Genomic DNA, 285,914 nt, shown 5'->3' on the forward strand with positions numbered 1-285,914 from the left:
CGGGAACATCTCTTCCAAAGGCCTGTGAAACACAGTTTCTTTGCAGGCCTGATATGGCTGAAGTAGAACTTCTTCTCTGGGTGTGGTACATTGCCCTAGAGCTGAAAGGCACAACATACAGGCCTCTTTCGAAAGTGCGAGTTGGGACCCTAAGCATCTTGCTTCCAGCTCTTTGGGAAGCTAAGACACAACTCGCTCTGAACAGTGCTCTTACAGCCTACCGGGAATATCTCTCACAAAGGCCTGTGAAACGCAGTTTCTTTGCAGGCCTGATGTGGCTGAAGTAGAACTTCTGCTCTGTGTGTGCTACTTTGCCCTAGAGTGAAAGGCACAACGTGCAGGCTTGTTTCCAAAGGGCGAGTTGGGCCCCAAAGCATCTTGCTTCCAGGTCATTGGGAAGCTAAGAAACAACTCGCTCTGCACAGTGCTCTTACAGCCTACCGGGAACAGCTCTTCCAAAGGCCTGTGAAACCCAGATTCTTTGCAGGCCTGATCCGGCTTAAGTAGAACTTCTGCTCTGGGTGACCTACATTGCCCTAGAGCTGAAAGGCACAACGTGCAGGCTTCTTTCCAAAGGGTGATTTGGGCCCCACAGCATCTTGCTTCCAGCTCTTTGGGTAGCTAAGAAACAACTCGCTCTGCACAGTGCTCTTACAGCCTACCGGGAACATCTCTTACAAAAGCCTGTGAAACGCAGTTTCTTTGCAGGCCTGATATGGCTGAAGTACAACTTCTGCTCTGGGTGTGCTACATTGCCCTAGAGCTGAAAGGCACAACGTGCAGGCTTCTTTCCAAAGGGCGAGTTGGGCCCCACAGCATCTTGCTTCCAGGTCATTGGGAAGCTAAGAAACAACTCGCTCTGCACAGTGCTCTTACAGCCTACCGGGAACAGCTCTTCCAAAGGCCTGTGAAACCCAGATTCTTTGCAGGCCTGATCCGGCTTAAGTAGAACTTCTGCTCTGGGTGACCTACATTGCCCTGGAGCTGAAAGGCACAACGTCCAGGCTTCTTTCCAAATGGCGAGTTGGGCCCCACAGCATCTTCCTTCCAGCTTTTTGGGAAGCTAAGAAACAACTCGCTCTGCACCTTGCTCTTACAGCCTACCGGGAACATCTCTCTCAAAGGCCTGTGAAACGCAGTTTCTTTGCAGGCCTGATGTGGCTGAAGTACAACTTCTGCTCTGGGTGTGCTACATTGCCCTAGAGCTGAAAGGCACAACGTGCAGGCTTCTTTCCAAAGGGTGATTTGGGCCCCACAGCATCTTGCTTCCAGCTCTTTGGGTAGCTAAGAAACAACTCGCTCTGCACAGTGCTCTTACAGCCTACCGGGAACATCTCTTACAAAGGCCTGTGAAACGCAGTTTCTTTGCAGGCCTGATATGGCTGAAGTACAACTTCTGCTCTGGGTGTGCTACATTGCCCTAGAGCTGAAAGGCACAACGTGCAGGCTTCTTTCCAAAGGGCGAGTTGGGCCCCACAGCATCTTGCTTCCAGGTCTTTGGGAAGCTAGGAAACAACTCGCTCTGCACTGTGCTCTTACAGCCTACCGGGAACATCTCTTCCAAAGGCCTGTGAAACGCTGTTTCTTTGCAGGCCTGATCTGGCTGAAGTACAACTTCTGCTCTGGGTGTGCTACATTGCCCTAGAGCTGAAAGGCACAACGTGCAGGCTTCTTAGCAAAAGGGCGAGTTGGGCCCCACAGCATCTTGCTTCCAGCTCTTTGGGAAGCTAAGAAACAACTCGCTCTGCACAGTGCTCTTACAGCCTACCGGGAACATCTCTTCCAAAGGCCTGTGAAACGCAGTTTCTTTGCAGGCCTGATCTGGCTGAAGTACAACTTCTGCTCTGGGTGTGCCACATTGCCCTAGAGCTGAAAGGCACAACTTGCAGGTTTCTTTCCAGAGGGCAAGTTGGGCCCCACAGCATCTTGCTTCCAGCTCTGTGGGAAGCTAGGAAACAACTCGCTCTGCACAGTGCTCTTACAGCCTACCGGGAACATCTCTTCCAAATTCCTGTGAAACGCAGTTTCTTTGCAGGCCTGATCTGGCTGAAGTAGAACTTCAGCTCTGGGTGTGCTACATTGCCCTAGAGCTGAAAGGCACAACGTGCAGGCTTCTTTCCAAAGGGCGTGTGGGGCCCCACAGCCTCTTGCTTCCAGCTCTTTGGGAAGCTAAGAAACAACTCGCTCTGCACAGTGCTCTTACAGCGTACCGGGAACATCTCTTCCAAAGGCCTGTGAAACGCAGTTTCTCTGCAGGCCTGATCTGTCTGAAGTAGAACTTCTCGTCTGGGTGTGGTACATTGCCCTAGAGCTGAAAGGCACAACGTACAGGCTTCTTTCCTAAGGGTGAGTTGGGCCCCACAGCATCTTGTTTCCAGCTCTTTGGGAAGCTAAGAAACAACTCGCTCTGCACAGTGCTCTTACAGCCTACCGGGAACATCTCTCACAAAGGCCTGTGAAACGCAGTTTCTTTGCAGGCCTGATCTGGCTGAAGTAGAACTTCTGCTCTGGGTGTGCTAAATTGCCCTAGAGCTGAAAGGCACAACGTGCAGGCTTCTTTCCAAAGGGCGAGTTGGGACCCTAAGCATCTTGCTTCCAGCTCTTTGGGAAGCTCAGAAACAACTCGCTCTGCACAGTGCTCTTACAGCCTACCGGGAACATCTCTTCCAAAGGCCTGTGAAACACAGTTTCTTTGCAGGCCTGATATGGCTGAAGTAGAACTTCTTCTCTGGGTGTGGTACATTGCCCTAGAGCTGAAAGGCACAACATACAGGCTTCCTTCGAAAGTGCGAGTTGGGACCCTAAGCATCTTGCTTGCAGCTCTTTGGGAAGATAAGACACAACTCCCTCTGCACAGTGCTCTTACAGCCTACCGGGAATATCTCTCACAAAGGCCAGTGAAACGCAGTTTCTTTGCAGGCCTGATCTGGCTGAAGTAGAACTTCTGCTCTGGGTGTGCTACATTGCCCTAGAGCTGAAAGGCACAACGTGCAGGCTTCTGTCCAAAGGGAGAGTTGGGCAGCACAGCATCTTGCTTCCACCTCTTTGGGAAGCTAAGAAACGAGTCGCTCTGCATAGTGCTCTTAGAGCCTACCGGGAACATCTCTTCCAGAGGAATGTGAAACACAGTTTCTCTGCAGGCCTGATCTGGCTGAAGTACCACTCCTGCTCTGGGTGTGCCACATTGCCCTAGAGCTGAAAGCTACAACGTGCTGTCTCCTTTCCAAAGGGCGAGTTGGGCCCCACGGCATCTTGCTTCCAGCTCTTTGGGAAGCTCAGAAACAACTCGCTCTGCACAGTGCTCTTACAGCCTACCGGGTACATCTCTTCCAAAGGCCTGTGAAACGCAGTTTCTTTGCAGGCCTGATCTGGCTGAAGTACAACTTCTGCTCTGGGTGTGCCACATTGCCCTAGAGCTGAAAGGCACAACTTGCAGGTTTCTTTCCAGAGGGCAAGTTGGGCCCCACAGCATCTTGCTTCCAGCTCTGTGGGAAGCTAAGAAACAACTCGCTCTGCACAGTGCTCTTACAGCCTACCGGGAACATCTCTTCCAAATTCCTGTGAAACGCAGTTTCTTTGCAGGCCTGATCTGGCTGAAGTAGAACTTCTGCTCTGGGTGTGCTACATTGCCCTAGAGCTGAAAGGCACAACGTGCAGGCTTCTTTCCAAAGGGCGTGTGGGGCCCCACAGCATCTTGCTTCCAGCTCATTGGGAAGCTAAGAAACAACTCGCTCTGCACAGTGCTCTTACAGCCTACCGGGAACATCTCTTCCAAAGGCCTGTGAAACACAGTTTCTTTGAAGGCCTGATATGGCTGAAGTAGAACTTCTTCTCTGGGTGTGGTACATTGCCCTAGAGCTGAAAGGCACAACATACAGGCTTCTTTCGAAAGTGCGAGTTGGGACCCTAAGCATCTTGCTTCCAGCTCTTTGGGAAGCTAAGACACCACTCGCTCTGCACAGTGCTCTTACAGCCTACCGGGAATATCTCTCACAAAGGCCTGTGAAACGCAGTTTCTTTGCAGGCCTGATCTGGCTGAAGTAGAACTTCTGCTCTGTGTGTGCTACTTTGCCCTAGAGTGAAAGGCACAATGTGCAGGCTTGTTTCCAAAGGGCGAGTTGGCCCCACAGCATCTTGCTTCCAGGTCATTGGGAAGCTAAGAAACAACTCGCTCTGCACAGTGCTCTTACAGCCTACCGGGAACAGCTCTTCCAAAGGCCTGTGAAACCCAGATTCTTTGCAGGCCTGATCCGGCTTAAGTAGAACTTCTGCTCTGGGTGACCTACATTGCCCTGGAGCTGAAAGGCACAACGTGCAGGCTTCTTTCCAAATGGCGAGTTGGGCCCCACAGCATCTTCCTTCCAGCTTTTTGGGAAGCTAAGAAACAACTCGCTCTGCACAGTGCTCTTACAGCCTACCGGGAACATCTCTCTCAAAGGCCTGTGAAACGCAGTTTCTTTGCAGGCCTGATGTGGCTGAAGTACAACTTCTGCTCTGGGTGTGCTACATTGCCCTAGAGCTGAAAGGCACAACGTGCAGGCTTCTTTCCAAAGGGTGATTTGGGCCCCACAGCATCTTGCTTCCAGCTCTAGGGGTAGCTAAGAAACAACTCGCTCTGCACAGTGCTCTTACAGCCTACCGGGAACATCTCTTACAAAGGCCTGTGAAACGCAGTTTCTTTGCAGGCCTGATATGGCTGAAGTACAACTTCTTCTCTGGGTGTGCTACATTGCCCTAGAGCTTAAAGTCACAACGTGCAGGCTTCTTTCCAAAGGGCGAGTTGGGCCCCACAGCATCTTGCTTCCAGGTCTTTGGGAAGCTAGGAAACAACTCGCTCTGCACTGTGCTCTTACAGCCTACCGGGAACATCTCTTCCAAAGGCCTGTGAAACGCTGTTTCTTTGCAGGCCTGATCTGGCTGAAGTACAACTTCTGCTCTGGGTGTTCTACATTGCCCTAGAGCTGAAAGGCACAACGTGCAGGCTTCTTAGCAAAAGGGCGAGTTGGGCCCCACAGCATCTTGCTTCCAGCTCTTTGGGAAGCTAAGAAACAACTCGCTCTGCACAGTGCTCTTACAGCCTACCGGGAACATCTCTTCCAAAGGCCTGTGAAACGCAGTTTCTTTGCAGGCCTGATCTGGCTGAAGTACAACTTCTGCTCTGGGTGTGCCACATTGCCCTAGAGCTGAAAGGCACAACTTGCAGGTTTCTTTCGAGAGGGCAAGTTGGGCCCCACAGCATCTTGCTTCCAGCTCTGTGGGAAGCTAAGAAACAACTCGCTCTGCACAGTGCTCTTACAGCCTACCGGGAACATCTCTTCCAAATTCCTGTGAAACGCAGTTTCTTTGCAGGCCTGATCTGGCTGAAGTAGAACTTCAGCTCTGGGTGTGCTACATTGCCCTAGAGCTGAAAGGCACAACGTGCAGGCTTCTTTCCAAAGGGCGTGTGGGGCCCCACAGCCTCTTGCTTCCAGCTCTTTGGGAAGCTAAGAAACAACTCGCTCTGCACAGTGCTCTTACAGCGTACCGGGAACATCTCTTCCAAAGGCCTGTGAAACGCAGTTTCTCTGCAGGCCTGATCTGTCTGAAGTAGAACTTCTCGTCTGGGTGTGGTACATTGCCCTAGAGCTGAAAGGCACAACGTACAGGCTTCTTTCCTAAGGGTGAGTTGGGCCCCACAGCATCTTGTTTCCAGCTCTTTGGGAAGCTAAGAAACAACTCGCTCTGCACAGTGCTCTTACAGCCTACCGGGAACATCTCTCACAAAGGCCTGTGAAACGCAGTTTCTTTGCAGGCCTGATCTGGCTGAAGTAGAACTTCTGCTCTGGGTGTGCTAAATTGCCCTAGAGCTGAAAGGCACAACGTGCAGGCTTCTTTCCAAAGGGCGAGTTGGGACCCTAAGCATCTTGCTTCCAGCTCTTTGGGAAGCTCAGAAACAACACGCTCTGCACAGTGCTCTTACAGCCTACCGGGAACATCTCTTCCAAAGGCCTGTGAAACACAGTTTCTTTGCAGGCCTGATATGGCTGAAGTAGAACTTCTTCTCTGGGTGTGGTACATTGCCCTAGAGCTGAAAGGCACAACATACAGGCTTCTTTCGAAAGTGCGAGTTAGGACCCTAAGCATCTTGCTTCCAGCTCTTTGGGAAGATAAGACACAACTCTCTCTGCACAGTGCTCTTACAGCCTACCGGGAATATCTCTCACAAAGGCCAGTGAAACGCAGTTTCTTTGCAGGCCTGATCTGGCTGAAGTAGAACTTCTGCTCTGGGTGTGCTACATTGCCCTAGAGCTGAAAGGCACAACGTGCAGGCTTCTGTCCAAAGGGAGAGTTGGGCAGCACAGCATCTTGCTTCCACCTCTTTGGGAAGCTAAGAAACGAGTCGCTCTGCATAGTGCTCTTAGAGCCTACCGGGAACATCTCTTCCAGAGGAATGTGAAACACAGTTTCTCTGCAGGCCTGATCTGGCTGAAGTACCACTCCTGCTCTGGGTGTGCCACATTGCCCTAGAGCTGAAAGCTACAACGTGCTGTCTCCTTTCCAAAGGGCGAGTTGGGCCCCACGGCATCTTGCTTCCAGCTCTTTGGGAAGCTCAGAAACAACTCGCTCTGCACAGTGCTCTTACAGCCTACCGGGTACATCTCTTCCAAAGGCCTGTGAAACGCAGTTTCTTTGCAGGCCTGATCTGGCTGAAGTAGAACTTCTGCTCTGGGTGTGCTACATTGCCCTAGAGCTGAAAGGCACAACGTGCAGGCTCTTTCCAACGGGCGAGTTGGGCCCCACAGCATCTTGCTTCCAGTTCTTTGGGAAGCTAAGAAACAACTCGCTCTGCACAGTGCTCTTACAGCCTACCGGGTACATCTCTTCCAAAGGCCTGTGAAACGCAGATTCTTTGCAGGCCTGATCTGGCTGAAGTACAACTTCTGCTCTGGGTGTGCTACATTGCCCTAGAGCTGAAAGGCACAACGTGCAGGTTTCTTTCCAGAGGGCAAGTTGGGCCCCACAGCATCTTGCTTCCAGCTCTGTGGGAAGCTAAGAAACAACTCGCTCTGCACAGTGCTCTTACAGCGTACCGGGAACATCTCTTCCAAAGGCCTGTGAAACGCAGTTTCTCTGCAGGCCTGATCTGTCTGAAGTAGAACTTCTCGTCTGGGTGTGGTACATTGCCCTAGAGCTGAAAGGCACAACGTACAGGCTTCTTTCCTAAGGGCGAGTTGGGCCCCACAGCATCTTGCTTCCAGCTCTTTGGGAAGCTAAGAAACAACTCGCTCTGCACAGTGCTCTTACAGCCTACCGGGAACATCTCTCACAAAGGCCTGTGAAACGCAGTTTCTTTGCAGGCCAGATCTGGCTGAAGTAGAACTTCTGCTCTGGGTGTGCTACATTGCCCTAGAGCTGAAAGGCACAACATACAGGCCTCTTTCGAAAGTGCGAGTTGGGACCCTAAGCATCTTGCTTCCAGCTCTTTGGGAAGCTAAGACACAACTCGCTCTGAACAGTGCTCTTACAGCCTACCGGGAATATCTCTCACAAAGGCCTGTGAAACGCAGTTTCTTTGCAGGCCTGATGTGGCTGAAGTAGAACTTCTGCTCTGTGTGTGCTACTTTGCCCTAGAGTGAAAGGCACAACGTGCAGGCTTGTTTCCAAAGGGCGAGTTGGGCCCCAAAGCATCTTGCTTCCAGGTCATTGGGAAGCTAAGAAACAACTCGCTCTGCACAGTGCTCTTACAGCCTACCGGGAACAGCTCTTCCAAAGGCCTGTGAAACCCAGATTCTTTGCAGGCCTGATCCGGTTTAAGTAGAACTTCTGCTCTGGGTGACCTACATTGCCCTGGAGCTGAAAGGCACAACGTCCAGGCTTCTTTCCAAATGGCGAGTTGGGCCCCACAGCATCTTCCTTCCAGCTCTTTGGGAAGCTAAGAAACAACTCGCTCTGCACAGTGCTCTTACAGCCTACCGGGAACATCTCTCACAAAGGCCTGTGAAACGCAGTTTCTTTGCAGGCCTGATGTGGCTGAAGTACAACTTCTGCTCTGGGTGTGCTACATTGCCCTAGAGCTGAAAGGCACAACGTGCAGGCTTCTTTCCAAAGGGTGATTTGGGCCCCACAGCATCTTGCTTCCAGCTCTTTGGGTAGCTAAGAAACAACTCGCTCTGCACAGTGCTCTTACAGCCTACCGGGAACATCTCTTACAAAGGCCTGTGAAACGCAGTTTCTTTGCAGGCCTGATATGGCTGAAGTACAACTTCTGCTCTGGGTGTGCTACATTGCCCTAGAGCTGAAAGGCACAACGTGCAGGCTTCTTAACAAAGGGCGCGTTGGGCCCCACAGCATCTTGCTTCCAGCTCTTTGGGAAGCTAAGAAACAACTCGCTCTGCACAGTGCTCTTACAGCCTACTGGGAACATCTCTTCCAAAGGCCTGTGAAACGCAGTTTCTTTGCAGGCCTGATCTGGCTGAAGTACAACTTCTGCTCTGGGTGTGCCACATTGCCCTAGAGCTGAAAGGCACAACTTGCAGGTTTCTTTCCAGAGGGCGAGTTTGGCCCCACAGCATCTTGCTTCCAGCTCTGTGGGAAGCTAAGAAACAACTCGCTCTGCACAGTGCTCTTACAGCCTACCGGGAACATCTCTTCCAAATTCCTGTGAAACGCAGTTTCTTTGCAGGCCTGATCTGGCTGAAGTAGAACTTCTGCTCTGGGTGTGCTACATTGCCCTAGAGCTGAAAGGCACAACGTGCAGGCTTCTTTCCAAAGGGCGTGTGGGGCCCCACAGCATCTTGCTTCCAGCTCTTTGGGAAGCTAAGAAACAACTCGCTCTGCACAGTGCTCTTACAGCGTACCGGGAACATCTCTTCCAAAGGCCTGTGAAACGCAGTTTGTCTGCAGGCCTGATCTGTCTGAAGTAGAACTTCTCGTCTGGGTGTGGTACATTGCCCTAAGCTGAAAGGCACAACGTACAGGCTTCTTTCCTAAGGGCCAGTTGGGCCCCAAAGCATCTTGCTTCCAGCTCATTGGGAAGCTAAGAAACAACTCGCTCTGCACAGTGCTCTTACAGCCTACCGGGAACATCTCTCACAAAGGCCTGTGAAACGCAGTTTCTTTGCAGGCCAGATCTGGCTGAAGTAGAACTTCTGCTCTGGGTGTGCTACATTGCCCTAGAGCTGAAAGGCACAACGTGCAGGCTTCTTTCCAAAGGGCGAGTTGGGCCCCAAAGCATCTTGCTTCCAGCTCATTGGGAAGCTAAGAAACAACTCGCTCTGCACAGTGCTCTTACAGCCTACCGGGAACATCTCTTCCAAAGGCCTGTGAAACACAGTTTCTTTGCAGGCCTGACATGGCTGAAGTAGAACTTCTTCTCTGGGTGTGGTACATTGCCCTAGAGCTGAAAGGCACAACATACAGGCTTCTTTCGAAAGTGCGAGTTGGGACCGTAAGCATCTTGCTTCCAGCTCTTTGGGAAGCTAAGAAACAACTCGCTCTGCACAGTGCTCTTACAGCCTACCGGGAATATCTCTCACAAAGGCCTGTGAAACGCAGTTTCTTTGCAGGCCTGATGTGGCTGAAGTACAACTTCTGCTCTGGGTGTGCTACATTGCCCTAGAGCTGAAAGGCACAACGTGCAGGCTTCTTTCCAAAGGGTGATTCGGGCCCCTCAGCATCTTGCTTCCAGCTCTTTGGGTAGCTAAGAAACAACTCGCTCTGCACAGTGCTCTTACAGCCTACCGGGAACATCTCTTCCAAAGGCCTGTGAAACGCAGTTTCTTTGCAGGCCTGATCTGGCTGAAGTACAACTTCTGCTCTGGGTGTGCCACATTGCCCTAGAGCTGAAAGGCACAACTTGCAGGTTTCTTTCCAGAGGGCGAGTTTGGCCCCACAGCATCTTGCTTCCAGCTCTTTGGGAAGCTAAGAAACAACTCGCTCTGCACAGTGCTCTTACAGACTACCGGGAACATCTCTTCCAAAGGTCTGTGAAACGCAGTTTCTTTGCAGGCTTGATATGGCTGAAGTACAACTTCTGGTCTGGGTGTGCTACATTGCCCTAGAGCTGAGAGGCACAACGTGCAGTGTTCTTCCCAAAGGGCGAGTTGGGCCCCGCAGCATCTTGCTTCCAGCTCCTTGTGAAGCTAAGAAACAACTCGCTCTGCACAGTGCTCTTACAGCCTACCGGAAACATGTCTTCCAAAGGCCTGTGAAACGCAGTTTCTTTGCAGGCCTGATCTGGCTGAAGTACAACTTCTGCTCTGGGTGTGCTACATTGCCCTAGAGCTGAAAGGCACAACGTGCAGGTTTCTTTCCAGAGGGCAAGTTGGGCCCCACAGCATCTTGCTTCCAGCTCTGTGGGAAGCTAAGAAACAACTCGCTCTGCACAGTGCTCTTACAGCCTACCGGGAACATCTCTTCCAAATTCCTGTGAAACGCAGTTTCTTTGCAGGCCTGATCTGGCTGAAGTAGAACTTCTGCTCTGGGTGTGCTACATTGCCCTAGAGCTGAAAGGCACAACGTGCAGGCTTCTTTCCAAAGGGCGTGTGGGGCCCCACAGCATCTTGCTTCCAGCTCTTTGGGAAGCTAAGAAACAACTCGCTCTGCACAGTGCTCTTACAGCGTACCGGGAACATCTCTTCCAAAGGCCTGTGAAACGCAGTTTCTCTGCAGGCCTGATCTGTCTGAAGTAGAACTTCTCGTCTGGGTGTGGTACATTGCCCTAGAGCTGAAAGGCACAACGTACAGGCTTCTTTCCTAAGGGCGAGTTGGGCCCCACAGCATCTTGCTTCCAGCTCTTTGGGAAGCTAAGAAACAACTCGCTCTGCACAGTGCTCTTACAGCCTACCGGGAATATCTCTCACAAAGGCCTGTGAAACGCAGTTTCTTTGCAGGCCTGATGTGGCTGAAGTAGAACTTCTGCTCTGTGTGTGCTACTTTGCCCTAGAGTGAAAGGCACAACGTGCAGGCTTGTTTCCAAAGGGCGAGTTGGGCCCCAAAGCATCTTGCTTCCAGGTCATTGGGAAGCTAAGAAACAACTCGCTCTGCACAGTGCTCTTACAGCCTACCGGGAACAGCTCTTCCAAAGGCCTGTGAAACCCAGATTCTTTGCAGGCCTGATCCGGTTTAAGTAGAACTTCTGCTCTGGGTGACCTACATTGCCCTGGAGCTGAAAGGCACAACGTCCAGGCTTCTTTCCAAATGGCGAGTTGGGCCCCACAGCATCTTCCTTCCAGCTCTTTGGGAAGCTAAGAAACAACTCGCTCTGCACAGTGCTCTTACAGCCTACCGGGAACATCTCTCACAAAGGCCTGTGAAACGCAGTTTCTTTGCAGGCCTGATGTGGCTGAAGTACAACTTCTGCTCTGGGTGTGCTACATTGCCCTAGAGCTGAAAGGCACAACGTGCAGGCTTCTTTCCAAAGGGTGATTTGGGCCCCACAGCATCTTGCTTCCAGCTCTTTGGGTAGCTAAGAAACAACTCGCTCTGCACAGTGCTCTTACAGCCTACCGGGAACATCTCTTACAAAGGCCTGTGAAACGCAGTTTCTTTGCAGGCCTGATATGGCTGAAGTACAACTTCTGCTCTGGGTGTGCTACATTGCCCTAGAGCTGAAAGGCACAACGTGCAGGCTTCTTTCCAAAGGGCGAGTTGGGCCCCACAGCATCTTGCTTCCAGCTCTTTGGGAAGCTAGGAAACAACTCGCTCTGCACAGTGCTCTTACAGCCTACCGGGAACATCTCTTCCAAAGGCCTGTGAAACGCTGTTTCTTTGCAGGCCTGATCTGGCTGAAGTAGAACTTCTGCTCTGGGTGTGCTACATTGCCCTAGAGCTGAAAGGCACAACGTACAGGCTTCTTAACAAAGGGCGCGTTGGGCCCCACAGCATCTTGCTTCCAGCTCTTTGGGAAGCTAAGAAACAACTCGCTCTGCACAGTGCTCTTACAGCCTACTGGGAACATCTCTTCCAAAGGCCTGTGAAACGCAGTTTCTTTGCAGGCCTGATCTGGCTGAAGTACAACTTCTGCTCTGGGTGTGCCACATTGCCCTAGAGCTGAAAGGCACAACTTGCAGGTTTCTTTCCAGAGGGCGAGTTTGGCCCCACAGCATCTTGCTTCCAGCTCTGTGGGAAGCTAAGAAACAACTCGCTCTGCACAGTGCTCTTACAGCCTACCGGGAACATCTCTTCCAAATTCCTGTGAAACGCAGTTTCTTTGCAGGCCTGATCTGGCTGAAGTAGAACTTCTGCTCTGGGTGTGCTACATTGCCCTAGAGCTGAAAGGCACAACGTCCAGGCTTCTTTCCAAAGGGCGTGTGGGGCCCCACAGCATCTTGCTTCCAGCTCTTTGGGAAGCTAAGAAACAACTCGCTCTGCACAGTGCTCTTACAGCGTACCGGGAACATCTCTTCCAAAGGCCTGTGAAACGCAGTTTCTCTGCAGGCCTGATCTCTCTGAAGTAGAACTTCTCGTCTGGGTGTGGTACATTGCCCTAAGCTGAAAGGCACAACGTACAGGCTTCTTTCCTAAGGGCCAGTTGGGCCCCAAAGCATCTTGCTTCCAGCTCATTGGGAAGCTAAGAAACAACTCGCTCTGCACAGTGCTCTTACAGCCTACCGGGAACATCTCTCACAAAGGCCTGTGAAACGCAGTTTCTTTGCAGGCCAGATCTGGCTGAAGTAGAACTTCTGCTCTGGGTGTGCTACATTGCCCTAGAGCTGAAAGGCACAACGTGCAGGCTTCTTTCCAAAGGGCGAGTTGGGCCCCAAAGCATCTTGCTTCCAGCTCATTGGGAAGCTAAGAAACAACTCGCTCTGCACAGTGCTCTTACAGCCTACCGGGAACATCTCTTCCAAAGGCCTGTGAAACACAGTTTCTTTGCAGGCCTGACATGGCTGAAGTAGAACTTCTTCTCTGGGTGTGGTACATTGCCCTAGAGCTGAAAGGCACAACATACAGGCTTCTTTCGAAAGTGCGAGTTGGGACCGTAAGCATCTTGCTTCCAGCTCTTTGGGAAGCTAAGAAACAACTCGCTCTGCACAGTGCTCTTACAGCCTACCGGGAATATCTCTCACAAAGGCCAGTGAAACGCAGTTTCTTTGCAGGCCTGATCTGGCTGAAGTAGAACTTCTGCTCTGGGTGTGCTACATTGCCCTAGAGCTGAAAGGCACAACGTGCAGGCTTCTGTCCAAAGGGAGAGTTGGGCAGCACAGCATCTTGCTTCCACCTCTTTGGGAAGCTAAGAAACGAGTCGCTCTGCATAGTGCTCTTAGAGCCTACCGGGAACATCTCTTCCAGAGGAATGTGAAACACAGTTTCTCTGCAGGCCTGATCTGGCTGAAGTACCACTCCTGCTCTGGGTGTGCCACATTGCCCTAGAGCTGAAAGCTACAACGTGCTGTCTCCTTTCCAAAGGGCGAGTTGGGCCCCACGGCATCTTGCTTCCAGCTCTTTGGGAAGCTCAGAAACAACTCGCTCTGCACAGTGCTCTTACAGCCTACCGGGTACATCTCTTCCAAAGGCCTGTGAAACGCAGTTTCTTTGCAGGCCTGATCTGGCTGAAGTAGAACTTCTGCTCTGGGTGTGCTACATTGCCCTAGAGCTGAAAGGCACAACGTGCAGGCTCTTTCCAACGGGCGAGTTGGGCCCCACAGCATCTTGCTTCCAGTTCTTTGGGAAGCTAAGAAACAACTCGCTCTGCACAGTGCTCTTACAGCCTACCGGGTACATCTCTTCCAAAGGCCTGTGAAACGCAGTTTCTTTGCAGGCCTGATCTGGCTGAAGTACAACTTCTGCTCTGGGTGTGCTACATTGCCCTAGAGCTGAAAGGCACAACGTGCAGGTTTCTTTCCAGAGGGCAAGTTGGGCCCCACAGCATCTTGCTTCCAGCTCTGTGGGAAGCTAAGAAACAACTCGCTCTGCACAGTGCTCTTACAGCGTACCGGGAACATCTCTTCCAAAGGCCTGTGAAACGCAGTTTCTCTGCAGGCCTGATCTGTCTGAAGTAGAACTTCTCGTCTGGGTGTGGTACATTGCCCTAGAGCTGAAAGGCACAACGTACAGGCTTCTTTCCTAAGGGCGAGTTGGGCCCCACAGCATCTTGCTTCCAGCTCTTTGGGAAGCTAAGAAACAACTCGCTCTGCACAGTGCTCTTACAGCCTACCGGGAACATCTCTCACAAAGGCCTGTGAAACGCAGTTTCTTTGCAGGCCAGATCTGGCTGAAGTAGAACTTCTGCTCTGGGTGTGCTACATTGCCCTAGAGCTGAAAGGCACAACATACAGGCCTCTTTCGAAAGTGCGAGTTGGGACCCTAAGCATCTTGCTTCCAGCTCTTTGGGAAGCTAAGACACAACTCGCTCTGAACAGTGCTCTTACAGCCTACCGGGAATATCTCTCACAAAGGCCTGTGAAACGCAGTTTCTTTGCAGGCCTGATGTGGCTGAAGTAGAACTTCTGCTGTGTGTGTGCTACTTTGCCCTAGAGTGAAAGGCACAACGTGCAGGCTTGTTTCCAAAGGGCGAGTTGGGCCCCAAAGCATCTTGCTTCCAGGTCATTGGGAAGCTAAGAAACAACTCGCTCTGCACAGTGCTCTTACAGCCTACCGGGAACAGCTCTTCCAAAGGCCTGTGAAACCCAGATTCTTTGCAGGCCTGATCCGGTTTAAGTAGAACTTCTGCTCTGGGTGACCTACATTGCCCTGGAGCTGAAAGGCACAACGTCCAGGCTTCTTTCCAAATGGCGAGTTGGGCCCCACAGCATCTTCCTTCCAGCTCTTTGGGAAGCTAAGAAACAACTCGCTCTGCACAGTGCTCTTACAGCCTACCGGGAACATCTCTCACAAAGGCCTGTGAAACGCAGTTTCTTTGCAGGCCTGATGTGGCTGAAGTACAACTTCTGCTCTGGGTGTGCTACATTGCCCTAGAGCTGAAAGGCACAACGTGCAGGCTTCTTTCCAAAGGGTGATTTGGGCCCCACAGCATCTTGCTTCCAGCTCTTTGGGTAGCTAAGAAACAACTCGCTCTGCACAGTGCTCTTACAGCCTACCGGGAACATCTCTTACAAAGGCCTGTGAAACGCAGTTTCTTTGCAGGCCTGATATGGCTGAAGTACAACTTCTGCTCTGGGTGTGCTACATTGCCCTAGAGCTGAAAGGCACAACGTGCAGGCTTCTGTCCAAAGGGCGAGTTGGGCCCCACAGCATCTTGCTTCCAGCTCTTTGGGAAGCTAGGAAACAACTCGCTCTGCACAGTGCTCTTACAGCCTACCGGGAACATCTCTTCCAAAGGCCTGTGAAACGCTGTTTCTTTGCAGGCCTGATCTGGCTGAAGTAGAACTTCTGCTCTGGGTGTGCTACATTGCCCTAGAGCTGAAAGGCACAACGTGCAGGCTTCTTAACAAAGGGCGCGTTGGGCCCCACAGCATCTTGCTTCCAGCTCTTTGGGAAGCTAAGAAACAACTCGCTCTGCACAGTGCTCTTACAGCCTACTGGGAACATCTCTTCCAAAGGCCTGTGAAACGCAGTTTCTTTGCAGGCCTGATCTGGCTGAAGTACAACTTCTGCTCTGGGTGTGCCACATTGCCCTAGAGCTGAAAGGCACAACTTGCAGGTTTCTTTCCAGAGGGCGAGTTTGGCCCCACAGCATCTTGCTTCCAGCTCTGTGGGAAGCTAAGAAACAACTCGCTCTGCACAGTGCTCTTACAGCCTACCGGGAACATCTCTTCCAAATTCCTGTGAAACGCAGTTTCTTTGCAGGCCTGATCTGGCTGAAGTAGAACTTCTGCTCTGGGTGTGCTACATTGCCCTAGAGCTGAAAGGCACAACGTGCAGGCTTCTTTCCAAAGGGCGTGTGGGGCCCCACAGCATCTTGCTTCCAGCTCTTTGGGAAGCTAAGAAACAACTCGCTCTGCACAGTGCTCTTACAGCGTACCGGGAACATCTCTTCCAAAGGCCTGTGAAACGCAGTTTCTCTGCAGGCCTGATCTCTCTGAAGTAGAACTTCTCGTCTGGGTGTGGTACATTGCCCTAAGCTGAAAGGCACAACGTACAGGCTTCTTTCCTAAGGGCCAGTTGGGCCCCAAAGCATCTTGCTTCCAGCTCATTGGGAAGCTAAGAAACAACTCGCTCTGCACAGTGCTCTTACAGCCTACCGGGAACATCTCTCACAAAGGCCTGTGAAACGCAGTTTCTTTGCAGGCCAGATCTGGCTGAAGTAGAACTTCTGCTCTGGGTGTGCTACATTGCCCTAGAGCTGAAAGGCACAACGTGCAGGCTTCTTTCCAAAGGGCGAGTTGGGCCCCAAAGCATCTTGCTTCCAGCTCATTGGGAAGCTAAGAAACAACTCGCTCTGCACAGTGCTCTTACAGCCTACCGGGAACATCTCTTCCAAAGGCCTGTGAAACACAGTTTCTTTGCAGGCCTGACATGGCTGAAGTAGAACTTCTTCTCTGGGTGTGGTACATTGCCCTAGAGCTGAAAGGCACAACATACAGGCTTCTTTCGAAAGTGCGAGTTGGGACCGTAAGCATCTTGCTTCCAGCTCTTTGGGAAGCTAAGAAACAACTCGCTCTGCACAGTGCTCTTACAGCCTACCGGGAATATCTCTCACAAAGGCCTGTGAAACGCAGTTTCTTTGCAGGCCTGATGTGGCTGAAGTACAACTTCTGCTCTGGGTGTGCTACATTGCCCTAGAGCTGAAAGGCACAACGTGCAGGCTTCTTTCCAAAGGGTGATTCGGGCCCCTCAGCATCTTGCTTCCAGCTCTTTGGGTAGCTAAGAAACAACTCGCTCTGCACAGTGCTCTTACAGCCTACCGGGAACATCTCTTCCAAAGGCCTGTGAAACGCAGTTTCTTTGCAGGCCTGATCTGGCTGAAGTACAACTTCTGCTCTGGGTGTGCCACATTGCCCTAGAGCTGAAAGGCACAACTTGCAGGTTTCTTTCCAGAGGGCGAGTTTGGCCCCACAGCATCTTGCTTCCAGCTCTTTGGGAAGCTAAGAAACAACTCGCTCTGCACAGTGCTCTTACAGACTACCGGGAACATCTCTTCCAAAGGTCTGTGAAACGCAGTTTCTTTGCAGGCTTGATATGGCTGAAGTACAACTTCTGGTCTGGGTGTGCTACATTGCCCTAGAGCTGAGAGGCACAACGTGCAGTGTTCTTCCCAAAGGGCGAGTTGGGCCCCGCAGCATCTTGCTTCCAGCTCCTTGTGAAGCTAAGAAACAACTCGCTCTGCACAGTGCTCTTACAGCCTACCGGAAACATGTCTTCCAAAGGCCTGTGAAACGCAGTTTCTTTGCAGGCCTGATCTGGCTGAAGTACAACTTCTGCTCTGGGTGTGCTACATTGCCCTAGAGCTGAAAGGCACAACGTGCAGGTTTCTTTCCAGAGGGCAAGTTGGGCCCCACAGCATCTTGCTTCCAGCTCTGTGGGAAGCTAAGAAACAACTCGCTCTGCACAGTGCTCTTACAGCCTACCGGGAACATCTCTTCCAAATTCCTGTGAAACGCAGTTTCTTTGCAGGCCTGATCTGGCTGAAGTAGAACTTCTGCTCTGGGTGTGCTACATTGCCCTAGAGCTGAAAGGCACAACGTGCAGGCTTCTTTCCAAAGGGCGTGTGGGGCCCCACAGCATCTTGCTTCCAGCTCTTTGGGAAGCTAAGAAACAACTCGCTCTGCACAGTGCTCTTACAGCGTACCGGGAACATCTCTTCCAAAGGCCTGTGAAACGCAGTTTCTCTGCAGGCCTGATCTGTCTGAAGTAGAACTTCTCGTCTGGGTGTGGTACATTGCCCTAGAGCTGAAAGGCACAACGTACAGGCTTCTTTCCTAAGGGCGAGTTGGGCCCCACAGCATCTTGCTTCCAGCTCTTTGGGAAGCTAAGAAACAACTCGCTCTGCACAGTGCTCTTACAGCCTACCGGGAATATCTCTCACAAAGGCCTGTGAAACGCAGTTTCTTTGCAGGCCTGATGTGGCTGAAGTAGAACTTCTGCTCTGTGTGTGCTACTTTGCCCTAGAGTGAAAGGCACAACGTGCAGGCTTGTTTCCAAAGGGCGAGTTGGGCCCCAAAGCATCTTGCTTCCAGGTCATTGGGAAGCTAAGAAACAACTCGCTCTGCACAGTGCTCTTACAGCCTACCGGGAACAGCTCTTCCAAAGGCCTGTGAAACCCAGATTCTTTGCAGGCCTGATCCGGTTTAAGTAGAACTTCTGCTCTGGGTGACCTACATTGCCCTGGAGCTGAAAGGCACAACGTCCAGGCTTCTTTCCAAATGGCGAGTTGGGCCCCACAGCATCTTCCTTCCAGCTCTTTGGGAAGCTAAGAAACAACTCGCTCTGCACAGTGCTCTTACAGCCTACCGGGAACATCTCTCACAAAGGCCTGTGAAACGCAGTTTCTTTGCAGGCCTGATGTGGCTGAAGTACAACTTCTGCTCTGGGTGTGCTACATTGCCCTAGAGCTGAAAGGCACAACGTGCAGGCTTCTTTCCAAAGGGTGATTTGGGGCCCACAGCATCTTGCTTCCAGCTCTTTGGGTAGCTAAGAAACAACTCGCTCTGCACAGTGCTCTTACAGCCTACCGGGAACATCTCTTACAAAGGCCTGTGAAACGCAGTTTCTTTGCAGGCCTGATATGGCTGAAGTACAACTTCTGCTCTGGGTGTGCTACATTGCCCTAGAGCTGAAAGGCACAAGGTGCAGGCTTCTTTCCAAAGGGCGAGTTGGGCCCCACAGCATCTTGCTTCCAGCTCTTTGGGAAGCTAGGAAACAACTCGCTCTGCACAGTGCTCTTACAGCCTACCGGGAACATCTCTTCCAAAGGCCTGTGAAACGCTGTTTCTTTGCAGGCCTGATCTGGCTGAAGTAGAACTTCTGCTCTGGGTGTGCTACATTGCCCTAGAGCTGAAAGGCACAACGTACAGGCTTCTTAACAAAGGGCGCGTTGGGCCCCACAGCATCTTGCTTCCAGCTCTTTGGGAAGCTAAGAAACAACTCGCTCTGCACAGTGCTCTTACAGCCTACTGGGAACATCTCTTCCAAAGGCCTGTGAAACGCAGTTTCTTTGCAGGCCTGATCTGGCTGAAGTACAACTTCTGCTCTGGGTGTGCCACATTGCCCTAGAGCTGAAAGGCACAACTTGCAGGTTTCTTTCCAGAGGGCGAGTTTGGCCCCACAGCATCTTGCTTCCAGCTCTGTGGGAAGCTAAGAAACAACTCGCTCTGCACAGTGCTCTTACAGCCTACCGGGAACATCTCTTCCAAATTCCTGTGAAACGCAGTTTCTTTGCAGGCCTGATCTGGCTGAAGTAGAACTTCTGCTCTGGGTGTGCTACATTGCCCTAGAGCTGAAAGGCACAACGTGCAGGCTTCTTTCCAAAGGGCGTGTGGGGCCCCACAGCATCTTGCTTCCAGCTGTTTGGGAAGCTAAGAAACAACTCGCTCTGCACAGTGCTCTTACAGCGTACCGGGAACATCTCTTCCAAAGGCCTGTGAAACGCAGTTTCTCTGCAGGCCTGATCTCTCTGAAGTAGAACTTCTCGTCTGGGTGTGGTACATTGCCCTAAGCTGAAAGGCACAACGTACAGGCTTCTTTCCTAAGGGCCAGTTGGGCCCCAAAGCATCTTGCTTCCAGCTCATTGGGAAGCTAAGAAACAACTCGCTCTGCACAGTGCTCTTACAGCCTACCGGGAACATCTCTCCCAAAGGCCTGTGAAACGCAGTTTCTTTGCAGGCCAGATCTGGCTGAAGTAGAACTTCTGCTCTGGGTGTGCTACATTGCCCTAGAGCTGAAAGGCACAACGTGCAGGCTTCTTTCCAAAGGGCGAGTTGGGCCCCAAAGCATCTTGCTTCCAGCTCATTGGGAAGCTAAGAAACAACTCGCTCTGCACAGTGCTCTTACAGCCTACCGGGAACATCTCTTCCAAAGGCCTGTGAAACACAGTTTCTTTGCAGGCCGGACATGGCTGAAGTAGAACTTCTTCTCTGGGTGTGGTACATTGCCCTAGAGCTGAAAGGCACAACATACAGGCTTCTTTCGAAAGTGCGAGTTGGGACCGTAAGCATCTTGCTTCCAGCTCTTTGGGAAGCTAAGAAACAACTCGCTCTGCACAGTGCTCTTACAGCCTACCGGGAATATCTCTCACAAAGGCCTGTGAAACGCAGTTTCTTTGCAGGCCTGATGTGGCTGAAGTACAACTTCTGCTCTGGGTGTGCTACATTGCCCTAGAGCTGAAAGGCACAACGTGCAGGCTTCTTTCCAAAGGGTGATTCGGGCCCCTCAGCATCTTGCTTCCAGCTCTTTGGGTAGCTAAGAAACAACTCGCTCTGCACAGTGCTCTTACAGCCTACCGGGAACATCTCTTCCAAAGGCCTGTGAAACGCAGTTTCTTTGCAGGCCTGATCTGGCTGAAGTACAACTTCTGCTCTGGGTGTGCCACATTGCCCTAGAGCTGAAAGGCACAACTTGCAGGTTTCTTTCCAGAGGGCGAGTTTGGCCCCACAGCATCTTGCTTCCAGCTCTTTGGGAAGCTAAGAAACAACTCGCTCTGCACAGTGCTCTTACAGACTACCGGGAACATCTCTTCCAAAGGTCTGTGAAACGCAGTTTCTTTGCAGGCTTGATATGGCTGAAGTACAACTTCTGGTCTGGGTGTGCTACATTGCCCTAGTGCTGAGAGGCACAACGTGCAGTGTTCTTCCCAAAGGGCGAGTTGGGCCCCGCAGCATCTTGCTTCCAGCTCCTTGTGAAGCTAAGAAACAACTCGCTCTGCACAGTGCTCTTACAGCCTACCGGAAACATGTCTTCCAAAGGCCTGTGAAACGCAGTTTCTTTGCAGGCCTGATCTGGCTGAAGTACAACTTCTGCTCTGGGTGTGCTACATTGCCGTAGAGCTGAAAGGCACAACGTGCAGGTTTCTTTCCAGAGGGCAAGTTGGGCCCCACAGCATCTTGCTTCCAGCTCTGTGGGAAGCTAAGAAACAACTCGCTCTGCACAGTGCTCTTACAGCCTACCGGGAACATCTCTTCCAAATTCCTGTGAAACGCAGTTTCTTTGCAGGCCTGATCTGGCTGAAGTAGAACTTCTGCTCTGGGTGTGCTACATTGCCCTAGAGCTGAAAGGCACAACGTGCAGGCTTCTTTCCAAAGGGCGTGTGGGGCCCCACAGCATCTTGCTTCCAGCTCTTTGGGAAGCTAAGAAACAACTCGCTCTGCACAGTGCTCTTACAGCGTACCGGGAACATCTCTTCCAAAGGCCTGTGAAACGCAGTTTCTCTGCAGGCCTGATCTGTCTGAAGTAGAACTTCTCGTCTGGGTGTGGTACATTGCCCTAGAGCTGAAAGGCACAACGTACAGGCTTCTTTCCTAAGGGCGAGTTGGGCCCCACAGCATCTTGCTTCCAGCTCTTTGGGAAGCTAAGAAACAACTCGCTCTGCACAGTGCTCTTACAGCCTACCGGGAACATCTCTCACAAAGGCCTGTGAAACGCAGTTTCTTTGCAGACCAGATCTGGCTGAAGTAGAACTTCTGCTCTGGGTGTGCTACATTGCCCTAGAGCTGAAAGGCACAACGTGCAGGCTTCTTTCCAAAGGGCGAGTTGGGCCCCAAAGCATCTTGCTTCCAGCTCATTGGGAAGCTAAGAAACAACTCGCTCTGCACAGTGCTCTTACAGCCTACCGGGAACATCTCTTCCAAAGGCCTGTGAAACACAGTTTCTTTGCAGGCCTGATATGGCTGAAGTAGAACTTCTTCTCTGGGTGTAGTACATTGCCCTAGAGCTGAAAGGCACAACATACAGGCCTCTTTCGAAAGTGCGAGTTGGGACCCTAAGCATCTTGCTTCCAGCTCTTTGGGAAGCTAAGACACAACTCGCTCTGAACAGTGCTCTTACAGCCTACCGGGAATATCTCTCACAAAGGCCTGTGAAACGCAGTTTCTTTGCAGGCCTGATGTGGCTGAAGTAGAACTTCTGCTCTGTGTGTGCTACTTTGCCCTAGAGTGAAAGGCACAACGTGCAGGCTTGTTTCCAAAGGGCGAGTTGGGCCCCAAAGCATCTTGCTTCCAGGTCATTGGGAAGCTAAGAAACAACTCGCTCTGCACAGTGCTCTTACAGCCTACCGGGAACAGCTCTTCCAAAGGCCTGCGAAACCCAGATTCTTTGCAGGCCTGATCCGGCTTAAGTAGAACTTCTGCTCTGGGTGACCTACATTGCCCTAGAGCTGAAAGGCACAACGTGCAGGCTTCTTTCCAAAGGGCGAGTTGGGCCCCAAAGCATCTTGCTTCCAGCTCATTGGGAAGCTAAGAAACAACTCGCTCTGCACAGTGCTCTTACAGCCTACCGGGAACATCTCTTCCAAAGGCCTGTGAAACACAGTTTCTTTGCAGGCCTGACATGGCTGAAGTAGAACTTCTTCTCTGGGTGTGGTACATTGCCCTAGAGCTGAAAGGCACAACATACAGGCTTCTTTCGAAAGTGCGAGTTGGGACCGTAAGCATCTTGCTTCCAGCTCTTTGGGAAGCTAAGAAACAACTCGCTCTGCACAGTGCTCTTACAGCCTACCGGGAATATCTCTCACAAAGGCCTGTGAAACGCAGTTTCTTTGCAGGCCTGATGTGGCTGAAGTACAACTTCTGCTCTGGGTGTGCTACATTGCCCTAGAGCTGAAAGGCACAACGTGCAGGCTTCTTTCCAAAGGGTGATTTGGGCCCCTCAGCATCTTGCTTCCAGCTCTTTGGGTAGCTAAGAAACAACTCGCTCTGCACAGTGCTCTTACAGCCTACCGGGAACATCTCTTACAAAGGCCTGTGAAACGCAGTTTCTTTGCAGGCCTGATATGGCTGAAGTACAACTTCTGGTCTGGGTGTGCTACATTGCCCTAGAGCTGAAAGGCACAACGTGCAGGCTTCTTTCCAAAGGGCGAGTTGGGCCCCACAGCATCTTGCTTCCAGCTCTTTGGGAAGCTAAGAAAAAACTCGCTCTGCACAGTGCTCTTACAGACTACCGGGAACATCTCTTCCAAAGGTCTGTGAAACGCAGTTTCTTTGCAGGCCTGATATGGCTGAAGTACAACTTCTGGTCTGGGTGTGCTACATTGCCCTAGAGCTGAGAGGCACAACGTGCAGTGTTCTTCCCAAAGGGCGAGTTGGGCCCCGCAGCATCTTGCTTCCAGCTCCTTGTGAAGCTAAGAAACAACTCGCTCTGCACAGTGCTCTTACAGCCTACCGGGAACATCTCTTCCAAAGGCCTGTGAAACGCAGTTTCTTTGCAGGCCTGATCTGGCTGAAGTAGAACTTCTGCTCTGGTTGTGCTACATTGCCCTAGAGCTGAAAGGAACAACGTGCAGGCTTCTGTCCAAAGGGAGAGTTGGGCAGCACAGCATCTTGCTTCCAGCTCTTTGGGAAGCTAAGAAACAAGTCGCTCTGCATAGTGCTCTTAGAGCCTACCGGGAACATCTCTTCCAGAGGAATGTGAAACGCAGTTTCTCTGCAGGCCTGATCTGGCTGAAGTACCACTTCTGCTCTGGGTGTGCCACATTGCCCTAGAGCTGAAAGACACAACGTGCAGGCTTCTTTCCAAAGGGCGTGTGGGGCCCCACAGCATCTTGCTTCCAGCTCTTTGGGAAGCTAAAAAACAACTCGCTATGCACAGTGCTCTTACAGCGTACCGGGAACATCTCTTCCAAAGGCCTGTGAAACGCAGTTTGTCTGCAGGCCTGATCTGTCTGAAGTAGAACTTCTCGTCTGGGTGTGGTACATTGCCCTAGAGCTGAAAGGCACAACGTACAGGCTTCTTTCCTAAGGGCGAGTTGGGCCCCACAGCATCTTGCTTCCAGCTCTTTGGGAAGCTAAGAAACAACTCGCTCTGCACAGTGCTCTTACAGCCTATCGGGAACATCTCTCACAAAGGCCTGTGAAACGCAGTTTCTTTGCAGGCCAGATCTGGCTGAAGTAGAACTTCTGCTCTGGGTGTGCTACATTGCCCTAGAGCTGAAAGGCACAACGTGCAGGCTTCTTTCCAAAGGGCGTGTGGGGCCCCACAGCATCTTGCTTCCAGCTCTTTGGGAAGCTAAGAAACAACTCGCTCTGCACAGTGCTCTTACAGCGTACCGGGAACATCTCTTCCAAAGCCCTGTGAAACGCAGTTTCTCTGCAGGCCTGATCTGTCTGAAGTAGAACTTCTCGACTGGGTGTGGTACATTGCCCTAGAGCTGAAAGGCACAACGTACAGGCTTCTTTCCTAAGGGCCAGTTGGGCCCCAAAGCATCTTGCTTCCAGCTCATTGGGAAGCTAAGAAACAACTCGCTCTGCACAGTGCTCTTACAGCCTACCGGGAATATCTCTCACAAAGGCCTGTGAAACGCAGTTTCTTTGCAGGCCTGATCTGGCTGAAGTAGAACTTCTGCTCTGGGTGTGCTACATTGCCCTAGAGCTGAAAGGCACAACGTGCAGTCTTCTGTCCAAAGGGAGAGTTGGGCAGCACAGCATCTTGCTTCCACCTCTTTGGGAAGCTAAGAAACGAGTCGCTCTGCATAGTGCTCTTAGAGCCTACCGGGAACATCTCTTCCAGAGGAATGTGAAACGCAGTTTCTTTGCAGGCCTGATCTGGCTGAAGTACCACTTCTGCTCTGGGTGTGCCACATTGCCCTAGAGCTGAAAGCTACAACGTGCTGTCTCCTTTCCAAAGGGCGAGCTGGGCCCCACGGCATCTTGCTTCCAGCTCTTTGGGAAGCTCAGAAACAACTCGCTCTGCACAGTGCTCTTACAGCCTACCGGGTACATCTCTTCCAAAGGCCTGTGAAACGCAGTTTCTTTGCAGGCCTGATCTGGCTGAAGTAGAACTTCTGCTCTGGGTGTGCTACATTGCCCTAGAGGTGAAAGGCACAACGTGCAGGCTCTTTCCAAAGGGCGAGTTGGGCCCCACAGAATCTTGCTTCCAGCTCTTTGGGAAGCTAAGAAACAACTCGCTCTGCACAGTGCTCTTACAGCCTACCGGGAACATCTCTTCCAAAGGCCTGTGAAACGCAGTTTCTTTGCAGGCCTGATCTGGCTGAAGTACAACTTCTGCTCTGGGTGTGCCACATTGCCCTAGAGCTGAAAGGCACAACTTGCAGGTTTCTTTCCAGAGGGCAAGTTGGGCCCCACAGCATCTTGCTTCCAGCTCTGTGGGAAGCTAAGAAAAAACTCGCTCTGCACAGTGCTCTTACAGCCTACCGGGAACATCTCTTCCAAATTCCTGTGAAACGCAGTTTCTTTGCAGGCCTGATCTGGCTGAAGTAGAACTTCTGCTCTGGGTGTGCTACATTGCCCTAGAGCTGAAAGGCACAACGTGCAGGCTTCTTTCCAAAGGGCGTGTGGGGCCCCACAGCATCTTGCTTCCAGTTCTTTGGGAAGCTAAGAAACAACTCGCTCTGCACAGTGCTCTTACAGCGTACCGGGAACATCTCTTCAAAGGCCTGTGAAACGCAGTTTCTCTGCAGGCCTGATCTGTCTGAAGTAGAACTTCTCGTCTGGGTGTGGTACATTGCCCTAGAGCTGAAAGGCACAACGTACAGGCTTCTTTCCTAAGGGCCAGTTGGGCCCCAAAGCATCTTGCTTCCAGCTCATTGGGAAGCTAAGAAACAACTCGCTCTGCACAGTGCTCTTACAGCCTACCGGGAACATCTCTCACAAAGGCCTGTGAAACGCAGTTTCTTTGCAGGCCAGATCTGGCTGAAGTAGAACTTCTGCTCTGGGTGTGCTACATTGCCCTAGAGCTGAAAGGCACAACGTGCAGGCTTCTTTCCAAAGGGCGAGTTGGGCCCCAAAGCATCTTGCTTCCAGCTCATTGGGAAGCTAAGAAACAACTCGCTCTGCACAGTGCTCTTACAGCCTACCGGGAACATCTCTTCCAAAGGCCTGTGAAACACAGTTTCTTTGCAGGCCGGACATGGCTGAAGTAGAACTTCTTCTCTGGGTGTGGTACATTGCCCTAGAGCTGAAAGGCACAACATACAGGCTTCTTTCGAAAGTGCGAGTTGGGACCGTAAGCATCTTGCTTCCAGCTCTTTGGGAAGCTAAGAAACAACTCGCTCTGCACAGTGCTCTTACAGCCTACCGGGAATATCTCTCACAAAGGCCTGTGAAACGCAGTTTCTTTGCAGGCCTGATGTGGCTGAAGTACAACTTCTGCTCTGGGTGTGCTACATTGCCCTAGAGCTGAAAGGCACAACGTGCAGGCTTCTTTCCAAAGGGTGATTTGGGCCCCTCAGCATCTTGCTTCCAGCTCTTTGGGTAGCTAAGAAACAACTCGCTCTGCACAGTGCTCTTACAGCCTACCGGGAACATCTCTTACAAAGGCCTGTGAAACGCAGTTTCTTTGCAGGCCTGATATGGCTGAAGTACAACTTCTGGTCTGGGTGTGCTACATTGCCCTAGAGCTGAAAGGCACAACGTGCAGGCTTCTTTCCAAAGGGCGAGTTGGGCCCCACAGCATCTTGCTTCCAGCTCTTTGGGAAGCTAAGAAACAACTCGCTCTGCACAGTGCTCTTACAGCCTACCGGGAACATCTCTTCCAAAGGTCTGTGAAACGCAGTTTCTTTGCAGGCCTGATATGGCTGAAGTACAACTTCTGGTCTGGGTGTGCTACATTGCCCTAGAGCTGAGAGGCACAACGTGCAGTGTTCTTCCCAAAGGGCGAGTTGGGCCCCGCAGCATCTTGCTTCCAGCTCCTTGTGAAGCTAAGAAACAACTCGCTCTGCACAGTGCTCTTACAGCGTACCGGGAACATCTCTTCCAAAGGCCTGTGAAACGCAGTTTGTCTGCAGGCCTTATCTGTCTGAAGTAGAACTTCTCGTCTGGGTGTGGTACATTGCCCTAGACTTGAAAGGCACAACGTACAGGCTTCTTTCCTAAGGGCGAGTTGGGCCCCACAGCATCTTGCTTCCAGCTCTTTGGGAAGCTAAGAAACAACTCGCTCTGCACAGTGCTCTTACAGCCTACCGGGAACATCTCTCACAAAGGCCTGTGAAACGCAGTTTCTTTGCAGGCCAGATCTGGCTGAAGTAGAACTTCTGCTCTGGGTGTGCTACATTGCCCTAGAGTTGAAAGGCACAACGTGCAGGCTTCTTTCCAAAGGGCGAGTTGGGCCCCAAAGCATCTTGCTTCCAGCTCATTGGGAAGCTAAGAAACAACTCGCTCTGCACAGTGCTCTTACAGCCTACCGGGAATATCTCTTCCAAATTCCTGTCAAACACAGTTTCTTTGCAGGCCTGATCTGGCAGAAGTAGAACTTCTGCTCTGGGTGTGCTACATTGCCCTAGAGCTGAAAGGCACAACGTGCAGGCTTCTTTCCAAAGGGCGTGTGGGGCCCCACAGCATCTTGCTTCCAGCTCTTTGGGAAGCTAAGAAACAACTCGCTCTGCACAGTGCTCTTACAGCGTACCGGGAACATCTCTTCCAAAGGCCTGTGAAACGCAGTTTCTCTGCAGGCCTGATCTGGCTGAAGTAGAACTTCTGCTCTGGGTGTGCTACATTGCCCTAGAGCTGAAAGGCACAACGTGCAGGCTTCTTTCCAAAGGGCGAGTTGGGCCCCACAGCATCTTGCTTCCAGCTCTTTGGGAAGCTAAGAAACAACTCGCTCTGCACAGTGCTCTTACAGCGTACCGGGAACATCTCTTCCAAAGGCCTGTGAAACGCAGTTTCTCTGCAGGCCTGATCTGTCTGAAGTAGAACTTCTCGTCTGGGTTTGGTACATTGCCCTAGAGCTGAAAGGCACAACGTACAGGCTTCTTTCCTAAGGGCCAGTTGGGCCCCAAAGCATCTTGCTTCCAGCTCATTGGGAAGCTAAGAAACAACTCGCTCTGCACAGTGCTCTTACAGCCTACCGGGAACATCTCTCACAAAGGCCTGTGAAACGCAGTTTCTTTGCAGGCCAGATCTGGCTGAAGTAGAACTTCTGCTCTGGGTGTGCTACATTGCCCTAGAGCTGAAAGGCACAACGTGCAGGCTTCTTTCCAAAGGGCGAGTTGGGCCCCAAAGCATCTTGCTTCCAGCTCATTGGGAAGCTAAGAAACAACTCGCTCTGCACAGTGCTCTTACAGCCTACCGGGAACATCTCTTCCAAAGGCCTGTGAAACACAGTTTCTTTGCAGGCCTGACATGGCTGAAGTAGAACTTCTTCTCTGGGTGTGGTACATTGCCCTAGAGCTGAAAGGCACAACATACAGGCTTCTTTCGAAAGTGCGAGTTGGGACCGTAAGCATCTTGCTTCCAGCTCTTTGGGAAGCTAAGAAACAACTCGCTCTGCACAGTGCTCTTACAGCCTACCGGGAATATCTCTCACAAAGGCCTGTGAAACGCAGTTTCTTTGCAGGCCTGATGTGGCTGAAGTACAACTTCTGCTCTGGGTGTGCTACATTGCCCTAGAGCTGAAAGGCACAACGTGCAGGCTTCTTTCCAAAGGGCGAGTTGGGCCCCACAGCTTCTTGCTTCCAGATCTTTGGGAATCTAAGAAACAACTTGCTCTGCACAGTGCTCTTACAACCTACAGGGAACATCTCTTCCAAAGGCCTGTGAAACGCAGTTTCTTTGCCGGCCTGATATGGCTGAAGTACAACTTCTGGTCTGGGTGTGCTACATTGCCCTAGAGCTGAAAGGCACAACGTGCAGGCTTCTTTCCAAAGGGTGATTTGGGCCCCACAGCATCTTGCTTCCAACTCTTTGGGAAGCTAAGAAACAACTCGCTCTGCACAGTGCTCTTACAGCCTACCGGGAACATCTCTTACAAAGGCTTGTGAAACGCAGTTTCTTTGCTGACCTGATATGGCTGAAATACAACTTCTGGTCTGGGTGTGCTACATTGCCCTAGAGCTGAAAGGCACAACGTGCAGGCTTCTGTCCAAATGGCGAGTTGGGCCCCACAGCATCTTGCTTCCAGCTCTTTGGGAAGCTAAGAAACAACTCGCTCTGCACAGTGCTCTTACAGCCTACCGGGAACATCTCTTCCAAAGGCCTGTGAAACGCAGTTTCTTTGCAGGCCTGATCTGGCTGAAGTACAACTTCTGCTCTGGGTGTGCTACATTGCCCTAGAGCTGAAAGGCACAACGTGCAGGCTTCTTTCCAAAGCGCGAGTTGGGCCCCACAGCATCTTGCTTCCAGCTCTTTGGGAAGCTAAGAAACAACTCGCTCTGCACAGTGCTCTTACAGCCTACCAGGAACATCTCTTCCAAAGGCCTGTTAAACGCAGTTTCTTTGCAAGCCACATCTGGCTGAAGTACAACTTCTGCTCTGGGTGTGCTACAGTGACCTAGAGCTGAAAGGCACAATGTGCAGGCTTCTTTCCAAAGTGTGAGTTGGGCTCCAACGCATCTTGCTTCCAGCTCTTTGGGAAGCGAAGAAACAACTCGCTCTGCACAGTGCTCTTACAGCCTATCGGGAACATCACTTACAAAGGCCTGTGAAACGCAGTTTCTTTGCAGGCCTGATCTGGCTGAAGTAGAACTTCTGCTCTGGGTGCGCTACATTGCCCTAGAGGTGAAAGGCACAACGTGAAGGCTTCTTAACAAAGTGCGAGTCGGGCCCCACAAAATCTTGCTTCCAGGTCTTTGGGAAGCTAAGAAACAACTCGCTCTGCACAGTGCTCTTACAGCCTACCGTGAACATCTCTTCCAAGGGCCTGTGAAACGCAGTTTGTTTTCAGGCCTGATATGGCTGAAGTACAACTTCTGCTCTGGGTGTGCTACATTGCCCTAGAGCTGAAAGGCACAACGTGCAGGCTTCTGTCCAAAGGGCGAGTTGAGCCCCACTGCATCATGCTTCCAGCTCTTTGGCAAGCTAAGAAACAACTCGCTCTGCACAGTGCTCTTACAGCCTACCGGGAACATCTCTTCCAAAGGCCTGTGAAACGCAGTTTCTTTGCAGGCCTGATCTGGCTGAAGTAGAACTTCTGCTCTGGGTGTGCTACATTGCCCTAGAGCTGAAAGGCACAACGTGCAGGCTTCTTTCCAAACGGTGATTTGGGCCCCACAGCGTCTTGCTTCCAGCTCTTTGGGAAGCTAAGAAACAACTCGCTCTGCACAGTGCTCTTACAGCCTACCGGTAACATCTCTTACAAAGGCCTGTGAAACGCAGTTTCTTTGCAGGCCTGATCTGGCTGAAGTAGAACTTCTGCTCTGGGTGTGCTACATTGCCGTAGAGCTGAAAGGCACAACGTGCAGGCTTCTTTCCAAAGGGCGAGTTGGGCCCCACAGCATCTTGCTTCGAGCTCTTTGGGAAGCTAAGAAACAACTCGCTCTGCACAGTGCTCTTACAGACTAAAGGGAACATCTCTAAAAAAGGCCTGTGAAATGCAGTTTCTTTGCACTCCTCATCTGGCTGAAGGTACAACTTCTGGTCTGGGTGTGCTACATTGCCCTAGAGCTGAAAGGCACAACGTGCCAGCTTCTATCCAAAGGCCAAGTTGGGTCCCACAGCATCTTGCTTCCAACTCTTTGGGAAGCTAAGAAACAACTTGCTCTGCACAGTGCTCCTACAGCCTACCGGGAACATCTCTCCCAAATGCCTGTGAAACGCAGTTTCTTTGCAGGCCTGATCTGGCTGAAGTAGAACTTCTGCTCTGGGTGTGTTGCGTTGCCCTAGAGCTGAAAGGCACAACGTGCAGGCTTCTGTACAAAGGGCGAGTTGGGCCCCAAAGCATCTTGCTTCCCGCTCTTTGGGAAGCTAAGAAACAACTCGCTCTGCACAGTGCTCTTACAGCCTACCGGGAACATCTCTTACAAAGGCCTGTGAAACACAGTTTCTTTGCAGGCCTGATCAGGCTGAAGTAGAACTTCTGCTTTGGGTGTGCTACATTGCCCTAGAGCTGAAAGGCACAACGTGCAGGCTTCTTTCCAAAGGGCGAGTTGGGCCCCACGGCATCTTGCTTCCAGCTCTTTGGGAAGCTAAGAAACAACTCGCTCTGCACAGTGCTCTTACAGCGTACCGGGAACATCTCTTCCAAAGGCCTGTGAAACGCAGTTTCTCTGCAGGCCTGATCTGTCTGAAGTAGAACTTCTCGTCTGGGTGTGGTACATTGCCCTAGAGCTGAAAGGCACAACGTACAGGCTTCTTTCCTAAGGGCGAGTTGGGCCCCACAGCATCTTGCTTCCAGCTCTTTGGGAAGCTAAGAAACAACTCGCTCTGCACAGTGCTCTTACAGCCTACCGGGAACATCTCTCACAAAGGCCTGTGAAACGCAGTTTCTTTGCAGGCCAGATCTGGCTGAAGTAGAACTTCTGCTCTGGGTGTGCTACATTGCCCTAGAGCTGAAAGGCACAACGTGCAGGCTTCTTTCCAAAGGGCGAGTTGGGCCCCAAAGCATCTTGCTTCCAGCTCATTGGGAAGCTAAGAAACAACTCGCTCTGCACAGTGCTCTTACAGCCTACCGGGAACATCTCTTCCAAAGGCCTGTGAAACACAGTTTCTTTGCAGGCCTGATATGGCTGAAGTAGAACTTCTTCTCTGGGTGTGGTACATTGCCCTAGAGCTGAAAGGCACAACATACAGGCCTCTTTCGAAAGTGCGAGTTGGGACCCTAAGCATCTTGCTTCCAGCTCTTTGGGAAGCTAAGACACAACTCGCTCTGAACAGTGCTCTTACAGCCTACCGGGAATATCTCTCACAAAGGCCTGTGAAACGCAGTTTCTTTGCAGGCCTGATGTGGCTGAAGTAGAACTTCTGCTCTGTGTGTGCTACTTTGCCCTAGAGTGAAAGGCACAACGTGCAGGCTTGTTTCCAAAGGGCGAGTTGGGCCCCAAAGCATCTTGCTTCCAGGTCATTGGGAAGCTAAGAAACAACTCGCTCTGCACAGTGCTCTTACAGCCTACCGGGAACAGCTCTTCCAAAGGCCTGTGAAACCCAGATTCTTTGCAGGCCTGATCCGGTTTAAGTAGAACTTCTGCTCTGGGTGACCTACATTGCCCTGGAGCTGAAAGGCACAACGTCCAGGCTTCTTTCCAAATGGCGAGTTGGGCCCCACAGCATCTTCCTTCCAGCTCTTTGGGAAGCTAAGAAACAACTCGCTCTGCACAGTGCTCTTACAGCCTACCGGGAACATCTCTCACAAAGGCCTGTGAAACGCAGTTTCTTTGCAGGCCTGATGTGGCTGAAGTACAACTTCTGCTCTGGGTGTGCTACATTGCCCTAGAGCTGAAAGGCACAACGTGCAGGCTTCTTTCCAAAGGGTGATTTGGGCCCCACAGCATCTTGCTTCCAGCTCTTTGGGTAGCTAAGAAACAACTCGCTCTGCACAGTGCTCTTACAGCCTACCGGGAACATCTCTTACAAAGGCCTGTGAAACGCAGTTTCTTTGCAGGCCTGATATGGCTGAAGTACAACTTCTGCTCTGGGTGTGCTACATTGCCCTAGAGCTGAAAGGCACAACGTGCAGGCTTCTTTCCAAAGGGCGAGTTGGGCCCCACAGCATCTTGCTTCCAGCTCTTTGGGAAGCTAGGAAACAACTCGCTCTGCACAGTGCTCTTACAGCCTACCGGGAACATCTCTTCCAAAGGCCTGTGAAACGCTGTTTCTTTGCAGGCCTGATCTGGCTGAAGTAGAACTTCTGCTCTGGGTGTGCTACATTGCCCTAGAGCTGAAAGGCACAACGTACAGGCTTCTTAACAAAGGGCGCGTTGGGCCCCACAGCATCTTGCTTCCAGCTCTTTGGGAAGCTAAGAAACAACTCGCTCTGCACAGTGCTCTTACAGCCTACTGGGAACATCTCTTCCAAAGGCCTGTGAAACGCAGTTTCTTTGCAGGCCTGATCTGGCTGAAGTACAACTTCTGCTCTGGGTGTGCCACATTGCCCTAGAGCTGAAAGGCACAACTTGCAGGTTTCTTTCCAGAGGGCGAGTTTGGCCCCACAGCATCTTGCTTCCAGCTCTGTGGGAAGCTAAGAAACAACTCGCTCTGCACAGTGCTCTTACAGCCTACCGGGAACATCTCTTCCAAATTCCTGTGAAACGCAGTTTCTTTGCAGGCCTGATCTGGCTGAAGTAGAACTTCTGCTCTGGGTGTGCTACATTGCCCTAGAGCTGAAAGGCACAACGTGCAGGCTTCTTTCCAAAGGGCGTGTGGGGCCCCACAGCATCTTGCTTCCAGCTGTTTGGGAAGCTAAGAAACAACTCGCTCTGCACAGTGCTCTTACAGCGTACCGGGAACATCTCTTCCAAAGGCCTGTGAAACGCAGTTTCTCTGCAGGCCTGATCTCTCTGAAGTAGAACTTCTCGTCTGGGTGTGGTACATTGCCCTAAGCTGAAAGGCACAACGTACAGGCTTCTTTCCTAAGGGCCAGTTGGGCCCCAAAGCATCTTGCTTCCAGCTCATTGGGAAGCTAAGAAACAACTCGCTCTGCACAGTGCTCTTACAGCCTACCGGGAACATCTCTCACAAAGGCCTGTGAAACGCAGTTTCTTTGCAGGCCAGATCTGGCTGAAGTAGAACTTCTGCTCTGGGTGTGCTACATTGCCCTAGAGCTGAAAGGCACAACGTGCAGGCTTCTTTCCAAAGGGCGAGTTGGGCCCCAAAGCATCTTGCTTCCAGCTCATTGGGAAGCTAAGAAACAACTCGCTCTGCACAGTGCTCTTACAGCCTACCGGGAACATCTCTTCCAAAGGCCTGTGAAACACAGTTTCTTTGCAGGCCTGACATGGCTGAAGTAGAACTTCTTCTCTGGGTGTGGTACATTGCCCTAGAGCTGAAAGGCACAACATACAGGCTTCTTTCGAAAGTGCGAGTTGGGACCGTAAGCATCTTGCTTCCAGCTCTTTGGGTAGCTAAGAAACAACTCGCTCTGCACAGTGCTCTTACAGCCTACCGGGAACATCTCTTCCAAAGGCCTGTGAAACGCAGTTTCTTTGCAGGCCTGATCTGGCTGAAGTACAACTTCTGCTCTGGGTGTGCCACATTGCCCTAGAGCTGAAAGGCACAACTTGCAGGTTTCTTTCCAGAGGGCGAGTTTGGCCCCACAGCATCTTGCTTCCAGCTCTTTGGGAAGCTAAGAAACAACTCGCTCTGCACAGTGCTCTTACAGACTACCGGGAACATCTCTTCCAAAGGTCTGTGAAACGCAGTTTCTTTGCAGGCTTGATATGGCTGAAGTACAACTTCTGGTCTGGGTGTGCTACATTGCCCTAGAGCTGAGAGGCACAACGTGCAGTGTTCTTCCCAAAGGGCGAGTTGGGCCCCGCAGCATCTTGCTTCCAGCTCCTTGTGAAGCTAAGAAACAACTCGCTCTGCACAGTGCTCTTACAGCCTACCGGAAACATGTCTTCCAAAGGCCTGTGAAACGCAGTTTCTTTGCAGGCCTGATCTGGCTGAAGTACAACTTCTGCTCTGGGTGTGCTACATTGCCGTAGAGCTGAAAGGCACAACGTGCAGGTTTCTTTCCAGAGGGCAAGTTGGGCCCCACAGCATCTTGCTTCCAGCTCTGTGGGAAGCTAAGAAACAACTCGCTCTGCACAGTGCTCTTACAGCCTACCGGGAACATCTCTTCCAAATTCCTGTGAAACGCAGTTTCTTTGCAGGCCTGATCTGGCTGAAGTAGAACTTCTGCTCTGGGTGTGCTACATTGCCCTAGAGCTGAAAGGCACAACGTGCAGGCTTCTTTCCAAAGGGCGTGTGGGGCCCCACAGCATCTTGCTTCCAGCTCTTTGGGAAGCTAAGAAACAACTCGCTCTGCACAGTGCTCTTACAGCGTACCGGGAACATCTCTTCCAAAGGCCTGTGAAACGCAGTTTCTCTGCAGGCCTGATCTGTCTGAAGTAGAACTTCTCGTCTGGGTGTGGTACATTGCCCTAGAGCTGAAAGGCACAACGTACAGGCTTCTTTCCTAAGGGCGAGTTGGGCCCCACAGCATCTTGCTTCCAGCTCTTTGGGAAGCTAAGAAACAACTCGCTCTGCACAGTGCTCTTACAGCCTACCGGGAACATCTCTCACAAAGGCCTGTGAAACGCAGTTTCTTTGCAGGCCAGATCTGGCTGAAGTAGAACTTCTGCTCTGGGTGTGCTACATTGCCCTAGAGCTGAAAGGCACAACGTGCAGGCTTCTTTCCAAAGGGCGAGTTGGGCCCCAAAGCATCTTGCTTCCAGCTCATTGGGAAGCTAAGAAACAACTCGCTCTGCACAGTGCTCTTACAGCCTACCGGGAACATCTCTTCCAAAGGCCTGTGAAACACAGTTTCTTTGCAGGCCTGATATGGCTGAAGTAGAACTTCTTCTCTGGGTGTAGTACATTGCCCTAGAGCTGAAAGGCACAACATACAGGCCTCTTTCGAAAGTGCGAGTTGGGACCCTAAGCATCTTGCTTCCAGCTCTTTGGGAAGCTAAGACACAACTCGCTCTGAACAGTGCTCTTACAGCCTACCGGGAATATCTCTCACAAAGGCCTGTGAAACGCAGTTTCTCTGCAGGCCTGATCTGTCTGAAGTAGAACTTCTCGTCTGGGTGTGGTACATTGCCCTAGAGCTGAAAGGCACAACGTACAGGCTTCTTTCCTAAGGGCGAGTTGGGCCCCACAGCATCTTGCTTCCAGCTCTTTGGGAAGCTAAGAAACAACTCGCTCTGCACAGTGCTCTTACAGCCTATCGGGAACATCTCTCACAAAGGCCTGTGAAATGCAGTTTCTTTGCAGGCCAGATCTGGCTGAAGTAGAACTTCTGCTCTGGGTGTGCTACATTGCCCTAGAGTTGAAAGGCACAACGTGCAGGCTTCTTTCCAAAGGGCGAGTTGGGCCCCAAAGCATCTTGCTTCCAGCTCATTGGGAAGCTAAGAATCAACTCGCTCTGCACAGTGCTCTTACAGCCTACCGGGAATATCTATTCCAAATTCCTGTCAAACACAGTTTCTTTGCAGGCCTGATCTGGCTGAAGTAGAACTTCTGCTCTGGGTGTGCTACATTGCCCTAGAGCTGAAAGGCACAACGTGCAGGCTTCTTTCCAAAGGGCGTGTGGGGCCCCACAGCATCTTGCTTCCAGCTCTTTGGGAAGCTAAGAAACAACTCGCTCTGCACAGTGCTCTTACAGCGTACCGGGAACATCTCTTCCAAAGCCCTGTGAAACGCAGTTTCTCTGCAGGCCTGATCTGTCTGAAGTAGAACTTCTCGACTGGGTGTGGTACATTGCCCTAGAGCTGAAAGGCACAACGTACAGGCTTCTTTCCAAAGGGCCAGTTGGGCCCCAAAGCATCTTGCTTCCAGCTCATTGGGAAGCTAAGAAACAACTCGCTCTGCACAGTGCTCTTACAGCCTACCGGGAATATCTCTCACAAAGGCCTGTGAAACGCAGTTTCTTTGCAGGCCTGATCTGGCTGAAGTAGAACTTCTGCTCTGGGTGTGCTACATTGCCCTAGAGCTGAAAGGCACAACGTGCAGTCTTCTGTCCAAAGGGAGAGTTGGGCAGCACAGCATCTTGCTTCCACCTCTTTGGGAAGCTAAGAAACGAGTCGCTCTGCATAGTGCTCTTAGAGCCTACCGGGAACATCTCTTCCAGAGGAATGTGAAACGCAGTTTCTTTGCAGGCCTGATCTGGCTGAAGTACCACTTCTGCTCTGGGTGTGCCACATTGCCCTAGAGCTGAAAGCTACAACGTGCTGTCTCCTTTCCAAAGGGCGAGCTGGGCCCCACGGCATCTTGCTTCCAGCTCTTTGGGAAGCTCAGAAACAACTCGCTCTGCACAGTGCTCTTACAGCCTACCGGGTACATCTCTTCCAAAGGCCTGTGAAACGCAGTTTCTTTGCAGGCCTGATCTGGCTGAAGTAGAACTTCTGCTCTGGGTGTGCTACATTGCCCTAGAGCTGAAAGGCACAACGTGCAGGCTCTTTCCAAAGGGCGAGTTGGGCCCCACAGAATCTTGCTTCCAGCTCTTTGGGAAGCTAAGAAACAACTCGCTCTGCACAGTGCTCTTACAGCCTACCGGGAACATCTCTTCCAAAGGCCTGTGAAACGCAGTTTCTTTGCAGGCCTGATCTGGCTGAAGTACAACTTCTGCTCTGGGTGTGCCACATTGCCCTAGAGCTGAAAGGCACAACTTGCAGGTTTCTTTCCAGAGGGCAAGTTGGGCCCCACAGCATCTTGCTTCCAGCTCTGTGGGAAGCTAAGAAAAAACTCGCTCTGCACAGTGCTCTTACAGCCTACCGGGAACATCTCTTCCAAATTCCTGTGAAACGCAGTTTCTTTGCAGGCCTGATCTGGCTGAAGTAGAACTTCTGCTCTGGGTGTGCTACATTGCCCTAGAGCTGAAAGGCACAACGTGCAGGCTTCTTTCCAAAGGGCGTGTGGGGCCCCACAGCATCTTGCTTCCAGTTCTTTGGGAAGCTAAGAAACAACTCGCTCTGCACAGTGCTCTTACAGCGTACCAGGAACATCTCTTCCAAAGGCCTGTGAAACGCAGTTTCTCTGCAGGCCTGATCTGTCTGAAGTAGAACTTCTCGTCTGGGTGTGGTACATTGCCCTAGAGCTGAAAGGCACAACGTACAGGCTTCTTTCCTAAGGGCCAGTTGGGCCCCAAAGCATCTTGCTTCCAGCTCATTGGGAAGCTAAGAAACAACTCGCTCTGCACAGTGCTCTTACAGCCTACCGGGAACATCTCTCACAAAGGCCTGTGAAACGCAGTTTCTTTGCAGGCCAGATCTGGCTGAAGTAGAACTTCTGCTCTGGGTGTGCTACATTGCCCTAGAGCTGAAAGGCACAACGTGCAGGCTTCTTTCCAAAGGGCGAGTTGGGCCCCAAAGCATCTTGCTTCCAGCTCATTGGGAAGCTAAGAAACAACTCGCTCTGCACAGTGCTCTTACAGCCTACCGGGAACATCTCTTCCAAAGGCCTGTGAAACACAGTTTCTTTGCAGGCCGGACATGGCTGAAGTAGAACTTCTTCTCTGGGTGTGGTACATTGCCCTAGAGCTGAAAGGCACAACATACAGGCTTCTTTCGAAAGTGCGAGTTGGGACCGTAAGCATCTTGCTTCCAGCTCTTTGGGAAGCTAAGAAACAACTCGCTCTGCACAGTGCTCTTACAGCCTACCGGGAATATCTCTCACAAAGGCCTGTGAAACGCAGTTTCTTTGCAGGCCTGATGTGGCTGAAGTACAACTTCTGCTCTGGGTGTGCTACATTGCCCTAGAGCTGAAAGGCACAACGTGCAGGCTTCTTTCCAAAGGGTGATTTGGGCCCCTCAGCATCTTGCTTCCAGCTCTTTGGGTAGCTAAGAAACAACTCGCTCTGCACAGTGCTCTTACAGCCTACCGGGAACATCTCTTACAAAGGCCTGTGAAACGCAGTTTCATTGCAGGCCTGATATGGCTGAAGTACAACTTCTGGTCTGGGTGTGCTACATTGCCCTAGAGCTGAAAGGCACAACGTGCAGGCTTCTTTCCAAAGGGCGAGTTGGGCCCCACAGCATCTTGCTTCCAGCTCTTTGGGAAGCTAAGAAACAACTCGCTCTGCACAGTGCTCTTACAGCCTACCGGGAACATCTCTTCCAAAGGTCTGTGAAACGCAGTTTCTTTGCAGGCCTGATATGGCTGAAGTACAACTTCTGGTCTGGGTGTGCTACATTGCCCTAGAGCTGAGAGGCACAACGTGCAGTGTTCTTCCCAAAGGGCGAGTTGGGCCCCGCAGCATCTTGCTTCCAGCTCCTTGTGAAGCTAAGAAACAACTCGCTCTGCACAGTGCTCTTACAGCCTACCGGGAACATCTCTTCCAAAGGCCTGTGAAACGCAGTTTCTTTGCAGGCCTGATCTGGCTGAAGTAGAACTTCTGCTCTGGTTGTGCTACATTGCCCTAGAGCTGAAAGGCACAACGTGCAGGCTTCTGTCCAAAGGGAGAGTTGGGCAGCACAGCATCTTGCTTCCAGCTCTTTGGGAAGCTAAGAAACAAGTCGCTCTGCATAGTGCTCTTAGAGCCTACTGGGAAGATCTCTTCCAGAGGAATGTGAAACGCAGTTTCTCTGCAGGCCTGATCTGGCTGAAGTACCACTTCTGCTCTGGGTGTGCCACATTGCCCTAGAGCTGAAAGACACAACGTGCAGGCTTCTTTCCAAAGGGCGTGTGGGGCCCCACAGCATCTTGCTTCCAGCTCTTTGGGAAGCTAAGAAACAACTCGCTCTGCACAGTGCTCTTACAGCGTACCGGGAACATCTCTTCCAAAGGCCTGTGAAACGCAGTTTGTCTGCAGGCCTTATCTGTCTGAAGTAGAACTTCTCGTCTGGGTGTGGTACATTGCCCTAGACTTGAAAGGCACAACGTACAGGCTTCTTTCCTAAGGGCGAGTTGGGCCCCACAGCATCTTGCTTCCAGCTCTTTGGGAAGCTAAGAAACAACTCGCTCTGCACAGTGCTCTTACAGCCTACCGGGAACATCTCTCACAAAGGCCTGTGAAACGCAGTTTCTTTGCAGGCCAGATCTGGCTGAAGTAGAACTTCTGCTCTGGGTGTGCTACATTGCCCTAGAGTTGAAAGGCACAACGTGCAGGCTTCTTTCCAAAGGGCGAGTTGGGCCCCAAAGCATCTTGCTTCCAGCTCATTGGGAAGCTAAGAAACAACTCGCTCTGCACAGTGCTCTTACAGCCTACCGGGAATATCTCTTCCAAATTCCTGTCAAACACAGTTTCTTTGCAGGCCTGATCTGGCAGAAGTAGAACTTCTGCTCTGGGTGTGCTACATTGCCCTAGAGCTGAAAGGCACAACGTGCAGGCTTCTTTCCAAAGGGCGTGTGGGGCCCCACAGCATCTTGCTTCCAGCTCTTTGGGAAGCTAAGAAACAACTCGCTCTGCACAGTGCTCTTACAGCGTACCGGGAACATCTCTTCCAAAGGCCTGTGAAACGCAGTTTCTCTGCAGGCCTGATCTGGCTGAAGTAGAACTTCTGCTCTGGGTGTGCTACATTGCCCTAGAGCTGAAAGGCACAACGTGCAGGCTTCTTTCCAAAGGGCGAGTTGGGCCCCACAGCATCTTGCTTCCAGCTCTTTTGGAAGCTAAGAAACAACTCGCTCTGCACAGTGCTCTTACAGCGTACCGGGAACATCTCTTCCAAAGGCCTGTGAAACGCAGTTTCTCTGCAGGCCTGATCTGTCTGAAGTAGAACTTCTCGTCTGGGTTTGGTACATTGCCCTAGAGCTGAAAGGCACAACGTACAGGCTTCTTTCCTAAGGGCCAGTTGGGCCCCAAAGCATCTTGCTTCCAGCTCATTGGGAAGTTAAGAAACAACTCGCTCTGCACAGTGCTCTTACAGCCTACCGGGAACATCTCTCACAAAGGCCTGTGAAACGCAGTTTCTTTGCAGGCCAGATCTGGCTGAAGTAGAACTTCTGCTCTGGGTGTGCTACATTGCCCTAGAGCTGAAAGGCACAACGTGCAGGCTTCTTTCCAAAGGGCGAGTTGGGCCCCAAAGCATCTTGCTTCCAGCTCATTGGGAAGCTAAGAAACAACTCGCTCTGCACAGTGCTCTTACAGCCTACCGGGAACATCTCTTCCAAAGGCCTGTGAAACACAGTTTCTTTGCAGGCCTGACATGGCTGAAGTAGAACTTCTTCTCTGGGTGTGGTACATTGCCCTAGAGCTGAAAGGCACAACATACAGGCTTCTTTCGAAAGTGCGAGTTGGGACCGTAAGCATCTTGCTTCCAGCTCTTTGGGAAGCTAAGAAACAACTCGCTCTGCACAGTGCTCTTACAGCCTACCGGGAATATCTCTCACAAAGGCCTGTGAAACGCAGTTTCTTTGCAGGCCTGATGTGGCTGAAGTACAACTTCTGCTCTGGGTGTGCTACATTGCCCTAGAGCTGAAAGGCACAACGTGCAGGCTTCTTTCCAAAGGGCGAGTTGGGCCCCACAGCTTCTTGCTTCCAGATCTTTGGGAAGCTAAGAAACAACTTGCTCTGCACAGTGCTCTTACAACCTACAGGGAACATCTCTTCCAAAGGCCTGTGAAACGCAGTTTCTTTGCCGGCCTGATATGGCTGAAGTACAACTTCTGGTCTGGGTGTGCTACATTGCCCTAGAGCTGAAAGGCACAACGTGCAGGCTTCTTTCCAAAGGGTGATTTGGGCCCCACAGCATCTTGCTTCCAACTCTTTGGGAAGCTAAGAAACAACTCGCTCTGCATAGTGCTCTTACAGCCTACCGGGAACATCTCTTACAAAGGCTTGTGAAACGCAGTTTCTTTGCTGACCTGATATGGCTGAAATACAACTTCTGGTCTGGGTGTGCTACATTGCCCTAGAGCTGAAAGGCACAACGTGCAGGCTTCTGTCCAAATGGCGAGTTGGGCCCCACAGCATCTTGCTTCCAGCTCTTTGGGAAGCTAAGAAACAACTCGCTCTGCACAGTGCTCTTACAGCCTACCGGGAACATCTCTTCCAAAGGCCTGTGAAACGCAGTTTCTTTGCAGGCCTGATCTGGCTGAAGTACAACTTCTGCTCTGGGTGTGCTACATTGCCCTAGAGCTGAAAGGCACAACGTGCAGGCTTCTTTCCAAAGCGCGAGTTGGGCCCCACAGCATCTTGCTTCCAGCTCTTTGGGAAGCTAAGAAACAACTCGCTCTGCACAGTGCTCTTACAGCCTACCAGGAACATCTCTTCCAAAGGCCTGTTAAACGCAGTTTCTTTGCAAGCCACATCTGGCTGAAGTACAACTTCTGCTCTGGGTGTGCTACAGTGACCTAGAGCTGAAAGGCACAATGTGCAGGCTTCTTTCCAAAGTGTGAGTTGGGCTCCAACGCATCTTGCTTCCAGCTCTTTGGGAAGCGAAGAAACAACTCGCTCTGCACAGTGCTCTTACAGCCTATCGGGAACATCACTTACAAAGGCCTGTGAAACGCAGTTTCTTTGCAGGCCTGATCTGGCTGAAGTAGAACTTCTGCTCTGGGTGCGCTACATTGCCCTAGAGGTGAAAGGCACAACGTGAAGGCTTCTTAACAAAGTGCGAGTCGGGCCCCACAAAATCTTGCTTCCAGGTCTTTGGGAAGCTAAGAAACAACTCGCTCTGCACAGTGCTCTTACAGCCTACCGTGAACATCTCTTCCAAGGGCCTGTGAAACGCAGTTTGTTTTCAGGCCTGATATGGCTGAAGTACAACTTCTGCTCTGGGTGTGCTACATTGCCCTAGAGCTGAAAGGCACAACGTGCAGGCTTCTGTCCAAAGGGCGAGTTGAGCCCCACTGCATCATGCTTCCAGCTCTTTGGCAAGCTAAGAAACAACTCGCTCTGCACAGTGCTCTTACAGCCTACCGGGAACATCTCTTCCAAAGGCCTGTGAAACGCAGTTTCTTTGCAGGCCTGATCTGGCTGAAGTAGAACTTCTGCTCTGGGTGTGCTACATTGCCCTAGAGCTGAAAGGCACAACGTGCAGGCTTCTTAACAAAGGGCGAGTTGGGCCCCACAGCATCTTGCTTCCAGCTCTTTGGCAAGCTAAGAAACAACTCGCTCTGCACAGTGCTCTTACGGCCTACCGGGAACATCTCTTACAAAGGCATTTGAAACGCAGTTTCTTTACAGGCCTGATCTGGCTGAATTAGAACTTCTGCTCTGGGTGTGCTACATTGCCCTAGAGCTGAAAGGCACAACGTGCAGGCTTCTTTCCAAAGGGCGAGTTGGGCAACACAGCATCTTGCTTCCAGCTCTTTGGGAAGCTAAGAAACAACTCGCTCTGCACAGTGCTCTTACAGCCTACCGGGAACATCTCTCTCAAAGGCCTGTGAAACGCAGTTTCTTTGCAGGCCAGATGTGGCTGAAGTAGAACTTCTGCTCTGGGTGTGCTACATTGCCCTAGACGTGAAAGGCACAACGTGCAGGCTTCTTTCCAAACGGTGATTTGGGCCCCACAGCGTCTTGCTTCCAGCTCTTTGGGAAGCTAAGAAACAACTCGCTCTGCACAGTGCTCTTACAGCCTACCGGTAACATCTCTTACAAAGGCCTGTGAAACGCAGTTTCTTTGCAGGCCTGATCTGGCTGAAGTAGAACTTCTGCTCTGGGTGTGCTACATTGCCGTAGAGCTGAAAGGCACAACGTGCAGGCTTCTTTCCAAAGGGCGAGTTGGGCCCCACAGCATCTTGCTTCGAGCTCTTTGGGAAGCTAAGAAACAACTCGCTCTGCACAGTGCTCTTACAGACTAAAGGGAACATCTCTAAAAAAGGCCTGTGAAATGCAGTTTCTTTGCACTCCTCATCTGGCTGAAGGTACAACTTCTGGTCTGGGTGTGCTACATTGCCCTAGAGCTGAAAGGCACAACGTGCCAGCTTCTATCCAAAGGCCAAGTTGGGTCCCACAGCATCTTGCTTCCAACTCTTTGGGAAGCTAAGAAACAACTTGCTCTGCACAGTGCTCCTACAGCCTACCGGGAACATCTCTCCCAAATGCCTGTGAAACGCAGTTTCTTTGCAGGCCTGATCTGGCTGAAGTAGAACTTCTGCTCTGGGTGTGTTGCGTTGCCCTAGAGCTGAAAGGCACAACGTGCAGGCTTCTGTACAAAGGGCGAGTTGGGCCCCAAAGCATCTTGCTTCCCGCTCTTTGGGAAGCTAAGAAACAACTCGCTCTGCACAGTGCTCTTACAGCCTACCGGGAACATCTCTTACAAAGGCCTGTGAAACACAGTTTCTTTGCAGGCCTGATCAGGCTGAAGTAGAACTTCTGCTTTGGGTGTGCTACATTGCCCTAGAGCTGAAAGGCACAACGTGCAGGCTTCTTTCCAAAGGGCGAGTTGGGCCCCACGGCATCTTGCTTCCAGCTCTTTGGGAAGCTAAGAAACAACTCGCTCTGCACAGTGCTCTTACAGCGTACCGGGAACATCTCTTCCAAAGGCCTGTGAAACGCAGTTTCTCTGCAGGCCTGATCTGTCTGAAGTAGAACTTCTCGTCTGGGTGTGGTACATTGCCCTAGAGCTGAAAGGCACAACGTACAGGCTTCTTTCCTAAGGGCGAGTTGGGCCCCACAGCATCTTGCTTCCAGCTCTTTGGGAAGCTAAGAAACAACTCGCTCTGCACAGTGCTCTTACAGCCTACCGGGAACATCTCTCACAAAGGCCTGTGAAACGCAGTTTCTTTGCAGGCCAGATCTGGCTGAAGTAGAACTTCTGCTCTGGGTGTGCTACATTGCCCTAGAGCTGAAAGGCACAACGTGCAGGCTTCTTTCCAAAGGGCGAGTTGGGCCCCAAAGCATCTTGCTTCCAGCTCATTGGGAAGCTAAGAAACAACTCGCTCTGCACAGTGCTCTTACAGCCTACCGGGAACATCTCTTCCAAAGGCCTGTGAAACACAGTTTCTTTGCAGGCCTGATATGGCTGAAGTAGAACTTCTTCTCTGGGTGTGGTACATTGCCCTAGAGCTGAAAGGCACAACATACAGGCCTCTTTCGAAAGTGCGAGTTGGGACCCTAAGCATCTTGCTTCCAGCTCTTTGGGAAGCTAAGACACAACTCGCTCTGAACAGTGCTCTTACAGCCTACCGGGAATATCTCTCACAAAGGCCTGTGAAACGCAGTTTCTTTGCAGGCCTGATGTGGCTGAAGTAGAACTTCTGCTCTGTGTGTGCTACTTTGCCCTAGAGTGAAAGGCACAACGTGCAGGCTTGTTTCCAAAGGGCGAGTTGGGCCCCAAAGCATCTTGCTTCCAGGTCATTGGGAAGCTAAGAAACAACTCGCTCTGCACAGTGCTCTTACAGCCTACCGGGAACAGCTCTTCCAAAGGCCTGTGAAACCCAGATTCTTTGCAGGCCTGATCCGGTTTAAGTAGAACTTCTGCTCTGGGTGACCTACATTGCCCTGGAGCTGAAAGGCACAACGTCCAGGCTTCTTTCCAAATGGCGAGTTGGGCCCCACAGCATCTTCCTTCCAGCTCTTTGGGAAGCTAAGAAACAACTCGCTCTGCACAGTGCTCTTACAGCCTACCGGGAACATCTCTCACAAAGGCCTGTGAAACGCAGTTTCTTTGCAGGCCTGATGTGGCTGAAGTACAACTTCTGCTCTGGGTGTGCTACATTGCCCTAGAGCTGAAAGGCACAACGTGCAGGCTTCTTTCCAAAGGGTGATTTGGGCCCCACAGCATCTTGCTTCCAGCTCTTTGGGTAGCTAAGAAACAACTCGCTCTGCACAGTGCTCTTACAGCCTACCGGGAACATCTCTTACAAAGGCCTGTGAAACGCAGTTTCTTTGCAGGCCTGATATGGCTGAAGTACAACTTCTGCTCTGGGTGTGCTACATTGCCCTAGAGCTGAAAGGCACAACGTGCAGGCTTCTTTCCAAAGGGCGAGTTGGGCCCCACAGCATCTTGCTTCCAGCTCTTTGGGAAGCTAGGAAACAACTCGCTCTGCACAGTGCTCTTACAGCCTACCGGGAACATCTCTTCCAAAGGCCTGTGAAACGCTGTTTCTTTGCAGGCCTGATCTGGCTGAAGTAGAACTTCTGCTCTGGGTGTGCTACATTGCCCTAGAGCTGAAAGGCACAACGTACAGGCTTCTTAACAAAGGGCGCGTTGGGCCCCACAGCATCTTGCTTCCAGCTCTTTGGGAAGCTAAGAAACAACTCGCTCTGCACAGTGCTCTTACAGCCTACTGGGAACATCTCTTCCAAAGGCCTGTGAAACGCAGTTTCTTTGCAGGCCTGATCTGGCTGAAGTACAACTTCTGCTCTGGGTGTGCCACATTGCCCTAGAGCTGAAAGGCACAACTTGCAGGTTTCTTTCCAGAGGGCGAGTTTGGCCCCACAGCATCTTGCTTCCAGCTCTGTGGGAAGCTAAGAAACAACTCGCTCTGCACAGTGCTCTTACAGCCTACCGGGAACATCTCTTCCAAATTCCTGTGAAACGCAGTTTCTTTGCAGGCCTGATCTGGCTGAAGTAGAACTTCTGCTCTGGGTGTGCTACATTGCCCTAGAGCTGAAAGGCACAACGTGCAGGCTTCTTTCCAAAGGGCGTGTGGGGCCCCACAGCATCTTGCTTCCAGCTGTTTGGGAAGCTAAGAAACAACTCGCTCTGCACAGTGCTCTTACAGCGTACCGGGAACATCTCTTCCAAAGGCCTGTGAAACGCAGTTTCTCTGCAGGCCTGATCTCTCTGAAGTAGAACTTCTCGTCTGGGTGTGGTACATTGCCCTAAGCTGAAAGGCACAACGTACAGGCTTCTTTCCTAAGGGCCAGTTGGGCCCCAAAGCATCTTGCTTCCAGCTCATTGGGAAGCTAAGAAACAACTCGCTCTGCACAGTGCTCTTACAGCCTACCGGGAACATCTCTCACAAAGGCCTGTGAAACGCAGTTTCTTTGCAGGCCAGATCTGGCTGAAGTAGAACTTCTGCTCTGGGTGTGCTACATTGCCCTAGAGCTGAAAGGCACAACGTGCAGGCTTCTTTCCAAAGGGCGAGTTGGGCCCCAAAGCATCTTGCTTCCAGCTCATTGGGAAGCTAAGAAACAACTCGCTCTGCACAGTGCTCTTACAGCCTACCGGGAACATCTCTTCCAAAGGCCTGTGAAACACAGTTTCTTTGCAGGCCTGACATGGCTGAAGTAGAACTTCTTCTCTGGGTGTGGTACATTGCCCTAGAGCTGAAAGGCACAACATACAGGCTTCTTTCGAAAGTGCGAGTTGGGACCGTAAGCATCTTGCTTCCAGCTCTTTGGGTAGCTAAGAAACAACTCGCTCTGCACAGTGCTCTTACAGCCTACCGGGAACATCTCTTCCAAAGGCCTGTGAAACGCAGTTTCTTTGCAGGCCTGATCTGGCTGAAGTACAACTTCTGCTCTGGGTGTGCCACATTGCCCTAGAGCTGAAAGGCACAACTTGCAGGTTTCTTTCCAGAGGGCGAGTTTGGCCCCACAGCATCTTGCTTCCAGCTCTTTGGGAAGCTAAGAAACAACTCGCTCTGCACAGTGCTCTTACAGACTACCGGGAACATCTCTTCCAAAGGTCTGTGAAACGCAGTTTCTTTGCAGGCTTGATATGGCTGAAGTACAACTTCTGGTCTGGGTGTGCTACATTGCCCTAGAGCTGAGAGGCACAACGTGCAGTGTTCTTCCCAAAGGGCGAGTTGGGCCCCGCAGCATCTTGCTTCCAGCTCCTTGTGAAGCTAAGAAACAACTCGCTCTGCACAGTGCTCTTACAGCCTACCGGAAACATGTCTTCCAAAGGCCTGTGAAACGCAGTTTCTTTGCAGGCCTGATCTGGCTGAAGTACAACTTCTGCTCTGGGTGTGCTACATTGCCGTAGAGCTGAAAGGCACAACGTGCAGGTTTCTTTCCAGAGGGCAAGTTGGGCCCCACAGCATCTTGCTTCCAGCTCTGTGGGAAGCTAAGAAACAACTCGCTCTGCACAGTGCTCTTACAGCCTACCGGGAACATCTCTTCCAAATTCCTGTGAAACGCAGTTTCTTTGCAGGCCTGATCTGGCTGAAGTAGAACTTCTGCTCTGGGTGTGCTACATTGCCCTAGAGCTGAAAGGCACAACGTGCAGGCTTCTTTCCAAAGGGCGTGTGGGGCCCCACAGCATCTTGCTTCCAGCTCTTTGGGAAGCTAAGAAACAACTCGCTCTGCACAGTGCTCTTACAGCGTACCGGGAACATCTCTTCCAAAGGCCTGTGAAACGCAGTTTCTCTGCAGGCCTGATCTGTCTGAAGTAGAACTTCTCGTCTGGGTGTGGTACATTGCCCTAGAGCTGAAAGGCACAACGTACAGGCTTCTTTCCTAAGGGCGAGTTGGGCCCCACAGCATCTTGCTTCCAGCTCTTTGGGAAGCTAAGAAACAACTCGCTCTGCACAGTGCTCTTACAGCCTACCGGGAACATCTCTCACAAAGGCCTGTGAAACGCAGTTTCTTTGCAGGCCAGATCTGGCTGAAGTAGAACTTCTGCTCTGGGTGTGCTACATTGCCCTAGAGCTGAAAGGCACAACGTGCAGGCTTCTTTCCAAAGGGCGAGTTGGGCCCCAAAGCATCTTGCTTCCAGCTCATTGGGAAGCTAAGAAACAACTCGCTCTGCACAGTGCTCTTACAGCCTACCGGGAACATCTCTTCCAAAGGCCTGTGAAACACAGTTTCTTTGCAGGCCTGATATGGCTGAAGTAGAACTTCTTCTCTGGGTGTAGTACATTGCCCTAGAGCTGAAAGGCACAACATACAGGCCTCTTTCGAAAGTGCGAGTTGGGACCCTAAGCATCTTGCTTCCAGCTCTTTGGGAAGCTAAGACACAACTCGCTCTGAACAGTGCTCTTACAGCCTACCGGGAATATCTCTCACAAAGGCCTGTGAAACGCAGTTTCTCTGCAGGCCTGATCTGTCTGAAGTAGAACTTCTCGTCTGGGTGTGGTACATTGCCCTAGAGCTGAAAGGCACAACGTACAGGCTTCTTTCCTAAGGGCGAGTTGGGCCCCACAGCATCTTGCTTCCAGCTCTTTGGGAAGCTAAGAAACAACTCGCTCTGCACAGTGCTCTTACAGCCTATCGGGAACATCTCTCACAAAGGCCTGTGAAATGCAGTTTCTTTGCAGGCCAGATCTGGCTGAAGTAGAACTTCTGCTCTGGGTGTGCTACATTGCCCTAGAGTTGAAAGGCACAACGTGCAGGCTTCTTTCCAAAGGGCGAGTTGGGCCCCAAAGCATCTTGCTTCCAGCTCATTGGGAAGCTAAGAATCAACTCGCTCTGCACAGTGCTCTTACAGCCTACCGGGAATATCTATTCCAAATTCCTGTCAAACACAGTTTCTTTGCAGGCCTGATCTGGCTGAAGTAGAACTTCTGCTCTGGGTGTGCTACATTGCCCTAGAGCTGAAAGGCACAACGTGCAGGCTTCTTTCCAAAGGGCGTGTGGGGCCCCACAGCATCTTGCTTCCAGCTCTTTGGGAAGCTAAGAAACAACTCGCTCTGCACAGTGCTCTTACAGCGTACCGGGAACATCTCTTCCAAAGCCCTGTGAAACGCAGTTTCTCTGCAGGCCTGATCTGTCTGAAGTAGAACTTCTCGACTGGGTGTGGTACATTGCCCTAGAGCTGAAAGGCACAACGTACAGGCTTCTTTCCAAAGGGCCAGTTGGGCCCCAAAGCATCTTGCTTCCAGCTCATTGGGAAGCTAAGAAACAACTCGCTCTGCACAGTGCTCTTACAGCCTACCGGGAATATCTCTCACAAAGGCCTGTGAAACGCAGTTTCTTTGCAGGCCTGATCTGGCTGAAGTAGAACTTCTGCTCTGGGTGTGCTACATTGCCCTAGAGCTGAAAGGCACAACGTGCAGTCTTCTGTCCAAAGGGAGAGTTGGGCAGCACAGCATCTTGCTTCCACCTCTTTGGGAAGCTAAGAAACGAGTCGCTCTGCATAGTGCTCTTAGAGCCTACCGGGAACATCTCTTCCAGAGGAATGTGAAACGCAGTTTCTTTGCAGGCCTGATCTGGCTGAAGTACCACTTCTGCTCTGGGTGTGCCACATTGCCCTAGAGCTGAAAGCTACAACGTGCTGTCTCCTTTCCAAAGGGCGAGCTGGGCCCCACGGCATCTTGCTTCCAGCTCTTTGGGAAGCTCAGAAACAACTCGCTCTGCACAGTGCTCTTACAGCCTACCGGGTACATCTCTTCCAAAGGCCTGTGAAACGCAGTTTCTTTGCAGGCCTGATCTGGCTGAAGTAGAACTTCTGCTCTGGGTGTGCTACATTGCCCTAGAGCTGAAAGGCACAACGTGCAGGCTCTTTCCAAAGGGCGAGTTGGGCCCCACAGAATCTTGCTTCCAGCTCTTTGGGAAGCTAAGAAACAACTCGCTCTGCACAGTGCTCTTACAGCCTACCGGGAACATCTCTTCCAAAGGCCTGTGAAACGCAGTTTCTTTGCAGGCCTGATCTGGCTGAAGTACAACTTCTGCTCTGGGTGTGCCACATTGCCCTAGAGCTGAAAGGCACAACTTGCAGGTTTCTTTCCAGAGGGCAAGTTGGGCCCCACAGCATCTTGCTTCCAGCTCTGTGGGAAGCTAAGAAAAAACTCGCTCTGCACAGTGCTCTTACAGCCTACCGGGAACATCTCTTCCAAATTCCTGTGAAACGCAGTTTCTTTGCAGGCCTGATCTGGCTGAAGTAGAACTTCTGCTCTGGGTGTGCTACATTGCCCTAGAGCTGAAAGGCACAACGTGCAGGCTTCTTTCCAAAGGGCGTGTGGGGCCCCACAGCATCTTGCTTCCAGTTCTTTGGGAAGCTAAGAAACAACTCGCTCTGCACAGTGCTCTTACAGCGTACCAGGAACATCTCTTCCAAAGGCCTGTGAAACGCAGTTTCTCTGCAGGCCTGATCTGTCTGAAGTAGAACTTCTCGTCTGGGTGTGGTACATTGCCCTAGAGCTGAAAGGCACAACGTACAGGCTTCTTTCCTAAGGGCCAGTTGGGCCCCAAAGCATCTTGCTTCCAGCTCATTGGGAAGCTAAGAAACAACTCGCTCTGCACAGTGCTCTTACAGCCTACCGGGAACATCTCTCACAAAGGCCTGTGAAACGCAGTTTCTTTGCAGGCCAGATCTGGCTGAAGTAGAACTTCTGCTCTGGGTGTGCTACATTGCCCTAGAGCTGAAAGGCACAACGTGCAGGCTTCTTTCCAAAGGGCGAGTTGGGCCCCAAAGCATCTTGCTTCCAGCTCATTGGGAAGCTAAGAAACAACTCGCTCTGCACAGTGCTCTTACAGCCTACCGGGAACATCTCTTCCAAAGGCCTGTGAAACACAGTTTCTTTGCAGGCCGGACATGGCTGAAGTAGAACTTCTTCTCTGGGTGTGGTACATTGCCCTAGAGCTGAAAGGCACAACATACAGGCTTCTTTCGAAAGTGCGAGTTGGGACCGTAAGCATCTTGCTTCCAGCTCTTTGGGAAGCTAAGAAACAACTCGCTCTGCACAGTGCTCTTACAGCCTACCGGGAATATCTCTCACAAAGGCCTGTGAAACGCAGTTTCTTTGCAGGCCTGATGTGGCTGAAGTACAACTTCTGCTCTGGGTGTGCTACATTGCCCTAGAGCTGAAAGGCACAACGTGCAGGCTTCTTTCCAAAGGGTGATTTGGGCCCCTCAGCATCTTGCTTCCAGCTCTTTGGGTAGCTAAGAAACAACTCGCTCTGCACAGTGCTCTTACAGCCTACCGGGAACATCTCTTACAAAGGCCTGTGAAACGCAGTTTCATTGCAGGCCTGATATGGCTGAAGTACAACTTCTGGTCTGGGTGTGCTACATTGCCCTAGAGCTGAAAGGCACAACGTGCAGGCTTCTTTCCAAAGGGCGAGTTGGGCCCCACAGCATCTTGCTTCCAGCTCTTTGGGAAGCTAAGAAACAACTCGCTCTGCACAGTGCTCTTACAGCCTACCGGGAACATCTCTTCCAAAGGTCTGTGAAACGCAGTTTCTTTGCAGGCCTGATATGGCTGAAGTACAACTTCTGGTCTGGGTGTGCTACATTGCCCTAGAGCTGAGAGGCACAACGTGCAGTGTTCTTCCCAAAGGGCGAGTTGGGCCCCGCAGCATCTTGCTTCCAGCTCCTTGTGAAGCTAAGAAACAACTCGCTCTGCACAGTGCTCTTACAGCCTACCGGGAACATCTCTTCCAAAGGCCTGTGAAACGCAGTTTCTTTGCAGGCCTGATCTGGCTGAAGTAGAACTTCTGCTCTGGTTGTGCTACATTGCCCTAGAGCTGAAAGGCACAACGTGCAGGCTTCTGTCCAAAGGGAGAGTTGGGCAGCACAGCATCTTGCTTCCAGCTCTTTGGGAAGCTAAGAAACAAGTCGCTCTGCATAGTGCTCTTAGAGCCTACTGGGAAGATCTCTTCCAGAGGAATGTGAAACGCAGTTTCTCTGCAGGCCTGATCTGGCTGAAGTACCACTTCTGCTCTGGGTGTGCCACATTGCCCTAGAGCTGAAAGACACAACGTGCAGGCTTCTTTCCAAAGGGCGTGTGGGGCCCCACAGCATCTTGCTTCCAGCTCTTTGGGAAGCTAAGAAACAACTCGCTCTGCACAGTGCTCTTACAGCGTACCGGGAACATCTCTTCCAAAGGCCTGTGAAACGCAGTTTGTCTGCAGGCCTTATCTGTCTGAAGTAGAACTTCTCGTCTGGGTGTGGTACATTGCCCTAGACTTGAAAGGCACAACGTACAGGCTTCTTTCCTAAGGGCGAGTTGGGCCCCACAGCATCTTGCTTCCAGCTCTTTGGGAAGCTAAGAAACAACTCGCTCTGCACAGTGCTCTTACAGCCTACCGGGAACATCTCTCACAAAGGCCTGTGAAACGCAGTTTCTTTGCAGGCCAGATCTGGCTGAAGTAGAACTTCTGCTCTGGGTGTGCTACATTGCCCTAGAGTTGAAAGGCACAACGTGCAGGCTTCTTTCCAAAGGGCGAGTTGGGCCCCAAAGCATCTTGCTTCCAGCTCATTGGGAAGCTAAGAAACAACTCGCTCTGCACAGTGCTCTTACAGCCTACCGGGAATATCTCTTCCAAATTCCTGTCAAACACAGTTTCTTTGCAGGCCTGATCTGGCAGAAGTAGAACTTCTGCTCTGGGTGTGCTACATTGCCCTAGAGCTGAAAGGCACAACGTGCAGGCTTCTTTCCAAAGGGCGTGTGGGGCCCCACAGCATCTTGCTTCCAGCTCTTTGGGAAGCTAAGAAACAACTCGCTCTGCACAGTGCTCTTACAGCGTACCGGGAACATCTCTTCCAAAGGCCTGTGAAACGCAGTTTCTCTGCAGGCCTGATCTGGCTGAAGTAGAACTTCTGCTCTGGGTGTGCTACATTGCCCTAGAGCTGAAAGGCACAACGTGCAGGCTTCTTTCCAAAGGGCGAGTTGGGCCCCACAGCATCTTGCTTCCAGCTCTTTGGGAAGCTAAGAAACAACTCGCTCTGCACAGTGCTCTTACAGCGTACCGGGAACATCTCTTCCAAAGGCCTGTGAAACGCAGTTTCTCTGCAGGCCTGATCTGTCTGAAGTAGAACTTCTCGTCTGGGTTTGGTACATTGCCCTAGAGCTGAAAGGCACAACGTACAGGCTTCTTTCCTAAGGGCCAGTTGGGCCCCAAAGCATCTTGCTTCCAGCTCATTGGGAAGTTAAGAAACAACTCGCTCTGCACAGTGCTCTTACAGCCTACCGGGAACATCTCTCACAAAGGCCTGTGAAACGCAGTTTCTTTGCAGGCCAGATCTGGCTGAAGTAGAACTTCTGCTCTGGGTGTGCTACATTGCCCTAGAGCTGAAAGGCACAACGTGCAGGCTTCTTTCCAAAGGGCGAGTTGGGCCCCAAAGCATCTTGCTTCCAGCTCATTGGGAAGCTAAGAAACAACTCGCTCTGCACAGTGCTCTTACAGCCTACCGGGAACATCTCTTCCAAAGGCCTGTGAAACACAGTTTCTTTGCAGGCCTGACATGGCTGAAGTAGAACTTCTTCTCTGGGTGTGGTACATTGCCCTAGAGCTGAAAGGCACAACATACAGGCTTCTTTCGAAAGTGCGAGTTGGGACCGTAAGCATCTTGCTTCCAGCTCTTTGGGAAGCTAAGAAACAACTCGCTCTGCACAGTGCTCTTACAGCCTACCGGGAATATCTCTCACAAAGGCCTGTGAAACGCAGTTTCTTTGCAGGCCTGATGTGGCTGAAGTACAACTTCTGCTCTGGGTGTGCTACATTGCCCTAGAGCTGAAAGGCACAACGTGCAGGCTTCTTTCCAAAGGGCGAGTTGGGCCCCACAGCTTCTTGCTTCCAGATCTTTGGGAAGCTAAGAAACAACTTGCTCTGCACAGTGCTCTTACAACCTACAGGGAACATCTCTTCCAAAGGCCTGTGAAACGCAGTTTCTTTGCCGGCCTGATATGGCTGAAGTACAACTTCTGGTCTGGGTGTGCTACATTGCCCTAGAGCTGAAAGGCACAACGTGCAGGCTTCTTTCCAAAGGGTGATTTGGGCCCCACAGCATCTTCCTTCCAGCTCTTTGGGAAGCTAAGAAACAACTCGCTCTGCATAGTGCTCTTACAGCCTCCCGGGAACATCTCTTACAAAGGCTTGTGAAACGCAGTTTCTTTGCTGACCTGATATGGCTGAAATACAACTTCTGGTCTGGGTGTGCTACATTGCCCTAGAGCTGAAAGGCACAACGTGCAGGCTTCTGTCCAAATGGCGAGTTGGGCCCCACAGCATCTTGCTTCCAGCTCTTTGGGAAGCTAAGAAACAACTCGCTCTGCACAGTGCTCTTACAGCCTACCGGGAACATCTCTTCCAAAGGCCTGTGAAACGCAGTTTCTTTGCAGGCCTGATCTGGCTGAAGTACAACTTCTGCTCTGGGTGTGCTACATTGCCCTAGAGCTGAAAGGCACAACGTGCAGGCTTCTTTCCAAAGCGCGAGTTGGGCCCCACAGCATCTTGCTTCCAGCTCTTTGGGAAGCTAAGAAACAACTCGCTCTGCACAGTGCTCTTACAGCCTACCAGGAACATCTCTTCCAAAGGCCTGTTAAACGCAGTTTCTTTGCAAGCCACATCTGGCTGAAGTACAACTTCTGCTCTGGGTGTGCTACAGTGACCTAGAGCTGAAAGGCACAATGTGCAGGCTTCTTTCCAAAGTGTGAGTTGGGCTCCAACGCATCTTGCTTCCAGCTCTTTGGGAAGCGAAGAAACAACTCGCTCTGCACAGTGCTCTTACAGCCTATCGGGAACATCACTTACAAAGGCCTGTGAAACGCAGTTTCTTTGCAGGCCTGATCTGGCTGAAGTAGAACTTCTGCTCTGGGTGCGCTACATTGCCCTAGAGGTGAAAGGCACAACGTGAAGGCTTCTTAACAAAGTGCGAGTCGGGCCCCACAAAATCTTGCTTCCAGGTCTTTGGGAAGCTAAGAAACAACTCGCTCTGCACAGTGCTCTTACAGCCTACCGTGAACATCTCTTCCAAGGGCCTGTGAAACGCAGTTTGTTTTCAGGCCTGATATGGCTGAAGTACAACTTCTGCTCTGGGTGTGCTACATTGCCCTAGAGCTGAAAGGCACAACGTGCAGGCTTCTGTCCAAAGGGCGAGTTGAGCCCCACTGCATCATGCTTCCAGCTCTTTGGCAAGCTAAGAAACAACTCGCTCTGCACAGTGCTCTTACAGCCTACCGGGAACATCTCTTCCAAAGGCCTGTGAAACGCAGTTTCTTTGCAGGCCTGATCTGGCTGAAGTAGAACTTCTGCTCTGGGTGTGCTACATTGCCCTAGAGCTGAAAGGCACAACGTGCAGGCTTCTTAACAAAGGGCGAGTTGGGCCCCACAGCATCTTGCTTCCAGCTCTTTGGCAAGCTAAGAAACAACTCGCTCTGCACAGTGCTCTTACGGCCTACCGGGAACATCTCTTACAAAGGCATTTGAAACGCAGTTTCTTTACAGGCCTGATCTGGCTGAATTAGAACTTCTGCTCTGGGTGTGCTACATTGCCCTAGAGCTGAAAGGCACAACGTGCAGGCTTCTTTCCAAAGGGCGAGTTGGGCAACACAGCATCTTGCTTCCAGCTCTTTGGGAAGCTAAGAAACAACTCGCTCTGCACAGTGCTCTTACAGCCTACCGGGAACATCTCTCTCAAAGGCCTGTGAAACGCAGTTTCTTTGCAGGCCAGATGTGGCTGAAGTAGAACTTCTGCTCTGGGTGTGCTACATTGCCCTAGACGTGAAAGGCACAACGTGCAGGCTTCTTTCCAAACGGTGATTTGGGCCCCACAGCGTCTTGCTTCCAGCTCTTTGGGAAGCTAAGAAACAACTCGCTCTGCACAGTGCTCTTACAGCCTACCGGTAACATCTCTTACAAAGGCCTGTGAAACGCAGTTTCTTTGCAGGCCTGATCTGGCTGAAGTAGAACTTCTGCTCTGGGTGTGCTACATTGCCGTAGAGCTGAAAGGCACAACGTGCAGGCTTCTTTCCAAAGGGCGAGTTGGGCCCCACAGCATCTTGCTTCGAGCTCTTTGGGAAGCTAAGAAACAACTCGCTCTGCACAGTGCTCTTACAGACTAAAGGGAACATCTCTAAAAAAGGCCTGTGAAATGCAGTTTCTTTGCACTCCTCATCTGGCTGAAGGTACAACTTCTGGTCTGGGTGTGCTACATTGCCCTAGAGCTGAAAGGCACAACGTGCCAGCTTCTATCCAAAGGCCAAGTTGGGTCCCACAGCATCTTGCTTCCAACTCTTTGGGAAGCTAAGAAACAACTTGCTCTGCACAGTGCTCCTACAGCCTACCGGGAACATCTCTCCCAAATGCCTGTGAAACGCAGTTTCTTTGCAGGCCTGATCTGGCTGAAGTAGAACTTCTGCTCTGGGTGTGTTGCGTTGCCCTAGAGCTGAAAGGCACAACGTGCAGGCTTCTGTACAAAGGGCGAGTTGGGCCCCAAAGCATCTTGCTTCCCGCTCTTTGGGAAGCTAAGAAACAACTCGCTCTGCACAGTGCTCTTACAGCCTACCGGGAACATCTCTTACAAAGGCCTGTGAAACACAGTTTCTTTGCAGGCCTGATCAGGCTGAAGTAGAACTTCTGCTTTGGGTGTGCTACATTGCCCTAGAGCTGAAAGGCACAACGTGCAGGCTTCTTTCCAAAGGGCGAGTTGGGCCCCACGGCATCTTGCTTCCAGCTCTTTGGGAAGCTAAGAAACAACTCGCTCTGCACAGTGCTCTTACAGCGTACCGGGAACATCTCTTCCAAAGGCCTGTGAAACGCAGTTTCTCTGCAGGCCTGATCTGTCTGAAGTAGAACTTCTCGTCTGGGTGTGGTACATTGCCCTAGAGCTGAAAGGCACAACGTACAGGCTTCTTTCCTAAGGGCGAGTTGGGCCCCACAGCATCTTGCTTCCAGCTCTTTGGGAAGCTAAGAAACAACTCGCTCTGCACAGTGCTCTTACAGCCTACCGGGAACATCTCTCACAAAGGCCGGTGAAACGCAGTTTCTTTGCAGGCCAGATCTGGCTGAAGTAGAACTTCTGCTCTGGGTGTGCTACATTGCCCTAGAGCTGAAAGGCACAACGTGCAGGCTTCTTTCCAAAGGGCGAGTTGGGCCCCAAAGCATCTTGCTTCCAGCTCATTGGGAAGCTAAGAAACAACTCGCTCTGCACAGTGCTCTTACAGCCTACCGGGAACATCTCTTCCAAAGGCCTGTGAAACACAGTTTCTTTGCAGGCCTGATATGGCTGAAGTAGAACTTCTTCTCTGGGTGTGGTACATTGCCCTAGAGCTGAAAGGCACAACATACAGGCCTCTTTCGAAAGTGCGAGTTGGGACCCTAAGCATCTTGCTTCCAGCTCTTTGGGAAGCTAAGACACAACTCGCTCTGAACAGTGCTCTTACAGCCTACCGGGAATATCTCTCACAAAGGCCTGTGAAACGCAGTTTCTTTGCAGGCCTGATGTGGCTGAAGTAGAACTTCTGCTCTGTGTGTGCTACTTTGCCCTATAGTGAAAGGCACAACGTGCAGGCTTGTTTCCAAAGGGCGAGTTGGGCCCCAAAGCATCTTGCTTCCAGGTCATTGGGAAGCTAAGAAACAACTCGCTCTGCACAGTGCTCTTACAGCCTACCGGGAACAGCTCTTCCAAAGGCCTGTGAAACCCAGATTCTTTGCAGGCCTGATCCGGTTTAAGTAGAACTTCTGCTCTGGGTGACCTACATTGCCCTGGAGCTGAAAGGCACAACGTCCAGGCTTCTTTCCAAATGGCGAGTTGGGCCCCACAGCATCTTCCTTCCAGCTCTTTGGGAAGCTAAGAAACAACTCGCTCTGCACAGTGCTCTTACAGCCTACCGGGAACATCTCTCACAAAGGCCTGTGAAACGCAGTTTCTTTGCAGGCCTGATGTGGCTGAAGTACAACTTCTGCTCTGGGTGTGCTACATTGCCCTAGAGCTGAAAGGCACAACGTGCAGGCTTCTTTCCAAAGGGTGATTTGGGCCCCACAGCATCTTGCTTCCAGCTCTTTGGGTAGCTAAGAAACAACTCGCTCTGCACAGTGCTCTTACAGCCTACCGGGAACATCTCTTACAAAGGCCTGTGAAACGCAGTTTCTTTGCAGGCCTGATATGGCTGAAGTACAACTTCTGCTCTGGGTGTGCTACATTGCCCTAGAGCTGAAAGGCACAACGTGCAGGCTTCTTTCCAAAGGGCGAGTTGGGCCCCACAGCATCTTGCTTCCAGCTCTTTGGGAAGCTAGGAAACAACTCGCTCTGCACAGTGCTCTTACAGCCTACCGGGAACATCTCTTCCAAAGGCCTGTGAAACGCTGTTTCTTTGCAGGCCTGATCTGGCTGAAGTAGAACTTCTGCTCTGGGTGTGCTACATTGCCCTAGAGCTGAAAGGCACAACGTACAGTCTTCTTAACAAAGGGCGCGTTGGGCCCCACAGCATCTTGCTTCCAGCTCTTTGGGAAGCTAAGAAACAACTCGCTCTGCACAGTGCTCTTACAGCCTACTGGGAACATCTCTTCCAAAGGCCTGTGAAACGCAGTTTCTTTGCAGGCCTGATCTGGCTGAAGTACAACTTCTGCTCTGGGTGTGCCACATTGCCCTAGAGCTGAAAGGCACAACTTGCAGGTTTCTTTCCAGAGGGCGAGTTTGGCCCCACAGCATCTTGCTTCCAGCTCTGTGGGAAGCTAAGAAACAACTCGCTCTGCACAGTGCTCTTACAGCCTACCGGGAACATCTCTTCCAAATTCCTGTGAAACGCAGTTTCTTTGCAGGCCTGATCTGGCTGAAGTAGAACTTCTGCTCTGGGTGTGCTACATTGCCCTAGAGCTGAAAGGCACAACGTGCAGGCTTCTTTCCAAAGGGCGTGTGGGGCCCCACAGCATCTTGCTTCCAGCTCTTTGGGAAGCTAAGAAACAACTCGCTCTGCACAGTGCTCTTACAGCGTACCGGGAACATCTCTTCCAAAGGCCTGTGAAACGCAGTTTCTCTGCAGGCCTGATCTCTCTGAAGTAGAACTTCTCGTCTGGGTGTGGTACATTGCCCTAAGCTGAAAGGCACAACGTACAGGCTTCTTTCCTAAGGGCCAGTTGGGCCCCAAAGCATCTTGCTTCCAGCTCATTGGGAAGCTAAGAAACAACTCGCTCTGCACAGTGCTCTTACAGCCTACCGGGAACATCTCTCACAAAGGCCTGTGAAACGCAGTTTCTTTGCAGGCCAGATCTGGCTGAAGTAGAACTTCTGCTCTGGGTGTGCTACATTGCCCTAGAGCTGAAAGGCACAACGTGCAGGCTTCTTTCCAAAGGGCGAGTTGGGCCCCAAAGCATCTTGCTTCCAGCTCATTGGGAAGCTAAGAAACAACTCGCTCTGCACAGTGCTCTTACAGCCTACCGGGAACATCTCTTCCAAAGGCCTGTGAAACACAGTTTCTTTGCAGGCCTGACATGGCTGAAGTAGAACTTCTTCTCTGGGTGTGGTACATTGCCCTAGAGCTGAAAGGCACAACATACAGGCTTCTTTCGAAAGTGCGAGTTGGGACCGTAAGCATCTTGCTTCCAGCTCTTTGGGAAGCTAAGAAACAACTCGCTCTGCACAGTGCTCTTACAGCCTACCGGGAATATCTCTCACAAAGGCCTGTGAAACGCAGTTTCTTTGCAGGCCTGATGTGGCTGAAGTACAACTTCTGCTCTGGGTGTGCTACATTGCCCTAGAGCTGAAAGGCACAACGTGCAGGCTTCTTTCCAAAGGGTGATTCGGGCCCCTCAGCATCTTGCTTCCAGCTCTTTGGGTAGCTAAGAAACAACTCGCTCTGCACAGTGCTCTTACAGCCTACCGGGAACATCTCTTCCAAAGGCCTGTGAAACGCAGTTTCTTTGCAGGCCTGATCTGGCTGAAGTACAACTTCTGCTCTGGGTGTGCCACATTGCCCTAGAGCTGAAAGGCACAACTTGCAGGTTTCTTTCCAGAGGGCGAGTTTGGCCCCACAGCATCTTGCTTCCAGCTCTTTGGGAAGCTAAGAAACAACTCGCTCTGCACAGTGCTCTTACAGACTACCGGGAACATCTCTTCCAAAGGTCTGTGAAACGCAGTTTCTTTGCAGGCTTGATATGGCTGAAGTACAACTTCTGGTCTGGGTGTGCTACATTGCCCTAGAGCTGAGAGGCACAACGTGCAGTGTTCTTCCCAAAGGGCGAGTTGGGCCCCGCAGCATCTTGCTTCCAGCTCCTTGTGAAGCTAAGAAACAACTCGCTCTGCACAGTGCTCTTACAGCCTACCGGAAACATGTCTTCCAAAGGCCTGTGAAACGCAGTTTCTTTGCAGGCCTGATCTGGCTGAAGTACAACTTCTGCTCTGGGTGTGCTACATTGCCGTAGAGCTGAAAGGCACAACGTGCAGGTTTCTTTCCAGAGGGCAAGTTGGGCCCCACAGCATCTTGCTTCCAGCTCTGTGGGAAGCTAAGAAACAACTCGCTCTGCACAGTGCTCTTACAGCCTACCGGGAACATCTCTTCCAAATTCCTGTGAAACGCAGTTTCTTTGCAGGCCTGATCTGGCTGAAGTAGAACTTCTGCTCTGGGTGTGCTACATTGCCCTAGAGCTGAAAGGCACAACGTGCAGGCTTCTTTCCAAAGGGCGTGTGGGGCCCCACAGCATCTTGCTTCCAGCTCTTTGGGAAGCTAAGAAACAACTCGCTCTGCACAGTGCTCTTACAGCGTACCGGGAACATCTCTTCCAAAGGCCTGTGAAACGCAGTTTCTCTGCAGGCCTGATCTGTCTGAAGTAGAACTTCTCGTCTGGGTGTGGTACATTGCCCTAGAGCTGAAAGGCACAACGTACAGGCTTCTTTCCTAAGGGCGAGTTGGGCCCCACAGCATCTTGCTTCCAGCTCTTTGGGAAGCTAAGAAACAACTCGCTCTGCACAGTGCTCTTACAGCCTACCGGGAACATCTCTCACAAAGGCCTGTGAAACGCAGTTTCTTTGCAGGCCAGATCTGGCTGAAGTAGAACTTCTGCTCTGGGTGTGCTACATTGCCCTAGAGCTGAAAGGCACAACGTGCAGGCTTCTTTCCAAAGGGCGAGTTGGGCCCCAAAGCATCTTGCTTCCAGCTCATTGGGAAGCTAAGAAACAACTCGCTCTGCACAGTGCTCTTACAGCCTACCGGGAACATCTCTTCCAAAGGCCTGTGAAACACAGTTTCTTTGCAGGCCTGATATGGCTGAAGTAGAACTTCTTCTCTGGGTGTGGTACATTGCCCTAGAGCTGAAAGGCACAACATACAGGCCTCTTTCGAAAGTGCGAGTTGGGACCCTAAGCATCTTGCTTCCAGCTCTTTGGGAAGCTAAGACACAACTCGCTCTGAACAGTGCTCTTACAGCCTACCGGGAATATCTCTCACAAAGGCCTGTGAAACGCAGTTTCTTTGCAGGCCTGATGTGGCTGAAGTACAACTTCTGCTCTGTGTGTGCTACTTTGCCCTAGAGTGAAAGGCACAACGTGCAGGCTTGTTTCCAAAGGGCGAGTTGGGCCCCAAAGCATCTTGCTTCCAGGTCATTGGGAAGCTAAGAAACAACTCGCTCTGCACAGTGCTCTTACAGCCTACCGGGAACAGCTCTTCCAAAGGCCTGCGAAACCCAGATTCTTTGCAGGCCTGATCCGGCTTAAGTAGAACTTCTGCTCTGGGTGACCTACATTGCCCTAGAGCTGAAAGGCACAACGTGCAGGCTTCTTTCCAAATGGCGAGTTGGGCCCCACAGCATCTTCCTTCCAGCTCTTTGGGAAGCTAAGAAACAACTCGCTCTGCACAGTGCTCTTACAGCCTACCGGGAACATCTCTCTCAAAGGCCTGTGAAACGCAGTTTCTTTGCAGGCCTGATGTGGCTGAAGTACAACTTCTGCTCTGGGTGTGCTACATTGCCCTAGAGCTGAAAGGCACAACGTGCAGGCTTCTTTCCAAAGGGTGATTTGGGCCCCACAGCATCTTGCTTCCAGCTCTTTGGGTAGCTAAGAAACAACTCGCTCTGCACAGTGCTCTTACAGCCTACCGGGAACATCTCTTACAAAGGCCTGTGAAACGCAGTTTCTTTGCAGGCCTGATATGGCTGAAGTACAACTTCTGCTCTGGGTGTGCTACATTGCCCTAGAGCTGAAAGGCACAACGTGCAGGCTTCTTTCCAAAGGGCGAGTTGGGCCCCACAGCATCTTGCTTCCAGCTCTTTGGGAAGCTAGGAAACAACTCGCTCTGCACAGTGCTCTTACAGCCTACCGGGAACATCTCTTCCAAAGGCCTGTGAAACGCTGTTTCTTTGCAGGCCTGATCTGGCTGAAGTAGAACTTCTGCTCTGGGTGTGCTACATTGCCCTAGAGCTGAAAGGCACAACGTGCAGGCTTCTTAACAAAGGGCGTGTTGGGCCCCGCAGCATCTTGCTTCCAGCTCTTTGGGAAGCTAAGAAACAACTCGCTCTGCACAGTGCTCTTACAGCCTACCGGGAACATCTCTTCCAAAGGCCTGTGAAACGCAGTTTCTTTGCAGGCCTGATCTGGCTGAAGTACAACTTCTGCTCTGGGTGTGCCACATTGCCCTAGAGCTGAAAGGCACAACTTGCAGGTTTCTTTCCAGAGGGCAAGTTTGGCCCCACAGCATCTTGCTTCCAGCTCTGTGGGAAGCTAAGAAACAACTCGCTCTGCACAGTGCTCTTACAGCCTACCGGGAACATCTCTTCCAAATTCCTGTGAAACGCAGTTTCTTTGCAGGCCTGATCTGGCTGAAGTAGAACTTCTGCTCTGGGTGTGCTACATTGCCCTAGAGCTGAAAGGCACAACGTGCAGGCTTCTTTCCAAAGGGCGTGTGGGGCCCCACAGCATCTTGCTTCCAGCTCTTTGGGAAGCTAAGAAACAACTCGCTCTGCACAGTGCTCTTACAGCGTAACGGGAGCATCTCTTCCAAAGGCCTGTGAAACGCAGTTTCTCTGCAGGCCTGATCTGTCTGAAGTAGAACTTCTCGTCTGGGTGTGGTACATTGCCCTAGAGCTGAAAGGCACAACGTACAGGCTTCTTTCCTAAGGGCCAGTTGGGCCCCAAAGCATCTTGCTTCCAGCTCATTGGGAAGCTAAGAAACAATTCGCTCTGCACAGTGCTCTTACAGCCTACCGGGAACATCTCTCACAAAGGCCTGTGAAACGCAGTTTCTTTGCTGGCCAGATCTGGCTGAAGTAGAACTTCTGCTCTGGGTGTGCTACATTGCCCTAGAGCTGAAAGGCACAACGTGCAGGCTTCTTTCCAAAGGGCGAGTTGGGCCCCAAAGCATCTTGCTTCCAGCTCATTGGGAAGCTAAGAAACAACTCGCTCTGCACAGTGCTCTTACAGCCTACCGGGAACATCTCTTCCAAAGGCCTGTGAAACACAGTTTCTTTGCAGGCCTGACATGGCTGAAGTAGAACTTCTTCTCTGGGTGTGGTACATTGCCCTAGAGCTGAAAGGCACAACATACAGGCTTCTTTCGAAAGTGCGAGTTGGGACCGTAAGCATCTTGCTTCCAGCTCTTTGGGAAGCTAAGAAACAACTCGCTCTGCACAGTGCTCTTACAGCCTACCGGGAATATCTCTCACAAAGGCCTGTGAAACGCAGTTTCTTTGCAGGCCTGATGTGGCTGAAGTACAACTTCTGCTCTGGGTGTGCTACATTGCCCTAGAGCTGAAAGGCACAACGTGCAGGCTTCGTTCCAAAGGGTGATTTGGGCCCCTCAGCATCTTGCTTCCAGCTCTTTGGGTAGCTAAGAAACAACTCGCTCTGCACAGTGCTCTTACAGCCTACCGGGAACATCTCTTACAAAGGCCTGTGAAACGCAGTTTTTTGGAGGCCTGATATGGCTGAAGTACAACTTCTGGTCTGGGTGTGCTACATTGCCCTAGAGCTGAAAGGCACAACGTGCAGGCTTCTTTCCAAAGGGCGAGTTGGGCCCCACAGCATCTTGCTTCCAGCTCTTTGGGAAGCTAAGAAAAAACTCGCTCTGCACAGTGCTCTTACAGACTACCGGGAACATCTCTTCCAAAGGTCTGTGAAACGCAGTTTCTTTGCAGGCCTGATATGGCTGAAGTACAACTTCTGGTCTGGGTGTGCTACATTGCCCTAGAGCTGAGAGGCACAACGTGCAGTGTTCTTCCCAAAGGGCGAGTTGGGCCCCGCAGCATCTTGCTTCCAGCTCCTTGTGAAGCTAAGAAACAACTCGCTCTGCACAGTGCTCTTACAGCCTACCGGGAACATCTCTTCCAAAGGCCTGTGAAACGCAGTTTCTTTGCAGGCCTGATCTGGCTGAAGTAGAACTTCTGCTCTGGTTGTGCTACATTGCCCTAGAGCTGAAAGGAACAACGTGCAGGCTTCTGTCCAAAGGGAGAGTTGGGCAGCACAGCATCTTGCTTCCAGCTCTTTGGGAAGCTAAGAAACAAGTCGCTCTGCATAGTGCTCTTAGAGCCTACCGGGAACATCTCTTCCAGAGGAATGTGAAACGCAGTTTCTCTGCAGGCCTGATCTGGCTGAAGTACCACTTCTGCTCTGGGTGTGCCACATTGCCCTAGAGCTGAAAGACACAACGTGCAGGCTTCTTTCCAAAGGGCGTGTGGGGCCCCACAGCATCTTGCTTCCAGCTCTTTGGGAAGCTAAAAAACAACTCGCTATGCACAGTGCTCTTACAGCGTACCGGGAACATCTCTTCCAAAGGCCTGTGAAACGCAGTTTGTCTGCAGGCCTGATCTGTCTGAAGTAGAACTTCTCGTCTGGGTGTGGTACATTGCCCTAGAGCTGAAAGGCACAACGTACAGGCTTCTTTCCTAAGGGCGAGTTGGGCCCCACAGCATCTTGCTTCCAGCTCTTTGGGAAGCTAAGAAACAACTCGCTCTGCACAGTGCTCTTACAGCCTATCGGGAACATCTCTCACAAAGGCCTGTGAAACGCAGTTTCTTTGCAGGCCAGATCTGGCTGAAGTAGAACTTCTGCTCTGGGTGTGCTACATTGCCCTAGAGTTGAAAGGCACAACGTGCAGGCTTCTTTCCAAAGGGCGAGTTGGGCCCCAAAGCATCTTGCTTCCAGCTCATTGGGAAGCTAAGAAACAACTCGCTCTGCACAGTGCTCTTACAGCCTACCGGGAATATCTATTCCAAATTCCTGTCAAACACAGTTTCTTTGCAGGCCTGATCTGGCTGAAGTAGAACTTCTGCTCTGGGTGTGCTACATTGCCCTAGAGCTGAAAGGCACAACGTGCAGGCTTCTTTCCAAAGGGCGTGTGGGGCCCCACAGCATCTTGCTTCCAGCTCTTTGGGAAGCTAAGAAACAACTCGCTCTGCACAGTGCTCTTACAGCGTACCGGGAACATCTCTTCCAAAGCCCTGTGAAACGCAGTTTCTCTGCAGGCCTGACATGGCTGAAGTAGAACTTCTCGTCTGGGTTTGGTACATTGCCCTAGAGCTGAAAGGCACAACGTACAGGCTTCTTTCCTAAGGGCCAGTTGGGCCCCAAAGCATCTTGCTTCCAGCTCATTGGGAAGCTAAGAAACAACTCGCTCTGCACAGTGCTCTTACAGCCTACCGGGAACATCTCTCACAAAGGCCTGTGAAACGCAGTTTCTTTGCAGGCCAGATCTGGCTGAAGTAGAACTTCTGCTCTGGGTGTGCTACATTGCCCTAGAGCTGAAAGGCACAATGTGCAGGCTTCTTTCCAAAGGGCGAGTTGGGCCCCAAAGCATCTTGCTTCCAGCTCATTGGGAAGCTAAGAAACAACTCGCTCTGCACAGTGCTCTTACAGCCTACCGGGAACATCTCTTCCAAAGGCCTGTGAAACACAGTTTCTTTGCAGGCCTGACATGGCTGAAGTAGAACTTCTTCTCTGGGTGTGGTACATTGCCCTAGAGCTGAAAGGCACAACATACAGGCTTCTTTCGAAAGTGCGAGTTGGGACCGTAAGCATCTTGCTTCCAGCTCTTTGGGAAGCTAAGAAACAACTCGCTCTGCACAGTGCTCTTACAGCCTACCGGGAATATCTCTCACAAAGGCCTGTGAAACGCAGTTTCTTTGCAGGCCTGATGTGGCTGAAGTACAACTTCTGCTCTGGGTGTGCTACATTGCCCTAGAGCTGAAAGGCACAACGTGCAGGCTTCTTTCCAAAGGGCGAGTTGGGCCCCACAGCTTCTTGCTTCCAGATCTTTGGGAAGCTAAGAAACAACTTGCTCTGCACAGTGCTCTTACAACCTACAGGGAACATCTCTTACAAAGGCCTGTGAAACGCAGTTTCTTTGCCGGCCTGATATGGCTGAAGTACAACTTCTGGTCTGGGTGTGCTACATTGCCCTAGAGCTGAAAGGCACAACGTGCAGGCTTCTTTCCAAAGGGTGATTTGGGCCCCACAGCATCTTGCTTCCAACTCTTTGGGAAGCTAAGAAACAACTCGCTCTGCACAGTGCTCTTACAGCCTACCGGGAACATCTCTTACAAAGGCTTGTGAAACGCAGTTTCTTTGCTGACCTGATATGGCTGAAATACAACTTCTGGTCTGGGTGTGCTACATTGCCCTAGAGCTGAAAGGCACAACGTGCAGGCTTCTGTCCAAATGGCGAGTTGGGCCCCACAGCATCTTGCTTCCAGCTCTTTGGGAAGCTAAGAAACAACTCGCTCTGCACAGTGCTCTTACAGCCTACCGGGAACATCTCTTCCAAAGGCCTGTGAAACGCAGTTTCTTTGCAGGCCTGATCTGGCTGAAGTACAACTTCTGCTCTGGGTGTGCTACATTGCCCTAGAGCTGAAAGGCACAACGTGCAGGCTTCTTTCCAAAGCGCGAGTTGGGCCCCACAGCATCTTGCTTCCAGCTCTTTGGGAAGCTAAGAAACAACTCGCTCTGCACAGTGCTCTTACAGCCTACCAGGAACATCTCTTCCAAAGGCCTGTTAAACGCAGTTTCTTTGCAAGCCACATCTGGCTGAAGTACAACTTCTGCTCTGGGTGTGCTACAGTGACCTAGAGCTGAAAGGCACAATGTGCAGGCTTCTTTCCAAAGTGTGAGTTGGGCTCCAACGCATCTTGCTTCCAGCTCTTTGGGAAGCGAAGAAACAACTCGCTCTGCACAGTGCTCTTACAGCCTATCGGGAACATCACTTACAAAGGCCTGTGAAACGCAGTTTCTTTGCAGGCCTGATCTGGCTGAAGTAGAACTTCTGCTCTGGGTGCGCTACATTGCCCTAGAGGTGAAAGGCACAACGTGAAGGCTTCTTAACAAAGTGCGAGTCGGGCCCCACAAAATCTTGCTTCCAGGTCTTTGGGAAGCTAAGAAACAACTCGCTCTGCACAGTGCTCTTACAGCCTACCGTGAAAATCTCTTCCAAGGGCCTGTGAAACGCAGTTTGTTTTCAGGCCTGATATGGCTGAAGTACAACTTCTGCTCTGGGTGTGCTACATTGCCCTAGAGCTGAAAGGCACAACGTGCAGGCTTCTGTCCAAAGGGCGAGTTGAGCCCCACTGCATCATGCTTCCAGCTCTTTGGCAAGCTAAGAAACAACTCGCTCTGCACAGTGCTCTTACAGCCTACCGGGAACATCTCTTCCAAAGGCCTGTGAAACGCAGTTTCTTTGCAGGCCTGATCTGGCTGAAGTAGAACTTCTGCTCTGGGTGTGCTACATTGCCCTAGAGCTGAAAGGCACAACGTGCAGGCTTCTTAACAAAGGGCGAGTTGGGCCCCACAGCATCTTGCTTCCAGCTCTTTGGCAAGCTAAGAAACAACTCGCTCTGCACAGTGCTCTTACGGCCTACCGGGAACATCTCTTACAAAGGCATTTGAAACGCAGTTTCTTTACAGGCCTGATCTGGCTGAATTAGAACTTCTGCTCTGGGTGTGCTACATTGCCCTAGAGCTGAAAGGCACAACGTGCAGGCTTCTTTCCAAAGGGCGAGTTGGGCAACACAGCATCTTGCTTCCAGCTCTTTGGGAAGCTAAGAAACAACTCGCTCTGCACAGTGCTCTTACAGCCTACCGGGAACATCTCTCTCAAAGGCCTGTGAAACGCAGTTTCTTTGCAGGCCAGATGTGGCTGAAGTAGAACTTCTGCTCTGGGTGTGCTACATTGCCCTAGACGTGAAAGGCACAACGTGCAGGCTTCTTTCCAAACGGTGATTTGGGCCCCACAGCGTCTTGCTTCCAGCTCTTTGGGAAGCTAAGAAACAACTCGCTCTGCACAGTGCTCTTACAGCCTACCGGTACATCTCTTACAAAGGCCTGTGAAACGCAGTTTCTTTGCAGGCCTGATCTGGCTGAAGTAGAACTTCTGCTCTGGGTGTGCTACATTGCCGTAGAGCTGAAAGGCACAACGTGCAGGCTTCTTTCCAAAGGGCGAGTTGGGCCCCACAGCATCTTGCTTCGAGCTCTTTGGGAAGCTAAGAAACAACTCGCTCTGCACAGTGCTCTTACAGACTAAAGGGAACATCTCTAAAAAAGGCCTGTGAAATGCAGTTTCTTTGCACTCCTCATCTGGCTGAAGGTACAACTTCTGGTCTGGGTGTGCTACATTGCCCTAGAGCTGAAAGGCACAACGTGCCAGCTTCTATCCAAAGGCCAAGTTGGGTCCCACAGCATCTTGCTTCCAACTCTTTGGGAAGCTAAGAAACAACTTGCTCTGCACAGTGCTCCTACAGCCTACCGGGAACATCTCTCCCAAATGCCTGTGAAACGCAGTTTCTTTGCAGGCCTGATCTGGCTGAAGTAGAACTTCTGCTCTGGGTGTGTTGCGTTGCCCTAGAGCTGAAAGGCACAACGTGCAGGCTTCTGTACAAAGGGCGAGTTGGGCCCCAAAGCATCTTGCTTCCCGCTCTTTGGGAAGCTAAGAAACAACTCGCTCTGCACAGTGCTCTTACAGCCTACCGGGAACATCTCTTACAAAGGCCTGTGAAACACAGTTTCTTTGCAGGCCTGATCAGGCTGAAGTAGAACTTCTGCTTTGGGTGTGCTACATTGCCCTAGAGCTGAAAGGCACAACGTGCAGGCTTCTTTCCAAAGGGCGAGTTGGGCCCCACGGCATCTTGCTTCCAGCTGTTTGGGAAGCTAAGAAACAACTCGCTCTGCACAGTGCTCTTACGGCCTACCGGGAACATCTCTTACAAAGGCCTTTGAAACGCAGTTTCTTTACAGGCCTCATCTGGCTGAAGTAGAACTTCTGCTCTCGGTGTGCTACATTGCCCTAGAGCTGAAAGGCACAACGTGCAGGCTTCTTTCCAAAGGGCGAGTTGGGCAACACAGCATCTTGCTTCCAGCTCTTTGGGAAGCTAAGAAACAACTCACTCTGCACAGTGCTCTTACAGCCTACCGGGAACTTCTGTTACAAATGCCTGTGAAACGCAGTTTCTTTGCATGCCCGATCTGGCTGAAGTACAACTTCTGCTCTGGGTGTGCTACATTGCCCTTGAGCTGAAAGGCACAACGTGCAGGCTTCTTTCCAAAGGGCGAGTTGGGCCCCACAGCTTCTTGCTTCCAGCTCTTTGGGAAGCTAAGAAACAACTCGCTCTGCACAGTGCTCTTACAGCCTACCGGGAACATCTCTTGAAAAGGCCTGTGAAACGCAGTTTCTTTGCAGGCCTGATCTGGCTGAAGTAGAACTTCTGCTCTGGGTGTGCTACAGTGCCCTAGAGCTGAAAGGCACAACGTACAGGCTTCTTTCCTAAGGGCGAGTTGGGCCCCACAGCATCTTGCTTCCAGCTCTTTGCAAAGCTCAGAAACAACTCGCTCTGCACAGTGCTCTTGCAGCCTACCGGGAACATCTCTTCCAAAAGCCTGTGAAACACAGTTTCTTTGCAGGCCTGATCTGGCTGAAGTAGATCTTCTGCTCTGGGTGTGCTACATTGCCCTAGAGCTGAAAGGCTCAACGTGCAGGCTTCTGTCCAATGGGCGAGTTGGGCCTCACAGCATCTTGCTTCCAGCTCTTTGGGAAGCTAAGAAACAACTCGCTCTGCACAGTGCTCTTACGGCCTACCGGGAACATCTCCTCCAAAGGCCTGTGAAACGCAGTTTCTTTGCAGTCCTAATCTGGCTGAAGTACAACTTCTGCTCTGGTTGTGCTACATTGCCCTAGAGCTGAAAGGCACAACGTGCAGGCTTCTTTCCAAAGGGCGAGTTGGGCCCCACAGCATCTTGCTTCCAGCACTTTGGGAAGCTAAGAAACAACTCGCTCTGCACAGTGCTCTTACAGCCTACCGGGAACATCTCTTCCAAAGGCCTGTGAAACCCAGTTTCTTTGCAGACCTGAACTGTCTGAAGTACAACTTCTGCTCTGGGTGTGCCACATTGCCCTAGAGCTGAAAGCTACAACGTGCTGTCTCCTTTCAAAAGGGCGAGTTGGGCCCCAAAGCATCTTGCTTCCAGCCCTTTGGGAATCTAAGAAAAAACTCTCTCTGCACAGTGCTCTTACAGCCTACCGGGAACATCTCTTACAAAGGCCGGTGAAGGGCAGTTCTTTGCAGGACTGACCTGGCTGAAGTAGAACTTCTGCTCTGGGTGTGCTACATTGCCCTGGAGCTGAAAGGCACAACGTGCAGGCTTCTTTCCAAAGGGCAAGTTGGGCAAAACAGCATCTTGCTTCCAGCTCTTTGGGAAGCTAAGAAACAACTCGCTCTGCACAGTGCTCTTACAGCCGACCGGGAACATCTCTTGAAAAGGCCTGTGAAACGCAGTTTCTTTGCAGGCCTGATCTGGCTGAAGTAGAACTTCTGCTCTGGGTGTGGTACATTGCCCTAGAGCTGAAAGGCACAACGTACAGGCTTCTTTCCTAAGGGCGAGTTGGGCCCCACAGCATCTTGCTTCCAGCTCTTTGCAAAGCTCAGAAACAACTCGCTCTGCAGAGTACTCTTACAGCCTACCGGGAACATCTCTTCCAAAGGCCTGTGAAATGCAGTTTCTTTGCAGGCCTGATTTGGCTGAAGTAGAACTTCTGCTCTGGGTGTGCTACATTGACCTAGAGCTGAAAGGCACAACGTGCAGGCTTCTGTACAAAGGGCGAGTTCGGCCCCAAAGCATCTTGCTTCCAGCTCTTTGGGAAGCTAAGAAACAACTCGCTCTGCACAGTGCTCTTACAGCCTACCGGGAATATCTCTTCCAAAGGCCTGTGAAACGCAGTTTCTTTGCAGGCCTGATCTGGCTGAAGTACAACTTCTGCTCTGGGTGTGCTACATTGCCCTTGAGCTGAAAGGCACAACGTGCAGGCTTCTTTCCAAAGGGCGAGTTGGGCCCCACAACATCTTGCTTCCAGCTCTTTGGGAAGCTAAGAAACAAATCGCTCTGCACAGTGCTCTTACAGCCTACCGAGAACATCTGTTCCAAAGGCCTGTGAAACGCAGTTTCTTTGCAGGCCTGATCCGGCTGAAGTAGAACTTCTGCTCTGGGTGTGCTACAGTGACCTAGAGCTGAAAGGCACAACGTTCAGGCTTCTGTCCAAAGGGCGAGTTGGGCCCCACAGCAACTTGCTTCCAGCTCTTTGGGAAGCTAAGAAACAACTCGCTCTGCACACTGCTCTTACAGCCTACCGGGAACATCTCTTCCAAAGGCCTGTGAAACGCAGTTTCTTTGCAGTCCTGATCTGGCTGAAGTACATCTTCTGCTCTGGGTGTGCTACATTGCCCTAGAGCTGAAAGGCACAACGTGCAGGCTTCTTTCCAAAGGGCGAGTTGGGCCCCACAGCATCTTGCTTCCAGCTCTTTGGGAAGCTAAGAAACAACTCGCTCTGCACAGTGCTCTTACAGCCTACCGGGAACATGTCTTGCAGAGGCCTCTGAAACGCAGTTTCTTTGCAGGCCTGATCTGGCTGAAGTAGGACTTCTGCTCTGGGTGTGCTACTTTGCCCTAGAGCTGAAAGGCACAACGTGCAGGCTTCTTTCCAAAGTGCGAGTTGGGCCCCGCAGCATCTTGCTTCCAGCTCTTTTGGAAGCTAAGAAACAACTCACTCTGCACAGTGCTCTTACAGCCTACCGGGAACATCTCTTACAAATGCCTGTGAAACGCAGTTTCTTTGCATGCCCGATCTGGCTGAAGTACAACTTCTGCTCTGGGTGTGTTACATTGCCCTTGAGCTGAAAGGCACAACGTGCAGGCTTCTTTCCAAAGGGCGAGTTGGGCAACACAGCATCTTGCTTCCAGCTCTTTGGGAAGCTAAGAAACAACTCGCTCTGCACAGTGCTCTTACAGCCTACCGGGAACATCTCTTCCAAAGGCCTGTGAAACGCAGTTTCTTTGCAAGCCTCATCTGGCTGAAGTACTACTTCTGCTCTGGGTGTGCTACATTGCCCTAGAGCTGAAAGGCACAACGTGCAGGCTTCTTTCCAAAGGGCGAGTTGGGCCCCACAGCATCTTGCTTCCAGCTCTTTGGGAAGCTAAGAAACAACTCGCTCTGCACACTGCTCTTACAGCCTACCGGGAACATCTCTTCCAAAGGCCTGTGAAACGCAGTTTCTTTGCAGTCCTGATCTGGCTGAAGTACATCTTCAGCTCTGGGTGTGCTACATTAGCCTAGAGCTGAAAGGCACAACGTGCAGGCTTCTTTCCAAACGGCGAGTTGGACCCCACAGCATCTTGATTCCAGCTCATTGGGAAGCTAAGAAACAACTCGCTCTGCACAGTGCTCTAACAGCCTACCCCGAACATCTCTTACAAAGGCCTGTGAAGCGCAGTTTCTTTGCAGGCCTGATCTGGCCGAACTACAACTTCTGCTCTGGGTGTGCTACATTGCCCTAGAGCTGCAAGGCACAATGTTATAACTTCTTTAGAAAGGGGCAGTTGGGACCCAACGCATCTTGCTTGCAGCTCTTTGGGAAGCTAAGAAACAACTCGCTCTGCACAGTGCTCTTACAGCCTACTGGGAACACCTCTTAAAAGGCCTGTGAAACGCAGTTTCTTTGCAGGCCTGATCTGGGTGAAGTAGAACTTCTGTTGTGGGTGTGCTACCTTGCCCTAGAGCTGTAAGGCACAAAGTGCTGCCTTCTTTAGAAAGCAGCAGATGGGCCCCAAAGGATCTTGCTTCCAGCTCTTTGGGAAGCTAAGAAACAAGTCGCTCTGCACAGTGCTCTTACAGCCTACCGGGAACATCTCTTACAAAGGTCTGTGAAACGCAGTTTCTTTGCAGGCCTGATCTGGCTGAAGTAGAACTTCTGCACTGGGTGTGCTACATTGCCCTAGACCTGCAAGGCACAAAGTTCGGGCTTGTTTGCAAAGGGGCAGATGGGACCCAAAGCATCTTGCTTCCAGCTCTTTGGGAAGCTAAGAAACAACTCGCTCTGCACAGTGCCCTTACAGCCTACCGCGAACATCTCTTACAAAGGCCTGTGAAACGCAGCTTCTTTGCAGGCCTGATCTGGCTGAAGTAGAACTTCTGCTCTGGGCGTGCTACATTGCCCTAGAGCTGCAAGGGACAAAGTGCTGCCTTCTTTAGAAAGGGTCAGATGGGCCCCAAAGCATCTTGCTTCCAGCTCTTTGGGAAGCTAAGAAACAAGTCGCTCTGCACAGTGCTCTTACAGCCTACCGGGAACATCTCTTACAAAGGTCTGTGAAACGCAGTTTCTTTGCAGGCCTGATCTGGCTGAAGTAGAACTTCTTCTCTGGGTGTGCTACATTTCACTAGAGCTGCAAGGCACAAGGTGCTGTCCTCTTTCCATAGGGGCAGAGGGTCCCCAAAGCATCTTGCTTCCAGCTCTTTGGGAAGCTAAGAAACTAGTCGCTCTGCACAGTGCTCTTACAGCCTTCTTGAAAACCTCTTACAAAGGCCTGTGAAACGCCGTTTCTTTGCAGGCCTGATCTGGCTGAATTAGAACTTCTGCTCTGGGTGGGCTACATTGCCCTAGAGCTGTAAGGCACAAAGTGCTGTCCTCTTTCCACAGGGCTAAAGGTTACCAAAAGCATCTTTCTTCCTGCTCATTGGGAAGCTAAGACACAACTCGCTCTGCACAGTGCTCTTACAGCCTACCGGGAACATCTCTCTCAAAGGCCTGTGAAACGCAGTTTCTTTGCAGGCCTGATCTGGCTGAAGTAGAACTTCTGCTCTGGGTGTGCTACATTGCCCTAGAGCTGCAAGGCACACAGTGCTGCCTTCTTTATAAAGGGGCAGATGGGCCCCAAAGCATATTGCTTCCAGCTCTTTGGGAAGCTAAGAAACATGTCGCTCTGCACAGTGCTCTTACAGCATACCGGGAACATCACTTACAATGGCCTGTGAAACGCAGTTTCCTTGCAGGCCTGATCTGGCTGAAGTAGAACTTCTGCTCTGGGTGTGCTACATTGCCCTAGTGATGAAAGGAGCAAACTGCTCTCTTCAATCCACAGGGGCAGAGGGTCCCCAAAGCATCCTGCTTCCAGCTCTTTGGGAAGCCAAGAAACAAGTCTCTCTTCACAGTGCTCTTACACCCTACAGGGAACATCTCTTACAAAGGCCTGTGAAACGCAGTTTCTTTGCAGGCCTCATCTGGCTGAAGTAGAACTCCTGCTCTGGGTGTGCTACATTGCCCTAGTGCTGGAAGGCACAAAGTGCTTGCTTGTTTGCAAGGGGCCGATTGGCACCAAATCATCTTACTTCCAGCTCGTTGGGAAGCTAAGAAACAAGTCGCTCTGCACAGTGCTCTTGCAGCCTGCCAGGAACATCTCTTTCAAAGGCCTGTGAAACGCAGTTTCTTTGCAGGCTTGATCTCTCTGAAATAGAACTTCTTCTCTGGGTCTGCTACATTGCCCTAGAGCTGCAAGGGCCAAAGTGCTGGCTTGTTTGCAAAGGGGCAGATGGGCCCCAAAGCATCTTGCTTCCAGCTCTTTGGGAAGCTAAGAAGCAAGAAGCTCTGCACAGTGCTCTTACAGCCTACCGGGAAAATCTCTTACAGAGGCATGTGAAACGCAGTTTCTTTGCAGGCCTGATCTGGGTGAAGTAGAACTTCTGCTCTGGGTTTGAAACATTGCCCTAGAGCTGAAAGGCACACAGTGCTGTCCTCTTTCCATAGGGGCAGAGGGTCCCCAAAGCATCTTGCTTCCAGCTCTTTGGGGAGCTAAGAAACAAGTCGCTCTGCACAGTGCTCTTACAGCCTAAAGGGAACATCTCTTACAAAGGCCTGTGAAACGCTGTGTCTTTGCAGGCCTCATCTGGCTGAAGTAGAACTTCTGCTCTGGGTGTGCTACATTGCCCTAGAGCTACAAGGCACAAAGTGCTGGCTTTTTTGCAAAGTGGCAGATGGGCCCCAAAGCATCTTGCTTCCAGCTCTTTGGGAAGCTAAGAAACAACTCTCTATGCACAGTGCTCTTACAGCCTACCGTGAACATCTCTTGTAAAGGCCTGTGAAACACCCTTTATTTGCAGGCCTGATTTGGATGAAGTAGAACTTCTGCTCTGGGTGTGCTACATTGTCGTAGAGCTGAAAGTCACAAAGTGCTGTCTTCTTTCCACAGGGCCAGAGGGTCCCCAGGCATCTTGCCTACAGCTTTTGGGAAGCTAAGAGAAAAGTCGCTCTGCACAGTGCTCTTACAGCCTACCAGGAACATGTCTTACAAAGGCCTGTGAAACGCAGCTTCTTTGCAGGCCTGATCTGGCTGAAGTAGAACTTTTGCCCTGGGTGTGCTACATTGCCATACAGCTGCAAGGCACAAAGTTCTGCCTTCTTTAGAAAGGGGCAGATGGGCCCCAAAGCATCTTGCTTCCAGCTCTTTGCTAAGCTAAGAAGCAAGTCGCTCTGCACAGTGCTCTTACAGCCTAACGGGAACATCTCTTACAAAGGACTGTGAAACGCAGTTTCTTTGCATGCCTGATCTGGCTGAAGTAGAACTTATGCTCTGGTTGTGCTACATTGCCCTAGAGCTGAAAGGCACAACGTGCAGGCTTCTTAACAAAGGGCGAGTTGGGCCCCACAGCATCTTGCTTCCAGCTCTTTGGCAAGCTAAGAAACAACTCGCTCTGCACAGTGCTCTTACGGCCTACCGGGAACATCTCTTACAAAGGCATTTGAAACGCAGTTTCTTTACAGGCCTGATCTGGCTGAATTAGAACTTCTGCTCTGGGTGTGCTACATTGCCCTAGAGCTGAAAGGCACAACGTGCAGGCTTCTTTCCAAAGGGCGAGTTGGGCAACACAGCATCTTGCTTCCAGCTCTTTGGGAAGCTAAGAAACAACTCGCTCTGCACAGTGCTCTTACAGCCTACCGGGAACATCTCTCTCAAAGGCCTGTGAAACGCAGTTTCTTTGCAGGCCAGATGTGGCTGAAGTAGAACTTCTGCTCTGGGTGTGCTACATTGCCCTAGACGTGAAAGGCACAACGTGCAGGCTTCTTTCCAAACGGTGATTTGGGCCCCACAGCGTCTTGCTTCCAGCTCTTTGGGAAGCTAAGAAACAACTCGCTCTGCACAGTGCTCTTACAGCCTACCGGTACATCTCTTACAAAGGCCTGTGAAACGCAGTTTCTTTGCAGGCCTGATCTGGCTGAAGTAGAACTTCTGCTCTGGGTGTGCTACATTGCCGTAGAGCTGAAAGGCACAACGTGCAGGCTTCTTTCCAAAGGGCGAGTTGGGCCCCACAGCATCTTGCTTCGAGCTCTTTGGGAAGCTAAGAAACAACTCGCTCTGCACAGTGCTCTTACAGACTAAAGGGAACATCTCTAAAAAAGGCCTGTGAAATGCAGTTTCTTTGCACTCCTCATCTGGCTGAAGGTACAACTTCTGGTCTGGGTGTGCTACATTGCCCTAGAGCTGAAAGGCACAACGTGCCAGCTTCTATCCAAAGGCCAAGTTGGGTCCCACAGCATCTTGCTTCCAACTCTTTGGGAAGCTAAGAAACAACTTGCTCTGCACAGTGCTCCTACAGCCTACCGGGAACATCTCTCCCAAATGCCTGTGAAACGCAGTTTCTTTGCAGGCCTGATCTGGCTGAAGTAGAACTTCTGCTCTGGGTGTGTTGCGTTGCCCTAGAGCTGAAAGGCACAACGTGCAGGCTTCTGTACAAAGGGCGAGTTGGGCCCCAAAGCATCTTGCTTCCCGCTCTTTGGGAAGCTAAGAAACAACTCGCTCTGCACAGTGCTCTTACAGCCTACCGGGAACATCTCTTACAAAGGCCTGTGAAACACAGTTTCTTTGCAGGCCTGATCAGGCTGAAGTAGAACTTCTGCTTTGGGTGTGCTACATTGCCCTAGAGCTGAAAGGCACAACGTGCAGGCTTCTTTCCAAAGGGCGAGTTGGGCCCCACGGCATCTTGCTTCCAGCTGTTTGGGAAGCTAAGAAACAACTCGCTCTGCACAGTGCTCTTACGGCCTACCGGGAACATCTCTTACAAAGGCCTTTGAAACGCAGTTTCTTTACAGGCCTCATCTGGCTGAAGTAGAACTTCTGCTCTCGGTGTGCTACATTGCCCTAGAGCTGAAAGGCACAACGTGCAGGCTTCTTTCCAAAGGGCGAGTTGGGCAACACAGCATCTTGCTTCCAGCTCTTTGGGAAGCTAAGAAACAACTCACTCTGCACAGTGCTCTTACAGCCTACCGGGAACTTCTGTTACAAATGCCTGTGAAACGCAGTTTCTTTGCATGCCCGATCTGGCTGAAGTACAACTTCTGCTCTGGGTGTGCTACATTGCCCTTGAGCTGAAAGGCACAACGTGCAGGCTTCTTTCCAAAGGGCGAGTTGGGCCCCACAGCTTCTTGCTTCCAGCTCTTTGGGAAGCTAAGAAACAACTCGCTCTGCACAGTGCTCTTACAGCCTACCGGGAACATCTCTTGAAAAGGCCTGTGAAACGCAGTTTCTTTGCAGGCCTGATCTGGCTGAAGTAGAACTTCTGCTCTGGGTGTGCTACAGTGCCCTAGAGCTGAAAGGCACAACGTACAGGCTTCTTTCCTAAGGGCGAGTTGGGCCCCACAGCATCTTGCTTCCAGCTCTTTGCAAAGCTCAGAAACAACTCGCTCTGCACAGTGCTCTTGCAGCCTACCGGGAACATCTCTTCCAAAAGCCTGTGAAACACAGTTTCTTTGCAGGCCTGATCTGGCTGAAGTAGATCTTCTGCTCTGGGTGTGCTACATTGCCCTAGAGCTGAAAGGCTCAACGTGCAGGCTTCTGTCCAATGGGCGAGTTGGGCCTCACAGCATCTTGCTTCCAGCTCTTTGGGAAGCTAAGAAACAACTCGCTCTGCACAGTGCTCTTACGGCCTACCGGGAACATCTCCTCCAAAGGCCTGTGAAACGCAGTTTCTTTGCAGTCCTAATCTGGCTGAAGTACAACTTCTGCTCTGGTTGTGCTACATTGCCCTAGAGCTGAAAGGCACAACGTGCAGGCTTCTTTCCAAAGGGCGAGTTGGGCCCCACAGCATCTTGCTTCCAGCACTTTGGGAAGCTAAGAAACAACTCGCTCTGCACAGTGCTCTTACAGCCTACCGGGAACATCTCTTCCAAAGGCCTGTGAAACCCAGTTTCTTTGCAGACCTGAACTGTCTGAAGTACAACTTCTGCTCTGGGTGTGCCACATTGCCCTAGAGCTGAAAGCTACAACGTGCTGTCTCCTTTCAAAAGGGCGAGTTGGGCCCCAAAGCATCTTGCTTCCAGCCCTTTGGGAATCTAAGAAAAAACTCTCTCTGCACAGTGCTCTTACAGCCTACCGGGAACATCTCTTACAAAGGCCGGTGAAGGGCAGTTCTTTGCAGGACTGACCTGGCTGAAGTAGAACTTCTGCTCTGGGTGTGCTACATTGCCCTGGAGCTGAAAGGCACAACGTGCAGGCTTCTTTCCAAAGGGCAAGTTGGGCAAAACAGCATCTTGCTTCCAGCTCTTTGGGAAGCTAAGAAACAACTCGCTCTGCACAGTGCTCTTACAGCCGACCGGGAACATCTCTTGAAAAGGCCTGTGAAACGCAGTTTCTTTGCAGGCCTGATCTGGCTGAAGTAGAACTTCTGCTCTGGGTGTGGTACATTGCCCTAGAGCTGAAAGGCACAACGTACAGGCTTCTTTCCTAAGGGCGAGTTGGGCCCCACAGCATCTTGCTTCCAGCTCTTTGCAAAGCTCAGAAACAACTCGCTCTGCAGAGTACTCTTACAGCCTACCGGGAACATCTCTTCCAAAGGCCTGTGAAACGCAGTTTCTTTGCAGGCCTGATTTGGCTGAAGTAGAACTTCTGCTCTGGGTGTGCTACATTGACCTAGAGCTGAAAGGCACAACGTGCAGGCTTCTGTACAAAGGGCGAGTTCGGCCCCAAAGCATCTTGCTTCCAGCTCTTTGGGAAGCTAAGAAACAACTCGCTCTGCACAGTGCTCTTACAGCCTACCGGGAATATCTCTTCCAAAGGCCTGTGAAACGCAGTTTCTTTGCAGGCCTGATCTGGCTGAAGTACAACTTCTGCTCTGGGTGTGCTACATTGCCCTTGAGCTGAAAGGCACAACGTGCAGGCTTCTTTCCAAAGGGCGAGTTGGGCCCCACAACATCTTGCTTCCAGCTCTTTGGGAAGCTAAGAAACAAATCGCTCTGCACAGTGCTCTTACAGCCTACCGAGAACATCTGTTCCAAAGGCCTGTGAAACGCAGTTTCTTTGCAGGCCTGATCCGGCTGAAGTAGAACTTCTGCTCTGGGTGTGCTACAGTGACCTAGAGCTGAAAGGCACAACGTTCAGGCTTCTGTCCAAAGGGCGAGTTGGGCCCCACAGCAACTTGCTTCCAGCTCTTTGGGAAGCTAAGAAACAACTCGCTCTGCACACTGCTCTTACAGCCTACCGGGAACATCTCTTCCAAAGGCCTGTGAAACGCAGTTTCTTTGCAGTCCTGATCTGGCTGAAGTACATCTTCTGCTCTGGGTGTGCTACATTGCCCTAGAGCTGAAAGGCACAACGTGCAGGCTTCTTTCCAAAGGGCGAGTTGGGCCCCACAGCATCTTGCTTCCAGCTCTTTGGGAAGCTAAGAAACAACTCGCTCTGCACAGTGCTCTTACAGCCTACCGGGAACATGTCTTGCAGAGGCCTCTGAAACGCAGTTTCTTTGCAGGCCTGATCTGGCTGAAGTAGGACTTCTGCTCTGGGTGTGCTACTTTGCCCTAGAGCTGAAAGGCACAACGTGCAGGCTTCTTTCCAAAGTGCGAGTTGGGCCCCGCAGCATCTTGCTTCCAGCTCTTTTGGAAGCTAAGAAACAACTCACTCTGCACAGTGCTCTTACAGCCTACCGGGAACATCTCTTACAAATGCCTGTGAAACGCAGTTTCTTTGCATGCCCGATCTGGCTGAAGTACAACTTCTGCTCTGGGTGTGTTACATTGCCCTTGAGCTGAAAGGCACAACGTGCAGGCTTCTTTCCAAAGGGCGAGTTGGGCAACACAGCATCTTGCTTCCAGCTCTTTGGGAAGCTAAGAAACAACTCGCTCTGCACAGTGCTCTTACAGCCTACCGGGAACATCTCTTCCAAAGGCCTGTGAAACGCAGTTTCTTTGCAAGCCTCATCTGGCTGAAGTACTACTTCTGCTCTGGGTGTGCTACATTGCCCTAGAGCTGAAAGGCACAACGTGCAGGCTTCTTTCCAAAGGGCGAGTTGGGCCCCACAGCATCTTGCTTCCAGCTCTTTGGGAAGCTAAGAAACAACTCGCTCTGCACACTGCTCTTACAGCCTACCGGGAACATCTCTTCCAAAGGCCTGTGAAACGCAGTTTCTTTGCAGTCCTGATCTGGCTGAAGTACATCTTCAGCTCTGGGTGTGCTACATTAGCCTAGAGCTGAAAGGCACAACGTGCAGGCTTCTTTCCAAACGGCGAGTTGGACCCCACAGCATCTTGATTCCAGCTCATTGGGAAGCTAAGAAACAACTCGCTCTGCACAGTGCTCTAACAGCCTACCCCGAACATCTCTTACAAAGGCCTGTGAAGCGCAGTTTCTTTGCAGGCCTGATCTGGCCGAACTACAACTTCTGCTCTGGGTGTGCTACATTGCCCTAGAGCTGCAAGGCACAATGTTATAACTTCTTTAGAAAGGGGCAGTTGGGACCCAACGCATCTTGCTTGCAGCTCTTTGGGAAGCTAAGAAACAACTCGCTCTGCACAGTGCTCTTACAGCCTACTGGGAACACCTCTTAAAAGGCCTGTGAAACGCAGTTTCTTTGCAGGCCTGATCTGGGTGAAGTAGAACTTCTGTTGTGGGTGTGCTACCTTGCCCTAGAGCTGTAAGGCACAAAGTGCTGCCTTCTTTAGAAAGCAGCAGATGGGCCCCAAAGGATCTTGCTTCCAGCTCTTTGGGAAGCTAAGAAACAAGTCGCTCTGCACAGTGCTCTTACAGCCTACCGGGAACATCTCTTACAAAGGTCTGTGAAACGCAGTTTCTTTGCAGGCCTGATCTGGCTGAAGTAGAACTTCTGCACTGGGTGTGCTACATTGCCCTAGACCTGCAAGGCACAAAGTTCGGGCTTGTTTGCAAAGGGGCAGATGGGACCCAAAGCATCTTGCTTCCAGCTCTTTGGGAAGCTAAGAAACAACTCGCTCTGCACAGTGCCCTTACAGCCTACCGCGAACATCTCTTACAAAGGCCTGTGAAACGCAGCTTCTTTGCAGGCCTGATCTGGCTGAAGTAGAACTTCTGCTCTGGGCGTGCTACATTGCCCTAGAGCTGCAAGGGACAAAGTGCTGCCTTCTTTAGAAAGGGTCAGATGGGCCCCAAAGCATCTTGCTTCCAGCTCTTTGGGAAGCTAAGAAACAAGTCGCTCTGCACAGTGCTCTTACAGCCTACCGGGAACATCTCTTACAAAGGTCTGTGAAACGCAGTTTCTTTGCAGGCCTGATCTGGCTGAAGTAGAACTTCTTCTCTGGGTGTGCTACATTTCACTAGAGCTGCAAGGCACAAGGTGCTGTCCTCTTTCCATAGGGGCAGAGGGTCCCCAAAGCATCTTGCTTCCAGCTCTTTGGGAAGCTAAGAAACTAGTCGCTCTGCACAGTGCTCTTACAGCCTTCTTGAAAACCTCTTACAAAGGCCTGTGAAACGCCGTTTCTTTGCAGGCCTGATCTGGCTGAATTAGAACTTCTGCTCTGGGTGGGCTACATTGCCCTAGAGCTGTAAGGCACAAAGTGCTGTCCTCTTTCCACAGGGCTAAAGGTTACCAAAAGCATCTTTCTTCCTGCTCATTGGGAAGCTAAGACACAACTCGCTCTGCACAGTGCTCTTACAGCCTACCGGGAACATCTCTCTCAAAGGCCTGTGAAACGCAGTTTCTTTGCAGGCCTGATCTGGCTGAAGTAGAACTTCTGCTCTGGGTGTGCTACATTGCCCTAGAGCTGCAAGGCACACAGTGCTGCCTTCTTTATAAAGGGGCAGATGGGCCCCAAAGCATATTGCTTCCAGCTCTTTGGGAAGCTAAGAAACATGTCGCTCTGCACAGTGCTCTTACAGCATACCGGGAACATCACTTACAATGGCCTGTGAAACGCAGTTTCCTTGCAGGCCTGATCTGGCTGAAGTAGAACTTCTGCTCTGGGTGTGCTACATTGCCCTAGTGATGAAAGGAGCAAACTGCTCTCTTCAATCCACAGGGGCAGAGGGTCCCCAAAGCATCCTGCTTCCAGCTCTTTGGGAAGCCAAGAAACAAGTCTCTCTTCACAGTGCTCTTACACCCTACAGGGAACATCTCTTACAAAGGCCTGTGAAACGCAGTTTCTTTGCAGGCCTCATCTGGCTGAAGTAGAACTCCTGCTCTGGGTGTGCTACATTGCCCTAGTGCTGGAAGGCACAAAGTGCTTGCTTGTTTGCAAGGGGCCGATTGGCACCAAATCATCTTACTTCCAGCTCGTTGGGAAGCTAAGAAACAAGTCGCTCTGCACAGTGCTCTTGCAGCCTGCCAGGAACATCTCTTTCAAAGGCCTGTGAAACGCAGTTTCTTTGCAGGCTTGATCTCTCTGAAATAGAACTTCTTCTCTGGGTCTGCTACATTGCCCTAGAGCTGCAAGGGCCAAAGTGCTGGCTTGTTTGCAAAGGGGCAGATGGGCCCCAAAGCATCTTGCTTCCAGCTCTTTGGGAAGCTAAGAAGCAAGAAGCTCTGCACAGTGCTCTTACAGCCTACCGGGAAAATCTCTTACAGAGGCATGTGAAACGCAGTTTCTTTGCAGGCCTGATCTGGGTGAAGTAGAACTTCTGCTCTGGGTTTGAAACATTGCCCTAGAGCTGAAAGGCACACAGTGCTGTCCTCTTTCCATAGGGGCAGAGGGTCCCCAAAGCATCTTGCTTCCAGCTCTTTGGGGAGCTAAGAAACAAGTCGCTCTGCACAGTGCTCTTACAGCCTAAAGGGAACATCTCTTACAAAGGCCTGTGAAACGCTGTGTCTTTGCAGGCCTCATCTGGCTGAAGTAGAACTTCTGCTCTGGGTGTGCTACATTGCCCTAGAGCTACAAGGCACAAAGTGCTGGCTTTTTTGCAAAGTGGCAGATGGGCCCCAAAGCATCTTGCTTCCAGCTCTTTGGGAAGCTAAGAAACAACTCTCTATGCACAGTGCTCTTACAGCCTACCGTGAACATCTCTTGTAAAGGCCTGTGAAACACCCTTTATTTGCAGGCCTGATTTGGATGAAGTAGAACTTCTGCTCTGGGTGTGCTACATTGTCGTAGAGCTGAAAGTCACAAAGTGCTGTCTTCTTTCCACAGGGCCAGAGGGTCCCCAGGCATCTTGCCTACAGCTTTTGGGAAGCTAAGAGAAAAGTCGCTCTGCACAGTGCTCTTACAGCCTACCAGGAACATGTCTTACAAAGGCCTGTGAAACGCAGCTTCTTTGCAGGCCTGATCTGGCTGAAGTAGAACTTTTGCCCTGGGTGTGCTACATTGCCATACAGCTGCAAGGCACAAAGTTCTGCCTTCTTTAGAAAGGGGCAGATGGGCCCCAAAGCATCTTGCTTCCAGCTCTTTGCTAAGCTAAGAAGCAAGTCGCTCTGCACAGTGCTCTTACAGCCTAACGGGAACATCTCTTACAAAGGACTGTGAAACGCAGTTTCTTTGCATGCCTGATCTGGCTGAAGTAGAACTTATGCTCTGGTTGTGCTACATTGCCCTAGAGCTGAAAGGCACAAAATGCTGTCTTCTTACCACAAGGGCAGAGGGTCCCCTAAGCATCTTGCTTCCAGCTCTTTGGGAAGCTAAGAAACAAGTCGCTCTGCACAGTGCTCTTACAGCGTACGGGGAACATCTCTTACAGAGGCCTGTGAAACGCAGTTTCTTTGCAGGCCTGATCTGGCTGAAGTAGAACTTCTGCTCTGGCTGTGCTACATTGCCCTAGTGATGAAAGGAAGAAACTGCTGTCTTCAATCCACAGGGGCAGAGGGTTCCCAAAGCATCTTGCCTCCAGCTCTTTGGGAAGCTATGAAACAAGTCGCTCTGCACAGTGCTCTTACAGCCACCGGGAACATCTCTTACAAAGGCCTGTGAAACGCAGTTTCTGTCCAGGCCTAATCTGGCTGAAGTAGAACTTCTGTTCTGGGTGTGCTACATTGCCCTAGAGCTGAAAGGCACAAAGTGCTGCCTTCTTTAGAAAGCAGCAGAATGGCCCCAAAGCATCTTGCTTCCAACTCTTTGGAAAGCCAAGAAACAAGTCGCTCTGCACAGTGCTCTTACATCCTACCGGGAACATCTCTTACAAAGGCTTGAGAAACGCAGTTTCTTTGCAGGCCTGATCTGGCTGAAGTAGAACTTCTGCACTGGGTGTGCTACATTGCCCTAGAGCTGCAAGCCACAAAGTGCTGTCCTCTTTCCATAGGGGCAGATGGTCCCCAAAGCATCTTGCTTCCAGCTCTTTGGGAAGCTAAGAAACAAGTCGCTCTGCACAGTTCTCTTACAGCCTACCGGGAACATCTCTTACAAAGGTCTGTGGAACGCCATATCTTTGCAGGCCTCATCTGGCTGAAGTAGAACTTCTGCTCTGGGTGTGCTACATTGCCCTAGAGCTGCAAGGCACAATGTGCTACCTTCTTTAGAAAGGGGCAGATGGGCCCCAAAGCATCTTGCTTCCAGCTCTTTGGGACGGTAAGAAACAAGTCGCTCTCCACAGTGCTCTTACATCCTAATGGGAACATCTCTTACAAAGGCCTGTGAAACGCAGTTTCTTGCAGGCCTGATGTGGCTGAATTAGAACTTCTGCTCTGGGTGTGCTACTTGCCCTAGAGCTGCAAGGCACAAAGTGCTGCCTTCTTTCCGTAGCGTCAGAGGGAACCCAAAGCATCTGGCTTACAGCTATTTGGGAAGCTAAGAAACAAGTCGATCTGCACTGTGCTCTTACAGCCTACGGCGAACATCGCTTACAAAGGCCTGTGAAACACAGCTTCTTTGCAGGCCTGATGTGGCTGAAGTGGAACTTCTGCTGTGGGCGTGCTACATTGCCCTAGACCAGCAAGGCACAAAGTGCTGCCTTCTTTCCGTAGGGTCAGGGGGTCCCCAAAGCAACTTGCTTCCAGCTTTTGGGAAGCGAAGAAACAAGTCGCTCTGCACAGTGCTCTTACAGCCTACCGGGAACATCTCTTACAAAGGTGTCTGAAACGCCGTTTCTTTGAAGGCCTGATCGGGCTGAAGTAGAACTTCTGCTCTGGGTGTGCTACATTGCCCTAGAGCTGCAAGGCACAATGATCTACCTTCTTTAGAAAGGGGCAGATGGGCCCCAACGCATCTTGGTTCCAGCTCTTTGGGAATCTAAGAAACAAGTCGCTCTGCACAGTGCTCGTACAGCCTACCGGGAACACCTCTTAAAAGGCCTGTGAAACGCAGTTTCTTTGCAGGCCTGATCTGGCTGAAGTAGAACTTCTGTTCTGGGTGTGCTACATTACCCTAGAGCTGAAAGGCACAAAGTGCTGCCTTCTTTAGAAAGCAGCAGATTGGCCCCAAAGCATCTTGCTTCCTGCTCGTTGGAAAGCTAAGAAACAAGTCGCTCTGCACAGTGCTCTTACAGCCTACCGGGAACATCTCTTACAAAGGCCTGTGAAACGCAGTTTCTTTGCAGGCCTGATTTGGCTGAAGTAGAACTTCTGCTCTGGGTGTGCTACATTGACCTAGAGCTGAAAGGCACAACGTGCAGGCTTCTGTACAAAGGGCGAGTTCGGCCCCAAAGCATCTTGCTTCCAGCTCTTTGGGAAGCTAAGAAACAACTCGCTCTGCACAGTGCTCTTACAGCCTACCGGGAATATCTCTTACAAAGGCCTGTGAAACGCAGTTTCTTTGCAGGCCTGATCTGGCTGAAGTACAACTTCTGCTCTGGGTGTGCTACATTGCCCTTGAGCTGAAAGGCACAACGTGCAGGCTTCTTTCCAAAGGGCGAGTTGGGCCCCACAGCATCTTGCTTCCAGCTCTTTGGGAAGCTAAGAAACAAATCGCTCTGCACAGTGCTCTTACAGCCTACCGAGAACATCTGTTCCAAAGGCCTGTGAAACGCAGTTTCTTTGCAGGCCTGATCTGGCTGAAGTACAACTTCTGCTCTGGGTGTGCTACAGTGACCTAGAGCTGAAAGGCACAACGTTCAGGCTTCTGTCCAAAGGGCGAGTTGGGCCCCACAGCATCTTGCTTCCAGCTCTTTGGGAAGCTAAGAAACAACTCCCTCTGCACACTGCTCTTACAGCCTACCGGGAACATCTCTTCCAAAGGCCTGTGAAACGCAGTTTCTTTGCAGTCCTGATCTGGCTGAAGTACATCTTCTGCTCTGGGTGTGCTACATTGCCCTAGAGCTGAAAGGCACAACGTGCAGGCTTCTTTCCAAAGGGCGAGTTGGGCCCCAAAGCATCTTGCTTCCAGCACTTTGGGAAGCTAAGAAACAACTCGCTGTGCACAGAGCTCTTACAGCCTACCTGGAACATCTCTTCCAAAGGCCTGTGAAACGCAATTTCTTTGCAGGCCTGATCTGGCTGAAGTACAACTTCTGCTCTGGGTGTGCTACATTGCCCTAGAGCTGAAAGGCACAATGTGCAGGCTTCTGTCCAAAGGGCGAGTTGGGCCCCACAGCATCTTGCTTCCAGCTCTTTGGGAAGCTAAGAAACAACTCGCTCTGCACAGTGCTCTTACAGCCTACCGGGAACATCTCTTACAAAGGCCTGTGAAACGCAGTTTCTTTGCAGGCCTGATCTGGCTGAAGTAGAACTTCTGCTCTATGTGTGCTACATTGCCATAGAGCTGAAAGGCACAACGTGCAGGCTTCTTAACAAAGGGCGAGTTGGGACCCACAGCATCTTGCTTCCAGCTCATTGCAAAGCTCAGAAACAACTCGCTCTGCACAGTGCTCTTGCAGCCTACCGGGAACATCTCTTCCAAAGGCCTGTGAAACACAGTTTCTTTGCAGGCCTGATCGGGCTGAAGTAGATCTTCTGCTCTGGGTGTGCTACATTGCCCTAGACCTGAAAGGCACAACGTGCAGGCTTCTTTCCAAAGGGCGAGTTGGGCAACACAGCATCTTGCTTCCAGCTCTTTTGGAAGCTAAGAAACAACTCACTCTGCACAGTGCTCTTACAGCCTACCGGGAACATCTCTTACAAATGCCTGTGGAACGCAGTTTCTTTGCATGCCCGATCTGGCTGAAGTACAACTTCTGCTCTGGGTGTGTTACATTGCCCTTGAGCTGAAAGGCACAACGTGCAGGCTTCTTTCCAAAGGGCGAGTTGGGCCCCACAGCATCTTGCTTCGAGCTCTTTGGGAAGCTAAGAAACAACTCGCTCTGCACAGTGCTCTTACAGCCTACCGGGAACATCTCTTCCAAAGGCCTGTGAAACGCAGTTTCTTTGCAGGCCTAATCTGGGTGAAGTACAACTTCTGCTCTGGGTGTGCTACATTGCCCTAGAGCTGAAAGGCACAACGTGCACTCTTCTTTCCAAAGGGCGAGTTGGGCCCCACAGCATCTTGCTTCCAGCACTTTGGGAAGCTAAGAAACAACTCGCTCTGCACAGTGCTCTTACATTCTACCGGGAACATCTCTTCCAAAGGCCTGTGAAACCCAGTTTCTTTGCAGACCTGAACTGTCTGAAGTACAACTTCTGCTCTGGGTGTGCCACATTGCCCTGGAGCTGAAAGCTAGAACGTGCTGTCTCCTTTCAAAAGGGCGAGTTGGGCCCCAAAGCATCTTGCTTCCACCTCTTTGGGAATCTAAGAAACAACTCTCTCTGCACAGTGCTCTTACAGCCTACCGGGAACATCTCTTACAAAGGCCTGTGAAAGGCAGTTTCTTTGCAGGCCTGATCTGGCTGAAGTAGAACTTCTGCTCTGGGTGCGCTACATTGCCCTAGAGCTGAAAGGCACAACGTGCAGGCTTCTTTCCAAAGGGCGTTTGGCCCCCACAGCATCTTGATTCTAGCTCTTTGGCAAGCTAAGAAACAACTCGCTCTGCACAGTGCTCTTACAGCCTACCGGGAACATCTCTTCCAAAGGCCTGTGAAACGCAGTTCTTTGCAGGCCTGATCTGGCTGAAGTAGAACTTCTGCTCTGGGTGTGCTACATTGCCCTAGAGCTGAAAGGCACAACGTGCAGGCTTCTTTCCAAAGGGCAAGTTGGGCCCCACAGCTTCTTGCTTCCAGCTCTTTGGGAAGCTAAGAAACAACTCGCTCTGCACAGTGCTCTTACAGCCTACCGGGAACATCTCTTGAAAAGGCCTGTGAAACGCAGTTTCTTTGCAGGCCTGATCTGGCTGAAGTAGAACTTCTGCTCTGGGTGTGCTACAGTGACCTAAAGCTGAAAGGCACAACGTACAGGCTTCTTTCCTAAGGGCGAGTTGGGCCCCACAGCATCTTGCTTCCAGCTCTTTGCAAAGCTCAGAAACAACTCGCTCTGCACAGTGCTCTTGCAGCCTACCGGGAACATCTCTTCCAAAGGCCTGTGAAACCCAGTTTCTTTGCAGACCTGAACTGTCTGAAGTACAACTTCTGCTCTGGGTGTGCCACATTGCCCTAGAGCTGAAAGCTACAACGTGCTGTCTCCTTTCAAAAGGGCGAGTTGGGCCCCAAAGCATCTTGCTTCCAGCCCTTTGGGAATCTAAGAAAAAACTCTCTCTGCACAGTGCTCTTACAGCCTACCGGGAACATCTCTTACAAAGGCCGGTGAAGGGCAGTTCTTTGCAGGCCTGACCTGGCTGAAGTAGAACTTCTGCTCTGGGTGTGCTACATTGCCCTGGAGCTGAAAGGCACAACGTGCAGGCTTCTGTACAAAGGGCGAGTTCGGCCCCAAAGCATCTTGCTTCCAGCTCTTTGGGAAGCTAAGAAACAACTCGCTCTGCACAGTGCTCTTACAGCCTACCGGGAATATCTCTTACAAAGGCCTGTGAAACGCAGTTTCTTTGCAGGCCTGATCTGGCTGAATACAACTTCTGCTCTGGGTGTGCTACATTGCCCTTGAGCTGAAAGGCACAACGTGCAGGCTTCTTTCCAAAGGGCGAGTTGGGCCCCACAGCATCTTGCTTCCAGCTCTTTGGGAAGCTAAGAAACAACTCGCTCTGCACAGTGCTCTTACAGCCTACCGGGAACATCTGTTCCAAAGGCCTGTGAAACGCTGTTTCTTTGCAGGCCTGATCCGGCTGAAGTAGAACTTCTGCTCTGGGTGTGCTACAGTGACCTAGAGCTGAAAGGCACAACGTTCAGGCTTCTGTCCAAAGGGCGAGTTGGGCCCCGCAGCATCTTGCTTCCAGCTCTTTGGGAAGCTAAGAAACAACTCGCTCTGCACACTGCTCTTACAGCCTACCTTGAACATCTCTTCCAAAGGCCTGTGAAACGCAGTTTCTTTGCAGTCCTGATCTGGCTGAAGTACATCTTCTGCTCTGGGTGTGCTACATTGCCCTAGAGCTGAAAGGCACAACGTGCAGGCTTCTTTCCAAAGGGCGAGTTGGGCCCCAAAGCATCTTGCTTCCAGCACTTTGGGAAGCTAAGAAACAACTCGCTGTGCACAGAGCTCTTACAGCCTACCTGGAACATCTCTTCCAAAGGCCTGTGAAACGCAGTTTCTTTGCAGGCCTGATCTGGCTGAAGTACAACTTCTGCTCTGGGTGTGCTACATTGCCCTAGAGCTGAAAGGTACAATGTGCAGGCTTCTTAACAAAGGGCGAGTTGGGCCCCACAGCATCTTGCTTCCAGCTCTTTGGGAATCTAAGAAAAAACTCGCTCTGCACAGTGCTCTTACGACCTACCGGGAACATCTCTTCCAAAGGCCTTTGAAACGCAGTTTCTTTGCAGGCCTGATCTGGCTGAAGTACAACTTCTGCTCTGGGTGTGCTACATTGCCCTAGAGCTGAAAGGCACAATGTGCAGGCTTCTGTCCAAAGGGCGAGTTGGGCCCCACAGCATCTTGCTTCCAGCTCTTTGGGAAGCTAAGAAACAACTCGCTCTGCACAGTGCTCTTACAGCCTACCGGGAACATCTCTTACAAAGGCCTGTGAAACGCAGTTTCTTTGCAGGCCTGATCTGGCTGAAGTACAACTTCTGCTCTATGTGTGCTACATTGCCATAGAGCTGAAAGGCACAACGTGCAGGCTTCTTAACAAAGGGCGAGTTGGGCCCCACAGCATCTTGCTTCCAGCTCATTGCAAAGCTCAGAAACAACTCGCTCTGCACAGTGCTCTTGCAGCCTACCGGGAACATCTCTTCCAAAGGCCTGTGAAACACAGTTTCTTTGCAGGCCTGATCGGGCTGAAGTAGATCTTCTGCTCTGGGTGTGCTACATTGCCCTAGAGCTGAAAGGCACAACGTGCAGGCTTCTTTCCAAAGGGCGAGTTGGGCCCCACAGCATCTTGCTTCCAGCTCTTTGGGAAGCTAAGAAACAACTCGCTCTGCACAGTGCTCTCAGAACCTACCAAGAGCACCTCTTAGAAAGGCCTGTGAAATGCAGTTTCTTTGCAGGCCTCATCTGGCTGAAGTAGACCTTCTGCTCTGGGTGTGCTACATTGCCATAGAGCTGCAAGGCACATAGTGCTGTCCTCTTTCCATAGGGGCAGAGGATCCCCAAAGCATCTTGCTTCCAGCTCTTTGGGAAGCTAAGAAACAAGTCGTTCTGCACAGTGCTCTTACAGCCTACCGGGAACATCTCTCACAAAGGTCTGTGAAACGCAGTTTCTTTGCAGGCCTGATCTGGCTGAAGTAGAACTTCTGCTCTGGGTGTGCTACATTGCCCTAGAGCTGCAAGGCACAATGTTCTAACTTCTTTAGAAAGGGGCAGTTGGGACCCAACGCATCTTGCTTGCAGCTCTTTGGGAAGCTAAGAAACAAGTCGCTCTGCACAGTGCTCTTACAGCCTACTGGGAACACCTCTTAAAAGGCCTGTGAAACGCAGTTTCTTTGCAGGCCTGATCTGGCTGAAGTAGAACTTCTGTTGTGGGTGTGCTACCTTGCCCTAGAGCTGAAAGGCACAAAGTGCTGCCTTCTTTAGAAAGCAGCAGATGGGCCCCAAAGGATCTTGCTTCCAGCTCTTTGGAAAGCTAAGAAACAAGTCGCTCTGCACAGTGCTCTTACAGCCTACTGGGAACATCTCTTACAAAGGCTTGTGAAACGCAGTTTCTTTGCAGGCCTGATCTGGCTGAAGTAGAACTTCTGCACTGGGTGTGCTACATTGCCCTAGACCTGCAAGGCACAAAGTTCGGGCTTGTTTGCAAAGGGGCACATGGGACCCAAAGCATCTTGCTTCCAGCTCTTTGGGAAGCTAAGAAACAACTCGCTCTGCACAGTGCTCTTACATCCTACCGGGAACATCTCTTACAAAGGCTTGAGAAACGCAGTTTCTTTGCAGGCCTGATCTGGCTGAAGTAGAACTTCTGTTCTGGGTGTGCTACATTGCCCTAGAGCTGAAAGGCACAAAGTGCTGCCTTCTTTACAAAGCAGCAGATTGGCCCCAAAGCATCTAGCTTCCAGCTCTTTGGGAAGCTAAGAAACAAGTCGCTCTGCACAGTGCTCTTACAGCCTACCGGTAACACCTCTTAAAAGGCCTGTGAAACACAGTTTCTTTGCAGGCCTGATCTGGCTGAAGTAGAACTTCTGTTCTGGGTGTGCTACATTGCCCTAGAGCTGAAAGGCACAAAGTGCTGCCTTCTTTAGAAAGCAGCAGATTGGCCCCAAAGCATCTTGCTTCCAACTCTTTGGAAAGCCAAGAAACAAGTCCCTCTGCACAGTGCTCTTACATCCTACCGGGAACATCTCTTACAAAGGCTTGAGAAACGCAGTTTCTTTGCAGGCCTGATCTGGCTGAAGTAGAACTTCTGCACTGGGTGTGCTACATTGCCCTAGAGCTGCAAGCCACAAAGTGCTGTCCTCTTTCCACAGGGGCAGATGATCCCCAAAGCATCTTGCTTCCAGCTCTTTGGGAAGCTAAGAAACAAGTCGCTCTGCACAGTTCTCTTACAGCCTACCGGGAACATCTCTTACAAAGGTCTGTGGAACGCCATATCTTTGCAGGCCTCATCTGGCTGAAGTAGAACTTCTGCTCTGGGTGTGCTACATTGCCCTAGAGCTGCAAGGCACAATGTGCTACGTTCTTTAGAAAGGGGCAGATGGGCCCCAAAGCATCTTGCTTCCAGCTCTTTGGGACGGTAAGAAACAAGTCGCTCTCCACAGTGCTCTTACATCCTAATGGGAACATCTCTTACAAAGGGCTGTGAAACGCAGTTTCTTGCAGGCCTGATGTGGCTGAATTAGAACTTCTGCTCTGGGTGTGCTACTTGCCCTAGAGCTGCAAGGCACAAAGTGCTGCCTTCTTTCCGTAGCGTCAGAGGGAACCCAAAGCATCTGGCTTACAGCTATTTGGGAAGCTAAGAAACAAGTCGATCTGCACTGTGCTCTTACAGCCTACGGGGAACATCGCTTACAAAGGCCTGTGAAACGCAGCTTCTTTGCAGGCCTGATCTGGCTGAAGTAGAACTACTGCTCTGGGTGTGTTACATTGCCCTAGAGCTGAAAGGCACAAAGTGCTGCCTTCTTTCCATAGAGGCAGCGTGTCCCCAAAGCATCTTGCTTCCAGCTCTTTGGGAAGCGAAGAAACAAGTCGCTCGGCACAGTGCTCTTACAGCCTACTGGGAACATCTCTTACAAAGGCCTGTGAAACGCAGTTTCTTTGAAGGCCTGATCTGGTTGAAGTAGAACTTCTGCTCTGGATGTGCTACATTGCCCTAGAGCTGAAAGCCACAAAGTGCTGTCCTCTTTCCATAGGGTCAGAGGGTCCACCAAAGCATCTTGCTTCCAGCTCTTTAGGAAGCTAAGAAACAACTCGCTCTGCACAGTGCTCTTACAGCCTACCGGGAACACCTCATACAAAGGCCTGTGAAACGCAGTTTCTTTGCAGGCCTGATGTGGCTGAAGTGGAACTTCTGCTCTGGGCGTGCTACATTGCCCTAGACCAGCAAGGCACAAAGTGCTGCCTTCTTTCCGTAGGGTCAGGGGGTCCCCAAAGCATCTTGCTTCCAGCTTTTGGGAAGCTAAGAAACAAGTCGCTCTGCACAGTGCTCTTACAGCCTACCGGGAACATCTCTTACAAAGGTCTGTGGAATGCCATATCTTTGCAGGCCTCATCTGGCTGAAGTAGAACTTCTGCTCTGGGTGTGCTGCATTGCCCTAGAGCTGCAAGGCACAATGTGCTACCTTCTTTAGAAAGGGGCAGATGGGCCCCAAAGCATCTTGCTTCCAGCTCTTTGGGACGGTAAGAAAAAAGTCGCTCTCCACAGTGCTCTTACATCCTAATGGGAACATCTCTTACAAAGGCCTGTGAAACGCAGTTTCTTGCAGGCATGATGTGGCTGAATTAGAACTTCTGCACTGGGTGTGCTACATTGCCCTAGAACTGCAAGCCACAAAGTGCTGTCCTCTTTCCATAGGGGCAGATGGTCCCCAAAGCATCTTGCTTCCAGCTCTTTGGGAAGCTAAGAAACAAGTCGCTCTGCACAGTTCTCTTACAGCCTACCGGGAACATCTCTTACAAAGGTCTGTGGAATGCCATATCTTTGCAGGCCTCATCTGGCTGAAGTAGAACTTCTGCTCTGGGTGTGCTACATTGCCCTAGAGCTGCAAGGCACAATGTGCTACCTTCTTTAGAAAGGGGCAGATGGGCCCCAACGCATCTTGCTTCCAGCTCTTTGGGAAGCTAAGAAACAAGGCGCTCTGCCCAGTGCTCTTACAGCCTACCGCGAACATCTCTTACAAAGGCCTGTGAAGCACAGTATCTTTGAAGGCCTGATCTGACCGAAGTAGAACTTCTGCTCTGGGTGTGCTACATTGCCCTACATCTGAAAGGCACAAGGTGCTGTCCTGTTTCCATAGGAGCAGAGGGTCCACAAAGCATCTTGCTTCCAGCTCTTTGGGAAGCTAAGAAACAAGTTGCTCTGCACAGTGCTCTTACAGCCTACCGGGAACATCTCTTACAAAGGCCTGTGAAACGCAGTTTGATTGAAGGCCTGATCTGGCTGAAGTAGAACTTCTGCTCTGGGCGTGCTACATTTCCCTATAGCTGCAAGGAACAAAGTTCTGGATTGTTTGCAAAGGGGCAGATTGGCCCCAAAGCATCTTGCCTCCAGCTTTTTGGCAAGCTAAGAAACAAGTCGCTCTGCACAGTGCTCTCACAGCCTACCGGGAACATCTCTTTCAAAGGCCTGTGAAACGCACTTTCTTTGCAGGCCTGATGTGGCTGAAGTAGAACTTCTGCTCAGGGTGTGCTACATTGCCCTAGAGCTGCAAGGCACAAAGTGCTGTCCTCTTTCCATAGGGGCATATGGTCCCCAAAGCATCTTGCTTCCAGCTCTTTGAGAAGCTAAGAAACAAGTCGCTCTGCACAGTGCTCTCACAGCCTACTGGGAACATCTCTTTCAAAGGCCTGTGAAACGCAGTTTCTTTGCAGGCCTGATCTGGCTGAAGTAGAACTTCTGCTCAGGGTGTGCTACATTGCCCTAGAGCTGCAAGGCACAAAGTGCTGTCCTCTTTCCACAGGGGCATATGGTCCCCAAAGCATCTTGCTCCAGCTCTTTGAGAAGCTAAGAAACAAGTCGCTCTGCACAGTGCTCTTACACCCTACCGGGATCACCTCTTAAAAGGCCGGTGAAACGCAGTTTCTTTGCAGGCATGATCTGGCTGAAGTAGAACATCTGTTCTGGGTGTGCTACGTTGCCCTAGAGCTGAAAGGCACAAAGTGCTGCCTTCTTTAGAAAGCAGCAGATTGGCCCCAAAGCATCTTGCTTCCAGCTCTTTGGAAAGCTAAGAAACATGTCGCTCTGCACTGTGCTCTTAAAGCCTACTGGGAACATCTCTTACACAGGCTTGTGAAACGCAGTTTCTTTGCAGGCCTGATCTGGCTGAAGTAGAACTTCTGCACTGGGTGTGCTACATTGCCCTATAGCTGAAAGGCACAAAGTGCTGGCTTGCTTGCAAAGGGTCAGATGGGCCTCAAAGCATATTGCTTCCAGCTCTTCGGAAGCTAAGAAACAAGTCGCTCTGCACAGTGCTCTCACAGCCTACCCCGAACATCTCTTACAAAGGCCTGTGAAGCGCAGTTTCTTTGCAGGCCTGATCTGGCCGAAGTACAACTTCTGCTCTGGGTGTGCTACATTGCCCTAGAGCTGAAGGGCACAATGTGCTGTCCTCTTTCCATAGGGGCCGAGGGTCCACAAAGCATATTGCTTCCAGCTCTTTGGGAAGCTAAGAAACAAGTTGCTCTGCACAGTGCTCTTACAGCCTACCGGGAACATCTCTTACAAAGGCCTGTGAAATGCAGTTCTTTGCAGGCCTGATCTGGCTGAAGGAGAACTTCTGCTCTGGGTGTGCTACTTTGCCCTAGAGCTTAAAGGCTGAAAGTGCTGCCTTCCTTAGGAAGCAGCAGATGGGCCCCAAAGCATCCTGCTTCCAGCTCTGTGGGAAGCTAAGAAACAAGTCGCTCTGCACAGTGCTCTTACATCCTACCGGGAACATCTCTTACAAATGTCTGTCAAACGCAGTTTCTTTGAAGGCCTGATGTGGCTGAAGTAGAACTTCTGCTCTGTGCGTGCTACAATGCCCTAGAGCTGAAAGGCACAAAGTGCTGCCTTCTTTAGAAAGCAGCAGATGGGCCCCAAAGCACCTTGCCTCCAGCTCTTTGGGAAGCTATGAAAGAAGTCGCTCTGCACAGTGCTCTTAAAGCCACCGGGAACATCTCTTACAACGGCCTGTGAAACGCAGTTTCTTTCCAGGCCTAATCTGGCTGAAGTAGAACTTCTGCTATGGGTGTGCTACATGGCCCTAGAGCTGCAAGGCACAAAGTGCGGTCCTCTTTCCATAGGGGCAGATGGTCCCCAAAGCATCTTGCTTCCAGCTCTTTGGGAAGCTAAGACACAAGTCGCTCTGCACAGTGCTCTTACAGCCCACCGGGAACATCTCTTACAAAGGTCTGTGGCACGCCGTTTCTTTGCAGGCCTCATCTGGCTGAAGTAGAACTTCTGCTCTGGGTGTGCCACATTGCCCTAGAGCTGCAAGGCACAATGTGCTACCTTCTTTAGAGAGGGGCAGATGGGCCCCAACGCATCTTGCTTCCAGCTCCTTGGGAAGCTAAGAAACAAGTCGCTCTGCACAGTTCTCTTACAGCCTACCGGGAACATCTCTTACAAAGGTCTGTGGAACGCCATTTCTTTGCAGGCCTGATCTGGCTGAAGTAGAACTTCTGCTCTGGGTGTGCTACATTGCCCTAGAGCTGCAAGGCAGAATGTGCTACCTTCTTTAGAAAGGGGCAGATGGGCCCCAAAGCATCTTGCTTCCAGCTCTTTGGGACGGTAAGAAACAAGTCGCTCTCCACAGTGCTCTTACATCCTAATGGGAACATCTCTTACAAAGGCCTGTGAAACGCAGTTTCTTGCAGGCCTGATGTGGCTGAATTAGAACTTCTGCTCAGGGTGTGCTACTTGCCCTAGAGCTGCAAGGCACAAAGTGCTGCCTTCTTTCCGTAGCGTCATAGGGTCCCCAAAGCATCTGGCCTCCAGCTATTTGGGAAGCTAAAAACAAGTCGATCTGCACGGTGCTCGTACAGCCTACCGGGAACACCTCTTAAAAGGCCTGTGAAACGCAGTTTCTATGCAGGCCTGATCTGGCTGAAGTAGAACTTCTGTTCTGGGTGTGCTACATTGCCCTAGAGCTGAAAGGCACAAAGTGCTGCCTTCTTTAGAAAGCAGCAGATTGGCCCCAACGCATCTTGCTTCCAGCTCTTTGGGAAGCTAAGAAACAAGTCGCTCTGCCCAGTGCTCTTACATCCTACCGCGAACATCTCTTACAAAGGCCTGTGAAGCACAGTATCTTTGAAGGCCTGATCTGACCCAAGTAGAACTTCTGCTCTGGGTGTGCTACATTGCCCTACATCTGAAAGGCACAAGGTGCTGTCCTGTTTCCATAGGAGCAGAGGGTCCACAAAGCATCTTGCTTCCAGCTCTTTGGGAAGCTAAGAAACAAGTTGCTCTGCACAGTGCTCTTACAGCCTACCGGGAACATCTCTTACAAAGGCCTGTGAAACGCAGTTTGTTTGAAGGCCTGATCTGGCTGAAGTAGAACTTCTGCTCTGGGCGTGCTACATTTCCCTATAGCTGCAAGGAACAAAGTTCTGGATTGTTTGCAAAGGGGCAGATTGGCCCCAAAGCATCTTGCCTCCAGCTTTTTGGCAAGCTAAGAAACAAGTCGCTCTGCACAGTGCTCTCACAGCCTACCGGGAACATCTCTTTCAAAGGCCTGAGAAACGCACTTTCTTTCAGGCCTGATGTGGCTGAAGTAGAACTTCTGCTCAGGGTGTGCTACATTGCCCTAGAGCTGCAAGGCACAAAGTGCTGTCCTCTTTCCATAGGGGCATATGGTCCCCAAAGCATCTTGCTTCCAGCTCTTTGAGAAGCTAAGAAACAAGTCGCTCTGCACAGTGCTCTCACAGCCTACCGGGAACATCTCTTTCAAAGGCCTGTGAAACGCAGTTTCTTTGCAGGCCTGATCTGGCTGAAGTAGAACTTCTGCTCAGGGTGTGCTACATTGCCCTAGAGCTGCAAGGCACAAAGTGCTGTCCTCTTTCCACAGGGGCATATGGTCCCCAAAGCATCTTGCTTCCAGCTCTTTGAGAAGCTAAGAAACAAGTCGCTCTGCACAGTGCTCTTACACCCTGCCGGGATCACCTCTTAAAAGGCCGGTGAAACGCAGTTTCTTTGCAGGCATGATCTGGCTGAAGTAGAACATCTGTTCTGGGTGTGCTACGTTGCCCTAGAGCTGAAAGGCACAAAGTGCTGCCTTCTTTAGAAAGCAGCAGATTGGCCCCAAAGCATCTTGCTTCCAGCTCTTTGGAAAGCTAAGAAACATGTCGCTCTGCACTGTGCTCTTAAAGCCTACTGGGAACATCTCTTACACAGGCTTGTGAAACGCAGTTTCTTTGCAGGCCTGATCTGGCTGAAGTAGAACTTCTGCACTGGGTGTGCTACATTGCCCTATAGCTGAAAGGCACAAAGTGCTGGCTTGCTTGCAAAGGGTCAGATGGGCCTCAAAGCATATTGCTTCCAGCTCTTCGGAAGCTAAGAAACAAGTCGCTCTGCACAGTGCTCTCACAGCCAACCCCGAACATCTCTTACAAAGGCCTGTGAAGCGCAGTTTCTTTGCAGGCCTGATCTGGCCGAAGTACAACTTCTGCTCTGGGTGTGCTACATTGCCCTAGAGCTGAAAGGCACAATGTGCTGTCCTCTTTCCATAGGGGCCGAGGGTCCACAAAGCATATTGCTTCCAGCTCTTTGGGAAGCTAAGAAACAAGTTGCTCTGCACAGTGCTCTTACAGCCTACCGGGAACATCTCTTACAAAGGCCTGTGAAATGCAGTTCTTTGCAGGCCTGATCTGGCTGAAGGAGAACTTCTGCTCTGGGTGTGCTACCTTGCCCTAGAGCTTAAAGGCTGAAAGTGCTGCCTTCCTTAGGAAGCAGCAGATGGGCCCCAAAGCATACTGCTTCCAGCTCTGTGGGAAGCTAAGAAACAAGTCGCTCTGCACAGTGCTCTTACATCCTACCGGGAACATCTCTTACAAATGTCTGTCAAACGCAGTTTCTTTGAAGGCCTGATGTGGCTGAAGTAGAACTTCTGCTCTGTGCGTGCTACAATGCCCTAGAGCTGAAAGGCACAAAGTGCTGCCTTCTTTAGAAAGCAGCAGATGGGCCCCAAAGCACCTTGCCTCCAGCTCTTTGGGAAGCTATGAAAGAAGTCGCTCTGCACAGTGCTCTTAAAGCCACCGGGAACATCTCTTACAAAGGCCTGTGAAACGCAGTTTCTTTCCAGGCCTAATCTGGCTGAAGTAGAACTTCTGCTATGGGTGTGCTACATGGCCCTAGAGCTGCAAGGCACAAAGTGCGGTCCTCTTTCCATAGGGGCAGATGGTCCCCAAAGCATCTTGCTTCCAGCTCTTTGGGAAGCTAAGACACAAGTCGCTCTGCACAGTGCTCTTACAGCCCACCGGGAACATCTCTTACAAAGGTCTGTGGCACGCCGTTTCTTTGCAGGCCTCATCTGGCTGAAGTAGAACTTCTGCTCTGGGTGTGCCACATTGCCCTAGAGCTGCAAGGCACAATGTGCTACCTTCTTTAGAGAGGGGCAGATGGGCCCCAACGCATCTTGCTTCCAGCTCCTTGGGAAGCTAAGAAACAAGTCGCTCTGCACAGTTCTCTTACAGCCTACCGGGAACATCTCTTACAAAGGTCTGTGGAACGCCATTTCTTTGCAGGCCTGATCTGGCTGAAGTAGAACTTCTGCTCTGGGTGTGCTACATTGCCCTAGAGCTGCAAGGCAGAATGTGCTACCTTCTTTAGAAAGGGGCAGATGGGCCCCAAAGCATCTTGCTTCCAGCTCTTTGGGACGGTAAGAAACAAGTCGCTCTCCACAGTGCTCTTACATCCTAATGGGAACATCTCTTACAAAGGCCTGTGAAACGCAGTTTCTTGCAGGCCTGATGTGGCTGAATTAGAACTTCTGCTCAGGGTGTGCTACTTGCCCTAGAGCTGCAAGGCACAAAGTGCTGCCTTCTTTCCGTAGCGTCATAGGGTCCCCAAAGCATCTGGCCTCCAGCTATTTGGGAAGCTAAAAACAAGTCGATCTGCACGGTGCTCGTACAGCCTACCGGGAACACCTCTTAAAAGGCCTGTGAAACGCAGTTTCTATGCAGGCCTGATCTGGCTGAAGTAGAACTTCTGTTCTGGGTGTGCTACATTGCCCTAGAGCTGAAAGGCACAACGTGCAGGCTTCTTAACAAAGGGCGAGTTGGGCCCCACAGCATCTTGCTTCCAGCTCTTTGGCAAGCTAAGAAACAACTCGCTCTGCACAGTGCTCTTACGGCCTACCGGGAACATCTCTTACAAAGGCATTTGAAACGCAGTTTCTTTACAGGCCTGATCTGGCTGAAGTAGAACTTCTGCTCTGGGTGCGCTACATTGCCCTAGAGGTGAAAGGCACAACGTGAAGGCTTCTTAACAAAGTGCGAGTCGGGCCCCACAGAATCTTGCTTCCAGGTCTTTGGGAAGCTAAGAAACAACTCGCTCTGCACAGTGCTCTTACAGCCTACCGTGAACATCTCTTCCAAGGGCCTGTGAAACGCAGTTTGTTTTCAGGCCTGATATGGCTGAAGTACAACTTCTGCTCTGGGTGTGCTACATTGCCCTAGAGCTGAAAGGCACAACGTGCAGGCTTCTTTCCAAAGGGCGAGTTGGGCCCCACAGCATCTTGCTTCGAGCTCTTTGGGAAGCTAAGAAACAACTCGCTCTGCACAGTGATCTTACAGACTAAAGGGAACATCTCTAAAAAAGGCCTGTGAAATGCAGTTTCTTTGCACTCCTCATCTGGCTGAAGGTACAACTTCTGGTCTGGGTGTGCTACATTGCCCTAGAGCTGAAAGGCACAACGTGCAAGCTTCTATCCAAAGGCCAAGTTGGGTCCCACAGCATCTTGCTTCCAGCTCTTTGGGAAGCTAAGAAACAACTTGCTCTGCACAGTGCTCCTACAGCCTACCGGGAACATCTCTCCCAAATGCCTGTGAAACGCAGTTTCTTTGCAGGCCTGATCTGGCTGAAGTAGAACTTCTGCTCTGGGTGTGCTACATTGCCCTAGAGCTGAAAGGCACAACGTGCAGGCTTCTGTACAAAGGGCGAGTTGGGCCCCAAAGCATCTTGCTTCCCGCTCTTTGGGAAGCTAAGAAACAACTCGCTCTGCACAGTGCTCTTACAGCCTACCGGGAACATCTCTTACAAAGGCCTGTGAAACACAGTTTCTTTGCAGGCCTGATCAGGCTGAAGTAGAACTTCTGCTTTGGGTGTGCTACATTGCCCTAGAGCTGAAAGGCACAACGTGCAGGCTTCTTTCCAAAGGGCGAGTTGGGCCCCACGGCATCTTGCTTCCAGCTGTTTGGGAAGCTAAGAAACAACTCGCTCTGCACAGTGCTCTTACGGCCTACCGGGAACATCTCTTACAAAGGCCTTTGAAACGCAGTTTCTTTACAGGCCTCATCTGGCTGAAGTAAACTTCTGCTCTCGGTGTGCTACATTGCCCTAGAGCTGAAAGGCACAACGTGCAGGCTTCTGTACAAAGGGCGAGTTGGGCAACACAGCATCTTGCTTCCAGCTCTTTGGGAAGCTAAGAAACAACTCACTCTGCACAGTGCTCTTACAGCCTACCGGGAACTTCTGTTACAAATGCCTGTGAAACGCAGTTTCTTTGCATGCCCGATCTGGCTGAAGTACAACTTCTGCTCTGGGTGTGCTACATTGCCCTTGAGCTGAAAGGCACAACGTGCAGGCTTCTTTCCAAAGGGCGAGTTGGGCCCCACAGCATCTTGCTTCGAGCTCTTTGGGAAGCTAAGAAACAACTCGCTCTGCACAGTGCTCTTACAGCCTACCGGGAACATCTCTTCCAAAGGCCTGTGAAACGCAGTTTCTTTGCAAGCCTCATCTGGCTGAAGTAAAACTTCTGCTCTGGGTGTGCTACATTGCCCTAGAGCTGAAAGGCACAACGTGCAGGCTTCTTTCCAAAGGGCGAGTTGGGCCCCACAGCATCTTGCTTCCAGCTCTTTGGGAAGCTAAGAAACAACTCGCTCTGCACAGTGCTCTTACAGCCTACCGGGAACATCTCTTCCAAGGCCTGTGAAACGAAGTTTCTTTGCAGGCCTGATCCGGCTGAAGTAGAACTTCTGCTCTGGGTGTGCTACAGTGACCTAGAGCTGAAAGGCACAACTTGCAGTCTTCTGTCCAAAGGGCGAGTTGGGACCCACAGCATCTTGCTTCCAGCTCATTGCAATGCTCAGAAATAACTCGCTCTGCACAGTGCTCTTGCAGCCTACCGGGAGCATCTCTTCCAAAGGACTGTGAAACACAGTTTCTTTGCAGGCCTGATCTGGCTGAAGTAGATCTTCTGCTCTGGGTGCGCTACATTGCCCTAGAGCTGAAAGGCACAACGTGCAGGCTTCTTTCCAAAGGGCGTTTGGCCCCCACAGCATCTTGATTCTAGCTCTTTGGCAAGCTAAGAAACAACTCGCTCTGCACAGTGCTCTTACAGCCTACCGGGAACATCTCTTCCAAAGGCCTGTGAAACGCAGTTCTTTGCAGGCCTGACCTGGCTGAAGTAGAACTTCTGCTCTGGGTGTGCTACATTGCCCTGGAGCTGAAAGGCACAACGTGCAGGCTTCTTTCCAAAGGGCAAGTTGGGCAAAACAGCATCTTGCTTCCAGCTCTTTGGGAAGCTAAGAAACAACTCGCTCTGCACAGTGCTCTTACAGCCGACCGGGAACATCTCTTGAAAAGGCCTGTGAAACGCAGTTTCTTTGCAGGCCTGATCTGGCTGAAGTAGAACTTCTGCTCTGGGTGTGGTACATTGCCCTAGAGCTGAAAGGCACAACGTACAGGCTTCTTTCCTAAGGGCGAGTTGGGCCCCACAGCATCTTGCTTCCAGCTCTTTGCAAAGCTCAGAAACAACTCGCTCTGCAGAGTACTCTTACAGCCTACCGGGAACATCTCTTCCAAAGGCCTGTGAAACGCAGTTTCTTTGCAGGCCTGATTTGGCTGAAGTAGAACTTCTGCTCTGGGTGTGCTACATTGACCTAGAGCTGAAAGGCACAACGTGCAGGCTTCTGTACAAAGGGCGAGTTCGGCCCCAAAGCATCTTGCTTCCAGCTCTTTGGGAAGCTAAGAAACAACTCGCTCTGCACAGTGCTCTTACGGCCTACCGGGAATATCTCTTACAAAGGCCTGTGAAACGCAGTTTCTTTGCAGGCCTGATCTGGCTGAAGTACAACTTCTGCTCTGGGTGTGCTACATTGCCCTTGAGCTGAAAGGCACAACGTGCAGGCTTCTTTCCAAAGGGCGAGTTGGGCCACACAACATCTTGCTTCCAGCTCTTTGGGAAGCTAAGAAACAAATCGCTCTGCACAGTGCTCTTACAGCCTACCGAGAACATCTGTTCCAAAGGCCTGTGAAACGCAGTTTCTTTGCAGGCCTGATCCGGCTGAAGTAGAACTTCTGCTCTGGGTGTGCTACAGTGACCTAGAGCTGAAAGGCACAACGTTCAGGCTTCTGTCCAAAGGGCGAGTTGGGCCCCACAGCATCTTGCTTCCAGCTCTTTGGGAAGCTAAGAAACAACTCGCTCTGCACACTGCTCTTACAGCCTACCGGGAACATCTCTTCCAAAGGCCTGTGAAACGCAGTTTCTTTGCAGTCCTGATCTGGCTGAAGTACATCTTCTGCTCTGGGTGTGCTACATTGCCCTAGAGCTGAAAGGCACAACGTGCAGGCTTCTTTCCAAAGGGCGAGTTGGGCCCCACAGCATCTTGCTTCCAGCTCTTTGGGAAGCTAAGAAACAACTCGCTCTGCACAGTGCTCTTACAGCCTACCGGGAACATGTCTTGCAGAGGCCTCTGAAACGCAGTTTCTTTGCAGGCCTGATCTGGCTGAAGTAGGACTTCTGCTCTGGGTGTGCTACTTTGCCCTAGAGCTGAAAGGCACAACGTGCAGGCTTCTTTCCAAAGTGCGAGTTGGGCCCCGCAGCATCTTGCTTCCAGCTCTTTTGGAAGCTAAGAAACAACTCACTCTACACAGTGCTCTTACAGCCTACCGGGAACATCTCTTACAAATGCCTGTGAAACGCAGTTTCTTTGCATGCCCGATCTGGCTGAAGTACAACTTCTGCTCTGGGTGTGTTAAATTGCCCTTGAGCTGAAAGGCACAACGTGCAGGCTTCTTTCCAAAGGGCGAGTTGGGCCCCACAGCATCTTGCTTCGAGCTCTTTGGGAAGCTAAGAAACAACTCGCTCTGCACAGTGCTCTTACAGCCTACCGGGAACATCTCTTCCAAAGGCCTGTGAAACGCAGTTTCTTTGCAAGCCTCATCTGGCTGAAGTACTACTTCTGCTCTGGGTGTGCTACATTGCCCTAGAGCTGAAAGGCACAACGTGCAGGCTTCTTTCCAAAGGGCGAGTTGGGCCCCACAGCATCTTGCTTCCAGCTCTTTGGGAAGCTAAGAAACAACTCGCTCTGCACAGTGCTCTTGCAGCCTACCGGGAACATCCTTTCCAAGGCCTGTGAAACGCAGTTTCTTTGCAGGCCTGATTTGGCTGAAGTAGAACTTCTGCCCTGGGTGTGCTACATTGACCTAGAGCTGAAAGGCACAACGTGCAGGCTTCTTTCCAAAGGGCGAGTTGGGCCCCACAGCATGTTGCTTCCAGCTCTTTGGGAAGCTAAGAAACAACTCGCTCTGCACAGTGCTCTTACAGCCTACCGGGAACATCTCTTCCAAAGTCCTGTGAAACGCAGTTTCTTTGCAGGCCTGATCTGGCTGAAGTAGAACTTCTGCTCTGGGTGTGCTACATTGCCCTGGAGCTGAAAGGCAAAACGTGCAGGCTTCTTTCCAAAGGGCAAGTTGGGCCCCACAGCTTCTTGCTTCCAGCTCTTTGGGAAGCTAAGAAACAACTCGCTCTGCACAGTGCTCTTACAGCCTACCGGGAACATCTCTTGAAAAGGCCTGTGAAACGCAGTTTCTTTGCAGGCCTCATCTGGCTGAAGTAGAACTTCTGCTCTGGGTGTGCTACAGTGACCTAAAGCTGAAAGGCACAACGTACAGGCTTCTTTCCTAAGGGCGAGTTGGGCCCCACAGCATCTTGCTTCCAGCTCTTTGCAAAGCTCAGAAACAACTCGCTCTGCACAGTGCTCTTGCAGCCTACCGGGAACATCTCTTCCAAAAGCCTGTGAAACACAGTTTCTTTGCAGGCCTGATCTGGCTGAAGTAGATCTTCTGCTCTGGGTGTGCTACATTGCCCTAGAGCTGAAAGGCACAACGTGCAGGCTTCTTTCCAATGGGCGAGTTGCGCCCCACAGCATCTTGCTTCCAGCTCTTTGGGAAGCTAAGAAACAACTCGCTCTGCACAGTGCTCTTACAGCCTACCGGGAACATCTGTTCCAAAGGCCTGTGAAACGCAGTTTCTTTGCAGGCCTGATCCGGCTGAAGTAGAACTTCTGCACTGGGTGTGCTACAGTGACCTAGAGCTGAAAGGCACAACGTTCAGGCTTCTGTCCAAAGGGCGAGTTGGGCCCCACAGCATCTTGCTTCCAGCTCTTTGGGAAGCTAAGAAACAACTCGCTCTGCACACTGCTCTTACAGCCTACCGGGAACATCTCTTCCAAAGGCCTGTGAAACGCAGTTTCTTTGCAGTCCTGATCTGGCTGAAGTACATCTTCTGCTCTGGGTGTGCTACATTGCCCTAGAGCTGAAAGGCACAACGTGCAGGCTTCTTTCCAAACGGCGAGTTGGACCCCACAGCATCTTGATTCCAGCTCATTGGGAAGCTAAGAAACAACTCGCTCTGCACAGTGCTCTAACAGCCTACCCCGAACATCTCTTACAAAGGCCTGTGAAGCGCAGTTTCTTTGCAGGCCTGATCTGGCCGAACTACAACTTCTGCTCTGGGTGTGCTACATTGCCCTAGAGCTGCAAGGCACAATGTTATAACTTCTTTAGAAAGGGGCAGTTGGGACCCAACGCATCTTGCTTGCAGCTCTTTGGGAAGCTAAGAAACAACTCGCTCTGCACAGTGCTCTTACAGCCTACTGGGAACACCTCTTAAAAGGCCTGTGAAACGCAGTTTCTTTGCAGGCCTGATCTGGGTGAAGTAGAACTTCTGTTGTGGGTGTGCTACCTTGCCCTAGAGCTGTAAGGCACAAAGTGCTGCCTTCTTTAGAAAGCAGCAGATGGGCCCCAAAGGATCTTGCTTCCAGCTCTTTGGAAAGCTAAGAAACAAGTCGCTCTGCACAGTGCTCTTACAGCCTACTGGGAACATCTCTTACAAAGGCTTGTGAAACGCAGTTTCTTTGCAGGCCTGATCTGGCTGAAGTAGAACTTCTGCACTGGGTGTGCTACATTGCCCGAGACCTGCAAGGCACAAAGATCGGGCTTGTTTGCAAAGGGGCAGATGGGACCCAAAGCATCTTGCTTCCAGCTCTTTGGGAAGCTAAGAAACAACTCGCTCTGCACAGTGCCCTTACAGCCTACCGCGAACATCTCTTACAAAGGCCTGTGAAACGCAGCTTCTTTGCAGGCCTGATCTGGCTGAAGTAGAACTTCTGCTCTGGGCGTGCTACATTGCCCTAGAGCTGCAAGGGACAAAGTGCTGCCTTCTTTAGAAAGGGTCAGATGGGCCCCAAAGCATCTTGCTTCCAGCTCTTTGGGAAGCTAAGAAACAAGTCGCTCTGCACAGTGCTCTTACAGCCTACCGGGAACATCTCTTACAAAGGTCTGTGAAACGCAGTTTCTTTGCAGGCCTGATCTGGCTGAAGTAGAACTTCTTCTCTGGGTGTGCTACATTTCACTAGAGCTGCAAGGCACAAGGTGCTGTCCTCTTTCCATAGGGGCAGAGGGTCCCCAAAGCATCTTGCTTCCAGCTCTTTGGGAAGCTAAGAAACTAGTTGCTCTGCACAGTGCTCTTACAGCCTACCGGGAACATCTCTTACAAAGGTCTGTGAAACGCCGTTTCTTTGCAGGCCTGATCTGTCTGAAGTAGAACTTCTGCTCTGGGTGTGCTACATTGCCCTAGAGCTGCAAGGCACAATGTGCTGCCTTCTGTAGGAAGGGGCAGATGGGCCCCAACGCATCTTGCTTCCAGCTCTTTGGGAAGCTAAGAAACAAGTCGCACTGCACAGTGCTCTTACAGCCTTCTTGAAAACCTCTTACAAAGGCCTGTGAAACGCCGTTTCTTTGCAGGCCTGATCTGGCTGAATTAGAACTTCTGCTCTGGGTGGGCTACATTGCCCTAGAGCTGAAAGGCACAAAGTGCTGTCCTCTTTCCACAGGGCTAAAGGTTACCAAAAGCATCTTTCTTCCTGCTCATTGGGAAGCTAAGAAACAACTCGCTCTGCACAGTGCTGTTACAGCCTACCGGGAATATCTCTTACAAAGGCCTGTGAAACGCAGTTTCTTTGCAGGCCTGATCTGGCTGAAGTAGAACTTCTGCTCTGGGTGTGCTACATTGCCCTTGAGCTGAAAGGCACAACGTGCAGGCTTCTTTCCAAAGGGCGAGTTGGGCCCCACAGCATCTTGCTTCCAGCTCTTTGGGAAGCTAAGAAACAAATCGCTCTGCACAGTGCTCTTACAGCCTACCGAGAACATCTGTTCCAAAGGCCTGTGAAACGCAGTTTCTTTGCAGGCCTGATCTGGCTGAAGTACAACTTCTGCTCTGGGTGTGCTACAGTGACCTAGAGCTGAAAGGCACAACGTTCAGGCTTCTGTCCAAAGGGCGAGTTGGGCCCCACAGCATCTTGCTTCCAGCTCTTTGGGAAGCTAAGAAACAACTCCCTCTGCACACTGCTCTTACAGCCTACCGGGAACATCTCTTCCAAAGGCCTGTGAAACGCAGTTTCTTTGCAGTCCTGATCTGGCTGAAGTACATCTTCTGCTCTGGGTGTGCTACATTGCCCTAGAGCTGAAAGGCACAACGTGCAGGCTTCTTTCCAAAGGGCGAGTTGGGCCCCAAAGCATCTTGCTTCCAGCACTTTGGGAAGCTAAGAAACAACTCGCTGTGCACAGAGCTCTTACAGCCTACCTGGAACATCTCTTCCAAAGGCCTGTGAAACGCAGTTTCTTTGCAGGCCTGATCTGGCTGAAGTACAACTTCTGCTCTGGGTGTGCTACATTGCCCTAGAGCTGAAAGGCACAATGTGCAGGCTTCTGTCCAAAGGGCGAGTTGGGCCCCACAGCATCTTGCTTCCAGCTCTTTGGGAAGCTAAGAAACAACTCGCTCTGCACAGTGCTCTTACAGCCTACCGGGAACATCTCTTACAAAGGCCTGTGAAACGCAGTTTCTTTGCAGGCCTGATCTGGCTGAAGTAGAACTTCTGCTCTATGTGTGCTACATTGCCATAGAGCTGAAAGGCACAACGTGCAGGCTTCTTAACAAAGGGCGAGTTGGGCCCCACAGCATCTTGCTTCCAGCTCATTGCAAAGCTCAGAAACAACTCGCTCTGCACAGTGCTCTTGCAGCCTACCGGGAACATCTCTTCCAAAGGCCTGTGAAACACAGTTTCTTTGCAGGCCTGATCGGGCTGAAGTAGATCTTCTGCTCTGGGTGTGCTACATTGCCCTAGACCTGAAAGGCACAACGTGCAGGCTTCTTTCCAAAGGGCGAGTTGGGCAACACAGCATCTTGCTTCCAGCTCTTTTGGAAGCTAAGAAACAACTCACTCTGCACAGTGCTCTTACAGCCTACCGGGAACATCTCTTACAAATGCCTGTGGAACGCAGTTTCTTTGCATGCCCGATCTGGCTGAAGTACAACTTCTGCTCTGGGTGTGTTACATTGCCCTTGAGCTGAAAGGCACAACGTGCAGGCTTCTTTCCAAAGGGCGAGTTGGGCCCCACAGCATCTTGCTTCGAGCTCTTTGGGAAGCTAAGAAACAACTCGCTCTGCACAGTGCTCTTACAGCCTACCGGGAACATCTCTTCCAAAGGCCTGTGAAACGCAGTTTCTTTGCAGGCCTAATCTGGGTGAAGTACAACTTCTGCTCTGGGTGTGCTACATTGCCCTAGAGCTGAAAGGCACAACGTGCACTCTTCTTTCCAAAGGGCGAGTTGGGCCCCACAGCATCTTGCTTCCAGCACTTTGGGAAGCTAAGAAACAACTCGCTCTGCACAGTGCTCTTACATTCTACCGGGAACATCTCTTCCAAAGGCCTGTGAAACCCAGTTTCTTTGCAGACCTGAACTGTCTGAAGTACAACTTCTGCTCTGGGTGTGCCACATTGCCCTGGAGCTGAAAGCTAGAACGTGCTGTCTCCTTTCAAAAGGGCGAGTTGGGCCCCAAAGCATCTTGCTTCCACCTCTTTGGGAATCTAAGAAACAACTCTCTCTGCACAGTGCTCTTACAGCCTACCGGGAACATCTCTTACAAAGGCCTGTGAAAGGCAGTTTCTTTGCAGGCCTGATCTGGCTGAAGTAGAACTTCTGCTCTGGGTGCGCTACATTGCCCTAGAGCTGAAAGGCACAAAGTGCTGTCCTCTTTCCACAGGGCTAAAGGTTACCAAAAGCATCTTTCTTCCTGCTCATTGGGAAGCTAAGAAACAACTCGCTCTGCACAGTGCTGTTACAGCCTACCGGGAATATCTCTTACAAAGGCCTGTGAAACGCAGTTTCTTTGCAGGCCTGATCTGGCTGAAGTAGAACTTCTGCTCTGGGTGTGCTACATTGCCCTTGAGCTGAAAGGCACAACGTGCAGGCTTCTTTCCAAAGGGCGAGTTGGGCCCCACAGCATCTTGCTTCCAGCTCTTTGGGAAGCTAAGAAACAAATCGCTCTGCACAGTGCTCTTACAGCCTACCGAGAACATCTGTTCCAAAGGCCTGTGAAACGCAGTTTCTTTGCAGGCCTGATCTGGCTGAAGTACAACTTCTGCTCTGGGTGTGCTACAGTGACCTAGAGCTGAAAGGCACAACGTTCAGGCTTCTGTCCAAAGGGCGAGTTGGGCCCCACAGCATCTTGCTTCCAGCTCTTTGGGAAGCTAAGAAACAACTCCCTCTGCACACTGCTCTTACAGCCTACCGGGAACATCTCTTCCAAAGGCCTGTGAAACGCAGTTTCTTTGCAGTCCTGATCTGGCTGAAGTACATCTTCTGCTCTGGGTGTGCTACATTGCCCTAGAGCTGAAAGGCACAACGTGCAGGCTTCTTTCCAAAGGGCGAGTTGGGCCCCAAAGCATCTTGCTTCCAGCACTTTGGGAAGCTAAGAAACAACTCGCTGTGCACAGAGCTCTTACAGCCTACCTGGAACATCTCTTCCAAAGGCCTGTGAAACGCAGTTTCTTTGCAGGCCTGATCTGGCTGAAGTACAACTTCTGCTCTGGGTGTGCTACATTGCCCTAGAGCTGAAAGGCACAATGTGCAGGCTTCTGTCCAAAGGGCGAGTTGGGCCCCACAGCATCTTGCTTCCAGCTCTTTGGGAAGCTAAGAAACAACTCGCTCTGCACAGTGCTCTTACAGCCTACCGGGAACATCTCTTACAAAGGCCTGTGAAACGCAGTTTCTTTGCAGGCCTGATCTGGCTGAAGTAGAACTTCTGCTCTATGTGTGCTACATTGCCATAGAGCTGAAAGGCACAACGTGCAGGCTTCTTAACAAAGGGCGAGTTGGGCCCCACAGCATCTTGCTTCCAGCTCATTGCAAAGCTCAGAAACAACTCGCTCTGCACAGTGCTCTTGCAGCCTACCGGGAACATCTCTTCCAAAGGCCTGTGAAACACAGTTTCTTTGCAGGCCTGATCGGGCTGAAGTAGATCTTCTGCTCTGGGTGTGCTACATTGCCCTAGACCTGAAAGGCACAACGTGCAGGCTTCTTTCCAAAGGGCGAGTTGGGCAACACAGCATCTTGCTTCCAGCTCTTTTGGAAGCTAAGAAACAACTCACTCTGCACAGTGCTCTTACAGCCTACCGGGAACATCTCTTACAAATGCCTGTGGAACGCAGTTTCTTTGCATGCCCGATCTGGCTGAAGTACAACTTCTGCTCTGGGTGTGTTACATTGCCCTTGAGCTGAAAGGCACAACGTGCAGGCTTCTTTCCAAAGGGCGAGTTGGGCCCCACAGCATCTTGCTTCGAGCTCTTTGGGAAGCTAAGAAACAACTCGCTCTGCACAGTGCTCTTACAGCCTACCGGGAACATCTCTTCCAAAGGCCTGTGAAACGCAGTTTCTTTGCAGGCCTAATCTGGGTGAAGTACAACTTCTGCTCTGGGTGTGCTACATTGCCCTAGAGCTGAAAGGCACAACGTGCACTCTTCTTTCCAAAGGGCGAGTTGGGCCCCACAGCATCTTGCTTCCAGCACTTTGGGAAGCTAAGAAACAACTCGCTCTGCACAGTGCTCTTACATTCTACCGGGAACATCTCTTCCAAAGGCCTGTGAAACCCAGTTTCTTTGCAGACCTGAACTGTCTGAAGTACAACTTCTGCTCTGGGTGTGCCACATTGCCCTGGAGCTGAAAGCTAGAACGTGCTGTCTCCTTTCAAAAGGGCGAGTTGGGCCCCAAAGCATCTTGCTTCCACCTCTTTGGGAATCTAAGAAACAACTCTCTCTGCACAGTGCTCTTACAGCCTACCGGGAACATCTCTTACAAAGGCCTGTGAAAGGCAGTTTCTTTGCAGGCCTGATCTGGCTGAAGTAGAACTTCTGCTCTGGGTGCGCTACATTGCCCTAGAGCTGAAAGGCACAACGTGCAGGCTTCTTTCCAAAGGGCGTTTGGCCCCCACAGCATCTTGATTCTAGCTCTTTGGCAAGCTAAGAAACAACTCGCTCTGCACAGTGCTCTTACAGCCTACCGGGAACATCTCTTCCAAAGGCCTGTGAAACGCAGTTCTTTGCAGGCCTGATCTGGCTGAAGTAGAACTTCTGCTCTGGGTGTGCTACATTGCCCTAGAGCTGAAAGGCACAACGTGCAGGCTTCTTTCCAAAGGGCAAGTTGGGCCCCACAGCTTCTTGCTTCCAGCTCTTTGGGAAGCTAAGAAACAACTCGCTCTGCACAGTGCTCTTACAGCCTACCGGGAACATCTCTTGAAAAGGCCTGTGAAACGCAGTTTCTTTGCAGGCCTGATCTGGCTGAAGTAGAACTTCTGCTCTGGGTGTGCTACAGTGACCTAAAGCTGAAAGGCACAACGTACAGGCTTCTTTCCTAAGGGCGAGTTGGGCCCCACAGCATCTTGCTTCCAGCTCTTTGCAAAGCTCAGAAACAACTCGCTCTGCACAGTGCTCTTGCAGCCTACCGGGAACATATCTTCCAAAGGCCTGTGAAACCCAGTTTCTTTGCAGACCTGAACTGTCTGAAGTACAACTTCTGCTCTGGGTGTGCCACATTGCCCTAGAGCTGAAAGCTACAACGTGCTGTCTCCTTTCAAAAGGGCGAGTTGGGCCCCAAAGCATCTTGCTTCCAGCCCTTTGGGAATCTAAGAAAAAACTCTCTCTGCACAGTGCTCTTACAGCCTACCGGGAACATCTCTTACAAAGGCCGGTGAAGGGCAGTTCTTTGCAGGCCTGACCTGGCTGAAGTAGAACTTCTGCTCTGGGTGTGCTACATTGCCCTGGAGCTGAAAGGCACAACGTGCAGGCTTCTTTCCAAAGGGCAAGTTGGGCAAAACAGCATCTTGCTTCCAGCTCTTTGGGAAGCTAAGAAACAACTCGCTCTGCACAGTGCTCTTACAGCCGAGCGGGAACATCTCTTGAAAAGGCCTGTGAAACGCAGTTTCTTTGCAGGCCTGATCTGGCTGAAGTAGAACTTCTGCTCTGGGTGTGGTACATTGCCCTAGAGCTGAAAGGCACAACGTACAGGCTTCTTTCCTAAGGGCGAGTTGGGCCCCACAGCATCTTGCTTCCAGCTCTTTGCAAAGCTCAGAAACAACTCGCTCTGCAGAGTACTCTTACAGCCTACCGGGAACATCTCTTCTCAAAGGCCTGTGAAACGCAGTTTCTTTGCAGGCCTGATTTGGCTGAAGTAGAACTTCTGCTCTGGGTGTGCTACATTGACCTAGAGCTGAAAGGCACAACGTGCAGGCTTCTGTACAAAGGGCGAGTTCGGCCCCAAAGCATCTTGCTTCCAGCTCTTTGGGAAGCTAAGAAACAACTCGCTCTGCACAGTGCTCTTACAGCCTACCGGGAATATCTCTTACAAAGGCCTGTGAAACGCAGTTTCTTTGCAGGCCTGATCTGGCTGAATACAACTTCTGCTCTGGGTGTGCTACATTGCCCTTGAGCTGAAAGGCACAACGTGCAGGCTTCTTTCCAAAGGGCGAGTTGGGCCCCACAGCATCTTGCTTCCAGCTCTTTGGGAAGGTAAGAAACAACTCGCTCTGCACAGTGCTCTTACAGCCTACCGGGAACATCTGTTCCAAAGGCCTGTGAAACGCAGTTTCTTTGCAGGCCTGATCCGGCTGAAGTAGAACTTCTGCTCTGGGTGTGCTACAGTGACCTAGAGCTGAAAGGCACAACGTTCAGGCTTCTGTCCAAAGGGCGAGTTGGGCCCCGCAGCATCTTGCTTCCAGCTCTTTGGGAAGCTAAGAAACAACTCGCTCTGCACACTGCTCTTACAGCCTACCTTGAACATCTCTTCCAAAGGCCTGTGAAACGCAGTTTCTTTGCAGTCCTGATCTGGCTGAAGTACATCTTCTGCTCTGGGTGTGCTACATTGCCCTAGAGCTGAAAGGCACAACGTGCAGGCTTCTTTCCAAAGGGCGAGTTGGGCCCCAAAGCATCTTGCTTCCAGCACTTTGGGAAGCTAAGAAACAACTCGCTGTGCACAGAGCTCTTACAGCCTACCTGGAACATCTCTTCCAAAGGCCTGTGAAACGCAGTTTCTTTGCAGGCCTGATCTGGCTGAAGTACAACTTCTGCTCTGGGTGTGCTACATTGCCCTAGAGCTGAAAGGTACAATGTGCAGGCTTCTTAACAAAGGGCGAGTTGGGCCCCACAGCATCTTGCTTCCAGCTCTTTGGGAATCTAAGAAAAAACTCGCTCTGCACAGTGCTCTTACGACCTACCGGGAACATCTCTTCCAAAGGCCTTTGAAACGCAGTTTCTTTGCAGGCCTGATCTGGCTGAAGTACAACTTCTGCTCTGGGTGTGCTACATTGCCCTAGAGCTGAAAGGCACAATGTGCAGGCTTCTGTCCAAAGGGCGAGTTGGGCCCCACAGCATCTTGCTTCCAGCTCTTTGGGAAGCTAAGAAACAACTCGCTCTGCACAGTGCTCTTACAGCCTACCGGGAACATCTCTTACAAAGGCCTGTGAAACGCAGTTTCTTTGCAGGCCTGATCTGTCTGAAGTAGAACTTCTGCTCTGGGTGTGCTACATTGCCCTAGAGCTGCAAGGCACAATGTGCTGCCTTCTGTAGGAAGGGGCAGATGGGCCCCAACGCATCTTGCTTCCAGCTCTTTGGGAAGCTAAGAAACAAGTCGCACTGCACAGTGCTCTTACAGCCTTCTTGAAAACCTCTTACAAAGGCCTGTGAAACGCCGTTTCTTTGCAGGCCTGATCTGGCTGAATTAGAACTTCTGCTCTGGGTGGGCTACATTGCCCTAGAGCTGAAAGGCACAAAGTGCTGTCCTCTTTCCACAGGGCTAAAGGTTACCAAAAGCATCTTTCTTCCTGCTCATTGGGAAGCTAAGAAACAACTCGCTCTACACAGTGCTGTTACAGCCTACCGGGAATATCTCTTACAAAGGCCTGTGAAACGCAGTTTCTTTGCAGGCCTGATCTGGCTGAAGTAGAACTTCTGCTCTGGGTGTGCTACATTGCCCTTGAGCTGAAAGGCACAACGTGCAGGCTTCTTTCCAAAGGGCGAGTTGGGCCCCACAGCATCTTGCTTCCAGCTCTTTGGGAAGCTAAGAAACAAATCGCTCTGCACAGTGCTCTTACAGCCTACCGAGAATATCTGTTCCAAAGGCCTGTGAAACGCAGTTTCTTTGCAGGCCTGATCTGGCTGACGTACAACTTCTGCTCTGGGTGTGCTACAGTGACCTAGAGCTGAAAGGCACAACGTTCAGGCTTCTGTCCAAAGGGCGAGTTGGGCCCCACAGCATCTTGCTTCCAGCTCTTTGGGAAGCTAAGAAACAACTCCCTCTGCACACTGCTCTTACAGCCTACCGGGAACATCTCTTCCAAAGGCCTGTGAAACGCAGTTTCTTTGCAGTCCTGATCTGGCTGAAGTACATCTTCTGCTCTGGGTGTGCTACATTGCCCTAGAGCTGAAAGGCACAACGTGCAGGCTTCTTTCCAAAGGGCGAGTTGGGCCCCAAAGCATCTTGCTTCCAGCACTTTGGGAAGCTAAGAAACAACTCGCTGTGCACAGAGCTCTTACAGCCTACCTGGAACATCTCTTCCAAAGGCCTGTGAAACGCAGTTTCTTTGCAGGCCTGATCTGGCTGAAGTACAACTTCTGCTCTGGGTGTGCTACATTGCCCTAGAGCTGAAAGGCACAATGTGCAGGCTTCTGTCCAAAGGGCGAGTTGGGCCCCACAGCATCTTGCTTCCAGCTCTTTGGGAAGCTAAGAAACAACTCGCTCTGCACAGTGCTCTTACAGCCTACCGGGAACATCTCTTACAAAGGCCTGTGAAACGCAGTTTCTTTGCAGGCCTGATCTGGCTGAAGTAGAACTTCTGCTCTATGTGTGCTACATTGCCATAGAGCTGAAAGGCACAACGTGCAGGCTTCTTAACAAAGGGCGAGTTGGGCCCCACAGCATCTTGCTTCCAGCTCATTGCAAAGCTCAGAAACAACTCGCTCTGCACAGTGCTCTTGCAGCCTACCGGGAACATCTCTTCCAAAGGCCTGTGAAACACAGTTTCTTTGCAGGCCTGATCGGGCTGAAGTAGATCTTCTGCTCTGGGTGTGCTACATTGCCCTAGACCTGAAAGGCACAACGTGCAGGCTTCTTTCCAAAGGGCGAGTTGGGCAACACAGCATCTTGCTTCCAGCTCTTTTGGAAGCTAAGAAACAACTCACTCTGCACAGTGCTCTTACAGCCTACCGGGAACATCTCTTACAAATGCCTGTGGAACGCAGTTTCTTTGCATGCCCGATCTGGCTGAAGTACAACTTCTGCTCTGGGTGTGTTACATTGCCCTTGAGCTGAAAGGCACAACGTGCAGGCTTCTTTCCAAAGGGCGAGTTGGGCCCCACAGCATCTTGCTTCGAGCTCTTTGGGAAGCTAAGAAACAACTCGCTCTGCACAGTGCTCTTACAGCCTACCGGGAACATCTCTTCCAAAGGCCTGTGAAACGCAGTTTCTTTGCAGGCCTAATCTGGGTGAAGTACAACTTCTGCTCTGGGTGTGCTACATTGCCCTAGAGCTGAAAGGCACAACGTGCACTCTTCTTTCCAAAGGGCGAGTTGGGCCCCACAGCATCTTGCTTCCAGCACTTTGGGAAGCTAAGAAACAACTCGCTCTGCACAGTGCTCTTACATTCTACCGGGAACATCTCTTCCAAAGGCCTGTGAAACCCAGTTTCTTTGCAGACCTGAACTGTCTGAAGTACAACTTCTGCTCTGGGTGTGCCACATTGCCCTGGAGCTGAAAGCTAGAACGTGCTGTCTCCTTTCAAAAGGGCGAGTTGGGCCCCAAAGCATCTTGCTTCCACCTCTTTGGGAATCTAAGAAACAACTCTCTCTGCACAGTGCTCTTACAGCCTACCGGGAACATCTCTTACAAAGGCCTGTGAAAGGCAGTTTCTTTGCAGGCCTGATCTGGCTGAAGTAGAACTTCTGCTCTGGGTGCGCTACATTGCCCTAGAGCTGAAAGGCACAACGTGCAGGCTTCTTTCCAAAGGGCGTTTGGCCCCCACAGCATCTTGATTCTAGCTCTTTGGCAAGCTAAGAAACAACTCGCTCTGCACAGTGCTCTTACAGCCTACCGGGAACATCTCTTCCAAAGGCCTGTGAAACGCAGTTCTTTGCAGGCCTGATCTGGCTGAAGTAGAACTTCTGCTCTGGGTGTGCTACATTGCCCTAGAGCTGAAAGGCACAACGTGCAGGCTTCTTTCCAAAGGGCAAGTTGGGCCCCACAGCTTCTTGCTTCCAGCTCTTTGGGAAGCTAAGAAACAACTCGCTCTGCACAGTGCTCTTACAGCCTACCGGGAACATCTCTTGAAAAGGCCTGTGAAACGCAGTTTCTTTGCAGGCCTGATCTGGCTGAAGTAGAACTTCTGCTCTGGGTGTGCTACAGTGACCTAAAGCTGAAAGGCACAACGTACAGGCTTCTTTCCTAAGGGCGAGTTGGGCCCCACAGCATCTTGCTTCCAGCTCTTTGCAAAGCTCAGAAACAACTCGCTCTGCACAGTGCTCTTGCAGCCTACCGGGAACATATCTTCCAAAGGCCTGTGAAACCCAGTTTCTTTGCAGACCTGAACTGTCTGAAGTACAACTTCTGCTCTGGGTGTGCCACATTGCCCTAGAGCTGAAAGCTACAACGTGCTGTCTCCTTTCAAAAGGGCGAGTTGGGCCCCAAAGCATCTTGCTTCCAGCCCTTTGGGAATCTAAGAAAAAACTCTCTCTGCACAGTGCTCTTACAGCCTACCGGGAACATCTCTTACAAAGGCCGGTGAAGGGCAGTTCTTTGCAGGCCTGACCTGGCTGAAGTAGAACTTCTGCTCTGGGTGTGCTACATTGCCCTGGAGCTGAAAGGCACAACGTGCAGGCTTCTTTCCAAAGGGCAAGTTGGGCAAAACAGCATCTTGCTTCCAGCTCTTTGGGAAGCTAAGAAACAACTCGCTCTGCACAGTGCTCTTACAGCCGAGCGGGAACATCTCTTGAAAAGGCCTGTGAAACGCAGTTTCTTTGCAGGCCTGATCTGGCTGAAGTAGAACTTCTGCTCTGGGTGTGGTACATTGCCCTAGAGCTGAAAGGCACAACGTACAGGCTTCTTTCCTAAGGGCGAGTTGGGCCCCACAGCATCTTGCTTCCAGCTCTTTGCAAAGCTCAGAAACAACTCGCTCTGCAGAGTACTCTTACAGCCTACCGGGAACATCTCTTCTCAAAGGCCTGTGAAACGCAGTTTCTTTGCAGGCCTGATTTGGCTGAAGTAGAACTTCTGCTCTGGGTGTGCTACATTGACCTAGAGCTGAAAGGCACAACGTGCAGGCTTCTGTACAAAGGGCGAGTTCGGCCCCAAAGCATCTTGCTTCCAGCTCTTTGGGAAGCTAAGAAACAACTCGCTCTGCACAGTGCTCTTACAGCCTACCGGGAATATCTCTTACAAAGGCCTGTGAAACGCAGTTTCTTTGCAGGCCTGATCTGGCTGAATACAACTTCTGCTCTGGGTGTGCTACATTGCCCTTGAGCTGAAAGGCACAACGTGCAGGCTTCTTTCCAAAGGGCGAGTTGGGCCCCACAGCATCTTGCTTCCAGCTCTTTGGGAAGGTAAGAAACAACTCGCTCTGCACAGTGCTCTTACAGCCTACCGGGAACATCTGTTCCAAAGGCCTGTGAAACGCAGTTTCTTTGCAGGCCTGATCCGGCTGAAGTAGAACTTCTGCTCTGGGTGTGCTACAGTGACCTAGAGCTGAAAGGCACAACGTTCAGGCTTCTGTCCAAAGGGCGAGTTGGGCCCCGCAGCATCTTGCTTCCAGCTCTTTGGGAAGCTAAGAAACAACTCGCTCTGCACACTGCTCTTACAGCCTACCTTGAACATCTCTTCCAAAGGCCTGTGAAACGCAGTTTCTTTGCAGTCCTGATCTGGCTGAAGTACATCTTCTGCTCTGGGTGTGCTACATTGCCCTAGAGCTGAAAGGCACAACGTGCAGGCTTCTTTCCAAAGGGCGAGTTGGGCCCCAAAGCATCTTGCTTCCAGCACTTTGGGAAGCTAAGAAACAACTCGCTGTGCACAGAGCTCTTACAGCCTACCTGGAACATCTCTTCCAAAGGCCTGTGAAACGCAGTTTCTTTGCAGGCCTGATCTGGCTGAAGTACAACTTCTGCTCTGGGTGTGCTACATTGCCCTAGAGCTGAAAGGTACAATGTGCAGGCTTCTTAACAAAGGGCGAGTTGGGCCCCACAGCATCTTGCTTCCAGCTCTTTGGGAATCTAAGAAAAAACTCGCTCTGCACAGTGCTCTTACGACCTTCCGGGAACATCTCTTCCAAAGGCCTTTGAAACGCAGTTTCTTTGCAGGCCTGATCTGGCTGAAGTACAACTTCTGCTCTGGGTGTGCTACATTGCCCTAGAGCTGAAAGGCACAATGTGCAGGCTTCTGTCCAAAGGGCGAGTTGGGCCCCACAGCATCTTGCTTCCAGCTCTTTGGGAAGCTAAGAAACAACTCGCTCTGCACAGTGCTCTTACAGCCTACCGGGAACATCTCTTACAAAGGCCTGTGAAACGCAGTTTCTTTGCAGGCCTGATCTGGCTGAAGTAGAACTTCTGCTCTATGTGTGCTACATTGCCATAGAGCTGAAAGGCACAACGTGCAGGCTTCTTAACAAAGGGCGAGTTGGGCCCCACAGCATCTTGCTTCCAGCTCATTGCAAAGCTCAGAAACAACTCGCTCTGCACAGTGCTCTTGCAGCCTACCGGGAACATCTCTTCCAAAGGCCTGTGAAACACAGTTTCTTTGCAGGCCTGATCGGGCTGAAGTAGATCTTCTGCTCTGGGTGTGCTACATTGCCCTAGAGCTGAAAGGCACAACGTGCAGGCTTCTTTCCAAAGGGCGAGTTGGGCCCCACAGCATCTTGCTTCCAGCTCTTTGGGAAGCTAAGAAACAACTCGCTCTGCACAGTGCTCTCAGAGCCTACCAAGAGCACCTCTTAGAAAGGCCTGTGAAATGCAGTTTCTTTGCAGGCCTCATCTGGCTGAAGTAGACCTTCTGCTCTGGGTGTGCTACATTGCCATAGAGCTGCAAGGCACAAAGTGCTGTCCTCTTTCCATAGGGGCAGAGGATCCCCAAAGCATCTTGCTTCCAGCTCTTTGGGAAGCTAAGAAACAAGTCGTTCTGCACAGTGCTCTTACAGCCTACCGGGAACATCTCTCACAAAGGTCTGTGAAACGCAGTTTCTTTGCAGGCCTGATCTGGCTGAAGTAGAACTTCTGCTCTGGGTGTGCTACATTGCCCTAGAGCTGCAAGGCACAATGTTCTAACTTCTTTAGAAAGGGGCAGTTGGGACCCAACGCATCTTGCTTGCAGCTCTTTGGGAAGCTAAGAAACAAGTCGCTCTGCACAGTGCTCTTACAGCCTACTGGGAACACCTCTTAAAAGGCCTGTGAAACGCAGTTTCTTTGCAGGCCTGATCTGGCTGAAGTAGAACTTCTGTTGTGGGTGTGCTACCTTGCCCTAGAGCTGAAAGGCACAAAGTGCGGCCTTCTTTAGAAAGCAGCAGATGGGCCCCAAAGGATCTTGCTTCCAGCTCTTTGGAAAGCTAAGAAACAAGTCGCTCTGCACAGTGCTCTTACAGCCTACTGGGAACATCTCTTACAAAGGCTTGTGAAACGCAGTTTCTTTGCAGGCCTGATCTGGCTGAAGTAGAACTTCTGCACTGGGTGTGCTACATTGCCCTAGACCTGCAAGGCACAAAGTTCGGGCTTCTTTGCAAAGGGGCAGATGGGACCCAAAGCATCTTGCTTCCAGCTCTTTGGGAAGCTAAGAAACAACTCGCTCTGCACAGTGCTCTTACATCCTACCGGGAACATCTCTTACAAAGGCTTGAGAAACGCAGTTTCTTTGCAGGCCTGATCTGGCTGAAGTAGAACTTCTGTTCTGGGTGTGCTACATTGCCCTAGAGCTGAAAGGCACAAAGTGCTGCCTTCTTTACAAAGCAGCAGATTGGCCCCAAAGCATCTAGCTTCCAGCTCTTTGGGAAGCTAAGAAACAAGTCGCTCTGCACAGTGCTCTTACAGCCTACCGGTAACACCTCTTAAAAGGCCTGTGAAACACAGTTTCTTTGCAGGCCTGATCTGGCTGAAGTAGAACTTCTGTTCTGGGTGTGCTACATTGCCCTAGAGCTGAAAGGCACAAAGTGCTGCCTTCTTTAGAAAGCAGCAGAATGGCCCCAAAGCATCTTGCTTCCAACTCTTTGGAAAGCCAAGAAACAAGTCGCTCTGCACAGTGCTCTTACATCCTACCGGGAACATCTCTTACAAAGGCTTGAGAAACGCAGTTTCTTTGCAGGCCTGATCTGGCTGAAGTAGAACTTCTGCACTGGGTGTGCTACATTGCCCTAGAGCTGCAAGCCACAAAGTGCTGTCCTCTTTCCATAGGGGCAGATGGTCCCCAAAGCATCTTGCTTCCAGCTCTTTGGGAAGCTAAGAAACAAGTCGCTCTGCACAGTTCTCTTACAGCCTACCGGGAACATCTCTTACAAAGGTCTGTGGAACGCCATATCTTTGCAGGCCTCATCTGGCTGAAGTAGAACTTCTGCTCTGGGTGTGCTACATTGCCCTAGAGCTGCAAGGCACAATGTGCTACCTTCTTTAGAAAGGGGCAGATGGGCCCCAAAGCATCTTGCTTCCAGCTCTTTGGGACGGTAAGAAACAAGTCGCTCTCCACAGTGCTCTTACATCCTAATGGGAACATCTCTTACAAAGGCCTGTGAAACGCAGTTTCTTGCAGGCCTGATGTGGCTGAATTAGAAATTCTGCTCTGGGTGTGCTACTTGCCCTAGAGCTGCAAGGCACAAAGTGCTGCCTTCTTTCCGTAGCGTCAGAGGGAACCCAAAGCATCTGGCTTACAGCTATTTGGGAAGCTAAGAAACAAGTCGATCTGCACTGTGCTCTTACAGCCTACGGCGAACATCGCTTACAAAGGCCTGTGAAACGCAGCTTCTTTGCAGGCCTGATCTGGCTGAAGTAGAACTACTGCTCTGGGTGTGTTACATTGCCCTAGAGCTGAAAGGCACAAAGTGCTGCCTTCTTTCCATAGAGGCAGCGTGTCCCCAAAGCATCTTGCTTCCAGCTCTTTGGGAAGCGAAGAAACAAGTCGCTCGGCACAGTGCTCTTACAGCCTACTGGGAACATCTCTTACAAAGGCCTGTGAAACGCAGTTTCTTTGAAGGCCTGATCTGGTTGAAGTAGAACTTCTGCTCTGGATGTGCTACATTGCCCTAGAGCTGAAAGCCACAAAGTGCTGTCCTCTTTCCATAGGGTCAGAGGGTCCACCAAAGCATCTTGCTTCCAGCTCTTTAGGAAGCTAAGAAACAACTCGCTCTGCACAGTGCTCTTACAGCCTACCGGGAACACCTCATACAAAGTCCTGTGAAACGCAGTTTCTTTGCAGGCCTGATGTGGCTGAAGTGGAACTTCTGCTCTGGGCGTGCTACATTGCCCTAGACCAGCAAGGCACAAAGTGCTGCCTTCTTTCCGTAGGGTCAGGGGGTCCCCAAAGCATCTTGCTTCCAGCTTTTGGGAAGCTAAGAAACAAGTCGCTCTGCACAGTGCTCTTACAGCCTACCGGGAACATCTCTTACAAAGGTCTGTGAAACGCCGTTTCTTTAAAGGCCTGATCTGGCTGAAGTAGAAATTCTGCTCTGGGTGTGCTACATTGCCCTAGAGCTGCAAGGCACAATGATCTACCTTCTTTAGAAAGGGGCAGATGGGCCCCAACGCATCTTCGTTCCAGCTCTTTGGGAATCTAAGAAACAAGTCGCTCTGCACAGTGCTCGTACAGCCTACCGGGGACACCTCTTAAAAGGCCTGTGAAACGCAGTTTCTTTGCAGGCCTGATCTGGCTGAAGTAGAACTTCTGTTCTGGGTGTGCTACATTGCCCTAGAGCTGAAAGGCACAAAGTGCAGCCTTCTTTAGAAAGCAGCAGATTGGCCCCAAAGCATCTTGCTTCCTGCTCGTTGGAAAGCTAAGAAACAAGTCGCTCTGCACAGTGCTCTTACAGCCTACCAGGAACATCTCTTACACAGGCTTGTGAAACGCAGTTTCTTTGCAGGCCTGATCTGGCTGAAGTAGAACTTCTGCACTGGGTGTGCTACATTGCCCTATAGCTGAAAGGCGCAAAGTGCTGGCTTTCTTGCAAAGGGTCAGATGGGCCCCAAAGCATCTTGCTTCCAGCTCTTCGGAAGCTAAGAAACAAGTCGCTCTGCACAGTGCTCTTACATCCCACCGGGAACATCTCTTACAAAGGTCTGTGAAACGCCATTTCTTTGAAGGCCTGATCTGGCTGAAGTAGAACTTCTGCTCTGGGTGTGCTAAATTGCCCTAAAGCTGCAAGGCACAATGTGCTACCTTATTTAGAAAGGGGCAGATGGGCCCCAACGCATCTTGCTTCCAGCTCTTTTGAAGCTAAGAAACAAGTCGCTCTGCACAGTGCTCTTACAGCCTACCGGGAACACCTCTTAAAAGGCCTGTGAAACGCAGTTTCTTTGCAGGCCTGATCTGGCTGAAGTAGAACTATTGTTCTGGGTGTGCTACATTGCCCTAGAGCTGAAAGGCACAAAGTGCTGCCTTCTTTAGAAAGCAGCAGATTGGCCCCAAAGCATCTTGCTTCCAACTCTTTGGAAAGCCAAGAAACAAGTCGCTCTGCACAGTGCTCTTACATCCTACCGGGAACATCTCTTACAAAGGCTTGAGAAACGCAGTTTCTTTGCAGGCCTGATCTGGCTGAAGTAGAACTTCTGTTCTGGGTGTGCTACATTGCCCTAGAGCTGAAAGGCACAAAGTGCTGCCTTCTTTAGAAAGCAGCAGATTGGCCCCAAAGCATCTTGCTTCCAACTCTTTGGAAAGCCAAGAAACAAGTCGCTCTGCACAGTGCTCTTACATCCTACCGGGAACATCTCTTACAAAGGCTTGAGAAACGCAGTTTCTTTGCAGGCCTGATCTGGCTGAAGTAGAACTTCTGTTCTGGGTGTGCTACATTGCCCTAGAGCTGAAAGGCACAAAGTGCTGCCTTCTTTACAAAGCAGCAGATTGGCCCCAAAGCATCTAGCTTCCAGCTCTTTGGGAAGCTAAGAAACAAGTCGCTCTGCACAGTGCTCTTACAGCCTACCGGTAACACCTCTTAAAAGGCCTGTGAAACACAGTTTCTTTGCAGGCCTGATCTGGCTGAAGTAGAACTTCTGTTCTGGGTGTGCTACATTGCCCTAGAGCTGAAAGGCACAAAGTGCTGCCTTCTTTAGAAAGCAGCAGATTGGCCCCAAAGCATCTTGCTTCCAACTCTTTGGAAAGCCAAGAAACAAGTCCCTCTGCACAGTGCTCTTACATCCTACCGGGAACATCTCTTACAAAGGCTTGAGAAACGCAGTTTCTTTGCAGGCCTGATCTGGCTGAAGTAGAACTTCTGCACTGGGTGTGCTACATTGCCCTAGAGCTGCAAGCCACAAAGTGCTGTCCTCTTTCCATAGGGGCAGATGGTCCCCAAAGCATCTTGCTTCCAGCTCTTTGGGAAGCTAAGAAACAAGTCGCTCTGCACAGTTCTCTTACAGCCTACCGGGAACATCTCTTACAAAGGTCTGTGGAACGCCATATCTTTGCAGGCCTGATCTGGCTGAAGTAGAACTTCTGCTCTGGGTGTGCTACATTGCCCTAGAGGTGCAAGGCACAATGTGCTACCTTCTTTAGAAAGGGGCAGATGGGCCCCAAAGCATCTTGCTTCCAGCTCTTTGGGACGGTAAGAAACAAGTCGCTCTCCACAGTGCTCTTACATCCTAATGGGAACATCTCTTACAAAGGCCTGTGAAACGCAGTTTCTTGCAGGCCTGATGTGGCTGAATTAGAACTTCTGCTCTGGGTGTGCTACTTGCCCTAGAGCTGCAAGGCACAAAGTGCTGCCTTCTTTCCGTAGCGTCAGAGGGAACCCAAAGCATCTGGCTTACAGCTATTTGGGAAGCTAAGAAACAAGTCGATCTGCACTGTGCTCTTACAGCCTACGGGGAACATCGCTTACAAAGGCCTGTGAAACGCAGCTTCTTTGCAGGCCTGATCTGGCTGAAGTAGAACTACTGCTCTGGGTGTGTTACATTGCCCTAGAGCTGAAAGGCACAAAGTGCTGCCTTCTTTCCATAGAGGCAGCGTGTCCCCAAAGCATCTTGCTTCCAGCTCTTTGGGAAGCGAAGAAACAAGTCGCTCGGCACAGTGCTCTTACAGCCTACTGGGAACATCTCTTACAAAGGCCTGTGAAACGCAGTTTCTTTGAAGGCCTGATCTGGTTGAAGTAGAACTTCTGCTCTGGATGTGCTACATTGCCCTAGAGCTGAAAGCCACAAAGTGCTGTCCTCTTTCCATAGGGTCAGAGGGTCCACCAAAGCATCTTGCTTCCAGCTCTTTAGGAAGCTAAGAAACAACTCGCTCTGCACAGTGCTCTTACAGCCTACCGGGAACACCTCATACAAAGGCCTGTGAAACGCAGTTTCTTTGCAGGCCTGATGTGGCTGAAGTGGAACTTCTGCTCTGGGCGTGCTACATTGCCCTAGACCAGCAAGGCACAAAGTGCTGCCTTCTTTCCGTAGGGTCAGGGGGTCCCCAAAGCATCTTGCTTCCAGCTTTTGGGAAGCTAAGAAACAAGTCGCTCTGCACAGTTCTCTTACAGCCTACCGGGAACATCTCTTACAAAGGTCTGTGGAATGCCATATCTTTGCAGGCCTCATCTGGCTGAAGTAGAACTTCTGCTCTGGGTGTGCTACATTGCCCTAGAGCTGCAAGGCACAATGTGCTACCTTCTTTAGAAAGGGGCAGATGGGCCCCAAAGCATCTTGCTTCCAGCTCTTTGGGACGGTAAGAAACAAGTCGCTCTCCACAGTGCTCTTACATCCTAATGGGAACATCTCTTACAAAGGCCTGTGAAACGCAGTTTCTTGCAGGCCTGATGTGGCTGAATTAGAACTTCTGCTCTGGGTGTGCTACTTGCCCTAGAGCTGCAAGGCACAAAGTGCTGCCTTCTTTCCGTAGCGTCAGAGGGAACCCAAAGCATCTGGCTTACAGCTATTTGGGAAGTTAAGAAACAAGTCGATCTGCACTGTGCTCTTACATCCTACGGGGAACATCGCTTACAAAGGCCTGTGAAACGCAGTTTCTTTGCAGGCCTGATGTGGCTGAAGTCTAACTTCTGCTCTGGGCGTGCTACATTGCCCTAGACCAGCAAGGCACAAAGTGCTGCCTTCTTTCCGTAGGGTCAGGGGGTCCCCAAAGCATCTTGCTTCCGGCTTTTGGGAAGCTAAGAAACAAGTCGCTCTGCACAGTGCTCTTACAGCCTACCGGGAACATCTCTTACAAAGGTCTGTGAAACGCCGTTTCTTTAAAGGCCTGATCTGGCTGAAGTAGAACTTCTGCTCTGGGTGTGCTACATTGCCCTAGAGCTGCAAGGCACAATGATCTACCTTCTTTAGAAAGGGGCAGATGGGCCCCAACGCATCTTGGTTCCAGCTCTTTGGGAATCTAAGAAACAAGTCGCTCTGCACAGTGCTCGTACAGCCTACCGGGAACACCTCTTAAAAGGCCTGTGAAACGCAGTTTCTTTGCAGGCCTGATCTGGCTGAAGTAGAACTTCTGTTCTGGGTGTGCTACATTGCCCTAGAGCTGAAAGGCACAAAGTGCAGCCTGCTTTAGAAAGCAGCAGATTGGCCCCAAAGCATCTTGCTTCCTGCTCGTTGGAAAGCTAAGAAACAAGTCGCTCTGCACAGTGCTCTTACAGCCTACCGGGAACATCTCTTACACAGGCTTGTGAAACGCAGTTTCTTTGCAGGCCTGATCTGGCTGAAGTAGAACTTCTGCACTGGGTGTGCTACATTGCCCTATAGCTGAAAGGCACAAAGTGCTGGCTTGCTTGCAAAGGGTCAGATGGGCCCCAAAGCATCTTGCTTCCAGCTCTTCGGAAGCTAAGAAACAAGTCGCTCTGCACAGTGCTCTTACATCCTACCGGGAACATCTCTTACAAAGGTCTGTGAAACGCCATTTCTTTGAAGGCCTGATCTGGCTGAAGTAGAACTTCTGCTCTGGGTGTGCTAAATTGCCCTAAAGCTGCAAGGCACAATGTGCTACCTTATTTAGAAAGGGGCAGATGGGCCCCAACGCATCTTGCTTCCAGCTCTTTTGAAGCTAAGAAACAAGTCGCTATGCACAGTGCTCTTACAGCCTACCGGGAACACCTCTTAAAAGGCCTGTGAAACGCAGTTTCTTTGCAGGCCTGATCTGGCTGAAGTAGAACTATTGTTCTGGCTGTGCTACATTGCCCTAGAGCTGAAAGGCACAAAGTGCTGCCTTCTTTAGAAAGCAGCAGATTGGCCCCAAAGCATCTTGCTTCCAACTCTTTGGAAAGCCAAGAAACAAGTCGCTCTGCACAGTGCTCTTACATCCTACTGGGAACATCTCTTACAAAGGCTTGAGAAACGCCGTTTCTTTGCAGGCCTGATCTGGCTGAAGTAGAACTTCTGTTCTGGGTGTGCTACATTGCCCTAGAGCTGAAAGGCACAAAGTGCTGCCTTCTTTACAAAGCAGCAGATTGGCCCCAAAGCATCTTGCTTCCAACTCTTTGGAAAGCCAAGAAACAAGTCCCTCTGCACAGTGCTCTTACATCCTACCGGGAACATCTCTTACAAAGGCTTGAGAAACGCAGTTTCTTTGCAGGCCTGATCTGGCTGAAGTAGAACTTCTGCACTGGGTGTGCTACATTGCCCTAGAACTGCAAGCCACAAAGTGCTGTCCTCTTTCCATAGGGGCAGATGGTCCCCAAAGCATCTTGCTTCCAGCTCTTTGGGAAGCTAAGAAACAAGTCGCTCTGCACAGTTCTCTTACAGCCTACCGGGAACATCTCTTACAAAGGTCTGTGGAATGCCATATCTTTGCAGGCCTCATCTGGCTGAAGTAGAACTTCTGCTCTGGGTGTGCTACATTGCCCTAGAGCTGCAAGGCACAATGTGCTACCTTCTTTAGAAAGGGGCAGATGGGCCCCAACGCATCTTGCTTCCAGCTCTTTGGGAAGCTAAGAAACAAGGCGCTCTGCCCAGTGCTCTTACAGCCTACCGCGAACATCTCTTACAAAGGCCTGTGAAGCACAGTATCTTTGAAGGCCTGATCTGACCGAAGTAGAACTTCTGCTCTGGGTGTGCTACATTGCCCTACATCTGAAAGGCACAAGGTGCTGTCCTGTTTCCATAGGAGCAGAGGGTCCACAAAGCATCTTGCTTCCAGCTCTTTGGGAAGCTAAGAAACAAGTTGCTCTGCACAGTGCTCTTACAGCCTACCGGGAACATCTCTTACAAAGGCCTGTGAAACGCAGTTTGATTGAAGGCCTGATCTGGCTGAAGTAGAACTTCTGCTCTGGGCGTGCTACATTTCCCTATAGCTGCAAGGAACAAAGTTCTGGATTGTTTGCAAAGGGGCAGATTGGCCCCAAAGCATCTTGCCTCCAGCTTTTTGGCAAGCTAAGAAACAAGTCGCTCTGCACAGTGCTCTCACAGCCTACCGGGAACATCTCTTTCAAAGGCCTGTGAAACGCACTTTCTTTGCAGGCCTGATGTGGCTGAAGTAGAACTTCTGCTCAGGGTGTGCTACATTGCCCTAGAGCTGCAAGGCACAAAGTGCTGTCCTCTTTCCATAGGGGCATATGGTCCCCAAAGCATCTTGCTTCCAGCTCTTTGAGAAGCTAAGAAACAAGTCGCTCTGCACAGTGCTCTCACAGCCTACTGGGAACATCTCTTTCAAAGGCCTGTGAAACGCAGTTTCTTTGCAGGCCTGATCTGGCTGAAGTAGAACTTCTGCTCAGGGTGTGCTACATTGCCCTAGAGCTGCAAGGCACAAAGTGCTGTCCTCTTTCCACAGGGGCATATGGTCCCCAAAGCATCTTGCTCCAGCTCTTTGAGAAGCTAAGAAACAAGTCGCTCTGCACAGTGCTCTTACACCCTACCGGGATCACCTCTTAAAAGGCCGGTGAAACGCAGTTTCTTTGCAGGCATGATCTGGCTGAAGTAGAACATCTGTTCTGGGTGTGCTACGTTGCCCTAGAGCTGAAAGGCACAAAGTGCTGCCTTCTTTAGAAAGCAGCAGATTGGCCCCAAAGCATCTTGCTTCCAGCTCTTTGGAAAGCTAAGAAACATGTCGCTCTGCACTGTGCTCTTAAAGCCTACTGGGAACATCTCTTACACAGGCTTGTGAAACGCAGTTTCTTTGCAGGCCTGATCTGGCTGAAGTAGAACTTCTGCACTGGGTGTGCTACATTGCCCTATAGCTGAAAGGCACAAAGTGCTGGCTTGCTTGCAAAGGGTCAGATGGGCCTCAAAGCATATTGCTTCCAGCTCTTCGGAAGCTAAGAAACAAGTCGCTCTGCACAGTGCTCTCACAGCCTACCCCGAACATCTCTTACAAAGGCCTGTGAAGCGCAGTTTCTTTGCAGGCCTGATCTGGCCGAAGTACAACTTCTGCTCTGGGTGTGCTACATTGCCCTAGAGCTGAAGGGCACAATGTGCTGTCCTCTTTCCATAGGGGCCGAGGGTCCACAAAGCATATTGCTTCCAGCTCTTTGGGAAGCTAAGAAACAAGTTGCTCTGCACAGTGCTCTTACAGCCTACCGGGAACATCTCTTACAAAGGCCTGTGAAATGCAGTTCTTTGCAGGCCTGATCTGGCTGAAGGAGAACTTCTGCTCTGGGTGTGCTACCTTGCCCTAGAGCTTAAAGGCTGAAAGTGCTGCCTTCCTTAGGAAGCAGCAGATGGGCCCCAAAGCATCCTGCTTCCAGCTCTGTGGGAAGCTAAGAAACAAGTCGCTCTGCACAGTGCTCTTACATCCTACCGGGAACATCTCTTACAAATGTCTGTCAAACGCAGTTTCTTTGAAGGCCTGATGTGGCTGAAGTAGAACTTCTGCTCTGTGCGTGCTACAATGCCCTAGAGCTGAAAGGCACAAAGTGCTGCCTTCTTTAGAAAGCAGCAGATGGGCCCCAAAGCACCTTGCCTCCAGCTCTTTGGGAAGCTATGAAAGAAGTCGCTCTGCACAGTGCTCTTAAAGCCACCGGGAACATCTCTTACAACGGCCTGTGAAACGCAGTTTCTTTCCAGGCCTAATCTGGCTGAAGTAGAACTTCTGCTATGGGTGTGCTACATGGCCCTAGAGCTGCAAGGCACAAAGTGCGGTCCTCTTTCCATAGGGGCAGATGGTCCCCAAAGCATCTTGCTTCCAGCTCTTTGGGAAGCTAAGACACAAGTCGCTCTGCACAGTGCTCTTACAGCCCACCGGGAACATCTCTTACAAAGGTCTGTGGCACGCCGTTTCTTTGCAGGCCTCATCTGGCTGAAGTAGAACTTCTGCTCTGGGTGTGCCACATTGCCCTAGAGCTGCAAGGCACAATGTGCTACCTTCTTTAGAGAGGGGCAGATGGGCCCCAACGCATCTTGCTTCCAGCTCCTTGGGAAGCTAAGAAACAAGTCGCTCTGCACAGTTCTCTTACAGCCTACCGGGAACTTCTCTTACAAAGGTCTGTGGAACGCCATTTCTTTGCAGGCCTGATCTGGCTGAAGTAGAACTTCTGCTCTGGGTGTGCTACATTGCCCTAGAGCTGCAAGGCAGAATGTGCTACCTTCTTTAGAAAGGGGCAGATGGGCCCCAAAGCATCTTGCTTCCAGCTCTTTGGGACGGTAAGAAACAAGTCGCTCTCCACAGTGCTCTTACATCCTAATGGGAACATCTCTTACAAAGGCCTGTGAAACGCAGTTTCTTGCAGGCCTGATGTGGCTGAATTAGAACTTCTGCTCAGGGTGTGCTACATTGCCCTAGAGCTGCAAGGCACAAAGTGCTGTCCTCTTTCCACAGGGGCATATGGTCCCCAAAGCATCTTGCTTCCAGCTCTTTGAGAAGCTAAGAAACAAGTCGCTCTGCACAGTGCTCTTACACCCTGCCGGGATCACCTCTTAAAAGGCCGGTGAAACGCAGTTTCTTTGCAGGCATGATCTGGCTGAAGTAGAACATCTGTTCTGGGTGTGCTACGTTGCCCTAGAGCTGAAAGGCACAAAGTGCTGCCTTCTTTAGAAAGCAGCAGATTGGCCCCAAAGCATCTTGCTTCCAGCTCTTTGGAAAGCTAAGAAACATGTCGCTCTGCACTGTGCTCTTAAAGCCTACTGGGAACATCTCTTACACAGGCTTGTGAAACGCAGTTTCTTTGCAGGCCTGATCTGGATGAAGTAGAACTTCTGCACTGGGTGTGCTACATTGCCCTATAGCTGAAAGGCACAAAGTGCTGGCTTGCTTGCAAAGGGTAAGATGGGCCTCAAAGCATATTGCTTCCAGCTCTTCGGAAGCTAAGAAACAAGTCGCTCTGCACAGTGCTCTCACAGCCTACCCCGAACATCTCTTACAAAGGCCTGTGAAGCGCAGTTTCTTTGCAGGCCTGATCTGGCCGAAGTACAACTTCTGCTCTGGGTGTGCTACATTGCCCTAGAGCTGAAAGGCACAATGTGCTGTCCTCTTTCCATAGGGGCCGAGGGTCCACAAAGCATATTGCTTCCAGCTCTTTGGGAAGCTAAGAAACAAGTTGCTCTGCACAGTGCTCTTACAGCCTACCGGGAACATCTCTTACAAAGGCCTGTGAAATGCAGTTCTTTGCAGGCCTGATCTGGCTGAAGGAGAACTTCTGCTCTGGGTGTGCTACCTTGCCCTAGAGCTTAAAGGCTGAAAGTTCTGCCTTCCTTAGGAAGCAGCAGATGGGCCCCAAAGCATCCTGCTTCCAGCTCTGTGGGAAGCTAAGAAACAAGTCGCTCTGCACAGTGCTCTTACATCCTACCGGGAACATCTCTTACAAATGTCTGTCAAACGCAGTTTCTTTGAAGGCCTGATGTGGCTGAAGTAGAACTTCTGCTCTGTGCGTGCTACAATGCCCTAGAGCTGAAAGGCACAAAGTGCTGCCTTCTTTAGAAAGCAGCAGATGGGCCCCAAAGCACCTTGCCTCCAGCTCTTTGGGAAGCTATGAAAGAAGTCGCTCTGCACAGTGCTCTTAAAGCCACCGGGAACATCTCTTACAACGGCCTGTGAAACGCAGTTTCTTTCCAGGCCTAATCTGGCTGAAGTAGAACTTCTGCTATGGGTGTGCTACATGGCCCTAGAGCTGCAAGGCACAAAGTGCGGTCCTCTTTCCATAGGGGCAGATGGTCCCCAAAGCATCTTGCTTCCAGCTCTTTGGGAAGCTAAGACACAAGTCGCTCTGCACAGTGCTCTTACAGCCCACCGGGAACATCTCTTACAAAGGTCTGTGGCACGCCGTTTCTTTGCAGGCCTCATCTGGCTGAAGTAGAACTTCTGCTCTGGGTGTGCCACATTGCCCTAGAGCTGCAAGGCACAATGTGCTACCTTCTTTAGAGAGGGGCAGATGGGCCCCAACGCATCTTGCTTCCAGCTCCTTGGGAAGCTAAGAAACAAGTCGCTCTGCACAGTTCTCTTACAGCCTACCGGGAACATCTCTTACAAAGGTCTGTGGAACGCCATTTCTTTGCAGGCCTGATCTGGCTGAAGTAGAACTTCTGCTCTGGGTGTGCTACATTGCCCTAGAGCTGCAAGGCAGAATGTGCTACCTTCTTTAGAAAGGGGCAGATGGGCCCCAAAGCATCTTGCTTCCAGCTCTTTGGGACGGTAAGAAACAAGTCGCTCTCCACAGTGCTCTTACATCCTAATGGGAACATCTCTTACAAAGGCCTGTGAAACGCAGTTTCTTGCAGGCCTGATGTGGCTGAATTAGAACTTCTGCTCAGGGTGTGCTACTTGCCCTAGAGCTGCAAGGCACAAAGTGCTGCCTTCTTTCCGTAGCGTCATAGGGTCCCCAAAGCATCTGGCCTCCAGCTATTTGGGAAGCTAAAAACAAGTCGATCTGCACGGTGCTCGTACAGCCTACCGGGAACACCTCTTAAAAGGCCTGTGAAACGCAGTTTCTATGCAGGCCTGATCTGGCTGAAGTAGAACTTCTGTTCTGGGTGTGCTACATTGCCCTAGAGCTGAAAGGCACAAAGTGCTGCCTTCTTTAGAAAGCAGCAGATTGGCCCCAACGCATCTTGCTTCCAGCTCTTTGGGAAGCTAAGAAACAAGTCGCTCTGCCCAGTGCTCTTACAGCCTACCGCGAACATCTCTTACAAAGGCCTGTGAAGCACAGTATCTTTGAAGGCCTGATCTGACCGAAGTAGAACTTCTGCTCTGGGTGTGCTACATTGCCCTACATCTGAAAGGCACAAGGTGCTGTCCTGTTTCCATAGGAGCAGAGGGTCCACAAAGCATCTTGCTTCCAGCTCTTTGGGAAGCTAAGAAACAAGTTGCTCTGCACAGTGCTCTTACAGCCTACCGGGAACATCTCTTACAAAGGCCTGTGAAACGCAGTTTGTTTGAAGGCCTGATCTGGCTGAAGTAGAACTTCTGCTCTGGGCGTGCGACATTTCCCTATAGCTGCAAGGAACAAAGTTCTGGATTGTTTGCAAAGGGGCAGATTGGCCCCAAAGCATCTTGCCTCCAGCTTTTTGGCAAGCTAAGAAACAAGTCGCTCTACACAGTGCTCTCACAGCCTACCGGGAACATCTCTTTCAAAGGCCTGAGAAACGCACTTTCTTTGCAGGCCTGATGTGGCTGAAGTAGAACTTCTGCTCAGGGTGTGCTACATTGCCCTAGAGCTGCAAGGCACAAAGTGCTGTCCTCTTTCCATAGGGGCATATGGTCCCCAAAGCATCTTGCTTCCAGCTCTTTGAGAAGCTAAGAAACAAGTCGCTCTGCACAGTGCTCTCACAGCCTACCGGGAACATCTCTTCCAAAGGCCTGTGAAACGCAGTTTCTTTGCAGGCCTGATCTGGCCGAAGTAGGACTTCTGCTCTGGGTGTGCTACATTGCCCTAGAGCTGCAAGGCACAAAGTGCTGTCCTCTTTCCACAGGGGCATATGGTCCCCAAAGCATCTTGCTTCCAGCTCTTTGAGAAGCTAAGAAACAAGTCGCTCTGCACAGTGCTCTTACACCCTGCCGGGATCACCTCTTAAAAGGCCGGTGAAACGCAGTTTCTTTGCAGGCATGATCTGGCTGAAGTAGAACATCTGTTCTGGGTGTGCTACGTTGCCCTAGAGCTGAAAGGCACAAAGTGCTGCCTTCTTTAGAAAGCAGCAGATTGGCCCCAAAGCATCTTGCTTCCAGCTCTTTTGAAAGCTAAGAAACAAGTCGCTCTGCACTGTGCTCTTAAAGCCTACTGGGAACATCTCTTACACAGGCTTGTGAAACGCAGTTTCTTTGCAGGCCTGATCTGGCTGAAGTAGAACTTCTGCACTGGGTGTGCTACATTGCCCTATAGCTGAAAGGCACAAAGTGCTGGCTTGCTTGCAAAGGGTCAGATGGGCCTCAAAGCATATTGCTTCCAGCTCTTTGGGAAGCTAAGAAACAAGTTGCTCTGCACAGTGCTCTTACAGCCTACCGGGAACATCTCTTACAAAGGCCTGTGAAATGCAGTTCTTTGCAGGCCTGATCTGGCTGAAGGAGAACTTCTGCTCTGGGTGTGCTACCTTGCCCTAGAGCTTAAAGGCTGAAAGTGCTGCCTTCCTTAGGAAGCAGCAGATGGGCCCCAAAGCATCCTGCTTCCAGCTCTGTGGGAAGCTAAGAAACAAGTCGCTCTGCACAGTGCTCTTACATCCTACCGGGAATATCTCTTACAAATGTCTGTCAAACGCAGTTTCTTTGAAGGCCTGATGTGGCTGAAGTAGAACTTCTGCTCTGTGCGTGCTACAATGCCCTAGAGCTGAAAGGCACAAAGTGCTGCCTTCTTTAGAAAGCAGCAGATGGGCCCCAAAGCACCTTGCCTCCAGCTCTTTGGGAAGCTATGAAAGAAGTCGCTCTGCACAGTGCTCTTAAAGCCACCGGGAACATCTCTTACAAAGGCCTGTGAAACGCAGTTTCTTTCCAGGCCTAATCTGGCTGAAGTAGAACTTCTGCTATGGGTGTGCTACATGGCCCTAGAGCTGCAAGGCACAAAGTGCGGTCCTCTTTCCATAGGGGCAGATGGTCCCCAAAGCATCTTGCTTCCAGCTCTTTGGGAAGCTAAGACACAAGTCGCTCTGCACAGTACTCTTACAGCCCACCGGGAACATCTCTTACAAAGGTCTGTGGCACGCCGTTTCTTTGCAGGCCTCATCTGGCTGAAGTAGAACTTCTGCTCTGGGTGTGCCACATTGCCCTAGAGCTGCAAGGCACAATGTGCTACCTTCTTTAGAGAGGGGCAGATGGGCCCCAACGCATCTTGCTTCCAGCTCTTTTGAAGCTAAGAAACAAGTCGCTCTGCACAGTGCTCTTACAGCCTACCGGGAACACCTCTTAAAAGGCCTGTGAAACGCAGTTTCTTTGCAGGCCTGATGTGGCTGAAGTAGAACTTCTGTTCTGGGTGTGCTAAATTGCCCTAGAGCTGAAAGGCACAAGGTGCTGCCTTCTTTAGAAAGCAGCAGATTTTCCCCAAAGCATCTTTCTTCCAGCTCTTTGGAAAGCTAAGAAACAAGTCGCTCTGCACAGTGCTCTTACAGCCTACCGGGAACATCTCTTTCAAAGGCCTGTGAAACGCAGTTTCTTTGCAGGCCTGATCTGGCTGAAGTAGAACTTCTGCTCTGGGTGTGCTACATTGCCCTAGAGCTGCGAGGCACAAAGTTCTGGCTTGTTTGCTAAGGGGCAGATGGGACCCAAAGCATCTTGCTTCCAGCTCTTTGGGAAGCGAAGAAACAACTCGCTCTGCACAGTGCCCTTACAGCCTACCGCGAACATCTCTTACAAAGACCTGTGAAACGCAGCTTCTTTGCAGGCCTGATCTGGCTGAAGTAGAACTTCTGCTCTGGGTGTGCTACATTTCACTAGAGCTGCAAGGCACAAAGTGCTGTCCTCTTTCCATAGGGGCAGAGGGTCCCCAAAGCATCTTGCTTCCAGCTCTTTGGGAAGCTAAGAAACTAGTTGCTCTGCACAGTGCTCTTACAGCCTACCGGGAACATCTCTTACAAAGGTCTGTGAAACGCAGCTTCTTTGCAGGCCTGATCTGGCTGAAGTAGAACTTCTGCTCTGGGCGTGCTACATTGCCCTAGAGATGCAAGGGACAAAGTGCTGCCTTCTTTAGAAAGGGTCAGATGGGCCCCAAAGGATCTTGCTTCCAGCTCTTTGGGAAGCTAAGAAACAACTCGCTCCGCACAGTGCTCTTACAGCCTACCGGGTACATCTCTTACATAGGTCTGTGAAACGCAGTTTCTTGGCAGGCCTGATCTGGCAGAAGTAGATATTCTGCTCTGGGTCTGCTACATTTCCCTAGAGCTGCAAGGCACAAAGTGCTGTCCTCTTTCCATAGGGGCAGAGGGTCCCCAAAGGATCTTGCTTCCAGCTCTTTGGGAAGCTAAGAAACTAGTTGCTCTGCACAGTGATCTTACAGCCTACCGGGAACATCTCTTACAAAAGTCTGTGAAACGCCGTTTCTTTGCAGGCCTGATGTGTTTGAAGTAGAACTTCTGCTCTGGGTGTGCTACATTGCCCTAGAGCTGCAAGGCACAATGTGCTGCCTTCTTTAGAAAGGGGCAGATGGGCCCCAACGCATCTTGCTTCCAGCTCTTTGGGAAGCTAAGAAACAAGTCGCTCTGCACAGTGCTCTTACAGCCTTCCAGGAAAATCTCTTACAAAGGCCTGTTAAACGCCGTTTCTTTGAAGGCCTGACCTGGCTCAATTAGAACTTCTGCTCTGTGTGGGCTACCTTGCCCTAGAGCTGCAAGGCACAAAGTGCTGCCTTCTTTAGAAATGGGCAGATGGGCCCCAAAGCATCTTGCTTCCAGCTCTTTGGGAAGCTAAGAAACAAGTCGCTCTGCACAGTGCTCTTACAGCCTACCGGGAACACCTCTTACAAAGGCCTGAGAAACGCAGTTTCTTTGCAGGCCAGATCTGGCTGAAGTAGAACTTCTGCTCTGGGCGAGCTACATTGCCCTCGAGCTGCAAGGCACAAAGTGCTGCCTTCTTTAGAAAGGTGCACATGGGCCCCAAAGCATCTTGCTTCCAGCTCTTTGGGAAGCAAAGAAACAAGTCGCTCTGTACAGTGCTCTTACAGCCTACCGGGAACACCTCATACAAAGGCCTGTGAAACGCAGTTTCTCTGCAGGCCTGATCTGGCTGAAGTAGAACTTCTGCTCTGGGTGTGCTACATTGCCCTAGAGCTGCAAGGCACAAAGTGCTGCCTTCTTTCGAAAGGGGCAGATGGGCTCCAAAGCATCTTGCTTCCAGCTCTTTGAGAAGCTAAGAAACAAGTCGCTCAACACAGTGCCCTTACAGCCTACCCCGAACATCTCTTACAAAGGCCTGTGAAGCGAAGTTTCTCTGCAGGCCTGATCTGGCTGAAGTAGAACTTCTGCTCTGGGTGTGCTACATTGACCTAGAGCTGAAAGGCACAAAGTGCTGTCCTCTTTCCACAGGGGTAAAGGGTACCCAAAGCATCTTTCTTCCTTCTCATTGGGAAGCTAAGACACAACTGGCTTTGCACAGTGCTCTTACAGCCTACCTGGAACATCTCTTACACAGGCCTGTGAAACGCAGTTTCTTTGCAGGCCTGATATGGCTGAAGTAGAACTTCTGCTCTGGGTGTTCTACATTGCCCTAGAGCTGCAAGGCACACAGTGCTGCCTTCTTTAGGAAGGGTCAGATGGGCCCCAAAGCATCTTGCTTCCAGCTCTTTGGGAAGCTAAGAAACAACTCGCTCTGCACAGTGCTCTTACAGCCTACCGGGTACATCTCTTACATAGGTCTGTGAAACGCAGTTTCTTGGCAGGCCTGATCTGGCAGAAGTAGAAATTCCGCTCTGGGTCTGCTACATTTCCCTAGAGCTGCAAGGCACAAAGTGCTGTCCTCTTTCCATAGGGGCAGAGGGTCCCCAAAGGATCTTGCTTCCAACTCTTTGGGAAGCTAAGAAACTAGTTGCTCTGCACAGTGATCTTACAGCCTACCGGGAACATCTCTTACAAAAGTCTGTGAAACGCCGTTTCTTTGCAGGCCTGATGTGTTTGAAGTAGAACTTCTGCTCTGGGTGTGCTACATTGCCCTAGAGCTGCAAGGCACAATGTGCTGCCTTCTTTAGAAAGGGGCAGATGGGCCCCAACGCATCTTGCTTCCAGCTCTTTGGGAAGCTAAGAAACAAGTCGCTCTGCACAGTGCTCTTACAGCCTTCCAGGAAAACCTCTTACAAAGGCCTGTTAAACGCCGTTTCTTTGAAGGCCTGACCTGGCTCAATTAGAACTTCTGCTCTGGGTGGGCTACCTTGCCCTAGAGCTGCAAGGCACAAAGTGCTGCCTTCTTTAGAAATGGGCAGATGGGCCCCAAAGCATCTTGCTTCCAGCTCTTTGGGAAGCTAAGAAACAAGTCGCTCTGCACAGTGCTCTTACAGCCTACCGGGAACACCTCTTACAAAGGCCTGAGAAACGCAGTTTCTTTGCAGGCCTGATCTGGCTGAAGTAGAACTTCTGCTCTGGGCGAGCTACATTGCCCTCGAGCTGCAAGGCACAAAGTGCTGCCTTCTTTCGAAAGGGGCAGATGGGCCCCAAAGCATCTTGCTTCCAGCTCTTTGGGAAGCTAAGAAACAAGTCGCTCAACACAGTGCCCTTACAGCCTACCCCGAACATCTCTTACAAAGGCCTGTGAAGCGAAGTTTCTCTGCAGGCCTGATCTGGCTGAAGTAGAACTTCTGCTCTGGGTGTGCTACATTGCCCTAGAGCTGAAAGGCACAAAGTGCTGTCCTCTTTCCACAGGGGTAAAGGGTACCCAAAGCATCTTTCCTCCTTCTCATTGGGAAGCTAAGACACAACTGGCTTTGCACAGTGCTCTTACAGCCTACCTGGAACATCTCTTACAAAGACCTGTGAAACGCAGTTTCTTTGCAGGCCTGATCTGGCTGAAGTAGAACTTCTGCTCTGGATGTTCTACATTGCCCTAGAGCTGCAAGGCACACAGTGCTGCCTTCTTTAGGAAGGGGCAGATGGGCCCCAAAGCATATTGCTTCCAGCTCTTTGGGAAGCTAAGAAACATGTCGCTCTGCACAGTGCTCTTACGTCCTACCGGGATCATCTCTTACAATGGCCTGTGAAACGCAGTTTCCTTGCAGGCCTGATCTGGCTGAAGTAGAACTTCTGCTCTGGGTGTGCTACATTGCCCTGGTGATGAAAGGAACAAACTGCTCTCTTCAATCCACAGGGGCAGAGGGTCCACAAAGCATCTTGCTTCCAGCTCTTTGGGAAGCTAAGAAACAAGTCGCTCTGCACAGTGCTCTTACAGCCTACCGGGAGCATCTCTTACAAAGGCCTGTGAAACACAGTTTCTTTGCAGGTCTGATCTGGCTGAAGTAGAACTTCAGCTCTGGGTGTGCCACATTGCCCTAGAGCTGAAAGGCACAAAGTGCTGGCTTCTTTCAATAGGGGCAGAGGGTCCCCAAAGTATCTTGCTTCCAGCTCTTTGGGAAGCTAAGAAAGAGGTCGCTCTCCACAGTGCTCATACAGCCTACCGGGAACATCTCTTACAGAGGCCTGTGAAACGCCCTTTATTTGCAGGCCTGATCTTGCTGAAGTAGAAATTCTGCTCTGGGTGTGCTACATTGCCCTTGAGCTGAAAGGCACAAAGTGCTGCCTTCTTTAGAAAAGGGCAGATGGGCCCCAAAGAATCTTGCTTACAGCTCTTTGGGAAGCTAAGAAACAAGTCGCTCTGCACAGTGCTCTTACAGCCTACCGGGAGCATCTCTTACAAAGGCCTGTGAAACGCAGTTTCTTTGCAGGTCTGATCTGGCTGAAGTAGAACTTCAGCTCTGGGTGTGCCACATTGCCCTAGAGCTGACAGGCACAAAGTGCTGGCTTCTTTCAATAGGGGCAGAGGGTCCCCAAAGTATCTTGCTTCCAGCTCTTTGGGAAGCTAAGAAAGAGGTCGCTCTCCACAGTGCTCATACAGCCTACCGGGAACATCTCTTACATAGGCCTGTGAAACGCAGTTTCTTTGCAGGCCTGATCTGGCTGACGTAGAACTTCTGCTCTGGGTGTGCTACATTGCCCTAGAGCTGAAAGGCACAAAGTGCTGTCTTCTTTGCACAGGGGTAAAGGGTACCCAAAGCATCTTTCTTCCAGCTCTTTGGGAAGCTAAGACACAAGTCGCTTGGCACAGTGCTCTTACAGCCTACCGGGAACATCTCTTACAAAGGCCTGTGAAACGCAGTTTCTTTGCAGGCCTGATATGGCTGAAGTAGAACTTCTTCTCTGGGTCTGCTACATTGCCCTAGAGTTGCAAGGGCCAAAGTGCTGGCTTGTATGCAATGGCGCAGATGGGCCCCAAAGCATCTTGCTTACAGCTCTTTGGGAAGCTAAGAAACAAGTCGCTCTGCACAGTGCTCTTACAGCCTACCGGGAACATCTCTTACAGAGGCCTGTGAAACGCCCTTTATTTGCAGGCCTGATCTTGCTGAAGTAGAAATTCTGCTCTGGGTGTGCTACATTGCCCTAGAGCTGAAAGGCACAAAGTGCTGCCTTCTTTAGAAAAGGGCAGATGGGCCCCAAAGAATCTTGCTTACAGCTCTTTGGGAAGCTAAGAAACAAGTCGCTCTGCACAGTGCTCTTACAGCCTACCGGGAGCATCTCTTACAAAGGCCTGTGAAACGCAGTTTCTTTGCAGGTCTGATCTGGCTGAAGTAGAACTTCAGCTCTGGGTGTGCCACATTGCCCTAGAGCTGACAGGCACAAAGTGCTGGCTTCTTTCAATAGGGGCAGAGGGTCCCCAAAGTATCTTGCTTCCAGCTCTTTGGGAAGCTAAGAAAGAGGTCGCTCTCCACAGTGCTCATACAGCCTACCGGGAACATCTCTTACATAGGCCTGGGAAACGCAGTTTCTTTGCAGGCCTGATCTGGCTGACGTAGAACTTCTGCTCTGGGTGTGCTACATTGCCCTAGAGCTGAAAGGCACAAAGTGCTGTCTTCTTTGCACAGGGGTAAAGGGTACCCAAAGAATCTTTCTTCCAGCTCTTTGGGAAGCTAAGACACAAGTCGCTTGGCACAGTGCTCTTACAGCCTACCGGGAACATCTATTACAAAGGCCTGTGAAACGCAGTTTCTTTGCAGGCCTGATATGGCTGAAGTAGAACTTCTTCTCTGGGTCTGCTACATTGCCCTAGAGTTGCAAGGGCCAAAGTGCTGGCTTGTATGCAATGGCGCAGATGGGCCCCAAAGCATCTTGCTTACAGCTCTTTGGGAAGCTAAGAAACAAGTCGCTCTGCACAGTGCTCTTACAGCCTACCGGGAACATCTCTTACAGAGGCCTGTGAAACGCCCTTTATTTGCAGCCCTGATCTGTCTGAAGTAGAACTTCTGCTCTGGCTGTGCTACATTGCCCTAATGATGAAAGGAACAAACTGCTGTCTTCAATCCACAGGGGCAGAGGGTCCCCAAAGCATCTGGCTTCAAGCTCTTTGGGAAGCTAAGAAACAAGTCGCTCTGCACAGTGCTCTTACAGCCTACCGGGAACATCTCTTACAATGGCCTGTGAAATGCAGTTTCTTTGCAGGTCTCATCTGGCGGAAGTAGAACTTCTGCTCGGGGTGTGCTACATTGCCCTAGAGCTGAAAGTCACAAAGTGCTGACTTCTTTCCATAGGGGCAGAGGGTCCCCAAAGCATCTTGCTTCCAGCTCTTTAGGAAGCTAAGAAACAACTCCCTCTGCCCAGTGCTCTTACAGCGTACCGGGAACATCTCTTACAAAGGCCTGTGAAATGCAGTTCATTTGCAGGCCGGATCTTGCTGAAGTAGAAATTCTGCTCTGGGTGTGCTACATTGCGCTAGAGCTGAAAGGCACAAAGTGCTGCCTTCCATATAAAGGGGCAGATGGGCCCCAAAGCATCTTGCTTCCAGCTCTTTAGGAAGCTAAGAAACAAGTCGCTCTAAACAGTGCTCTTACAGCCTACGGGGAACAACTCTTACAGAGGCCTGTGAAACGCAGTATCTTGGCAGGCCTGATGTGGCTGAAGTAGAACTTCTGCTCTGGGTGTGCTACATTGCCCTAGAGCTTAAAGGCACAAAGTGCTGTCCTCTTTCCATAGGGGCAGAGGGTCCCCAAAGCATCCTGCTTCCAGCTCTTTAGGAAGCCAAGAAACAAGTCTCTCTTCACAGTGCTCTTACACCCTACAGGGAACATCTCTTACAAAGACCTGTGAAACGCAGTTTCTTTGCAGGCCTGAACTGGCTGAAGTAGAACTTCTGCTCTTGGTGTGCTACATTGCAATAGAGTTGAAAGGCACAAAGTGCTGCATTCTATAGAAAGGGGCAGATGGGCCCCAAAGCATCTTGCTTCCAGCTCTTTGGGAATCTAAGAAACAAGTCACTCTGCACAGTGCTCTTACAGCCTACCGAGAACATCTCTTATAGAGGCCTGTGAAACGCAGTTTCTTTGCAGGCCTGATCTGGCTGAAGTCGAACTTCTGCTCTGGGTGTGCTACATTGCCCTAGAGCTGAAAGGCACAAAGTGCTTGCTTGTTTGCAAAGGGGCAGATAGGCCCCAAAGAATCTTGCTTGCAGCTCTTTGGGATGATAAGAAACAAGTCGCTCTGCAGAGTGCTCTTGCAGCCTACCGGGAACATCTCTTACAAAGGCCTATGAAACGCAGTTTCTTTGCAGGACTGATCTGGCTGAAGTAGAACTTCTGCTCTGGGTGTGCTACATTGCCCTAGAGCTGCCAGGCAAAAAGTGCTGGCTTGTTTGCAAAGGGGCAGAAGGGCCCCAAAGCATCTAGCTTCAAGCTCTTTGGGAAGGTAAGAAACAAGTCGCTGCTCACAGTGCTCTTACAGCCTACCGGGAACATCTCCTACAAAGCCCTGTGAATCGCAGTTTCTTTGCAGGCCTGATCTGGCTGAAGTGGAACTTCTGCTCTGGGTGCGGTACATTGCCCTAGAGCTGAAAGGCACAAAGTGCTGCCTTCTTTAGAAAGGGCCAAATGGGCCCCTAAGCATCTTGCTTCCAGCTCTTTGGGAAGTTAAGAAAGAAGTCGCTCTGCACAGTGCTCTTACAGCCTACCGGGAACATCTCTTACAATGGCCTGTGAAATGCAGTTTCTTTGCAGGTCTCATCTGGCGGAAGTAGAACTTCTGCTCGGGGTGTGCTACATTGCCCTAGAGCTGAAAGTCACAAAGTGCTGACTTCTTTCCATAGGGGCAGAGGGTCCCCAAAGCATCTTGCTTCCAGCTCTTTAGGAAGCTAAGAAACAACTCCCTCTGCCCAGTGCTCTTACAGCGTACCGGGAACATCTCTTACAAAGGCCTGTGAAATGCAGTTCATTTGCAGGCCGGATCTTGCTGAAGTAGAAATTCTGCTCTGGGTGTGCTACATTGCGCTAGAGCTGAAAGGCACAAAGTGCTGCCTTCCATATAAAGGGGCAGATGGGCCCCAAAGCATCTTGCTTCCAGCTCTTTAGGAAGCTAAGAAACAAGTCGCTCTAAACAGTGCTCTTACAGCCTACGGGGAACATCTCTTACAGAGGCCTGTGAAACGCAGTATCTTGGCAGGCCTGATGTGGCTGAAGTAGAACTTCTGCTCTGGGTGTGCTACATTGCCCTAGAGCTTAAAGGCACAAAGTGCTGTCCTCTTTCCATAGGGGCAGAGGGTCCCCAAAGCATCCTGCTTCCAGCTCTTTAGGAAGCCAAGAAACAAGTCTCTCTTCACAGTGCTCTTACACCCTACAGGGAACATCTCTTACAAAGACCTGTGAAACGCAGTTTCTTTGCAGGCCTGAACTGGCTGAAGTAGAACTTCTGCTCTTGGTGTGCTACATTGCAATAGAGTTGAAAGGCACAAAGTGCTGCATTCTATAGAAAGGGGCAGATGGGCCCCAAAGCATCTTGCTTCCAGCTCTTTGGGAATCTAAGAAACAAGTCACTCTGCACAGTGCTCTTACAGCCTACCGAGAACATCTCTTATAGAGGCCTGTGAAACGCAGTTTCTTTGCAGGCCTGATCTGGCTGAAGTCGAACTTCTGCTCTGGGTGTGCTACATTGCCCTAGAGCTGAAAGGCACAAAGTGCTTGCTTGTTTGCAAAGGGGCAGATAGGCCCCAAAGAATCTTGCTTGCAGCTCTTTGGGATGATAAGAAACAAGTCGCTCTGCAGAGTGCTCTTGCAGCCTACCGGGAACATCTCTTACAAAGGCCTATGAAACGCAGTTTCTTTGCAGGACTGATCTGGCTGAAGTAGAACTTCTGCTCTGGGTGTGCTACATTGCCCTAGAGCTGCCAGGCAAAAAGTGCTGGCTTGTTTGCAAAGGGGCAGAAGGGCCCCAAAGCATCTAGCTTCAAGCTCTTTGGGAAGGTAAGAAACAAGTCGCTGCTCACAGTGCTCTTACAGCCTACCGGGAACATCTCCTACAAAGCCCTGTGAATCGCAGTTTCTTTGCAGGCCTGATCTGGCTGAAGTGGAACTTCTGCTCTGGGTGCGGTACATTGCCCTAGAGCTGAAAGGCACAAAGTGCTGCCTTCTTTAGAAAGGGCCAAATGGGCCCCTAAGCATCTTGCTTCCAGCTCTTTGGGAAGTTAAGAAAGAAGTCGCTCTGCACAGTGCTCTTACAGCCTACCGGGAACATCTCTTACAAAGGCCTGTGAAACGCAGTTTCTTTGCAGGCCTCATCTGGCTGAAGTAGAACTTCTGCTCTCAGTGTGCTACATTGCCCTAGAGCTGAAAGGCACAACGTGCTGTCCTCTTTCCATAGGGGCAGAGGTACCCCAAAGCATCTTGCTTCCAGCTCTTTGGGAAGCTAAGAAACAAGTTGCCCTGCACAGTGCTCTTACAGCCTACCAGGAACATTTCTTACAAAGGCCTGTGAAACGCACTTTATTTGCAGGCCTGATGTGGCTCAAGTAGAACTTCTGCTCTGGGTGTGCTACATTGCCCTAGAGCTGAAAGGCACAACATGCAGTCTTCTTTCCCAAGGGCGAGTTGGGCCCCACACCATCTTGCTTCCAGCTCTTTGGGAAGCTAAGAAACAACTCGCTCTGCACAGTGCTCTTACAGCCTGCGGGGAACATCTCTTACAGAGGCCTGTGAAACGCAGTATCTTGGCAGGCCTGATGTGGCTGAAGTAGAACTTCTGCTCTGGGTGTGCTACATTGCCCTAGAGCTTAAAGGCGCAAAGTGCTGTCCTCTTTCCATAGTGGCAGAGGTTCCCCAAAGCATCCTGCTTCCAGCTCTTTGGGAAGTCGAGAAACAAGTCTCTCTTCACAGTGCTCTTACACCCTACAGGGAACATCTCACACAAAGGCCTGTGAAACGCAGTTTCTTTGCAGGCCTGATTTGGATGAAGTAGAACTTCTGCTCTGGGTGTGCTACATGGTCGTAGAGCTGAAAGTCACAAAGTGCTGTCTTCTTTCCACAGGGCCAGAGGGTCCCCAAAGCATCTTGCCTACAGCTTTTTGGGAAGCTAAGAGAAAAGTCGCTCTGCACAGTGCTCTTACAGCCTACCAGGAACATCTCTTACAAAGGCCTGTGAAACGCACTTTCTTTGCAGGCCTGATCTGGCTGAAGTAGAACTTCTGCTCTGGGTGTGCTACATTGCCATACAGCTGCAAGGCACAAAGTTCTGCCTTCTTTAGAAAGGGGCAGATGGGCCCCAAAGCATCTTGCTTCCAGCTCTTTGCTAAGCTAAGAGGCAAGTCGCTCTGCACAGTGCTCTTACAGCCTAAGGGGAACATCTCTTACAAAGGACTGTGAAACACAGTTTCTTTGCATGCCTCATCTGGCTGAAGTAGAACTTCTGCTCTGGTTGTGCTACATTGCCCTAGAGCTGAAAGGCACAAAATGCTGTCTTCTTACCACAAGGGCAGAGGGTCCCCTAAGCATCTTGCTTCCAGCTCTTTGGGAAGCTAAGAAACAATTCGCTGTGCACAGTGCTCTTACAGCCTACCGAGAACATCTCTTATAGAGGCCTGTGAAACGCAGTTTCTTTGCAGGCCTGATCTGGCTGAAGTCGTACTTCTGCTCTGGGTGTGCTACATTGCCCTAGAGCTGAAAGGCACAAAGTGCTTGCTTGTTTGCAAAGGGGCAGATAGGCCCCAAAGAATCTTGCTTCCAGCTCTTTGAGATGATAAGAAACAATTCGCTCTGCACAGCGCTCTTGCAGCCTACAGGGAACATCTCTTACAAAGGCCTGTGAAACGCAGTTTCTTTGCAGGCCTGATCTGGCTGAAGTAGAACTTCTGCTCTGGGTGTGCTACATTGCCCTAAGCTGCAAGGCAAAAAGTGCTGGCTTGTTTGCAAAGGGGCAGAAGGGCCCCAAAGCATCTAGCTTCAAGGTCTTTGGGAAGGTAAGAAACAAGTCGCTGCTCACAGTGCTCTGACAGCCTACCGGGAACATCTCTTACAAAGCCCTGTGAAACGCAGTTTCTTTGCAGGCCTGATCTGGCTGAAGTAGAACTTCTGCTCTGGGTGTGCTACATTGCAATAGAGTTGAAAGGCACAAAGAGCTGCATTCTTTAGAAAGGAGCAGATGGGCCCCAAAGCATCTTGCTTCCAGCTCTTTGGGAAGCTAAGAAACAACTCGCTCTGCACAGTGCTCTTACAGCCTACCGGGAACATCTCTTACAAAGGCCTGTGAAAGGCCCTTTATTTGCAGGCCTGATTTGGATGAAGTAGAACTTCTGCTCTGGGTGTGCTACATTGTCGTAGAGCTGAAAGTCACAAAGTGCTGTCTTCTATCCACAGGGCCAGAGGGTCCACAAAGCATCTTGCCTACAGCTTTTTGGGAAGCTAAGAGAAAAGTCGCTCTCCACAGTGCTCTTACAGCCTACCAGGAACATCTCTTACAAAGGACTGTGAAACGCACTTTCTTTGCAGGCCTGATCTGGCTGAAGTAGAACTTCTGCTCTGGGTGTGCTACATTGCCCTAGAGCTGCAAGGCAAAAAGTGCTGGCTTGTTTGCAAAGGGGCAGATAGGCCCCAAAGAATCTTGCTTGCAGCTCTTTGGGATGATAAGAAACAAGTCGCTCTGCAGAGTGCTCTTGCAGCCTACCGGGAACATCTCTTACAAAGGCCTATGAAACGCAGTTTCTTTGCAGGACTGATCTGGCTGAAGTAGAACTTCTGCTCTGGGTGTGCTACATTGCCCTAGAGCTGCCAGGCAAAAAGTGCTGGCTTGTTTGCAAAGGGGCAGAAGGGCCCCAAAGCATCTAGCTTCAAGCTCTTTGGGAAGGTAAGAAACAAGTCGCTGCTCACAGTGCTCTTACAGCCTACCGGGAACATCTCCTACAAAGCCCTGTGAATCGCAGTTTCTTTGCAGGCCTGATCTGGCTGAAGTGGAACTTCTGCTCTGGGTGCGGTACATTGCCCTAGAGCTGAAAGGCACAAAGTGCTGCCTTCTTTAGAAAGGGCCAAATGGGCCCCTAAGCATCTTGCTTCCAGCTCTTTGGGAAGTTAAGAAAGAAGTCGCTCTGCACAGTGCTCTTACAGCCTACCGGGAACATCTCTTACAATGGCCTGTGAAATGCAGTTTCTTTGCAGGTCTCATCTGGCGGAAGTAGAACTTCTGCTCGGGGTGTGCTACATTGCCCTAGAGCTGAAAGTCACAAAGTGCTGACTTCTTTCCATAGGGGCAGAGGGTCCCCAAAGCATCTTGCTTCCAGCTCTTTAGGAAGCTAAGAAACAACTCCCTCTGCCCAGTGCTCTTACAGCGTACCGGGAACATCTCTTACAAAGGCCTGTGAAATGCAGTTCATTTGCTGGCCGGATCTTGCTGAAGTAGAAATTCTGCTCTGGGTGTGCTACATTGCGCTAGAGCTGAAAGGCACAAAGTGCTGCCTTCCATATAAAGGGGCAGATGGGCCCCAAAGCATCTTGCTTCCAGCTCTTTAGGAAGCTAAGAAACAAGTCGCTCTAAACAGTGCTCTTACAGCCTACGGGGAACATCTCTTACAGAGGCCTGTGAAACGCAGTATCTTGGCAGGCCTGATGTGGCTGAAGTAGAACTTCTGCTCTGGGTGTGCTACATTGCCCTAGAGCTTAAAGGCACAAAGTGCTGTCCTCTTTCCATAGGGGCAGAGGGTCCCCAAAGCATCCTGCTTCCAGCTCTTTAGGAAGCCAAGAAACAAGTCTCTCTTCACAGTGCTCTTACACCCTACAGGGAACATCTCTTACAAAGACCTGTGAAACGCAGTTTCTTTGCAGGCCTGAACTGGCTGAAGTAGAACTTCTGCTCTTGGTGTGCTACATTGCAATAGAGTTGAAAGGCACAAAGTGCTGCATTCTATAGAAAGGGGCAGATGGGCCCCAAAGCATCTTGCTTCCAGCTCTTTGGGAATCTAAGAAACAAGTCACTCTGCACAGTGCTCTTACAGCCTACCGAGAACATCTCTTATAGAGGCCTGTGAAACGCAGTTTCTTTGCAGGCCTGATCTGGCTGAAGTCGAACTTCTGCTCTGGGTGTGCTACATTGCCCTAGAGCTGAAAGGCACAAAGTGCTTGCTTGTTTGCAAAGGGGCAGATAGGCCCCAAAGAATCTTGCTTGCAGCTCTTTGGGATGATAAGAAACAAGTCGCTCTGCAGAGTGCTCTTGCAGCCTACCGGGAACATCTCTTACAAAGGCCTATGAAACGCAGTTTCTTTGCAGGACTGATCTGGCTGAAGTAGAACTTCTGCTCTGGGTGTGCTACATTGCCCTAGAGCTGCCAGGCAAAAAGTGCTGGCTTGTTTGCAAAGGGGCAGAAGGGCCCCAAAGCATCTAGCTTCAAGCTCTTTGGGAAGGTAAGAAACAAGTCGCTGCTCACAGTGCTCTTACAGCCTACCGGGAACATCTCCTACAAAGCCCTGTGAATCGCAGTTTCTTTGCAGGCCTGATCTGGCTGAAGTGGAACTTCTGCTCTGGGTGCGGTACATTGCCCTAGAGCTGAAAGGCACAAAGTGCTGCCTTCTTTAGAAAGGGCCAAATGGGCCCCTAAGCATCTTGCTTCCAGCTCTTTGGGAAGTTAAGAAAGAAGTCGCTCTGCACAGTGCTCTTACAGCCTACCGGGAACATCTCTTACAAAGGCCTGTGAAACGCAGTTTCTTTGCAGGCCTCATCTGGCTGAAGTAGAACTTCTGCTCTCAGTGTGCTACATTGCCCTAGAGCTGAAAGGCACAACGTGCTGTCCTCTTTCCATAGGGGCAGAGGTACCCCAAAGCATCTCGCTTCCAGCTCTTTGGGAAGCTAAGAAACAAGTTGCCCTGCACAGTGCTCTTACAGCCTACCAGGAACATTTCTTACAAAGGCCTGTGAAACGCACTTAATTTGCAGGCCTGATGTGGCTCAAGTAGAACTTCTGCTCTGGGTGTGCTACATTGCCCTAGAGCTGAAAGGCACAACATGCAGTCTTCTTTCCCAAGGGCGAGTTGGGCCCCACACCATCTTGCTTCCAGCTCTTTGGGAAGCTAAGAAACAACTCGCTCTGCACAGTGCTCTTACAGCCTGCGGGGAACATCTCTTACAGAGGCCTGTGAAACGCAGTATCTTGGCAGGCCTGATGTGGCTGAAGTAGAACTTCTGCTCTGGGTGTGCTACATTGCCCTAGAGCTTAAAGGCGCAAAGTGCTGTCCTCTTTCCATAGTGGCAGAGGTTCCCCAAAGCATCCTGCTTCCAGCTCTTTGGGAAGTCGAGAAACAAGTCTCTCTTCACAGTGCTCTTACACCCTACAGGGAACATCTCACACAAAGGCCTGTGAAACGCAGTTTCTTTGCAGGCCTGATTTGGATGAAGTAGAACTTCTGCTCTGGGTGTGCTACATGGTCGTAGAGCTGAAAGTCACAAAGTGCTGTCTTCTTTCCACAGGGCCAGAGGGTCCCCAAAGCATCTTGCCTACAGCTTTTTGGGAAGCTAAGAGAAAAGTCGCTCTGCACAGTGCTCTTACAGCCTACCAGGAACATCTCTTACAAAGGCCTGTGAAACGCACTTTCTTTGCAGGCCTGATCTGGCTGAAGTAGAACTTCTGCTCTGGGTGTGCTACATTGCCATACAGCTGCAAGGCACAAAGTTCTGCCTTCTTTAGAAAGGGGCAGATGGGCCCCAAAGCATCTTGCTTCCAGCTCTTTGCTAAGCTAAGAGGCAAGTCGCTCTGCACAGTGCTCTTACAGCCTAAGGGGAACATCTCTTACAAAGGACTGTGAAACACAGTTTCTTTGCATGCCTCATCTGGCTGAAGTAGAACTTCTGCTCTGGTTGTGCTACATTGCCCTAGAGCTGAAAGGCACAAAATGCTGTCTTCTTACCACAAGGGCAGAGGGTCCCCTAAGCATCTTGCTTCCAGCTCTTTGGGAAGCTAAGAAACAATTCGCTGTGCACAGTGCTCTTACAGCCTACCGAGAACATCTCTTATAGAGGCCTGTGAAACGCAGTTTCTTTGCAGGCCTGATCTGGCTGAAGTCGTACTTCTGCTCTGGGTGTGCTACATTGCCCTAGAGCTGAAAGGCACAAAGTGCTTGCTTGTTTGCAAAGGGGCAGATAGGCCCCAAAGAATCTTGCTTCCAGCTCTTTGGGATGATAAGAAACAATTCGCTCTGCACAGCGCTCTTGCAGCCTACCGGGAACATCTCTTACAAAGGCCTGTGAAACGCAGTTTCTTTGCAGGCCTGATCTGGCTGAAGTAGAACTTCTGCTCTGGGTGTGCTACATTGCCCTAAGCTGCAAGGCAAAAAGTGCTGGCTTGTTTGCAAAGGGGCAGAAGGGCCCCAAAGCATCTAGCTTCAAGGTCTTTGGGAAGGTAAGAAACAAGTCGCTGCTCACAGTGCTCTGACAGCCTACCGGGAACATCTCTTACAAAGCCCTGTGAAACGCAGTTTCTTTGCAGGCCTGATCTGGCTGAAGTAGAACTTCTGCTCTGGGTGTGCTACATTGCAATAGAGTTGAAAGGCACAAAGAGCTGCATTCTTTAGAAAGGAGCAGATGGGCCCCAAAGCATCTTGCTTCCAGCTCTTTGGGAAGCTAAGAAACAACTCGCTCTGCACAGTGCTCTTACAGCCTACCGGGAACATCTCTTACAAAGGCCTGTGAAAGGCCCTTTATTTGCAGGCCTGATTTGGATGAAGTAGAACTTCTGCTCTGGGTGTGCTACATTGTCGTAGAGCTGAAAGTCACAAAGTGCTGTCTTCTATCCACAGGGCCAGAGGGTCCACAAAGCATCTTGCCTACAGCTTTTTGGGAAGCTAAGAGAAAAGTCGCTCTCCACAGTGCTCTTACAGCCTACCAGGAACATCTCTTACAAAGGACTGTGAAACGCACTTTCTTTGCAGGCCTGATCTGGCTGAAGTAGAACTTCTGCTCTGGGTGTGCTACATTGCCCTAGAGCTGCAAGGCAAAAAGTGCTGGCTTGTTTGCAAAGGGGCAGAAGGACCCCAATGCATCTAGCTTCAAGCTCTTTGGGAAGGTAAGAAACAAGTCGCTGCTCACAGTGCTCTTACAGCCTACCGGGAACATCTCTTACAAAGCCCTGTGAAACGCAGTTTCTTTGCAGGCCTGATCTGGCTGAAGTAGAACTTCTGCTCTGGGTGTGGTACATTGCCGTAGAGCTGAAAGGCACAAAGTGCTGCCTTCTTTAGAAAGGGGCACATGGGCCCCTAAGCATCTTGCATCCAGCTCTTTGGGAAGCTAAGAAACAAGTCGCTCCGCACAGTGCTCTTACAGCCTACCGGGAACAACTCTTACAAAGGCCTGTGAAACGCAGTTTCTTGGCAGGCCTCATCTGGCTGAAGTAGAACTTCTGCTCTCGGTCTGCTACATTGCCCTAGAGCTGAAAGGCACAACGTGCTGTCCTCTTTCCATAGGGTCAGAGGTACCCCAAAGCATCTTGCATCCAGCTCTTTGGGAAGCTAAGAAACAAGTTGCCCTGCACAGTGCTCTTACAGCCTACCGGGAACATTTCTTACCAAGGCCTGTGAAACGCAGTTTATTTGCAGGCCTGATGTGGCTGAAGTAGAACTTCTGCTCTGGGTGTGCTACATTGCCATAGAGCTTAAAGGCACAAAGTGCTGCCTTCTTTAGAAAGGTGCACATGGGCCCCTAAGCAACTTGCTTCCAGTTCTTTGCAAAGCTAAGAAACAACTAGCTCTGCACAGTGCTCTTACAGCCTACCGGGAACATCTCTTTCAAAGGCCTGTGAAATGCAGTTTCTTTGCAGGCCTGATCTGGCTGAAGTAGAACTTCTGCTCTGGGTGTGCTACATTTCCCTAGAGCTGAAAGGCACAACGTGCAGGCTTCTTTCAAAAGGGCGAGTTGGGCCCCACAGCATCTTGCTTCTAGCTCTTTGGGAAGCTAAGAAACAACTCGCTCTGCACAGTGCTCTTACAGCCTACCCGGAACATCGCTTACAAAGCCCTGTGAAACGCAGTTTCTTTGCAGGCCTCATCTGGCTGAAGTAGAACTTCTGCTCTGGGTGTGCTACGTTGCCCTAGTGCTGAAAGGCACAAAGTGCTTGCTTGTTTGCAAGGGGCCGATTGGCACCAAATCATCTTGCTTCCAGCTCTTTGGGAAGCTAAGAAACATGTCGCTCTGCACAGTGCTCTTGCAGCCTACCGGGAACATCTCTTACAAAGGCCTGTGAAACGCAGTTTCTATGCAGGCCTGATCTGGCTGAAGTAGAACTTCTGCTCTGGGTGTGCTACATTGCCCTAGTGATGAAAGGAACAAACTGCTGTCTTCAATCCACAGGGGCAGAGAGTCCCCAATGCATCTTGCTTCCAGCTCTTTGGGAAGCTAAGAAACAAGTCGCTCTGCACAGTGCTCTTACAGCCTACCGAGAACATCTCTTATAGAGGCCTGCGAAACGCAGTTTCTTTGCAGGCCTGATCTGGCTGAAGTAGAACTTCTGCTCTGGGTGTGCTACATTGCCCTAGAGCTGAAAGTCACAAAGTGCAGACTTCTTGCCATAGGGGCAGAGGGTCCCCAAAGCATCTTGCTTACAGCTCTTTGGGAAGCTAAGAAACAACTCGCTCTGCACAGTGCTCTTACAGCCTACCGGGAACATCTCTTACAAAGCCCTGTGAAACGCAGTTTCTTTGCAGGCCTGATCTGGCTGAAGTAGAACTTCTGCTCTGGGTGTGCTGCATTGCCCTAGAGCTGAAAGGCACAAAGTGCTGCCTTCTTTAGAAAGGGGCACATGGGCCCCTAAGCAACTTGCTTCCAGCTCTTGGGGAAGCTAAGAAAGAAGTCGCTCTGCACAGTGCTCTTACAGCCTACCAGGAACATCTCTTACAAAGCCCTGTGAAACGCAGTTTCTTTGCAGGCCTCATCTGGCTGAAGTAGAACTTCTGCTCTGGGTGTGCTACATTGCCCTAGTGCTGAAAGGCACAAAGGGCTTGCTTGTTTGCAAGGGGCCGATTGGCACCAATTCATCTTACTTCCAGCTCTTTGGGAAGCTAAGAAACAAGTCGCTCTTCACAGTGCTCTTGCAGCCTACCGGGAACATCTCTTACAAAGGCCTGTGAAACGCAGCTTCTTTGCAGGCCTGATCTGGTTGAAGTAGAACTTCTGCTCTGTGTGTGCTACATTGCCCCAGAGCTGCAAGGCAAAAAGTGCTGGCTTGTTTGCAAAGGGGCAGAAGGGCCCCAAAGCATCTAGCTTCCAGCTCTTTGGGAAGCTAAGAAACAAGTTGCTCTGCACAGTGCCCTACAGCCTACCGGGAAAATCTCTTATAAAGGCCTGTGAAACGCAGTTTCTTTGCAGGCCTCATCTGGCTCAAGTAGAACTTCTGCTCTGGGTGTGCTACATTGCCCTGGAGCTGAAAGGCACAAAGTGCTGCCTTCTTTACAAAGAGGCAGATGGGCCCCAAAGCATCTTTCTTCCAGCTCTTTGGGAAGGTAAGACACAAGTCGCTCTGCACAGTGCTCTTACAGCCTACCAGGCACATCTCTTACAAAGGCCTGTGTAACGCAGTTTCTTTGCCGACCTGATCTGGCTGAAGTAGAACTCCTGCTCTGGGTGTTCTACATTGCCCTATAGCTGAAAGTCATAAAGTGCTGTCTTCTTTCCACAGGGCCAGAGGATCCCGAAAGCATCTTTCTTTCAGCTCTTTGGGAAGGTAAGACACAAGTCGCTCTGCACAGTGCTCTTACAGCCTACCGGGAACATCTCTTACAAAGGCCTGTGAAACGCAGTTTCTTTGCAGGCATGATCTGGCTGTAGTAGAACTTCTGCTCTGGCTGTGCTACATTGCCCTAGAGCTGAAAGGCACAATGTGCTGTCTTCTTTCCACAGGGGTAAAGGGTACCCAAAGCATCTTTCTTCCTGCTCTTTGGGAAGCAAAGACAGAAGTCGCTTGGCACAGTGTTCTTACAGCCTACCGGGAACATCACTTACAAAGGACTGTGAAATGCAGATTCTTTGCATGCCTGATCTGGCTGAAGTAGAACTTCTTCTCTGGGTCTGCTACATTGCCCTAGAGATGCAAGGGCAAAAGTGCTGGCTTGTTTGCAAAGGGGCAGATCGGCCCCAAAGCATCTTGCTTCCAGCTCTTTGGGAAGCTAAGAAACAAGTCGCTCTGCACAGTGATCCGACATCCTACCGGGATCATGTCTTCGAAAGGCCTGTGAAACGCAGTTTCTTTGCAGGCCTGATCTGGCTGAAGTAGAACTGCTGCTCTGGGTGTGCTACATTGCCCTAGAGCTGAAAGGCACAAAGTGCTGCCTTCTTTAGAAAGGGGCACATGGGTCCCTAAGCATCTTGCTTCCAGCTCTTTGGGAAGCTAAGAAACAAGTCGCTCTGCACAGTGCTCTTACAGGCTACCGGGAATATCTCTTACAAAAGCCTGTGAAACGCAGTTTCTTTGCAGGCCTGATCTGGCTGAAGTAGAACTTCTGCTCTGGGTGTGCTACATTGCCCTAGAGCTGAAAGGCACAAAATGCTGTCTTCCTACCACAAGGGCAGAGGGTCCCCAAAGCATCTTGCTTCTAGCTCTTTGGGAAGCTCAGAAACTAGTCGCTCTGCACAGTGCTCTTACAGGCTACCGGGAATATCTCTAACAAAGGCCTATGAAACGCAGTTTCTTTTCAGGGCTGATCTGGCTGAAGTAGAACTTCTGCTCTGGGTGTGCTACATTGCCCTAGAGCTGAAAGGCACAAAGTGTTCTCCTCTTTCCATAGGGGCAGAGGGGCCCCAAAGCATCCTGCTTCCCGCTCTTTGGGAAGCTAAGAAACAAGTCGCTCTGCACAGTGCTCTTGCAGTGTACCAGGATCATCTCTTACAAGGGCCTGTGAAACCCAGTTTCTTTGCAGGCCTGATCTCGCTGAAGTAGAACTTCTGCACTGGGTGTGCTACAATGCCCTAGAGCTCAAAGGCACAAAGTGCTGTCCTCTTTCCATAGGGGCAGAGGGTCCCCAACGCATCTTGCTTCCAGCTCTTTGGGAAGCTAACAAACAAGTCGCTCTGCACAGTGCTCTTACAGCCTACCGGGAACATCTTTTACAAAGGCCTGTGAAATGCAGTTTCTTTGCAGGCCTCATCTGGCTGAATTAGAACTTCTGCTCTGGGTGTGCTACATTGTCCTAGAGCTGAAAGGCACAAAGTGCTGTCTTCTTTCCACATGGCAGAGGCTCCCCAAATCATCTTGCTTCTAGTGCTTTGGGAAGCTAAGAAACAAGTCTCTCTGCACAGTGCTCTTGCAGCCTATCGGGAAGATCTCTTACAAAGGCATGTGAAACGCAGTTTCTTTACAGGCCTCAACTGGCTGAAGTAGAACTTCTGCTCTGGGTGTTCTACATTGCCCTGGAGCTGAAAGGCACCAAGTCTTGCCTTCTTTAGAAAGGGGCAGATGGGCCCCAAAGCATCTTGCTTCCAGCTGTTTGGGAAGCTAAGAAATAAGTCGCTCTGCACAGTGCTCTTACACCGTACCAGAAACATCTCTTACAAAGGCCTGTGAAATGCAGTTCATTTGCAGGCCTGATCTGGCTGAAGTAGAACTTCTGCGCTGGGTGTGCTACATTGCCCTAAAGCTGAAAGGCACACAGTGCTGTCTTCTTTCCACAGGGGTAGAGGGTACCCAAAGAATCTTGCTTCCAGCTCTTTGGGAAGCTAAGAAACATGTCGCTCTGCACAGTGCTCTTACAGCCTACCGGGAAGATCTCTTACAAAGGCCTGTGAAACGCAGTTCATTTGCAGGCCTGATCTGGCTGAAGTAGAACTTCTGCTCTGGGTGTGCTACATTGCCCTAGAGCTGAAAGGCACAAAGTGCTGACTTGTTTCCATAGGGGCAGAGGGTCCCCAAAGCATCTTGCTTCCAGCTCTTTGGGGAGCTAAGAATCAAGTCGCTCTGCACAGTTCTCTTACAGCCTACCGGGAACATCTCTTACAAATGCCTGTGAAACGCAGTTTCTTTGCAGGCCTGATCTGGCTGAAGCAGAACTTCTGCTCTGGGTGTGCTACATTGCCCTAGAGCTAAAAGGCACAAAGTGTTGGCTTGTTTGCAAAGGCGCAGATGGGCACCAAAGCATGTTGCTTCCAGCACTTTGTGAAACTAAGAAACAAGTCGCTCTGAACAGTGCTCTTACAGCCTACCGGGCACATCTCTTACAAATGCCTGTGTAACACAGTTTCTTTGCAGGCCTGATCTGGCGGAAGTAGAACTTCTGCTCTGGGTGTGCCACATTGCCCTAGAGCTGAAAGGCATAAAGTGCTGTCTTCTTTCCACAGGGCCAGAGGGTCCCCAAAGCATCTTGCTTCCAGCTCTTTGGGAAGCTAAGAAACAAGTCGCTCTGCACAGTGCTCTGACATCCTACCGGGAACATGTCTTAGAAAGTCCTGTGAAACGCAGTTTCTTTGCAGGCCTGGTCTGGCTGAAGTAGAACTTCTGCTCTTGGTGTGCTACTTTGCCCTAGAGCTACAAGGCACAAAGTGCTGGCTTGTTTGCAATGGGCAGATGGGCCCCAAAGCATCTTGCTTCCAGTTCTTTGCGAAACTAAGAAACAAGTCGCTCTGCACAGTGCTCTTACAGCCTACCGGGAACATCTCTTACAAAGGCCTGTGAAACGCAGTTTCTTTGCAGGCCTGATCTGGCTGAAGTAGAACTTCTGCTCTGGGTGTGCTACATTGCCCTAGAGCTGAAAGGCACAAAGTGCTGGCTTGATGCAAAGGGGCAGATGGACCCCAATGCATCTTGCTTCCAGCTCTTTGGGAAGCTAAGAAACAAGTCGCTCTGCACAGTGCTCTTACAGCCTACCGGGAACATCTCTTACAAAGGCCTGTGAAACACCCTTTATTTGCAGGCCTGATTTGGCTGAAGTAGAACTTCTGCTCTGGGTGTGCTACATTGTCGTAGAGCTGAAAGTCACAAAGTGCTGTCTTCTTTCCACAGGGCCAGAGGGTCCCCAAAGCATCTTGCCTACAGCTCTTGGTGAAGCTAAGAGAAAAGTCGCTCTGCACAGTGCTCTTACAGCCTACCAGAAACATCTCTTACAAAGGCCTGTGAAACGCACTTTCTTTGCAGGCCTGATCTGGCTGAAGTAGAACTTTTGCTCTGGGTGTGCTACATTGCCATACAGCTGCAAGGCACAAAGTTCTGCCTTCATTAGAAAGGGGCAGATGGGCCCCAAAGCATCTTGCTTACAGCTCTTTGGGAAGCTAAGAAACAGCTTGCTCTGCACAGTGCTCTTGCAGGCTACCGGCAACATGTCTTACAAAGGCCTGTGAAACGCAGTTTCTTTGCAGGCCTGATTTGGCTGAAGTAGAACTTCTGCTCTGGGTGTGCTACATTGCCCTAGAGCTGAAAGGCACAAAGTGCTGCGTTCTTTCCATAGGGGCAGAGAGTCACCAAAGCATCTTGCTTCCAGCGCTTTGGGAAGCTAAGAAAGATTTCGCTCTGCACAGTGCTCCTACAGCCTACTGGGAACATCTCTTACAAAGGCTTGTGAAACGCAGTTTCTTTGCAGGCCTGATCTGGCTGAAGTAGAACTTCTGCTCTGGTCGTTCTACATTGCTCTAGAGCTGAAAGGCACAAGGTGCTGTCCTCTTTCCACAGGGGTAAAGGGTACCTAAAGCATCTTTCTTCCTGCTTGTTGGGAAGCTAACACACAACTCGCTTTGCACAGTGCTCTTACAGCCTACCTGGAACATCTCTTACAAAGGCCTGTGAAACGCAGTTTCTTTGCAGGCCTGATCTGGCTGAAGTAGAACTTCTGCTCTGGGTGTGCTACATTGCCCTAGTGATGAAAGGAACAAACTGCTGTCTTCAATCCACAGGGGCAGAGGGTACCTAAAGCATCTTGCTTCCAGATCTTTGGGAAGCTAAGAAACAAGTCGCTCTGCACAGTGTTCTGACATCCTACCGGGAACATGTCTTAGAAAGGCCTGTGAAACGCAGTTTCTTTGCAGGCCTGATCTGGATGAAGTAGAACTTCTGCTCTTGGTGTGCTACTTTGCCCTAGAGCTACAAGGCACAAAGTGCTGGCTTGTTTGCAAAGGTGCAGATCGGCCCCAAAGCATCATTCTTCCAGCTCATTGCGAAACTAAGAAACAAGTCGCTCTGCACAGTGCTCTTACAGCCTACCGGTAACATCTCTTACAAAGGCCTGTGAAGCACAGCTTCTTTGCAGGTCTGATCTGGCTGAAGTACAACTTCTGCTCTGGGTGTGCCACATTGCCCTAGAGCTGAAAGGCACAAAGTGCTGACTTCTTTCCATAGTGGCAGAGGGTCCCCAAAGCATCTTGCTTCCAGCTCTTTGGGAAGCTAAGAAAGATGTCGCTCTGCACAGTGCTCTTACAGCCTACCGGGAACATCTCTTACAAAGGCTTGTGAAACGCAGTTTCTTTGCAGGTCTGATCTGACTGAAGTAGAACTTCTGCTCTGGGTGTGCTACATTGCCCTAGAGCTGAAAGGCACAAAGTGCTGTCCTCTTTCCAAAGGGGTAATTGTTACCAAAGCATCTTGCTTCCAGCTCTTTGGGAAGCTAAGACACAACTCGCTTTGCACAGTGCTCTTACAGCCTACCTGGAACATCTCTTACAAAGGCCTGTGAAATGCAGCTTCTTTGCAGGCCTGATCTGGCTGAAGTAGAACTTCTGCTCTGGGTGTGCTACATTGCCCTAGAGCTGAAAGGAATAAAGTGCTGACTTCTTTCCACAGGGCCAGAGGGTCCCCACAGCATCTTGCTTCCAACTCTTTGGGAAGCTAAGAAACAAGTCGCTCTGCACAGTGCTCTTACAGCCTACCGATAACATCTCTTACAAAGGCCTGTGAAACGCAGTTTCTTTGCAGGCCTGATCTGGCTGAAGTAGAACTTCTGCTCTGGGTGTCCTACATTGCCCTAGTGATGAAAGGAACAAACTGCTGTCTTCAATCCACAGGGGCAGAGGGTCCCCAAAGAATCTTGCTGCCAGCTCTTTGGGAAGCTAAGAAACAAGTCGCTCTGCAGAGTGCTCTGACATCCTACCGGGAGCATGTCTTAGAAAGCCCTGTGAAACGCAGTTTCTTGGCAGGCCTGATCTGGCTGAAGAAGAACTTTTGCTCTGGGTGTAATACATTGCCATACAGCTGCAAGGCACAAAGTTCAGACTTCTTTAGAAAGGGGCAGATGGGCCCCAAAGCATCTTGCTTTCAGCTGTTTGGGAAGCTAAGAAATAAGTCGCTCTGCACAGTGCTCTTACACCGTACCAGAAACATCTCTTACAAAGGCCTGTGAAATGCAGTTCATTTGCAGGCCTGATCTGGCTGAAGTAGAACTTCTGCGCTGGGTGTGCTACATTGCCCTAAAGCTGAAAGGCACACAGTGCTGTCTTCTTTCCACAGGGGTAGAGGGTACCCAAAGCATCTTGCTTCCAGATCTTTGGGAAGGTAAGAAACAAGTCGCTCTGCACAGTGCTCTTACAGCCTACCGGGAACCTCTCTTACAAAGGCGTGTGAAACGCAGTTTCTTTGCAGGCCTCATCTGGCTGAAGTAGAACTTCTGCTCTCGGTGTGCTACATTGCCCTAGAGCTGAAAGGCACAACATGCTGTCCTCTTTCGATAGGGGCAGAGGCACCCCAAATCATCTTGCTTCCAGCTCTTTGGGAAGCTAAGAAACAACTCGCCCTGCACAGTTTTCCCTCAGCCTGCCGGGAGCATCTCTTACAAAGGCCTGTGAAACGCACTTTATTTGCAGGCCTGATGTGGTTGAAGTAGAACTTCTGCTCTGGGTGTGCTACATTGCCCTAGTGCTGAAAGGCTCAAAGTGCTTGCTTGTTTGCAAGGGGCCGATTGGCACCAAATCATCTTGCTTCCAGCTCTTTGGGAAGCTAAGAAACAAGTCGCTCTGCACAGTGCTCTGACATCCTACCGGGAACATGTCTTAGAAAGGCCTGTGAAACGCAGTTTCTTTGCAGGCCTGATCTGGCTGAAGTAGAACTTCCGATCTTGGTGTGCTACTTTGCCCTAGAGCAACAAGGCACAAAGTGCTGGCTTGTTTGAAAAGGTGCAGATGGGCCCCAAAGCATCTTGCATCCAGCTCTTTGCGAATCTAAGAAACAAGTCGCTCTGCACAGTGCTCTTACAGCCTACCGGGAACATCTCTTACAAAGGCCTGTGAAACGCAGTTTCTTTGCAGGTCTGATCTGGCTGAAGTAGAACTTCTGCTCTGGGTGTGCCACATTGCCCTAGAGCTGAAAGGCACAAAGTGCTGCCTTCTTTCCATAGGGGCAGAGGGTCACCAAAGCATCATGCTTCCAGCTCTTTGAGAAGCTAAGAAATCTGTCGCTCTGCACAGTGCTCATACAGCCTAACGGGAACATCTCTTACATAGGCCTGTGAAACGCAGTTTCTTTGCAGGCCTGATCTGGCTGAAGTAGAACTGCTCTGGCTGTGCTACATTGCCCTAGAGCTGAAAAGCACAAAGTGCTGTCTTCTTTCCACAGGGGTAAAGGGTACCCAAAGCATCTTTCTTCCTGCTCTTTGGGAAGCAAAGACAGAAGTCGCTTGGCACAGTGTTCTTAAAGCCTACTGGGAACATCACTTACAAAGGCCTGTGAAACGCAGATTCTTTGCATGCCTGATCTGGCTGAAGTAGAACTTCTTCTCTGGGTCTGCTACATTGCCCTAGAGATGCAAGGGCAAAAGTGCTGGCTTGTTTGCAAAGGGGCAGATCGGCCCCAAAGCATCTTGCTTCCAGCTCTTTGGGAAGGTAAGAAACAAGTCGCTCTGCACAGTGCTCTTACAGCCTACCGGGAACATCACTTACAGAGGCCTGTGAAACGCAGTTTCTTTGCAGGCCTGATCTGGCTGAAGTAGAACTTCTGCTCTGGGTGTGCTACATTGCCCTAGAGCTGAAAGGCACAAAGTGCTGCCTTCTTTCCATAGGGGCAGAGGGTCCCCAAAGCATCTTGCTTCCAGCTCTTTTGGGAGCTAAGAAACAAGTCGCTCTGCACAGTGCTCTTACATCCTAAAGGAAACATCTCTTACAAAGAGCTGTGAAATGCTGTTTCTTTGCAGGCCTGATCTGGCTGAAGTAGAACTTCTGCTCTGGGTGTGCTACATTGCCCTAGAGCTACAAGGCACAAAGTGCTGGCTTTTTTGAAAGTGGCAGATAGTCCCCAAAGCATCTTGCTTCCAGCTCTTTGGGAAGCTAAGAAACAACTCGCTCTGCACAGCGCTCTTACAGCCTACCGGGAACATCTCTTACAAAGGCCTGTGAAACGCCCTTTATTTGCAGGCCTGATTTGGATGAAGTAGAACTTCTGCTCTGGGTGTGCTACACTGTTGTAGAGCTGAAAGTCGCAAAGTGCTGTCTTCTTTCCACAGGGCCAGAGGGTCCCCAAAGCATCTTGCCTACAGCTTTTTGGGAAGCTAAGAGAAAAGTCGCTCTGCACAGTGCTCTTACAGCCTACCAGGAACATCTCTTACAAAGGCCTGTGAAACGCACTTTCTTTGCAGGCCTGATCTGGCTGAAAGAGAACTTTTGCTCTGGGTGTGCTACATTGCCCTAGAGCTGAAAGGCACAACGTGCTGTCCTCTTTCCATAGGGGCAGAGGTACCCCAAAGCATCTTGCTTCCAGCTCTTTGGGAAGCTAAGAAACAAGTTGTCCTGCACAGTGCTCTTAGAGCCTACCGGGAACATTTCTTACAAAGGCCTGTGAAACGCACTTTATTTGCAGGCCTGATGTGGCTGAAGTAGAACTTCTGCTCTGGGTGTGCTACATTGCCCTAGAGCTGAAAGGCACAACGTGCTGCCTTCTTTAGAATGGTGCACATGGGCCCCTAAGCAACTTGCTTCCAGCTCTTTGGGAAGCTAAGAAACAACTCGCTCTGCACAGTGCTCTTACAGCCTACCGGGAACATCTCTTTCAAAGGCCTGTGAAAGGCAGTTTCTTTGCAGTCCTGATCTGGCTGAAGTAGAACTTCTGCTCTGTGTGTGCTACATTGCCCTAGAGCTGAAAGGCACAACGTGCAGGCTTCTTTCCAAAGGGAGAGTTGGGCCCCACAGCATCTTGCTTCCAGCTCCTTAGGAAGCTAAAAAACAAGTCGCTCTGCACAGTGCTCTTACAGCCTACCGGGAACATCTCTTACAAAGGCCTGTGAAACGCAGTTTCTTTGCAGGCCTCATCTGGCTGAAGTAGAACTTCTGCTCTGGGTGTGCTACATTGCCCTAGTGATGAAAGGAACAAACTGCTGTCTTCAATCCACAGGGGCAGAGGGTCCCCAATGCATCTTGCTTCCAGCTCTTTGGGAAGCTAAGAAACAAGTCGCTCTGCACAGTGCTCCGACATCCTACCGGGAACATGTCTTAGAAAGGCCTGTGAAACGCAGTTTCTTTGCAGGCCTGATCTGGCTGAAGTAGAACTTCCGCTCTTGGTGTGCTACTTTGCCCTAGAGCTACAAGGCACAAAGTGCTGGCTTGTTTGAAAAGGTGCAGATGGGCTCCAAATCATCTTGCTTCCAGCTCTTTGCGAAACTAAGAAACAAGTCGCTCTGCACAGTGCTCTTACATCCTACCGGGAACATCTCTTACAAAGGCCTGTGAAACGCAGTTTATTTGCAGGTCTGATCTGGCTGAAGTAGATCTTCTGCTCTGGGTGTGCCACATTGCCCTAGAGCTGAAAGGCACAAAGTGCTGCCTTCTTTCCATAGGGGCAGAGGGTCCCCAAAGCATCTTGCTTCCAGCTCTTTGGGAAGCTAAGAAAGATGTCGCTCTGCACAGTACTCATACAGCCTACCGGGAACATCTCTTACATAGGCATTTGAAACGCAGTTTCTTTGCCGGCCTGATCTGCTTGAAGTAGAACTTCTGCTCGGGCTGTGCTACATTGCCTTAGAGCTGAAAGGCACAAAGTGCTGTCTTCTTTCCACAGGGGTAAAGGGTACCCAAAGCATCTTTCTTCCTGCTCTTTGGGAAGCAAAGACAGAAGTCGCTTGGCACAGTGCTCTTACAGGCTACCGGGAATATCTCTTACAAAAGCCTGTGAAACGCAGTTTCTTTTCAGGGCTGATCTGTCTGAAGTAGAACTTCTGCTCTGGGTGTGCTACATTGCCCTAGAGCTGAAAGGCACAAAGTGTTCTCCTCTTTCCATAGGGGCAGAGGGGCCCCAAAGCATCCTGCTTCCCGCTCTTTGGGAAGCTAAGAAAGAAGTCGCTCTGCACAGTGCTCTTGCAGCGTACCAGGATCATCTCTTACAAGGGCGTGTGAAATCCAGTTTCTTTGCAGGCCTGATCTCGCTGAAGTAGAACTTCTGCACTGGGTGTGCTACAATGCCCTAGAGCTCAAAGGCACAAAGTGCTGTCCTCTTTCCATAGGGGCAGAGGGTCCCCAACGCATCTTGCTTCCAGCTCTTTGGGAAGCTAACAAACAAGTCGCTCTGCACAGTGCTCTTACAGCCTACCGGGAACATCTTTTACAAAGGCCTGTGAAATGCAGTTTCTTTCCAGGCCTCATCTGGCTGAATTAGAACTTCTGCTCTGGGTGTGCTACATTGTCCTAGAGCTGAAAGGCACAAAGTGCTGTCTTCTTTCCACATCGCAGAGGCTCCCCAAAGCATCTTGCTTCTAGCGCTTTGCGAAGCTAAGAAACAAGTCTCTCTGCACAGTGCTCTTGCAGCCTATCGGGAAGATCTCTTACAGAGGCATGTGAAACGCAGTTTCTTTACAGGCCTCAACTGGCTGAAGTAGAACTTCTGCTCTGGGTGTGCTACATTGCCCTAGAGTTTAAAGGCACAAAGTGCTGTCCTCTTCCATAGGGGCATAGGGTCCCCAAAGCATCTTGCTTCCAGCACTTTTTGAAGCTAAGAAACCAGTCGCTCTGCACAGTGCTCTTACAGACTACCGGGAACACCTCTTAAAAAGGCCTGTAAAATGCAGTTTCTGTGAAGGCCTGTTCTGGCTGAAGTAGATCTTCTGCTCAGGGTTTGCTACATTGCCCTAGAGTTGAAAGGCACAAAGTGCTGGCTTGGTTGCAAAGGGGCAGATGGGCCCCAAAGCATCTTGCTTCCAGCTCTTTGGGAAGCTAAGAAACAAGTCGCTCTGCACATTGCTCTTACAGACTACCGGGAACATCTCTTACAAAGGCCTGTGAAACGCAGTTTCTTTGCAGTCCTGATCTGGCTGAAGTAGAACTTCTGCTCTGGGTGTTCTACATTGCCCTGGAGCTGAAAGGCACCAAGCCTTGCCTTCTTTAGAAAGGGGCAGATGGGCCCAAAGCATCTTGCTTCCAGCTGTTTGGGAAGCTAAGACATAAGTCGCTCTGCACAGTGCTCTAACACCGTACCGGAAACATCTCTTACAAAGGCCTGTGAAATGCAGTTCATTTGCAGGCCTGATCTGGCTGAAGTAGAACTTCTGCTCTGGGTGTGCTACATTGCCCTAAAGCTGAAAGGCACACAGTGCTGTCTTCTTTCCACAGGGGTAGAGGGTGCCCAAAGCATCTTTCTTCCAGCTCTTTGGGAAGCTAAGAAACAACTCGCTCTGCACAGTGCTCTTACAGCCTACCGGGAAGATCTCTTACAAAGGCCTGTGAAACGCAGTTCATTTGCAGGCCTGATCTGGCTGAAGTAGAACTTCTGCTCTGGGTGTGCTACATTGTCGTAGAGCTGAAAGGCACAAAGTGCTGACTTGTTTCCATAGGGGCAGAGGGTCCCCAAAGCATCTTGCTTCCAGCTCTTTGGGGAGCTAAGAATCAAGTCGCTCTGCACAGTTCTCTTACAGCCTACCGGGAACATCTCTTACAAATGCCTGTGAAACGCAGTTTCTTTGCAGGCCTGATCTGGCTGAAGCAGAACTTCTGCTCTGGGTGAGCTACATTGCCCTAGCGCTACAAGGCACAAAGTGTTGGCTTGTTTGCAAAGGCGCAGATGGGCACCAAAGCATGTTGCTTCCAGCTCTTTGTGAAAGTAAGAAACAAGTCGCTCTGAACAGTGCTCTTACAGCCTACCGGGCACATCTCTTACAAATGCCTGTGTAATGCAGTTTCTTTGCCGGCCTGATCAGGCTGAAGTAGAACTTCTGCTCTGGGTGTGCCACATTGCCCTAGAGCTGAAAGGCATAAAGTGCTGTCTTCTTTCCACAGGGCCAGAGGGTCCCCAAAGCATCTTGCTTCCAGCTCTTTGGGAAGCTAAGAAACAAGTCGCTCGGAACAGTGCTCTTACAGCCTACCGGGAACAACTCTTACAAAGGCCTGTGAAACGCAGTTTCTTTGCAGGCCTGATCTGGCTGAAGGAGAACTTTTGCTCTGGGTGTGCTCCATTGCCATACAGCTGCAAGGCACAAAGTTCTGCCTTCTTTAGAAAGGGGCAGATGGGCCCCAAAGCATCTTGCTTCCAGCTCTTTGGGAAGCTAAGAAACAAGTCGCTCTGCACAGTGCTCTGACATCCTACCGGGAACATGTCTTAGAAAGTCCTGTGAAACGCAGTTTCTTTGCAGGCCTGGTCTGGCTGAAGTAGAACTTCTGCTCTTGGTGTGCTACTTTGCCCTAGAGCTACAAGGCACAAAGTGCTGGCTTGTTTGCAATGGGCAGATGGGCCCCAAAGCATCTTGCTTCCAGTTCTTTGCGAAACTAAGAAACAAGTCGCTCTGCACAGTGCTCTTACAGCCTACCGGGAACATCTCTTACAAAGGCCTGTGAAACGCAGTTTCTTTGCAGGCCTGATCTGGCTGAAGTAGAACTTCTGCTCTGGGTGTGCTACATTGCCCTAGAGCTGAAAGGCACAAAGTGCTGGCTTGGTTGCAAAGGGGCAGATGGACCCCAAAGCATCTTGCTTCCAGCTCTTTGGGAAGCTAAGAAACAAGTCGCTCTGCACAGTGCTCTTACAGCCTACCGGGAACATCTCTTACAAAGGCCTGTGAAACACCCTTTATTTGCAGGCCTGATCTGGCTGAAGTAGAACTTTTGCTCTGGGTGTGCTACATTGTCATACAGCTGCAAGGCACAAAGTTCTGCCTTCATTAGAAAGGGGCAGATGGGCCCCAAAGCATCTTGCTTACAGCTCTTTGGGAAGCTAAGAAACAGCTTGCTCTGCACAGTGCTCTTACAGGCTACCGGCAACATGTCTTACAAAGGCCTGTGAAACGCAGTTTCTTTGCAGGCCTGATCTGGCTGAAGTAGAACTTCTGCTCTGGGTGTGCTACATTGCCCTAGAGCTGAAAGGCACAAAGTGTTGGCTTCGTTGCAAAGGGGCAGATGGACCCCAAAGCATCTTGCTTCCAGCTCTTTGGGAAGCTAAGAAACAAGTCGCTCTGCACAGTGCTCTTACAGCCTACGGGAACATGTCTTACAAAGGCCTGTGAAACGCAGTTTCTTTGCAGGCCTGATTTGGCTGAAGTAGAACTTCTGCTCTGGGTGTGCTACATTGCCCTAGAGCTGAAAGGCACAAAGTGCTGCCTTCTTTCCATAGGGGCAGAGAGTCCCCAAAGCATCTTGCTTCCAGCGCTTTGGGAAGCTAAGAAAGATGTCGCTCTGCACAGTGCTCTTACAGCCTACCGGGAACATCTCTTACAAAGGCTTGTGAAACGCAGTTTCTTTGCAGGCCTGATCTGGCTCAAGTAGAACTTCTGCTCTGGGTGTTCTACATTGCTCTAGAGCTGAAACGCACAAGGTGCTGTCCTCTTTCCACAGGGGTAAAGGGTACCTAAAGCATCTTTCTTCCTGCTCGTTGGGAAGCTAAGACACAACTCGCTTTGCACAGTGCTCTTACAGCCTACCTGGAACATCTCTTACAAAGGCCTGTGAAACGCAGTTTCTTCGCAGGCCTGATCTGGCTGAAGTAGAACTTCTGCTCTGGGTGTGCTACATTGCCCTAGTGATGAAAGGAACAAACTGCTGTCTTCAATCCACAGGGGCAGAGGGTACCCAAAGCATCTTGCTTCCAGATCTTTGGGAAGCTAAGAAACAAGTCGCTCTGCACAGTGTTCTGACATCCTACCGGGAACATGTCTTAGAAAGGCCTGTGAAACGCAGTTTCTTTGAAGGCCTGATCTGGATGAAGTAGAACTTCTGCTCTTGGTGTGCTACTTTGCCCTAGAGCTACAAGGCACAAAGTGCTGGCTTGTTTGCAAAGGTGCAGATCGGCCCCAAAGCATCATTCTTCCAGCTCATTGCGAAACTAAGAAACAAGTCGCTCTGCACAGTGCTCTTACAGCCTACCGGTAACATCTCTTACAAAGGCCTGTGAAACGCAGTTTCTTTGCAGGTCTGATCTGGCTGAAGTAGAACTTCTGCTCTGAGTGTGCTACATTGCCCTAGAGCTGAAAGGAATAAAGTGCTGTCTTCTTTCCACAGGGCCAGAGGGTCCCCACAGCATCTTGCTTCCAGCTCTTTGGGAAGCTAAGAAAGATGTCGCTCTGCACAGTGCTCTTACAGCCTACCGGGAACATCTCTTACAAAGGGCTGTGAAACGCAGTTTCTTTGCAGGCCTGATCTGGCTGAAGTACAACTTCTCCTCTGGGTGTCCTACATAGCCCTAGTGATGAAAGGAACAAACTGCTGTCTTCAATCCACAGGGGCAGAGGGTCCCCAAAGAATCTTGCTTCCAGCTCTTTGGGAAGCTAAGAAACAAGTCGCTCTGCACAGTGCTCTGACATCCTACCGGGAGCATGTCTTAGAAAGGCCTGTGAAACGCAGTTTCTTGGCAGGCCTGATCTGGCTGAAGAAGAACTTTTGCTCTGGGTGTAATACATTGCCATACAGCTGCAAGGCACAAAGTTCAGACTTCTTTAGAAAGGGGCAGATGGGCCCCAAAGCATCTTGCTTCCAGCTCTTTTGGAAGCTAAGAAACAACTTGCTCTGCACAGTGCTCTTACAGGCTACCGGGAACATGTCTTACAAAGGCCTGTGAAACGCAGTTTCTTTGCAGGCCTGATCTGGCTGAAGTAGAACTTCTGCTCTGGGTGTGCTACATTGCCCTAGAGCTGAAAGTCACAAAGTGCAGACTTCTTTCCATAGGGGCAGAGGGTCCCCAAAGCATCTTGCTTACAGCTCTTTGGGAAGCTAAGAAACAAGTCGCTCTGCACAGTGCTCTTACAGCCTACCGGGAACATCTCTTACGAAGCCCTGTGAAACGCAGTTTCTTTGCAGGCCTGATCTGGCTGAAGTAGAACTTCTGCTCTGGGTGTGCTACATTGCCCTAGAGCTGAAAGGCACAAAGTGCTGCCTTCTTTAGAAAGGGGTCACATGGGCCCCTAAGCAACTTGCTTCCAGCTCTTTGGGAAGCTAAGAAACAAGTCGCTCTGCACAGTGCTCTTACAGCCTACCAGGAACATCTCTTACAAAGCCCTGTGAAACGCAGTTTCTTTGCAGGCCTGATCTGGCTGAAGTAGAACTTCTGCTCTGGGTGTGCTACATTGCCCTAGTCCTGAAAGGCACAAAGTGCTTGCTTGTTTGCAAGGGGCCGATTGGCACCAAATCATCTTACTTCCAGCTCTTTGGGAAGCTAAGAAACAAGTCGCTCTTCACAGTGCTCTTGCAGCCTACCGGGAACATCTCTTACAAAGGCCTGTGAAACGCAGCTTCTTTGCAGGCCTGATCTGGTTGAAGTAGAACTTCTGCTCTGTGTGTGCTACATTGCCCCAGAGCTGCAAGGCAAAAAGTGCTGGCTTGTTTGCAAAGGGGCAGAAGGGCCCCAAATCATCTAGCTTCCAGCTCTTCGGGAAGCTAAGAAACAAGTCGCTCTGCACAGTGCCCTACAGCCTACCGGGAAAATCTCTTATAAAGGCCTGTGAAACGCAGTTTCTTTGCAGGCCTCATCTGGCTGAAGTAGAACTTCTGCTCTGGGTGTGCTACATTGCCCTGGAGCTGAAAGGCACAAAGTGCTGCCTTCTTTAGAAAGAGGCAGATGGGCCCCAAAGCATCTTGCTCCCAGCTTTTGGGAACCTAAGAAACAAGTCGCTCTGCACAGTGCTCTTACAGCCTACCAGGCACATCTCTTACAAAGGCCTGTGTAATGCATTTTCTTTGCCGGCCTGATCTGGCTGAAGTAGAACTCCTGCTCTGGGTGTTCTACATTGCCCTATAGCTGAAAGTCATAAAGTGCTGTCTTCTTTCCACAGGGCCAGAGGATCCCGAAAGCATCTTTCTTCCAGCTCTTTGGGAAGGTAAGACACAAGTCGCTCTGCACAGTGCTCTTACAGCCTACCGGGAACATCTCTTACAAAGGCCTGTGAAACGCAGTTTCTTTGCAGGCATGATCTGGCTGTAGTAGAACTTCTGCTCTTGGTGTGCTACATTGCCCTAGAGCTACAAGGCGCAAAGTGCTGGCTTGTTTGCAAAGGGGCAGATGGGCCCCAAAGCATCTTGCTTCCAGCTGTTTGGGAAGTTAAGAAACAGCTCGCTCTGCACAGTGCTCTTACAGCCTACCGGAAACATCTCTTACAAAGGCCTGTGAAACGCCCTTTATTTGCAGGCCTGATTTGGATGAAGTAGAACTGTTGCTCTGGGTGTGCTACCTTGTCGTAGAGCTGAAAGTCACAAAGTGCTGTCTTCTTTCCACAGGGCCAGAGGGTCCCCAAGCATCTTGCCTACAGCTTTTTGGGAAGCTAAGAGAAAAATCGCTCTCCACAGTGCTCTTACAGCCTACCAGGAACATCTCTTACAAAGGCCTGTGAAACGCACTTTCTTTGCAGGCCTGATCTGGCTGAAGTAGAACTTTTGCTCTGGGTGTGCTACATTGCCCTAGAGCTGAAAGGCACAACGTGCTGTCCTCTTTCCATAGGGGCAGAGGTACCCCAAAGCATCATGCTTCCAGCTCTTTGGGAAGCTAAGAAATCTGTCGCTCTGCACAGTGCTCATACAGCCTAATGGGAACATCTCTTACATAGGCCTGTGAAACGCAGTTTCTTTGCAGGCCTGATCTGGCTGAAGTAGAACTGCTCTGGCTGTGCTACATTGCCCTAGAGCTGAAAGGCACAAAGTGCTGTCTTCTTTCCACAGGGGTAAAGGGTACCCAAAGCATCTTTCTTCCTGCTCTTTGGGAAGCAAAGACAGAAGTTGCTTGGCACAGTGTTCTTACAGCCTACTGGGAACATCACTTACAAAGGCCTGTGAAACGCAGATTCTTTGCATGCCTGATCTGGCTGAAGTAGAACTTCTTCTCTGGGTCTGCTACATTGCCCTAGAGATGCAAGGGCAAAAGTGCTGGCTTGTTTGCAAAGGGGCAGATCGGCCCCAAAGCATCTTGCTTCCAGCTCTTTGGGAAGGTAAGAAACAAGTCGCTCTGCACAGTGCTCTTACAGCCTACCGGGAACATCACTTACAGAGGCCTGTGAAACGCAGTTTCTTTGCAGGCCTGATCTGGCTGAAGTAGAACTTCTGCTCTGGGTGTGCTACATTGCCCTAGAGCTGAAAGGCACAAAGTGCTGCCTTCTTTCCATAGGGGCAGAGGGTCCCCAAAGCATCTTGCTTCCAGCTCTTTTGGGAGCTAAGAAACAAGTCGCTCTGCACAGTGCTCTTACAGCCTAAAGGAAACATCTCTTACAAAGAGCTGTGAAATGCTGTTTCTTTGCAGGCCTGATCTGGCTGAAGTAGAACTTCTGCTCTGGGTGTGCTACATTGCCCTAGAGCTACAAGGCACAAAGTGCTGGCTTTTTTGAAAGTGGCAGATGGGCCCCAAAGCATCTTGCTTCCAGCTCTTTGGGAAGCTAAGAAACAACTCGCTCTGCACAGCGCTCTTACAGCCTACCCGGAACATCTCTTACAAAGGCCTGTGAAACGCCCTTTATTTGCAGGCCTGATTTGGATGAAGTAGAACTTCTGCACTGGGTGTGCTACAATGCCCTAGAGCTCAAAGGCACAAAGTGCTGTCCTCTTTCCATAGGGGCAGAGGGTCCCCAACGCATCTTGCTTCCAGCTCTTTGGGAAGCTAACAAACAAGTCGCTCTGCACAGTGCTCTTACAGCCTACCGGGAACATCTTTTACAAAGACCTGTGAAATGCAGTTTCTTTCCAGGCCTCATCTGGCTGAATTAGAACTTCTGCTCTGGGTGTGCTACATTGTCCTAGAGCTGAAAGGCACAAAGTGCTGTCTTCTTTCCACATCGCAGAGGCTCCCCAAAGCATCTTGCTTCTAGCGCTTTGCGAAGCTAAGAAACAAGTCTCTCTGCACAGTGCTCTTGCAGCCTATCGGGAAGATCTCCTACAGAGGCATGTGAAACGCAGTTTCTTTACAGGCCTCAACTGGCTGAAGTAGAACTTCTGCTCTGGGTGTGCTACATTGCCCTAGAGTTTAAAGGCACAAAGTGCTGTCCTCTTCCATAGGGGCATAGGGTCCCCAAAGCATCTTGCTTCCAGCACTTTTTGAAGCTAAGAAACCAGTCGCTCTGCACAGTGCTCTTACAGACTACCGGGAACACCTCTTAAAAAGGCCTGTAAAATGCAGTTTCTGTGAAGGCCTGTTCTGGCTGAAGTAGATCTTCTGCTCAGGGTTTGCTACATTGCCCTAGAGTTGAAAGGCACAAAGTGCTGGCTTGGTTGCAAAGGGGCAGATGGGCCCCAAAGCATCTTGCTTCCAGCTCTTTGGGAAGCTAAGAAACAAGTCGCTCTGCACAGTGCTCTTACAGACTACCGGGAACATCTCTTACAAAGGCCTGTGAAACGCAGTTTCTTTGCAGTCCTGATCTGGCTGAAGTAGAACTTCTGCTCTGGGTGTTCTACATTGCCCTGGAGCTGAAAGGCACCAAGTCTTGCCTTCTTTAGAAAGGGGCAGATGGGCCCAAAGCATCTTGCTTCCAGCTGCTTGGGAAGCTAAGACATAAGTCGCTCTGCACAGTGCTCTTACACCGTACCGGAAACATCTCTTACAAAGGCCTGTGAAATGCAGTTCATTTGCAGGCCTGATCTGGCTGAAGTAGAACTTCTGCTCTGGGTGTGCTACATTGCCCTAAAGCTGAAAGGCACACAGTGCTGTCTTCTTTCCACAGGGGTAGAGGGTGCCCAAAGCATCTTTCTTCCAGCTCTTTGGGAAGCTAAGAAACAACTCGCTCTGCACAGTGCTCTTACAGCCTACGGGGAAGATCTCTTACAAAGGCCTGTGAAACGCAGTTCATTTGCAGGCCTGATCTGGCTGAAGTAGAACTTCTGCTCTGGGTGTGCTACATTGTCGTAGAGCTGAAAGGCACAAAGTGCTGACTTGTTTCCATAGGGGCAGAGGGTCCCCAAAGCATCTTGCTTCCAGCTCTTTGGGGAGCTAAGAATCAAGTCGCTGTGCACAGTGCTCTTACAGCCTACCGGGAACATCTCTTACAAATGCCTGTGAAACGCAGTTTCCTTGCAGGCCTGATCTGGCTGAAGCAGAACTTCTGCTCTGGGTGTGCTACATTGCCCTAGCGCTACAAGGCACAAAGTGTTGGCTTGTTTGCAAAGGCGCAGATGGGCACCAAAGCATGTTGCTTCCAGCTCTTTGTGAAAGTAAGAAACAAGTCGCTCTGAACAGTGCTCTTACAGCCTACCGGGCACATCTCTTACAAATGCCTGTGTAACGCAGTTTCTTTGCCGGCCTGATCTGGCTGAAGTAGAATTTCTGCTCTGGGTGTGCCACATTGCCCTAGAGCTGAAAGGCATAAAGTGCTGTCTTCTTTCCACAGGGCCAGAGGGTCCCCAAAGCATCTTGCTTCCAGCTCTTTGGGAAGCTAAGAAACAAGTCGCTCGGAACAGTGCTCTTACAGCCTACCGGGAACAACTCTTACAAAGGCCTGTGAAACGCAGTTTCTTTGCAGGCCTGATCTGGCTCAAGTAGAACTTCTGCTCTGGGTGTGCTACATTGTCGTAGAGCTGAAAGTCACAAAGTGCTGTCTTCTTTCCACAGGGCCAGAGGGTCCCCAAAGCATCTTGCCTACAGCTCTTTGGGAAGCTAAGAGAAAAGTCGCTCTGCACAGTGCTCTTACAGCCTACCAGGAACATCTCTTACAAAGGCCTGTGAAACGCAGTTTCTTTGCAGGCCTGATCTGGCTGAAGGAGAACTTTTGCTCTGGGTGTGCTCCATTGCCATACAGCTGCAAGGCACAAAGTTCTGCCTTCTTTAGAAAGGGGCAGATGGGCCCCAAAGCATCTTGCTTCCAGCTCTTTGGGAAGCTAAGAAACAAGTCGCTCTGCACAGTGCTCTGACATCCTACCGGGAACATGTCTTAGAAAGTCCTGTGAAACGCAGTTTCTTTGCAGGCCTGATCTGGCTGAAGTAGAACTTCTGCTCTTGGTGTGCTACTTTGCCCTAGAGCTACAAGGCACAAAGTGCTGGCTTGTTTGCAATGGGCAGATGGGCCCCAAAGCATCTTGCTTCCAGTTCTTTGCGAAACTAAGAAACAAGTCGCTCTGCACAGTGCTCTTACAGCCTACCGGGAACATCTCTTACAAAGGCCTGTGAAACGCAGTTTCTTTGCAGGCCTGATCTGGCTGAAGTAGAACTTCTGCTCTGGGTGTGCTACATTGCCCTAGAGCTGAAAGGCACAAAGTGCTGGCTTGGTTGCAAAGGGGCAGATGGACCCCAAAGCATCTTGCTTCCAGCTCTTTGGGAAGCTAAGAAACAAGTCGCTCTGCACAGTGCTCTTACAGCCTACCGGGAACATCTCTTACAAAGGCCTGTGAAACACCCTTTATTTGCAGGCCTGATTTGGCTGAAGTAGAACTTCTGCTCTGGGTGTGGTACATTGCCCTAGAGCTGAAAGTCACAAAGTGCTGTCTTCTTTCCACAGGGCCAGAGGGTCCCCAAAGCATCTTGCCTATAGCTCTTTGTGAAGCTAAGAGAAAAGTCGCTCTGCACAGTGCTCTTACAGCCTACCAGGAACATCTCTTACAAAGGCCTGTGAAACGCAGTTTCTTTGCAGGCCTGATCTGGCTGAAGTAGAACTTTTGCTCTGGGTGTACTACATTGCCATACAGCTGCAAGGCACAAAGTTCTGCCTTCATTAGAAAGGGGCAGATGGGCCCCAAAGCATCTTGCTTACAGCTCTTTGGGAAGCTAAGAAACAGCTTGCTCTGCACAGTGCTCTTACAGGCTACCGGCAACATGTCTTACAAAGGCCTGTGAAACGCAGTTTCTTTGCAGGCCTGATCTGGCTGAAGTAGAACTTCTGCTCTGGGTGTGCTACATTGCCCTAGAGCTACAAGGCACAAAGTGTTGGCTTCGTTGCAAAGGGGCAGATGGACCCCAAAGCATCTTGCTTCCAGCTCTTTGGGAAGCTAAGAAACAAGTCGCTCTGCACAGTGCTCTTACAGCCTACGGGAACATGTCTTACAAAGGCCTGTGAAACGCAGTTTCTTTGCAGGCCTGATTTGGCTGAAGTAGTACTTCTGCTCTGGGTGTGCTACATTGCCCTAGAGCTGAAAGGCACAAAGTGCTGCCTTCTTTCCATAGGGGCAGAGAGTCCCCAAAGCATCTTGCTTCCAGCGCTTTGGGAAGCTAAGAAAGATGTCGCTCTGCACAGTGCTCTTACAGCCTACCGGGAACATCTCTTACAAAGGCTTGTGAAACGCAGTTTCTTTGCAGGCCTGATCTGGCTGAAGTAGAACTTCTGCTCTGGGTGTGCTACATTGCTCTAGAGCTGAAACGCACAAGGTGCTGTCCTCTTTCCACAGGGGTAAAGGGTACCTAAAGCATCTTTCTTCCTGCTCGTTGGGAAGCTAAGACACAACTCGCTTTGCACAGTGCTCTTACAGCCTACCTGGAACATCTCTTACAAAGGCCTGTGAAACGCAGTTTCTTCGCAGGCCTGATCTGGCTGAAGTAGAACTTCTGCTCTGGGTGTGCTACATTGCCCTAGTGATGAAAGGAACAAACTGCTGTCTTCAATCCACAGGGGCAGAGGGTACCCAAAGCATCTTGCTTCCAGATCTTTGGGAAGCTAAGAAACAAGTCGCTCTGCACAGTGTTCTGACATCCTACCGGGAACATGTCTTAGAAAGGCCTGTGAAACGCAGTTTCTTTGAAGGCCTGATCTGGATGAAGTAGAACTTCTGCTCTTGGTGTGCTACTTTGCCCTAGAGCTACAAGGCACAAAGTGCTGGCTTGTTTGCAAAGGTGCAGATTGGCCCCAAAGCATCATTCTTCCAGCTCATTGCGAAACTAAGAAACAAGTCGCTCTGCACAGTGCTCTTACAGCCTACCGGTAACATCTCTTACAAAGGCCTGTGAAACGCAGTTTCTTTGCAGGTCTGAACTGGCTGAAGTAGAACTTCTGCTCTGAGTGTGCCACATTGCCCTAGAGCTGAAAGGCACAAAGTGCTGCCTTCTTTCCATAGTGGCAGAGGGTCCCCAAAGCATCTTGCTTCCAGCTCTTTGGGAAGCTAAGACACAACTCGCTTTGCACAGTGCTCTTACAGCCTACCTGGAACATCTCTTACAAAGGCCTGTGAAATGCAGCTTCTTTGCAGGCCTGATCTGGCTGAAGTAGAACTTCTGCTCTGAGTGTGCTACATTGCCCTAGAGCTGAAAGGAATAAAGTGCTGTCTTCTTTCCACAGGGCCAGAGGGTCCCCACAGCATCTTGCTTCCAACTCTTTGGGAAGCTAGGAAACAAGTCGCTCTGCACAGTGCTCTTACAGCCTACCGGGAACATCTCTTACAAAGGGCTGTGAAACGCAGTTTCTTTGCAGGCCTGATCTGGCTGAAGTAGAATCTGCTCTGGGTGTCCTACATTGCCCTAGTGATGAAAGGAACAAACTGCTGTCTTCAATCCACAGGGGCAGTGGGTCCCCAAAGAATCTTGCTTCCAGCTCTTTGGGAAGCTAAGAAACAAGTCGCTCTGCACAGTGCTCTGACATCCTACCGGGAGCATGTCTTAGAAAGGCCTGTGAAACGCAGTTTCTTGGCAGGCCTGATCTGGCTGAAGAAGAACTTTTGCTCTGGGTGTAATACATTGCCATACAGCTGCAAGGCACAAAGTTCAGACTTCTTTAGAAAGGGGCAGATGGGCCCCAAAGCATCTTGCTTCCAGCTCTTTTGGAAGCTAAGAAACAACTTGCTCTGCACAGAGCTCTTACAGGCTACCGGGAACATGTCTTACAAAGGCCTGTGAAACGCAGTTTCTTTGCAGGCCTGATCTGGCTGAAGTAGAACTTCTGCTCTGGGTGTGCTACATTGCCCTAGAGCTGAAAGTCACAAAGTGCAGACTTCTTTCCATAGGGGCAGAGGGTCCCCAAAGCATCTTGCTTACAGCTCTTTGGGAAGCTAAGAAACAAGTCGCTCTGCACAGTGCTCTTACAGCCTACCGGGAACATCTCTTACAAAGCCCTGTGAAACGCAGTTTCTTTGCAGGCCTGATCTGGCGGAAGTAGAACTTCTGCTCTGGGTGTGCTACATTGCCCTAGAGCTGAAAGGCACAAAGTGCTGCCTTCTTTAGAAAGGGGCACATGGGCCCCTAAGCAACTTGCTTCCAGCTCTTTGGGAAGCTAAGAAACAAGTCGCTCTGCACAGTGCTCTTACAGCCTACCAGGAACATCTCTTACAAAGCCCTGTGAAACGCACTTTCTTTGCAGGCCTGATCTGGCTGAAGTAGAACTTCTGCTCTGGGTGTGCTACATTGCCCTAGTCCTGAAAGGCACAAAGTGCTTGCTTGTTTGCAAGGGGCCGATTGGCACCAAATCATCTTACTTCCAGCTCTTTGGGAAGCTAAGAAACAAGTCGCTCTTCACAGTGCTCTTGCAGCCTACCGGGAACATCTCTTACAAAGGCCTGTGAAACGCAGCTTCTTTGCAGGCCTGATCTGGTTGAAGTAGAACTTCTGCTCTGTGTGTGCTACATTGCCCCAGAGCTGCAAGGCAAAAAGTGCTGGCTTGTTTGCAAAGGGGCAGAAGGGCCCCAAATCATCTAGCTTCCAGCTCTTTGGGAAGCTAAGAAACAAGTCGCTCTGCACAGTGCCCTACAGCCTACCGGGAAAATCTCTTATAAAGGCCTGTGAAACGCAGTTTCTTTGCAGGCCTCATCTGGCTGAAGTAGAACTTCTGCTCTGGGTGTGCTACATTGCCCTGGAGCTGAAAGGCACAAAGTGCTGCCTTCTTTAGAAAGAGGCAGATGGGCCCCAAAGCATCTTGCTTCCAGCTCTTTTGGGAGCTAAGAAACAAGTCGCTCTGCACAGTGCTCTTACAGCCTACCGGAAACATCTCTTACAAAGAGCTGTGAAATGCTGTTTCTTTGCAGGCCTGATCTGGCTGAAGTAGAACTTCTGCTCTGGGTGTGCTACATTGCCCTAGAGCTACAAGGCACAAAGTGCTGGCTTTTTTGAAAGTGGCAGATGGGCCCCAAAGCATCTTGCTTCCAGCTCTTTGGGAAGCTAAGAAACAACTCGCTCTGCACAGTGCTCTTACAGCCTACCGGGAACATCTCTTTCAAAGGCCTGTGAAAGGCAGTTTCTTTGCAGTCCTGATCTGGCTGAAGTAGAACTTCTGCTCTGTGTGTGCTACATTGCCCTAGAGCTGAAAGGCACAACGTGCAGGCTTCTTTCCAAAGGGCGAGTTGGGCCCCACAGCATCTTGCTTCCAGCTCCTTAGGAAGCTAAAAAACAAGTCGCTCTGCACAGTGCTCTTACAGCCTACCGGGAACATCTCTTACAAAGGCCTGTGAAACGCAGTTTCTTTGCAGGCCTCATCTGGCTGAAGTAGAACTTCTGCTCTGGGTGTGCTACATTGTCGTAGAGCTGAAAGGCACAAAGTGCTGACTTGTTTCCATAGGGGCAGAGGGTCCCCAAAGCATCTTGCTTCCAGCTCTTTGGGGAGCTAAGAATCAAGTCGCTCTGCACAGTTCTCTTACAGCCTACCGGGAACATCTCTTACAAATGCCTGTGAAACGCAGTTTCTTTGCAGGCCTGATCTGGCTGAAGCAGAACTTCTGCTCTGGGTGTGCTACATTGCCCAGAGCTACAAGGCACAAAGTGTTGGCTTGTTTGCAAAGGCGCAGATGGGCACCAAAGCATGTTGCTTCCAGCTCTTTGTGAAACTAAGAAACAAGTCGCTCTGAACAGTGCTCTTACAGCCTACCGGGCACATCTCTTACAAATGCCTGTGTAACGCAGTTTCTTTGCCGGCCTGATCTGGCTGAAGTAGAACTTCTGCTCTGGGTGTACCACATTGCCCTAGCGCTGAAAGGCATAAAGTGCTGTCTTCTTTCCACAGGGCCAGAGGGTCCCCAAAGCATCTTGCTTCCAGCTCTTTGGGAAGCTAAGAAACAAGTCGCTCGGAACAGTGCTCTTACAGCCTACCGGGAACATCTCTTACAAAGGCCTGTGAAACGCAGTTTCTTTGCAGGCCTGATCTGGCTCAAGTAGAACTTCTGCTCTGGGTGTGCTACATTGTCGTAGAGCTGAAAGTCACAAAGTGCTGTCTTCTTTCCACAGGGCCAGAGGTTCCCCAAAGCATCTTGCCTACAGCTCTTTGGGAAGCTAAGAGAAAAGTCGATCTGCACAGTGCTCTTACAGCCTACCAGGAACATCTCTTACAAAGGACTGTGAAACGCAGTTTGTTTGCAGGCCTGATCTGGCTGAAGGAGAACTTTTGCTCTGGGTGTGCTCCATTGCCATACAGCTGCAAGGCACAAAGTTCTGCCTTCTTTAGAAAGGGGCAGATGGGCCCCAAAGCATCTTGCTTCCAGCTCTTTGGGAAGCTAAGAAACAAGTCGCTCTGCACAGTGCTCTGACATCCTACCGGGAACATGTCTTAGAAAGTCCTGTGAAACGCAGTTTCTTTGCAGGCCTGATCTGGCTGAAGTAGAACTTCTGCTCTTGGTGTGCTACTTTGCCCTAGAGCTACAAGGCACAAAGTGCTGGCTTGTTTGCAATGGGCAGATGGGCCCCAAAGCATCTTGCTTCCAGTTCTTTGCGAAACTAAGAAACAAGTCGCTCTGCACAGTGGTCTTACTGCCTGCTGGGAACATCTCTTACAAAGGCATGTGAAACGCAGTTTCATTCCAGGCATGATCTTGCTGAAGTAGGACTTTTGCTCTGCTGTGTGCTACATTTCCCTACAGGTGCAAGGCAAACTGTCCTGCATTGTTTCCTCATCACGAGACAGGCCACAAAGCATCTTGCATCCAGCTCTTTGGGAAGCTAAGGAACATCTCTCTCTCCACAGTGCTCCTACAGCCTACGGGGAACATATCTGACAAATCCTTTGAAATGCAGTTTATTCCCAGCCCTGATCTCGCTGAAATAGAACTTCTGCCCTGCCAAGGGCTACATTGCCCTAGAGGTGCAAGGAAGAGAGTCCTGCCTTGTTTCCTCAGGGGGAGTCAGGCCACAAGACATCTTGCTTCCAGCTCTTTGGGAAGCTGAGAAACAATTCGCTCTCCACAGTGCTCTTACTGCCTGCTGGGAACATCTCTTACAAAAGCCAGTGAAACACAGTTTCATTCCAGGAATGATCTTGCTGAAGTAGAACTTCTGCTCTGCCGTGTGTCAGATTGATCTAGAGGTGCAAGGCACAGAGTCCTTCCTTGTTTTCTCAGGGGGAGAAAAGCCACAAAGCTTCTTGCTTCCAGCTCTTTGGCAAGCTAAGAAACAGCTCGCTCTGCACAGTTCTCTTACAGCCTACCAGGAACATCTCTTACAAAGGCTAGTGCAACGCAATTTCATTCCCGGCATGATCTCGCTGAAGTAGAACTTCTGCTCTGCCTTGTGGTACATTGCCCTAGAGGTGCAAGGCACAAAGTCCTTCCTTGTTTCCTCAAGGGGAGACAGGCCACAAAGCGTCTTGCTTCCAGATCTTTGGGATGCTAAGAAAGCATGTGTGCTTCACACGTGCTTCCCATGCGGTGCAAGTTTGTCACCTGTGGTTCATCATGGTTCACGTGTGGCTCACAAATGGTTCAGGTGTTGCGCAGGTGTGGCTCTCACATGGCTCATGTGGCTGTCACCTATTGTTCATGAGTGTTTCACCCGTTAATCAGGTTTGGCTCCCACGTAGTGCAGGCATGGCTGTGTCATGGCTCACATGTAGTTCAGGGGAGCCTCAGACCGGGTTCAGTTTTGGCTGCCACATGATTCAGTAGTTGGTCACACATGGCTAACTCACGTCAGATGGGAGGCTCACACATGGCAGGGGCGTGCCTCCAGTATTTCTCACCCATGGCTCTGGCATGGTTGGCATGTGGCTCAGGCATGGATGACACGAGACTCAGGCATTTTTGAAATGTGTTAAAGCCATGTGATTCAGATGTGTCTGACACAGTTTCCAGTGGTGGTGTTGCAGGTGTGGCTGACACATGATGCAGGCATGGCTGACACGTGACTCAGGCATTCATTGCACATCATCCATGCATGGCAGACATGTGTTTCATGCATGGGTTACCTGTCGTTCATACGTGGCTCACATGTGACTCACAATTTGCTGACACATGCCTCCCACCTACTGAGACATGGCTGGCAAGTGGCTCACACGTGGCACACCCATGTTTCACGTGCGGCTCCCATGTGGTTCACGTGTGTCTCAACCATTGAACAGATGTGCTTCCCACGTGGTTCACATGTGGTTCAAGTGTGTCACAGGTGGTTCAGTCATGGTTCAGGTGTGGCTCACAAATGGTTCAAGTGTAACACCAGTGTGGTTCACACATGGCACCAGTGGCTGTCACATACGGTTCAGGAGTGTTTCGCCCGTGATTCAGGCATGGCCCCCACATAGTGCAAGCATGGCTCAGCCATGGCTCACATGTAGTTCATGGGAGCCTCAGACCGGGGTCAGATGTGGCTGACACATGATTCAGGAATTGGTCACACATGGCTAACACATGTCTCAGGAGAGGCTCACGCCTGGCAATGGCGTGGCTCCGACATTGTTCACCTGTGGCTCTGGCATGTTTGGCACGTGGCTGAGCCATGGCTGACACGAGACTCAGGCATTCTTGACATGTGTTACAGCCATGTGATTCAGGTGTGTCTGACAAGGGTTCCAGTGATGTGTGATGCTTCATTCAGTCTTCAGTAACACGTGATTGCTGTGTTTCTGACACTTTAGTGTGGCAGTTGACACATGGCTCAGGCGTGGCTGACATGTGAGTTAGATGTGGCTGACAGGTGATTCAGGTGTGGCTGGCACTTTACTCATGCAGCGCCTACACATGACGCAGGCATGGATCACATGGGACTCAGGCATTCATTGCACATTATCCATGCGTGGCTGGCATGTGGTCACACGTGTGACATGTCATAGAGGTGTGGCTGCCACGTTGCTGAATCGTGCCCTCACATACTCAGTCATGGCTGGCACGTGGCTCATGCATGCCTCACTGTGTTTCATGTGTGGCTCACCTGAGGTTCGTGTGTGGTTCAAGCATCGAACATATGTGCCTCCCATGTGGTTCAGATGTGGATAAAGATGTGGTTCAGATGTGGTGGAAGGGTGCCTCACATGTGGTTGGTGCATGTTTCAGGAGTGGCTCACACACGGTTCAGGTGGGTCCAGCAGTGGCTGACACCTGCCACAAGTGAGACTGGCGTGTGGTTCGTGTGTGACTGGCACTTGCTTCAGCTGTGGCTGGCAAGTGACTTTCGGATGGCCCAGATGTGACTTATGTGTAGCTCACACATTGCTCAGGCATGGCTGAAAAACGACTCAGGTGATGCAGTCATGTGACACAGGCGTTCCTGACACATCAAAGAGGTGTGGCTCGCATCTGGTTCATGCACGGCCTTCACATGGCTCAGGGGTGGCCCGTGTGTCTTTCATGCATGGGTGACAGGTGTTTCAGGTGTGGCTGACATGGGATGCAGGCATGGCTGACACATGACTCAAGCATTCAGCACACATTATCCATGCATGGCAGACATGTGTCTCAGGTCTGGGTTACATGTTCTACCTGTGTGGCCCATACGTGACTCACTCATTGCTGCACTTGGCTCCCACAGAAAAAGACGTGAAGTGGACATGGCTCATGCAGGCCACAGCCATGTATTATGTGTGGCTCTCATGTGTTTCACGAGTAGTTCTAGCACAAGACATGTGTGCTTCACACGTGGCTCACTTGTGGTTCAAAAGTGTCACATGTTGTTCAGTCATGGTTCAAATGGCCGAGATGTGATTCAGGGGTGGCTCACACATTGTTCAGGCATGGCTGAAACACGACTCAGGTGTTGCGGCCACGTGACACAGGCGTGCCTGACACATCACGCAGGTGTGGTTCGCACCTGGTTCATGCAAGGCCTTCACGTGGCTCAGGGGTGGCTCGTGCGTGTTTCGTGCATGGGTGCCAGGTGTTTCAGGTGAGGCTGACACGGGACTCAGGCGTGGATGTCACATGACTCAAGCAGTCATCGCACATTATCCATGCACGGCAGACATGTGTTTCAGGCCTGGGTTACATGTTCGACATTTGTGGCCCATACGCGACTCACTCATTGCTCACACTGGTCTCCCACCGAAACAGACGTGAAGGGGACATGGCTGACGCAGGCCACAGCCATGTATCACGTATGCCTCCCATGTGTTTCACGTTTAGTTCTAGCACTGTGCATGCGTGCTTCAGTCGTGGCTCACATGTGGTTCAACTGGGTCACATGTGGTTCAGTCATGGTTCCCATGGCCGAGATGCGACTCAGGGGTGGCTCACACATTGTTCAGAAGTGGCTGACATACGACTCAGAAGAGGCGGCCATGTGACACAGGCGTGCCTGACGCATTATGCAGTTGCGTTTTGCACCCGGTTGACGCACGACCTACGTGTGGCTCAGGGGCTGCTCGTGCGTGGTCCACGCGTGGGTGCCAGGTGTTTCAGGCTTGGCTGGCACATGACACAGACATTACCTACACGTCACTCAGGCATTCAGACACATTATCCACGCATGGCAGACATGTGTTTCATGCCTGGGTTACATGTCCTTCATGTGTGGCTCACACGTGACTCCCTCGTTGCTGACACGTGGCTCCCAACTAGCCAGACGTGGCTGGCACGGGGCTCACGCATGGCCTAGCCCTGTATCACGTGTGGCTGCCAGGTTGTCCGCGTGTGGTTCAAGCATTGAGCATGTGTGCTTCACACGTGGTTCCCATGTGGTTCAAGAGTGTCACATGTGGTTCAATCATGCTTCGGGGGTGGCTCAGAAATGGTTCAGGTGGAACCCAGGTGTGGCTCCCACATGGCTCATGTGGGTGTCACATATGGTTCAGGAGTGTTTCACCCGTGATTCAGGCGTGGCTCCCACATGGTGCAGGCATGGCTCAGCCGTATCTCATATGTAGTTCAGCTGAGCCTCACACCGGGGTCAGGTGTGGCTGACATGATTCAGGAGTTGGTCGCACATGGCTAACACATGTCTGAGGTGAGGCTCACCCATGACTGGGTCGTGGCACCAGCATTGCTGACCCGTGGCTCTGGCATGGTTGGCACGTGGTTCTGGAATGTTGGACGCGAGACTCAGGCATTTCGGACATGTGTTTCAGGCGTGTCTGCCACGGGTTCCATGTCGTACAGCTCTGGCTCCCATGTTGCAGAAACGTGACCCCACATACTCAGTCATGGTTGGCACGTGGCTCATGCATGACTCAGCTGTGTTTCCTGTGGGGCTCAAATGCGGTTCAAGGGTGGTTCAAGCATGGAACATGTGTGCCTCCCATGTGGTTCAGATGTGGTTCAAAGGTTCCTTACATGTGGTTCATGCATGGTTCAGGTGTGCCTCACACATGGTTCAGGTGTAATTCAGGCGTGGCTCACACATGACTCGTGTGGGTCACGCACTGTAGAGGACACATTCCCTCGTGGTTCAGGCCTAGCTCAGCCATGGCTCACATGTGATGCAGGCGTGCCACAGCAGTGGCTGCCATGTGGCTGACACACGATTCAGGCTTTTGTCATGCTTGGCTCACACATGGCTCAGGTGTGGAACATGCAGGGCTGTGGTGTGGCTCAGGCATGGCTCACATGTGTTTGTGGCATGGTTGGCACGTGGTTCATGCATGGCAGGAAAGTTGTGCCAGTGTGGCGGACAGGTGCTTCAAGTGAGGCAGACCTGCGATTCAAGTGTGACTGGCACTTGGTTAAGACCTGGCTGGCACGTGACTTTGGCACGGCTGAGACCTGACTCAGGCGTGGCTCACACATTGTTCAGGCATGGCTGAAACACGACTCAGGTGTTGCGGCCATGTGACACAGGCGTGCCTGACACATCACGCAGGTGTGGTTCGCACCTGGTTCATGCAAGGCCTTCACGTGGCTCAGGGGTGGCTCGTGCGTGTTTCGTGCATGGGTGACAGGGGTTTCAGGTGAGGCTGACACGGGACTCAGGCGTGGCTGTCACATGACTCAAGCAGTCATCGCACATTATCCATGCACGGCAGACATGTGTTTCAGGCCTGTGTTACATGTTCGACATTTGTGGCCCATACGCGACTCACTCATTGCTCACACTGGTCTCCCACCAAAACAGACGTGAAGGGGACATGGCTGACGCAGGCCACAGCCATGTTTCACGTATGCCTCCCATGTGTTTCACGTTTAGTTCTAGCACTGTGCATGCGTGCTTCAGTCGTGGCTCACATGTGGTTCAACTGGGTCACATGTGGTTCAGTCATGGTTCCCATGGCCGAGATGTGACTCAGGGGTGGCTCACACATTGTTCAGAAGTGGCTGACATACGACTCAGAAGAGGCGGCCATGTGACACAGGCGTGCCTGACGCATTATGCAGTTGCGTTTTGCACCTGGTTGACGCACGACCTACGTGGGGCTCAGGGGCTGCTCGTGCGTGGTCCACTCGTGGGTGCCAGGTGTTTCAGGCTTGGCTGGCACATGACACAGACATTACCTACACGTCACTCAGGCATTCAGACACATTATCCACGCATGGCAGACATGTGTTTCATGCCTGGGTTACATGTCCTTCATGTGTGGCTCACACGTGACTCCCTCGTTGCTGACACGTGGCTCCCAACTAGCCAGACGTGGCTGGCACGGGGCTCACGCATGGCCTAGCCCTGTATCACGTGTGGCTGCCAGGTTGTCCGCTTGTGGTTCAAGCATTGAGCATGTGTGCTTCACACGTGGTTCCCATGTGGTTCAAGAGTGTCACATGTGGTTCAATCATGCTTCGGGGGTGGCTCAGAAATGGTTCAGGTGGAACCCAGCTGTGGCTCCCACATGGCTCATGTGGGTGTCACATATGGTTCAGGAGTGTTTCACCCGTGATTCAGGCGTGGCTCCCACATGGTGCAGGCATGGCTCAGCCGTATCTCACATGTAGTTCAGCTGAGCTTCACACCGGGGTCAGGTGTGGCTGACATGATTCAGGAGTTGGTCACACATGGCTAACACATTTCTGAGGTGAGGCTCACCCATGACTGGGTCGTGGCTCCAGCATTGCAGACCCGTGGCTCTGGCATGGTTGGCACGTGGTTCTGGAATGTCGGACGCGAGACTCAGGCATTTCGGACATGTGTTTCAGGCGTGTCTGCCACGGGTTCCAGTGGTGTGTGATGCTCCGTTCAGGACATGGGTTGCATGTCCTTCGTGGGTGGCTCCCACGCGTCTCCCTCGTTGCTGCCACACGGCTCCCACCTACTCAGACGGGGCTGGTATGTGGCTCACGCATGGCCCAGCCATGTTTCATGTGTGGCTCCCATGTGTTTCACGTGTGGTTCAAGCACCGAACATGTGTGCTTCACACGTGGTTCCCATGTGGATCAGTCATGGTTTTCATGGCCGAGATGTGACTCGGGGGTGGCTCACACATTGTTCAGGGATGGCTGACACACGACTCAGGTGAGGCGGCCAGGTGACACAGGCGTGCCTGACGCGTCACTCAGGTGTGGTTCGCCCCTGATTCATGCACGGCCTTCACGTGGTCAGGGGTGCCTGCTACGTGGTTCATGCAGAGGTGCCTGGTGTTTTGGCTGTGGCTGACACATGATGCAAGAATGGCTCACATGTGATTCAGGCATTCATCACACATTATCCATACGTGGCAGGCATGTGGTCGCACGTCCGACATGTCGTACAGCTCTGGCTCCCATGTTGCAGAAACGTGGCCCCCGCATACTCAGTCATGGTTGGCACGTGGCTCATGCATGCCTCAGCTGTGTTTCCTGTGGGGCTCAAATGAGGTTCAAGGGTGGTTCAAGCATCGAACATGTGTGCCTCCCATGTGGTTCAGATGTGGTTCAAAGGTTCCTCACATGTGGTTCATGCATGGTTCAGGTGTGCCTCACACATGGTTCAGGTGTAATTCAGGCGTGGCTCACACATGACTCGTGTGGGTCACGCACTGTAGAGGACACATTCCCTCGTGGTTCAGGCCTAGCTCAGCCATGGCTCACAGGTGATGCAGGCGTGCCACAGCAGTGGCTGCCATGTGGCTGACACATGATTCAGGCTTTTGTCACGCATGACTCACACATGGCTCAGGTGTGGCTCAGGCACGGCTGTCTTGTTGCTAAAGCCTGGCTCACATGTGTTTGTGGCACGGTTGGCACGTGGTTCAGGCATGGCAGGCAAGCTGTGCCAGTTTGGCTGACATGTGCTTCAAGTGAGGCTGACTTGTGGTTCGAGTGTGACTGGCACTTGGTTCAGGCCTGGCTGGCACGTGACTTCGGCACGGCTGAGACCTGACTCAGGCGTGGCTTTCAGGTTCTTCAGGCGTGGCTGACACATGACTCAGGTGAAGTGGCTCCGAGACACAGGCATGCGTGACACGTCCCTTGGGTGTGGTTCACACATGGTTCATGCACGGCCGTCGTGTGGTTCAGGGGTGGCTGGTGCATGGTTCACGCATGGGTGGCAGGTGGTTCAGGCGTGGCTGACATGTGACTCAGGCATGTGTGAAACATGACTCCGGTGTCTCTCACACATGTCTCAGGCATGGCTGACATGTGACTCAGGCATGCATCCCACAGGGTCCACGTGTCGAAGACATGTGGTCACCCTTGTGTGACATGCCATAGAGGTGTGGCCCCCACGTGACTCACGGGTGGCTGAAACGTGGCTCGCCCATACCCAGTCATGGCTGGCACGTGGCTCACACATGGCTCAGCTGTGTTTCATGTGTGGTTCCGCTGCGGGCCATGTGCAATTCAAGCACCGAACATGTGTTTCTCACATGTAGTTAGATGTGCTTCCAGGGTGTCTCACTTGTGGCCCATGCATGGCTCACACACTGAAGGTGTAATTCAGGCACGGCTCACACACGACTCGTGTGGGTCACATATGGTAGAGGACACTTTCAGCCGTGGTTCAGGCATGGCTGAGCCATGGCTCCCAGGTGATGCAGGCGTGCCACAGCAGTGGCTGCCGTGTGGCTGACACACGATTCAGGCTTTTGTCATGCTTGGCTCACACATGGCTCAGGTGTGGAACATGCAGGGCTGTGGTGTGGCTCAGGCATGGCTCTCATGTGTTTGTGGCATGGTTGGCACGTGGTTCACGCATGGCAGGCAAGTTGTGCCAGTGTGGCGGACAGGTGCTTCAAGTGAGGCAGACCTGCGATTCAAGTGTGACTGGCACTTGGTTAAGACCTGGCTGGCACGTGACTGTGGCACGGCTGAGACCTGACTCAGGCGTGGCTCACACATTGTTCAGGCATGGCTGAAACACGACTCAGGTGTTGCGGCCACGTGACACAGGCGTGCCTGACACATCACGCAGGTGTGGTTCGCACCTGGTTCATGCAAGGCCTTCACGTGGCTCACAGGTGGCTCGTGCGTGTTTCGTGCATGGGTGCCAGGGGTTTCAGGTGAGGCTGACGCGGGACTCAGGCGTGGCTGTCACATGACTCAAGCAGTCATCGCACATTATCCATGCACGGCAGACATGTGTTTCAGGCCTGGGTTACATGTTCGACATTTGTGGCCCATACGTGACTCACTCATTGCTCACACTTGTCTCCCACCGAAACAGACGTGAAGGGGACATGGCTGACGCAGGCCACAGCCATGTTTCACGTATGCCTCCCATGTGTTTCACGTTTAGTTCAAGCACTGTGCATGCGTGCTTCAGTCGTGGCTCACATGTGGTTCAACTGGGTCACATGTGGTTCAGTCATGGTTCCCATGGCCGAGATGCGACTCAGGGGTGGCTCACACATTGTTCAGAAGTGGCTGACATACGACTCAGAAGAGGCGGCCATGTGACACAGGCATGCCTGACGCATTATGCAGTTGCGTTTTGAACCTGGTTGACGCACGACCTACGTGTGGCTCAGGGGCTGCCCGTGCGTGGTCCACGCGTGGGTTCCAGGTGTTTCAGGCTTGGCTGGCACATGACACAGACATTACCTACACGTCACTCAGGCATTCAGACACATTATCCACGCATGGCAGACATGTGTTTCCTGCCTGGGTTACATGTCCTTCATGTGTGGCTCACACGTGATTCCCTCATTGCTGACACGTGGCTCCCAACTAGCCAGACGTGGCTGGCACGGGGCTCACGCATGGCCCAGCCGTGTATCTCGTGTGGCTGCCAGGTTGTCCGCGTGTGGTTCAAGCATTGAGCATGTGTGCTTCACACGTGGTTCCCATGTGGTTCAAGAGTGTCACATGTGGTTCAATCATGCTTCGGGGGTGGCTCAGAAATGGTTCAGGTGGAACCCAGCTGTGGCTCCCACATGGCTCATGTGGGTGTCACATATGGTTCAGGAGTGTTTCACCCGTGATTCAGGCGTGGCTCCCACATGGTGCAGGCATATCTCAGCCGTATCTCACACGTAGTTCAGGTGAGCCTCACACCGGGGTCAGGTGTGGCTGACATGATTCAGGAGTTGGTTGCACATGGTTAACACATGTCTGAGGTGAGGCTCACCCATGACTGGGTCGTGGCTCCAGCATTGCTGACCCGTGGCTCTGGCATGGTTGGCACGTGGTTCTGGAATGTCGGACGCGAGACTCAGGCATTTCGGACATGTGTTTCAGGCGTGTCTGCCACGGGTTCCAGTATTGTGCGATGCTCCGTTCAGGACATGGGTTGCATGTCCTTCGTGGGTGGCTCCCACGCGTCTCCCTCGTTGCTGCCACACGGCTCCCACCTACTCAGACGGGGCTGGTATGTGGCTCACGCATGGCCCAGCCATGTTTCATGTGTGGCTCCCATGTGTTTCACGTGTGGTTCAAGCACCGAACATGTGTGCTTCACACGTGGTTCCCATGTGGATCAGTCATGGTTCTCATGGCCGAGATGTGACTCGGGGGTGGCTCACACATTGTTCAGGGATGGCTGACACACGACTCAGGTGAGGCGGCCAGGTGACACAGGCGTGCCTGACGCGTCACTCAGGTGTGGTTCGCCCCTGATTCATGCACGGCCTTCACGTGGTCAGGGGTGCCTGGTACGTGGTTCATGCAGAGGTGCCTGGTGTTTCGGCTGTGGCTGACACATGATGCAAGAATGGCTCACATGTGATTCAGGCAGTCATCACACATTATCCATACGTGGCAGGCATGTGGTCGCACGTCCGACATGTCGTACAGCTCAGGCTCCCATGTTGCAGAAACGTGGCCCCCGCATACTCAGTCATGGTTGGCACGTGGCTCATGCATGCCTCAGCTGTGTTTCCTGTGGGGCTCAAATGAGGTTCAAGGGTGGTTCAAGCATGGAACATGTGTGCCTCCCATGTGGTTCAGATGTGGTTCAACGGTTCCTCACATGTGGTTCATGCATGGTTCAGGTGTGCCTCACACATGGTTCAGGTGTAATTCAGGCGTGGCTCGCACGTGACTCGTGTGGGTCACGCATTGTAGAGGGCACATTCCCTCGTGGTTCAGGCCTAGCTCAGCCATGGGTCCCAGGTGATGCAGGCGTGCCACAGCAGTGGCTGCCATGTGGCTGACACATGATTCAGGCTTTTGTCACGCATGACTCACACATGGCTCAGGTGTGGCTCAGGCACGGCTGTCTTGTTGCTAAAGCCTGGCTCACATGTGTTTGTGGCACGGTTGGCACGTGGTTCAGGCATGGCAGGCAAGCTGTGCCAGTTTGGCTGACATGTGCTTCAAGTGAGGCTGACTTGTGGTTCGAGTGTGACTGGCACTTGGTTCAGGCCTGGCTGGCACGTGACTTCGGCACGGCTGAGACTTGACTCAGGAGAAGTGGCTCCGAGACACAGGCATGCGTGACACGTCCCTTGGGTGTGGTTCACACATGGTTCATGCACGGCCGTCGTGTGGTTCAGGGGTGGCTGGTGCATGGTTCACGCATGGGTGGCAGGTGGTTCAGGCGTGGCTGACATGTGACTCAGGCATGTGTGAAACATGACTCCGGTGTCTCTCACACATGTCTCAGGCATGGCTGACATGTGACTCAGGCATGCATCCCACAGGGTCCACATGTCGAAGACATGTGGTCACCCTTGTGTGGCATGCCATACAGGTGTGGCCCCCACGTGACTCACGGGTTGCTGAAACGTGGCTCCCCCATACCCAGTCATGGCTGGCACGTGGCTCACACATGGCTCAGCTGTGTTTCATGTGTGGCTGCCCTGCAGGCCATGTGCGATTCAAGCATCGAACATGTGTTTCTCACCTGTAGTTAGATGTGCTTCCAGGGTGTCTCACTTGTGGCTCATGCATGGCTCACACACACTGCAGGTGTAATTCAGGCACGGCTCACACACGACTCGTGTGGGTCACATATGGTAGAGGACACTTTCAGCAGTGGTTCAGGCATGGGTGAGCCATGGCTCCCAGGTGATGCAGGCGTGCCACAGAAGTGGCTGCCGTGTGGCTGACACACGATTCAGGCTTTTGTCATGCTTGGCTCACACATGGCTCAGGTGTGGAACATGCAGGGCTGTGGTGTGGCTCAGGCATGGCTCACATGTGTTTGTGGCATGGTTGGCACGTGGTTCACGCATGGCAGGCAAGTTGTGCCAGTGTGGCGGACAGGTGCTTCAAGTGAGGCAGACCTGCGATTCAAGTGTGACTGGCACTTGGTTAAGACCTGGCTGGCACGTGACTTTGGCACGGCTGAGACCTGACTCAGGCGTGGCTCACACATTGTTCAGGCATGGCTGAAACACGACTCAGGTGTTGCGGCCACGTGACACAGGCGTGCCTGACACATCACGCAGGTGTGGTTCGCACCTGGTTCATGCAAGGCCTTCATGTGTCTCAGGGGTGGCTCGTGCATGTTTCGTGCATGGGTGCCAGGTGTTTCAGCTGAGGCTGACGCGGGACTCAGGCCTGACTGCCACATGACTCAAGCAGTCATCGCACATTATCCATGCACGGCAGACATGTGTTTCAGACCTTGGTTACATGTGCGACATTTGTGGCCCATACATGACTCACTCATTGCTCACACTTGTCTCCCACCGAAACAGACGTGAAGGGGACATGGCTGACGCAGGCCACAGCCATGTTTCACGTATGCCTCCCATGTGTTTCACGTTTAGTTCTAGCACTGTGCATGCGTGCTTCAGTCGTGGCTCACATGTGGTTCAACTGGGTCACATGTGGTTCAGTCATGGTTCCCATGGCCGAGATGTGACTCAGGGGTGGCTCACACATTGTTCAGAAGTGGCTGACATACGACTCAGAAGAGGCGGCCATGTGACACAGGCGTGCCTGACGCATTATGCAGTTGCGTTTTGCACCTGGTTGACACACGACCTACGTGTGGCTCAGGGGCTGCTCTTGCGTGGTCCACGCGTGGGTGCCAGGTGTTTCAGGCTTGGCTGGCACATGACACAGGCATTACCTACACGTCACTCAGGCATTCAGACACATTATCCACGCATGGCAGACATGTGTTTCCTGCCTGGGTTACATGTCCTTCATGTGTGGCTCACACGTGACTCCCTCGTTGCTGACACGTGGCTCCCAACTAGCCAGACGTGGCTGGCACGGGGCTCACGCATGGCCTAGCCGTGTATCACGTGTGGCTGCCAGGTTGTCCGTGTGTGGTTCAAGCATTGAGCATGTGTGCTTCACACGTGGTTCCCATGTGGTTCAAGAGTGTCACATGTGGTTCAATCATGCTTCGGGGGTGGCTCAGAAATGGTTGAGGTGGAACCCAGGTGTGGCTCCCACATGGCTCATGTGGGTGTCACATATGGTTCAGGAGTGTTTCACCCGTGATTCAGGCGTGGCTCCCACATGGTGCAGGCATGGCTCAGCCGTATCTCACATGTAGTTCAGGTGAGCCTCACACCGGGGTCAGGTATGGCTGACATGATTCAGGAGTTGGTCGCACATGGCTAACACATGTCTGAGGTGAGGCTCACCCATGACTGGGTCGTGGCTCCAGCATTGCTGACCCGTGGCTCTGGCATGGTTGGCACGTGGTTCTGGATTGTCGGACGCGAGACTCAGGCATTTCGGACATGTGTTTCAGGCGTGTCTGCCACGGGTTCCAGTGGTGTGTGATGCTCCGTTCAGGACATGGGTTGCATGTCCTTCGTGGGTGGCTCCCACGCGTCTCCCTCGTTGCTGCCACACGGCTCCCACCTACTCAGACGGGGCTGGTATGTGGCTCACGCATGGCCCAGCCATGTTTCATGTGTGGCTCCCATGTGTTTCACGTGTGGTTCAAGCAGCGAACATGTGTGCTTCACACGTGGTTCCCATGTGGATCAGTCATGGTTCTCATGGCCGAGATGTGACTCGGGGGTGGCTCACACATTGTTCAGGGATGGCTGACACACGATTCCGGTGAGGTGGCCAGGTGACACAGGCGTGCCTGACGCGTCACTCAGGTGTGGTTCGCCCCTGATTCATGCACGGCCTTCACGTGGTCAGGGGTGCCTGGTACGTGGTTCATGCAGAGGTGCCTGGTGTTTCGGCTGTGGCTGACACATGATGCAAGAATGGCTCACATGTGATTCAGGCATTCATCACACATTATCCATACGTGGCAGGCATGTGGTCGCACGTCCGACATGTCGTACAGCTCTGGCTCCCATGTTGCAGAAACGTGGCCCCCGCATACTCAGTCCTGGTTGACACGTGGCTCATGCATGCCTCAGCTGTGTTTCCTGTGGGGCTCAAATGAGGTTCAAGGGTGGTTCAAGCATGGAACATGTGTGCCTCCCATGTGGTTCAGATGTGGTTCAACGGTTCCTCACATGTGGTTCATGCATGGTTCAGGTGTGCCTCACACATGGTTCAGGTGTAATTCAGGCGTGGCTCACACGTGACTCGTGTGGGTCACGCATTGTAGAGGACACATTCCCTCGTGGTTCAGGCCTAGCTCAGCCATGGGTCCCAGGTGATGCAGGCGTGCCACAGCAGTGGCTGCCATGTGGCTGACACATGATTCAGGCTTTTGTCACGCATGACTCACACATGGCTCAGGTGTGGCTCAGGCACGGCTGTCTTGTTGCTAAAGCCTGGCTCACATGTGTTTGTGGCACGGTTGGCACGTGGTTCAGGCATGGCAGGCAAGCTGTGCCAGTTTGGCTGACATGTGCTTCAAGTGAGGCTGACTTGTGGTTCGAGTGTGACTGGCACTTGGTTCAGGCCTGGCTGGCACGTGACTTCGGCACAGCTGAGACTTGACTCAGGAGAAGTGGCTCCGAGACACAGGCATGCATGACACGTCCCTTGGGTGTGGTTCACACATGGTTCATGCACGGCCGTCGTGTGGTTCAGGGGTGGCTGGTGCATGGTTCACGCATGGGTGGCAGGTGGTTCAGGCGTGGCTGACATGTGACTCAGGCATGTGTGAAACATGACTCCGGTGTCTCTCACACATGTCTCAGGCATGGCTGACATGTGACTCAGGCACGCATCCCACAGGGTCCACGTGTCGAAGACATGTGGTCACCCTTGTGTGGCATGCCATACAGGTGTGGCCCCCACGTGACTCACGGGTTGCTGAAACGTGGCTCCCCCATACCCAGTCATGGCTGGCACGTGGCTCACACATGGCTCAGCTGTGTTTCATGTGTGGCTGCCCTGCAGGCCATGTGCGATTCAAGCATCGAACATGTGTTTCTCACCTGTAGTTAGATGTGCTTCCAGGGTGTCTCACTTGTGGCTCATGCATGGCTCACACACACTGCAGGTGTAATTCAGGCACGGCTCACACACGACTCGTGTGGGTCACATATGGTAGAGGACACTTTCAGCAGTGGTTCAGGCATGGGTGAGCCATGGCTCCCAGGTGATGCAGGCGTGCCACAGAAGTGGCTGCCGTGTGGCTGACACACGATTCAGGCTTTTGTCATGCTTGGCTCACACATGGCTCAGGTGTGGAACATGCAGGGCTGTGGTGTGGCTCAGGCATGGCTCACATGTGTTTGTGGCATGGTTGGCACGTGGTTCACGCATGGCAGGCAAGTTGTGCCAGTGTGGCGGACAGGTGCTTCAAGTGAGGCAGACCTGCGATTCAAGTGTGACTGGCACTTGGTTAAGACCTGGCTGGCACGTGACTTTGGCACGGCTGAGACCTGACTCAGGCGTGGCTCACACATTGTTCAGGCATGGCTGAAACACGACTCAGGTGTTGCGGCCACGTGACACAGGCGTGCCTGACACATCACGCAGGTGTGGTTCCCACCTGGTTCATGCAAGGCCTTCATGTGGCTCAGGGGTGGCTCGTGCATGTTTCGTGCATGGGTGCCAGGTGTTTCAGCTGAGGCTGACGCGGGACTCAGGCGTGACTGCCACATGACTCAAGCAGTCATCGCACATTATCCATGCACGGCAGACATGTGTTTCAGACCTTGGTTACATGTGCGACATTTGTGGCCCATACATGACTCACTCATTGCTCACACTTGTCTCCCACCGAAACAGACGTGAAGGGGACATGGCTGACGCAGGCCACAGCCATGCTTCACGTATGCCTCCCATGTGTTTCACGTTTAGTTCTGGCACTGTGCATGCGTGCTTCAGTCGTGGCTCACATGTGGTTCAACTGGGTCACATGTGGTTCAGTCATGGTTCCCATGGCCGAGATGTGACTCAGGGGGGCTCACACATTGTTCAGAAGTGGCTGACATACGACTCAGAAGAGGCGGCCATGTGACACAGGCGTGCCTGACGCATTATGCAGTTGCGTTTTGCACCTGGTTGACGCACGACCTACGTGTGGCTCAGGGGCTGCTCGTGCGTGGTCCACGCGTGGGTGCCAGGTGTTTCAGGCTTGGCTGGCACATGACACAGACATTACCTACACGTCTCTCAGGCATTCAGACACATTATCTACGCATGGCAGACATGTGTTTCCTGCCTGGGTTACATGTCCTTCATGTGTGGCTCACACGTGACTCCCTCGTTGCTGACACGTGGCTCCCAACTAGCCAGACGTGGCTGGCACGGGGCTCACGCATGGCCTAGCCGTGTATCACGTGTGGCTGCCAGGTTGTCCGTGTGTGGTTCAAGCATTGAGCATGTGTGCTTCACACGTGGTTCCCATGTGGTTCAAGAGTGTCACATGTGGTTCAATCATGCTTCGGGGGTGGCTCAGAAATGGTTCAGGTGGAACCCAGGTGTTGCTCCCACATGGCTCATGTGGGTGTCACATATGGTTCAGGAGTGTTTCACCCGTGATTCAGGCGTGGCTCCCACATGGTGCAGGCATGGCTCAGCTGTATCTCACATGTAGTTCAGGTGAGCCTCACACCGGGGTCAGGTGTGGCTGACATGATTCAGGAGTTGGTCGCACATGGCTAACACATGTCTGAGGTGAGGCTCACCCATGACTGGGTCGTGGCTCCAGCATTGCTGACCCGTGGCTCTGGCATGGTTGGCACGTGGTTCTGGAATGTCGGACGCGAGACTCAGGCATTTCGGACATGTGTTTCAGGCGTGTCTGCCACGGGTTCCAGTGGTGTGTGATGCTCCGTTCAGGACATGGGTTGCATGTCCTTCGTGGGTGGCTCCCACGCGTCTCCCTCGTTGCTGCCACACGGCTCCCACCTACTCAGACGGGGCTGGTATGTGGCTCACGCATGGCCCAGCCATGTTTCATGTGTGGCTCCCATGTGTTTCACGTGTGGTTCAAGCAGCGAACATGTGTGCTTCACACGTGGTTCCCATGTGGATCAGTCATGGTTCTCATGGCCGAGATGTGACTCGGGGGTGGCTCACACATTGTTCAGGGATGGCTGACACACGACTCAGGTGAGGCGGCCAGGTGACACAGGCGTGCCTGACGCGTCACTCAGGTGTGGTTCGCCCCTGATTCATGCACGGCCTTCACGTGGTCAGGGGTGCCTGGTACGTGGTTCATGCAGAGGTGCCTGGTGTTTCGGCTGTGGCTGACACATGATGCAAGAATGGCTCACATGTGATTCAGGCATTCATCACACATTATCCATACGTGGCAGGCATGTGGTCGCACGTCCGACATGTCGTACAGCTCTGGCTCCCATGTTGCAGAAACGTGGCCCCCGCACACTCAGTCCTGGTTGACACGTGGCTCATGCATGCCTCAGCTGTGTTTCCTGTGGGGCTCAAATGAGGTTCAAGGGTGGTTCAAGCATGGAACATGTGTGCCTCCCATGTGGTTCAGATGTGGTTCAACGGTTCCTCACATGTGGTTCATGCATGGTTCAGGTGTGCCTCACACATGGTTCAGGTGTAATTCAGGCGTGGCTCACACGTGACTCGTGTGGGTCACGCATTGTAGAGGACACATTCCCTCGTGGTTCAGGCCTAGCTCAGCCATGGCTCACAGGTGATGCAGGCGTGCCACAGCAGTGGCTGCCATGTGGCTGACACATGATTCAGGCTTTTGTCACGCATGACTCACACATGGCTCAGGTGTGGCTCAGGCACGGCTGTCTTGTTGCTAAAGCCTGGCTCACATGTGTTTGTGGCACGGTTGGCACGTGGTTCAGGCATGGCAGGCAAGCTGTGCCAGTTTGGCTGACATGTGCTTCAAGTGAGGCTGACTTGTGGTTCGAGTGTGACTGGCACTTGGTTCAGCCCTGGCTGGCACGTGACTTCGGCACGGCTGAGACCTGATTCAGGCGTGGCTCTCAGGTTCTTCAGGCGTGGCTGACACATGACTCAGGTGAAGTGGCTCCGAGACACAGGCATGCGTGACACGTCCCTTGGGTGTGGTTCACACATGGTTCATGCACGGCCTTCGTGTGGTTCAGGGGTGGCTGCTGCATGGTTCACGCATGTGTGGCAGGTGGTTCAGGCGTGGCTGACATGTGACTCAGGCATGTGTGAAACATGACTCCGGTGTCTCTCACACATGTCTCAGGCATGGCTGACATGTGACTCAGGCATGCATCCCACAGGGTCCACGTGTCGAAGACATGTGGTCACCCTTGTGTGACATGCCATACAGGTGTGGCCCCCACGTGACTCACGGGTTGCTGAAACGTGGCTCCCCCATACCCAGTCATGGCTGGCACGTGGCTCACACATGGCTCAGCTGTGTTTCATGTGTGGCTCCCCTGCAGGCCATGTGCGATTCAGGCATCGAACATGTGTTTCTCACATGTAGTTAGATGTGCTTCCAGGGTGTCTCACTTGTGGCCCATGCATGGCTCACACACACTGAAGTTGTAATTCAGGCAAGGCTCACACACGACTTGTGTGGGTCACCTATGGTAGAGGACACTTTCAGCCGTGGTGCAGGCATGGCTGAGCCATGGCTCCCAGGTGATGCAGGCGTGCCACAGGAGTGGCTGCCATGTGGCTGACACATGATTCAGGCTTTTGTCATGCTTGGCTCACACATGGCTCAGGTGTGGAACATGCAGGGCTGTGGTGTGGCTCAGGCATGGCTCACATGTGTTTGTGGCATGGTTGGCACGTGGTTCACGCATGGCAGGCAAGTTGTGCCAGTGTGGAGGACAGGTGCTTCAAGTGAGGCAGACCTGCGATTCAAGTGTGACTGGCACCAGGTTAAGTCCTGGCTGGCACGTGACTTTGGCACGGCTGAGACCTGACTCAGGCGTGGCTCACACATTGTTCAGGCATGGCTGAAACACGACTCAGGTGTTGCGGCCACGTGACACAGGCGTGCCTGACACATCACGCAGGTGTGGTTCGCACCTGGTTCATGCAAGGCCTTCACGTGCTCATGGGTGGCTCGTGCGTGTTTCGTGCATGGGTGCCAGGTGTCTCAGGTGAGGCTGACACGGGACTCAGGCGTGGCTGTCACATGACTCAAGCAGTCATCGCACATTATCCATGCACGGCAGACATGTGTTTCAGGCCTGGGTTACATGTTCGACATTTGTGGCCCATACGTGACTCACTCATTGCTCACACTTGTCTCCCACCGAAACAGACGTGAAGGGGACATGGCTGACGCAGGCCACAGCCATGTTTCACGTATGCCTCCCATGTGTTTCACGTTTAGTTCTAGCACTGTGCATGCGTGCTTCAGTCGTGGCTCACATGTGGTTCAACTGGGTCACATGTGGTTCAGTCATGGTTCCCATGGCCGAGATGTGACTCAGGGGTGGCTCACACATTGTTCAGAAGTGGCTGACATACGACTCAGAAGAGGCGGCCATGTGACACAGGCGTGCCTGACGCATTATGCAGTTGCGTTTTGCACCTGGTTGACGCACGACCTACTTGTGGCTCAGGGGCTGCTCTTGCGTGGTCCACGCGTGGGTGCCAGGTGTTTCAGGCTTGGCTGGCACATGACACAGACATTACCTACACGTTACTCAGGCATTCAGACACATTATCCACGCATGGCAGACATGTGTTTCCTGCCTGGGTTACATGTCCTTCATGTGTGGCTCACACGTGACTCCCTCGTTGCTGACACGTGGCTCCCAACTAGCCAGACGTGGCTGGCACGGGGCTCACGCATGGCCTAGCCGTGTATCACGTGTGGCTGCCAGGTTGTCCGTGTGTGGTTCAAGCATTGAGCATGTGTGCTTCACACGTGGTTCCCATGTGGTTCAAGAGTGTCACATGTGGTTCAATCATGCTTCGGGGGTGGCTCAGAAATGGTTCAGGTGGAACCCAGGTGTGGCTCCCACATGGCTCATGTGGGTGTCACATATGGTTCAGGAGTGTTTCACCCGTGATTCAGGCGTGGCTCCCACATGGTGCAGGCATGGCTCAGCCGTATCTCACACGTAGTTCAGGTGAGCCTCACACCGGGGTCAGGTGTGGCTGACATGATTCAGGAGTTGGTCGCACATGGCTAACACATGTCTCAGGTGAGGCTCACCCATGACTGGGTCGTGGCTCCAGCATTGCTGACCCGTGGCTCTGGCATGGTTGGCACGTGGTTCTGGAATGTCGGACGGGAGACTCAGGCATTTCGGACATGTGTTTCAGGCGTGTCTGCCACGGGTTCCAGTATTGTGCGATGCTCCGTTCAGGACATGGGTTGCATGTCCTTCGTGGGTGGCTCCCACGCGTCTCCCTCGTTGCTGCCACACGGCTCCCACCTACTCAGACGGGGCTGGTATGTGGCTCACGCATGGCCCAGCCATGTTTCATGTGTGGCTCCCATGTGTTTCACGTGTGGTTCAAGCAGCAAACATGTGTGCTTCACACGTGGTTCCCATGTGGATCAGTCATGGTTCTCATGGCCGAGATGTGACTCGGGGGTGGCTCACACATTGCTCAGGGATGGCTGACACACGACTCAGGTGAGGCGGCCAGGTGACACAGGCGTGCCTGACGCGTCACTCAGGTGTGGTTCGCCCCTGATTCATGCACGGCCTTCACGTGGTCAGGGGTGCCTGGTACGTGGTTCATGCAGAGGTGCCTGGTGTTTCGGCTGTGGCTGACACATGATGCAAGAATGGCTCACATGTGATTCAGGCATTCATCACACATTATCCATACGTGGCAGGCATGTGGTCGCACGTCCGACATGTCGTACAGCTCTGGCTCCCATGTTGCAGAAACGTGGCCCCCGCATACTCAGTCATGGTTGGCACGTGGCTCATGCATGCCTCAGCTGTGTTTCCTGTGGGGCTCAAATGAGGTTCAAGGGTGGTTCAAGCATGGAAGATGTGTGCCTCCCATGTGGTTCAGATGTGGTTCAACGGTTCCTCACATGTGGTTCATGCATGGTTCAGGTGTGCCTCACACATGGTTCAGGTGTAATTCAGGCGTGGCTCGCACGTGACTCGTGTGGGTCACGCATTGTAGAGGACACATTCCCTCGTGGTTCAGGCCTAGCTCAGCCATGGCTCACAGGTGATGCAGGCGTGCCACAGCAGTGGCTGCCATGTGGCTGACACATGATTCAGGCTTTTGTCACGCATGACTCACACATGGCTCAGGTGTGGCTCAGGCACGGCTGTCTTGTTGCTAAAGCCTGGCTCACATGTGTTTGTGGCACGGTTGGCACGTGGTTCAGGCATGGCAGGCAAGCTGTGCCAGTTTGGCTGACATGTGCTTCAAGTGAGGCTGACTTGTGGTTCGAGTGTGACTGGCACTTGGTTCAGGCCTGGCTGGCACGTGACTTCGGCACGGCTGAGACCTGACTCAGGTGAAGTGGCTCCGAGACACAGGCATGCGTGACACGTCCCTTGGGTGTGGTCCACACATGGTTCATGCATGGCCTTCGTGTGGTTCAGGGGTGGCTGGTGCATGGTTCACGCATGGGTGGCAGGTGGTTCAGGCGTGGCTGACATGTGACTCAGGCATGTGTGAAACATGACTCCGGTGTCTCTCACACATGTCTCAGGCATGGCTGACATGTGACTCAGGCATGCATCCCACAGGGTCCACGTGTCGAAGACATGTGGTCACCCTTGTGTGACATGCCATACAGGTGTGGCTCCCACGTGACTCACGGGTTGCTGAAACGTGGCTCCCCCATACCCAGTCATGGCTGGCACGTGGCTCACACATGGCTCAGCTGTGTTTCATGTGTGGCTCCCCTGCGGGCCATGTGCGATTCAGGCATCGAACATGTGTTTCTCACATGTAGTTAGATGTGCTTCCAGGGTGTCTCACTTGTGGCCCATGCATGGCTCACACACACTGAAGTTGTAATTCAGGTAAGGCTCACACACGACTCGTGTGGGTCACATATGGGAGAGGACACTTTCAGCCGTGGTGCAGGCATGGCTGAGCCATGGCTCCCAGGTGATGCAGGCGTGCCACAGCAGTGGCTGCCGTGTGGCTGGCACACGATTCAGGCTTTTGTCATGCTTGGCTCACACATGGCTCAGGTGTGGAACATGCAGGGCTGTGGTGTGGCTCAGGCATGGCTCACATGTGTTTGTGGCATGGTTGGCACGTGGTTCACGCATGGCAGGCAAGTTGTGCCAGTGTGGAGGACAGGTGCTTCAAGTGAGGCAGACCTGCGATTCAAGTGTGACTGGCACTTGGTTAAGACCTGGCTGGCACGTGACTTTGGCACGGCTGAGACCTGACTCAGGCGTGGCTCACACATTGTTCAGGCATGGCTGAAACACGACTCAGGTGTTGCGGCCACGTGACACAGGCGTGCCTGACACATCACGCAGGTGTGGTTCGCACCTGGTTCATGCAAGGACTTCACGTGGCTCAGGGGTGGCTCGTGCGTGTTTCGTGCATGGGTGCCAGGTGTTTCAGGTGAGGCTGACGCGGGACTCAGGCCTGACTGCCACATGACTCAAGCAGTCATCGCACATTATCCATGCACGGCAGACATGTGTTTCAGGCCTGGGTTACATGTTCGACATTTGTGGCCCATACGTGACTCACGCATTGCTCACACTTGTCTCCCACCAAAACAGACGTGAAGGGGACATGGCTGACGCAGGCCACAGCCATGTTTCACGTATGCCTCCCATGTGTTTCACGTTTAGTTCTAGCACTGTGCATGCGTGCTTCAGTCGTGGCTCACATGTGGTTCAACTGGGTCACATGTGGTTCAGTCATGGTTCCCATGGCCGAGATGTGACTCGGGTGTGGCTCACACATTGTTCAGGGATGGCTGACACACGACTCAGGTGAGGCGGCCAGGTGACACAGGCGTGCCTGACGCGTCACTCAGGTGTGGTTCGCCCCTGATTCATGCACGGCCTTCACGTGGTCAGGGGTGCCTGGTACGTGGTTCATGCAGAGGTGCCTGGTGTTTCGGCTGTGGCTGACACATGATGCAAGAATGGCTCACATGTGATTCAGGCATTCATCACACATTATCCATACGTGGCAGGCATGTGGTCGCACGTCCGACATGTCGTACAGCTCTGGCTCCCATGTTGCAGAAACGTGGCCCCCGCATACTCAGTCATGGTTGGCACGTGGCTCATGCATGCCTCAGCTGTGTTTCCTGTGGGGCTCAAATGAGGTTCAAGGGTGGTTCAAGCATGGAACATGTGTGCCTCCCATGTGGTTCAGATGTGGTTCAACGGTTCCTCACATGTGGTTCATGCATGGTTCAGGTGTGCCTCACACATGGTTCAGGTGTAATTCAGGCGTGGCTCGCACATGACTCGTGTGGGTCACGCATTGTAGAGGACACATTCCCTCGTGGTTCAGGCCTAGCTCAGCCATGGCTCACAGGTGATGCAGGCGTGCCACAGCAGTGGCTGCCATGTGGCTGACACATGATTCAGGCTTTTGTCACGCATGACTCACACATGGCTCAGGTGTGGCTCAGGCACGGCTGTCTTGTTGCTAAAGCCTGGCTCACATGTGTTTGTGGCACGGTTGGCACGTGGTTCAGGCATGGCAGGCAAGCTGTGCCAGTTTGGCTGACATGTGCTTCAAGTGAGGCTGACTTGTGGTTCGAGTGTGACTGGCACTTGGTTCAGGCCTGGCTGGCACGTGACTTCGGCACGGCTGAGACCTGACTCAGGTGAAGTGGCTCCGAGACACAGGCATGCGTGACACGTCCCTTGGGTGTGGTCCACACATGGTTCATGCATGGCCTTCGTGTGGTTCAGGGGTGGCTGGTGCATGGTTCACGCATGGGTGGCAGGTGGTTCAGGCGTGGCTGACATGTGACTCAGGCATGTGTGAAACATGACTCCGGTGTCTCTCACACATGTCTCAGGCATGGCTGACATGTGACTCAGGCATGCATCCCACAGGGTCCACGTGTCGAAGACATGTGGTCACCCTTGTGTGACATGCCATACAGGTGTGGCTCCCACGTGACTCACGGGTTGCTGAAACGTGGCTCCCCCATACCCAGTCATGGCTGGCACGTGGCTCACACATGGCTCAGCTGTGTTTCATGTGTGGCTCCCCTGCAGGCCATGTGCGATTCAGGCATCGAACATGTGTTTCTCACATGTAGTTAGATGTGCTTCCAGGGTGTCTCACTTGTGGCCCATGCATGGCTCACACACACTGAAGTTGTAATTCAGGTAAGGCTCACACACGACTCGTGTGGGTCACATATGGGAGAGGACACTTTCAGCCGTGGTGCAGGCATGGCTGAGCCATGGCTCCCAGGTGATGCAGGCGTGCCACAGCAGTGGCTGCCGTGTGGCTGGCACACGATTCAGGCTTTTGTCATGCTTGGCTCACACATGGCTCAGGTGTGGAACATGCAGGGCTGTGGTGTGGCTCAGGCATGGCTCACATGTGTTTGTGGCATGGTTGGCACGTGGTTCACGCATGGCAGGCAAGTTGTGCCAGTGTGGAGGACAGGTGCTTCAAGTGAGGCAGACCTGCGATTCAAGTGTGACTGGCACTTGGTTAAGACCTGGCTGGCACGTGACTTTGGCACGGCTGAGACCTGACTCAGGCGTGGCTCACACATTGTTCAGGCATGGCTGAAACACGACTCAGGTGTTGCGGCCACGTGACACAGGCGTGCCTGACACATCACGCAGGTGTGGTTCGCACCTGGTTCATGCAAGGACTTCACGTGGCTCAGGGGTGGCTCGTGCGTGTTTCGTGCATGGGTGCCAGGTGTTTCAGGTGAGGCTGACGCGGGACTCAGGCCTGACTGCCACATGACTCAAGCAGTCATCGCACATTATCCATGCACGGCAGACATGTGTTTCAGGCCTGGGTTACATGTTCGACATTTGTGGCCCATACGTGACTCACTCATTGCTCACACTTGTCTCCCACCGAAACAGACGTGAAGGGGACATGGCTGACGCAGGCCACAGCCATGTTTCACGTATGCCTCCCATGTGTTTCACGTTTAGTTCTAGCACTGTGCATGCGTGCTTCAGTCGTGGCTCACATGTGGTTCAACTGGGTCACATGTGGTTCAGTCATGGTTCCCATGGCCGAGATGTGACTCAGGGGTGGCTCACACATTGTTCAGAAGTGGCTGACATACGACTCAGAAGAGGCGGCCATGTGACACAGGCGTGCCTGACGCATTATGCAGTTGCGTTTTGCACCCGTTTGACACACGACCTACGTGTGGCTCAGGGGCTGCTCTTGCATGGTCCATGCCTGGGTGGCAGGTGCTTCAGGCTTGGCTGGCACATGACACAGACATTACCTACACGTCACTCAGGCATTCAGACACATTATCCACGCATGGCAGACATGTGTTTCGTGCCTGGGTTACATGTCCTTCATGTGTGGCTCACACGTGACTCCCTCGTTGCTGACACGTGGCTCCCAACTAGCCAGACGTGGCTGGCACGGGGCTCACGCATGGCCTAGCCGTGTATCACGTGTGGCTGCCAGGTTGTCCGCGTGTGGTTCAAACATTGAGCATGTGTGCTTCACACGTGGTTCCCATGTGGTTCAAGAGTGTCACATGTGGTTCAATCATGCTTCGGGGGTGGCTCAGAAATGGTTGAGGTGGAACCCAGGTGTGGCTCCCACATGGCTCATGTGGGTGTCACATATGGTTCAGGAGTGTTTCACCCGTGATTCAGGCGTGGCTCCCACATGGTGCAGGCATGGCTCAGCCGTATCTCACACGTAGTTCAGGTGAGCCTCACACCGGGGTCAGGTGTGGCTGACATGATTCAGGAGTTGGTCGCACATGGCTAACACATGTCTGAGGTGAGGCTCACCCATGACTGGGTCGTGGCTCCAGCATTGCTGACCCGTGGCTCTGGCATGGTTGGCACGTGGTTCTGGAATGTCGGACGCGAGACACAGGCATTTCGGACATGTGTTTCAGGCGTGTCTGCCACGGGTTCCAGTGGTGTGTGATGCTCCGTTCAGGACATGGGCTGCATGTCCTTCGTGGGTGGCTCCCACGCGTCTCCCTCGTTGCTGCCACACGGCTCCCACCTACTCAGACGGGGCTGGTATGTGTCTCACGCATGGCCCAGCCATGTTTCATGTGTGGCTCCCATGTTTTTCACGTGTGGTTCAAGCAGCGAACATGTGTGCTTCACACTTGGTTCCCATGTGGATCAGTCATGGTTCTCATGGCCGAGATGTGACTCGGGGGTGGCTCACACATTGTTCAGGGATGGCTGACACACGACTCAGGTGAGGCGGCCAGGTGACACAGGCGTGCCTGACGCGTCACTCAGGTGTGGTTCGCCCCTGATTCATGCACGGCCTTCACGTGGTCAGGGGTGCCTGCTACGTGGTTCATGCAGAGGTGCCTGGTGTTTCGGCTGTGGCTGACACATGATGCAAGAATGGCTCACATGTGATTCAGGCATTCATCACACATTATCCATACGTGGCAGGCATGTGGTCGCACGTCCGACATGTTGTTCAGCTCTGGCTCCCATGTTGCAGAAACGTGGCCCCCGCATACTCAGTCATGGTTGGCACGTGGCTCATGCATGCCTCAGCTGTGTTTCCTGTGGGGCTCAAATGAGGTTCAAGGGTGGTTCAAGCATGGAACATGTGTGCCTACCATGTGGTTCAGATGTGGTTCAACGGTTCCTCACATGTGGTTCATGCATGGTTCAGGTGTGCCTCACACATGGTTCAGGTGTAATTCAGGCGTGGCTCACACATGACTCGTGTGGGTCACGCATTGTAGAGGACACATTCCCTCGTGGTTCAGGCCTAGCTCAGCCATGGCTCACAGGTGATGCAGGCGTGCCACAGCAGTGGCTGCCATGTGGCTGACACATGATTCAGGCTTTTGTCACGCATGACTCACACATGGCTCAGGTGTGGCTCAGGCACGGCTGTCTTGTTGCTAAAGCCTGGCTCACATGTGTTTGTGGCACGGTTGGCACGTGGTTCAGGCATGGCAGGCAAGCTGTGCCAGTTTGGCTGACATGTGCTTCAAGTGAGGCTGACTTGTGGTTCGAGTGTGACTGGCACTTGGTTCAGGCCTGGCTGGCACGTGACTTCGGCACGGCTGAGACCTGACTCAGGTGAAGTGGCTCCGAGACACAGGCATGCGTGACACGTCCCTTGGGTGTGGTTCACACATGGTTCATGCACGGCCTTCGTGTGGTTCAGGAGTGGCTGGTGCATGGTTCAAGCATGGGTGCCAGGTGGTTCAGGCGTGGCTGACATGTGACTCAGGCATGTGTGAAACATGACTCCGGTGTCTCTCACACATGTCTCAGGCATGGCTGACATGTGACTCAGGCATGCATCCCACAGGGTCCACGTGTCGAAGACATGTGGTCACCCTTGTGTGACATGCCATACAGGTGTGGCCCCCACGTGACTCACGGGTTGCTGAAACGTGGCTCCCCCATACCCAGTCATGGCTGGCACGTGGGTCACACATAGCTCAGCTGTGTTTCATGTGTGGCTCCGCTGCGGGCCATGTGCCATTCAAGCACCGAACATGTGTTTCTCACATGTAGTTAGATGTGCTTCCAGGGTGTCTCACTTGTGGCTCATGCATGGCTCACGCATACTGCAGGTGTAATTCAGGCACGGCTCACACACGACTCGTGTGGGTCACATATGGTAGAGGACACTTTCAGCCGTGGTTCAGGCATGGCTGAGCCATGGCTCCCAGGTAATGCAGGCGTGCCACAGCAGTGGCTGCCGTGTGGCTGACACACGATTCAGGCTTTTGTCATGCTTGGCTCACACATGGCTCAGGTGTGGAACATGCAGGGCTGTGGTGTGGCTCAGGCATGGCTCACATGTGTTTGTGGCATGGTTGGCACGTGGTTCACGCATGGCAGGCAAGTTGTGCCACTGTGGCGGACAGGTGCTTCAAGTGAGGCAGACCTGCGATTCAAGTGTGACTGGCACTTGGTTAAGACCTGGCTGGCACGTGACTTTGGCACGGCTGGGACCTGACTCAGGCGTGGCTCACACATTGTTCAGGCATGGCTGCAACACGACTCAGGTGTTGCGGCCACGTGACACAGGCGTGCCTGACACATCACGCAGGTGTGGTTCGCACCTGGTTCATGCAAGGACTTCACGTGGCTCAGGGGTGGCTCGTGCGTGTTTCGTGCATGGGTGCCAGGGGTTTCAGGTGAGGCTGACACGGGGCTCAGGCGTGGCTGTCACATGACTCAAGCAGTCATCGCACATTATCCATGCACGGCAGACATGTGTTTCAGGCCTGGGTTACATGTTCGACATTTGTGGCCCATACGTGACTCACTCATTGCTCACACTTCTCTTCCACCGAAACAGACGTGAAGGGGACATGGCTGACGCAGGCCACAGCCATGTTTCACGTATGCCTCCCATGTGTTTCACGTTTAGTTCTAGCACTGTGCATGCGTGCTTCAGTCGTGGCTCACATGTGGTTCAACTGGGTCACATGTGGTTCAGTCATGGTTCCCATGGCCGAGATGTGACTCAGGGGTGGCTCACACATTGTTCAGAAGTGGCTGACATACGACTCAGAAGAGGCGGCCATGTGACACAGGCGTGCCTGACGCATTATGCAGTTGCGTTTTGCACCTGGTTGACACACGACCTACGTGTGGCTCAGGGGCTGCTCGTGCGTGGTCCACGCGTGGGTGCCAGGTGATTCAGGCTTGGCTGGCACATGACACAGACATTACCTACACGTCACTCAGGCATTCAGACACATTATCCACGCATGGCAGACATGTGTTTCGTGCCTGGGTTACATGTCCTTCATGTGTGGCTCACACGTGACTCCCTCGTTGCTGACACGTGGCTCCCAACTAGCCAGACGTGGCTGGCACGGGGCTCACGCATGGCCTAGCCGTGTATCACGTGTGGCTGCCAGGTTGTCCGCGTGTGGTTCAAACATTGAGCATGTGTGCTTCACACGTGGTTCCCATGTGGTTCAAGAGTGTCACATGTGGTTCAATCATGCTTCGGGGGTGGCTCAGAAATGGTTGAGGTGGAACCCAGGTGTGGCTCCCACATGGCTCATGTGGGTGTCACATATGGTTCAGGAGTGTCTCACCCGTGATTCAGGCGTGGCTCCCACATGGTGCAGGCATGGCTCAGCCGTATCTCACACGTAGTTCAGGTGAGCCTCACACCGGGGTCAGGTGTGGCTGACATGATTCAGGAGTTGGTCGCACATGGCTAACACATGTCTGAGGTGAGGCTCACCCATGACTGGGTCGTGGCTCCAGCATTGCTGACCCGTGGCTCTGGCATGGTTGGCACGTGGTTCTGGAATGTCGGACGCGAGACTCAGGCATTTCGGACATGTGTTTCAGGCGTGTCTGCCACGGGTTCCAGTATTGTGCGATGCTCCGTTCAGGACATGGGTTGCATGTCCTTCGTGGGTGGCTCCCACGCGTCTCCCTCGTTGCTGCCACACGGCTCCCACCTACTCAGACGGGGCTGGTATGTGGCTCACGCATGGCCCAGCCATGTTTCATGTGTGGCTCCCATGTGTTTCACGTGTGGTTCAAGCAGCGAACATGTGTGCTTCACACGTGGTTCCCATGTGGATCAGTCATGGTTCTCATGGCCGAGATGTGACTCGGGGGCGGCTCACACATTGTTCAGGGATGGCTGACACACGACTCAGGTGAGGCGGCCAGGTGACACAGGCGTGCCTGACGCGTCACTCAGGTGTGGTTCGCCCCTGATTCATGCACGGCCTTCACGTGGTCAGGGGTGCCTGGTACGTGGTTCATGCAGAGGTGCCTGGTGTTTCGGCTGTGGCTGACACATGATGCAAGAATGGCTCACATGTGATTCAGGCATTCATCACACATTATCCATACGTGGCAGGCATGTGGTCGCACGTCCGACATGTCGTACAGCTCTGGCTCCCATGTTGCAGAAACGTGGCCCCCGCATACTCAGTCATGGTTGGCACGTGGCTCATGCATGCCTCAGCTGTGTTTCCTGTGGGGCTCAAATGAGGTTCAAGGGTGGTTCAAGCATGGAACATGTGTGCCTCCCATGTGGTTCAGATGTGGTTCAACGGTTCCTCACATGTGGTTCATGCATGGTTCAGGTGTGCTTCACACATGGTTCAGGTGTAATTCAGGCGTGGCTCACACGTGACTCGTGTGGGTCACGCATTGTAGAGGACACATTCCCTCGTGGTTCAGGCCTAGCTCAGCCATGGCTCACAGGTGATGCAGGCGTGCCACAGCAGTGGCTGCCATGTGGCTGACACATGATTCAGGCTTTTGTCACGCATGACTCACACATGGCTCAGGTGTGGCTCAGGCACGGCTGTCTTGTTGCTAAAGCCTGGCTCACATGTGTTTGTGGCACGGTTGGCACGTGGTTCAGGCATGGCAGGAAAGCTGTGCCAGTTTGGCTGACATGTGCTTCAAGTGAGGCTGACTTGTGGTTCGAGTGTGACTGGCACTTGGTTCAGGCCTGGCTGGCACGTGACTTCGGCACGGCTGAGACCTGACTCAGGTGAAGTGGCTCCGAGACACAGGCATGCGTGACACGTCCCTTGGGTGTGGTTCACACATGGTTCATGCACGGCCTTCGTGTGGTTCAGGGGTGGCTGGTGCATGGTTCAAGCATGGGTGCCAGGTGGTTCAGGCGTGGCTGACATGTGACTCAGGCATGTGTGAAACATGACTCCGGTGTCTCTCACACATGTCTCAGGCATGGCTGACATGTGACTCAGGCATGCATCCCACAGGGTCCACGTGTCGAAGACATGTGGTCACCCTTGTGTGACATGCCATACAGGTGTGGCTCCCACGTGACTCACGGGTTGCTGAAACGTGGCTCCCCATACCCAGTCATGGCTGGCACGTGGCTCACACATGGCTCAGCTGTGTTTCATGTGTGGCTCCCCTGCAGGCCATGTGCGATTCAGGCATCGAACATGTGTTTCTCACATGTAGTTAGATGTGCTTCCAGGGTGTCTCACTTGTGGCCCATGCATGGCTCACACACACTGAAGGTGTAATTCAGGCATGGCTCACACACGACTTGTGTGGGTCACATATGGTAGAGGACACTTTCAGCCGTGGTTCAGGCATGGCTGAGCCATGGCTCCCAGGTAATGCAGGCGTGCCACAGCAGTGGCTGCCGTTTGGCTGACACACGATTCAGGCTTTTGTCATGCTTGGCTCACACATGGCTCAGGTGTGGAACATGCAGGGCTGTGGTGTGGCTCAGGCATGGCTCACATGTGTTTGTGGCATGGTTGGCACGTGGTTCACGCATGGCAGGCAAGTTGTGCCAGTGTGGCGGACAGGTGCTTCAAGTGAGGCAGACCTGCGATTCAAGTGTGACTGGCACTTGGTTAAGACCTGGCTGGCACGTGACTTTGGCACGGCTGAGACCTGACTCAGGCGTGGCTCACACATTGTTCAGGCATGGCTGAAACACGACTCAGGTGTTGCGGCCACGTGACACAGGCGTGCCTGACACATCACGCAGGTGTGGTTCGCACCTGGTTCATGCAAGGACTTCACGTGGCTCAGGGGTGGCTCGTGCGTGTTTCATGCATGGGTGCCAGGGGTTTCAGGTGAGGCTGACACGGGGCTCAGGCGTGGCTGTCACATGACTCAAGCAGTCATCGCACATTATCCATGCACGGCAGACATGTGTTTCAGGCCTGGGTTACATGTTCCACATTTGTGGCCCATACGTGACTCACTCATTGCTCACACTTGTCTCCCACCGAAACAGACGTGAAGGGGACATGGCTGACGCAGGCCACAGCCATGTTTCACGTATGCCTCCCATGTGTTTCACGTTTAGTTCTAGCACTGTGCATGCGTGCTTCAGTCGTGGATCACATGTGGTTCAACTGGGTCACATGTGGTTCAGTCATGGTTCCCATGGCCGAGATGTGACTCAGGGGTGGCTCACACATTGTTCAGAAGTGGCTGACATACGACTCAGAAGAGGCGGCCATGTGACACAGGCGTGCCTGACGCATTATGCAGTTGCGTTTTGCACCCGGTTGACGCACGACCTACGTGTGGCTCAGGGGCTGCTCGTGCGTGGTCCACGCGTGGGTGCCAGGTGTTTCAGGCTTGGCTGGCACATGACACAGACATTACCTACACGTCACTCAGGCATTCAGACACATTATCCACGCATGGCAGACATGTGTTTCCTGCCTGGGTTACATGTCCTTCATGTGTGGCTCACACGTGACTCCCTCGTTGCTGACACGTGGCTCCCAACTAGCCAGACGTGGCTGGCACGGGGCTCACGCATGGCCTAGCCGTGTATCACGTGTGGCTGCCAGGTTGTCCGCGTGTGGTTCAAACATTGAGCATGTGTGCTTCACACGTGGTTCCCATGTGGTTCAAGAGTGTCACATGTGGTTCAATCATGCTTCGGGGGTGGCTCAGAAATGGTTGAGGTGGAACCCAGGTGTGGCTCCCACATGGCTCATGTGGGTGTCACATATGGTTCAGGAGTGTTTCACCCGTGATTCAGGCGTGGCTCCCACATGGTGCAGGCATGGCTCAGCCGTATCTCACACGTAGTTCAGGTGAGCCTCACACCGGGGTCAGGTGTGGCTGACATGATTCAGGAGTTGGTCGCACATGGCTAACACATGTCTGAGGTGAGGCTCACCCATGACTGGGTCGTGGCTCCAGCATTGCTGACCCGTGGCTCTGGCATGGTTGGCACGTGGTTCTGGAATGTCGGACGCGAGACTCAGGCATTTCGCACATGTGTTTCAGGCGTGTCTGCCACCGGTTCCAGTGGTGTGTGATGCTCCGTTCAGGACATGGGTTGCATGTCCTTCGTGGGTGGCTCCCACGCGTCTCCCTCGTTGCTGCCACACGGCTCCCACCTACTCAGACGGGGCTGGTATGTGGCTCACGCATGGCCCAGCCATGTTTCATGTGTGGCTCCCATGTGTTTCACGTGTGGTTCAAGCAGCGAACATGTGTGCTTCACACGTGGTTCCCATGTGGATCAGTCATGGTTCTCATGGCCGAGATGTGACTCGGGGGCGGCTCACACATTGTTCAGGGATGGCTGACACACGACTCAGGTGAGGCGGCCAGGTGACACAGGCGTGCCTGACGCGTCACTCAGGTGTGGTTCGCCCCTGATTCATGCACGGCCTTCACGTGGTCAGGGGTGCCTGCTACGTGGTTCATGCAGAGGTGCCTGGTGTTTCGGCTGTGGCTGACACATGATGCAAGAATGGCTCACATGTGATTCAGGCATTCATCACACATTATCCATACGTGGCAGGCATGTGGTCGCACGTCCGACATGTTGTTCAGCTCTGGCTCCCATGTTGCAGAAACGTGGCCCCCGCATACTCAGTCATGGTTGGCACGTGGCTCATGCATGCCTCAGCTGTGTTTCCTGTGGGGCTCAAATGAGGTTCAAGGGTGGTTCAAGCATGGAACATGTGTGCCTACCATGTGGTTCAGATGTGGTTCAACGGTTCCTCACATGTGGTTCATGCATGGTTCAGGTGTGCCTCACACATGGTTCAGGTGTAATTCAGGCGTGGCTCACACATGACTCGTGTGGGTCACGCATTGTAGAGGACACATTCCCTCGTGGTTCAGGCCTAGCTCAGCCATGGCTCACAGGTGATGCAGGCGTGCCACAGCAGTGGCTGCCATGTGGCTGACACATGATTCAGGCTTTTGTCACGCATGACTCACACATGGCTCAGGTGTGGCTCAGGCACGGCTGTCTTGTTGCTAAAGCCTGGCTCACATGTGTTTGTGGCACGGTTGGCACGTGGTTCAGGCATGGCAGGCAAGCTGTGCCAGTTTGGCTGACATGTGCTTCAAGTGAGGCTGACTTGTGGTTCGAGTGTGACTGGCACTTGGTTCAGGCCTGGCTGGCACGTGACTTCGGCACGGCTGAGACCTGACTCAGGTGAAGTGGCTCCGAGACACAGGCATGCGTGACACGTCCCTTGGGTGTGGTTCACACATGGTTCATGCACGGCCTTCGTGTGGTTCAGGAGTGGCTGGTGCATGGTTCAAGCATGGGTGCCAGGTGGTTCAGGCGTGGCTGACATGTGACTCAGGCATGTGTGAAACATGACTCCGGTGTCTCTCACACATGTCTCAGGCATGGCTGACATGTGACTCAGGCATGCATCCCACAGGGTCCACGTGTCGAAGACATGTGGTCACCCTTGTGTGACATGCCATACAGGTGTGGCCCCCACGTGACTCACGGGTTGCTGAAACGTGGCTCCCCCATACCCAGTCATGGCTGGCACGTGGGTCACACATAGCTCAGCTGTGTTTCATGTGTGGCTCCGCTGCGGGCCATGTGCCATTCAAGCACCGAACATGTGTTTCTCACATGTAGTTAGATGTGCTTCCAGGGTGTCTCACTTGTGGCTCATGCATGGCTCACGCATACTGCAGGTGTAATTCAGGCACGGCTCACACACGACTCGTGTGGGTCACATATGGTAGAGGACACTTTCAGCCGTGGTTCAGGCATGGCTGAGCCATGGCTCCCAGGTAATGCAGGCGTGCCACAGCAGTGGCTGCCGTGTGGCTGACACACGATTCAGGCTTTTGTCATGCTTGGCTCACACATGGCTCAGGTGTGGAACATGCAGGGCTGTGGTGTGGCTCAGGCATGGCTCACATGTGTTTGGGGCATGGTTGGCACGTGGTTCACGCATGGCAGGCAAGTTGTGCCAGTGTGGCGGACAGGTGCTTCAAGTGAGGCAGACCTGCGATTCAAGTGTGACTGGCACTTGGTTAAGACCTGGCTGGCACGTGACTTTGGCACGGCTGAGACCTGACTCAGGCGTGGCTCACACATTGTTCAGGCATGGCTGAAACACGACTCAGGTGTTGCGGGCACGTGACACAGGCGTGCCTGACACATCACGCAGGTGTGGTTCGCACCTGGTTCATGCAAGGACTTCACGTGGCTCAGGGGTGGCTCGTGCGTGTTTCGTGCATGGGTGCCAGGGGTTTCAGGTGAGGCTGACACGGGGCTCAGGCGTGGCTGTCACATGACTCAAGCAGTCATCGCACATTATCCATGCACGGCAGACATGTGTTTCATGCCTGGGTTACATGTTCGACATTTGTGGCCCATACGTGACTCACTCATTGCTCACACTTGTCTCCCACCGAAACAGACGTGAAGGGGACATGGCTGACGCAGGCCACAGCCATGTTTCACGTATGCCTCCCATGTGTTTCACGTTTAGTTCTAGCACTGTGCATGCGTGCTTCAGTCGTGGATCACATGTGGTTCAACTGGGTCACATGTGGTTCAGTCATGGTTCCCATGGCCGAGATGTGACTCAGGGGTGGCTCACACATTGTTCAGAAGTGGCTGACATACGACTCAGAAGAGGCGGCCATGTGACACAGGCGTGCCTGACGCATTATGCAGTTGCGTTTTGCACCCGGTTGACGCACGACCTACGTGTGGCTCAGGGGCTGCTCGTGCGTGGTCCACGCGTGGGTGCCAGGTGTTTCAGGCTTGGCTGGCACATGACACAGACATTACCTACACGTCACTCAGGCATTCAGACACATTATCCACGCATGGCAGACATGTGTTTCCTGCCTGGGTTACATGTCCCTCATGTGTGGCTCACACGTGACTCCCTCGTTGCTGACACGTGGCTCCCAACTAGCCAGACGTGGCTGGCACGGGGCTCACGCATGGCCTAGCCGTGTATCACGTGTGGCTGCCAGGTTGTCCGCGTGTGGTTCAAGCATTGAGCATGTGTGCTTCACACGTGGTTCCCATGTGGTTCAAGAGTGTCACATGTGGTTCAATCATGCTTCGGGGGTGGCTCAGAAATGGTTGAGGTGGAACCCAGGTGTGGCTCCCACATGGCTCATGTGGGTGTCACATATGGTTCAGGAGTGTTTCACCCGTGATTCAGGCGTGGCTCCCACATGGTGCAGGCATGGCTCAGCCGTATCTCACACGTAGTTCAGGTGAGCCTCACACCGGGGTCAGGTGTGACTGACATGATTCAGGAGTTGGTCGCACATGGCTAACACATGTCTGAGGTGAGGCTCACCCATGACTGGGTCGTGGCTCCAGCATTGCTGACCCGTGGCTCTGGCATGGTTGGCACGTGGTTCTGGAATGTCGGACGCGAGACTCAGGCATTTCGAACATGTGTTTCAGGCGTGTCTGCCACGGGTTCCAGTATTGTGCGATGCTCCGTTCAGGACATGGGTTGCATGTCCTTCGTGGGTGGCTCCCACGAGTCTCCCTCGTTGCTGCCACACGGCTCCCACCTACTCAGACGGGGCTGGTATGTGGCTCACGCATGGCCCAGCCATGTTTCATGTGTGGCTCCCATGTGTTTCACGTGTGGTTTAAGCACCGAACATGTGTGCTTCACACGTGGTTCCCATGTGGATCAGCCATGGTTCTCATGGCCGAGATGTGACTCGGGGGTGGCTCACACATTGTTCAGGGATGGCTGACACACGACTCAGGTGAGGCGGCCAGGTGACACAGGCGTGCCTGACGCGTCACTCAGGTGTGGTTCGCCCCTGATTCATGCACGGCCTTCACGTGGTCAGGGGTGCCTGGTACGTGGTTCATGCAGAGGTGCCTGGTGTTTCGGCTGTGGCTGACACATGATGAAAGAATGGCTCACATGTGATTCAGAAATTCATCACACATTATCCATACGTGGCAGGCATGTGGTCGCACGTCCGACATGTCGTACAGCTCTGGCTCCCATGTTGCAGAAACGTGGCCCCCGCATACTCAGTCATGGTTGGCACGTGGCTCATGCATGCCTCAGCTGTGTTTCCTGTGGGGCTCAAATGAGGTTCAAGGGTGGTTCAAGCATGGAAGATGTGTGCCTCCCATGTGGTTCAGATGTGGTTCAACGGTTCCTCACATGTGGTTCATGCATGGTTCAGGTGTGCCTCACACATGGTTCAGGTGTAATTCAGGCGTGGCTCACACATGACTCGTGTGGGTCACGCATTGTAGAGGACACATTCCCTCGTGGTTCAGGCCTAGCTCAGCCATGGCTCACAGGTGATGCAGGCGTGCCACAGCAGTGGCTGCCATGTGGCTGACACATGATTCAGGCTTTTGTCACGCATGACTCACACATGGCTCAGGTGTGGCTCAGGCACGGCTGTCTTGTTGCTAAAGCCTGGCTCACATGTGTTTGTGGCACGGTTGGCACGTGGTTCAGGCATGGCAGGCAAGCTGTGCCAGTTTGGCTGACATGTGCTTCAAGTGAGGCTGACTTGTGGTTCGAGTGTGACTGGCACTTGGTTCAGGCCTGGCTGGCACGTGACTTCGGCACGGCTGAGACCTGACTCAGGTGAAGTGGCTCCGAGACACAGGCATGCGTGACACGTCCCTTGGGTGTGGTTCACACATGGTTCATGCACGGCCTTCGTGTGATTCAGGGGTGGCTGGTGCATGGTTCACGCATGGGTGGCAGGTGGTTCAGGCGTGGCTGACATGTGACTCAGGCATGTGTGAAACATGACTCCGGTGTCTCTCACACATGTCTCAGGCATGGCTGACATGTGACTCAGGCATGCATCCCACAGGGTCCACGTGTCGAAGACATGTGGTCACCCTTGTGTGACATGCCATACAGGTGTGGCCCCCATGTGACTCACGGGTTGCTGAAACGTGGCTCCCCCATACCCAGTCATGGCTGGCACGTGGCTCACACATGGCTCAGCTGTGTTTCATGTGTGGCTCCCCTGCAGGCCATGTGTCATTCAAGCATCGAACATGTGTTTCTCACATGTAGTTGGATGTGCTTCCAGGGTGTCTCACTTGTGGCCCATGCATGGCTCACTCACACTGAAGGTGTAATTCAGGCACGGCTCACTCACGACTTGTGTGGGTCAGATATGGTGGAGGACACTTTCAGCCGTGGTTCAGGCATGGCTGAGCCACGGCTCCCAGGTGATGCAGGCGTGCCACAGCAGTGGCTGCCATGTGGCTGACACATGATTCAGGCTTTTGTCATGCTTGGCTCACACATGGCTCAGGTGTGGAACATGCAGGGCTGTGGTGTGGCTCAGGCATGTCTCACATGTGTTTGTGGCATGGTTGGCACGTGGTTCACGCATGGCAGGCAAGTTGTGCCACTGTGGCGGACAGGTGCTTCAAGTGAGGCAGACCTGCGATTCAAGTGTGACTGGCACCAGGTTAAGACCCGGCTGGCACGTGACTTTGGCACGGCTGAGACCTGACTCAGGCGTGGCTCACACATTGTTCAGGCATGGCTGTAACACGACTCAGGTGTTGCGGCCACGTGACACAGGCGTGCCTGACACATCACGCAGGTGTGGTTCGCACCTGGTTCATGCAAGGCCTTCACGTGGCTCAGGGGTGGCTCGTGCGTGTTTCGTGCATGGGTGCCAGGTGTCTCAGGTGAGGCTGACACGGGACTCAGGCGTGTCTGTCACATGACTCAAGCAGTCATCGCACATTATCCATGCACGGCAGACATGCGTTTCAGGCCTGGGTTACATGTTCGACATTTGTGGCCCATACGTGACTCACTCATTGCTCACACTGGTCTCCCACCGAAACAGACGTGAAGGGGACATGGCTGACGCAGGCCACAGCCATGTTTCACGTATGCCTCCCATGTGTTTCACGTTTAGTTCTAGCACTGTGCATGCGTGCTTCAGTCGTGGCTCACATGTGGTTCAACTGGGTCACATGTGGTTCAGTCATGGTTCCCATGGCCGAGATGTGACTCAGGGGTGGCTCACACATTGTTCAGAAGTGGCTGACATACGACTCAGAAGAGGCGGCCATGTGACACAGGCGTGCCTGACGCATTATGCAGTTGCGTTTTGCACCCGGTTGACGCACGAGCTACGTGTGGCTCAGGGGCTGCTCGTGCGTGGTCCACGCGTGGGTGCCAGGTGTTTCAGGCTTGGCTGGCACATGACACAGACATTACCTACACGTCACTCAGGCATTCAGACACATTATCCACGCATGGCAGACATGTGTTTCGTGCCTGGGTTACATGTCCTTCATGTGTGGCTCACACGTGACTCCCTCGTTGCTGACACGTGGCTCCCAACTAGCCAGACGTGGCTGGCACGGGGCTCACGCATGGCCTAGCCGTGTATCACGTGTGGCTGCCAGGTTGTCCGCGTGTGGTTCAAACATTGAGCATGTGTGCTTCACACGTGGTTCCCATGTGGTTCAAGAGTGTCACATGTGGTTCAATCATGCTTCGGGGGTGGCTCAGAAATGGTTCAGGTGGAACCCAGCTGTGGCTCCCACATGGCTCATGTGGGTGTCACATATGGTTCAGGAGTGTTTCACCCGTGATTCAGGCGTGGCTCCCACATGGTGCAGGCATGGCTCAGCCGTATCTCACACGTAGTTCAGGTGAGCCTCACACCGGGGTCAGGTGTGGCTGACATGATTCAGGAGTTGGTCGCACATGGCTAACACATGTCTGAGGTGAGGCTCACCCATGACTGGGTCGTGGCTCCAGCATTGCTGACCCGTGGCTCTGGCATGGTTGGCACGTGGTTCTGGAATGTCGGACGCGAGACTCAGGCATTTCGGACATGTGTTTCAGGCGTGTCTGCCACGGGTTCCAGTATTGTGCGATGCTCCGTTCAGGACATGGGTTGCATGTCCTTCGTGGGTGGCTCCCACGCGTCTCCCTCGTTGCTGCCACACGGCTCCCACCTACTCAGACGGGGCTGGTATGTGGCTCACGCATGGCCCAGCCATGTTTCATGTGTGGCTCCCATGTGTTTCACGTGTGGTTTAAGCACCGAACATGTGTGCTTCACACGTGGTTCCCATGTGGATCAGCCATGGTTCTCATGGCCGAGATGTGACTCGGGGGTGGCTCACACATTGTTCAGGGATGGCTGACACACGACTCAGGTGAGGCGGCCAGGTGACACAGGCGTGCCTGACGCGTCACTCAGGTGTGGTTCGCCCCTGATTCATGCACGGCCTTCACGTGGTCAGGGGTGCCTGCTACGTGGTTCATGCAGAGGTGCCTGGTGTTTCGGCTGTGGCTGACACATGATGAAAGAATGGCTCACATGTGATTCAGAAATTCATCACACATTATCCATACGTGGCAGGCATGTGGTCGCACGTCCGACATGTCGTACAGCTCTGGCGCCCATGTTGCAGAAACGTGGCCCCCGCATACTCAGTCATGGTTGGCACGTGGCTCATGCATGCCTCAGCTGTGTTTCCTGTGGGGCTCAAATGAGGTTCAAGGGTGGTTCAAGCATGGAAGATGTGTGCCTCCCATGTGGTTCAGATGTGGTTCAACGGTTCCTCACATGTGGTTCATGCATGGTTCAGGTGTGCCTCACACATGGTTCAGGTGTAATTCAGGCGTGGCTCACACATGACTCGTGTGGGTCACGCATTGTAGAGGACACATTCCCTCGTGGTTCAGGCCTAGCTCAGCCATGGCTCACAGGTGATGCAGGCGTGCCACAGCAGTGGCTGCCATGTGGCTGACACATGATTCAGGCTTTTGTCACGCATGACTCACACATGGCTCAGGTGTGGCTCAGGCACGGCTGTCTTGTTGCTAAAGCCTGACTCACATGTGTTTGTGGCACGGTTGGCACGTGGTTCAGGCATGGCAGGCAAGCTGTGCCAGTTTGGCTGACATGTGCTTCAAGTGAGGCTGACTTGTGGTTCGAGTGTGACTGGCACTTGGTTCAGGCCTGGCTGGCACGTGACTTCGGCACGGCTGAGACCTGACTCAGGTGAAGTGGCTCCGAGACACAGGCATGCGTGACACGTCCCTTGGGTGTGGTTCACACATGGTTCATGCACGGCCTTCGTGTGGTTCAGGGGTGGCTGGTGCATGGTTCACGCATGGGTGGCAGGTGGTTCAGGCGTGGCTGACATGTGACTCAGGCATGTGTGAAACATGACTCCGGTGTCTCTCACACATGTCTCAGGCATGGCTGACATGTGACTCAGGCATGCATCCCACAGGGTCCACGTGTCGAAGACATGTGGTCACCCTTGTGTGACATGCCATACAGGTGTGGCCCCCACGTGACTCACGGGTTGCTGAAACGTGGCTCCCCCATACCCAGTCATGGCTGGCACGTGGCTCACACATGGCTCAGCTGTGTTTCATGTGTGGCTCCCCTGCAGGCCATGTGCGATTCAAGCATCGAACATGTGTTTCTCACATGTAGTTGGATGTGATTCAAGGGTGTCTCACTTGTGGCCCATGCATGGCTCACACACACTGAAGGTGTAATTCAGGCACGGCTCACACACGACTGGTGTGGGTCAGATATGGTGGAGGACACTTTCAGCCGTGGTTCAGGCATGGCTGAGCCACGGCTCCCAGGTGATGCAGGCGTGCCACAGCAGTGGCTGCCATGTGGCTGACACATGATTGAGGCTTTTGTCATGCTTGGCTCACACATGGCTCAGGTGTGGAACATGCAGTGCTGTGGTGTGGCTCAGGCATGTCTCACATGTGTTTGTGGCATGGTTGGCACGTGGTTCACGCATGGCAGGCAAGTTGTGCCACTGTGGCGGACAGGTGCTTCAAGTGAGGCAGACCTGCGATTCAAGTGTGACTGGCACCAGGTTAAGACCCGGCTGGCACGTGACTTTGGCACGGCTGAGACCTGACTCAGGCGTGGCTCACACATTGTTCAGGCATGGCTGCAACACGACTCAGGTGTTGCGGCCACGTGACACAGGCGTGCCTGACACATCACGCAGGTGTGGTTCGCACCTGGTTCATGCAAGGCCTTCACGTGGCTCAGGGGTGGCTCGTGCGTGTTTCGTGCATGGGTGCCAGGTGTCTCAGGTGAGGCTGACACGGGACTCAGGCGTGGCTGTCACATGACTCAAGCAGTCATCGCACATTATCCATGCACGGCAGACATGTGTTTCATGCCTGGGTTACATGTTCGACATTTGTGGCCCATACGTGACTCACTCATTGCTCACACTTGTCTCCCACCGAAACAGACGTGAAGGGGACATGGCTGACGCAGGCCACAGCCATGTTTCACGTATGCCTCCCATGTGTTTCACGTTTAGTTCTAGCACTGTGCATGCGTGCTTCAGTCGTGGATCACATGTGGTTCAACTGGGTCACATGTGGTTCAGTCATGGTTCCCATGGCCGAGATGTGACTCAGGGGTGGCTCACACATTGTTCAGAAGTGGCTGACATACGACTCAGAAGAGGCGGCCATGTGACACAGGCGTGCCTGACGCATTATGCAGTTGCGTTTTGCACCCGGTTGACGCACGACCTACGTGTGGCTCAGGGGCTGCTCGTGCGTGGTCCACGCGTGGGTGCCAGGTGTTTCAGGCTTGGCTGGCACATGACACAGACATTACCTACACGTCACTCAGGCATTCAGACACATTATCCACGCATGGCAGACATGTGTTTCCTGCCTGGGTTACATGTCCCTCATGTGTGGCTCACACGTGACTCCCTCGTTGCTGACACGTGGCTCCCAACTAGCCAGACGTGGCTGGCACGGGGCTCACGCATGGCCTAGCCGTGTATCACGTGTGGCTGCCAGGTTGTCCGCGTGTGGTTCAAGCATTGAGCATGTGTGCTTCACACGTGGTTCCCATGTGGTTCAAGAGTGTCACATGTGGTTCAATCATGCTTCGGGGGTGGCTCAGAAATGGTTGAGGTGGAACCCAGGTGTGGCTCCCACATGGCTCATGTGGGTGTCACATATGGTTCAGGAGTGTTTCACCCGTGATTCAGGCGTGGCTCCCACATGGTGCAGGCATGGCTCAGCCGTATCTCACACGTAGTTCAGGTGAGCCTCACACCGGGGTCAGGTGTGACTGACATGATTCAGGAGTTGGTCGCACATGGCTAACACATGTCTGAGGTGAGGCTCACCCATGACTGGGTCGTGGCTCCAGCATTGCTGACCCGTGGCTCTGGCATGGTTGGCACGTGGTTCTGGAATGTCGGACGCGAGACTCAGGCATTTCGAACATGTGTTTCAGGCGTGTCTGCCACGGGTTCCAGTATTGTGCGATGCTCCGTTCAGGACATGGGTTGCATGTCCTTCGTGGGTGGCTCCCACGAGTCTCCCTCGTTGCTGCCACACGGCTCCCACCTACTCAGACGGGGCTGGTATGTGGCTCACGCATGGCCCAGCCATGTTTCATGTGTGGCTCCCATGTGTTTCACGTGTGGTTTAAGCACCGAACATGTGTGCTTCACACGTGGTTCCCATGTGGATCAGCCATGGTTCTCATGGCCGAGATGTGACTCGGGGGTGGCTCACACATTGTTCAGGGATGGCTGACACACGACTCAGGTGAGGCGGCCAGGTGACACAGGCGTGCCTGACGCGTCACTCAGGTGTGGTTCGCCCCTGATTCATGCACGGCCTTCACGTGGTCAGGGGTGCCTGGTACGTGGTTCATGCAGAGGTGCCTGGTGTTTCGGCTGTGGCTGACACATGATGAAAGAATGGCTCACATGTGATTCAGAAATTCATCACACATTATCCATACGTGGCAGGCATGTGGTCGCACGTCCGACATGTCGTACAGCTCTGGCTCCCATGTTGCAGAAACGTGGCCCCCGCATACTCAGTCATGGTTGGCACGTGGCTCATGCATGCCTCAGCTGTGTTTCCTGTGGGGCTCAAATGAGGTTCAAGGGTGGTTCAAGCATGGAAGATGTGTGCCTCCCATGTGGTTCAGATGTGGTTCAACGGTTCCTCACATGTGGTTCATGCATGGTTCAGGTGTGCCTCACACATGGTTCAGGTGTAATTCAGGCGTGGCTCACACATGACTCGTGTGGGTCACGCATTGTAGAGGACACATTCCCTCGTGGTTCAGGCCTAGCTCAGCCATGGCTCACAGGTGATGCAGGCGTGCCACAGCAGTGGCTGCCATGTGGCTGACACATGATTCAGGCTTTTGTCACGCATGACTCACACATGGCTCAGGTGTGGCTCAGGCACGGCTGTCTTGTTGCTAAAGCCTGGCTCACATGTGTTTGTGGCACGGTTGGCACGTGGTTCAGGCATGGCAGGCAAGCTGTGCCAGTTTGGCTGACATGTGCTTCAAGTGAGGCTGACTTGTGGTTCGAGTGTGACTGGCACTTGGTTCAGGCCTGGCTGGCACGTGACTTCGGCACGGCTGAGACCTGACTCAGGTGAAGTGGCTCCGAGACACAGGCATGCGTGACACGTCCCTTGGGTGTGGTTCACACATGGTTCATGCACGGCCTTCGTGTGATTCAGGGGTGGCTGGTGCATGGTTCACGCATGGGTGGCAGGTGGTTCAGGCGTGGCTGACATGTGACTCAGGCATGTGTGAAACATGACTCCGGTGTCTCTCACACATGTCTCAGGCATGGCTGACATGTGACTCAGGCATGCATCCCACAGGGTCCACGTGTCGAAGACATGTGGTCACCCTTGTGTGACATGCCATACAGGTGTGGCCCCCATGTGACTCACGGGTTGCTGAAACGTGGCTCCCCCATACCCAGTCATGGCTGGCACGTGGCTCACACATGGCTCAGCTGTGTTTCATGTGTGGCTCCCCTGCAGGCCATGTGTCATTCAAGCATCGAACATGTGTTTCTCACATGTAGTTGGATGTGCTTCCAGGGTGTCTCACTTGTGGCCCATGCATGGCTCACTCACACTGAAGGTGTAATTCAGGCACGGCTCACTCACGACTTGTGTGGGTCAGATATGGTGGAGGACACTTTCAGCCGTGGTTCAGGCATGGCTGAGCCACGGCTCCCAGGTGATGCAGGCGTGCCACAGCAGTGGCTGCCATGTGGCTGACACATGATTCAGGCTTTTGTCATGCTTGGCTCACACATGGCTCAGGTGTGGAACATGCAGGGCTGTGGTGTGGCTCAGGCATGTCTCACATGTGTTTGTGGCATGGTTGGCACGTGGTTCACGCATGGCAGGCAAGTTGTGCCACTGTGGCGGACAGGTGCTTCAAGTGAGGCAGACCTGCGATTCAAGTGTGACTGGCACCAGGTTAAGACCCGGCTGGCACGTGACTTTGGCACGGCTGAGACCTGACTCAGGCGTGGCTCACACATTGTTCAGGCATGGCTGTAACACGACTCAGGTGTTGCGGCCACGTGACACAGGCGTGCCTGACACATCACGCAGGTGTGGTTCGCACCTGGTTCATGCAAGGCCTTCACGTGGCTCAGGGGTGGCTCGTGCGTGTTTCGTGCATGGGTGCCAGGTGTCTCAGGTGAGGCTGACACGGGACTCAGGCGTGTCTGTCACATGACTCAAGCAGTCATCGCACATTATCCATGCACGGCAGACATGCGTTTCAGGCCTGGGTTACATGTTCGACATTTGTGGCCCATACGTGACTCACTCATTGCTCACACTGGTCTCCCACCGAAACAGACGTGAAGGGGACATGGCTGACGCAGGCCACAGCCATGTTTCACGTATGCCTCCCATGTGTTTCACGTTTAGTTCTAGCACTGTGCATGCGTGCTTCAGTCGTGGCTCACATGTGGTTCAACTGGGTCACATGTGGTTCAGTCATGGTTCCCATGGCCGAGATGTGACTCAGGGGTGGCTCACACATTGTTCAGAAGTGGCTGACATACGACTCAGAAGAGGCGGCCATGTGACACAGGCGTGCCTGACGCATTATGCAGTTGCGTTTTGCACCCGGTTGACGCACGAGCTACGTGTGGCTCAGGGGCTGCTCGTGCGTGGTCCACGCGTGGGTGCCAGGTGTTTCAGGCTTGGCTGGCACATGACACAGACATTACCTACACGTCACTCAGGCATTCAGACACATTATCCACGCATGGCAGACATGTGTTTCGTGCCTGGGTTACATGTCCTTCATGTGTGGCTCACACGTGACTCCCTCGTTGCTGACACGTGGCTCCCAACTAGCCAGACGTGGCTGGCACGGGGCTCACGCATGGCCTAGCCGTGTATCACGTGTGGCTGCCAGGTTGTCCGCGTGTGGTTCAAACATTGAGCATGTGTGCTTCACACGTGGTTCCCATGTGGTTCAAGAGTGTCACATGTGGTTCAATCATGCTTCGGGGGTGGCTCAGAAATGGTTCAGGTGGAACCCAGCTGTGGCTCCCACATGGCTCATGTGGGTGTCACATATGGTTCAGGAGTGTTTCACCCGTGATTCAGGCGTGGCTCCCACATGGTGCAGGCATGGCTCAGCCGTATCTCACACGTAGTTCAGGTGAGCCTCACACCGGGGTCAGGTGTGGCTGACATGATTCAGGAGTTGGTCGCACATGGCTAACACATGTCTGAGGTGAGGCTCACCCATGACTGGGTCGTGGCTCCAGCATTGCTGACCCGTGGCTCTGGCATGGTTGGCACGTGGTTCTGGAATGTCGGACGCGAGACTCAGGCATTTCGGACATGTGTTTCAGGCGTGTCTGCCACGGGTTCCAGTATTGTGCGATGCTCCGTTCAGGACATGGGTTGCATGTCCTTCGTGGGTGGCTCCCACGCGTCTCCCTCGTTGCTGCCACACGGCTCCCACCTACTCAGACGGGGCTGGTATGTGGCTCACGCATGGCCCAGCCATGTTTCATGTGTGGCTCCCATGTGTTTCACGTGTGGTTTAAGCACCGAACATGTGTGCTTCACACGTGGTTCCCATGTGGATCAGCCATGGTTCTCATGGCCGAGATGTGACTCGGGGGTGGCTCACACATTGTTCAGGGATGGCTGACACACGACTCAGGTGAGGCGGCCAGGTGACACAGGCGTGCCTGACGCGTCACTCAGGTGTGGTTCGCCCCTGATTCATGCACGGCCTTCACGTGGTCAGGGGTGCCTGCTACGTGGTTCATGCAGAGGTGCCTGGTGTTTCGGCTGTGGCTGACACATGATGAAAGAATGGCTCACATGTGATTCAGAAATTCATCACACATTATCCATACGTGGCAGGCATGTGGTCGCACGTCCGACATGTCGTACAGCTCTGGCGCCCATGTTGCAGAAACGTGGCCCCCGCATACTCAGTCATGGTTGGCACGTGGCTCATGCATGCCTCAGCTGTGTTTCCTGTGGGGCTCAAATGAGGTTCAAGGGTGGTTCAAGCATGGAAGATGTGTGCCTCCCATGTGGTTCAGATGTGGTTCAACGGTTCCTCACATGTGGTTCATGCATGGTTCAGGTGTGCCTCACACATGGTTCAGGTGTAATTCAGGCGTGGCTCACACATGACTCGTGTGGGTCACGCATTGTAGAGGACACATTCCCTCGTGGTTCAGGCCTAGCTCAGCCATGGCTCACAGGTGATGCAGGCGTGCCACAGCAGTGGCTGCCATGTGGCTGACACATGATTCAGGCTTTTGTCACGCATGACTCACACATGGCTCAGGTGTGGCTCAGGCACGGCTGTCTTGTTGCTAAAGCCTGACTCACATGTGTTTGTGGCACGGTTGGCACGTGGTTCAGGCATGGCAGGCAAGCTGTGCCAGTTTGGCTGACATGTGCTTCAAGTGAGGCTGACTTGTGGTTCGAGTGTGACTGGCACTTGGTTCAGGCCTGGCTGGCACGTGACTTCGGCACGGCTGAGACCTGACTCAGGTGAAGTGGCTCCGAGACACAGGCATGCGTGACACGTCCCTTGGGTGTGGTTCACACATGGTTCATGCACGGCCTTCGTGTGGTTCAGGGGTGGCTGGTGCATGGTTCACGCATGGGTGGCAGGTGGTTCAGGCGTGGCTGACATGTGACTCAGGCATGTGTGAAACATGACTCCGGTGTCTCTCACACATGTCTCAGGCATGGCTGACATGTGACTCAGGCATGCATCCCACAGGGTCCACGTGTCGAAGACATGTGGTCACCCTTGTGTGACATGCCATACAGGTGTGGCCCCCACGTGACTCACGGGTTGCTGAAACGTGGCTCCCCCATACCCAGTCATGGCTGGCACGTGGCTCACACATGGCTCAGCTGTGTTTCATGTGTGGCTCCCCTGCAGGCCATGTGCGATTCAAGCATCGAACATGTGTTTCTCACATGTAGTTGGATGTGATTCAAGGGTGTCTCACTTGTGGCCCATGCATGGCTCACACACACTGAAGGTGTAATTCAGGCACGGCTCACACACGACTGGTGTGGGTCAGATATGGTAGAGGACACTTTCAGCCGTGGTTCAGGCATGGCTGAGCCATGGCTCCCAGGTAATGCAGGCGTGCCACAGCAGTGGCTGCCGTTTGGCTGACACACGATTCAGGCTTTTGTCATGCTTGGCTCACACATGGCTCAGGTGTGGAACATGCAGGGCTGTGGTGTGGCTCAGGCATGGCTCACATGTGTTTGTGGCATGGTTGGCACGTGGTTCACGCATGGCAGGCAAGTTGTGCCAGTGTGGAGGACAGGTGCTTCAAGTGAGGCAGACCTGCGATTCAAGTGTGACTGGCACCAGGTTAAGTCCTGGCTGACACGTGACTTTGGCACGGCTGAGACCTGACTCAGGCGTGGCTCACACATTGTTCAGGCATGGCTGAAACACGACTCAGGTGTTGCGGCCACGTGACACAGGCGTGCCTGACACATCACACAGGTGTGGTTCGCACCTGGTTCATGCAAGGCCTTCACGTGCTCAGGGGTGGCTCGTGCGTGTTTCGTGCATGGGTGCCAGGTGTTTCAGGTGAGGCTGACACGGGACTCAGGCCTGACTGCCACATGACTCAAGCAGTCATCGCACATTATCCATGCACGGCAGACATGTGTTTCAGGCCTGGGTTACATGTTCCACATTTGTGGCCCATACGTGACTCACTCATTGCTCACACTTGTCTCCCACCGAAACAGATGTGAAGGGGACATGGCTGACGCAGGCCACAGCCATGTTTCACGTATGCCTCCCATGTGTTTCACGTTTAGTTCTAGCACTGTGCATGCGTGCTTCAGTCGTGGCTCACATGTGGTTCAACTGGGTCACATGTGGTTCAGTCATGGTTCCCATGGCCGAGATGTGACTCAGGGGTGGCTCACACATTGTTCAGAAGTGGCTGACATACGACTCAGAAGAGGCGGCCATGTGACACAGGCGTGCCTGACGCATTATGCAGTTGCGTTTTGCACCCGTTTGACACACGACCTACGTGTGGCTCAGGGGCTGCTCTTGCATGGTACTCGCGTGGGTGCCTGGTGTTTCAGGCTTGGCTGGCACATGACACAGACATTACCTACACGTCACTCAGGCATTCAGACACATTATCCACGCATGGCAGACATGTGTTTCCTGCCTGGGTTACATGTCCTTCATGTGTGGCTCACACGTGACTCCCTCGTTGCTGACACGTGGCTCCCAACTAGCCAGACGTGGCTGACACGGGGCTCACGCATGGCCTAGCCGTGTATCACGTGTGGCTGCCAGGTTGTCCGCGTTTGGTTCAAGCATTGAGCATGTGTGCTTCACACGTGGTTCCCATGTGGTTCAAGAGTGTCACATGTGGTTCAATCATGCTTCGGGGGTGGCTCAGAAATGGTTGAGGTGGAACCCAGGTGTGGCTCCCACATGGCTCATGTGGGTGTCACATATGGTTCAGGAGTGTTTCACCCGTGATTCAGGCGTGGCTCCCACATGGTGCAGGCATGGCTCAGCCGTATCTCACACGTAGTTCAGGTGAGCCTCACACCGGGGTCAGGTGTGGCTGACATGATTCAGGAGTTGGTCGCACATGGCTAACACATGTCTGAGGTGAGGCTCACCCATGACTGGGTCGTGGCTCCAGCATTGCTGACCCGTGGCTCTGGCATGGTTGGCACGTGGTTCTGGAATGTCGGACGCGAGACTCAGGCATTTCGAACATGTGTTTCAGGCGTGTCTGCCACGGGTTCCAGTATTGTGCGATGCTCCGTTCAGGACATGGGTTGCATGTCCTTCGTGGGTGGCTCCCACGAGTCTCCCTCGTTGCTGCCACACGGCTCCCACCTACTCAGACGGGGCTGGTATGTGGCTCACGCATGGCCCAGCCATGTTTCATGTGTGGCTCCCATGTGTTTCACGTGTGGTTCAAGCAGCGAACATGTGTGCTTCACACGTGGTTCCCATGTGGATCAGCCATGGTTCTCATGGCCGAGATGTGACTCGGGGGTGGCTCACACATTGTTCAGGGATGGCTGACACACGACTCAGGTGAGGCGGCCAGGTGACACAGGCGTGCCTGACGCGTCACTCAGGTGTGGTTCGCCCCTGATTCATGCACGGCCTTCACGTGGTCAGGGGTGCCTGCTACGTGGTTCATGCAGAGGTGCCTGGTGTTTCGGCTGTGGCTGACACATGATGAAAGAATGGCTCACATGTGATTCAGAAATTCATCACACATTATCCATACGTGGCAGGCATGTGGTCGCACGTCCGACATGTCGTACAGCTCTGGCTCCCATGTTGCAGAAACGTGGCCCCCGCATACTCAGTCATGGTTGGCACGTGGCTCATGCATGCCTCAGCTGTGTTTCCTGTGGGGCTCAAATGAGGTTCAAGGGTGGTTCAAGCATGGAAGATGTGTGCCTCCCATGTGGTTCAGATGTGGTTCAACGGTTCCTCACATGTGGTTCATGCATGGTTCAGGTGTGCCTCACACATGGTTCAGGTGTAATTCAGGCGTGGCTCACACATGACTCGTGTGGGTCACGCATTGTAGAGGACACATTCCCTCGTGGTTCAGGCCTAGCTCAGCCATGGCTCACAGGTGATGCAGGCGTGCCACAGCAGTGGCTGCCATGTGGCTGACACATGATTCAGGCTTTTGTCACGCATGACTCACACATGGCTCAGATGTGGCTCAGGCACGGCTGTCTTGTTGCTAAAGCCTGGCTCACATGTGTTTGTGGCACGGTTGGCACGTGGTTCAGGCATGGCAGGCAAGCTGTGCCAGTTTGGCTGACATGTGCTTCAAGTGAGGCTGACTTGTGGTTCGAGTGTGACTGGCACTTGGTTCAGGCCTGGCTGGCACGTGACTTCGGCACGGCTGAGACCTGACTCAGGTGAAGTGGCTCCGAGACACAGGCATGCGTGACACGTCCCTTGGGTGTGGTTCACACATGGTTCATGCACGGCCTTCGTGTGGTTCAGGGGTGGCTGGTGCATGGTTCACGCATGGGTGGCTGGTGGTTCAGGCGTGGCTGACATGTGACTCAGGCATGTGTGAAACATGACTCCGGTGTCTCTCACACATGTCTCAGGCATGGCTGACATGTGACTCAGGCATGCATCCCACAGGGTCCACGTGTCGAAGACATGTGGTCACCCTTGTGTGACATGCCATACAGGTGTGGCCCCCACGTGACTCACGGGTTGCTGAAACGTGGCTCCCCCATACCCAGTCATGGCTGGCACGTGGCTCACACATGGCTCAGCTGTGTTTCATGTGTGGCTCCCCTGCAGGCCATGTGTCATTCAAGCATCGAACATGTGTTTCTCACATGTAGTTAGATGTGCTTCCAGGGTGTCTCTCTTGTGGCCCATGCATGGCTCACACACACTGAAGGTGTAATTCAGGCACGGCTCACTCACGACTTGTGTGGGTCAGATATGGTGGAGGACACTTTCAGCCGTGGTTCAGGCATGGCTGAGCCACGGCTCCCAGGTGATGCAGGCGTGCCACAGCAGTGGCTGCCATGTGGCTGACACATGATTGAGGCTTTTGTCATGCTTGGCTCACACATGGCTCAGGTGTGGAACATGCAGTGCTGTGGTGTGGCTCAGGCATGTCTCACATGTGTTTGTGGCATGGTTGGCACGTGGTTCACGCATGGCAGGCAAGTTGTGCCACTGTGGCGGACAGGTGCTTCAAGTGAGGCAGACCTGCGATTCAAGTGTGACTGGCACCAGGTTAAGACCCGGCTGGCACGTGACTTTGGCACGGCTGAGACCTGACTCAGGCGTGGCTCACACATTGTTCAGGCATGGCTGCAACACGACTCAGGTGTTGCGGCCACGTGACACAGGCGTGCCTGACACATCACGCAGGTGTGGTTCGCACCTGGTTCATGCAAGGCCTTCACGTGGCTCAGGGGTGGCTCGTGCGTGTTTCGTGCATGGGTGCCAGGTGTCTCAGGTGAGGCTGACACGGGACTCAGGCGTGGCTGTCACATGACTCAAGCAGTCATCGCACATTATCCATGCACGGCAGACATGTGTTTCATGCCTGGGTTACATGTTCGACATTTGTGGCCCATACGTGACTCACTCATTGCTCACACTTGTCTCCCACCGAAACAGACGTGAAGGGGACATGGCTGACGCAGGCCACAGCCATGTTTCACGTATGCCTCCCATGTGTTTCACGTTTAGTTCTAGCACTGTGCATGCGTGCTTCAGTCGTGGATCACATGTGGTTCAACTGGGTCACATGTGGTTCAGTCATGGTTCCCATGGCCGAGATGTGACTCAGGGGTGGCTCACACATTGTTCAGAAGTGGCTGACATACGACTCAGAAGAGGCGGCCATGTGACACAGGCGTGCCTGACGCATTATGCAGTTGCGTTTTGCACCCGGTTGACGCACGACCTACGTGTGGCTCAGGGGCTGCTCGTGCGTGGTCCACGCGTGGGTGCCAGGTGTTTCAGGCTTGGCTGGCACATGACACAGACATTACCTACACGTCACTCAGGCATTCAGACACATTATCCACGCATGGCAGACATGTGCTTCCTGCCTGGGTTACATGTCCCTCATGTGTGGCTCACACGTGACTCCCTCGTTGCTGACACGTGGCTCCCAACTAGCCAGACGTGGCTGGCACGGGGCTCACGCATGGCCTAGCCGTGTATCACGTGTGGCTGCCAGGTTGTCCGCGTGTGGTTCAAGCATTGAGCATGTGTGCTTCACACGTGGTTCCCATGTGGTTCAAGAGTGTCACATGTGGTTCAATCATGCTTCGGGGGTGGCTCAGAAATGGTTCAGGTGGAACCCAGGTGTGGCTCCCACATGGCTCATGTGGGTGTCACATATGGTTCAGGAGTGTTTCACCCGTGATTCAGGCGTGGCTCCCACATGGTGCAGGCATGGCTCAGCCGTATCTCACACGTAGTTCAGGTGAGCCTCACACCGGGGTCAGGTGTGACTGACATGATTCAGGAGTTGGTCGCACATGGCTAACACATGTCTGAGGTGAGGCTCACCCATGACTGGGTCGTGGCTCCAGCATTGCTGACCCGTGGCTCTGGCATGGTTGGCACGTGGTTCTGGAATGTCGGACGCGAGACTCAGGCATTTCGAACATGTGTTTCAGGCGTGTCTGCCACGGGTTCCAGTATTGTGCGATGCTCCGTTCAGGACATGGGTTGCATGTCCTTCGTGGGTGGCTCCCACGAGTCTCCCTCGTTGCTGCCACACGGCTCCCACCTACTCAGACGGGGCTGGTATGTGGCTCACGCATGGCCCAGCCATGTTTCATGTGTGGCTCCCATGTGTTTCACGTGTGGTTTAAGCACCGAACATGTGTGCTTCACACGTGGTTCCCATGTGGATCAGCCATGGTTCTCATGGCCGAGATGTGACTCGGGGGTGGCTCACACATTGTTCAGGGATGGCTGACACACGACTCAGGTGAGGCGGCCAGGTGACACAGGCGTGCCTGACGCGTCACTCAGGTGTGGTTCGCCCCTGATTCATGCACGGCCTTCACGTGGTCAGGGGTGCCTGCTACGTGGTTCATGCAGAGGTGCCTGGTGTTTCGGCTGTGGCTGACACATGATGAAAGAATGGCTCACATGTGATTCAGAAATTCATCACACATTATCCATACGTGGCAGGCATGTGGTCGCACGTCCGACATGTCGTACAGCTCTGGCTCCCATGTTGCAGAAACGTGGCCCCCGCATACTCAGTCATGGTTGGCACGTGGCTCATGCATGCCTCAGCTGTGTTTCCTGTGGGGCTCAAATGAGGTTCAAGGGTGGTTCAAGCATGGAAGATGTGTGCCTCCCATGTGGTTCAGATGTGGTTCAACGGTTCCTCACATGTGGTTCATGCATGGTTCAGGTGTGCCTCACACATGGTTCAGGTGTAATTCAGGCGTGGCTCACACATGACTCGTGTGGGTCACGCATTGTAGAGGACACATTCCCTCGTGGTTCAGGCCTAGCTCAGCCATGGCTCACAGGTGATGCAGGCGTGCCACAGCAGTGGCTGCCATGTGGCTGACACATGATTCAGGCTTTTGTCACGCATGACTCACACATGGCTCAGGTGTGGCTCAGGCACGGCTGTCTTGTTGCTAAAGCCTGGCTCACATGTGTTTGTGGCACGGTTGGCACGTGGTTCAGGCATGGCAGGCAAGCTGTGCCAGTTTGGCTGACATGTGCTTCAAGTGAGGCTGACTTGTGGTTCGAGTGTGACTGGCACTTGGTTCAGGCCTGGCTGGCACGTGACTTCGGCACGGCTGAGACCTGACTCAGGTGAAGTGGCTCCGAGACACAGGCATGCGTGACACGTCCCTTGGGTGTGGTTCACACATGGTTCATGCACGGCCTTCGTGTGGTTCAGGGGTGGCTGGTGCATGGTTCACGCATGGGTGGCAGGTGGTTCAGGCGTGGCTGACATGTGACTCAGGCATGTGTGAAACATGACTCCGGTGTCTCTCACACATGTCTCAGGCATGGCTGACATGTGACTCAGGCATGCATCCCACAGGGTCCACGTGTCGAAGACATGTGGTCACCCTTGTGTGACATGCCATACAGGTGTGGCCCCCATGTGACTCACGGGTTGCTGAAACGTGGCTCCCCCATACCCAGTCATGGCTGGCACGTGGCTCACACATGGCTCAGCTGTGTTTCATGTGTGGCTCCCCTGCAGGCCATGTGTCATTCAAGCATCGAACATGTGTTTCTCACATGTAGTTGGATGTGCTTCCAGGGTGTCTCACTTGTGGCCCATGCATGGCTCACTCACACTGAAGGTGTAATTCAGGCACGGCTCACTCACGACTTGTGTGGGTCAGATATGGTGGAGGACACTTTCAGCCGTGGTTCAGGCATGGCTGAGCCACGGCTCCCAGGTGATGCAGGCGTGCCACAGCAGTGGCTGCCATGTGGCTGACACATGATTCAGGCTTTTGTCATGCTTGGCTCACACATGGCTCAGGTGTGGAACATGCAGGGCTGTGGTGTGGCTCAGGCATGTCTCACATGTGTTTGTGGCATGGTTGGCACGTGGTTCACGCATGGCAGGCAAGTTGTGCCACTGTGGCGGACAGGTGCTTCAAGTGAGGCAGACCTGCGATTCAAGTGTGACTGGCACCAGGTTAAGACCCGGCTGGCACGTGACTTTGGCACGGCTGAGACCTGACTCAGGCGTGGCTCACACATTGTTCAGGCATGGCTGTAACACGACTCAGGTGTTGCGGCCACGTGACACAGGCGTGCCTGACACATCACGCAGGTGTGGTTCGCACCTGGTTCATGCAAGGCCTTCACGTGGCTCAGGGGTGGCTCGTGCGTGTTTCGTGCATGGGTGCCAGGTGTCTCAGGTGAGGCTGACACGGGACTCAGGCGTGTCTGTCACATGACTCAAGCAGTCATCGCACATTATCCATGCACGGCAGACATGCGTTTCAGGCCTGGGTTACATGTTCGACATTTGTGGCCCATACGTGACTCACTCATTGCTCACACTGGTCTCCCACCGAAACAGACGTGAAGGGGACATGGCTGACGCAGGCCACAGCCATGTTTCACGTATGCCTCCCATGTGTTTCACGTTTAGTTCTAGCACTGTGCATGCGTGCTTCAGTCGTGGCTCACATGTGGTTCAACTGGGTCACATGTGGTTCAGTCATGGTTCCCATGGCCGAGATGTGACTCAGGGGTGGCTCACACATTGTTCAGAAGTGGCTGACATACGACTCAGAAGAGGCGGCCATGTGACACAGGCGTGCCTGACGCATTATGCAGTTGCGTTTTGCACCCGGTTGACGCACGAGCTACGTGTGGCTCAGGGGCTGCTCGTGCGTGGTCCACGCGTGGGTGCCAGGTGTTTCAGGCTTGGCTGGCACATGACACAGACATTACCTACACGTCACTCAGGCATTCAGACACATTATCCACGCATGGCAGACATGTGTTTCGTGCCTGGGTTACATGTCCTTCATGTGTGGCTCACACGTGACTCCCTCGTTGCTGACACGTGGCTCCCAACTAGCCAGACGTGGCTGGCACGGGGCTCACGCATGGCCTAGCCGTGTATCACGTGTGGCTGCCAGGTTGTCCGCGTGTGGTTCAAACATTGAGCATGTGTGCTTCACACGTGGTTCCCATGTGGTTCAAGAGTGTCACATGTGGTTCAATCATGCTTCGGGGGTGGCTCAGAAATGGTTCAGGTGGAACCCAGCTGTGGCTCCCACATGGCTCATGTGGGTGTCACATATGGTTCAGGAGTGTTTCACCCGTGATTCAGGCGTGGCTCCCACATGGTGCAGGCATGGCTCAGCCGTATCTCACACGTAGTTCAGGTGAGCCTCACACCGGGGTCAGGTGTGGCTGACATGATTCAGGAGTTGGTCGCACATGGCTAACACATGTCTGAGGTGAGGCTCACCCATGACTGGGTCGTGGCTCCAGCATTGCTGACCCGTGGCTCTGGCATGGTTGGCACGTGGTTCTGGAATGTCGGACGCGAGACTCAGGCATTTCGGACATGTGTTTCAGGCGTGTCTGCCACGGGTTCCAGTATTGTGCGATGCTCCGTTCAGGACATGGGTTGCATGTCCTTCGTGGGTGGCTCCCACGCGTCTCCCTCGTTGCTGCCACACGGCTCCCACCTACTCAGACGGGGCTGGTATGTGGCTCACGCATGGCCCAGCCATGTTTCATGTGTGGCTCCCATGTGTTTCACGTGTGGTTTAAGCACCGAACATGTGTGCTTCACACGTGGTTCCCATGTGGATCAGCCATGGTTCTCATGGCCGAGATGTGACTCGGGGGTGGCTCACACATTGTTCAGGGATGGCTGACACACGACTCAGGTGAGGCGGCCAGGTGACACAGGCGTGCCTGACGCGTCACTCAGGTGTGGTTCGCCCCTGATTCATGCACGGCCTTCACGTGGTCAGGGGTGCCTGCTACATGGTTCATGCAGAGGTGCCTGGTGTTTCGGCTGTGGCTGACACATGATGAAAGAATGGCTCACATGTGATTCAGAAATTCATCACACATTATCCATACGTGGCAGGCATGTGGTCGCACGTCCGACATGTCGTACAGCTCTGGCGCCCATGTTGCAGAAACGTGGCCCCCGCATACTCAGTCATGGTTGGCACGTGGCTCATGCATGCCTCAGCTGTGTTTCCTGTGGGGCTCAAATGAGGTTCAAGGGTGGTTCAAGCATGGAAGATGTGTGCCTCCCATGTGGTTCAGATGTGGTTCAACGGTTCCTCACATGTGGTTCATGCATGGTTCAGGTGTGCCTCACACATGGTTCAGGTGTAATTCAGGCGTGGCTCACACATGACTCGTGTGGGTCACGCATTGTAGAGGACACATTCCCTCGTGGTTCAGGCCTAGCTCAGCCATGGCTCACAGGTGATGCAGGCGTGCCACAGCAGTGGCTGCCATGTGGCTGACACATGATTCAGGCTTTTGTCACGCATGACTCACACATGGCTCAGGTGTGGCTCAGGCACGGCTGTCTTGTTGCTAAAGCCTGGCTCACATGTGTTTGTGGCACGGTTGGCACGTGGTTCAGGCATGGCAGGCAAGCTGTGCCAGTTTGGCTGACATGTGCTTCAAGTGAGGCTGACTTGTGGTTCGAGTGTGACTGGCACTTGGTTCAGGCCTGGCTGGCACGTGACTTCGGCACGGCTGAGACCTGACTCAGGTGAAGTGGCTCCGAGACACAGGCATGCGTGACACGTCCCTTGGGTGTGGTTCACACATGGTTCATGCACGGCCGTCGTGTGGTTCAGGGGTGGCTGGTGCATGGTTCACGCATGGGTGGCAGGTGGTTCAGGCGTGGCTGACATGTGACTCAGGCATGTGTGAAACATGACTCCGGTGTCTCTCACACATGTCTCAGGCATGGCTGACATGTGACTCAGGCATGCATCCCACAGGGTCCACGTGTCGAAGACATGTGGTCACCCTTGTGTGACATGCCATACAGGTGTGGCCCCCACGTGACTCACGGGTTGCTGAAACGTGGCTCCCCCATACCCAGTCATGGCTGGCACGTGGCTCACACATGGCTCAGCTGTGTTTCATGTGTGGCTCCCCTGCAGGCCATGTGCGATTCAAGCATCGAACATGTGTTTCTCACATGTAGTTGGATGTGATTCAAGGGTGTCTCACTTGTGGCCTATGCATGGCTCACACACACTGAAGGTGTAATTCAGGCACGGCTCACACACGACTGGTGTGGGTCAGATATGGTAGAGGACACTTTCAGCCGTGGTTCAGGCATGGCTGAGCCATGGCTCCCAGGTAATGCAGGCGTGCCACAGCAGTGGCTGCCGTTTGGCTGACACACGATTCAGGCTTTTGTCATGCTTGGCTCACACATGGCTCAGGTGTGGAACATGCAGGGCTGTGGTGTGGCTCAGGCATGGCTCACATGTGTTTGTGGCATGGTTGGCACGTGGTTCACGCATGGCAGGCAAGTTGTGCCAGTGTGGAGGACAGGTGCTTCAAGTGAGGCAGACCTGCGATTCAAGTGTGACTGGCACCAGGTTAAGTCCTGGCTGACACGTGACTTTGGCACGGCTGAGACCTGACTCAGGCGTGGCTCACACATTGTTCAGGCATGGCTGAAACACGACTCAGGTGTTGCGGCCACGTGACACAGGCGTGCCTGACACATCACACAGGTGTGGTTCGCACCTGGTTCATGCAAGGCCTTCACGTGCTCAGGGGTGGCTCGTGCGTGTTTCGTGCATGGGTGCCAGGTGTTTCAGGTGAGGCTGACGCGGGACTCAGGCCTGACTGCCACATGACTCAAGCAGTCATCGCACATTATCCATGCACGGCAGACATGTGTTTCAGGCCTGGGTTACATGTTCGACATTTGTGGCCCATACGTGACTCACTCATTGCTCACACTTGTCTCCCACCGAAACAGATGTGAAGGGGACATGGCTGACGCAGGCCACAGCCATGTTTCACGTATGCCTCCCATGTGTTTCACGTTTAGTTCTAGCACTGTGCATGCGTGCTTCAGTCGTGGCTCACATGTGGTTCAACTGGGTCACATGTGGTTCAGTCATGGTTCCCATGGCCGAGATGTGACTCAGGGGTGGCTCACACATTGTTCAGAAGTGGCTGACATACGACTCAGAAGAGGCGGCCATGTGACACAGGCGTGCCTGACGCATTATGCAGTTGCGTTTTGCACCCGTTTGACACACGACCTACGTGTGGCTCAGGGGCTGCTCTTGCATGGTCCTCGCGTGGGTGCCTGGTGTTTCAGGCTTGGCTGGCACATGACACAGACATTACCTACACGTCACTCAGGCATTCAGACACATTATCCACGCATGGCAGACATGTGTTTCCTGCCTGGGTTACATGTCCTTCATGTGTGGCTCACACGTGACTCCCTCGTTGCTGACACGTGGCTCCCAACTAGCCAGACGTGGCTGACACGGGGCTCACGCATGGCCTAGCCGTGTATCACGTGTGGCTGCCAGGTTGTCCGCGTTTGGTTCAAGCATTGAGCATGTGTGCTTCACACGTGGTTCCCATGTGGTTCAAGAGTGTCACATGTGGTTCAATCATGCTTCGGGGGTGGCTCAGAAATGGTTGAGGTGGAACCCAGGTGTGGCTCCCACATGGCTCATGTGGGTGTCACATATGGTTCAGGAGTGTTTCACCCGTGATTCAGGCGTGGCTCCCACATGGTGCAGGCATGGCTCAGCCGTATCTCACACGTAGTTCAGGTGAGCCTCACACCGGGGTCAGGTGTGGCTGACATGATTCAGGAGTTGGTCGCACATGGCTAACACATGTCTGAGGTGAGGCTCACCCATGACTGGGTCGTGGCTCCAGCATTGCTGACCCGTGGCTCTGGCATGGTTGGCACGTGGTTCTGGAATGTCGGACGCGAGACTCAGGCATTTCGAACATGTGTTTCAGGCGTGTCTGCCACGGGTTCCAGTGGTGTGTGATGCTCCGTTCAGGACATGGGCTGCATGTCCTTCGTGGGTGGCTCCCACGCGTCTCCCTCGTTGCTGCCACACGGCTCCCACCTACTCAGACGGGGCTGGTATGTGGCTCACGCATGGCCCAGCCATGTTTCATGTGTGGCTCCCATGTGTTTCACGTGTGGTTCAAGCAGCGAACATGTGTGCTTCACACGTGGTTCCCATGTGGATCAGTCATGGTTCTCATGGCCGAGATGTGACTCGGGGGCGGCTCACACATTGTTCAGGGATGGCTGACACACGACTCAGGTGAGGCGGCCAGGTGACACAGGCGTGCCTGACGCGTCACTCAGGTGTGGTTCGCCCCTGATTCATGCACGGCCTTCACGTGGTCAGGGGTGCCTGGTACGTGGTTCATGCAGAGGTGCCTGGTGTTTCGGCTGTGGCTGACACATGATGCAAGAATGGCTCACATGTGATTCAGGCATTCATCACACATTATCCATACGTGGCAGGCATGTGGTCGCACGTCCGACATGTTGTTCAGCTCTGGCTCCCATGTTGCAGAAACGTGGCCCCCGCATACTCAGTCATGGTTGGCACGTGGCTCATGCATGCCTCAGCTGTGTTTCCTGTGGGGCTCAAATGAGGTTCAAGGGTGGTTCAAGCATGGAACATGTGTGCCTACCATGTGGTTCAGATGTGGTTCAACGGTTCCTCACATGTGGTTCATGCATGGTTCAGGTGTGCCTCACACATGGTTCAGGTGTAATTCAGGCGTGGCTCACACATGACTCGTGTGGGTCACGCATTGTAGAGGACACATTCCCTCGTGGTTCAGGCCTAGCTCAGCCATGGCTCACAGGTGATGCAGGCGTGCCACAGCAGTGGCTGCCATGTGGCTGACACATGATTCAGGCTTTTGTCACGCATGACTCACACATGGCTCAGGTGTGGCTCAGGCACGGCTGTCTTGTTGCTAAAGCCTGGCTCACATGTGTTTGTGGCACAGTTGGCACGTGGTTCAGGCATGGCAGGCAAGCTGTGCCAGTTTGGCTGACATGTGCTTCAAGTGAGGCTGACTTGTGGTTCGAGTGTGACTGGCACTTGGTTCAGGCCTGGCTGGCACGTGACTTCGGCACGGCTGAGACCTGACTCAGGTGAAGTGGCTCCGAGACACAGGCATGCGTGACACGTCCCTTGGGTGTGGTTCACACATGGTTCATGCACGGCCTTCGTGTGGTTCAGGAGTGGCTGGTGCATGGTTCAAGCATGGGTGCCAGGTGGTTCAGGCGTGGCTGACATGTGACTCAGGCATGTGTGAAACATGACTCCGGTGTCTCTCACACATGTCTCAGGCATGGCTGACATGTGACTCAGGCATGCATCCCACAGGGTCCACGTGTCGAAGACATGTGGTCACCCTTGTGTGACATGCCATACAGGTGTGGCCCCCACGTGACTCACGGGTTGCTGAAACGTGGCTCCCCCATACCCAGTCATGGCTGGCACGTGGGTCACACATAGCTCAGCTGTGTTTCATGTGTGGCTCCGCTGCGGGCCATGTGCCATTCAAGCACCGAACATGTGTTTCTCACATGTAGTTAGATGTGCTTCCAGGGTGTCTCACTTGTGGCTCATGCATGGCTCACGCATACTGCAGGTGTAATTCAGGCACGGCTCACACACGACTCGTGTGGGTCACATATGGTAGAGGACACTTTCAGCCGTGGTTCAGGCATGGCTGAGCCACGGCTCCCAGGTAATGCAGGCGTGCCACAGCAGTGGCTGCCGTGTGGCTGACACACGATTCAGGCTTTTGTCATGCTTGGCTCACACATGGCTCAGGTGTGGAACATGCAGGGCTGTGGTGTGGCTCAGGCATGGCTCACATGTGTTTGTGGCATGGTTGGCACGTGGTTCACGCATGGCAGGCAAGTTGTGCCAGTGTGGCGGACAGGTGCTTCAAGTGAGGCAGACCTGCGATTCAAGTGTGACTGGCACTTGGTTAAGACCTGGCTGGCACGTGACTTTGGCACGGCTGAGACCTGACTCAGGCGTGGCTCACACATTGTTCAGGCATGGCTGAAACACGACTCAGGTGTTGCGGCCACGTGACACAGGCGTGCCTGACACATCACGCAGGTGTGGTTCGCACCTGGTTCATGCAAGGACTTCACGTGGCTCAGGGGTGGCTCGTGCGTGTTTCGTGCATGGGTGCCAGGGGTTTCAGGTGAGGCTGACACGGGGCTCAGGCGTGGCTGTCACATGACTCAAGCAGTCATCGCACATTATCCATGCACGGCAGACATGTGTTTCAGGCCTGGGTTACATGTTCCACATTTGTGGCCCATACGTGACTCACTCATTGCTCACACTTGTCTCCCACCGAAACAGACGTGAAGGGGACATGGCTGACGCAGGCCACAGCCATGTTTCACGTATGCCTCCCATGTGTTTCACGTTTAGTTCTAGCACTGTGCATGCGTGCTTCAGTCGTGGCTCACATGTGGTTCAACTGGGTCACATGTGGTTCAGTCATGGTTCCCATGGCCGAGATGTGACTCAGGGGTGGCTCACACATTGTTCAGAAGTGGCTGACATACGACTCAGAAGAGGCGGCCATGTGACACAGGCGTGCCTGACGCATTATGCAGTTGCGTTTTGCACCTGGTTGACACACGACCTACGTGTGGCTCAGGGGCTGCTCGTGCGTGGTCCACGCGTGGGTGCCAGGTGATTCAGGCTTGGCTGGCACATGACACAGACATTACCTACACGTCACTCAGGCATTCAGACACATTATCCACGCATGGCAGACATGTGTTTCGTGCCTGGGTTACATGTCCTTCATGTGTGGCTCACACGTGACTCCCTCGTTGCTGACACGTGGCTCCCAACTAGCCAGACGTGGCTGGCACGGGGCTCACGCATGGCCTAGCCGTGTATCACGTGTGGCTGCCAGGTTGTCCGCGTGTGGTTCAAACATTGAGCATGTGTGCTTCACACGTGGTTCCCATGTGGTTCAAGAGTGTCACATGTGGTTCAATCATGCTTCGGGGGTGGCTCAGAAATGGTTCAGGTGGAACCCAGCTGTGGCTCCCACATGGCTCATGTGGGTGTCACATATGGTTCAGGAGTGTTTCACCCGTGATTCAGGCGTGGCTCCCACATGGTGCAGGCATGGCTCAGCCGTATCTCACACGTAGTTCAGGTGAGCCTCACACCGGGGTCAGGTGTGGCTGACATGATTCAGGAGTTGGTCGCACATGGCTAACACATGTCTGAGGTGAGGCTCACCCATGACTGGGTCGTGGCTCCAGCATTGCTGACCCGTGGCTCTGGCATGGTTGGCACGTGGTTCTGGAATGTCGGACGCGAGACTCAGGCATTTCGGACATGTGTTTCAGGCGTGTCTGCCACGGGTTCCAGTATTGTGCGATGCTCCGTTCAGGACATGGGTTGCATGTCCTTCGTGGGTGGCTCCCACGCGTCTCCCTCGTTGCTGCCACACGGCTCCCACCTACTCAGACGGGGCTGGTATGTGGCTCACGCATGGCCCAGCCATGTTTCATGTGTGGCTCCCATGTGTTTCACGTGTGGTTCAAGCAGCGAACATGTGTGCTTCACACGTGGTTCCCATGTGGATCAGTCATGGTTCTCATGGCCGAGATGTGACTCGGGGGTGGCTCACACATTGTTCAGGGATGGCTGACACACGACTCAGGTGAGGCGGCCAGGTGACACAGGCGTGCCTGACGCGTCACTCAGGTGTGGTTCGCCCCTGATTCATGCACGGCCTTCACGTGGTCAGGGGTGCCTGCTACGTGGTTCATGCAGAGGTGCCTGGTGTTTCGGCTGTGGCTGACACATGATGCAAGAATGGCTCACATGTGATTCAGGCATTCATCACACATTATCCATACGTGGCAGGCATGTGGTCGCACGTCCGACATGTTGTTCAGCTCTGGCTCCCATGTTGCAGAAACGTGGCCCCCGCATACTCAGTCATGGTTGGCACGTGGCTCATGCATGCCTCAGCTGTGTTTCCTGTGGGGCTCAAATGAGGTTCAAGGGTGGTTCAAGCATGGAACATGTGTGCCTCCCATGTGGTTCAGATGTGGTTCAACGGTTCCTCACATGTGGTTCATGCATGGTTCAGGTGTGCCTCACACATGGTTCAGGTGTAATTCAGGCGTGGCTCACACGTGACTCGTGTGGGTCACGCATTGTAGAGGACACATTCCCTCGTGGTTCAGGCCTAGCTCAGCCATGGCTCACAGGTGATGCAGGCGTGCCACAGCAGTGGCTGCCATGTGGCTGACACATGATTCAGGCTTTTGTCACGCATGACTCACACATGGCTCAGGTGTGGCTCAGGCACGGCTGTCTTGTTGCTAAAGCCTGGCTCACATGTGTTTGTGGCACGGTTGGCACATGGTTCACGCATGGCAGGCAAGCTGTGCCAGTTTGGCTGACATGTGCTTCAAGTGAGGCTGACTTGTGGTTCGAGTGTGACTGGCACTTGGTTCAGGCCTGGCTGGCACGTGACTTTGGCACGGCTGAGACCTGACTCAGGTGAAGTGGCTCCGAGACACAGGCATGCGTGACACGTCCCTTGGGTGTGGTTCACACATGGTTCATGCACGGCCTTCGTGTGGTTCAGGGGTGGCTGGTGCATGGTTCAAGCATGGGTGCCAGGTGGTTCAGGCGTGGCTGACATGTGACTCAGGCATGTGTGAAACATGACTCCGGTGTCTCTCACACATGTCTCAGGCATGGCTGACATGTGACTCAGGCATGCATCCCACAGGGTCCACGTGTCGAAGACATGTGGTCACCCTTGTGAGACATGCCATACAGGTGTGGCCCCCACGTGACTCACGGGTTGCTGAAACGTGGCTCCCCCATACCCAGTCATGGCTGGCACGTGGCTCACACATGGCTCAGCTGTGTTTCATGTGTGGCTCCGCTGCGGGCCATGTGCCATTCAAGCACCGAACATGTGTTTCTCACATGTAGTTAGATGTGCTTCCAGGGTGTCTCACTTGTGGCTCATGCATGGCACACGCATACTGCAGGTGTAATTCAGGCACGGCTCACACACGACTCGTGTGGGTCACATATGGTAGAGGACACTTTCAGCCGTGGTTCAGGCATGGCTGAGCCATGGCTCCCAGGTAATGCAGGCGTGCCACAGCAGTGGCTGCCGTGTGGCTGACACACGATTCAGGCTTTTGTCATGCTTGGCTCACACATGGCTCAGGTGTGGAACATGCAGGGCTGTGGTGTGGCTCAGGCATGGCTCACATGTGTTTGTGGCATGGTTGGCACGTGGTTCACGCATGGCAGGCAAGTTGTGCCAGTGTGGCGGACAGGTGCTTCAAGTGAGGCAGACCTGCGATTCAACTGTGACTGGCACTTGGTTAAGACCTGGCTGGCACGTGACTTTGGCACGGCTGAGACCTGACTCAGGCGTGGCTCACACATTGTTCAGGCATGGCTGAAACACGACTCAGGTGTTGCGGGCACGTGACACAGGCGTGCCTGACACATCACGCAGGTGTGGTTCGCACCTGGTTCATGCAAGGCCTTCACGTGGCTCAGGGGTGGCTCGTGCGTGTTTCGTGCATGGGTGCCAGGGGTTTCAGGTGAGGCTGACACGGGGCTCAGGCGTGGCTGTCACATGACTCAAGCAGTCATTGCACATTATCCATGCACGGCAGACATGTGTTTCAGGCCTGGGTTACATGTTCGACATTTGTGGCCCATACGTGACTCACTCATTGCTCACACTTGTCTCCCACCGAAACAGACGTGAAGGGGACATGGCTGACGCAGGCCACAGCCATGTTTCACGTATGCCTCCCATGTGTTTCACGTTTAGTTCTAGCACTGTGCATGCGTGCTTCAGTCGTGGATCACATGTGGTTCAACTGGGTCACATGTGGTTCAGTCATGGTTCCCATGGCCGAGATGTGACTCAGGGGTGGCTCACACATTGTTCAGAAGTGGCTGACATACGACTCAGAAGAGGCGGCCATGTGACACAGGCGTGCCTGACGCATTATGCAGTTGCGTTTTGCACCCGGTTGACGCACGACCTACGTGTGGCTCAGGGGCTGCTCGTGCGTGGTCCACGTGTGGGTGCCAGGTGTTTCAGGATTGGCTGGCACATGACACAGACATTACCTACACGTCACTCAGGCATTCAGACACATTATCCACGCATGGCAGACATGTGTTTCGTGCCTGGGTTACATGTCCTTCATGTGTGGCTCACACGTGACTCCCTCGTTGCTGACACGTGGCTCCCAACTAGCCAGACGTGGCTGGCACGGGGCTCACGCATGGCCTAGCCGTGTATCACGTGTGGCTGCCAGGTTGTCCGCGTGTGGTTCAAGCATTGAGCATGTGTGCTTCACACGTGGTTCCCATGTGGTTCAAGAGTGTCACATGTGGTTCAATCATGCTTCGGGGGTGGCTCAGAAATGGTTCAGGTGGAACCCAGGTGTGGCTCCCACATGGCTCATGTGGGTGTCACATATGGTTCAGGAGTGTTTCACCCGTGATTCAGGCGTGGCTCCCACATGGTGCAGGCGTGGCTCAGCCGTATCTCACACGTAGATCAGGTGAGCCTCACACCGGGGTCAGGTGTGGCTGACATGATTCAGGAGTTGGTCGCACATGGCTAACACATGTCTGAGGTGAGGCTCACCCATGACTGGGTCGTGGCTCCAGCATTGCTGACCCGTGGCTCTGGCATGGTTGGCATGTGGTTCTGGAATGTCGGACGCGAGACTCAGGCATTTCGGACATGTGTTTCAGGCGTGTCTGCCACGGGTTCCAGTATTGTGCGATGCTCCGTTCAGGACATGGGTTGCATGTCCTTCGTGGGTGGCTCCCACGCGTCTCCCTCGTTGCTGCCACACGGCTCCCACCTACTCAGACGGGGCTGGTATGTGGCTCACGCATGGCCCAGCCATGTTTCATGTGTGGCTCCCATGTGTTTCACGTGTGGTTCAAGCAGCGAACATGTGTGCTTCACACGTGGTTCCCATGTGGATCAGTCATGGTTCTCATGGCCGAGATGTGACTCGGGGGTGGCTCACACATTGTTCAGGGATGGCTGACACACGACTCAGGTGAGGCGGCCAGGTGACACAGGCGTGCCTGACGCGTCACTCAGGTGTGGTTCGCCCCTGATTCATGCACGGCCTTCACGTGGTCAGGGGTGCCTGGTACGTGGTTCATGCAGAGGTGCCTGGTGTTTCGGCTGTGGCTGACACATGATGCAAGAATGGCTCACATGTGATTCAGGCATTCATCACACATTATCCATACGTGGCAGGCATGTGGTCGCACGTCCGACATGTTGTTCAGCTCTGGCTCCCATGTTGCAGAAACGTGGCCCCCGCATACTCAGTCATGGTTGGCACGTGGCTCATGCATGCCTCAGCTGTGTTTCCTGTGGGGCTCAAATGAGGTTCAAGGGTGGTTCAAGCATGGAACATGTGTGCCTACCATGTGGTTCAGATGTGGTTCAACGGTTCCTCACATGTGGTTCATGCATGGTTCAGGTGTGCCTCACACATGGTTCAGGTGTAATTCAGGCGTGGCTCACACATGACTCGTGTGGGTCACGCATTGTAGAGGACACATTCCCTCGTGGTTCAGGCCTAGCTCAGCCATGGCTCACAGGTGATGCAGGCGTGCCACAGCAGTGGCTGCCATGTGGCTGACACATGATTCAGGCTTTTGTCACGCATGACTCACACATGGCTCAGGTGTGGCTCAGGCACGGCTGTCTTGTTGCTAAAGCCTGGCTCACATGTGTTTGTGGCACGGTTGGCACGTGGTTCAGGCATGGCAGGCAAGCTGTGCCAGTTTGGCTGACATGTGCTTCAAGTGAGGCTGACTTGTGGTTCGAGTGTGACTGGCACTTGGTTCAGGCCTGGCTGGCACGTGACTTCGGCACGGCTGAGACCTGACTCAGGTGAAGTGGCTCCGAGACACAGGCATGCGTGACACGTCCCTTGGGTGTGGTTCACACATGGTTCATGCACGGCCTTCGTGTGGTTCAGGAGTGGCTGGTGCATGGTTCAAGCATGGGTGCCAGGTGGTTCAGGCGTGGCTGACATGTGACTCAGGCATGTGTGAAACATGACTCCGGTGTCTCTCACACATGTCTCAGGCATGGCTGACATGTGACTCAGGCATGCATCCCACAGGGTCCACGTGTCGAAGACATGTGGTCACCCTTGTGTGACATGCCATACAGGTGTGGCCCCCACGTGACTCACGGGTTGCTGAAACATGGCTCCCCCATACCCAGTCATGGCTGGCACGTGGGTCACACATAGCTCAGCTGTGTTTCATGTGTGGCTCCGCTGCGGGCCATGTGCCATTCAAGCACCGAACATGTGTTTCTCACATGTAGTTAGATGTGCTTCCAGGGTGTCTCACTTGTGGCTCATGCATGGCTCACGCATACTGCAGGTGTAATTCAGGCACGGCTCACACACGACTCGTGTGGGTCACATATGGTAGAGGACACTTTCAGCCGTGGTTCAGGCATGGCTGAGCCATGGCTCCCAGGTAATGCAGGCGTGCCACAGCAGTGGCTGCCGTGTGGCTGACACACGATTCAGGCTTTTGTCATGCTTGGCTCACACATGGCTCAGGTGTGGAACATGCAGGGCTGTGGTGTGGCTCAGGCATGGCTCACATGTGTTTGTGGCATGGTTGGCACGTGGTTCACGCATGGCAGGCAAGTTGTGCCAGTGTGGCGTACAGGTGCTTCAAGTGAGGCAGACCTGCGATTCAAGTGTGACTGGCACTTGGTTAAGACCTGGCTGGCACGTGACTTTGGCACGGCTGAGACCTGACTCAGGCGTGGCTCACACATTGTTCAGGCATGGCTGAAACACGACTCAGGTGTTGCGGCCACGTGACACAGGCGTGCCTGACACATCACGCAGGTGTGGTTCGCACCTGGTTCATGCAAGGACTTCACGTGGCTCAGGGGTGGCTCGTGCGTGTTTCGTGCATGGGTGCCAGGGGTTTTAGGTGAGGCTGACACGGGGCTCAGGCGTGGCTGTCACATGACTCAAGCAGTCATCGCACATTATCCATGCACGGCAGACATGTGTTTCAGGCCTGGGTTACATGTTCGACATTTGTGGCCCATACGTGACTCACTCATTGCTCACACTTGTCTTCCACCGAAACAGACGTGAAGGGGACATGGCTGACGCAGGCCACAGCCATGATTCACGTATGCCTCCCATGTGTTTCACGTTTAGTTCTAGCACTGTGCATGCGTGCTTCAGTCGTGGCTCACATGTGGTTCAACTGGGTCACATGTGGTTCAGTCATGGTTCCCATGGCCGAGATGTGACTCAGGGGTGGCTCACACATTGTTCAGAAGTGGCTGACATACGACTCAGAAGAGGCGGCCATGTGACACAGGCGTGCCTGACGCATTATGCAGTTGCGTTTTGCACCTGGTTGACACACGACCTACGTGTGGCTCAGGGGCTGCTCGTGCGTGGTCCACGCGTGGGTGCCAGGTGATTCAGGCTTGGCTGGCACATGACACAGACATTACCTACACGTCACTCAGGCATTCAGACACATTATCCACGCATGGCAGACATGTGTTTCCTGCCTGGGTTACATGTCCTTCATGTGTGGCTCACACGTGACTCCCTCGTTGCTGACACGTGGCTCCCAACTAGCCAGACGTGGCTGGCACGGGGCTCACGCATGGCCTAGCCGTGTATCACGTGTGGCTGCCAGGTTGTCCGCGTGTGGTTCAAACATTGAGCATGTGTGCTTCACACGTGGTTCCCATGTGGTTCAAGAGTGTCACATGTGGTTCAATCATGCTTCGGGGGTGGCTCAGAAATGGTTGAGGTGGAACCCAGGTGTGGCTCCCACATGGCTCATGTGGGTGTCACATATGGTTCAGGAGTGTTTCACCCGTGATTCAGGCGTGGCTCCCACATGGTGCAGGCATGGCTCAGCCGTATCTCACACGTAGTTCAGGTGAGCCTCACACCGGGGTCAGGTGTGGCTGACATGATTCAGGAGTTGGTCGCACATGGCTAACACATGTCTGAGGTGAGGCTCACCCATGACTGGGTCGTGGCTCCAGCATTGCTGACCCGTGGCTCTGGCATGGTTGGCACGTGGTTCTGGAATGTCGGACGCGAGACTCAGGCATTTCGGACATGTGTTTCAGGCGTGTCTGCCACGGGTTCCAGTATTGTGCGATGCTCCGTTCAGGACATGGGTTGCATGTCCTTCGTGGGTGGCTCCCACGCGTCTCCCTCGTTGCTGCCACACGGCTCCCACCTACTCAGACGGGGCTGGTATGTGGCTCACGCATGGCCCAGCCATGTTTCATGTGTGGCTCCCATGTGTTTCACGTGTGGTTCAAGCAGCGAACATGTGTGCTTCACACGTGGTTCCCATGTGGATCAGTCATGGTTCTCATGGCCGAGATGTGACTCGGGGGTGGCTCACACATTGTTCAGGGATGGCTGACACACGACTCAGGTGAGGCGGCCAGGTGACACAGGCGTGCCTGACGCGTCACTCAGGTGTGGTTCGCCCCTGATTCATGCACGGCCTTCACGTGGTCAGGGGTGCCTGGTACGTGGTTCATGCAGAGGTGCCTGGTGTTTCGGCTGTGGCTGACACATGATGCAAGAATGGCTCACATGTGATTCAGGCATTCATCACACATTATCCATACGTGGCAGGCATGTGGTCGCACGTCCGACATGTTGTTCAGCTCTGGCTCCCATGTTGCAGAAACGTGGCCCCCGCATACTCAGTCATGGTTGGCACGTGGCTCATGCATGCCTCAGCTGTGTTTCCTGTGGGGCTCAAATGAGGTTCAAGGGTGGTTCAAGCATGGAACATGTGTGCCTCCCATGTGGTTCAGATGTGGTTCAACGGTTCCTCACATGTGGTTCATGCATGGTTCAGGTGTGCTTCACACATGGTTCAGGTGTAATTCAGGCGTGGCTCACACGTGACTCGTGTGGGTCACGCATTGTAGAGGACACATTCCCTCGTGGTTCAGGCCTAGCTCAGCCATGGCTCACAGGTGATGCAGGCGTGCCACAGCAGTGGCTGCCATGTGGCTGACACATGATTCAGGCTTTTGTCACGCATGACTCACACATGGCTCAGGTGTGGCTCAGGCATGGCTGTCTTGTTGCTAAAGCCTGGCTCACATGTGTTTGTGGCACGGTTGGCACATGGTTCACGCATGGCAGGCAAGCTGTGCCAGTTTGGCTGACATGTGCATCAAGTGAGGCTGACTTGTGGTTCGAGTGTGACTGGCACTTGGTTCAGGCCTGGCTGGCACGTGACTTCGGCACGGCTGAGACCTGACTCAGGTGAAGTGGCTCCGAGACACAGGCATGCGTGACACGTCCCTTGGGTGTGGTTCACACATGGTTCATGCACGGCCTTCGTGTGGTTCAGGGGTGGCTGGTGCATGGTTCAAGCATGGGTGCCAGGTGGTTCAGGCGTGGCTGACATGTGACTCAGGCATGTGTGAAACATGACTCCGGTGTCTCTCACACATGTCTCAGGCATGGCTGACATGTGACTCAGGCATGCATCCCACAGGGTCCACGTGTCGAAGACATGTGGTCACCCTTGTGTGACATGCCATACAGGTGTGGCCCCCACGTGACTCACGGGTTGCTGAAACGTGGCTCCCCCATACCCAGTCATGGCTGGCACGTGGCTCACACATGGCTCAGCTGTGTTTCATGTGTGGCTCCGCTGCGGGCCATGTGCCATTCAAGCACCGAACATGTGTTTCTCACATGTAGTTAGATGTGCTTCCAGGGTGTCTCACTTGTGGCTCATGCATGGCACACGCATACTGCAGGTGTAATTCAGGCACGGCTCACACACGACTCGTGTGGGTCACATATGGTAGAGGACACTTTCAGCCGTGGTTCAGGCATGGCTGAGCCATGGCTCCCAGGTAATGCAGGCGTGCCACAGCAGTGGCTGCCGTGTGGCTGACACACGATTCAGGCTTTTGTCATGCTTGGCTCACACATGGCTCAGGTGTGGAACATGCAGGGCTGTGGTGTGGCTCAGGCATGGCTCACATGTGTTTGTGGCATGGTTGGCACGTGGTTCACGCATGGCAGGCAAGTTGTGCCAGTGTGGCGGACAGGTGCTTCAAGTGAGGCAGACCTGCGATTCAAGTGTGACTGGCACTTGGTTAAGACCTGGCTGGCACGTGACTTTGGCACGGCTGAGACCTGACTCAGGCGTGGCTCACACATTGTTCAGGCATGGCTGAAACACGACTCAGGTGTTGCGGGCACGTGACACAGGCGTGCCTGACACATCACGCAGGTGTGGTTCGCACCTGGTTCATGCAAGGACTTCACGTGGCTCAGGGGTGGCTCGTGCGTGTTTCGTGCATGGGTGCCAGGGGTTTCAGGTGAGGCTGACACGGGGCTCAGGCGTGGCTGTCACATGACTCAAGCAGTCATCGCACATTATCCATGCACGGCAGACATGTGTTTCAGGCCTGGGTTACATGTTCGACATTTGTGGCCCATACGTGACTCACTCATTGCTCACACTTGTCTCCCACCGAAACAGACGTGAAGGGGACATGGCTGACGCAGGCCACAGCCATGTTTCACGTATGCCTCCCATGTGTTTCACGTTTAGTTCTAGCACTGTGCATGCGTGCTTCAGTCGTGGATCACATGTGGTTCAACTGGGTCACATGTGGTTCAGTCATGGTTCCCATGGCCGAGATGTGACTCAGGGGTGGCTCACACATTGTTCAGAAGTGGCTGACATACGACTCAGAAGAGGCGGCCATGTGACACAGGCGTGCCTGACGCATTATGCAGTTGCGTTTTGCACCCGGTTGACGCACGACCTACGTGTGGCTCAGGGGCTGCTCGTGCGTGGTCCACGCGTGGGTGCCAGGTGTTTCAGGCTTGGCTGGCACATGACACAGACATTACCTACACGTCACTCAGGCATTCAGACACATTATCCACGCATGGCAGACATGTGTTTCGTGCCTGGGTTACATGTCCTTCATGTGTGGCTCACACGTGACTCCCTCGTTGCTGACACGTGGCTCCCAACTAGCCAGACGTGGCTGGCACGGGGCTCACGCATGGCCTAGCCGTGTATCACGTGTGGCTGCCAGGTTGTCCGTGTGTGGTTCAAGCATTGAGCATGTGTGCTTCACACGTGGTTCCCATGTGGTTCAAGAGTGTCACATGTGGTTCAATCATGCTTCGGGGGTGGCTCAGAAATGGTTCAGGTGGAACCCAGGTGTGGCTCCCACATGGCTCATGTGGGTGTCACATATGGTTCAGGAGTGTTTCACCCGTGATTCAGGCGTGGCTCCCACATGGTGCAGGCGTGGCTCAGCCGTATCTCACACGTAGTTCAGGTGAGCCTCACACCGGGGTCAGGTGTGGCTGACATGATTCAGGAGTTGGTCGCACATGGCTAACACATGTCTGAGGTGAGGCTCACCCATGACTGGGTCGTGGCTCCAGCATTGCTGACCCGTGGCTCTGGCATGGTTGGCACGTGGTTCTGGAATGTCGGACGCGAGACTCAGGCATTTCGGACATGTGTTTCAGGCGTGTCTGCCACGGGTTCCAGTATTGTGCGATGCTCCGTTCAGGACATGGGTTGCATGTCCTTCGTGGGTGGCTCCCACGCGTCTCCCTCGTTGCTGCCACACGGCTCCCACCTACTCAGACGGGGCTGGTATGTGGCTCACGCATGGCCCAGCCATGTTTCATGTGTGGCTCCCATGTGTTTCACGTGTGGTTCAAGCAGCGAACATGTGTGCTTCACACGTGGTTCCCATGTGGATCAGTCATGGTTCTCATGGCCGAGATGTGACTCGGGGGTGGCTCACACATTGTTCAGGGATGGCTGACACACGACTCAGGTGAGGCGGCCAGGTGACACAGGCGTGCCTGACGCGTCACTCAGGTGTGGTTCGCCCCTGATTCATGCACGGCCTTCACGTGGTCAGGGGTGCCTGGTACGTGGTTCATGCAGAGGTGCCTGGTGTTTCGGCTGTGGCTGACACATGATGCAAGAATGGCTCACATGTGATTCAGGCATTCATCACACATTATCCATACGTGGCAGGCATGTGGTCGCACGTCCGACATGTTGTTCAGCTCTGGCTCCCATGTTGCAGAAACGTGGCCCCCGCATACTCAGTCATGGTTGGCACGTGGCTCATGCATGCCTCAGCTGTGTTTCCTGTGGGGCTCAAATGAGGTTCAAGGGTGGTTCAAGCATGGAACATGTGTGCCTCCCATGTGGTTCAGATGTGGTTCAACGGTTCCTCACATGTGGTTCATGCATGGTTCAGGTGTGCCTCACACATGGTTCAGGTGTAATTCAGGCGTGGCTCACACGTGACTCGTGTGGGTCACGCATTGTAGAGGACACATTCCCTCGTGGTTCAGGCCTAGCTCAGCCATGGCTCACAGGTGATGCAGGCGTGCCACAGCAGTGGCTGCCATGTGGCTGACACATGATTCAGGCTTTTGTCACGCATGACTCACACATGGCTCAGGTGTGGCTCAGGCACGGCTGTCTTGTTGCTAAAGCCTGGCTCACATGTGTTTGTGGCACGGTTGGCACGTGGTTCAGGCATGGCAGGCAAGCTGTGCCAGTTTGGCTGACATGTGCTTCAAGTGAGGCTGACTTGTGGTTCGAGTGTGACTGGCACTTGGTTCAGGCCTGGCTGGCACGTGACTTCGGCACGGCTGAGACCTGACTCAGGTGAAGTGGCTCCGAGACACAGGCATGCGTGACACGTCCCTTGGGTGTGGTTCACACATGGTTCATGCACGGCCTTCGTGTGGTTCAGGGGTGGCTGGTGCATGGTTCAAGCATGGGTGCCAGGTGGTTCAGGCGTGGCTGACATGTGACTCAGGCATGTGTGAAACATGACTCCGGTGTCTCTCACACATGTCTCAGGCATGGCTGACATGTGACTCAGGCATGCATCCCACAGGGTCCACGTGTCGAAGACATGTGGTCACCCTTGTGTGACATGCCATACAGGTGTGGCTCCCACGTGACTCACGGGTTGCTGAAACGTGGCTCCCCATACCCAGTCATGGCTGGCACGTGGCTCACACATGGCTCAGCTGTGTTTCATGTGTGGCTCCCCTGCAGGCCATGTGCGATTCAGGCATCGAACATGTGTTTCTCACATGTAGTTAGATGTGCTTCCAGGGTGTCTCACTTGTGGCCCATGCATGGCTCACACACACTGAAGGTGTAATTCAGGCACGGCTCACACACGACTTGTGTGGGTCACATATGGTAGAGGACACTTTCAGCCGTGGTTCAGGCATGGCTGAGCCATGGCTCCCAGGTAATGCAGGCGTGCCACAGCAGTGGCTGCCGTTTGGCTGACACACGATTCAGGCTTTTGTCATGCTTGGCTCACACATGGCTCAGGTGTGGAACATGCAGGGCTGTGGTGTGGCTCAGGCATGGCTCACATGTGTTTGTGGCATGGTTGGCACGTGGTTCACGCATGGCAGGCAAGTTGTGCCAGTGTGGCGGACAGGTGCTTCAAGTGAGGCAGACCTGCGATTCAAGTGTGACTGGCACTTGGTTAAGACCTGGCTGGCACGTGACTTTGGCACGGCTGAGACCTGACTCAGGCGTGGCTCACACATTGTTCAGGCATGGCTGAAACACGACTCAGGTGTTGCGGCCACGTGACACATGCGTGCCCGACACATCACGCAGGTGTGGTTCGCACCTGGTTCATGCAAGGCCTTCACGTGCTCAGGGGTGGCTCGTGCGTGTTTCGTGCATGGGTGCCAGGTGTTTCATGTGAGGCTGACACGGGACTCAGGCGTGGCTGTCACATGACTCAAGCAGTCATCGCACATTATCCATGCACGGCAGACATGTGTTTCAGGCCTGGGTTACGTGTTCGACATTTGTGGCCCATACGTGACTCACTCATTGCTAACACTTGTCTCCCACTGAAACAGACGTGAAGGGGACATGGCTGAAGCAGGCCACAGCCATGTTTCACGTATGCCTCCCATGTGTTTCACGTTTAGTTCTAGCACTGTGCATGCGTGCTTCAGTCGTGGCTCACATGTGGTTCAACTGGGTCACATGTGGTTCAGTCATGGTTCCCATGGCCGAGATGTGACTCAGGGGTGGCTCACACATTGTTCAGAAGTGGCTGACATACGACTCAGAAGAGGCGGCCATGTGACACAGGCGTGCCTGACGCATTATGCAGTTCCGTTTTGCACCTGGTTGACGCACGACCTACGTGTGGCTCAGGGGCTGCTCGTGCGTGGTCCACGCGTGGGTGCCAGGTGTTTCAGGCTTGGCTGGCACATGACACAGACATTACCTACACGTCACTCAGGCATTCAGACACATTATCCACGCATGGCAGACATGTGTTTCGTGCCTGGGTTACATGTCCTTCATGTGTGGCTCACACGTGACTCCCTCGTTGCTGACACGTGGCTCCCAACTAGCCAGACGTGGCTGGCACGGGGCTCACGCATGGCCTAGCCGTGTATCACGTGTGGCTGCCAGGTTGTCCGCGTGTGGTTCAAACATTGAGCATGTGTGCTTCACACGTGGTTCCAATGTGGTTCAAGAGTGTCACATGTGGTTCAATCATGCTTCGGGGTGGCTCAGAAATGGTTCAGGTGGAACCCAGGTGTGGCTCCCACATGGCTCATGTGGGTGTCACATATGGTTCAGGAGTGTTTCACCCGTGATTCAGGCGTGGCTCCCACATGGTGCAGGCATGGCTCAGCCGTATCTCACACGTAGTTCAGGTGAGCCTCACACCGGGGTCAGGTGTGGCTGACATGATTCAGGAGTTGGTCGCACATGGCTAACACATGTCTGAGGTGAGGCTCACCCATGACTGGGTCGTGGCTCCAGCATTGCTGACCCGTGGCTCTGGCATGGTTGGCACGTGGTTCTGGAATGTCGGACGCGAGACTCAGGCATTTCGGACATGTGTTTCAGGCGTGTCTGCCACGGGTTCCAGTGGTGTGTGATGCTCCGTTCAGGACATGGGCTGCATGTCCTTCGTGGGTGGCTCCCACGCGTCTCCCTCGTTGCTGCCACACGGCTCCCACCTACTCAGACGGGGCTGGTATGTGGCTCACGCATGGCCCAGCCATGTTTCATGTGTGGCTCCCATGTGTTTCACGTGTGGTTCAAGCAGCGAACATGTGTGCTTCACACGTGGTTCCCATGTGGATCAGTCATGGTTCTCATGGCCGAGATGTGACTCGGGGGCGGCTCACACATTGTTCAGGGATGGCTGACACACGACTCAGGTGAGGCGGCCAGGTGACACAGGCGTGCCTGACGCGTCACTCAGGTGTGGTTCGCCCCTGATTCATGCACGGCCTTCACGTGGTCAGGGGTGCCTGCTACGTGGTTCATGCAGAGGTGCCTGGTGTTTCGGCTGTGGCTGACACATGATGCAAGAATGGCTCACATGTGATTCAGGCATTCATCACACATTATCCATACGTGGCAGGCATGTGGTCGCACGTCCGACATGTTGTTCAGCTCTGGCTCCCATGTTGCAGAAACGTGGACCCCGCATACTCAGTCATGGTTGGCACGTGGCTCATGCATGCCTCAGCTGTGTTTCCTGTGGGGCTCAAATGAGGTTCAAGGGTGGTTCAAGCATGGAACATGTGTGCCTACCATGTGGTTCAGATGTGGTTCAACGGTTCCTCACATGTGGTTCATGCATGTTTCAGGTGTGCCTCACACATGGTTCAGGTGTAATTCAGGCGTGGCTCGCACATGACTCGTGTGGGTCACGCATTGTAGAGGACACATTCCCTCGTGGTTCAGGCCTAGCTCAGCCATGGCTCACAGGTGATGCAGGCGTGCCACAGCAGTGGCTGCCATGTGGCTGACACATGATTCAGGCTTTTGTCACGCATGACTCACACATGGCTCAGGTGTGGCTCAGGCACGGCTGTCTTGTTGCTAAAGCCTGGCTCACATGTGTTTGTGGCACGGTTGGCACGTGGTTCAGGCATGGCAGGCAAGCTGTGCCAGTTTGGCTGACATGTGCTTCAAGTGAGGCTGACTTGTGGTTCGAGTGTGACTGGCACTTGGTTCAGGCCTGGCTGGCACGTGACTTCGGCACGGCTGAGACCTGACTCAGGTGAAGTGGCTCCGAGACACAGGCATGCGTGACACGTCCCTTGGGTGTGGTTCACACATGGTTCATGCACGGCCTTCGTGTGGTTCAGGAGTGGCTGGTGCATGGTTCAAGCATGGGTGCCAGGTGGTTCAGGCGTGGCTGACATGTGACTCAGGCATGTGTGAAACATGACTCCGGTGTCTCTCACACATGTCTCAGGCATGGCTGACATGTGACTCAGGCATGCATCCCACAGGGTCCACGTGTCGAAGACATGTGGTCACCCTTGTGTGACATGCCATACAGGTGTGGCCCCCACGTGACTCACGGGTTGCTGAAACGTGGCTCCCCCATACCCAGTCATGGCTGGCACGTGGGTCACACATAGCTCAGCTGTGTTTCATGTGTGGCTCCGCTGCGGGCCATGTGCCATTCAAGCACCGAACATGTGTTTCTCACATGTAGTTAGATGTGCTTCCAGGGTGTCTCACTTGTGGCTCATGCATGGCTCACGCATACTGCAGGTGTAATTCAGGCACGGCTCACACACGACTCGTGTGGGTCACATATGGTAGAGGACACTTTCAGCCGTGGTTCAGGCATGGCTGAGCCATGGCTCCCAGGTAATGCAGGCGTGCCACAGCAGTGGCTGCCGTGTGGCTGACACACGATTCAGGCTTTTGTCATGCTTGGCTCACACATGGCTCAGGTGTGGAACATGCAGGGCTGTGGTGTGGCTCAGGCATGGCTCACATGTGTTTGTGGCATGGTTGGCACGTGGTTCACGCATGGCAGGCAAGTTGTGCCACTGTGGCGGACAGGTGCTTCAAGTGAGGCAGACCTGCGATTCAAGTGTGACTGGCACTTGGTTAAGACCTGGCTGGCACGTGACTTTGGCACGGCTGAGACCTGACTCAGGCGTGGCTCACACATTGTTCAGGCATGGCTGCAACACGACTCAGGTGTTGCGGCCACGTGACACAGGCGTGCCTGACACATCACGCAGGTGTGGTTCGCACCTGGTTCATGCAAGGACTTCACGTGGCTCAGGGGTGGCTCGTGCGTGTTTCGTGCATGGGTGCCAGGGGTTTCAGGTGAGGCTGACACGGGGCTCAGGCGTGGCTGTCACATGACTCAAGCAGTCATCGCACATTATCCATGCACGGCAGACATGTGTTTCAGGCCTGGGTTACATGTTCGACATTTGTGGCCCATACGTGACTCACTCATTGCTCACACTTGTCTTCCACCGAAACAGACGTGAAGGGGACATGGCTGACGCAGGCCACAGCCATGTTTCACGTATGCCTCCCATGTGTTTCACGTTTAGTTCTAGCACTGTGCATGCGTGCTTCAGTCGTGGCTCACATGTGGTTCAACTGGGTCACATGTGGTTCAGTCATGGTTCCCATGGCCGAGATGTGACTCAGGGGTGGCTCACACATTGTTCAGAAGTGGCTGACATACGACTCAGAAGAGGCGGCCATGTGACACAGGCGTGCCTGACGCATTATGCAGTTGCGTTTTGCACCCGGTTGACGCACGACCTACGTGTGGCTCAGGGGCTGCTCGTGCGTGGTCCACGCGTGGGTGCCAGGTGTTTCAGGCTTGGCTGGCACATGACACAGACATTACCTACACGTCACTCAGGCATTCAGACACATTATCCACGCATGGCAGACATGTGTTTCGTGCCTGGGTTACATGTCCTTCATGTGTGGCTCACACGTGACTCCCTCGTTGCTGACACGTGGCTCCCAACTAGCCAGACGTGGCTGGCACGGGGCTCACGCATGGCCTAGCCGTGTATCACGTGTGGCTGCCAGGTTGTCCGTGTGTGGTTCAAGCATTGAGCATGTGTGCTTCACACGTGGTTCCCATGTGGTTCAAGAGTGTCACATGTGGTTCAATCATGCTTCGGGGGTGGCTCAGAAATGGTTCAGGTGGAACCCAGGTGTGGCTCCCACATGGCTCATGTGGGTGTCACATATGGTTCAGGAGTGTTTCACCCGTGATTCAGGCGTGGCTCCCACATGGTGCAGGCGTGGCTCAGCCGTATCTCACACGTAGTTCAGGTGAGCCTCACACCGGGGTCAGGTGTGGCTGACATGATTCAGGAGTTGGTCGCACATGGCTAACACATGTCTGAGGTGAGGCTCACCCATGACTGGGTCGTGGCTCCAGCATTGCTGACCCGTGGCTCTGGCATGGTTGGCACGTGGTTCTGGAATGTCGGACGCGAGACTCAGGCATTTCGGACATGTGTTTCAGGCGTGTCTGCCACGGGTTCCAGTATTGTGCGATGCTCCGTTCAGGACATGGGTTGCATGTCCTTCGTGGGTGGCTCCCACGCGTCTCCCTCGTTGCTGCCACACGGCTCCCACCTACTCAGACGGGGCTGGTATGTGGCTCACGCATGGCCCAGCCATGTTTCATGTGTGGCTCCCATGTGTTTCACGTGTGGTTCAAGCAGCGAACATGTGTGCTTCACACGTGGTTCCCATGTGGATCAGTCATGGTTCTCATGGCCGAGATGTGACTCGGGGGTGGCTCACACATTGTTCAGGGATGGCTGACACACGACTCAGGTGAGGCGGCCAGGTGACACAGGCGTGCCTGACGCGTCACTCAGGTGTGGTTCGCCCCTGATTCATGCACGGCCTTCACGTGGTCAGGGGTGCCTGGTACGTGGTTCATGCAGAGGTGCCTGGTGTTTCGGCTGTGGCTGACACATGATGCAAGAATGGCTCACATGTGATTCAGGCATTCATCACACATTATCCATACGTGGCAGGCATGTGGTCGCACGTCCGACATGTTGTTCAGCTCTGGCTCCCATGTTGCAGAAACGTGGCCCCCGCATACTCAGTCATGGTTGGCACGTGGCTCATGCATGCCTCAGCTGTGTTTCCTGTGGGGCTCAAATGAGGTTCAAGGGTGGTTCAAGCATGGAACATGTGTGCCTCCCATGTGGTTCAGATGTGGTTCAACGGTTCCTCACATGTGGTTCATGCATGGTTCAGGTGTGCCTCACACATGGTTCAGGTGTAATTCAGGCGTGGCTCACACGTGACTCGTGTGGGTCACGCATTGTAGAGGACACATTCCCTCGTGGTTCAGGCCTAGCTCAGCCATGGCTCACAGGTGATGCAGGCGTGCCACAGCAGTGGCTGCCATGTGGCTGACACATGATTCAGGCTTTTGTCACGCATGACTCACACATGGCTCAGGTGTGGCTCAGGCACGGCTGTCTTGTTGCTAAAGCCTGGCTCACATGTGTTTGTGGCACGGTTGGCACGTGGTTCAGGCATGGCAGGCAAGCTGTGCCAGTTTGGCTGACATGTGCTTCAAGTGAGGCTGACTTGTGGTTCGAGTGTGACTGGCACTTGGTTCAGGCCTGGCTGGCACGTGACTTCGGCACGGCTGAGACCTGACTCAGGTGAAGTGGCTCCGAGACACAGGCATGCGTGACACGTCCCTTGGGTGTGGTTCACACATGGTTCATGCACGGCCTTCGTGTGGTTCAGGGGTGGCTGGTGCATGGTTCAAGCATGGGTGCCAGGTGGTTCAGGCGTGGCTGACATGTGACTCAGGCATGTGTGAAACATGACTCCGGTGTCTCTCACACATGTCTCAGGCATGGCTGACATGTGACTCAGGCATGCATCCCACAGGGTCCACGTGTCGAAGACATGTGGTCACCCTTGTGTGACATGCCATACAGGTGTGGCTCCCACGTGACTCACGGGTTGCTGAAACGTGGCTCCCCATACCCAGTCATGGCTGGCACGTGGCTCACACATGGCTCAGCTGTGTTTCATGTGTGGCTCCCCTGCAGGCCATGTGCGATTCAGGCATCGAACATGTGTTTCTCACATGTAGTTAGATGTGCTTCCAGGGTGTCTCACTTGTGGCCCATGCATGGCTCACACACACTGAAGGTGTAATTCAGGCACGGCTCACACACGACTTGTGTGGGTCACATATGGTAGAGGACACTTTCAGCCGTGGTTCAGGCATGGCTGAGCCATGGCTCCCAGGTAATGCAGGCGTGCCACAGCAGTGGCTGCCGTTTGGCTGACACACGATTCAGGCTTTTGTCATGCTTGGCTCACACATGGCTCAGGTGTGGAACATGCAGGGCTGTGGTGTGGCTCAGGCATGGCTCACATGTGTTTGTGGCATGGTTGGCACGTGGTTCACGCATGGCAGGCAAGTTGTGCCAGTGTGGCGGACAGGTGCTTCAAGTGAGGCAGACCTGCGATTCAAGTGTGACTGGCACTTGGTTAAGACCTGGCTGGCACGTGACTTTGGCACGGCTGAGACCTGACTCAGGCGTGGCTCACACATTGTTCAGGCATGGCTGAAACACGACTCAGGTGTTGCGGCCACGTGACACATGCGTGCCCGACACATCACGCAGGTGTGGTTCGCACCTGGTTCATGCAAGGCCTTCACGTGCTCAGGGGTGGCTCGTGCGTGTTTCGTGCATGGGTGCCAGGTGTTTCATGTGAGGCTGACACGGGACTCAGGCGTGGCTGTCACATGACTCAAGCAGTCATCGCACATTATCCATGCACGGCAGACATGTGTTTCAGGCCTGGGTTACGTGTTCGACATTTGTGGCCCATACGTGACTCACTCATTGCTAACACTTGTCTCCCACTGAAACAGACGTGAAGGGGACATGGCTGAAGCAGGCCACAGCCATGTTTCACGTATGCCTCCCATGTGTTTCACGTTTAGTTCTAGCACTGTGCATGCGTGCTTCAGTCGTGGCTCACATGTGGTTCAACTGGGTCACATGTGGTTCAGTCATGGTTCCCATGGCCGAGATGTGACTCAGGGGTGGCTCACACATTGTTCAGAAGTGGCTGACATACGACTCAGAAGAGGCGGCCATGTGACACAGGCGTGCCTGACGCATTATGCAGTTCCGTTTTGCACCTGGTTGACGCACGACCTACGTGTGGCTCAGGGGCTGCTCGTGCGTGGTCCACGCGTGGGTGCCAGGTGTTTCAGGCTTGGCTGGCACATGACACAGACATTACCTACACGTCACTCAGGCATTCAGACACATTATCCACGCATGGCAGACATGTGTTTCGTGCCTGGGTTACATGTCCTTCATGTGTGGCTCACACGTGACTCCCTCGTTGCTGACACGTGGCTCCCAACTAGCCAGACGTGGCTGGCACGGGGCTCACGCATGGCCTAGCCGTGTATCACGTGTGGCTGCCAGGTTGTCCGCGTGTGGTTCAAACATTGAGCATGTGTGCTTCACACGTGGTTCCAATGTGGTTCAAGAGTGTCACATGTGGTTCAATCATGCTTCGGGGTGGCTCAGAAATGGTTCAGGTGGAACCCAGGTGTGGCTCCCACATGGCTCATGTGGGTGTCACATATGGTTCAGGAGTGTTTCACCCGTGATTCAGGCGTGGCTCCCACATGGTGCAGGCATGGCTCAGCCGTATCTCACACGTAGTTCAGGTGAGCCTCACACCGGGGTCAGGTGTGGCTGACATGATTCAGGAGTTGGTCGCACATGGCTAACACATGTCTGAGGTGAGGCTCACCCATGACTGGGTCGTGGCTCCAGCATTGCTGACCCGTGGCTCTGGCATGGTTGGCACGTGGTTCTGGAATGTCGGACGCGAGACTCAGGCATTTCGGACATGTGTTTCAGGCGTGTCTGCCACGGGTTCCAGTGGTGTGTGATGCTCCGTTCAGGACATGGGCTGCATGTCCTTCGTGGGTGGCTCCCACGCGTCTCCCTCGTTGCTGCCACACGGCTCCCACCTACTCAGACGGGGCTGGTATGTGGCTCACGCATGGCCCAGCCATGTTTCATGTGTGGCTCCCATGTGTTTCACGTGTGGTTCAAGCAGCGAACATGTGTGCTTCACACGTGGTTCCCATGTGGATCAGTCATGGTTCTCATGGCCGAGATGTGACTCGGGGGCGGCTCACACATTGTTCAGGGATGGCTGACACACGACTCAGGTGAGGCGGCCAGGTGACACAGGCGTGCCTGACGCGTCACTCAGGTGTGGTTCGCCCCTGATTCATGCACGGCCTTCACGTGGTCAGGGGTGCCTGCTACGTGGTTCATGCAGAGGTGCCTGGTGTTTCGGCTGTGGCTGACACATGATGCAAGAATGGCTCACATGTGATTCAGGCATTCATCACACATTATCCATACGTGGCAGGCATGTGGTCGCACGTCCGACATGTTGTTCAGCTCTGGCTCCCATGTTGCAGAAACGTGGACCCCGCATACTCAGTCATGGTTGGCACGTGGCTCATGCATGCCTCAGCTGTGTTTCCTGTGGGGCTCAAATGAGGTTCAAGGGTGGTTCAAGCATGGAACATGTGTGCCTACCATGTGGTTCAGATGTGGTTCAACGGTTCCTCACATGTGGTTCATGCATGTTTCAGGTGTGCCTCACACATGGTTCAGGTGTAATTCAGGCGTGGCTCGCACATGACTCGTGTGGGTCACGCATTGTAGAGGACACATTCCCTCGTGGTTCAGGCCTAGCTCAGCCATGGCTCACAGGTGATGCAGGCGTGCCACAGCAGTGGCTGCCATGTGGCTGACACATGATTCAGGCTTTTGTCACGCATGACTCACACATGGCTCAGGTGTGGCTCAGGCACGGCTGTCTTGTTGCTAAAGCCTGGCTCACATGTGTTTGTGGCACGGTTGGCACGTGGTTCAGGCATGGCAGGCAAGCTGTGCCAGTTTGGCTGACATGTGCTTCAAGTGAGGCTGACTTGTGGTTCGAGTGTGACTGGCACTTGGTTCAGGCCTGGCTGGCACGTGACTTCGGCACGGCTGAGACCTGACTCAGGTGAAGTGGCTCCGAGACACAGGCATGCGTGACACGTCCCTTGGGTGTGGTTCACACATGGTTCATGCACGGCCTTCGTGTGGTTCAGGAGTGGCTGGTGCATGGTTCAAGCATGGGTGCCAGGTGGTTCAGGCGTGGCTGACATGTGACTCAGGCATGTGTGAAACATGACTCCGGTGTCTCTCACACATGTCTCAGGCATGGCTGACATGTGACTCAGGCATGCATCCCACAGGGTCCACGTGTCGAAGACATGTGGTCACCCTTGTGTGACATGCCATACAGGTGTGGCCCCCACGTGACTCACGGGTTGCTGAAACGTGGCTCCCCCATACCCAGTCATGGCTGGCACGTGGGTCACACATAGCTCAGCTGTGTTTCATGTGTGGCTCCGCTGCGGGCCATGTGCCATTCAAGCACCGAACATGTGTTTCTCACATGTAGTTAGATGTGCTTCCAGGGTGTCTCACTTGTGGCTCATGCATGGCTCACGCATACTGCAGGTGTAATTCAGGCACGGCTCACACACGACTCGTGTGGGTCACATATGGTAGAGGACACTTTCAGCCGTGGTTCAGGCATGGCTGAGCCATGGCTCCCAGGTAATGCAGGCGTGCCACAGCAGTGGCTGCCGTGTGGCTGACACACGATTCAGGCTTTTGTCATGCTTGGCTCACACATGGCTCAGGTGTGGAACATGCAGGGCTGTGGTGTGGCTCAGGCATGGCTCACATGTGTTTGTGGCATGGTTGGCACGTGGTTCACGCATGGCAGGCAAGTTGTGCCACTGTGGCGGACAGGTGCTTCAAGTGAGGCAGACCTGCGATTCAAGTGTGACTGGCACTTGGTTAAGACCTGGCTGGCACGTGACTTTGGCACGGCTGAGACCTGACTCAGGCGTGGCTCACACATTGTTCAGGCATGGCTGCAACACGACTCAGGTGTTGCGGCCACGTGACACAGGCGTGCCTGACACATCACGCAGGTGTGGTTCGCACCTGGTTCATGCAAGGACTTCACGTGGCTCAGGGGTGGCTCGTGCGTGTTTCGTGCATGGGTGCCAGGGGTTTCAGGTGAGGCTGACACGGGGCTCAGGCGTGGCTGTCACATGACTCAAGCAGTCATCGCACATTATCCATGCACGGCAGACATGTGTTTCAGGCCTGGGTTACATGTTCGACATTTGTGGCCCATACGTGACTCACTCATTGCTCACACTTGTCTTCCACCGAAACAGACGTGAAGGGGACATGGCTGACGCAGGCCACAGCCATGTTTCACGTATGCCTCCCATGTGTTTCACGTTTAGTTCTAGCACTGTGCATGCGTGCTTCAGTCGTGGCTCACATGTGGTTCAACTGGGTCACATGTGGTTCAGTCATGGTTCCCATGGCCGAGATGTGACTCAGGGGTGGCTCACACATTGTTCAGAAGTGGCTGACATACGACTCAGAAGAGGCGGCCATGTGACACAGGCGTGCCTGACGCATTATGCAGTTGCGTTTTGCACCTGGTTGACACACGACCTACGTGTGGCTCAGGGGCTGCTCGTGCGTGGTCCACGCGTGGGTGCCAGGTGATTCAGGCTTGGCTGGCACATGACACAGACATTACCTACACGTCACTCAGGCATTCAGACACATTATCCACGCATGGCAGACATGTGTTTCGTGCCTGGGTTACATGTCCTTCATGTGTGGCTCACACGTGACTCCCTCGTTGCTGACACGTGGCTCCCAACTAGCCAGACGTGGCTGGCACGGGGCTCACGCATGGCCTAGCCGTGTATCACGTGTGGCTGCCAGGTTGTCCGCGTGTGGTTCAAACATTGAGCATGTGTGCTTCACACGTGGTTCCCATGTGGTTCAAGAGTGTCACATGTGGTTCAATCATGCTTCGGGGGTGGCTCAGAAATGGTTGAGGTGGAACCCAGGTGTGGCTCCCACATGGCTCATGTGGGTGTCACATATGGTTCAGGAGTGTTTCACCCGTGATTCAGGCGTGGCTCCCACATGGTGCAGGCATGGCTCAGCCGTATCTCACACGTAGTTCAGGTGAGCCTCACACCGGGGTCAGGTGTGGCTGACATGATTCAGGAGTTGGTCGCACATGGCTAACACATGTCTGAGGTGAGGCTCACCCATGACTGGGTCGTGGCTCCAGCATTGCTGACCCGTGGCTCTGGCATGGTTGGCACGTGGTTCTGGAATGTCGGACGCGAGACTCAGGCATTTCGGACATGTGTTTCAGGCGTGTCTGCCACGGGTTCCAGTATTGTGCGATGCTCCGTTCAGGACATGGGTTGCATGTCCTTCGTGGGTGGCTCCCACGCGTCTCCCTCGTTGCTGCCACACGGCTCCCACCTACTCAGACGGGGCTGGTATGTGGCTCACGCATGGCCCAGCCATGTTTCATGTGTGGCTCCCATGTGTTTCAGGTGTGGTTCAAGCAGCGAACATGTGTGCTTCACACGTGGTTCCCATGTGGATCAGTCATGGTTCTCATGGCCGAGATGTGACTCGGGGGTGGCTCACACATTGTTCAGGGATGGCTGACACACGACTCAGGTGAGGCGGCCAGGTGACACAGGCGTGCCTGACGCGTCACTCAGGTGTGGTTCGCCCCTGATTCATGCACGGCCTTCACGTGGTCAGGGGTGCCTGGTACGTGGTTCATGCAGAGGTGCCTGGTGTTTCGGCTGTGGCTGACACATGATGCAAGAATGGCTCACATGTGATTCAGGCATTCATCACACATTATCCATACGTGGCAGGCATGTGGTCGCACGTCCGTCATGTCGTACAGCTCTGGCTCCCATGTTGCAGAAACGTGGCCCCCGCATACTCAGTCATGGTTGGCACGTGGCTCATGCATGCCTCAGCTGTGTTTCCTGTGGGGCTCAAATGAGGTTCAAGGGTGGTTCAAGCATGGAACATGTGTGCCTCCCATGTGGTTCAGATGTGGTTCAACGGTTCCTCACATGTGGTTCATGCATGGTTCAGGTGTGCTTCACACATGGTTCAGGTGTAATTCAGGCGTGGCTCACACGTGACTCGTGTGGGTCACGCATTGTAGAGGACACATTCCCTCGTGGTTCAGGCCTAGCTCAGCCATGGCTCACAGGTGATGCAGGCGTGCCACAGCAGTGGCTGCCATGTGGCTGACACATGATTCAGGCTTTTGTCACGCATGACTCACACATGGCTCAGGTGTGGCTCAGGCACGGCTGTCTTGTTGCTAAAGCCTGGCTCACATGTGTTTGTGGCACGGTTGGCACGTGGTTCAGGCATGGCAGGAAAGCTGTGCCAGTTTGGCTGACATGTGCTTCAAGTGAGGCTGACTTGTGGTTCGAGTGTGACTGGCACTTGGTTCAGGCCTGGCTGGCACGTGACTTCGGCACGGCTGAGACCTGACTCAGGTGAAGTGGCTCCGAGACACAGGCATGCGTGACACGTCCCTTGGGTGTGGTTCACACATGGTTCATGCACGGCCTTCGTGTGGTTCAGGGGTGGCTGGTGCATGGTTCAAGCATGGGTGCCAGGTGGTTCAGGCGTGGCTGACATGTGACTCAGGCATGTGTGAAACATGACTCCGGTGTCTCTCACACATGTCTCAGGCATGGCTGACATGTGACTCAGGCATGCATCCCACAGGGTCCACGTGTCGAAGACATGTGGTCACCCTTGTGTGACATGCCATACAGGTGTGGCTCCCACGTGACTCACGGGTTGCTGAAACGTGGCTCCCCATACCCAGTCATGGCTGGCACGTGGCTCACACATGGCTCAGCTGTGTTTCATGTGTGGCTCCCCTGCAGGCCATGTGCGATTCAGGCATCGAACATGTGTTTCTCACATGTAGTTAGATGTGCTTCCAGGGTGTCTCACTTGTGGCCCATGCATGGCTCACACACACTGAAGGTGTAATTCAGGCACGGCTCACACACGACTTGTGTGGGTCACATATGGTAGAGGACACTTTCAGCCGTGGTTCAGGCATGGCTGAGCCATGGCTCCCAGGTAATGCAGGCGTGCCACAGCAGTGGCTGCCGTTTGGCTGACACACGATTCAGGCTTTTGTCATGCTTGGCTCACACATGGCTCAGGTGTGGAACATGCAGGGCTGTGGTGTGCCTCAGGCATGGCTCACATGTGTTTGTGGCATGGTTGGCACGTGGTTCACGCATGGCAGGCAAGTTGTGCCAGTGTGGCGGACAGGTGCTTCAAGTGAGGCAGACCTGCGATTCAAGTGTGACTGGCACTTGGTTAAGACCTGGCTGGCACGTGACTTTGGCACGGCTGAGACCTGACTCAGGCGTGGCTCACACATTGTTCAGGCATGGCTGAAACACGACTCAGGTGTTGCGGCCACGTGACACAGGCGTGCCTGACACATCACGCAGGTGTGGTTCGCACCTGGTTCATGCAAGGACTTCACGTGGCTCAGGGGTGGCTCGTGCGTGTTTCGTGCATGGGTGCCAGGGGTTTCAGGTGAGGCTGACACGGGGCTCAGGCGTGGCTGTCACATGACTCAAGCAGTCATCGCACATTATCCATGCACGGCAGACATGTGTTTCAGGCCTGGGTTACATGTTCGACATTTGTGGCCCATACGTGACTCACTCATTGCTCACACTTGTCTCCCACCGAAACAGACGTGAAGGGGACATGGCTGACGCAGGCCACAGCCATGTTTCACGTATGCCTCCCATGTGTTTCACGTTTAGTTCTAGCACTGTGCATGCGTGCTTCAGTCGTGGATCACATGTGGTTCAACTGGGTCACATGTGGTTCAGTCATGGTTCCCATGGCCGAGATGTGACTCAGGGGTGGCTCACACATTGTTCAGAAGTGGCTGACATACGACTCAGAAGAGGCGGCCATGTGACACAGGCGTGCCTGACGCATTATGCAGTTGCGTTTTGCACCCGGTTGACGCACGACCTACGTGTGGCTCAGGGGCTGCTCGTGCGTGGTCCACGCGTGGGTGCCAGGTGTTTCAGGCTTGGCTGGCACATGACACAGACATTACCTACACGTCACTCAGGCATTCAGACACATTATCCACGCATGGCAGACATGTGTTTCCTGCCTGGGTTACATGTCCTTCATGTGTGGCTCACACGTGACTCCCTCGTTGCTGACACGTGGCTCCCAACTAGCCAGACGTGGCTGGCACGGGGCTCACGCATGGCCTAGCCGTGTATCACGTGTGGCTGCCAGGTTGTCCGCGTGTGGTTCAAACATTGAGCATGTGTGCTTCACACGTGGTTCCCATGTGGTTCAAGAGTGTCACATGTGGTTCAATCATGCTTCGGGGGTGGCTCAGAAATGGTTGAGGTGGAACCCAGCTGTGGCTCCCACATGGCTCATGTGGGTGTCACATATGGTTCAGGAGTGTTTCACCCGTGATTCAGGCGTGGCTCCCACATGGTGCAGGCATGGCTCAGCCGTATCTCACACGTAGTTCAGGTGAGCCTCACACCGGGGTCAGGTGTGGCTGACATGATTCAGGAGTTGGTCGCACATGGCTAACACATGTCTGAGGTGAGGCTCACCCATGACTGGGTCGTGGCTCCAGCATTGCTGACCCGTGGCTCTGGCATGGTTGGCACGTGGTTCTGGAATGTCGGACGCGAGACTCAGGCATTTCGAACATGTGTTTCAGGCGTGTCTGCCACGGGTTCCAGTATTGTGCGATGCTCCGTTCAGGACATGGGTTGCATGTCCTTCGTGGGTGGCTCCCACGAGTCTCCCTCGTTGCTGCCACACGGCTCCCACCTACTCAGACGGGGCTGGTATGTGGCTCACGCATGGCCCAGCCATGTTTCATGTGTGGCTCCCATGTGTTTCACGTGTGGTTCAAGCAGCGAACATGTGTGCTTCACACGTGGTTCCCATGTGGATCAGCCATGGTTCTCATGGCCGAGATGTGACTCGGGGGTGGCTCACACATTGTTCAGGGATGGCTGACACACGACTCAGGTGAGGCGGCCAGGTGACACAGGCGTGCCTGACGCGTCACTCAGGTGTGGTTCGCCCCTGATTCATGCACGGCCTTCACGTGGTCAGGGGTGCCTGCTACGTGGTTCATGCAGAGGTGCCTGGTGTTTCGGCTGTGGCTGACACATGATGAAAGAATGGCTCACATGTGATTCAGAAATTCATCACACATTATCCATACGTGGCAGGCATGTGGTCGCACGTCCGACATGTCGTACAGCTCTGGCTCCCATGTTGCAGAAACGTGGCCCCCGCATACTCAGTCATGGTTGGCACGTGGCTCATGCATGCCTCAGCTGTGTTTCCTGTGGGGCTCAAATGAGGTTCAAGGGTGGTTCAAGCATGGAAGATGTGTGCCTCCCATGTGGTTCAGATGTGGTTCAACGGTTCCTCACATGTGGTTCATGCATGGTTCAGGTGTGCCTCACACATGGTTCAGGTGTAATTCAGGCGTGGCTCACACATGACTCGTGTGGGTCACGCATTGTAGAGGACACATTCCCTCGTGGTTCAGGCCTAGCTCAGCCATGGCTCACAGGTGATGCAGGCGTGCCACAGCAGTGGCTGCCATGTGGCTGACACATGATTCAGGCTTTTGTCACGCATGACTCACACATGGCTCAGGTGTGGCTCAGGCACGGCTGTCTTGTTGCTAAAGCCTGGCTCACATGTGTTTGTGGCACGGTTGGCACGTGGTTCAGGCATGGCAGGCAAGCTGTGCCAGTTTGGCTGACATGTGCTTCAAGTGAGGCTGACTTGTGGTTCGAGTGTGACTGGCACTTGGTTCAGGCCTGGCTGGCACGTGACTTCGGCACGGCTGAGACCTGACTCAGGTGAAGTGGCTCCGAGACACAGGCATGCGTGACACGTCCCTTGGGTGTGGTTCACACATGGTTCATGCACGGCCTTCGTGTGGTTCAGGGGTGGCTGGTGCATGGTTCACGCATGGGTGGCTGGTGGTTCAGGCGTGGCTGACATGTGACTCAGGCATGTGTGAAACATGACTCCGGTGTCTCTCACACATGTCTCAGGCATGGCTGACATGTGACTCAGGCATGCATCCCACAGGGTCCACGTGTCGAAGACATGTGGTCACCCTTGTGTGACATGCCATACAGGTGTGGCCCCCACGTGACTCACGGGTTGCTGAAACGTGGCTCCCCCATACCCAGTCATGGCTGGCACGTGGCTCACACATGGCTCAGCTGTGTTTCATGTGTGGCTCCCCTGCAGGCCATGTGTCATTCAAGCATCGAACATGTGTTTCTCACATGTAGTTAGATGTGCTTCCAGGGTGTCTCTCTTGTGGCCCATGCATGGCTCACACACACTGAAGGTGTAATTCAGGCACGGCTCACTCACGACTTGTGTGGGTCAGATATGGTGGAGGACACTTTCAGCCGTGGTTCAGGCATGGCTGAGCCACGGCTCCCAGGTGATGCAGGCGTGCCACAGCAGTGGCTGCCATGTGGCTGACACATGATTGAGGCTTTTGTCATGCTTGGCTCACACATGGCTCAGGTGTGGAACATGCAGTGCTGTGGTGTGGCTCAGGCATGTCTCACATGTGTTTGTGGCATGGTTGGCACGTGGTTCACGCATGGCAGGCAAGTTGTGCCACTGTGGCGGACAGGTGCTTCAAGTGAGGCAGACCTGCGATTCAAGTGTGACTGGCACCAGGTTAAGACCCGGCTGGCACGTGACTTTGGCACGGCTGAGACCTGACTCAGGCGTGGCTCACACATTGTTCAGGCATGGCTGCAACACGACTCAGGTGTTGCGGCCACGTGACACAGGCGTGCCTGACACATCACGCAGGTGTGGTTCGCACCTGGTTCATGCAAGGCCTTCACGTGGCTCAGGGGTGGCTCGTGCGTGTTTCGTGCATGGGTGCCAGGTGTCTCAGGTGAGGCTGACACGGGACTCAGGCGTGGCTGTCACATGACTCAAGCAGTCATCGCACATTATCCATGCACGGCAGACATGTGTTTCAGGCCTGGGTTACATGTTCGACATTTGTGGCCCATACGTGACTCACTCATTGCTCACACTTGTCTCCCACCGAAACAGACGTGAAGGGGACATGGCTGACGCAGGCCACAGCCATGTTTCACGTATGCCTCCCATGTGTTTCACGTTTAGTTCTAGCACTGTGCATGCGTGCTTCAGTCGTGGATCACATGTGGTTCAACTGGGTCACATGTGGTTCAGTCATGGTTCCCATGGCCGAGATGTGACTCAGGGGTGGCTCACACATTGTTCAGAAGTGGCTGACATACGACTCAGAAGAGGCGGCCATGTGACACAGGCGTGCCTGACGCATTATGCAGTTGCGTTTTGCACCCGGTTGACGCACGACCTACGTGTGGCTCAGGGGCTGCTCGTGCGTGGTCCACGCGTGGGTGCCAGGTGTTTCAGGCTTGGCTGGCACATGACACAGACATTACCTACACGTCACTCAGGCATTCAGACACATTATCCACGCATGGCAGACATGTGTTTCCTGCCTGGGTTACATGTCCCTCATGTGTGGCTCACACGTGACTCCCTCGTTGCTGACACGTGGCTCCCAACTAGCCAGACGTGGCTGGCACGGGGCTCACGCATGGCCTAGCCGTGTATCACGTGTGGCTGCCAGGTTGTCCGCGTGTGGTTCAAGCATTGAGCATGTGTGCTTCACACGTGGTTCCCATGTGGTTCAAGAGTGTCACATGTGGTTCAATCATGCTTCGGGGGTGGCTCAGAAATGGTTCAGGTGGAACCCAGGTGTGGCTCCCACATGGCTCATGTGGGTGTCACATATGGTTCAGGAGTGTTTCACCCGTGATTCAGGCGTGGCTCCCACATGGTGCAGGCATGGCTCAGCCGTATCTCACACGTAGTTCAGGTGAGCCTCACACCGGGGTCAGGTGTGACTGACATGATTCAGGAGTTGGTCGCACATGGCTAACACATGTCTGAGGTGAGGCTCACCCATGACTGGGTCGTGGCTCCAGCATTGCTGACCCGTGGCTCTGGCATGGTTGGCACGTGGTTCTGGAATGTCGGACGCGAGACTCAGGCATTTCGAACATGTGTTTCAGGCGTGTCTGCCACGGGTTCCAGTATTGTGCGATGCTCCGTTCAGGACATGGGTTGCATGTCCTTCGTGGGTGGCTCCCACGAGTCTCCCTCGTTGCTGCCACACGGCTCCCACCTACTCAGACGGGGCTGGTATGTGGCTCACGCATGGCCCAGCCATGTTTCATGTGTGGCTCCCATGTGTTTCACGTGTGGTTTAAGCACCGAACATGTGTGCTTCACACGTGGTTCCCATGTGGATCAGCCATGGTTCTCATGGCCGAGATGTGACTCGGGGGTGGCTCACACATTGTTCAGGGATGGCTGACACACGACTCAGGTGAGGCGGCCAGGTGACACAGGCGTGCCTGACGCGTCACTCAGGTGTGGTTCGCCCCTGATTCATGCACGGCCTTCACGTGGTCAGGGGTGCCTGCTACGTGGTTCATGCAGAGGTGCCTGGTGTTTCGGCTGTGGCTGACACATGATGAAAGAATGGCTCACATGTGATTCAGAAATTCATCACACATTATCCATACGTGGCAGGCATGTGGTCGCACGTCCGACATGTCGTACAGCTCTGGCTCCCATGTTGCAGAAACGTGGCCCCCGCATACTCAGTCATGGTTGGCACGTGGCTCATGCATGCCTCAGCTGTGTTTCCTGTGGGGCTCAAATGAGGTTCAAGGGTGGTTCAAGCATGGAAGATGTGTGCCTCCCATGTGGTTCAGATGTGGTTCAACGGTTCCTCACATGTGGTTCATGCATGGTTCAGGTGTGCCTCACACATGGTTCAGGTGTAATTCAGGCGTGGCTCACACATGACTCGTGTGGGTCACGCATTGTAGAGGACACATTCCCTCGTGGTTCAGGCCTAGCTCAGCCATGGCTCACAGGTGATGCAGGCGTGCCACAGCAGTGGCTGCCATGTGGCTGACACATGATTCAGGCTTTTGTCACGCATGACTCACACATGGCTCAGGTGTGGCTCAGGCACGGCTGTCTTGTTGCTAAAGCCTGGCTCACATGTGTTTGTGGCACGGTTGGCACGTGGTTCAGGCATGGCAGGCAAGCTGTGCCAGTTTGGCTGACATGTGCTTCAAGTGAGGCTGACTTGTGGTTCGAGTGTGACTGGCACTTGGTTCAGGCCTGGCTGGCACGTGACTTCGGCACGGCTGAGACCTGACTCAGGTGAAGTGGCTCCGAGACACAGGCATGCGTGACACGTCCCTTGGGTGTGGTTCACACATGGTTCATGCACGGCCTTCGTGTGGTTCAGGGGTGGCTGGTGCATGGTTCACGCATGGGTGGCAGGTGGTTCAGGCGTGGCTGACATGTGACTCAGGCATGTGTGAAACATGACTCCGGTGTCTCTCACACATGTCTCAGGCATGGCTGACATGTGACTCAGGCATGCATCCCACAGGGTCCACGTGTCGAAGACATGTGGTCACCCTTGTGTGACATGCCATACAGGTGTGGCCCCCATGTGACTCACGGGTTGCTGAAACGTGGCTCCCCCATACCCAGTCATGGCTGGCACGTGGCTCACACATGGCTCAGCTGTGTTTCATGTGTGGCTCCCCTGCAGGCCATGTGTCATTCAAGCATCGAACATGTGTTTCTCACATGTAGTTGGATGTGCTTCCAGGGTGTCTCACTTGTGGCCCATGCATGGCTCACTCACACTGAAGGTGTAATTCAGGCACGGCTCACTCACGACTTGTGTGGGTCAGATATGGTGGAGGACACTTTCAGCCGTGGTTCAGGCATGGCTGAGCCACGGCTCCCAGGTGATGCAGGCGTGCCACAGCAGTGGCTGCCATGTGGCTGACACATGATTCAGGCTTTTGTCATGCTTGGCTCACACATGGCTCAGGTGTGGAACATGCAGGGCTGTGGTGTGGCTCAGGCATGTCTCACATGTGTTTGTGGCATGGTTGGCACGTGGTTCACGCATGGCAGGCAAGTTGTGCCACTGTGGCGGACAGGTGCTTCAAGTGAGGCAGACCTGCGATTCAAGTGTGACTGGCACCAGGTTAAGACCCGGCTGGCACGTGACTTTGGCACGGCTGAGACCTGACTCAGGCGTGGCTCACACATTGTTCAGGCATGGCTGTAACACGACTCAGGTGTTGCGGCCACGTGACACAGGCGTGCCTGACACATCACGCAGGTGTGGTTCGCACCTGGTTCATGCAAGGCCTTCACGTGGCTCAGGGGTGGCTCGTGCGTGTTTCGTGCATGGGTGCCAGGTGTCTCAGGTGAGGCTGACACGGGACTCAGGCGTGTCTGTCACATGACTCAAGCAGTCATCGCACATTATCCATGCACGGCAGACATGCGTTTCAGGCCTGGGTTACATGTTCGACATTTGTGGCCCATACGTGACTCACTCATTGCTCACACTGGTCTCCCACCGAAACAGACGTGAAGGGGACATGGCTGACGCAGGCCACAGCCATGTTTCACGTATGCCTCCCATGTGTTTCACGTTTAGTTCTAGCACTGTGCATGCGTGCTTCAGTCGTGGCTCACATGTGGTTCAACTGGGTCACATGTGGTTCAGTCATGGTTCCCATGGCCGAGATGTGACTCAGGGGTGGCTCACACATTGTTCAGAAGTGGCTGACATACGACTCAGAAGAGGCGGCCATGTGACACAGGCGTGCCTGACGCATTATGCAGTTGCGTTTTGCACCCGGTTGACGCACGACCTACGTGTGGCTCAGGGGCTGCTCGTGCGTGGTCCACGCGTGGGTGCCAGGTGTTTCAGGCTTGGCTGGCACATGACACAGACATTACCTACACGTCACTCAGGCATTCAGACACATTATCCACGCATGGCAGACATGTGTTTCGTGCCTGGGTTACATGTCCTTCATGTGTGGCTCACACGTGACTCCCTCGTTGCTGACACGTGGCTCCCAACTAGCCAGACGTGGCTGGCACGGGGCTCACGCATGGCCTAGCCGTGTATCACGTGTGGCCGCCAGGTTGTCCGCGTGTGGTTCAAACATTGAGCATGTGTGCTTCACACGTGGTTCCCATGTGGTTCAAGAGTGTCACATGTGGTTCAATCATGCTTCGGGGGTGGCTCAGAAATGGTTCAGGTGGAACCCAGCTGTGGCTCCCACATGGCTCATGTGGGTGTCACATATGGTTCAGGAGTGTTTCACCCGTGATTCAGGCGTGGCTCCCACATGGTGCAGGCATGGCTCAGCCGTATCTCACACGTAGTTCAGGTGAGCCTCACACCGGGGTCAGGTGTGGCTGACATGATTCAGGAGTTGGTCGCACATGGCTAACACATGTCTGAGGTGAGGCTCACCCATGACTGGGTCGTGGCTCCAGCATTGCTGACCCGTGGCTCTGGCATGGTTGGCACGTGGTTCTGGAATGTCGGACGCGAGACTCAGGCATTTCGCACATGTGTTTCAGGCGTGTCTGCCACGGGTTCCAGTATTGTGCGATGCTCCGTTCAGGACATGGGTTGCATGTCCTTCGTGGGTGGCTCCCACGAGTCTCCCTCGCTGCTGCCACACGGCTCCCACCTACTCAGACGGGGCTGGTATGTGGCTCACGCATGGCCCAGCCATGTTTCATGTGTGGCTCCCATGTGTTTCACGTGTGGTTTAAGCACCGAACATGTGTGCTTCACACGTGGTTCCCATGTGGATCAGCCATGGTTCTCATGGCCGAGATGTGACTCGGGGGTGGCTCACACATTGTTCAGGGATGGCTGACACACGACTAAGGTGAGGCGGCCAGGTGACACAGGCGTGCCTGACGCGTCACTCAGGTGTGGTTCGCCCCTGATTCATGCACGGCCTTCACGTGGTCAGGGGTGCCTGCTACATGGTTCATGCAGAGGTGCCTGGTGTTTCGGCTGTGGCTGACACATGATGAAAGAATGGCTCACATGTGATTCAGAAATTCATCACACATTATCCATACGTGGCAGGCATGTGGTCGCACGTCCGACATGTCGTACAGCTCTGGCGCCCATGTTGCAGAAACGTGGCCCCCGCATACTCAGTCATGGTTGGCACGTGGCTCATGCATGCCTCAGCTGTGTTTCCTGTGGGGCTCAAATGAGGTTCAAGGGTGGTTCAAGCATGGAAGATGTGTGCCTCCCATGTGGTTCAGATGTGGTTCAACGGTTCCTCACATGTGGTTCATGCATGGTTCAGGTGTGCCTCACACATGGTTCAGGTGTAATTCAGGCGTGGCTCACACATGACTCGTGTGGGTCACGCATTGTAGAGGACACATTCCCTCGTGGTTCAGGCCTAGCTCAGCCATGGCTCACAGGTGATGCAGGCGTGCCACAGCAGTGGCTGCCATGTGGCTGACACATGATTCAGGCTTTTGTCACGCATGACTCACACATGGCTCAGGTGTGGCTCAGGCACGGCTGTCTTGTTGCTAAAGCCTGGCTCACATGTGTTTGTGGCACGGTTGGCACGTGGTTCAGGCATGGCAGGCAAGCTGTGCCAGTTTGGCTGACATGTGCTTCAAGTGAGGCTGACTTGTGGTTCGAGTGTGACTGGCACTTGGTTCAGGCCTGGCTGGCACGTGACTTCGGCACGGCTGAGACCTGACTCAGGTGAAGTGGCTCCGAGACACAGGCATGCGTGACACGTCCCTTGGGTGTGGTTCACACATGGTTCATGCACGGCCTTCGTGTGGTTCAGGGGTGGCTGGTGCATGGTTCACGCATGGGTGGCAGGTGGTTCAGGCGTGGCTGACATGTGACTCAGGCATGTGTGAAACATGACTCCGGTGTCTCTCACACATGTCTCAGGCATGGCTGACATGTGACTCAGGCATGCATCCCACAGGGTCCACGTGTCGAAGACATGTGGTCACCCTTGTGTGACATGCCATACAGGTGTGGCCCCCACGTGACTCACGGGTTGCTGAAACGTGGCTCCCCCATACCCAGTCATGGCTGGCACGTGGCTCACACATGGCTCAGCTGTGTTTCATGTGTGGCTCCCCTGCAGGCCATGTGCGATTCAAGCATCGAACATGTGTTTCTCACATGTAGTTGGATGTGCTTCAAGGGTGTCTCACTTGTGGCCCATGCATGGCTCACACACACTGAAGGTGTAATTCAGGCACGGCTCACACACGACTGGTGTGGGTCAGATATGGTAGAGGACACTTTCAGCCGTGGTTCAGGCATGGCTGAGCCACGGCTCCCAGGTGATGCAGGTGTGCCACAGCAGTGGCTGCCATGTGGCTGACACATGATTCAGGCTTTTGTCATGCTTGGCTCACACATGGCTCAGGTGTGGAACATGCAGGGCTGTGGTGTGGCTCAGGCATGGCTCACATGTGTTTGTGCACATGGTTGGCACGTGGTTCACGCATGGCAGGCAAGTTGTGCCACTGTGGCGGACAGGTGCTTCAAGTGAGGCAGACCTGCGATTCAAGTGTGACTGCCACCAGGTTAAGACCCGGCTGGCACGTGACTTTGGCACGGCTGAGACCTGACTCAGGCGTGGCTCACACATTGTTCAGGCATGGCTGAAACACGACTCAGGTGTTGCGGCCACGTGACACAGGCGTGCCTGACACATCACGCAGGTGTGGTTCCACCTGGTTCATGCAAGGCCTTCACGTGGCTCAGGGGTGGCTCGTGCGTGTTTCGTGCATGGGTGCCAGGTGTCTCAGGTGAGGCTGACACGGGACTCAGGCGTGGCTGTCACATGACTCAAGCAGTCATCGCACATTATCCATGCACGGCAGACATGTGTTTCAGGCCTGGGTTACATGTTCGACATTTGTGGCCCATACGTGACTCACTCATTGCTCACACTTGTCTCCCACCGAAACAGACGTGAAGGGGACATGGCTGACGCAGGCCACAGCCATGTTTCACGTATGCCTCCCATGTGTTTCACGTTTAGTTCTAGCACTGTGCATGCGTGCTTCAGTCGTGGCTCACATGTGGTTCAACTGGGTCACATGTGGTTCAGTCATGGTTCCCATGGCCGAGATGTGACTCAGGGGTGGCTCACACATTGTTCAGAAGTGGCTGACATACGACTCAGAAGAGGCGGCCATGTGACACAGGCGTGCCTGACGCATTATGCAGTTGCGTTTTGCACCCGGTTGACGCACGACCTACGTGTGGCTCAGGGGCTGCCCGTGCGTGGTCCACGCGTGGGTGCCAGGTGTTTCAGGCTTGGCTGGCACATGACACAGACATTACCTACACGTCACTCAGGCATTCAGACACATTATCCACGCATGGCAGACATGTGTTTCCTGCCTGGGTTACATGTCCTTCATGTGTGGCTCACACGTGACTCCCTCGTTGCTGACACGTGGCTCCCAACTAGCCAGACGTGGCTTGCGCGGGGCTCACGCATGGCCTAGCCGTGTATCACGTGTGGCTGCCAGGTTGTCCGCGTGTGGTTCAAGCATTGAGCATGTGTGCTTCACACGTGGTTCCCATGTGGTTCAAGAGTGTCACATGTGGTTCAATCATGCTTCGGGGGTGGCTCAGAAATGGTTCAGGTGGAACCCAGCTGTGGCTCCCACATGGCTCATGTGGGTGTCACATATGGTTCAGGAGTGTTTCACCCGTGATTCAGGCGTGGCTCCCACATGGTGCAGGCATGGCTCAGCCGTATCTCACACGTAGTTCAGGTGAGCCTCACACCGGGGTCAGGTGTGGCTGACATGATTCAGGAGTTGGTCGCACATGGCTAGCACATGTCTCAGGTGAGGCTCACCCATGACTGGGTCGTGGCTCCAGCATTGTTGACCCGTGGCTCTGGCATGGTTGGCACGTGGTTCTGGAATGTCGGACGCGAGACTCAGGCATTTCGCACATGTGTTTCAGGCGTGTCTGCCACGGGTTCCAGTGGTGTGTGATGCTCCGTTCAGGACATGGGTTGCATGTCCTTCGTGGGTGGCTCCCACGCGTCTCCCTCGTTGCTGCCACACGGCTCCCACCTACTCAGACGGGGCTGGTATGTGGCTCACACATGGCCCAGCCATGTTTCATGTGTGGCTCCCATGTGTTTCACGTGTGGTTCAAGCACCGAACATGTGTGCTTCACACGTGGTTCCCATGTGGATCAGTCATGGTTCTCATGGCCGAGATGTGACTCGGGGGTGGCTCACACATTGTTCAGGGATGGCTGACACACGACTCAGGTGAGGCGGCCAGGTGACACAGGCGTGCCTGACGCGTCACTCAGGTGTGGTTCGCCCCTGATTCATGCACGGCCTTCACGTGGTCAGGGGTGCCTGCTACGTGGTTCATGCAGAGGTGCCTGGTGTTTCGGCTGTGGCTGACACATGATGAAAGAATGGCTCACATGTGATTCAGAAATTCATCACACATTATCCATACGTGGCAGGCATGTGGTCGCACGTCCGACATGTCGTACAGCTCTGGCTCCCATGTTGCAGAAACGTGGCCCCCGCATACTCAGTCATGGTTGGCACGTGGCTCATGCATGCCTCAGCTGTGTTTCCTGTGGGGCTCAAATGAGGTTCAAGGGTGGTTCAAGCATGGAAGATGTGTGCCTCCCATGTGGTTCAGATGTGGTTCAACGGTTCCTCACATGTGGTTCATGCATGGTTCAGGTGTGCCTCACACATGGTTCAGGTGTAATTCAGGCGTGGCTCGCACATGACTCGTGTGGGTCACGCATTGTAGAGGACACATTCCCTCGTGGTTCAGGCCTAGCTCAGCCATGGCTCACAGGTGATGCAGGCGTGCCACAGCAGTGGCTGCCATGTGGCTGACACATGATTCAGGCTTTTGTCACGCATGACTCACACATGGCTCAGGTGTGGCTCAGGCACGGCTGTCTTGTTGCTAAAGCCTGGCTCACATGTGTTTGTGGCACGGTTGGCACGTGGTTCAGGCATGGCAGGAAAGCTGTGCCAGTTTGGCTGACATGTGCTTCAAGTGAGGCTGACCTGTGGTTCGAGTGTTCCTGGCACTTGGTTCAGGCCTGGCTGGCACGTGACTTCGGCACGGCTGAGACCTGACTCAGGCGTGCCTCAGAGTTTCTTCAGGCGTGCCTGACATCTGACTCAGGTGAGGCGGCTACGTGACACAGGTGTGTGTGACACGTCCCGCGGGTGTGTTTCACCCATGGTTCATGCATGGCCTTCGTGTCGTTCAGGAGTGGCTGGTGCATGGTTCAGGCATGGGTGGCATTTGTGTCAGGGGTGGCTACCATGTGACTCAGGCATGTATGAAACATGACTCCGGTGTGACTCACACATGTCTCAGGCGTGGCTGACATGAGACTCAGGCATGCATTGCACAGGATCCATGTGTCGCAGACATGTGGTCATGCGTGACAGGTCGTACAAGTGTGGTTTCCACGTGACTCACAGGTTCCTGAAACGTGGCTCTTGCATACTCATTCATGGCTGGAACGTGGCCCAGGCATGGCTCAGCTGTATTTCATGTGAGGCACCCTGCGGTTCATGTGCAGTTCAAGCATCAAAATGTGTGTTTCACAGGTGGTTCCACGGTGTCTCACATGTGGTTCATGCATGGCTCACACATGGTTCGGGTGTAATCCAGGCGTGGCTCACATGTGACTCCTGTGTGTCACATATGGTAGAGGACACTTTCAGCCGTGTTTCAGTCATGGCTCAGCCATGGCTCACACGTGAGGCAGGTGTGCCACAGCACGGGCTCCCTTGTGGATGACACATGATTCAGGCTTTCATTATGCTTGTCTCACACATGGCTCAGGTGTGGCACATACACAGCTGTGGTTTAGCTCAGGCGTGACACACACTTGTTGGTGGCATGACTGGCACATGGTTCAGGCATGGCAGGCAAGTGGGTCCAGGAGTGCCTGATATGTGCTACAAGTGATACTGGCGTGTGGTTCAAGTGTGACTGCCACTTGCTTCAGGTGTGGCTGCCAAGTGACTTCGGCATGGCCAGATGTGACTCAGGTGTAGCTCGCCCATTGCTCAGGCATGTCTGAAACACGACTCAGGTGATGCGGCCACGTGACACAGGCGTGCCTGACACATCACGCAGGTGTGATTCTGACCTGGTTCATGCACGACCTTCACCTGGCTAAGGGGTGGCTCGTGCGAGTTTCACGCATGGGTGCCAGGTGTTTCAGGTGTGGCTGACACAGGAGGCAGGCATGGCTGACGTGTGACTCAGGCATTCAACGCACATTATCCATGCATGGCAGTCATGTGTTTCATGCATGGCTTACATGTCGTTCATGTGTGGCTCACAGGTGACACCCTCTTTGCTGACACATGGCTGCCAACTACTCAGACGTGGCTGGCACGGGGCTCACGCATGGCCCAGCCGTGTATCATATGTGGCTGCCATGCTGTTCGCATGTGGTTCAAGCATTGAGGATGAGTGCTTCACACGTAGTTCCCATGTGGGTCAAGTGTATCACATGTGGTTCATTCTTGGTTGAGGCGCAGCTGGCTTTTGACTTGGGCGTGGCCGAGATGTGACTCAGGTGTAGCTCACACATTGTTCAGGCATGGCTGAAACACGACTCAGGTGATGCGGCCACGTGACACAGGCGTGCCTGACACATCACGCAGGTGTTGTTCACACCTGGTTCATGCTCGGCCTTCACGTGGCTCAGGGGTGGCTCGTATGTGTTTCACGCTGGGGTGCCAGGTGTTTCAATCATGTTTGACACATGACTCAAGCATTCAGTGCACATTATCCATGCATGGCAGACATGAGTATCAGGCCTGGGTTACATGTTCGACATGTGTGGCCCATACGTGACTCACTCATTGCTGACACTCAGCTACCACTGTAACACACGTGAAGGGGACATGGCTGACGCAGGCCACAGCCATGTTTCACGTGTGGCTCCCATGTGTTTCACGTGTGGTTCTAGCCCGGAGCATGTGTGCTTCACACGTGGCTCACATATGGTTCAACTGGGTCACATGTGGTTCAGTCATGGTTCCCATGGCCGAGATGTGACTCAGGGGTGGCTCACACATTGTTCAGAAGTGGCTGACATATGACTCAGAACAGTCGGCCATGTGACACAGGCGTGCCTGGCACATCAAGCAGGTGTTGTTCGCACCTGGTTCATGCTCGGCCTTCACGTGGCTCAAGGGTGGCTCGTGTGTGTTTCACGCAGGGGTGCCAGGTGTTTCAGGTGTGGCTGACACAGGACACAGGCATGGCTGAAACACGACTCAAGCATTCAGTGCACATTATCCATGCATGGCAGACATGAGTTTCAGGCCTGGGTTACATGTTCGACATGTGTGGCCCATACGTGACTCACTCATTGCTGACACTCGGCTCCCAGCGAAACACACGTGAAGGGGACATGGCGGACGCAGGCCACAGCCATGTTTCACGTATGCCTCCCATGTGTTTCACGTGTGGTTCTAGCACTGAGCATATGTGCTTCACACGTGGCTCACATGTGGTTGCACTGTGTCACATCTGGTTCAGTCATGGTTCCCATGGCCGAGATGTGAGTCAGGGGTGGCTCACACATTGTTCAGAAATGGCTGACATACGAGTCAGGTGAGGCGACCACGTGACACAGGCGTGCCTGACACATCATTCAGTCGCGTTTCGCACCTGATTCATGCACGACCTACGTGTGGCTTGGCGGTGGCTCGTGCGTGGTTCACGCGTGGGTGCCAGGTGTTTCAGGCTTGGCTGACACATGACACACACATTACCTACACGTCACTCAGGCATTCAGAGCAGATTATCCACGCATGGCAGACATGTGTTTCATGCATGGCTTACATGTCCTTCATGTGTGGCACAGAGGTGACTCCCTCGTTGCTGCCACGTGGCTCCCAACTAGCCAGACGTGGCTGGCACGGGGCTCACGCAGGGCCTAGCCGAGTATCGCGTGTGGCTGCCATGTTGTTCACGTGTGGTTCAAGCATTGAGCATGTGTGCTTCACACGTGGTTCCCATGTGGTTCAAGATTGTCACATGTGGTTCAGTCATGCTTCAGGTGTGGCTCACAAATGGTTCAGGTGGAACCCAGGTGTGGCTCCCACATGGCTCATGTGGGTGTCACATATGGTTCAGGAGTGTTTCACCCGTGATGCAGGCGAGGCTCCCACATGGTGCAGGCATGGCTCAGTCATATCTCACATGTAGTTCAGGCGAGCCTCAGACCGGGGTCAGGTGTGGCTGACATGATTCAGGAGTTGGTCACACATGGCTAAGACATGTGTCAGGTGAGGCTCAGGCATGACTGGGTCGTGGCTCCAGCATTGCTGACCCGTGGCTCTGGCATGGTTGGCACGTGGTTCTGGAATGTCGGATGTGAGACTCAGGCGTTTCTGAAATGTGTTTCAGGCGTGTCTCACACGGGTTGCAGTGGTGTGTGATGCTTCGTTCAGGACATGGATTGCATGTCCTTCGAGGGTGGCTGTCACGCCACTCCCTCATTGCTGCCACACGGCTCCCACCTACTCAGACGGGGCTGGTATGTGGCTCACGCATGGCACAGCCATGTTTCATGTGTGGCTCCCATGTGTTTCACGTGTGTTTCAAGCACTGAACATGTGTGCTTCACACGTGGTTCCCATGAGGATCAGTCATGGTTCTCATGGCCGAGATGTGACTCGGGGGTGGCTCACACATTGTTCAGGAATGGCTGACACAGGACTCAGGTGAGGTGGCCACGTGACACAGGCGTGCCTGACACATCACTAAGGTGTGGTCCGCCCCTGATTCATGCGCTGCCTTCACGTGGCTCAAGGGTGCCTGGTACGTGGTTCATGCAGATGTGCCTGGTGTTTCGGCTGTGGCTGACACATGATGCAAGAATGGCTCACATGTGATTCAGGCATTCATCACACATTATCCATACGCGACAGGCATGTGGTCGCACGTCTGACCTGTCATCCAGCTCTGGCTCCCAAGTTCCAGAAACGTGGCCCCCACATACTCAGTCATGGCTGGCACGTTGCTCATGCATGTCTCAGCTGTGTTTCCTGTTGGGCTCAACTGAGGTTCAAGGGTGGTTCAAGCATCGAACATGTGTTACTACCATGTGGTTCATATGTGGTTCAACAGTTCCTCAGATTTGGTTCATGCATGGTTCAGATGTGCCTCACACATGGTTCAGATGTAATTCAGGCGTGGCTCACACACGACTCGTGTGGGTCTTGCATTGTAGAGGACACATTCCCTCGTGGTTCAGGCCTAGCTCAGCCATGGCTCACAGGATGCAGGCATGCCACAGCAGTGGCTGCCATGTGGCTGACACATGATTCATGCTTTTGTCATGCTTGGCTCACACATGGCTCAGGTGTGGCACATGCAGGGCTGAGGTGTGGCTCAGCCATGACACACATGTTTTTGTGGCATGGTTGGCATGTGGCTCAGGCATGGCAGGCAAGCTGTGCCAGTGTGGCTGACACGTGCATCAAGTGAGGGTAACCTGTGGTTCGAGTGTGACTAGCATTTGGTTCAGGCCTGGCTGGCCCGTGACTCTGGCACAGCTGAGTCCTTACTCAGGCATGGCTCACATGTTCTTCAGGCATGGCTGACACATGACTCAGGTGAGTCGGCTACGTGACATGTCCCGCGGGTGTGGTTCACACATGGTTCATGCATGGCCTTTGTGTGGTTCAGGGGTGGCTGGTGCATGGTTCACGCATTGGTGGCATGTGTGTCAGGCGTTGTTACCTTGTGACTCAAGCATGTCTGAAAGATGACACTGGTGTGGCTCATACATGTCTCAGGCTTGGCTGACACGTGATTCAG

This window comes from Equus caballus, chromosome 4, assembly GCF_041296265.1.
Source record: "Equus caballus isolate H_3958 breed thoroughbred chromosome 4, TB-T2T, whole genome shotgun sequence".
NCBI lineage: Eukaryota > Metazoa > Chordata > Mammalia > Perissodactyla > Equidae > Equus > Equus caballus.